At 41.6% G+C, this 237029-nt stretch overlaps 9 protein-coding genes across 13 annotated transcripts; 3 read left to right on the forward strand and 6 right to left on the reverse strand.

Moving 5' to 3' along the window:
• Positions 1 to 657: 657 nt before the first annotated feature.
• On the forward strand, positions 658 to 18526 carry LOC117494930 (alpha-2-macroglobulin-like; the record flags this gene model as incomplete). Its single annotated transcript, XM_034145940.1, is given in 19 exon segments — positions 658 to 750; positions 4346 to 4493; positions 4495 to 4580; positions 4867 to 4985; positions 6443 to 6564; positions 7457 to 7508; positions 8254 to 8337; positions 8823 to 8999; positions 9345 to 9430; positions 10834 to 10989; positions 11897 to 11971; positions 13090 to 13258; positions 14046 to 14242; positions 15929 to 16144; positions 16847 to 16959; positions 17425 to 17515; positions 17673 to 17741; positions 17884 to 17989; positions 18483 to 18526. Coding segments are annotated over 19 exon segments (2203 nt in total), but the record flags the coding sequence as incomplete, so codon positions are not given.
• Positions 18527 to 24693: 6167 nt separating this feature from the next.
• On the reverse strand, positions 24694 to 32927 carry si:dkey-29p10.4 (E3 ubiquitin/ISG15 ligase TRIM25). The gene is made up of 7 exons (XM_034146028.1): positions 32642 to 32927; positions 29841 to 30796; positions 29631 to 29726; positions 28511 to 28759; positions 27238 to 27260; positions 26499 to 26653; positions 24694 to 25612 (listed from the first exon to the last, which is right to left on the reverse strand). Exons 1-7 carry the CDS (start codon positions 32883 to 32885, stop codon positions 25068 to 25070), a joined length of 2268 nt encoding a protein of 755 aa, XP_034001919.1. The 5' UTR covers positions 32886 to 32927; the 3' UTR covers positions 24694 to 25067.
• A 1521-nt stretch (positions 32928 to 34448) lies between these two features.
• On the reverse strand, positions 34449 to 54807 carry LOC117494916 (LHFPL tetraspan subfamily member 3 protein-like). Of its 2 annotated transcripts, XM_034145915.1 has the most exons (4): positions 53783 to 54807; positions 38419 to 38655; positions 36549 to 36578; positions 35576 to 35889 (listed from the first exon to the last, which is right to left on the reverse strand). In XM_034145915.1, the coding sequence occupies exons 1-3, from the start codon at positions 54207 to 54209 to the stop codon at positions 36562 to 36564; spliced, it is 681 nt and encodes a 226-aa protein (XP_034001806.1). In that variant the 5' UTR covers positions 54210 to 54807; the 3' UTR covers positions 35576 to 35889; positions 36549 to 36561. The 2 variants fall into 2 exon arrangements, with proteins under 2 accessions (XP_034001805.1, XP_034001806.1); XM_034145914.1 differs by lacking the exon at positions 36549 to 36578 and having other exon boundaries at positions 34449 to 35855.
• A 35774-nt stretch (positions 54808 to 90581) lies between these two features.
• On the forward strand, positions 90582 to 183335 carry reln (reelin). 2 transcript variants are annotated; one of them, XM_034146062.1, is made up of 65 exons: positions 90582 to 90834; positions 109794 to 109901; positions 124818 to 124956; positions 136488 to 136558; positions 143148 to 143180; positions 143459 to 143537; positions 143699 to 143795; positions 146361 to 146412; positions 147855 to 147963; positions 148448 to 148688; positions 149242 to 149387; positions 151072 to 151223; positions 151359 to 151474; positions 151974 to 152182; positions 153038 to 153166; positions 153263 to 153372; positions 153562 to 153628; positions 153930 to 154163; positions 155180 to 155341; positions 156024 to 156260; positions 156380 to 156572; positions 157347 to 157459; positions 159087 to 159224; positions 159343 to 159529; positions 160479 to 160684; positions 160827 to 160998; positions 161095 to 161301; positions 161431 to 161666; positions 161826 to 161983; positions 162085 to 162292; positions 162404 to 162480; positions 162947 to 163105; positions 163228 to 163422; positions 164442 to 164715; positions 165314 to 165454; positions 165547 to 165724; positions 165837 to 165921; positions 166025 to 166207; positions 166301 to 166469; positions 166609 to 166714; positions 166836 to 167062; positions 167216 to 167439; positions 167611 to 167761; positions 167885 to 168143; positions 168305 to 168554; positions 168788 to 168956; positions 169100 to 169240; positions 169523 to 169700; positions 171549 to 171742; positions 172012 to 172262; positions 172375 to 172529; positions 172637 to 172851; positions 173058 to 173235; positions 173799 to 173974; positions 174058 to 174164; positions 174250 to 174492; positions 174590 to 174765; positions 174856 to 174929; positions 175697 to 175858; positions 175972 to 176129; positions 176360 to 176585; positions 176689 to 176886; positions 177334 to 177432; positions 179385 to 179390; positions 181932 to 183335. In XM_034146062.1, exons 1-65 carry the CDS (start codon positions 90582 to 90584, stop codon positions 182026 to 182028), a joined length of 10443 nt encoding a protein of 3480 aa, XP_034001953.1. In that variant the 3' UTR covers positions 182029 to 183335. The 2 variants fall into 2 exon arrangements, with proteins under 2 accessions (XP_034001953.1, XP_034001954.1); XM_034146063.1 differs by lacking the exon at positions 179385 to 179390 and having other exon boundaries at positions 176360 to 176579.
• Positions 183336 to 183831: 496 nt separating this feature from the next.
• LOC117494918 (protein Bouncer-like) lies at positions 183832 to 185376 on the reverse strand. Of its 3 annotated transcripts, none has more exons than XM_034145917.1 (2): positions 185160 to 185376; positions 183832 to 184512 (listed from the first exon to the last, which is right to left on the reverse strand). In XM_034145917.1, coding segments are annotated over exons 1-2 (393 nt in total). In that variant the 5' UTR covers positions 185162 to 185376; the 3' UTR covers positions 183832 to 184121. The 3 variants fall into 3 exon arrangements, with proteins under 3 accessions (XP_034001808.1, XP_034001810.1, XP_034001809.1); XM_034145919.1 differs by lacking the exon at positions 185160 to 185376 and adding an exon at positions 184927 to 185139; XM_034145918.1 differs by lacking the exon at positions 185160 to 185376 and adding an exon at positions 184888 to 185139.
• LOC117494917 (protein Bouncer-like) lies at positions 185306 to 186322 on the reverse strand. The gene is made up of 2 exons (XM_034145916.1): positions 186142 to 186322; positions 185306 to 186044 (listed from the first exon to the last, which is right to left on the reverse strand). The coding sequence occupies exons 1-2, from the start codon at positions 186186 to 186188 to the stop codon at positions 185570 to 185572; spliced, it is 522 nt and encodes a 173-aa protein (XP_034001807.1). The 5' UTR covers positions 186189 to 186322; the 3' UTR covers positions 185306 to 185569.
• Positions 186323 to 186613: 291 nt separating this feature from the next.
• LOC117494920 (uncharacterized protein C3orf18 homolog) lies at positions 186614 to 187573 on the reverse strand. The gene is made up of 5 exons (XM_034145920.1): positions 187485 to 187573; positions 187081 to 187258; positions 186974 to 186999; positions 186790 to 186889; positions 186614 to 186679 (listed from the first exon to the last, which is right to left on the reverse strand). The coding sequence occupies exons 2-5, from the start codon at positions 187198 to 187200 to the stop codon at positions 186626 to 186628; spliced, it is 300 nt and encodes a 99-aa protein (XP_034001811.1). The 5' UTR covers positions 187201 to 187258; positions 187485 to 187573; the 3' UTR covers positions 186614 to 186625.
• A 352-nt stretch (positions 187574 to 187925) lies between these two features.
• On the forward strand, positions 187926 to 204423 carry pik3c2g (phosphatidylinositol-4-phosphate 3-kinase catalytic subunit type 2 gamma). The gene is made up of 33 exons (XM_034145998.1): positions 187926 to 188027; positions 189030 to 189573; positions 189684 to 189763; positions 190152 to 190309; positions 191303 to 191417; positions 191881 to 191992; positions 192366 to 192436; positions 192601 to 192664; positions 192841 to 192966; positions 193173 to 193203; positions 193473 to 193656; positions 193815 to 193937; positions 194182 to 194310; positions 195565 to 195679; positions 195767 to 195900; positions 196059 to 196247; positions 197104 to 197197; positions 197375 to 197469; positions 198136 to 198316; positions 198453 to 198560; positions 198647 to 198739; positions 199248 to 199377; positions 199465 to 199601; positions 199719 to 199888; positions 199995 to 200151; positions 200249 to 200358; positions 200464 to 200632; positions 201533 to 201651; positions 201756 to 201852; positions 201941 to 202004; positions 202101 to 202183; positions 202323 to 202448; positions 202924 to 204423. Exons 2-33 carry the CDS (start codon positions 189115 to 189117, stop codon positions 203074 to 203076), a joined length of 4176 nt encoding a protein of 1391 aa, XP_034001889.1. The 5' UTR covers positions 187926 to 188027; positions 189030 to 189114; the 3' UTR covers positions 203077 to 204423.
• Positions 204424 to 204533: 110 nt separating this feature from the next.
• Positions 204534 to 219306, reverse strand: LOC117495003 (1-phosphatidylinositol 4,5-bisphosphate phosphodiesterase zeta-1-like). Its single transcript, XM_034146059.1, is given in 11 exon segments — positions 204534 to 204616; positions 204846 to 204995; positions 208550 to 208676; positions 210361 to 210518; positions 212051 to 212167; positions 213410 to 213569; positions 213702 to 213884; positions 215396 to 215548; positions 215845 to 215989; positions 217580 to 217781; positions 219117 to 219306. Coding segments are annotated over 11 exon segments (1668 nt in total).
• Between the last annotated feature and the right edge of the window lie 17723 nt (positions 219307 to 237029).

The raw sequence follows: 237029 nt of genomic DNA on the forward strand, positions 1-237029 counted from the left end.
GATATAAGGAAAAGAACTCATCAACCGAGGTCACAATATCAATCAATCCAGCAGAGCAATAGCCTATAGGCAAAACACAGAAGATCAACAAAAGATATGACTTAAAATAACTTACCAAAGCTGAAGTAGATGGTCAACTTCATTCATTTTCTGTCCGTTTTACTGATTTTAATCGCTATACGCTGCTCTCTCTCTCTCCTCTTTACAACTACTATTTTCGCGGCACACATACTTACAGCCAATCAGCTCTCTGAATTATGAGATGATGTTTGGTAGGTATGTCAGCACAGTGCCCCTATGTTGATTATTCTTTTGCCGCACACATTGAATAGAAAAATACTCTTGAGCATGCGCAGTGTAGTTTTTACAGCACCCATTCATTTTGACAGCAGAGAGAGGGGCTAGATCGGGGCTTGCCCCACATCGCTCAACACGGCTCAATAGGCACACTGTGGACACTAATTGGAAGAACGCAGACTAAAACAGCAATGTACAGACGAATCAGATGACTAAACATGAATCTTAAAATATATTTTAACATATATTGTTTTTTGCATATTTTTTGAATTATTTGCATTACTTTCTGCTGACACTAGGTGGTGCTTAATTCGATTGTTGTTTTTTATTTGTGTGTTCCCAGGGCCACTATTAGAAGCCGCCACAAAGTCCAGGTGGTGAAGAAGAGCAGAAGAAAGAGACTCTCAGGACATTCTTCCCTGAAACCTGGATCTGGGACCTAGTTTCTGTGGGGTAATAATAACAACATATATGAATAGGAAGATTCAGATTTGTGACTTTCAAACGTGCGTGTGAGCAAACACATTACGTTTAACAATATAGGCATTATATCATTAACAAGTTATTTTTCAGTTAGAAAGATTAATTGTTTATTTATGTTGAATGGAAATCAATGTTCATGATTAACCATCACATTTTCTGTCTAAATAGTGGAAAAAAACAGTCCATGACCCCCATATATTAAATAAAAAATGATGTTGAACTGTAAACAAACGGCAAATCGTTACACTTTAGAATCTGCCAAGAATTAATATTACACCTGGTTATAAATCCCAAGTATGTTTCCATACAGAGTTGGGTGTAAACGCGTTACAAAGTAACTGCGCGACTTGCACGTCCACATCTCCGCGTGCAGTGCTCCATAAACATGGCTGAGTCAGCGATAACTTTCGAGGGGTGGAGGTATGCCCATTATTTTGAGTTCGTCCGAAGAATAGACAGGAATGTAACGGTGAGGTGCAAACTGTGTCCAGGCCAGAAGCGTTATCCACTGCTGTAAACACCACGTCAAACCTGAACAAACACCTGCAAAGAACACATGCTAAGGTGAAGCTAATAGCTAAGGACCCCCGAACCCAGAGTGAGGATGTTGTGAGTGCGCCGCCGCCGATTCCGAAGGCAGCACAAATTAGAATTTGGAGGACCGGTAACCAAAGCAGAGATGGACAGGCTTGTAGCATCCTTCATAGTAGAGGTAATGTTGCCCATTTGCACAGTGGAATCACCAATCGCATCGTTCAGAGATATACTGCGCAAAATACAGATAGCAGGAGACAGAGGACAGCCATGGTCAGAGCTATCTGGATCAGTCTTATGCGACAATGGAAACTGAACTAAAGAGAACATTTGAAACTTAGCAGTCTGCGTGATCTGCCTGTAGGGAGTGGCTGGCCGGCCCTGCGAGTAAAGTAACGAGTTACTTTATGTAGAGAGTAACGAAGTAGTGTAATATATTACTTTTTTTTAAAAGTAATATGTAATATATTACTTTTTTTTTAGTAACGACCCCATCTCTGTTTCCATACAATTTAATAAAGAATGGACAAAGTTGTACAATTTGAAAATGCTTCAAAACTGTCCATACTGGCAATGTTACAAATTTGCAACAGTTGCAAAATTGCTTCAATGGAAAGTTGGAATATAAGTGTCACCTAATTTATATGAAATATGGTACAACATGATCCTCTATTTTCTTTTTTAGTTCCTTTTAAACAAAATGCCTGAATTTGAGTTCCCCTAGTTTAAAAGTGTTGCATATATATCTAGGTCTTTTATTGTGAAAGGTAAGAACAGGAAGAATGTATCTTGTATGAGCTGCCTTTGTCAAGGTTGCTTGCAATAATGAAGTTTGATACAATACTGACCTTTTGGAGGGATACAAATAGAAATACATGATTCCAGGGCCTTTTTTATAAATGTAACTATTATTGTTTAAATAATGTATTTGTGTTAGTTGTGATAGCAGTGTGGCTCTCACAAAGGCTATTTTGGTCTGTTCAGCACATCGTACAGTTAATAGTTATCCACAAAAGTTGTCGAGAGATATTCGGGTCAGGAGCAGGTAGTCATGCTACTCAGAGGATGCATCCTAATGACTTTTGTCACATAAGGTTAAGATTAGGGATGACGTTGTCTGTAGGTCAACCATTTCATACATTTTCATGTTAATCCATCCAATAGTTGTGGAAATAATTCAGTAGGGAGCAGACATTCATGATTCCCAGAGGCCACCATAACGTTGGTGGATTATATTTTTTCTTTCTTTTCTTACTGACATTCATGGTGCCCAGTGAAATAACCTATGACACACATTTGGTACATACATTGCCCAGTGGATATAACTTAATTACTTTTTACCGTGCACCACCAAGGAGTGAAAATTCATATTTATCCAATACTTTTGTTTATGACAAAATACCTGGAATACCAAGCCCCAGAAGTACTTTTTACCTGCGTTTTTGCCAACTAGCAAATGTTAATTTTGTACAGACATTCATGGTTCCTAACGGCAAACATGACATTGATGATCCCCTCACTATCTTCAAGCACCACCAGGAGCGTGACTATTCAAGCTTTTAAAGGCAAACACTTTTTATTTCTTACTGACATTCAAGGTGCCCAGTGAAATAAACCTAATGACACAAATGTGTTACAGTCATTCATGGTGCCCAGTGGATGTATCCTTATTACTCTTTTTCTTGTGCCGCTGTCGTCATAATTCAAATGTATCCAATACTTTGGTTTATGACAAAATACCTGCCCCAGAAGTACTTTTCACCTGTGTTATTGCCAGTGGCGAGCCGTGAGCTTTATACCTAGGCCCTCTGACCCCCACCAATTCCCTCGAAAAAAAAAAAAAAAAAAAGAGTTATTACGTCACAGCGTATACTTCAGCGGAATATCAAAACAACGGCCCAGGGTGCAAAACGCATCAATGACAGCGACCCTCTACCACACAACACCTGTGAACCCAATTTGTGTTCTTTGACATTGAAAATGATATTGCATTGTGTTTGTTACTTTCGTTGCAGTTGTATGTCTTAAGTGTAATTTGGCATGCTTTTATTTTGAAGGCGAGTTCACGCTGTTGACAGGAAGTTGTTGTTGCTATGGAAACAAGAAAAGTTTCACAGCGGGCGGAACTTGTCATAAAGTCCGCGATAATAAAACCCACCCATTTAGAGGGAAGATATGATTGGTCAATTGTACTGTCATTTGACATTACTCTCTCGTTCAGTTACTATAGCGGGCCCTCTGTGAATCGCAGAGAGGGCCAGACGAGCTTCTTTCATGTAACCCTCCACATTCAACAGAGACTGAACAGGCAGATTCGAAGGATGTATTTCTTTGGAAATGTGATTTTAAATACAATTTAATCAATTTTTTTTTTTCTGTAAAACTAATGAAAAATATAACACAAATAATATTAAAAAAATATATATTTAAAAAAAATATATATTTTTTAAATATTATTTTTTAGAATATCTTAGGCCCTCACAGAGGGCCTAGAGGGCCCTGACGGCTCGCCACTGGTTATTGCTTATTAGCTCATTTTGTTGAGAAAGTTGTGCCCAGACAAAGCCTGATATTCCAACTTTGTGTTTAACTTCAGACAGAGGCTAACATTTGTAGTTTTTGACTTAATATCTTAGCAACTACTGGATGTTTTGTATTTACTAAACAACTTTAACAAATGATACATTCTGATAGTGAACGTGGTTAACATTATACCTGCTTGATATTAGCAATTTAGCATTGACAGTGTTAGCATGCTGATGTTAGCATTAACTCAAAGCACTTCACAGAGCTGCTAGCATAGCTGTAGACCTTTGTTTTGTTAGAAGTTGTTTTCTTGGGCAGGGATGAAGTTCCATTTCAACCAAATGCACTATTTATTGATCATTTTAGCTGTACTAAAGAATATTTACACTGAAATTTACTGAGCACTTAAATCTCTCATGTGCAGTAGCAATGCATGGAATTTGCTAAGCATATGTATTTTTTCATGCTACTTTTTTATTTGACTCTTGCTTGTTTGTTTGAACAGAGACAGTGGCTCGGTGAACGTGGAGAAGACGGTCCCTGACACCATCACTAAGTGGGCAGCTGAAGCGTTCTGCGTCTCATCTGTGGGCTTCGGCGTGGCGCCCAACGTGGCGCTTGTCGCCTTCCAGCCGTTCTTTGTCAGTCTCACCCCTGCCCTACTCGGTCATCCGAGGGGAGGTGTTTACACTTAAAGCAACAGTCTTCAACTATCTCTCCAAGTGCATTATGGTAAATATTCTAGCTGTTGCAGATGTAATTGATTTGAATGGATACACGTAGGACTGTGGATAGGGTAGTCAAATTGTCTTTTTTAAAACGTTGTTTTTACATGTTTAGTTTATTTGTTTATAGTGTCGTGGAAAGTCCCCATTAATCAACTGTCACAAAAAACAGTAAATGTGGCAGCTTTAGCCAACATTGCTAATTTCCAGCTGTTGTCCCCGGCCAGATGATAATGGACATGTATTTTATATATTTGTATTTCTGATTATGTTTGTCTTTGATTGTGTCTGCAGGTTAAACCACTCTGGCTGATTCCGACCAGTACACCTCCAGAAACTGCGACGGCTGCCAGTACATTATGTGTTTGTGCGGGGAGGAGAGCAGGACTTTCTCGTGGATTGTAACTCCAACCACCCTAGGTACTGATGGCTGACGCATTCAGTTTAGAAACATGAACATGTTATTGCAAATTATACAGTATGAGGCAGTCAGGGTTTTGTTTCACGTAGTTTCCATATATTCTTTGGTGGTCGGTGGAAAGAGCTTAATTCTGTTTACAGGACATTTAAAACGAGAGTTTGGCCTTTTTGACCATTTAAAGCTCCTGAAAAACCATGATTAGAAGTATTGCTTAGTAACATTAGATTTGTATGACTAAAAAGAGCACTACAAGTGAATATATGCTGTAAAAACATCCATATTGATTTTGAATCCACCTATTATCTTTTTAATTAAACTCCTGATAGTTCAAAAACATGTGACATCACAGTTGCTAAGTGAGCTTTTCCCTTTTCAACGAGTCACAGAAATCACAGAAAGAAATACACCCAAAAATCTCTCATCTGAAATATCCATAATTATTTTGTAATTTGTCATACATAGGGTGTTAATTAAGATTCAAATTCTGATTGAAAAAATATCAATTATAAGGTTTCTAGATATTTTTGGGGAAATTGTTTCAAAACTACAAAAACAACATCCATATTGGAGATAGTATAATAATGATAATCATGAAACACTGTGTTGTGGCTTGAAGTTGTGATGTCTAGAACACTAAAACACTAATATGGTCCAAATGTGTAAGCTTCAATGCTCTTTTTTGGGGCACCTTGGCACCAATACGTTCTGGATTTGAATGTAATATCTGTGCAAGATATCAGCTTTCAGCTTCAATCAAAAAATGTCTGACTGTTTGAGGTGTTATTCATTTTAGTCACGGTCAGTTTACCTCGTAATTACAGCAAATAATACTTCCGAGTGGCTTTTGTTGCTAATAATATAATGCAATCTTCTCATCTTTATAATTGAATACTAATTGTTTCTTCCGTTATTGCTAAACTTCCACTCTCAGTGACACAGAACAAGCTAATTAATCTGCTTTAAGGGAATTGACAGCTTTTTGCGTCAGCACTGCTGGAAGCAAAGACAGCGGCTTGTTTTATCGCTGCCTGGTCTGAAAGCTGAGGATTTCTATCAGTCTCCATCAGCAGTGATGGAGATGCGGCTCTGATGAATGTCAAATTGCGCTCCTCTTATGCTGACATCACTTGTACTAACAAGTCAGGGTAGTATCTCTGACGAAACACTCCGAAACCTTTCCCTCGGGTGGGTGGATCTTGTACTTGTCCTCCGTGTGAAGGATTGTGGGCTGTGAAGGGAGGGAGGGGGTGGGAGATGGAGCGCAATAATAAGGCAGCAAATGGGGATTAATGAGGGTGAATAACACGGGGAAACAGGGGGAGGAATGAAACCAGACAGGAGGTGTGGAGGATAATAAGTTGGATTGAAAGCAGACGGGAAACTGTTTCTGCCTCCGTACACAAAAAGTGACAGGGTGACAGGAAGCGCTAATCAATATGACTATGTGTACCCACAGGTCAGGTGAATCTGAAGGTCAGCGCTGAAGCCATGAAGACTAACATACGGTGTGGCAACGAGGTGGCAACTGTCCCCGACATGGGCAGCATCGACACGGTGGTCCGCACCCTGCTGGTGGAGGTGAGTCTCTGTCAAACACAACACACCGGAGAAACAAGGTGGCATGAGCAGAAGAGTTTGACTACTGATATGGACAATATTTTCATTAATATTTGGGAAAATGACCTATTTTAGGGATTTGAGAAGAATGAACCACCTGCAGACCATGTTTGGTAGTGTGGTTGCATCTGAAGAGCCTTCTCTAAAGAGGAATTTATATACATTTAAAATACTTAATAATATAATTTGTTTTATCATTAGACAACACAAATGTATTACCCTGTTATATTTGTTATTTGGCTTTGTTGTGTCCAGTCTTTTTGATGAATGATAGTGGCAGTTATGTATTTTCCGTGTTTATGGCACGTTGGCCATTTCTTTCTACTGAAGACGAAAATCGTAAATGTACTTTATTTAAAGGGTCCCTATTATGTTCATTTTCATATTTGTATGTTGTGTCTCTACACTGTGTTAAATGTTCAAAAAGGTATGTATTTTTCTCATACTGCCTGTGCTGCTGCACCTCTTTTCACCCTCTGTCTGAAACCAACAAAAAGACTCTTTCCAAATCAGCTTGTTGCTGTAGTTTAACATAACTCAGACAGAAAGACATGGTCAATAATGTTGGGACTATTTCCAACGGCGGATTATCCACTAGTTTGGGTCAGCTGGACGATGAATGTTATTTAGTTTTGAGAATTAGTCCAAATTAACTGTTTGTGTTGATGAAGGAACATGGTGCCCAAGGCAACAGCATTTCGAATTGATTAATTTTAATAGTTTTTGCACCCCGAGGAATAACTTGTATTAGAAGCTGGATACACACAAAGATTGCACTTGTTACAATGCCTTCCAGTTTTCCTGAGGTATATCTTCAACCCAATCTCATTTTCTTTGTCTCTGTCTCCACCAGGCTGAAGGAACACCACAGATGGTCAGTCATAACGCTCTCCTCTGTCCTGCAGGTGAGCACGCACAACCTGTGTATCAGCGTCTGTAATCTGAAGCCTCTGGGTTAACGGCCATCTTGATTATCTCTCATTCTGTTATGGAGACCAGAGTCAGGGTCAGGGGTTGAGTGTGAGGGATGATAAAATGTTATCTGCACCTCATTCATTGTTCAGAAGCCTTTTGTGTTTGTCGGATCGCAGATGAGTATGTGTGAAATAGTTGGAACAAAAGCATAACCGCTGTATACGGTTGCTAAACTAAATACACAGAATCAATACAACCCTACGTTGTTACAGTAGTGTTAAAAACATTCATCACTAAGAAGCCATGAGACGATTAGCTTAGCTTAGCTTAGAGACTCTCTAAAACTCACTAATTAACATTTTACATGTTGTTTTTAATCTTTTTTTCTTTGTTAATCCATTAAAAAAGAAATGCTAAACTATTGCTTTATGTGCGGTTAAATGCTAAGCTAATTAGCTGCTGCTTTAATTTACATTACATTACATGTAACTTGTTAGACGCTTTTATCCAAAGCGACTTACATACTCAATACTGTGGGCAATCCTCACAGGAGCAATTTGGGTGTCTTGCCCAGGGACACAATGACATGCTGACTGCAGTGGGGTTTGAACCTGTGCTCCCCTTATCCCAACACCAAGGCTCTAGCCACTGCGCTACATGCCTCTATACAGGCATTTTTGTTCAAGCTGGGAAAGTTGTTTTTTTTAACCTTTTTTTTCTGTTCTTTGTTTCCAGAGGGGCCTGTGGAGAAGAAGATTTCCCTTCTGTTGCCCGAGATGTTTGTGGCTGGATCCGCCAGGGCCTCTGTCTCTGTACTGGGTCAGTCACACAGTCTTTCTCTCTTTTTTTATAGTTATCAATACTTGCGATTGACCAGCAAATAGTTTATCCTGTATTTTGAATAGTGCTGTCAATCAATAACAACATTTTATCGTGTTTATCACAATATTAATCTTAAAAGTTTAAAATAATAGTTTCTACTTGTATTTTGGCGGGAGATAAAACAGAGATGTGGTGGCATGACATACTGGTGAAAGAAATCGGATGTTGTAACTTTAACAAGATATCTGAATTACTGACCTTGTCATGGAGAGCTCTCCTGTCTGTACTTTATATGTAGCTTGTCCAGATTCATGGTAAACATCTGTGCTGAAAATACAGGAGGAAGTTTGGGTCAAACTTGTTTTTTTAAACGCTTAACGATTAATCATGGTGTTAACGTTGACAGCTCCAACTTTTCACCCTCCAACCTGCGAAGAATGAAATGTTGTGCGGGTGTTATATTTGTCCTGTTGCTGCTGCAGGGGACCTGATGGGCCGGGCCATGAAGAACCTGGACAAGCTCCTGGCCATGCCGTCCGGCTGCGGGGAGCAGAACATGCTGCGGTTTGCGCCCAACATATTCATCCTCAACTACCTGAAAAGCACAGAACAGCTGACCAAGGACATTCAGGACAAAGCCACACGCTTCCTAGAGAGCGGTGAGTGCCATCTTTGACAGACAGTGAAAGTGGAAAATAGTTCACAAGGTGTTGCATCAGACAGTAGATCCCTATGTTACATGAATGTCACCTCATTCATCTTGAAAAAAATAAAAAGTTAGTCTCGTCTCCAAGTATTATAAATGCTGTGCAGTATTCTGACATCTGATAGGCCGTCAGACTCTTGATGTATTATTTAAAGCAGCCTGCTGGGATTGTATCATCGTCTCACCAGCATGTGAAACAACTGGGCCTCACCAGTGTAGCCCCCCAGCACTCTTATTCTTTTGTTTTTGTCTGTCTGCAAAGCTGACTTTTTCGTAAATGTGTGTGTGATTGTTGCAGGATATCAGAGGGAGCTTACCTACAAGCACGACGACGGCTCCTACAGCGCCTTCGGAAATAGCGATAAGTCTGGAAACACCTGGTCAGTAACGCTCCTCAACATCTGTAACGACATGATGATTAGGATAAAGCTAATGACTTGTAATAGCCCTAACATTTTCTATATGTATTAACAGCTGATGGCAAAACCAGTGTCATATCTTTTAGATAAGAAGATCTTTGGTGCCTTATTTTGTAATTTATTTTTTGTTGGAATATAGCACAACACAAATGTTTTAATAAGAAGAGGCATTTTTATCATTACTATTTTAAATAAATATTCTGTTCTGTGATGTGTCATTTATACATTTTAAATTATTAAAAAACCAAGACGGCTGTACAAAGAAATAACAACCAAATTGAAAGAAAATACATTTGAAAGGTGCAAAGTAAATTTGATGAAATATTTAAGAATAAGACAAAATAGTAACATTAATGCAAATAATAAATATAATTTATATAATACAAAAATAATAATACAAATGATGTGTTTTTAATTTCACCGATACAGAAAGCACATATACACAAAAGAATACTAGACCTTGCAATTTTCCACATTTCTTTTTTAAACGTGGATTTTCCCATTTTTGTCAGTGAGGTGTGTCTGGGTGTGTGTTTGTGGTGAGCAGGAAGTAGGGCTCTCAAGTGTTTAATTGAATTAGAATTCCAAACAGAGATTGGGTGGAATGGTCTAATAAACTTGAAAAAAAGGGCTTACTATAGTCAAATCAATTTTATTATAGATTTCTTTCCAAGCTACTATTATCAGCATCTTATATGAACATTTGCACATTTGGTTATGTGTCGATTTTTTCATTACTCTTGGAAATACAGCTGCGGGAATGTTTTTTGAGTATATAACAACATGGCAATAATCGCCTTTAACAGACAATTTGGTCAATGTAAAGATTAGCAGGGTTGACCAATACTGTTTAGAAAGACAAAATACTTAGTAATGTAATATATCTATTATTGTGAATATTTCTTGACGCATTACATCTGAAATACAATATTAAAATTAGGGATGTCACATTACCACATTAATGCTCCCGATGTTTTAGAGTGTCGGGAAGTTGTCGAACTTCCCGGCAACAATTCAGAAATCATGTTGTATTAAAGTGAGAAACCCTCTTACCACTTGCATTTCTTTATTATAACCGCACATGTATTTGTTTTATCTCCCCCCAAACCTTCCAAGTAAATACTAATATTTAAATTAATGTGGTTAAACACAGATGATTATTGTGATTAATCACAGATTATTATTGTGATCACCACAATTACATTTTTGAATCTATGTACAGCACTAATCAGAATATAATATGTGGATATTTTACTTCCCATCCTTATTCTGGGCTCCGAGGAATAGCAGGGTTCATTTGGGGGTAACTGAACACAGGCCCACTTGGTTGGATTTGTTTATAAAGACTTTGTGTTTGTGTCCTTCCAGGCTGACCTCTTCGTGATGAAGTCCTTTGGCGGGGCAAAACCGTACATCTTTGTGGAAGACAAGCGCATTCAAGAAGCCCGGAGCTGGCTCTCCAAACTCCAGCGGCCTGACGGCTGCATCCAATCTGTGGGGAAACTCTTCCACAACGGCATGAAGGTGACGACATCAGTCTGAAACTTGGACATTTTAGCTGGGAATATAGGGTTTCACATCATCTGCCTTTAGTCGTTTAGAGCTCTGCGTGGGTGATTTTCTTCCTGTAAGACATAAACCAGAGAATTAATTCAATGTGAGGAGAAAATTGCATGTTGTCTCTGAGAGCTGTGTGCAGGGAGGGATGATAGCCCCAGGCCTGCCTGCAAGCAGCACACTCTAATAGCAGAGTCCCAAACAAATTATTTATAGCCTATCCAACTACAACATGTCATGAAGCCAACTAACACCAAAATAAATGAAAGATGTGTGGCATATGCCGGTACCTATGTTTTTTGGAAAGTAGTTGAATTGGATAAAAAGCTCTTAAAATAGATCATTCTTAATGTCAGCTGATGACTGTGTTGAGCGATGGATTATTCTCAGTCACACACACACACACACACACACACACACACACACACACGGAGATTCCCATCTAGGAAGTTCTTCAGCATTCGCTGCTGAATACATGGCACATTCACCTTGTAACACCTTTAATACATTTTGAACATCTAACTTAATCATACACTTTAAATACTGTAACCCTTTGTCACTTTCATCACAAGAAGGGGGTACACTTTGGATGCAAATGAGATAAGGTTTGTTGTTATAAAGATCTGCAGCCCCGGTTGTAATGTTGTAGATAGAAAAGGGTTTACTACGTTAAATAAAATAGTGTTGAGTGTAAAGAATCCCATACCTGTTTAGTGCAGCTTTTGCAGGAGCCTAGAAAATAAATATTGTATTCAACATAACCGCAATAGCAACTTGTGTGTACATGCATTTTTTAGTTCTAAGTTGCCAGTATTGACAGTGACATGAATAAAAGTGTGTTTTCTGACTGTTCCTCCTGTGATGTTTCTAACAGGGAGGAGTGAGTGACGATGTGTCTCTGACGGCCTACATCACAGCTGCCATGCTGGAGCTCGACACAAACACCTTGGTGAGTCTCGGTCACAACTCGAACTCTGATGAACTTTCACTGTTGCATTCCTGATTTTAAATGTTATCATATGATGTTCGTCTGATAAGTGCTTGTACTGCAACAATGATACATTTACTGTAAATATTCTGCAACCTGGATCCTTTAGATTAATTATTAAGTCAAACACTAAAAATTGTTTTCATGCCTTGGTAAATATTAAAACGTTGGGCTATTTGCTCCCATAACTTCTCCTCTTTCAGACAATTTTGAGAGCAAAACATCCAAAATACACAGGTGTTTATTTGTGTATAACTTTGTATATTTCTTAGTGTGGATTTCTCTTTAATTCAACAAAAATGTGGCAACTTGTCATTAAAAAGGAATATCTTATTGTAAATAATTAACAGGGGGAAAAGTAAATGTTGATCTATTACTTAAAGTGTTACCCTAACACATGTAGTCTCACACAACATTTTTGGAATTTTACAAAAAATGCACTATCATCAATATTGAGTGGATGTCATTGCTTTTTATCTTTCACTATTATCTTTCAGAGATGTGCACTTGTGTTCTTTTTTACTCTTCATCTTGAAATAGGCTGTGTTTGAATATTTCCGTTCAAATGACTTCAAATTCGTATACAAAATGAATATGGTTAATTGTTCAGATCAAATCAGGTTTTATTTATAAAGCACATTTAAAAGCGATTTTTGGTCGAGCCAAAGTGCTGTGCATGTAATAAAAACACATTACTACAATCACAATAAAAGACAATAAATTACAACAGATATATAAAAAACACAGGGAAAAGTCAGGAGTCGTGCTCCGCTCTGACTAGAAGGCCAGGGAGAAGAAGTGTGACTTAAGAGTAGATTTAAAAACCCCTAGGGTCTGGGCCGACCTCACATGGAGGGGCATAGTGTTCCAGAGCCTAGGGCCAGCTGCTGCGAAGGCTCGGTGATTGTTGTGGTTGATACTCGGTGATTGTTGTGGTTGATACTCGGTGATTGTTGTGGTTGATACTCGGTGATTGTTGTGGTTGATACTCGGTGATTGTTGTGGTTGATACAGTTCTCTCCCTCCTTTATATTCTGCTGCTCATTGTTTCCTCTGTGTGGGTGCTGGGTGTGTGACAGGACCCCGTGGTGCAGAGGTGCCTGAGCTGTCTGAAGGCATCAGTGGACTCCGAGCTAGAAGAAAACCTGTACACCACCGCGCTGCTGTCCTACACCTTCACTCTGGCTGGAGACGAGGAGATGAGGATCAAACTCATCACTTACCTGAACCAGAAGTCCAACACGCAGGGTAAGACGGTGGAATCGGCAACATCTGAACCTCCGTTTTTCTCCTTAATCTAAGTTAATGCTAGACCTCTGACAACACTGTCTCATTGATAAATGTTTTACTAAAGCTGAATTTGTAGCATGACATAGTATTAAAAAAAAAACTGCGAAGTTCAAATAGTAGCCAGAATTAAATATTGAAAGAAATCAGCATAACTGTTAAAATGGAAGTGCTGAAAGGAAGTAGATGTTGTAGTGTAAGCCTTGAACACATTCATATTTCTATTTAACTACTTTAATATTCCTTTACGTCAGATTGCAAGTCATTGTTAAACGTAAGTGACATTTTAGTTAAAGTGGAAAGCCTGAACTCTGTGAAAGCAGTTTTTTCAAGCAATGAAGGCAGTTGAAAAGAAATAAACTGTTAAAAATGAAATGTTGGAATAATAGATTTCTTTTTTGTCAGGATATTGTTGTTTTAATACGGATTCTAGCCATAAGAGCCAATAAGACTGAACAGATAAGCGCAGATTAAAATGCATTTGTAGTCACAAGAAAGACATAGAATAGACAATATAGCTTCTGTTTGAAGTGCAACGAGAAATCAGAACTCACCTTGAAGAAAACATGAATGCTTTTAGTTTTTAGAACATGCAGTTCAGCCTCCATTAAGGATTATCCACCTTCATTTACAAACATTGCCAAATGACGATTAAAAGTTATTTTACAAAACCTAGCACACCGAGCTAGTGCACAGGGTCGGTCATTGCTTACCTTCTAAAGGATGAATCCACTGTTCTGATTGACAGGCGGCTCCCGTCACTGGGAGAGAGCCGGGGCTTCTGGGAAAGGCCTGGACTCTCTGGAGGTGGAGATGACCTCCTACGTCCTGCTGGCTCTGCTCTCCGGTCCGGCCCTGCCAGACTTCGGCCTGGGTTACTCCTCCAGCATCGTGCGCTGGCTGGTCCAGCAGCAGAACCCGTACGGGGGCTTCTCTTCCACACAGGTAACACACATCACACACAGGTGGCTTATGGGAAAACTCTTCTTAGTGACACCTGGCGTAGCAACGTAAAAATCAGCTGCTGTCTAGAGAGAGTTAATTGAGGCAACAATTGCATACAAAAATAGTAATTAGTATATTAATCCTGCTAAAATCTGTTAATGCTTGCAATGATGGCACCCTCCTAATGAGTGAGCACCACTCAACTATAAAACACATACGGAACGTAAAACACCCACAGACCAGGTACCCGTTATAAAACCCTAGACATATACTCCGAGGGGTTTCTCAAAATGTTGACCTGATGGCAGGTACTTTTACTTTACCTGAGTTTTCTACTCTACTATTTTTTGGAAGCAGACGTGGTACTTTTTACTCCTCTCTTTATCTGACAGCTTAAGTTACTAGTTACTTTGAATACACACTATAAGCTAATATAGGTTAAGATATTCAGCAGCAGTATACAAAATGATTACTATCAGTTACCATTTAACACCTTGGATACAAAAATATTGGGATCAAAATATACTTAAAGGAAACTATCATGCTATATTTAAATGATATATTGTAAGGCCATACCTATATAAGGTATATTTATACGTTTCTGTTTTCAAAATACCAAACAGATCATGCATTTTAGCCATGCCTCATTTCGCTCTATGTGTTTGCTGTCTACGGGTCTGATTCTGCTGACCACGCCCCCCTGCAGGAGAGGGGAGACGTGCTCTGATCAGCTGCTGGGCTGTCAGAAGAGGGGGAGAAAAAGAGATCTCCGTGTTTTATTATATAGAGTCGTTATTCATTTGTTTTAAAGCTCAATAAATAACAAAGAAGACCTTTGACCGGCACTTTTCTAATTTTGTCCGGAAGATTTAAACTTTAATCGACATCTTGAGAATTACAGTGCTTGCCTCGACGGGGAGGGATTGCATTGCATTAAAGCAGCGGGAGCAAACGCTTGCCTCGGGGAGGGAGAAAAAAAGCCACAGCGGAGAATAAACGGAAGGGTAACCATGGTAACCAAGTCTTCTTCGCTGCTTTTGTGGCAGACGACAGCGCCACTTACAGGCGTGGCATATGTACTACAGCGTCTCCAGCACTTTCGAACGGCAATGGCCGTGGCTGTCTCCTCCTGATTGGTGGAGTTGGCCCAATAGCCGTAGCGCCACTTTCCTGACGTCAGTAAAGTGTTCAAATCTGGATCAGTTTTGATCAGATCCGTTGCAGCCCCTTTTTTAGAGATTTGGGTATGGAGGAAAATAGAGAGGGTTGTGTTTTCTGACACTTGGTGAGTTCCCTGGAACACCGGGGACACATATTCATGTATAAAAGACGTACAAAAGTGCATTTTGCATGATAGGTCCCCTTTAAGTAAGATCTTGAATGCAGGACTTTTACTTGTAACAGAGTATTTTTACAATTCAGTATCACTGCTTTTACTTATAGTATAAACAACAACAACAAGTATCAATTCTGAGTACCTCTTCCATTTCTGCCTGACAACCCCAGGTCAGTTTGTTTCTCTTTCCACAGACTCCAGAAAAACAAACACTTCATCCTATAACTTCTTTTTTTTTAACATGTAATCCTGATGTAGTGTAGATCTCGATAAAAACATATTTTAAGGTTACATTTAAAACACCTTTAAACCAACATTTCTGTTCCTCCTGTAACCCCTCCCTCCCTCAGGACACGGTGGTGGCCCTCCAGGCCCTGGCTAAGTACGGCGCGGCCACCTACAGCCCGGAGGGCAACACGGCGGTGACTGTGACCTCGCTGGGAGGCCTGAACACAGAGTTCAGGGTGGATCAGAGCAACAGGCTGCTGTACCAGGAGCAGAAGCTGAGCGAGGTCCCCGGAGAATACACCATCAGGGCCCAGGGCCAGAGCTGCGTCCTGGCACAGGTATGGGGCATGGGTGTATAAAGAGAACTGGATACTGCGTCGGAGGAGGGGCCTCCTTCATTCCTGTGAGCGTGGCGCATGGAGCCCAAATGGTCTGATGCTCTCGAGAGCAAAATGTCACAAATGACCCGTCATGCCCGCCTGTCGAGAGGAAAGTGCCCGTATGTACGCTCATAGAGCATGCGCACTTGAGTTCTCCTTAAGCCCCGCACCCGATCTCCCTCTCTCTGCTCAGTAGAATGGAGAGAGAAAATCAAACTGAATTCAGGTTTTAGCGCATTTTACACATTTTAAAACCCTAAGGATTCAAATAGGGTGTTCATACTGGTTTGTTTATTTATTTATTTTTAAATGATCCGCTGATTTACAGACATCTCTTTCCCAATGTAAGTCAATGGGGAAAAGTAATATTGGGCCCAATGATGCAGAAGTTGTAGAACCACAGTTTGGCCACTACGAATATTTGCATGAGCGTCCAGCGCACTTGGGTACTGGGGTCTTGGTACGGGGGGCCTCGAAGGACGAGAAAAAGAAGAGCCTCGCAACACAAAGGGCTAAAATTGATGTAAACTAAGAAGTAAAAGCAGTATATGATATTGTAATGCTACAGATGTGTTTTTTTTTTTAAGTTACTGGAATATTTGATCAAAGCGTATTGTTCCTTTGTACTGTGTATTGACTGTGATGACCTGTCTCTCTCAGATTTCCATGCACTACAACATCCCCCCTCCCGCCGACTTCTCTGCCTTCAGCATCACCACCAACACCAAGTGCAACATCAACAGGCCCCAGCTCATCCTCTTTGTGCATGTCAGGTAGAGTGTGTGTGTGTGTTAGCTGTAATAGAGATTGGAAACCTTTTAGTTTCAGTAATACAGTGAAGGAAATAATAATTTGATCCCTTGCCGATTTTGTAAATTCACCCACTTACAAGTAAATGAACAGTCTATCATTTTAATGGTAGGTTTATTTTTACTAATGACAGACAGAATATAAAAAAAAATCCAGAAATGTATCCCCTTGCAACAAACAAGGATTCAGACCGCTTACAGAAGTCCTTTTCCTTTAAAAAAGACTCCTAATATCAACTTGTTACCTGTATAAAAGACACCTGTCCACAGAATCAATCAATCAGATTCAAACCTCTCCACCACTGTATATGTTGGTACAAATATTGTCGCAAATATTCAATCATACCAAAAAAACATCTCAATGCTCCTTGAACTGTAAAAAACAAAAACTGTGAACAGTTAGTTATCGCGTGTTGTGTGTGTGTGCAGGTACCAGGGCAGGAGAGAGGAAACCAACATGGTGATCATCAACATCAAGCTGCTGTCTGGATACATTCTGGATAAGAGCTCCCTGGAGCTGGTCAGTTCTTCCACTGAATGGCACATATTTAGATACTTTAATACACATGTAGTCTGTGCAGTACTATCAGACTGTAAGACTCTAGCAAATTCATACTACATAGTATATTTTTATATTGGTGTATACTGATGGCTGTGTGTTCTGTGCTTATTTTTAGCTGAAGAGCGACCGCTCAGTGAAGCGTGTGGATCTGGACGAAGGATACATCAACATCTACTTAGACGGGGTAGGAAGCACCAACTGTGTGCCTCAGATATGCATGAATTAAGCCTTTATTTTGTATCATTTATTTAAACCATTACGACCTGTGTGCAGAGCTTGTGATAAAGTCAATAGTAAAGTATGAGTTTGTTCTTTTGTGGTTGCAGTTGAAAAAGGATGAGACGCTGATATACAGTGTGACACTGGAGGAGGATGTTCCTGTCGGGAATCTGAAACCAGCTGTGGTCAAAGTCTACGATTACTACCAGACAAGTAAGAGCTTCATGGTTACTTAGTTTGTAATGTATGTGATGCTCAGTTTCTTTAAGTTAACTAAATGTACGGAAGCCCTGAGAGGCAAGATTTATCATTTATAATTTTTTCCCCTTGTGATCCAATTTATCATTTGGATTTATATTGTTTTTTCCAAGCACTCTAAAAACAGGGAGCATATACCTGAAAGGAAACATGTCTGATTCATATGGTTCACTTCCTGCCTCTTGAGCCCAAAATAAGAATAACAACACATCCTAAAATTGTTTTATCCTGGCCAACTTTTAATTTCACCTGGTAAGACTTCTGTCACAGATAAAATAAGAAATAGGAACTTAAAACATTTTCCTAGCAAAGGTTTTCCTAAGTCATAAAAACAGCAAAGGGAAAACAAATTAAACATTTTATTACTAACTTCTCATGGCTTCCATACAACGTATTTCCTCCCTCGTATTACTCACCCTGTTTCTGATGTTTGTGTTGATATTTGCAGGTGATGAGGCGGTCACTGAGTACAGCTCCCCCTGTGCAGAGTAAGTAACATTGTTAAGATCTGTGATGACTTCATTCTTACTGTTGTGCCTAGTGGAATTCAAAACTAGGGTTTCTGTAAGTGTCATATTGAAACGGTAAATGTGTGTAGTCCACAGGTAAATAACACAACGTTTTCTCTTCCAGGTGACGTCATCAACGAGCTGTAACTCACTTGGCAGAATCAATGCGTCGGAGAAAGAAACTTCTAGATGTTCATTTTTTTCTTAGACTGTCATTTGTTTTTACTCCTTTTTATTTTATTTTTTGTTTCTACTTGCCGATCCATTGTCCTGTAACTGTTGTTAATGAAGCAATAATCAGTCTCTCCTGGACACTGGAACCTACACATTAAAACCCGCTGAGGTGAAGAAAAGCAGACGGAGATATTGTGTAACAGTTCTGTTTTTAATAATAATAATACATTTAATTTCCAAGCGCTTTTTCAGGTGCTCAAAGACGCTTTAGTGGTGATAAAACGAGATATAATAGAATAAAAAAATATTAAAACAGCAACACATATTATAATAGAATAACAAAAATATTAAAACAGCAACACAACATAATTCACAAATTAAAAGCCAGTCTGAAGAGGTGTGTTTTGGTCGGTGTTTTGAAGTTGGGGGGGGGGGTCGATGCAGTCTCTGATGTGTTGTGGAAGGGAGTTCCAGAGGGTGGGGGCAGCGATGGAGAAGGCTCTGTACCCCCAGGTTCGGAGCTTGGTTCGTGTGGGGATAGAAAGGAGGTTCGCTTCTGCTGAACGAAGGCTGCGGGAAGGGGTTTGGTGGTGGATCAGGTCGGTGAGGTAGGGGACTTTGTGTGTTAGCAGAAGGATTTTGAAGTGTATTCGTTGACGGACAGGGAGCCAGTGCAGGTTTTGAAGGACGGGAGTGATGTGGTCTCTGGAGCGGGTGTGGGTGAGGAGGCGGGCTGCGCAGTTCTGGATATATTGCAGTTTATTTAGAATGTTGGATGATGAGCCATACAGGATGCTGTTACAGTAGTCCAGTCTTGAAGTGATGAATGCGTGGATGAGGGTTTCAGCAGCCGGGAAGGAGAGTGAGGGGCGGAGGATGGAAGAAGGCAGTCCTGGTGATGTGGTTTATGTGTTTATCGAATTTGAGCTGGCTGTCAAAAATTACTCCAAGGTTGCGAATGTGAGGAGAGGGGGTTAGTGTGGCGTTGTCAAGGGTGAGGTTGAAGTTCTGGGTGGTGTTGGTGCGGGATGTGGGTCCGATTATGATATCTGATTTGTCGCTGTTCAGTTGAAGGTAGTTTGTTTGCATCCAGGATTTAATTTCTGAGAGACAGTTGTTGGTGAGTGTGGTGTGTTATACTGTGTGTTCTGCTGTACCAGTAAATAAAAAAAGATAGATTGATACATCACTACCATACAATTTGCAATGTAACTGACCAACAATAAAACTTCTAAAATGACAAAAATAAGTACAAATTGTCTTTTTCATACAACACTGTTTCATTTCAATAGTAATATTGTTTTTTTCATTCAGGCATCCTCTTTACAGTATATTGAGTTTCCTTTCTTCTCGACATAGATTACAACAGTGATGTGTATACCAGCTACTATCAACAGACATGATTTAACAGCCTTGCCAGAGTTGAATAGTTTGGTTTGCCCGTGTTAATTGTGCAGTGTGTACGGAAGCCTAGAGACAACTTCTTTTCAGATATTTTTTTTAATCATAAAATTGTAAAACAAATTGATCATCACATTTTTTGTCTCACTTATATCTCGGGGCTTCCGTATAAGGGGAAGTAAAGGCAAGGGGACAGAATATATATTATAATATATATGTCTTTTCACTAGTCTTATTTTTCAATAGTAAACGTGTAACACCTCAGGCACCACAACCATAAATGATCGTTACTGTACCGACACATGAAACGCGAGTTCCACATGCTCTGAAAATCACAGTTTGTCGTCTGCTTCTACAAAACAAACGGCATACGGAATCTGTTTACTACAAACCGTCTATAGACTCACAACGTGATGATCGACACTTGACGACAGTCTTTTGAAGCTGAAGATATTTTTTGTATCCGCTCTCATGCATGCAAGCCTCCACTCCATGAGGATTCAAAGCAGGGGTCTTTATCACTTCCAATTCAGCGAAGTTAAATAAAAGTCGAATGAACCTGAGTTTTGTTAGTTCAAACGACTACGATCAAAAAAGGCTAATTATATATTTTAAAATAGTCAAATTAATTGATAACCACATTTCCAGGGGTTTGCATCATATCACAAGTTGACTTACTTTTGGCAAACTTTGTTATTTGTCAAATTAAAACGGTTGCAAACGATGCACAACCCATAGTGCTAACAGCGGCCGCAATCAATTATCTGTGAATCCCCCCCATCAGTTAAAATAATGCCAGCTGCCATGGATGTATAAAGAGAACTGGATAAAGCTTTGGAGGCGGGACCACTTTATCCGGGGTCTTGGACCAATAGAGCGCTTGAGTTTGCATTAAGCCCCGCCTCCAATCTGCCAGTCTTGTCTTAGTCAAATGAATGGATAGGGAAATAAAGCTGAATTCTTCTTTTAGCGCATTCTAAGACTTTTAAACCCTGATGCTTTAAATAGGGGCTATTCAGGTGTTCAAACTGGGTAGTTGATTTACCTTTATTTTTTTCCCAATGCAAGTCAATGTGAAAAAGTATTTTTTTGCCTATTGGCGCCACAGGCAGAAGATGTAGTATCACGATTAGGCCACTTGGAACATCTGCTTTAACGTCCAGCTCTCATCCCGGGGGCTTGGCTGATTCCCAGTCCACTGTGCTCAGTGCCTCTGGTATATCTGCCTGTAAGGATGCTAGAGGCATGCTAACTGGTAACTGTCCACATACGGCCTTTACAGCATTTATGCGATTGTAGATGTCAACGTTCTTGGCCCTCATCTTGACCTCCCGCTCCACCAGCTGCTGCCGGTGGAAGATCTCGTCCTGCAGCCTCTTCTCCGCGTCCTCCCTCCTCCTCCTCCAGCATCTGACGGCGAGCCAGGCTCTCTCGCTCATGCAGGTCAGAGGGCTTCATTTCAGATTTACTTTAGACCCATGGAGGGCTTTGCACAGCATGCAGCTTAGAGCCAGAATTTAGCAGACCTTCATGTACATTTCTCTGTGAGAGCTGCTCTCGGCTATTTGGTAAAGTTAGAATGAAAGCGTAGACAGGAACACACACTTTACATCATATCTACATGCAGAGACCTGAAGGCAACCAGGAGGGGAGAAATACAAACAAAAGTGTGCATCGTTGTATATAATACAGTCCTGAATTTTACTTTAAGAAATATGTTTTTATTTATCTGAAGTGACGTCAGAGACTGATGACGGCAGCAGCAGCGATGGATCTGCTGCTCTCAGCGAGCTCACACACACACACACACACACACACACACACCATGCGCCTTGGTACATACACTATTCCGTTGTATTGGCTTTGATGCAATATTTCTTTGTGCACAGACGGAAAACTATGACAGTGTCATTTATGAGAAGCACCTTAGACAGACCATGGAGAAATGCTGTGACCCTGCTGAAGGGGATATTTGTGTTCTACTCCTGTTTTCACTTTAGAGCCCTTTTAGAACTTATAGGGTTATCATTTCAGCGCCCCACTCTCCATTGCTGTTTATGTTGAAAATAAAACTAAACTTTTCATAACCACAATATTTTAACTGATTTAAATGCGGAAACTGGGGTTATTCATCAGAATTTCGTATGACTTGACTTGGGACTTGCTTGACCAATGACTTGACTTGACTTGCTTGACTCTCACCACAGTGACTTGGGACATGTAGGTTAAGACTTGAGACTTACTCATGACTTGCACATGCATGACTTACTCCCACCTCTGCTATTCAACCACTACTTGTTGAGGGACTATGAAATTAAGTTGAACCATGCTTGGTGTTGTAAACAAATAAGGCTAACGCTGTCATGCTGGTTAGTTATGTATAAGTATTTTGGGTGATGAAGCGTCATCTCTTCCAATAAAATGATTTAAAGTTGTTACTTTGCAACCGTTAGTGAACAGTTCATGTATCCAGATGATCAGAAGAGGTTTTGAAGACTCATTTAGTACAGCTTTAAGTATTGAACTAAGAAAGTTGGGTGATTATTTTCCAGATATGTGACACTCTGTGACTCAAAGGCAATAATAATGAGAGGGAAATAATGGGGCTATTAAGACATCTGATTCCATCTTGGTTGACTATAAATGTAACATTTTATATGCTGAGTGACTCAAATAAGTCTTTGAAAGAGTGTCCAGCAATTAGTGCTGCACCGCTCCCATTACATTACATGTTACTTGTTAGACGCTTTTATCCAAAGCAACTTACAATACTGTGGGCAATCTCCACAGGAGCAATTTGGGGTGAAGTGTCTTGCCCAGGGACACAACGACATGCTGACTGCAGTGGGGTTTGAACCTGTGCTCCCCTGATCCGAACACCAACGCACGAGTCCACTACGCCACAGCCTCCCTATGCTATTACCTCAGCAAGAGACAGAAAAAGAGGCTTTAGTGTTCAGAGGCCTTCATCAAATGGTAGCATTTATCAGTCAGAGTGAATTTGAAAATTCTTTGACCTTCAACGACCGATAGAAAAAGCTAAAACTTGAAAAGGACTGACATTATGTGGCATTAACTGAATGGCTTGCTGTTTGACTGCTGTTGATTTATGCCAGTCCACTTTCCATCCTGACAATGAGTGGTAAACGCATGCAGTCTAAAGGAGAGTGCTGCAAATGACTCCTACTCTGACTCATTTACTGTACTGTTCAGTACCAATTGACAAGAGAAAGGAATTTTCTTTGCATGAACAAATTACTTTTTTGTAAAAAGAAAAAAAGTCTCAATAGTTTGATGAGTCCAGATTCTTTTCATAAAGTATCAGTTTAAAAAGCAAAATAACACATTATTTTACCTAGCTTCCCAATCTGAGTTGTATGTTGTTTTTTTTTCTTGAGAACATCAATGAAAAGAAAAAATATGACTCGACAAATATTTTACCGTCACAGGCAGCTGCAAGGCAAGGCCATGTCCTCCTTATCAATGTAAATCACCTTGTAAATAAAGGGTTTTATTCTTTCATATCCTTCTGAGACACTTACCTATTTCACCTCAGCACCCATTAGTAGGTTTGGATATGATATTATGCAAGGACATTTTGACAATTACACATTATTGCTGTCCCATTGGCTGCCTAGTCATCCAGAGCTCTAAATATAGTATTGGTCATTTAAATACAATAACTATCTGTCACATAGATATATACCCACATGCATGCTATAAGCCCTTAACTCTTTATTTTAGTGGTAGTCTAGAAAAGATGGAAGAGCTTGACTGAGTTTTACAGACCGTTGGATTGACAGGGAGAGGAGAATTTAATGATTCCGAGTCCCTCCCTCTCCTCTCCTCTCTCCCTCTCAGACATGTCTCATATTGTGCCTTCATGCACCAGCTGGCAGGGAAAAAGAGAGAAAACCCACTGAGGATATTTGACTACCTTTGGATCATGTAACTGTGTGAAATTGTTGCCATGGCTGACTGGTGCACCTGCGTGGATTCAACTCTGAACGGTCAACATCTATGCCAAATTAAAGTATGTTAAGAGGAAGCAGACATTTTGGTGAAATTACTTATTAAACTTTGAAAAGATAATTACAGGTGTTTGATTATACCTTGTCCTACCCCCGAGCTCCAGTTCAATCAGTCCTTTTCAGTTATACTACATTTACTTCTGTCGATCGTGAGTTTTTCCAGCTACTCAGCAAGTTTGTATAAACCTTGATTGAGGGCCAGCTGTCCATGCCCGACTGGCATGCTACTGCTCTACCAATCATCCAGAAGTTTATGTAAACACCACTTTGATCCCTCTGTGACGTCAACCGCACAGACCTCCAGTCAGAATAAATGATCCCGGAGATTGGAAGGAAGAGAGCAATTGAACAACTGAAGCAATATGTGAGACTGTAAAGGAGTTTAAGCCAAAGGCAGTGTTTGTTGTGGGTAAAGTGCGGCGGGGGCAGTGAGAGGTCAAAGTTAGAACACCAACTGTCACCTGTTGGGAGGGAAACACACCACCCACCCACTCACACACCTGTGTTTCTATTTAAAAGATATAAAGACGAGACACAATGCAGGTTTGACTTTGCTTTTAAAACTTTTATTACTGTAAAAAGACAAGGAAAACATGGAAACATTATCGGATCAATGTATCCGTTTGTTTTCTCAAATCTAAAAGCAAAAGCATGAAGATAAAAATCAAGTTATAAAAAAATGCTGCCAGTTTTGAATGTTGTATGTGTGTGGTATAGTGAATGGTATTCCTGGTATGTAATACTTCCAGTACTATCATGATATAAATGTATATAAAATCCCATTTGAGGATTTTGCAAAATTTGAGCGTTATGCAGTGTAGCTTTGATCCCCGTTTTAAAACAGTGGTTTTCACACATTTAAAAAAGGCACATTGCTATAATGTATTCTGTACATTTTAAGCACAACTGACATGTGGTTTATGACTGGAACAGATCACAGATAGATAGGTGGGTTTTAGACACAGACAAAGCTGGGAAGAGAGGATCAGTAAACCTGTGCTTGTAGGAATGCATCAGAGTGAGACTGCCCCCTGGTGTCACATTGAAGAATGATAAAATCCCCTCCTCAAAGTCGAGGAACACTCCCACCCTCTGCAGCCCGTCTGCGTCCAGAGGAACAGCCACCTTGTTGTGCAGAGCTTCCACCTTCCTCCTGTCACAGGCCAGGCACCAGGAGTACGTGTTGAAGCCCAGACGAGAGTTGTCCTTTTGGCCCTTCCTCTCTATCTGAGCCTCACTCAGCCCCACCTTCCAGCGGCCCTCATCCACAGGAACATTCACCTCCCAGTACCAGCGACCCCCCCCCAGGACAGAGGAGGCCAGGACCTGTGGGAAGGAGCTGAAGCGAGCCTCGTGCTCCGTGTAGGCCTGCTGGGCTTCGCTGTATGTCACCCTCTTGTTGTTATCAGACAGCTGCAGCTTGGGGTGGGCTGTTTCTGCATTCAAGATAGGGACGGTGCCATCTGTGAACAGGAAAGGACATTTCAGATAAGAAAATTGAATATGCCACCTTTGGGCCTACAGGATGTATCTAGTCATTTTGGTTTATTTAGATGTGATTCATCAGAAAGTAAGGGTGCGTTCACACCAGCCGTTTATAGTCCAGTTGAATCGAACCCTGGTGCGTTTAGCCGCGGTTCATTTGGGTCGGTGTGAACACAATACGAGACCTCTGAAGTGAACTAAACAACCGGACTCTGGTCCGCTAAAATAGGTGGTCTCGGACCGCTTGCTAGTGAACTCTGGAGCGGTTCATCGCTGGTGTGAACGCAGTCCGCACCAAAACATAGGAAGCGTAGTATTTACGTGTCACAAGAACGCGGGTGTCTTCAAAATCTTTAGCGAAAGAGTGAAGCAGAATGAAGTGTTGAACAGTGTCGTGTAAAGTAAAAAACAACTATCAAACTAAAAACTATACATAAAAGTCAGAGCCACCTGCCAAACCCCCTCCATACTGCAGAACGTCTCTCATTATATGTGTTATAATGTTTTGTATCGCACGTTGTCTGATTATATAATCATATGCGCCGTTGCTGTTGATATGCTCTCCAGATTAACAACAGCATGAAAATAACCTGCCGATGCTCCATGGCGGAGGCTCTGGTAGAAATTGCCGGGATTTGCGTTTTTACCCCCTTAATGTCTGACCAATTGTTGAACAGCATTTCCGAGCACATGACTTGTGTTTAAAGTTTATAGTCCTTTTGAATTTTGCCTGTGTGAACGCAAACCGAACCTTCTGAAAAATGAAACAATGTAACAAACTGTGGTCTGGTGCACACCAGAGAAGCGGACTATTAGGTGTGAATGCACCCTAAATATATCAAAAGAAAAAAACACTTGACTTACAGAGCAGTCTGTACAGGTCTCCGTATTCGCCTGGCACAGTGATGATGACTTCTTCCAAGCGTTTCTCGGTCCACCTCTGCAGGCATGCCATTCGGGCCTGATCCACCTCCTCTGGACTCTCCAACTGTCCCACACAGCTCCCCATGTTAGCAGCCCTGTTGAGGAAAAGCAGTGGGGGTTGAGAGCATGAAGATTTAAGACTTTTAAACTTCATTAGGCCTTGATGACCACTCAGAGGCATTGGAACATGATTACATCATTCTAAATTAAAAGATAAATTGAAACAATTAAGTGAACAGCAGCAATTGTAAAGGGCAAATACAAGTCATTTAAAGATGAGTATAAAAAAAAAAGAAGACACATTTGCAAATGAGCTAAAATCATTCTGTAGTGAATATTCAGCAGTAAAAATAGTAATATTGGAATAAATGGCTTGTTCATCAACTTATCTACATGTATTGGCACACTTTCATACAGAAACGTAATTATTAAAAAGGGATTTTCCCTCACCTCTTTTTTTACCCGGCAATGCAGATAGTTTTGTTTTATGTTGCTAAAGATTTAAGAAATACATCTTTATGATCATTACATATTTACTTGTAATTAAATCTACCCTTTACGTTTTTAATAACATTTTCAAACAGTTTATCTACTTAAGCTATATTCTTTTGGTAGCACATTTTGACATTATACATTTTCTGTAAATGAAACCAATGAAAAGTAAGGAGGAAACACTTACAGGTGGGCTATCTTGCTGTATTCCTGTCGTGTGAAAAAGAAAAAAAAGACATTTCAGTGAGTTAATGTTCATAAGGCAGCATTAGATCTTATATTTAACCAACCAACAAACATGTCTTTCTCCTAACATGCAAAAAAGAACAGTATGCATGATGTTCAGTAAACGACCAGTCAAAATCGATGGATCCAATGTGTTTTTAAACGGAGCAGAATTAGAACTAGTCTCCCACTTCAAGAATCTTGGAGTCATAATGGACTTGAACTTGACTTTTAAGAAACATATTAAGAAAGTATCAAATACCATTAAATTCAACTTGCAACATTTGTAACCAAATCAGACCTTTCTTAACTGTCAATGCTGCAAAGTCACACCTCCACTGTATGATTCTATCCCATATTGAATACTGTTTTACAAACTGGTCGTTTGCTTGTGCCACAACCCTTAAACCAATAGAACAGCTGTACTGTGCTTTTTTGTAAAGCACTTTGAATTGCCTTGTGTTGAAAGGTGCTATATAAATAAACTTGCCTTGCCTTGCCTTGCCTTACCTACAAGAGAGCTATCAAGGTGTTTGACAGAAAGCCTTATTCATACCACCACTGTACCATCCTTGAAAAACACAATTTCTTGAGTTTTGACCATTTTAAGTATTTTAAAAGTATGTTTTTTTTTGATAAATGTTTACATGGAATGGCCCCCCCTCCCTTAGGGGAATTCATCCACAAAAAACACACTGGACGCTGCACTAGGTCAGAAACCAGAGGAGACTGTGAAGTCCACCGTAGACGGACCACTTTTGGACAAAATGTACTTTCCATTAAAAGGCAGCTCATTCTGGAATAGCCTCCCAACTGAGATACGGGATTGTCCCACTCTAGCTTCAAAGGTCAACTCAAAGAATGGTTGAGAAACAACCAGACGTGCAATCACCGCTAAATGCACTTTAACACAGGGGTATCTCCTCTTGCACTTTATGCATCTCTTGTATCTTCTCTTGCACTTAATATGTCGTTGCTGCTATAGCGTACTGCCATGTGGTAAATACTTGTATATGCTGCTCTTGCTCTTTTTGCATATCATGTATTTATTTTTTGCTATTTTTACAAATGTCATGTTCTTATATGTTGTATGTGAGGGACTACGGATGGAAATTAGCTCAAAGCTCAAATCCGGCATATTTACACTTGAAGCATTATTTGTCTAAAGTGTTCATTAATCTGCATTGTCCCTGTTCAAATAAACGATTAAATGAAATGAAAAACATCCAACTCACCATGATGAAGACCTGGTCCTGAATGCGCTGGTCTCCCTTGGCGTCCGCCAGCTCCTCCAGGCTGTGGAGGCCTTGCTGGATGGACTGCAGGGAGCTCTGGAGGTGACTGAGTTTCTCCTCTAGTCCTCCCAGAACCCTTTTCTCCTCCTTTGACACACACTGGAGAGCTGACTGCTCCTCTTGCTCCAGCGCCTCTCTGATGGCTCCGTACTGCTGCTGCACCCCCGCTCGAGCCTTGCTTAAAACCACCTGGACACACAACGACAACCAAAGTCAAATAATGAAATTGTTAATTCCTTTATATCTTCTCATTGGAGTTAGATGTCTCGGAATGTCCATTTTTTTGTCTACAATGCAATCAACAGATTTGTTTTCTAAAGTAACTATTTCCTCAAATCAAAACACACTTCAATAATGAGCATGAGATCGCAATATATCAACCTAAAAGTAAATGATATTAAATGTACACATTTTACTTTCTCTACTTGAACTAGGGCTGTGCGCTTATGGCAAAAATCCTAATCACGATTATTTTGGTCAATAATTGATATCACGATTATTAAAAACGATTATCCATTTACTTTGAAAACATCCATTTATTGAAACAAAAATGTGAACAGTATGTTTTTAACAGTTGATTACTCTGAACTTTAAGTATAATTCAACTGAAAAACCAAAAAAAATAAAAAAAATTTATTTTATATAAAAATAATCGTTTTATTTCGATTACGTTGTTTTCGTAATCGTTGCAAGCCAAAATCGTAATCGAGATTAAAATATGATTAATTGCACAGCCCTAACTTGAACATTGACAATATTAGAAGGACAGGTGAAAGGAAATCGTGGGCATGGTACACATGACATGATCGTTTTTTTGTAAGGCAATGCATTGTTTCTCGAGCACAATAATCTTAATAATATCCTGAAGTATGTGATAAACCATTATTTTCAAATCTGAGTGCATGTTTGAGATTGGAGAGAGGATCTGTGAATTTGCAATATTCCCTGGTCATGCAACCCGGTTTTAGGTTTAGGTTAGGATTGTGAGACTCCTGTTGTCTGAGCCCAGCTTTAGAAAGCACACATGATTAAGTGAGACCTTTAGAACTAAATATCTTACTCTGAAGGTCTCTTTCTTCTGTGTGAGATCGGTCGCATTGTTCTTCACTTCTTGTTCAGCCTCCTGCAGGTGTTTTATTTCGTCTTTTAGATTTCCCTGTTGCACAGAGATAAAAAAAACAAAAAACATTTATTGCTATTGCTTTTATGACAACTAACTTAACTTTAACAACATGTACTGTTTATATGGTGTTGTATAGAGACCACTTACCCTGAGCTCTCTCTCTGCCTCCCTGATGCTGATGCAGACGTGGTCACGGTGGGAGCCTATGACTGTACACACCGTGCACACACACACTCCACACTGCCGACAGTATATACGGTTTATCTCCTGATGCTCCTGGCACCTCCAGGGGGAGAAATCCTCCATGGGGGGAACCAGGGTGTGATTCTGGAAGACAGGAGAGTCCAGGTGGGGACGCAGATGCTCTGTACACATGGAAGCTCCGCACACCAGACAGGTCTTTACAGCGGGCTGGTGCCTCATTTTAGGGCAGTAATGGCAGGGCACAGGGCTGGCATGTTTGCCCTCAGACTCCGGGGAGTACCCAGTACGATATGGGGATACTGGAGCAACAGCAGGAGGTTTGGTGGATATCAGGGGAGGCCTGCTGACGTTGTGTACAGGAGACTTACCTGGAGTGGAGACCCCAGGGAAGGAATCAGAGTTGGCAGACATGGCAGGTTTCTTTGGCGATGCATGAATTGTGGCATATGCGCCTATCTTGGGGGTTGCAATAGTGGGTGGATCACATATATCTACTTCGTTGGAGGTGTCAGAGTCATCTATTGAGATGACTTCTTCTGATTTATGCTGGTTCTGCTGGGTTGAGATGTCATCATATGGCACATCACGTGAAAGTACTGAGTTGCTGTCAGAATTGTCACCGGAGGATGCGCCTTTACCACAATCAGACTGTGTGGATTCTGGTTGCACTGCTTTCTTGGATATCTCCCTACTGGTCAACTGTGCAGGTTTATCTGAGAAGGAAGTGCTGGGAGTCTCTGGGTCGCTGGACTGCTCAAGTGGAGACGCCACAGTTGATCGCTTTGTTTCAGGTTGCTCTGATACAGGTGTGCTCGCTTTTCTCTTCCCAAGAAGTCTGCTGGTGAGTGAGGGCCTCCGCAAATTGTCATTTGTATTTTGTTCAGCAGTTCTCGAAGTGCCTTTAAAAAAAAAATAGAATACAAACAAAGAAATATTTGTTAGGAGGGTTGACTAAGTATTACTGAACAAAAACATCTGCATGCTGCCTTCTGCCCAGCATAACTCACACTGCCTACTGAGCAGTTCCACTTTATTCAATCTGAGTAGTTATCATCTAACTCAATTCTCTTTTGTTATTCTTTTGTTTGTTACTATGCCGCCTTGTAAGCTCACTTTGTAAAGCTGTCAGTCGAAGTCTACGGTCTGCGATAACTGACTAACATGAAACTGATACATAAGAAACTGTATTTACTGTGGTTAGGTAATGGCATGGCTGGTACAGTACCTGATACACTTAATAAAGGTCAGTATCAACATTAGGGATGTCCCGATGACCTTTTTTTGCTCCCGATCCGATTCCGATCATTTGATTTTGACAATCTGCCGATACCGATTTTTCCCGATCCGATCTTTAAGCAATGCATTAAGAGAAAAAAAAGGTAACAGATAACGGCTGGTCATCCAACGCGATGAATTCAGCTATCTTGGCCTTTTCACTGTTCTGGGGCAGTTTCTCTTTCCTTTTAAAAGTCTCTGAAAGTGTCGGTTGTTTCAGTGCCGTTACCTGAGTGGCCGCTGTGTACTAGTCGTGTTGTTGTTGGTGTTTGTATTAGATTGGTCGTGTTGAACGTAGCTCTGTTCTTTCCACCACGCGGAACCTCCGCCTTGCAAACATTGCATCTGGCTGTTACACTGCCTTCGCTTTCAATTTTATAATACTTCCAAACTCCTGACATTTTCTCTGTCCCGACTCCCGAGGCACCAGCTGAACGTAGCCTCTTGTTAGCTTACTGCTACTATTAGACACTGCGCCCTGCCCACTCTGTTGCCAGATTTGAGAGAAATAAGCAACCAGGTCTTTGAAAACAAGCCCAAAAGAAGTAACACATACATGATGTTGTGTAATTTTAAACCAAAACTAAGGCCTCAGGATGACTTTAAGACGTGAACATGGTCATTTTTGTTTTGTAACATTAAATAAAATAAAAATATTTTATATAAAAAAAAAAAATTCCCGATCCCCGATTTTTTTCTCCCGATTCCGATCTTTTGAAAATCACGTGATCGGCTCCGATCCCCGATCACGTGATCGGTTCGGGACATCTCTAATCAACATGGATACTTATCATGGATTTCGGATTGGTGTAACCTTTAAACTGGTATAACTTGAAATGACTGTCAGTTAAGCATTAGTCATAAGCCGTAGAATACAAATATTTAATTCGAAAGAGGTGAATAAGAAAGAAAAAACAAGCCATTTTATGCTAAAAACACAGGAAAACTGAATCACTCCACATGAACACCTCAGACATGTTTGTATCAGACCTTTACCCTCACTATCTATTTGCTAATGAGAACTATACACTTTAGAGAGATAAGATTTAGCCTCTGACCCCTGTAACAAACACGACATTGCCACCATGAAATCACACAGGAGTGAATGCATAAAAAATAAGCAATTTTATTTACAAAACGTTGAGGATGTTGTGGGATTGGCATTTCCGGTAAGGAAGTAGGCTAAAGAAAATAATATATTAGCGTGCCAAATTAATGAATAGTTGTTTAGCTTTTGGCAAGCACTTAAACAAAAAAGCTATTCAAAACTAAAAGTAACGTAGCTAGTCTGTTCAACAGGGACATGCCAGTTTGAGTTATCTTACGTTGCCTTACGTTTATGTAACACATGGGAGGGAGACCTCTCACGTTAGCTAAGTTAGCTAGCTTTAACTGCTGCATTCGCTACTTAATTATCCTTTATTCTAACCACCCGTTAACAACCATAGTTGCCATAGTTTCAACGGTACCTGCAGTGTTGCGAGGCTGAGCCCAGCGGTAGTTGCCGGGCAGCAGTTTGCCATCAAACGGCAGAGTCTGGTACACAGTTGTGCACCTCCACTTCGGACAGTGGTACGGTCCGGTCGGGGTTACACTCCACAAGTCTCCGATGCACCGCGGGCAGAACTGGTGGTTACATTTCAAAGTAACGGGTTCCCGGGTCAGCTCGTTGCACAGGGGACACTTCGCTGGGGTGTCCAACGAAGCTCCCATTTTGTTAAGATTGTTTTGTAGTTTCTGTTTCCGCCTATGTCGAGCTGCAGGAGGCGGGACTTCATGTTTGAATCCCGCTCCACCTCCTGGTAGTGCTTGTCTTAAAGGGACAATCCACATTGAATGGGGGAGCAAGTAGCCTACTGTTAAGATATTTTGATTTTGAACTAAAGCACTACTAAAAAATACCCCATCACAGTCCAGCATTCATATACAATGGTACCAACGTGTTGTGACAAAATGTACTTAAAGAGTACAAAAATAAAGGGTAAGCATTAGGTGCAACAAATAATGGCTAAATGTGGTATTGTCTTAGTTCCCTTCTCCCCCCACAGCATTCCTGTATTTGTGGTGGTCTAGACATGTGACTTGGATAAATGCTATTGTTTCGTGTGAGTTAGAGCGAGGTTAATCTTTCATAATCTCAAATACGTTTTATCTTTCAAAGAGACTCTGTTCTTGCTTACAGCATGTTGCCTGGAAATATGAAGTAAGATTTGTGACTATAACAGCTCCATTCAAATGTTGTGCTTTGACTTTTAGGGTCATGGAATTTAAAGGTTAGCATTAAATAAGAAGCACATTTGAAAAATGTTCTTGCTTTCAGACTGTGGCATCATCCAGTGGCCTGTCTTGCATAAAAGAGAAACCAATTAAGCCTTAAAGTATGTGGCTCTCCTTTTCCAGACAAATACATTTTGAGTGACTGTCAGTGTCAAAAGAACATTTATTTCAATCTATCTATCTTATATTATTATATTACAATACATATATTTTAATCAGATAATCAGACTTAGAATGTTTTTGTTCTTGAAACCATTTAATTTTTTAACATAAATACTTTGTTGTCATTATCTCCTACAAGTAACTTATTTTATTTCCTGCTATGTGTTCTACAGCTTCTTAAACAAAGTAATTTTAGTTGGTGATGCATTATTGCATCATTTCTTGCAAAGTCATCATTATTTTTAAATGTCCAACTTATTCTGACTTTTGGTTCATAGTGTCAAACCGGTCGTACTCGAAAAACACAGGATCCTACATTTCCCAAAATGCAAGTTGATCAATCTACAGAGGACTTTACTTAAAGGGGACCTATCATGCAAAATGCACTTTTTGATGTCTTTTATACATAAATATGTGTCCCCGGTGTGTCAGGGAACGCACGCAGCGTCAGAAAATAAAACCCTCTCTCTTTTCCTCCGTACCCAAATCTCTAAAAACGGGGGTACAAAGGAGCTGATCCAGATTTGCGTTTTTTAAAAAAGCTTTATACCCCAAATCAGCACTTTTAAAACAGGAAGTGAAATAGAGGGATATGAGGCATGGCTAGAATGGGTGATCTGTTTGGTATTTTGAGCAAAACATTTCATAGACATGTATTTTATATATGTATATATATCTGATACCTATGCTATTGCCTAAAAATAGCATGATACTGTACATGTAGGTGCACTTTAAGTTTATCACAGGCTGAGTTGTACTTAACTTTAATAATAATATAATAATCATTTGGAAACATCACTTTTGTCAAATAAAGACACACAACAGAGATGTACAGTGAAAACCTTTATTAAGTGTTCATAATTCATATATTCTTAAAGGAATCTCTTTACTGGTTCTAGATTAACCTCCTCCATATTTGCTAATTGTTTGGTATCTATAGAATATTTATTTACACAGAAAAATATCCACAGGTGACGCTGGGACAGCCTTACTTATCCATAACCACCACATTTCACTCCTCAGGCACACCAGTCACTATACATTATACTCCAACTCCATCATGTTACCCTGTATGTCCCAACAAAACAAAGCGAGTAAAAGGGGAGTTAAAGAGAGAAAAACGGAAAGAGGGAGCTGGAGACAACGACAGAGACACACACATTTAGCTACACAACAGAACAATTGTGTGTGTGAGGCTGGCATATTGGTTCTTTAGGCCAACTATAATAGCACATTCACACCAACACTCACATGTGCATGCACTCACTCACACTCACTCACACACAAACAGACCTTCCATACACACATACAGAAGCACACTCACACAGCGGCTATGAGTCCTGCAGCACACAGTCCTTATAGCCCCATCACAGTGTAGATACCAGAGACTATAAAATATCAGATTTCTTCTCAAACTGAAGCGCTGTGCAAATTTAGCTAGCAGGGCATTGAATGGATTTAGTTAAAATTCCTAGAACATCTTTAATATTCACTGTACATACTTTTAAATACAAGTTTTTTTCTCTTTTAGATGATAATATTCTTATACAAAATATCTTAAATATTTTTTTTTCTTCCATTAAATGAAGTAGAACAATGGGGTGTATGAGCAAAAAAGAAACTTCAATCTTTCATTGTCAAACTTTACATATGAAACACAATAGATTTACATCAACTCGATAATATCTGAAAATGAACAGTTTCTTTTTTTTCTCACAAATAAAACATGACACACATTCTGACGGTGGTACACACGGCTAAGTGTTAAAATAGTTTAATACTTGTAATTACAGAGTTTTTCAATGTTTTTCTTCAAATGTACTGTATGTGCGTTGAGCTGTGTTTGTGCATATGAGTGTGGTGGCTTGTGTTTGTTTGTGTGTCTGTGTGTGTCTGTGCTCGTACTGCAGGTGTACAATGTCAACCCTGTGCCTTCTCAGGTAGGTAATGGGAAGTCTGTATACTTCTCGGTAGAATAACAGTCTCTGCCCCTGCCATGGTCTATGCAATGTTGTGCAAGGGTGAGGTCTGTAGACACATTGGGGTAGAAGTGCATCGGGCTCCATCTAAGTGCTGGGGACGATTCGGGGACGGCAAGCAAAATGGATGGACTTTGAGGGTAGGGTACACTGGGTATTTGGCAGGTTGATGTGAAAGGCAGGCTGGCTGGTTCCACAGAATTCCTCTCCTCCACAGAACTGGATGGCCTCTCTCCGCTAAGCTGATGTTGAGGGTTGACGGGTACTTCATGAAAACAGACACATGGAAATTCAGGGACCTGAGGGAAAGAGAAATATTTTATTTTTTGCAAAAATGCATTTATTTCCTTGAGTGCTTTGTTCTTTACTTGAGTTTTTCTGTTTCATACTACTTTAAATGCCTGCTACATTTCATTGAAATGGGAACTATTGTTTTTTTCTAAACTCAAATCTTAAAATCTAATTATATTGGTCAAAAAGGCAATTTGCTTAGTACATTTTTCTGAAAATACTCTTTTAATTGAGCAGAAATATGTATGTAGCAAATGTAAGAATAATTTAATTAGTAGTTTTACTTGAGTAGATGATGTGATTATTCCTCTACCACTGATATAAATGTAGTTGTACTTTTATTTGAGTATTGAGTATATTTCAGAGTAAAATATTGCTATTTTTTTCCATTACATTTACTTGAAACTGGCAATACACTGTGGTATTTCATTAAAGTATCTGAGTACTTGTTTTACTGTCTGTTGAAGGGGGCTACATGAGTAAAAGAGTGATGAAGAGTGTCAATTATCAAATTAATTGACACTGTACTGGGAATGTGGACACACATCTCATGGTAATCAAATATAAAAGAACATTGATGATGATGATGGCCGACATAAGGTCATTGACTGATAGATGGACATATCTAAAGATGATGATGATGTTCATTATGTTAGACGTTACTTACCTTAAGATTTTGGTTAGGCATTGCCTCCCTCTGCAAAAACATAAACACAGAGTAAAAGATAAAAGTGCTAACACGGTTCTCAAGGTCGGGCTATTATTAGACTCCCGTGTTCACATCCTTCCCGATGACTGGTTGGGTGTATTGCACACAAACACCAGTAGATGGCACCAGGGATGAGCTGAAGTGTATTTAACTGTAGTAAAATATTCATAATAATAGATTTCCCAGAGCCCTAAACTAAGGAATGGTTAATCAGTGAAGCAGAGAAGCTTTTTATTGACTAGTTAAGTTATCAATCTTAGCATTCGGAGTTTCACCTTTTAGATCTTCATCTTGTTTTATTCTCTCAAATTTGTCATTTGAATATATCATAGTTTAAATTAAGAAAATATAGACTGCATTTAGCTCCTGTGAGGTTTGGTTGTATTACTATGTAGAGAATAGTACCAGCTGCATGCACAGATGATTTGACAATTGAACTAAAATGATGAAACATATTTGCTTCTCTTATAATAAGAAAGTGACATTTCAAGCACCTTCCGCCCCTTTCAAGTATTGTCATATTTTCATTTTTTCTTCTTCATTCTTCTTCTTTCTCCACACTTTAGTTTGATGGGTTGTTGGTTGCCCATGCCTGCCTGGTTCTATTTCAATCTACATGGCATGGACAAACTAATCCCATTTCCCTCTGGGAGACATACCTGGATCTGGGCCTTTTCACAGTACCTCAGACCTGTGATAGTAATGCAGACATTACATATTCATGGACACACGCCTATAGGCCAGGCCATTACCATGATTAAATCATGAAAATGGGTGGGATATTAAGATATTCCAGCTGTCTTTGGATCTTAGTAGCGAGCACATACAGTATGTGACTTGAAATATAGGTATAACATTTCAAATGAACCTTAAAGGATGTTAAAACCCCTTCACTAGCAGAACACCAGTAAAGCGGTTTGTTACCTTAGTTTGGATGCCGTCCGCTTGAATCCTCTCAGCCTTGACCAAATATACATTGTTTGACAGCAGATTGCCCTGTGAATCTCTGTGTAAATGCATTTAATATTACAATATTTCACTAAGAGATGTTAATTTAGCAAAAGAGCAAACAAATTGGAATGGTAAAAACATGTCAAATTAGGTGGGAGAAAAAAAAGTTTTTCATTTATTGCATATGGTTGCAAAACAGTGCTTCTTTTCAATGCCTCAATATTAATTAACACTTTATTCAAAAGTTAGCTCATGTAGCCACTTTTTCCAAATAAATGTATAGCTTTCTACATTTAGTTTAGTTTTTATAAAGGCTGCATCAAAACTTTACTTCAGTGCAACATTCAGCTTAGCAAGGTTGAAAGTCACATGGTTTGTGTCAGATGAGAATACTATTCTTAAAGGTTTATAATTGACTTTAAGTGTATGCTTTTTGCCAGCCCACTATTGCAGAAATTACAAGAGTGCACTTTTAGGGCAGTTTGTCTTGTGGCCAGCCAAAAACAAACTGAATACACATAAGTGACTCTAAGATGTAAACCATTATGCAAGCTACACAAATAATAATTGGAAATTCACTGTAATCTGTTTCTAGATGCATGTTTTTTGTATGCGATAATTGTGTAGAGATATTTATTATTTCGAAAAATAGATTTGGTGAGGAAGGTAGCTTTATGATGAAAGAAGCTGTCCTACACCATATATGAATCACTTTAGGTTCACATGATGGCAAGTAGCAGACTTGTTGAAGACATTAAATCCCAACATGTTCTGAACCTGGCTTTGAATTCCAGCACAGTGCACAGGCCAAGAGTACATTTCCGAAAAGAGATCAATAAAATATCACATATTGTCGGATTAGATAGTATATTCTCACCCTTGCTCTCAGCCAGCAGCTCTTCTGACATGAGTCCGTCCTGCCGGTTCCCGAGGACGAAGGCCAGGAAGGAGAGGATGAGAGCGTCCAGGATGCCCATGATGGCCAAGATGTAGGCCCAGCGCACTGAGCAGGCTCCCAGGCTGTATTTGTCCGTCTGCTCCCCGCACATCTTCCGCACCTCGTCACTGTCCCAACCATCAGGATAGATGATACAGCCCAGCACCAGACAGACACCTAGTGAGAGGAGGGAGGGCACACATGGGGTAAAGAAGGCACAGAGAGTTAGCATCATTAGGAAAGAGAAGGAGTAGGAACGAAAGGTATCCACAGGAAAAAGATGAGTTTGGGGAGGGGAGTGCAGTGTAATAAATGAGGTCAGAGATAATGAGATTTTGTGGGGGAAATGAGAAAAAATGAAGAAGAAGAATGATCATTTCAACTGCTTTTAAAATCTCTACCCAAATGTTCTCCTCTCTGGAGGTTTCGCCGTGTTTGTATTGCACTTATCACATTGATTTTCATTGACTCCCTTAGGTAGAGATTAGTCACTAGACACAATGTGGAAAAGCAGTAAAAACAACCACACAATAACAGCAAGAGTATTTGAGTGTCGTCACTGTTCCGATTACATCAAATGTCCTGAAAAAGGCCTTGGATTTCATCACATTCACATAGTTTGCTTGTTTGGTTACACAACGTCATGCCTGCCTCTCTCCTTGGATTTTAAGTAGTGGTAGTATTAGATTTAACTGGCTGCTCCTCATTCTTAGTTTGTGCCCAAAGGCTAAAACCTCTTTCATCTTTAGTTTGAAAGAAATTCTTCTCTGAGGTGATGCTGCGGCAGAGCAGTACACGAAAAAGAGAAAAAGAGAGCCCATGCAGTGGTGCCGCCTTTCTCTCTCCCTCTTTAGATTTTTAACTAAGCTCCTCATTCTCACTTTTTGCCCAAGGGGAAAAATCTCTCTCATCTTCAATTTGGATTAGGTTCTCCTTTGAGGTGATGTTGCAGCAGAACAGCAGAGGACCTGGAAAAAGCAGCTGACTGCACAATTATCCGGAGTGTATAGCACATTAATAATAAAACACACACTCCCTACTTCTGATCCACAACTCTTCCCTATAATCTTTCTCCCTGTACACTACTTGTTTGTGTTTCCTTATGTATCTTCTCTCTACAACCAAAATAGAAATCAATATGCTCTTTACTCTCTTCTTATGTGCATACACAGGCTGCTCACACATACACATTAAAACACTCACGCTGCAGTTTGTTACAGTAAGGCCGCAGTCTATAACAGTGCCCAAAGATATCAGTGGGTGTTGAGAGATGTTACAGTGAGAAATAGAGTGGAATAACAGAGCGCTATATGCTGCAGAATCACTGCATACCTAACATAGCAGAGCATATCCACCCCTCTTCTACCTCCCCCCCCCCCCGTGGCTCTGTCATAACAAATTCATATTCACGCCAAGGTTCAGAGAGCAAGGACTCAGGTTTTTATTCAGGCTCAGATGGACGGATGGTGGAGTACTGCAGTGACCTATTTTAAACATTTCTATGCCATTTGGCAGGGGAAACATTAGTTTACATTGCAATGTGAGCAAACATGTGATAAAGCAACATACATTTGATTTGGTGATTTTGGTGTTGTCAGGTTGTGATAAGGCTTCCCTAGAACCTAAGCCCACACGAGCAGTATGCACAGTTTAGCATCACAGCCTGTCAACGTCATCGAGAGTCTATTACATGATTCAGTTCCTGAGTGAGTCACTGAGGCATTGATGTACAGTGTCGCCGGTGACTGGATCCACTTGTGTCCTATCGCTAACAAGTCTCCACTGACCGTTTATAAGAGTGTGTCTACAGAGAGCAGTGGCAAAGCGTTTAAAAAAATTGCGGCAGTGTTGTTGAACAAATCCAACTTGAGTTATGTTCTTCTGAAAGTGGCTCAAGGCAAAAGCAGAATGTCTTCAGTCCCAGCACATAACAGAGACAGTCCTCACCAGTGCCACTTTGTGGTTGGTTCAGCCTTACAAGATTTTTGAAAGTTGACGCAACATATCTGCCTTTCTCTGTCCTTGATTGAACACCAAATGACCTACAACCCAAAAAGTGTTTAAAGTCCACCGTCCATAGCTTGTAGCAATGACAAAAGTAGCTTGCTCGCTCATAATTTTCTTTAGGAGGAGTTTGCACTGAATTGTTGGGTTTATTTTTACAGCAGTGAGGACCCTGACATGTTCAGACTGGGTTGGATGAAAAGTGATGAAATCAGATAAAACAATAGAAACTGTATTATAAATATAACATGATACTGACTTTGACCTTTGCTCTTTTAAAGGGAGCTGTCCATCTTTAGATGGTGCTGAAAGCTGAGTCATCAGTCAGCTGTCACGTTATCAGTCGAGCTGAAGGGAAAGCTGTCTTTCAGTGGGGGTTTGAGAAATGGTCAATCATGGATAGTGGTGCTTGATATAAATCATGTTTTCAACTTGGAACAATGAGATCCACCCAACGGTGCTTCTACTAACTGCATGAATGCTTTGCATATTATGGGTGTTTATGTAACAGCTTAACAGAGGGAGTGCCACGGTATACAGCTTTTGATATTATGTAAGTCAATACATGTTTATTTTCTCCCTCTCTCATGATGCATTTACTACAAAGGTAACAAAAGCTTTTCTAGATCCTTCTGGGTGTCTCCTGTACGCCATCATGAATATTACATCAGGAGGAGATAGAGGAGGCACACACACAGCTATGGAGAAGGTGAGAGAGAAGGGTGCAGGAAAAATACGAATAAAAGATATGTGATAAATGCTGAAAGCATCAAGGTGCAGATACTAAAAGAGAACAAAAAAAAGATGTCATAGTTCTGGATGCCATACAATAAATCTACCCCAATCAACTTGTGGGGATTATCCCAACAGAGGGGGCCACATATGCTGCTCCTGCTTCCAGAAACAGCTTGTGGGTAGGGGAGGAGACCATGTCCCATCAAAACACTGTAACGGTAAGACTGGAGTCTTCTAATCCAAAACCACACACACAATCTTGCATGCCCGCTCCAGCACCCATTCGCGTAACGAGGAGATTAATTATATTACATACACCTTTTTCACACAAGCAAGCATTACAAAAATAAAAATGATGTATTGTAATTTTGTCGGAAAAGCAGCATATGTACTTAAACTCATTTAAACATTTTAAAATACTTCATGCATGCATATACATTTACCGGTAATAGTGTCTTTGATATTCTAATAAATATGATCTGGGGCATTACGTTCAATCAACAGTACTTCTATGATGTTTAGGAAAAGTAGACAACATGGATGCCAAATGCAGATCAATACTAATGTTTATATACTTTGAGGAATGCCAAAATGGGGACTTGAATTTAAGTTTTGGGTAATAGAAACCCCATTATCTCATTATCTGTTGGCATCAGCTGGCGTCACCCCTTACTCTCCACTGGAGCAGAGCTTCATGCTGCAGTGATAAAAGGGTGGCAGCAGAAATAGCAGCACACCTGACAGAATCCAGCTGTCAGTCGGGGTGGAGACGAGATATTAACTGACTACATTATCCTATACTCTTTCCGCTTTGCCCTTCTCTCTGTCAAGCTGGAGAGCAGCAGACAGGCTCGGAGAGAGGAGAGACAGATCATTAGGGAAGGGCGAGGCAGAGAGAGAGGAGAGGGGGTGAGAGACAGCCCCCATGTAGGGTGCCATGCTCCAGCCCTGTGTGGCCGCCAGCAAGTACCCAGCACCTCATAAGCACTGGCTACCATATGCTGGAGCCCCATGGCGGAGCTATTCTCAGCGTCTACTCTGGCGTGTTTTCCTCAAACTATCAGTATGTCTCTTTTTCTGTGAGGGGAGACCTGGACTGTGAAATGCATGTCGGCTCATCTCAGCTTATGTAAGAGACGATAGGTAGGGCAGATCAGGTGTGAACAGCTCGACAGGGGAGTCTGAGGGCAGACCAGCAGATGGTTCAGAGCCGTATGATGGCACTACATTTGTCAGAAGCACATGGGCTCTTTTTCCGTAAAGAGACAACTAAATCCCATCGTTACTAAAATAATCCCATTGCCGCCTATAAAAAAAAGTGTGGCATTTGCAAGAAGACACTAGAGACCCCATCTGACCACCAAAGCAGACCATTTTGTTTGTTATTTGCAGACAAACTAAATGAAAACACAGTTACTGTATACTGCATAGGATTTCATCTGCCTCCATAGCATCTGGTAATTGTTTTCACTATAACTCTGTGAATGCAGTCACATGTCTGGGTGTGTTGTCAGTGTTTCAGTATGTCATTGATTTCACTGGGTGGCAGATCCAACACTTACACATCTGCAGTACATTTAAGCAGCCATGAAAAGGGATTCACATTTTTGAACTCCCACAGTCCTTTGTGGACCCCATTTTCTTCTCCATAACTGTGACATACTAAATTATGCATACACACATCCCAAACTGCAATCTCACACTGCATATGGATCCAGTTGTATCACACACACAAACACAGACAGTCATACTGGTAAACATGCCCCTCTTTGTGTAAGTGATGCACTGCAGCTGAACATCATTTGTCACTTCTCATAGTGACACATCTTGGCGCTGGTGAGTCAAAGAGTATGTGAACTGTCAGCCTCTCTGGCGCATGAGCCAGAGGCAGTGGCATTTAAGGTAAAAACTAAAAGTCAGCTCAAAAAACAAATCAGCACAGACGCTCAGGGAACAGCTTTGAGTGTTTATCCCAGTAGGGTGTCTTTATGAATATGCATAAGTAAGTTTGCTTTAATGTTTCACTCCCACAGGTGAAATGGTGACCTGAATGAGGCGCACTCTTACTAGTTTAGTTCAAAGGGTTCTTTGTGCACTGCAGTCTTTTATGTATCTGTAATGAGATAGTCGCATCCAAAAAGAACAAAATAGCAGCTTGTGATTGTTATTCGTTGGGTAGTGGTGTGATAACCCCTAAAGACATGGTTTATCTGCGTTGCTTTTACCAGCATTGTGACTGCTCAGGCCTGGTGTGACTGTGTTTTTGGATGAGTCCGATTGCTTAGACTAGCACTTAGTGGGATAGAAATGGGATCGTAAAGTAGCCTAAAGATTCGAGGATCAATGGTTGGTCCTGCATGTTTTCAACGGTTTGACGTCAATGGCATATGTTTTACATTCTGCTAAGTTTCCTCCAAGCACTTGAATGCACCAATAATAATGAATGTTAGAAAATATGTTATGCTCATTCCCGCCTTATAGTATTATTCAATGTTTTTGGGAAAGAGTAAATCAAGCTAATCACGCTCTTTTTCTTAGATGATACTAACTTTATGGGAACGTTTTCTAAAACTGTTTATTATGCCTACGAAAGGGGCTGGCAATAGCATCAAGCATACTTGTTTTTGTAGTAAACAACTGAAATATACAAATTACCAAAAGAAAAAAGCCTTGTCACTTAAAAAGACACTATTAATAACAATTTTAGTTTTGTCTGCAATTTGGATAATTTTGTCAGCTGATAAATGACGTGTTGTGTTTTCTGGGATTAAATATGACGAGTGTGTCGGAATAGAAAAGGACATTGGTTCATAATTCAAGCCTGTGAAAGTCTGAATTTATCTCGCTCTGCAATCCTTATGTGTTAACCCTCAACATGCTTCACGCTCTATAGGCTCTGCAGTTATTTCTGGTATTCTTCTGTTTGCACTTGCAGGCTATGTATTATGTAGGCTTCCATAAGAGTGGATTTTTCTGGTCTGTGATTGGTCTTCCTCATATCATTCTCATAGCCAAATAAAGAAAATATGGTTCTTGCCACACTTCAGTGAGCTTTATGCAATCAAATAATGAGGGTGTAGTATGAGACCGATTCATCTAATCTTTCCCATGACTAGTCCCGACTCTAATGAAGTGTGGTCTGCATCAACCCCCTCTTCCTCAAGCTGGACAATCGTGACTGCTCTCTGGCTCTGAAAGATGAGATGGCCCAAGACTTTGACAATAATATGCCGTAATTGCATCAAGATAAATGAGGCAGTTAAGAGTGTATAATCTATATAGTGGGACTAAATGGAGTGAGAAATGTGTCGCCACTTAAGCCTATTTCTTGCCTGAGCTTTATGGGGTCAAAAGAAAGAGGATTATAAATGTGGGCATATCACAGAAACAGTCTGTGTTACCTTGTAGGTGTTATAATACAGTCAGTTTTATGGCTTTAAATGCTAAAATAATAATAGTAAAACGTATATAAAGGAGTGAGAGTTTCACACAAAATACACCAAAGATAAAGATTTGTTTAGACAGCCGGCTGGACACAAGTTCTCCAAAAAAATAATTTCCCAAGTGTCAGAATACAGTGGAAAGTGGAGCTAATTCAACTTTTAAAACAAACTCTTAACTGTCTCCCCAGGAAGATAAGAAACCTGCTGGTTGAGATGAGCTGTCTGCAGTCCAACTCTATTTCTGTCTCAGTTGCTGGCAAAACTTGATGGTTGCCGGAGGGGAGTAAGAAGCTTCTAGGCATCCTCTTTATCCCACTCTGTCAAAAATCTTTCGCAATTTTCTGCACAACAAGCACAAAATGCCAACAACCAACTTATCAATTAAGTTAAAAGGATAAGAAGGAGCAGTAACTGAATCTTAATGAAATCATTTCTGTCCTGTACTAGAATATGTCTTGGAAAATGTTTCCACATGAACATATTGCATAGTGTTCCTGTTTGCTGTAGGAATCGACTTCTCCACAGGGAATACAACTCAAGAAGAACAAGAGCTTCAGATATATATGTAACTAAAATGAACTGATAAAGACAATTCTCTTTGTAACACAAGAGGGTAAAGTATTGTTCAAACTGATGATTTACTCAGGGGTACAAAATAATAAATAAAAGTTAAATGTAATGCCATTGAATAGCAATCATTAGTCTAAACAGGAAGTGATGTTAGCATAAGTAGCATTAGTCTAATATAACCAAAAATAACCGAATCTTGAAAGAAAATATTGCCTTCAAAGTCAGTAGTAATCACGAAGTTAAGAATAAATAGAGAATATCGTCTTTAGCTAACCTAGCTGGTGTTAGCAAGCTAACATTAGCTTTTTAAGTTAGCTTAATTGTCCACATTACCGCTAGTTGAAAGTTAGTATATGTATCTGATAAACACAAAAAATGCACTCTTCTTCTTTCCTCTCTTTTGCATTGTCTCTGTCATCTTTAAAAACCTTTTTGGAATGAAATCCTGTGGCCTAATGGTGTATTTCCAGACAGTGTGTGTGCTCTGACTCTTAAAGGAGAGGTGTCATGCTTTTCCGGTTATTACCCGTCCTCTTGTGTGTTATGAAGGTTTTTATGCATGTAAACGGTGTGCAGAGTCAAAACCCTCAAAGTACACCCTGTAGCGAGTAAAACTCCAACACAGAAAATACCTCCCCAAAACGCCTCGTTGGAGATGCGTCATTGTCCATTTGATTCTTCCGGGTACGGCATGATGTCAAGCCGTACCCGGAACGAAATGGACCAATCCGTGGAGCCGTTACGTTACGTCCGCGGAGCCGTTACGTTAAGCCCCCGCTGATTGGTCCAAATTGACCAATCCACGGACTTCCTCACACACACATCTGTGTGCAGGGAGCAGGCAGCTCTGCTGATTTCTCCTCCCTGGCTGCAGGCTGATAACAGACAGTTGGGATCGCGGCAAAATTCTCTCTGCAGACCCATTCTCACAGCGTTTATCAACCTCTTTCTTACTCAATATCAAGCCACACTTATTGTTTTTACTTCGGATGTGACTTTGTGTGTGCTCAGGATGAGTTTGGCTGTGTTTCGCTATGTATCCTAAACAAGGAAACAACACCTCCACGGAGCTCAGCGCGACTCACAACGTCCCGACCAATCAGAGCACACTGTGCTCACAGGGAGGGTGGGGGCTGGAGCTATTGGAGCTACAACGAGCCGTTAAAGGCAGAGAGTGAAATTCAGTGAATACACGTAGTTTACAGAGATGCTGTATGAGAAACCAATGTGAGTTTGGAAAAATGCACAATATAAATCTATTCTAGTATATCTCAACAATGGAATTATGATCAGTGGAAATGGCCATGACACCTCTCCTTTAATGTCCACACAGAACATCCGGTGAGACGTCGTCTCTTGATAAAACATTGATTAAAGCTGGCCTCAGAAAGGAGAACAGGTGAAGCAGGACATGTATCGGAAGGACACAGTGTGCTTTGAAATTATCCAGTGTCTACACTTAAGTGCTCTTAGGTTGACACAAGAGTGAGACATGTGCCTCTTTAATGAATGTAGCACTTCAGGTTAAAGCAGGGGTGTTGATGCGGAGGAGGAGGAGGAGGAGGAGGAGGAGGAGGAGGAGGAGTATTGAGGGAAGAGTACAGCTTAAACCGCAGTGAGCAGGCCGGGGTGGAGGGCTTATGTAACAGGTCCAGATGCAGCCTGTACCTAGAGGATAAAGATTGGCAAGGGCAATGGGGATCAAAAGAGACCTTTTGAATTCTCTATGAAAATACTGACTTGGCCCACGGTTCAGCGGTGATGCAACAAACAGCCTCTGCTTCAGCAGGGCTCTCTCAGTACACAGTTTACTCACAATTCACTGAGCAACAACCAATGATTATTGAATTACTTTGTACAGCTAATGGCCACAAAAATGAAATGCCATTTAAAAAGCACAATTCCATTAATACTCCCTCCAGCCACTACTTTCCAACATAAGAGTGCTAGCTTTACTTAAGCACAAACTACTAGCCGACATAAAGTCATCTATTGTTGTTTTATATGTCTTGCATATTCCATTGTCTAAAATGATTATTAGTTTAATTAGTAAGGGTTAAGGATTATTAAGCCCCTGTCAATGACATATTATCATATTAATTGATCATTATTATTCATGTATAATAATTATGAATGTTAATGTCGTAGTGGGATAAGATGGTTCAATTGATAACAGCATGTGGTGTTTTATAAAATGATCTTATCTTATGTAAAATCTTAATTTGATGAATTTCTTGTAACAATATCTGTGTTAAATAAATGTAGAGGAATTAAAAATGCATTTCCCTCTGAAATGCATAAAGTAAAATCAATCATCAACTACTTCATTATTCTACAAACGCCATAAACAAATATATGCATTACTGGCATTACAATACGGAAAGTTTTATTTTCATGGGTCACAGTGACCTTGCACCCCCCCCCTCCCTCCCCATGTGGAATACATCAGCCTCCTCCTCACCCTGAGCTCCACTCTGAGATCACAGGGATGAGTTCAAATCTATAGTCCCGCACCTTGCAGGGCTACAGGGACACGAAACACAGGGGGGTCATGCTGATGACTCGGCTGGCCTTTACAGTTTGTATTCCACAGCACTACGCACAGACTTACAAAGTGCAGGCTAATTAATCAGCATGGATTTGTTTAGTTTGAAGTCCAAAAACAGGATCTCAGGGTGCTTAAATAAAAAAAAACGGTTCTGGCTACACAAATAAGCATAACATCAGCAAAAGTGCCAAACAGCAGCATGTAGGCCTCCCTGTGAATCTCTAACTGTGCTTAAGAGACTTAGCCATGGTATGTAATTACTGGAAGGAAACACATGTACAGTACATGCATATAAATGAGTGTGTGTTGAATATGTATGAAGGTGTGTATCCATCATCCATCCTCTCCTCCCGCTGTCCACCAGCAGCAGGGCTGTGAGCTGCATGGATGATGTTTCCCCAAAGCCTCCCACCGGCTATACTTAGATGGTTCTACTAGCTGTGTGTGTTTCTAATTACTAATATTCTTGAAGGCTGTTAATGCAGAGTTAATTTGAAACTAAAGATGTGAGGACATTTGGCAAGAAAGCAAGATGAATAGTTCTTCATTGTCGGTGCCAAGAGAGGTTAAAAGACAGACAAACATGTAGACAGAAAAGAGAGCAAAGGAGTCACAGAGATGAGTTAGTACTCTATAGATCATTCCTGTATCACCCTTTGATGTCGAGCAGCTTTCTGTGAACGTGTGTTGATTAGTGCACCTGGCAGAGTTTCACGTCCAGTTGAATTGATTGAACAAATGTGGTGGGTCAGCACATTCAGTTTCAGCTAAAAAAGGAAAACGTGAGAATACCGATCGGCTCTAAAGTCATACAGAAGAATTTGTCATCACTTCTCTTTACCAGCTGCCACAGTCATGTAAAACTAGGGGATCACCATGAAAACTATTTAATTGATATAACACTTATGTTGTTTTCTTATGTTGACATTCTTATGTTTTTGTTATTTGGCGTCACTGGCCTGCTGGGTATCTGACTTGATGTGCTGCAGAGAGACATACAGTAACCCCTCGCTCTAAGTCTGTGTCTAGCTGCAGCATCACGAGTGACTGGATACATTACACTGTTTCTAACATGATGATGCCCACCGGTAGCCCCCCAAACTGTCAGACTGCTGCAAAATAACAAAAAAGGTCAGAGGTAAGATTAACCTCCTGTCGTTGTATGCAGCTTGGATTTTCCAGTTAAACATTTATGAATGTTTTCGGAGACTGCATTTCCATACAAGTGAACACATTCAGAATACACTGATTGTAGAGAGGGGAGGTGCACTTATGAAGTTACTTTGACAGGCCACAGGTACATTATTAATCAGATGTGGTGTGGTATCTGGAATTGGTAGGCCCTTCAAATGGTAAAATCTCGACATTATTTTAAAAATATAATGAAAGTAATATTGCAGTTTGAGAGTGTCACTGGTTTATTGCTCACATTGTCCGTCCACTTAACATTAGTCCCGTCACACTGCTTTCCAAAGTTATGAATATCATCAATGTTTATCCAGTAGCTTTAAATAATGTTAATGGAGATGGGTTGGCATTTTGTAACAACTTTCCTTGACTGCATTAAAATGATCCATCAAAGTACTTCACAAGGTCAAACCAAATTGAGTGGAACTATAATGAATGCAAATAATTTAGCGGCATTTATGGAGCGGTTCAAGTGAAATCTTTGGGGTAAACACAGTTGAGTTACTGCTTTGATTCATTGCTTTGCTTAAGTAAGTGAGCTCAATGCAGTACGGATGCTGAAGGTCATTTAAGTATGAATGATGAAAGAACGCTGCAGAAGTTAGTGGAAGATGAAAAGGCACTTGCGTGCTGAAATTAATACATATCGTTTTTTAACAAGCATTTCATTGTTTACTTCTTTAGGATATAAGCAATTATGAACAAAGCTCAACAGCATCAAATTAAAGTCAGCTCTGCTGTGCATCTTAATAGAAATGTGTTTAATGTATATGCAAATGTTTTGCTTTAAAATATTGTTGTTTGGCAACTTGAGGAAGTTCTAATTCACCAAAGGTGCATACTGTATGGTCAAAGAAGTTAATCAAGCTCTGGGCCTGATGGTCGTCTTTTAGCATGCAGACACATGACGTGCATCTATTGTGTTTCACAAATGTTATAGTATGAGATATACACATACAAACACAGGAAGCAAAGCAAAAGTAGCAGACCCCGCCTTTACCTCAGTCGAGCCCTCCTCTGCTTTTTAAGGCCTGATGGGTATCCAGACGAGTGCTCGTTTGCAGCATTAGCTGTGAGAGCGGGGCACACAGGGCTGCCGCAGTGGAGAGTGCAGCTCTGTGACGCTGCTCTCCTGCCGCGCTCCAACACTTTCCACCTCTCCATTCAACTAGGCTTTAATGCTCCTTTCAGAACAAGCCTCTCAATAGAGCTAATGGACTATGGGAGTGAGAGCCTGGCGCAGAAAAACACACATAATGCTACATGGAGGGAAGGAATGAGGTGACCCAGTATGTGTTCTCGGGTATCTGATTTGTTTTTCTGTCTTCCAACCTCATACTACTCTCCTTGGCTATCTCTCACTTCTCTTTTCTCTGTATTGTCATCTCTGTGTACACCTTTATCTTCCTGCTGTCTTTCTCACCGCTGTCAGGCAATAGAAGATTGTGTTGTATTGATTCAACTTGTTTGATCTTTATCCATCTTCAGCCAAAGAAGGTTTTAAACTTCAGGCTTTATTTGCTGTGGCAGCTTACTGGTACAAACACTAATATGCATGTAAAATAATATATTTCATAATATACATACAATGGAAAGGATACATTGTGTAATCTTCTTTCTTTAACTTCAAAACGACGGACATCCTTTCTTACATCCTACATTTTAGAAGTTTAAATGTATGTTAAATATTATATTAATTATTTGATTGAAAATAATTGTAATAATAATATTTTTTTAGGTCAGAGTGCCTTTATTGGAAATGCACAGATGAGAGGTGGAGATAGAGGGGATGATTTGCAGCATCTGGGCCACCAGCTCTTACTGTTGAGCTACCCAGTGGCCCTTTTTGGACAATTTGATTATTGTTATGTTTAGCAAAATTGCCCAATATTATCTAGCCATATTTCTGAACCATGCAAATGCACAGGCTAGTGCGCATTCTGAAAAAGCCACTATTAAATACGTAATAAATAAACTACAAAGCAAAGGATGTTTCTGAATGCAATTTTGTTTTGCTTATGAATTCTGAAGCAAACCTTTTATATCAGGAAAAAAATGAGAAATCAGGAATTGCGAATGACGCAAGAGACCAAAATAGAAAAAAAAACACATCCGGCCTATACGTAAATTCGGTCTTTTTAAATCAGTCTATTTCTTTCCAAATAGGCCACCCTCAGTCTGACTCTGCACATTTGTGGACTTTACAAAGCTTCCACCTTGTCCATTCACAAGTATGACTCATCTGTTTTTGAAAGGAAACAGACTCTAGAAAAAGGATAGCAACCGTACAGTACATAGACGGAGGAAAAAACGCTGACTTAATTAGGATTGACCTCATAGTGTTCTTAGTTAATTGGCATACTGAAAAAAACTGCAGTTACAGGACAGAAAATATGAGTGAGGTCACAATGAGCAGGTGTTACAAGTCGAGTTGCACAGGAGGAGTGTAGCGGTAACAGAAAGAGATACAGTGAAGGAGCATGTGCATCTTACTGTGCTCGGCTCTGCAGAAAATAAAACATGCTTACATCTGCATGCCATGGACTTGAGCAGATGCAAAGACAGAAATAGCTTTTATGAGGTAAAAGAAGGATACAAGTCCATCTAGGGCAGGATGGACGAAGGAGCATTTCTGCCCTCATCTTTGGCTGTGGTAGACATTTTGAGAGTTTCAACGCGTCCTGGCTCATCAAATATTCAGTCTTTTTGAACATTCCTGGAGATGGTTAGAGAGTGTGTGCCTGCTCTCACTGCCTGATTCACTAGAGAGGAGCTCTATGCTGCAGCGTACATCTGTTATGTGTTTCTGAGTGTTTATACTCAACATTGTGACCTCAGCCCAAGGGGATTTGTGAAAGCTGCTGGTGAGAGTGTCTTACAATATATCACTTAAATTACGTATGGCCAGCACACACAGTATGACCTTGAATTTGAGTTACTATGTCTGAATAGGCCTTTTACTAAATGAGGCATGGTACCGCTTTATGATGTTTTTCATACGGTATAATTCTGTAAGACAAGGGAAGAACTAACAAATGGAGCTTGAATGAGAAAACAAATTAGGCATTTATTGGTGTGGAAGGACATTTGGCATACCATTGTATGCCCAATAAGGTTGAAGGAAGTGAATAGTGGATAAAGGAAAAGAGAGCAGCGAAGAGTTATTCTCTTTCGCTTGCACACACATTTTGGCCATTAATAATGTCATCATATTGATCATTTGTACTTCCGATTCAAAACATTAGCTGACAGTAGGGGGGCCTTTTACAGATGCCAGTGGGCCACCTGTCTTCACAGGGCTTGTAATTGAAGGCAGGATGATTTAACCTTCAGCTATGCTTAATGAAGTTTGACAGTGCTAAGCAGCTTCCTCATTAGGCATCCCTGTGCCAGCTTGCCGTGGTCAGGGTCTCTTCTCTTGGCTTTCTCTTTCATCTCTTAGCTACAGAAGCACAAAGCCCGACGGTCTCCTCATTAAAGAGGCTTATTGCATTAATTCAGCCCAACATAGCACACGGAGCTGGAGCTGTTCCAAATAATCCCCCCTCATTTGTGTTTGTTGCGAACAGAAAATCGGCAGCTTTGAACTGCTGGGTTCAGCTGAGCAGGCTGATGTTCTGTAACGTTTGGTCTCCTTTCAGATGATGGAGGCCTCCACACTGGATCACATTAGCCCACAGTAACAGTGACAGCATGCTGCCAGCAGCTGAACCAATGACCTCAACCACATCAAAACACTCAACACCCCTAACTTTACCACACACACACACACACACACACGCACACGCACACGCACATGCACATGCACACGCACACGCATACGCACACACCTGATGGCTGAGGATAGACTCTGAGTCTTACAAAGAACTGTTGATTGCAATTAGTTGCATATGTAGCCTTACCTCTTTGTGTAATTGCTAATATACCAGCCTCATCATGCAATTAAGGGCATGTGTTCTGTGGTCATGCATTCTCAGTTAAATTTGCAAATTCATCATCTGTTACAGTCTGTTTTAATCAGTTTTTTAATATAGCAATAGGACTACATTCTCCATTCACACTAAGCAATATCCTTTTTAGCAATAGAAAAATACATTTCACTGATTAGCTATCACAATTTAAATGACAGGATTTAAAACTAATAATGCACCCATCAAGTTTCTTAATTTCATGTCAATCTTTTCATCATAGGACAGGGTATCTGCCAGTACAGTGATGCCAATTCAGATAGGAAGCTATTTGAATAATAACATCGACATAAATACCCTGGTAATTTATATTTTGTTAATCAAATACCTGATTTGATTACATTGGATTGGTACAGCTTCTTAAAATCATGTTTTTAGTTGCTAATGGTGTGTTTATACCAGCATGGATTGTAAAATGTTACTTTAAAAAAATATATATGTTCAATACATTTGAATAAGTTGAGAAACTCTTCATGTGACTACACCTGAATCTAATGTCATAATATCCCAAGAAACCCATTCAGCACCATGGACAGCACTGCCAGTTCAGCAGTATTGACTCCAGGAGAGATCCTTGATATTATTTTATACTGATCTTTACTTTGGCCCTGACAATTCAACTGATCAATACAATTCAAATCTAGTTCAAGGGTAACATAAGAAGGACCCAAAACAGACCTATCTACCTAATATCTTGTAGATTATATAGTGTTTAGTGGAGCACAGAAAATAACAGTAGGATGTTGTCATATCTAAACACAATACCTCCTTACATCTTGTGAACACAATAATCTCCCATTTCAAGTTCCTTTCCTGCACCCCAACCCCCGGTACTGAAAGATCCTTACCTGATAATGCCTGCATCCAACCGCAGATCTTGTAGACGGTGGAGGTTCCGAGGAGGAAGAAGAGGCTGAAGCACGCGATGCAGGCGACTATCAGCATCATGGACATACCGATGAAGAAGGAAGCGGCCTTGAACGCGGTGGAGGGGATAGCAGCGAACTCGGTGAAGCTACCCTCGCAGACCACGTCTCTGGAGATACCGTCTCCGACGCAAAAGTGAAACAGGCCGAAGTAGCCGGCCTGCGGCGTATCCACGCCATCTCCAACCCAGTATGGCTGAGAGAAGATGATCACGTTAACAATGCCGAACAGGATGGTGAAGATGGCCCATAGGAGTCCGATGACACTGGAGTTGCGGACATAGTTGGTCTGGTACAGTTTCGCAGCTTCTGCAGACGGTAGCATTGATGCGGCAGATCCTGGTATCATTTTATGCAATCCCGAAAATTAAATGAATGTTGCGAGCACGACGCGAGGATTTTAACATTAATCGCACGCCCCGTTTTACACAATCATACCCCAAAAAACAGCGAGAGCACGCGAATAATCTATGCCTGTGCAACACAGCAACATCTGTCAGATCAACTCATGACGTCTCATCCTACAGCCAGGCGCTGAACGAGAGGGGAGCTATAGCAGAGAGCCTGGATATCACGGATAAATCTGATCAAATCAAAGACTACAGCAGCACAAACGGGCTCCTTTCCTCTTACTCCGTCTATCCGTGAGAAGTGCACATCCCTGCCGCACCGTGCCGCTCACTGATGCCCTTGGAAAACCTAAAAAAAAACCTCCCGAGTGAAAGAGAAATGTATTATTCACGCCGAGCGCGGATTCACAATGCGAGATGCGCAAATAAAAATAGCACCAACCGTGTTCTATGATGCCTCTGAATGAGGTTTAAGCCGATAACACATTAAATAGTACTTACAATTTAACGCAGCCAACCATTAAAACCATTCACAAAATACCAAGGCCCCCTTCACGATCGTTAAACGAGATTTATTCTCCGGTTTATGACAGCATCACCGGGCTGACAGGGATGCTGGGAGCCGGGGAGGGAGGGGCGCTGACGGAACAGACGCAGAGCCGTGATGTACGTGTCTGTTCCGCGTAACACACCTCCTGGGTACCGCTGCGTCAACAGCCACAGAACTGACGAAATATGTCAAAAATGCAGAAGAATAGGGGATAGAATAATGTCGAATCAAGTGGTGTTTTGTTTTTTACTCGGGTTAATGTGTGGCGAGTCGTCCCTGCAGTGATACCTGCCGTGTGGAGGCGAGGCTTCATGGAGGAGGTTATGTAACACATGAAGCTGCACATGGTGGCCTGAATAAGCACATGCTGAATACAAAGCATATAGGCAATGAGCAGTGGATTTTTAAGCAAATCAAAGCAGAGTGTGCTGTCTTTACCACAGTTTATATAACAAATACTATTAGTTATTTATACTCCCCTTTTCTACCAATTAACACAGAAAGGCAACTAGATACTCATCTTACATCTAATTGTCATGCAGCAGGACAAGAAAAGCAGAGACTGGGCACACAGAAATATTACCCCGGCCCTTACTCTCATTATATGAGGAGCAATACAGGTTAATCTTTTATCTCACTTATAGCACATTATAACCAAAGTCTATGTCCCCTCAAAGCACACCATCAAAGCAATGTGTGAAGCCAGTGGTTGTGTAACTGAACAACAGATTTTTTACATTTTGCTTAAATTGGTCTTAGACATTTTCAACTTCAAATTATGACTTTAATGAGCTATCATTGGTTAAATGCATTAAATCACTATTTTGCATCACCTTGCAGGATAATCATGATTACTTCCAGCCAGGGGCGCCGTAAGGGGGTGAAAAGTTAGGACGATTCTAAGGACCCGTGACTGACAGGGGCCCAAACAATTTTAGAACATTAAGAAAAAAATGTTTAAGTAACCCAAAATCCCTGGCGGCGACCCTGCTTCCAGCCTCTATTCAAATCATTCCATCTTATTTTTGTGTCAAATACTTTATTTACTTTTATGTTGCCCTCTTGATGACTCTGCATAATGCCAGTTGCTCATGGATTAGTGTCTCAAATCATTACTGATAAAGTTTAGCATTGATTTTTAAAAGCACAGATGGATTGAAGTCCATGCATCAGGGTAATAAGAGACATTAGACTCATTATATCAGAGATCTCGCTGCACTGAAATATCATTGTGCATCTTTGCGTTAATTGTCAACACATGAAGTATTTAGAACATCCTTATGATGTGGCCAACATGGTTCAGCTTGCACTGTAGACTTCATGAGAATTTTCAGAGATGACTTTATTTAGATCATTCATAAAGAAAGAAATATGAAGCGAGGGCCAGACAGGAAACTAAAAATTAAGATATTCTCAAAATCCCCTTGAACACGTTTCTCTCTCCGTGGCTCTTCCTTGCGTTGATTGCATTGAAGATTAGCATGAGTACAAATGTGTTGAACACGATGGTGTAGTGTACAGAGGGCGGGACGTGCAGGGCGTGTACAGGGCGTACAGGGGGGCGTTTCTGCCACTGGCAATGTTGAATAAAATCTCACCTGTGAAAGGGAGGGTCAAAGTAATAAAGTATTCATTATTAATTAGTAAGTCAATTGTAATCAGCCTAATTTTCAAAGTGTTCTTATTAGGAGGTTTTAAGTGAGTCTGTTTAAGACCACTAAGCTGTGTTGCATTTACTGGCCGTGATAGATCAGGGTGAAGATTACGGTCAGCTGGTAGATGTCCCACCCACAGCATCTGCACAGTATTCAGAGGAGAGTCCTGGGAATGCAGACACACAGACAGACAGACACACAGACAGACAGACACCTTCTGTCAGTCAGTCTACATGGATGTCCATGAAATTCAATTTAAAACACTCAGTTTGATAAAGTTTAATTAAGAACACAGAGACCCACATCTTTGGACCATGAATGTTTCCTAATTTTGTGTTTGACGAGTACTAGGAAGTAATCGCTTTAGAATGCCATGCATTTAATGTTATCTATCATGTTTAAAAGAAGAAAAAGAGATTCCCAATTAAAATGTTCTTATTTGAAGTATAGCCAGTGTTATTCACTGGTCCACACCATCTTTGAGGAAAAAGAGACCGAACCATGAAATTGTTCCCAGTGGCCCGTCCAGCACCTTATGGTAGTTCAGCAGCCTTCTTTAGCAACTGGGTGAGTGTGTGGGTGAATATTTAAAGTGATTCTATCCACCCATCGTGTAGGCAGCAGAGGTGTCAGGAGGCTGTCACCTGGTTGATACAGGCCCCGGTGAAGACCACGATGACGGCGACCACATTGACTGTGAGCTGGAACTGCAGGTACTTGCAGAAGCTGTCGTAAACATTCCTGCCCCACTTCACTGCCTGCATGATGCTGCTGAAGTTATCGTCTGTAAGGTAATGTCAGACGCCTCCTTCGCCACGTCCGTCCCTGCAATGCCCTGCACAACACAGCATGATGGTTAGTCAACACAAAGCTTACACCAGAACTGACTCTGAGCCTAGGTTTAGACCAGGACTGGTGTGGCATCGCAGGTGGATCATGAATTCATCAATATTTGTTTTCTTACAGGAATAGTCTAAAACGGTTGATAGAAGAAAAACATAAATTATGCAGAATCAATCATTTTATATTTTCCGTTTCACAAATCAATAGTAATTTGTTACAGTAATAATGCTACAAAGTTTGCAATAAGAATCAGTCTGATGACATTGGCGCCAATAGTTACCTTGGCAAAGCCAACATCCGCTTTCTTGAGGGCAGGGCCATCATTTGTTCCATCTCGAGTTACCGCGACAACCTGCCTCTTCTCCAGCACAGTGCTGTCAATGATACCTGAGTAATGATGAACAGACACAGCTTATTTTGCCCTTAAGTGTGTACTTCATCTCCTTCCTCCGTTACTCCTCAGAGACCTAGCAAAAACATAGTCTAAGTAGTTAGTCTCCGGTGCAGATCTAGCCTGACTCTAGAGTCAAGCGCTACACCCCAGCCAGAGCTTTAAGGTCTGCTGACCAGCTGCTGCTGGTAGTGCCCAAGACCAGGCTTAAAACCCGAGGGCACCGAGCCTTCGCAGCAGCTGGCCCTAGGCTCTGGAACACTCTGCCCCTCCATGTGAGGTCGGCCCAGACCCTAGGGGTTTTTAAATCTACACTAAAAACACACTTCTTCTCTCTGGCCTTCTAGTTAGAGCGGAGCACGACTCCTGACTTTTCCTTGTGTTTTATTTTTATTTTTTAAGATATATCTGTTGTAATTTATTGTCTTTTATTGTGATTGTAGTAATGTGTTTTTATTACATGTACAGCACTTTGGCTCGACCAAAAATCGCTTTTAAATGTGCTTTATAAATAAAACTTGATTTGATTTGATTTGATTTGATTTGACTGTAGGGTGTAAATAAGACAGGTAATTTCAGACATGTCATGGGAAAACACACAAGTACCTGTAGGTAGAAATGTAGAAAAATCACTACACAAAGGTGCATGATTTGCTTTAACAGTTAAGCACTATACTCCAAAGTCATGTCCTTGGTATTGTTTCTCAGAAAGTGTGGTTTACACTCTAAAAACAGTTTATTTTATCATTTCGAGTAAATTAACTGCATTGAATAACACAATTCATAACAGGGAACTTCTGTGTGCATCTTAAAATGAAGTTCTCAACTTTAAAATAAACAATTAATAGGTGTGGCTTGAGTTTACTTTTCTTCTTTTTTGTTTACTTTATTTTGCATTTTAACAGGTTCAATCCAATTTTAATCACAACAAATCTTAATCTTAAAACAGCTTTATGACGTCCCTTTTCTCTCTTTTTCTGCTTTTCCCAGCAGTGCTATGGGCCCAGACGTTTGAATAAACACCTGTTGCTAACACTCAGGGTTGCAAAATTCCGGGAATTTTCAAAGATGGAAACTTTCCATGGGAATTAACGGGAATAAACGGGAATTTATGGGAATAAACTGGGAATTTTCTAAATTGAAGGTTGGCTCTTCATAGGGAACTTAAAGGGGACCTATCATGCAAAATGCACTTTTGTACGTCTTTTATACATGAATATGTGTCCCCGGTGTTCCAGGGAACTCACCAAGTGTCAGAAAACACAACCCTCTCTATTTTCCTCCATACCCAAATCTCTAAAAAAGGGGCTGCAACGGATCTGATAAAAACTGATCCAGATTTGAACACTGTCCTGACGTCAGAAAAGGGGTGCTCCGCCTATATGGGCAACTCTCCACCTATCAGGGGAATGGGGGGTTGGGCCACGGCCACGGCCATTGCCGCTCGAAAGCGCTGGAGATGCTGTAGTACATATGCCAGGCCTGTAAGTGGCGCTGTAGTCTGCCACAAAAGCAGCGAAGAAGACTTCTCACAGAATCAGCCCTTGCAAAAACAGGGCTGGAAAAGAGCAAATAGAGCGAAATGAGGCATGGCTAAAATAGATGATCTGTTTGGTATTTTGAAAAAAAAACTTCACAGACATGTTTTATATAGGTATGGCCCAAGCGGCAACCTCTGGGGAAGAGCCGGGATGCTAATACGGAAGTGCCACAAATTGCAGTTCATATATTGGCCGATAGGCGATGACTGCCGAAAGGAGCAATTTCCATAGACCCCCATGTTAAAATGCCCAATTTCACAGCAGAAAAAAACACGTTTATACCCCTGGATACAATAAATATTATTATGTATATAGTTAGATTCCACCTTCATGATTATGAATATGTGAGTGAATTGTTTTCTAACGCCACCCTTTTATTTATAATAGGTCTTAACGTTTTTGCATAAATTAGGGCGTGGTCACTTTGATGGACAGGTACGTGCCTCACTGTCAGCTAACAGCAACTTGTCCACTCTGCTAGGCTACAACGTTAGTTAGTTGTAGTTACTGTACTTGACCCTTTAGCCGTGTTCGTGGTGATTGTGCCTTTTAGGAAATATTGTTACAAATACCAGACAATTAAAATGTCGTGCTGTGCGCTTGAATGTACTAACAGAACTTCCAAGAAGTCTACTCTCAGCTTTTTTCGGTGAGTAAAATGATAATATTATACATGTTAATCCCGTTAGCAGGTGTTTGTATGCTTGTTAGCTTAGCTTGTTATGTAGCTTATTATGTAGCTTATTAGCCAGCTAAGGACGTAACCCTTTATACATGTGTATATATATATATATATATATATATATACAGTTTAGTTTATGATTCAGCCTTTTATAGTATATGGCTATGACGCCCATAAACGGGAGCAAATGTTAAAAGGGGACCCAATTATCCCAGTGGTGGCCGCCAGAGTCCACGCCGGCCGAAGCTAACGGAGCCGCAGGGGGCTAGCTCGCTAGCGCGTCCCGGTGTTGTGTCAAATTATGCAACCCCATCATGAAATGTCCCCCTTGTCACGGGAACGCGCATTTCTAAATGACACGTTTACACCTTAAAACGATGTTTAAAACGATGTTTAAAACGAAAAGTAAACGTTCAGGGTTTTTATTAATGGTAATTTTCAGACTGTGAGTTGTTTAGTGGTAGCTCATATAAGGTGCGTTCACACCGGAGTACTTTGGTGTACTTTTCCCACAATAGTTCATCAGAACTACGATATATTTGCGTTCACACCAAAAAGCCCCAGGAACTAAAGTAGCTCAAATTAGTTCGTCCGACCCGCTTTTCAGTCCCTGCTAGAGAGCAGGGACTGTTGTGGGAGAAAATAGTTCGTACGTCTGATTGGCTGTGCGGAATGCAAACCACGCCCGTTTGACTCTGAATTTTCTTTTGGAAGCGGCCATTGTATTTGCTCGCTTCGGGCAGCGTACCCGAAGAGATTACTTTTGTGAAAGCAGTTATTATAGCAACACTAAATAAATCATCGGAGCGGTGGAATTGATGAGGATGTCTCGGCGCTTCTGGCGATTTACTCGGAGGACGCGAAGCGCCGCATTCAGAAGCTTCTACTGAATGCAGTTTCCGTGGTTCTGCAAAGTTAGCAGACCTGGCAAAGTCATGTCGGGACGACCAAGGTAAAATAAAATGCATGCACTGCACTGTTTTAATCTGCACAATACTGGTCTTAGATGTACTTTTATTTGCTCAGTAGATCGAGCTAGCCATGCTAGAACTTGCTAACGTTAGGTCCAAGCTGGCTAACAACATCTAGCTAGCTATTCTCAGCCATGCCCGCTATGAACACGTTTTGACTTGTGAATAAGTGTGCAATGTTCTGTAATTTGCTTCACTAACTCATGGCACTAATCGTGTGTTTCAGGCGAGGTGTTTCTCTCAGGATTAGAAACTAGTTTTCCCCTCCGGGATAAAACGATAATATAACGTTAGCAATTAGCATGCTAGCTGGACATAATGCTACCTCTGTATTCTTACCTCTAACAATACATTAGTTGCTATAATTTCAAGTAATTTGCAACATTCATTCTACATGTTAATGGTAAAAGCTTAAACAGTTGATTACCTGCATGCCACAAAGACTGATGTTCTAATATTTTTGCACATTTAAGTAGAAATGTAATTGAAATTCTATTTATTTTTCCTTTTTTTATTGATTGTTATAATTGTACTCAGCCATGTTATGTTAGATGTCAATCCACTTACACTGTAACTACTCTGGCCTTGAAAGAAGAAGAAGGTGATATAACTATTAATAAGTCAAAGTAAATCGAAATATGTATTGCATCACCGCTGCTTAGAGTTCATGCACAAGTCATTTGCTTGATAATGAATTGATGCATTGTAGCAATAATTGTAGTCAATATCAAAGAGAGATGTCATTTCGATATTTCAGTCCAAGCTTGATTGGCCCAGCTACCTCAGTATATGTGATGTATAAATAAAAGGATTACATGAAAACAGTTTGATCTTCTATCTCAGAGTAAACTGGACTATTAATCAACATTTTGCCTCGTTGTTGCGATTAAACTGATCTTATATCTTGCATATTTCACCTTAGGAAAGTGGGCACGCGATGACAGCTTCCTTGACACCATCATGGCGATGGACCGCCGTGCCATGGTCAGCAAGGAGAATGAGGACCTGCGTGCCAAGGAGATGCACGACGAACGGCTGCTGCATTCACACAAGGCCCAGGAATCGAGGTGGAGCAACAAAATACCTTTCAGGATGGGCTTCTGGCAGTGCTAAGCGAGCTGATTAAATCCAACAGGCCTTCAATACAAAAATTAAGAAAAACTTGTCGTTGATAAACTGTACAATGACTTGTTGGGAGGCGTGTGGTGCAGTGGTCTGGTGCGTTGGTGTTCGGATCAGGGGAGCACAGGTTCAAACCCCACTGCAGTCAGGATGTCGTTGTGTCCCTGGGCAAGACACTTCACCCCAAATTGCCTACACCTGGGACAGTTAATTTTGTATTATTGTGATTATATATATATGCCACTGTTATTAATACTGACACCTAACTTTGCACTAAGGTGTGTCTGCTGCTGAGCCTACCTATTGTTATTATATATATATATATATATATATATATATATATATATATTGCCACTGTTATTATATTGTTTTGATACTACTGACACTTATTGATCTGCTGCTGATAAATTAAAGAGAACCTACATGCACAGCACTAGCATCATGACTGTCTTTGTTTAAACCAGCAGCAGTGCAGCGGTACACAGACTAACCTGTGTGTTACTTCAGGTGTGTATGCTTAACATGTATGTTAACATGTATGTATACAAAAGTTTTTAAAGAGCTTTCAACCTCATCCCATTGTCTTTAACACACATTTAACATAATAATATACTCATTAATATACAAATATACAGTGTGAGTACTGTTTTGATACTGACATTTAATCTTTGCACTAAGGTGTGTCTGCACTATTGTAATTGTGTCTGTTGACTGGTAAATAAAAGAGAGAACCAAATGCACTGTACAAAAGATCAGCTTTATTGTCAATTTACAATTTCCATGCTGTTCAGATGCCTCTCCCCAACGTTGCTTCCAGGCGAATACAGAGGAGTTGAAAAGAGCCCTTGGACATTCAGAAATCTTTGATCCACTGCACATGTTGGCACTACCTCCCACCAGGCCGACGTTCTATTGTTCACCCAGAGTTCCGTAGTATTCGCATATGTGGAACACATACAAAGACACAAATTAGCCCTACATACAGTAACTCCATAAATCCTACATTAGATAGTATTAATGTGATTTAATGAACGTACCATTGCTGTTCTTTGGGCGTGATAACGGCCATCATCCTCAGCTGTCCTACGGCGAAACATGTCCATAGCGTGTGCTTTCGTCGTCCAATCCTTTTGTTAAGGCTTCTTAACCGCCTTCGCCTCCGACTCAGCATTTCTATTGCATTTGAATGGTCGATCTGTATTTGTATTTGTGGCTGAGTTATTGGCTTAAATAACTCAGTTACGAAGCTGTATAACACGACCACCAAAACGTCAACTCCATACCGTGTCTGAGGTCGGAAGGTAAACAGAAGCATACAGCGGAAGCGGAAGTTTTTTTTCTTCTTCTTCTCTCGGTTTTTTGGCGAATTGCAACTTTAAGGTGCATACCGCCACCTACTGTACTCGCCGTGAAGTTGTTTGCGGCCTGCCAGTAAACCCAAAGCAGAAGAAGAAGAAGTGACGTCAGCGCCTCATTTGCCTAATCCACCCCCAGGAACTCATTTTGGTGTGAACGCGATCTGCTTTAGTTCATCAGAACTAAAGGAGCTCTCATAAACTAAAGTTCTCATGAACTAGTATGGGAAAAGTACTTGGTGTGAACGCCCCTAAAGTCTTGATTCTTGTGGTTAAACTTTTCGCTCCGTATTTGATGGTAGTGGTGTCGAAATTCATTCGTCACTTCCTTTTCAGTTTTTGTTTTTTTAATCTTTTAAAAAAAATTATTGTTACGTCCTGTCTGTATACACGTGCTTTAAAATGTATTGTTTAATTTTACATATTTGTCATATAATAATCAAAATATATGTTTACAAATGTTACATAGTGTTTGTCAGCATATGTTTGCCACGTTATGCACCCCTTGCTATCTTACATAATAAAAGTGTCACATTCATGAAACTTGCTCCATTCATTGGTACTAGTCCTACAACTATACCCTGAAAAATGCTTGAGGGTGGGAATAATAGAAACATCTTTTGGGGGGGGGGGTGCATTTTATGACAGGCCTGGTTATCACAATATGCCCCCCCTTAATATCTTACAAAATAAAAGTGTCACATTCATGAAACTTGCTCCATTCATTGGTACTAGTCCTACAACTATACCCTGAAAAATGCTTGAGGGTGGGAATAATAGAAACATCTTTTGGGGGGGGGTGCATTTTATGACAGGCCTGGTTATCACAATATGCCCCCCCTTGCTATCTTACAAAATAAAAGTGTCACATTCATGAAACGTGCTCCATTCATTGGTACTAGTCCTACAACTATACCCTGAAAAATGCTTGAGGGTGGGATTAATACAAACATCTTTTTGGGTGGGGTGCATTTTATGACAGGCCTGGTTATCACAATATGCCCCCCCTTAATATCTTATAAAATGAAAGTGTCACATTCATGAAACTTGCTCCATTCATTGGTACTAGTCCTACAACTATACCCTGAAAAATGCTTGAGGGTGGGAATAATAGAAACATCTTTTGGGGGGGGGGTGCATTTTATGACAGGCCTGGTTATCACAATATGCCCCCCCTTGCTATCTTACAAAATAAAAGTGTCACATTCATGAAACTTGCTCCATTCATTGGTACTAGTCCTGCAACTATACCCTGAAAAATGCTTGAGGGTGGGATTAATACAAACATCTTTTTGGGTGGGGTGCATTTTATGACAGGCCTGGTTATCACAATATGCCCCCCCTTGCTATCTTACAAAATAAAAGTGTCACATTCATGAAACGTGCTCCATTCATTGGTACTAGTCCTACAACTATACCCTGAAAAATGCTTGAGGGTGGGATTAATAGAAACATCTTTTGGGGGGGGTGCATTTTATGACAGGCCTGCTTATCATCCGAGTCAGAAATAACAAATATGGAGTGAGGGCTAGTCCTGCAATTGTCCAACACATTTACATACACACAGTAATTAATAATACATGTTGAATGAAATATATAGAAATAAAGTGACATATTATCCATACTAAAATTGTGTACATTATCACACATAAAATAAACATTCATTTTGAAGATTAGAGTCCAGTGACATGGTAAGCAATCAAAGTCAGTGTGAACAACATGTCATATTCATCTTTAACCCTTGTGTTGTGTTCGAAAGCTGTTACCGTTCATGGTGTTCGCGGGTCAATTGTGACCCATGATTTATCTCCATCTCCAAAACACTCCCAAAATAATGACTATCATCCAATATTGTTTTAACTCCATCATAACCTTTAAATTACAACAGGATTGGTTGGTCATTATTTTGACTTTATTTATTTATTTCATTCAACATGTATTATTAATTACTGTGTGTATGTAAATGTGTTGGACAATTGCAGGACTAGCCCTCACTCCATATTTGTTTTATTTCTGACTCGGATGATAAACCAGGCCTGTCATAAAATGCACCCCCCCCCAAAAGATGTTTGTATTATTCCCACCCTCAAGCATTTTTCAGGGTATAGTTGTAGGACTAGTACCAATGAATGGAGCAAGTTTCATGAATGTGACACTTTTATTTTGTAAGATAGCAAGGGGGGGCATATTGTGATAACCAGGCCTGTCATAAAATGCACCCCACCCAAAAAGATGTTTGTATTAATCCCACCCTCAAGCATTTTTCAGGGTATAGTTGTAGGACTAGTACCATTGAATGGAGCAAGTTTCATGAATGTTACACTTTTATTATATAAGATAGCAAGGGGTGCATAACGTGGCAAAAATATGCTGACAAAAGACTCTGTAACATTTGTAAACATATATTTTGATTATTATATGACAAATATGTAAAATTAAACAATACATTTTAAAGCACGTGTATACAGACAGTAACAATAATAATAAAAAAATTAAAAAAGTAAAAAAAAAAAAAACTGAAAAGACGAATGAATTTCGACACCACCACCATCAAATACGGAGCGAAAAGTTTAACCACAAGAATCAAGACTATATAAGCTACCACTAAACAACTCACAGTCTGAAAATTACCATTAATAAAAACCCTGAACGTTTACTTTTCGTTTTAAACATCGTTTTAAGGTGTAAACGTGTCATTTAGAAATGCGCGTTCCTGTGACAAGGGGGGCATTTCATGATGGGGGTGCATAATTTGACACAACACCGGTAGCGGAGGTAAGGCACACACACCAAATGTTCAGGAAATGGTTAATACAGCGAAAATCAAAGCTGACGATCTCTTGGTTTGATATGTTTTCTCCCCCAGACAACATGGACATAAGAAAAAAAAATTCAAAGAAGAGGAAAGTAAGTCATCAGCTGGTAGCAGTTAATCAGTTAACAGTGATGGCGGCGGCGGCAAAGTGCGTCTCACTTCTGGAGTGGAGTTTCGTCTTTATGTCATGATAGAGAGATACAAATACTGAATAGTTTAGATGAGATAAGTTATCGAAAGGCCAGGTTACTAGTATTTATCATGTAAACAGGGAACTTGAATAACCCGATCTACAGTATCTGTGCTCATGAAAACACCATATCCCCAATATGATCATAACCCGGGATAATACTCATAAACGGCTTACTGATGTCCATGTAGAGACGCAGTCAGTGTGTTTTACTGGAGCCTCAGTTCGATAAGAGATTCTTTTCTGAGTTCTTTAACTTAGGTACTCTCTCTCAAAATGGTAATGTGCATTATGTTTTAATTATACTTCTTATCATTCAGAAGCTTTTTGTGTGTGTTTATGTTTTACTGAGTGCTTATAGGCTATTTCCATCCCAGTATTCAGTTAACTATTTATTTTCTGTGCACATTACATAGACTAGCTAATATTCTACCTACTGCTTGGGACTTTGAGTCTTCAAAATGTCCAATGTCACAGACTGGGACTTACTTTAGAGTCAGTTGTATTTACATTCAGTATGACTTGTTATGATTCAATTTGAAAGAATATACTGCTCAATAAATAATTATCACTTCACCACATCTAGGCACTTGAGAGTGAGTCAGAGGCAGAATACAGGGACAGTGGAGAGAGGTCCATTGCTGAGGTGAGTGATGAAAGGGAAATTACAGTTGAGAGTAAATTGTGATGTGGAATTTTAAGGAAATCAGTGGGGATATTGATCAGTCTCAATATTAATAAATGCTCACAGAAGGATTCACAAATGTATTTATATATAAATGACTCTCCACAACAATATCTCTCAATGCACTCACAAATATTTATTGTTGTATATAAATGTACAAAAAATGGGCATTTAAACTGCTTTTTATTAATTCAAAGACGGCTCTGAATTAATAATCAAATATGTTTCCTTTCTTTACTACTGGATGAAATTACAAAATGTACCCATCATTTTCCTCATGCTAGTATAGCCACATAAAAGTATCAAACCACCTGTTAAAATGCACCAGAATACAGGAAATCTATTTTTTTTTCCGCCCCCACACCCCCCGTTAAAAATGTCCCCCCCACATTCAGGATGCTTCCTACGCCCATGTGTTAGCTACAATAATATTCTAACCTTACAATACATAACCACAAGAACAAGTGTGATTATTATTTTTTACAATAAATGCATCCCCTCACTGTATATTGCTAATCAGCTTCAACATCACATACTGCAAAAATAAATTGAGAAAAAAACATTTTTTTCTCCTTTGGAGTCCTTTTCAAAAATATTATATTTCTTGTAAACAAAAAAAAAACTACTACTGTAATTGTATTTGACACAATCATTATCTATTATGTTATTTATATTTAATTGTTTCCTGCATGAAGTTGCTGATGTTTGTAAGATATATATACTATATATAATAAATGCTAATAGGGATTAACAAATAATGTATTTCGTATTTTTGTAGAAATAATAATTCCCTAATTTACCTAGAGATGGTGCTATCTCATTGTCTTATAAGAAAACACATTTCAGAAGGTATCCAGTGGTGCGAAATTGGCACAAAATTACTTTCCGACCTAAGGATTTATTTTACAAATGTTTCAATTTTGAGCAAACTTTTTCAACCAGCTTTTCTTGTAAACACAACCAAAGCTCAGGGTTTACTCCTTGCTTGATTAACAATGATTGTAATACTTCATCTGACCACCAAGGATCAGTATAGCCTAACATTAGACTGCAGTCAAGGATTTAAGGTTGACTCGTCATTTCCTCCCTCCGTCTAATGTAGTGCTGCACCAAAGGCGTCCAATCCTCATTGCCGCTGTAAATATAGTTTAACACAAATGCACAAATGTGTCATATTATTTTGTGTTTTTAGCTGTTGCTTGCTGATACCAAAAGAGGTCAACATCCTCTGAAGATGATGTCACTAATCTCTTGTAATCTATTGTCTGATCCCTGTGAGAGTGGAGGCCCAGTTATAAAGGCCATGCCTCTTGTGCTCTGTGCCCTCTGGACTACAACTCTCACTAAGCCTGGTGCTGTGTGCAATGATATCGGAACAGAAAAAAGAGAGTATTTGGGAATCAGCTTTCCTGTTGTATTGTGTGATGATCACAAGTGACCCCAAGCGGATAAAGATGGTGTAACTAATTGAAGTTGTTACTAAGTCACTATATTACATAATTGTACAATATTGACCACATCTAAGTTGTTACCCTGCAAACCTGTGCTGCAAGATGCATACTTAGCTACTCTTACCAGGGTATGGCTAATGAGAACTCTATTGCCACAAGGATGAGGCTTCTTCAGTTGAGCTAGGTTATTTCGGGGCCAAAAAAAAAGCCACTTGTCTGAAATGAGGCCAGAGAAAATAAAGGATAGGGAGTGTGCTGTGACAGTAAATTGTTCAATGTTTTCAGAGAAATGGGGAGATTTTATAGGCAATGCTTGGACAGAGGAGGGGATGGTGCCTTCGAGAGTTGAAAATAAAGAATGGTTGGTAGAGGATGAGAGAGATTTGCCTCCATGAATTTTGGGATGAAAGATAGGCTTGTGTGTGTAGTGTGTGCATTGTGTGCAGTGTGTGTGTGTGTGTCAGTGTATGTCTGTTAGAGAGAGAGTAAGTGAATGCCAAAGAGAGAAAGCCTGGGTGTGTTGAGATAAGCGTGGGTCGTTGGAAGGTTGTTGTTTTCAGGGCACACTATGTTTGTGTGTGTGCTTGTTGTCTTTATGTGTGCACAGAACGGTTGTTACTAGTTGTTGAGTAGTGATTTGGGAGTGCACACAGTTTTTGTCAGCCCTAAATGGCACCACTCTCTATAAGCATCTCCCATCCTCTGCTGCTCTTTCTTTTTCCCAGAATGTATTTTATCCGAAATGAATGTTTAAGTGAGAAGTTTCTCCACTCTTGTTTCTTATTTCAGTATGTGGGCAAAAGTGTATCTTATCTTCTTCATGTTGAGAATAAACTTGTTATGTTGTTGTCTTCCTGCCATGTAATCACATTTTGGTCCACCACAGAAAAGCCATCAAATAAAATGCTTAATTTGTTTTTCTGTGATGGTGCAAGAACTATGTGGGTTTGACCATCTTTTGATTAGTGGAAGTGAAGTCAGGAATCTCTTTCTATCTGGACAGTAAATGAAATCCTTTGAATTGGCAAGTACATTTATCACACAATGTTCAACAAATTGCAAGTATACTATAATTTAACTCAGAAAATGCCCTAACAACCTGTAGTTTAACCAGAAGTACCTCCAACAGATGAGTAAAAAGAAGAAATATTTAGTTTTTTTTGTACTACACATATTGTTGCATTAATACAAATGCTTCCATTCCAATAATACTACCAGTGCAATCTCATCCACAGCATGGTGAAAAAGGCCTGTCATAAGGTCCGAGACCCCAAAGTGATTTCTTGATTTAGTTTATTCATAAAAAATCAAGAAGTTAATTATTAACTTATAGAAACAAACATTTTGGTCCAATACGTCAGCCCGGATTTACAATGAAATATGATTAATGTATGACTTCTAAAGCAAAGAAATGACGGAATCTTGCAAACTTGTCTTTTATTTATTTGAATAGTAATCAAATCAGCTGTGAGTCTGTTCTGGCTCGGCTCTATTCTCTACGCTTTCTGCTCGAGTAAATCTGTTCATTGATATTCTTTGGCATATCCTTGTCGTCTGTGCTTTGTTTAGTTTTTTTCTCCCTCAAAAGGAAAATTGTCTTGTGGTTTTGTTGATACTAAATCAGCCCCAGCCTGCTGTGTGCAGACTCACAGCCCCAACTTCTGAAAGGGCTGGTTGGATTGTCAGGAAGTTTTCCGGACTTTTATTTCGCAGTTGAAACTCTGTTATAGAGGTGACCCCCACCGAGTCACACAAACACTCCCTCGCAGACTGTTTACCATCACAATGCTGACACTGGCACTTTCCCTCGCTGTCAGGAGGACTCATATTTATGTATTTTCATTGTAATTACATGGCAGTGTTTTTTTATTTGCAAAATGCCCTTGTTTTCCCCCACTGGCGCTTTTCATCCACGACCACAGATCAAATGGAGCTTCTGCCAACGCTTTGCTTCCCAGAGCCAGTGAGAATAAAACCCACCAGTAAACAAAAGATAAAACACCCAAATGAAAGCTGGAGAGGGAGCAAAATCAACACAATGAGAGGGCTTGTGTGTGTTTTGTCTCCTGTTGGCTGGCGGTGGAATTTGTTGATTAGTGGGAATGTGTATGGGTGTTTATGTCTGCAAGTGTCTCTCAACATCTTTCTGTTTTCTCGGTTTAGTAGGATTATCTAACAATGTTTCAAAGCTGGATGACTTCTATAGTTAGCATGTCTTTCAGAAAATAATTTCCGCAACAGTTTTGGCATTTGTTGGGAAACTGATATTCTCATATTGCTCAACAAGATATTACATAATGAATCTACTGATATTGTTATATTTTTCATATTTGCTAGAATTCCCATGAAAAGATCAAAACCAACAAGCATTGGTTTTATACTGAGGAGTTTTTTTTTCTGTGCATCAGAGCTCCCTTTTGGGCAAAAACACAGCATCACCTCACAGGACTGACATGGCCTCTCATTACGATGGACACAGGCACTGTAGTTTATTTTAGCCTTAGTAAATACCCACCAACACCCCGAATACGCAGCAGGAAATAGTCCCTAACAAAATACACAATTAACTCACACTTTAGTAAATTACACGGCTAACAGCTGTTTTAGCTATTTCAGCTATACTTAACTTTTTAGCCTTTAAAAAAAACTGGTATGCTTTTGACACATTTTTAAAGACGTTACCTTAGAACAAATGGGCGTAGGGTTATGCCACAGACAGGGTAGGGTGGTCAAAAGGTCATGAGAAACAGACCTATTTTTGATTTAGGAGTTTACATGGGATTTGTTCAAATCTAGAATATTGCCAGCCTTGTCCTTGAATAGACTTACTATGTTCATATCATGACATTTAGCAGTGTACAATATGTTGATGGGTCTGCAATCTTCTACAGTCTTCTGGGATTCTTTTGGCAGGATGAGAAGTCTGTTCTGTCTCTGCTCTCCCAGCTCTGACGCTCTACTGTCTCCATCTGATCTAAATGTTTATACTGCTCTCATTAGACTGATAACGCCCTGCACCATACTAATGAGCTTTGTAACATCATGAGTGTGTGTGCACGCCTGAGAGTGTGCACTTTGTACAAGTGTGAGTGGGATTTTATTTTTGCAGATTTGTCTCAAAAGATAATGGTAGACAAGGACATGTCTTTGTTTAGGGCAAACATAAGAATATGACCACACTGACCTGGTTTTTAATGAACCTTCCCTGAGGACTTTGATATAATGTATTACAGGCTGAGAGCTTAATAGTGGCAAAGAAAATCAGCATCATGAAGCTGATGTGACAGATGTTGTCCTCTATGAGTGAATATTGGAGCCAGAATTGACAATTTCTTCAGTTTCCACCTACTGTATCTATAAAATATTCTTTAAATGAAGCTTGTTTCAGATTATGGAACTTGCAATTCCCAAAATGAATTTCTAAGTAACCAAGTGCAGGGTGTATGTCTTATGTTGTACCACTAGATGGCATCATGAGAGAGGCCTTGTCACCCCAGCGGCTCTGATTTGTTGGTGGAGTACAAGAGACACATTATAAAATAATGCCTATCTCCATAGATGTACATTTAATATGTGCCTAAAACTGTCCTAATATTTAGAGTTCATAAAGCCTCATAATGAGCTCTATTTGGTGACAGTTTAATGCATGAGTCTTATCTCTGTGTTATTTTCCCTTTTGTGCGTCATTTTTATTTTCTCTGTCAATGCTTGGGAGATATTCTAATATTGCTGGTGATGACACCGTGATCATCTCTAGGGAAATATTTTGCACACAGGCAGATAAAATGCTGTCCCTTGATGCGGACGTGCAGAAATAGTGAATGGAATTGAAGATAGCTAAAAAAAATGTGTTGAAACCAATAATATTTGATTACATGTGGAATAGAATCGCCTGTTATCATTTTTCCTTCTACACACATAACATGCTGTCAAATAACTTAACTGGGTTGTTAGTCCTCTACATCATTTGGTTAAGTGTCCCCATCCTCAACTTGTTACCTCTGTCCTTTGAGGCTCTTACAATATCTGTGTTGTGCCTTCAGGAATGTTAAACATGGAGATTTCAGCTAGTTTGACATTTTTCACTGACAAACAGCCTCTTGAGCAATGAATGTTCTTTCATAGTAACACATATATGCCCTTTGGCACTGGATTGATTTGTGCTTTGTGTGTTTCTGTGTGTGTTTGTTTGGACATATGTGTGTATTCAATGTTTAGCATTGTGAGACAGAACAAGCTGCGTTTGCTGTGCGTGACTGACTGAGAGCACCAGGAGCAGCCAGCTGTGTACACCTGTGGACAAAGGCTGCACATGGAGGACAGATGTTTCACCACACCAGGTCAGATCACTGCACCCCTTCTTCCCCTCCCTGTCTGTTAAAACCACAGGTCAGCTACTCCTCTTTTTCTCAATCTGTGTCCATCCGTACATACCCTCCATCCCCCTTCTCACTCCCTCGCTCTCCCCCTCAGCTCAATCGCACCACACCGGCTCTCTTTTCTTAGCAAACCTTTCTCTCATCCATTATTGAGACTTGTTTTTTTTCCTTGAGTCTCAGAATGAATAAGGGGAACGGATCTTTTGAATTTTTAATAACCCACATGAAAAATGTAGTATCAGTCATTTCTCAACAATACGAATTGGTAAACTTTTAGCAGGACACAACACCCCAAGTCACAAGATGATGCAAGACAAGGAGAGAAAAGGGGAGAAAAGTCCCGTGGCATCTGACGTGGAAAGGTGCATGGCTGGGGAACAAAAGGAGATGGAGAAATATGTGACAGGAAAGTGACAAGGTGAGGTTAACTTTGAACACATCTTTTCATACATTTGATAAAACCAGAAAAATTGAAAAAGGAGCTCAAAAACAGAATGCGCGAGTCGTGCTGATCCAGATGTTTACTCAGAAGGTTTCATCTCAAGCACAAGGAGATAATCATATTCAGTCATTCCTGGAATGATGGAATGATTTGAATCCCAAAGGTGGAAGGTACTTTATAGTCTCTTGCCTCGTGGGAGTTTGTTATGCATCAGGAAAACCTGTTAGAACCCTCTCCAGTTATCCAACCCCAAACCCACCCCCACCTGAGCCACAGAGCGTGCTCCACAGCTCTTCAAACAGCAGCCAGGTCAAGGTCAGTGTTGTGAAATGGTAACAACCTTTCTCAAGGAAGACTCGCTGCCACTGATGAAGTCTGTCCATATATCCTGGCATATGATTGGATTTATCACAGCTCAAACATCCATTAAGACATGTACTGCGACAGCCAATGGGCAAAAGCTGGTGGAGAGTCAAAGCGTGTATGCCACATGTTAGAAAAAAAGGGAAATGTATTTATGTATAGTAAGTGTATGCTCACATTCATCTTTGGACCCATTTTTATTTTAAATGTGTACCATGAGCTACAGAAGGAATTTATGCCCTAGCAAGATACTGAAAATGATAGAACATATTATCGTCATGACTGCATGAGCTGACGTTGTATGTCAGACAAAAGTCCAGCTACATGAAGCAAGGAAAGTAGAATTGAGGGAATGGATTTAACAGCTAAAGTGGCTTTCTGAGAAATCCGTAACTCTGTGGATGCGACAGGCTGATCGGCCCTCATCTTGTTATCCAGATCATAAATCTGACTCTCTTAAAAAAAAAAGGTTCACTGCCTTCCCCCTCCATCTCTGTTCCATACATATAAGCATCTCAGGGCTCAAGGTGGGGGAAGAAGCAGAAACGGACCTATAGCCTGAGGGGGTCGTATATTCCTGCCATAAGCCTGCAGCGTGTCATATATATTTATGCACTAATTTAGTTGTTTGTGTCTGCAGATTGGCCACAGCTTGTAGTAGCTCATAAATAATCTGGTAAATTGATGTAATGTATAGTAGCCCGATGCCCCTCCTTTACGACCTTGCATAATCTCATGGGAGTTTGATGCCATATACGCATACGAATGAATGAATTGATGGATCGATATAGGGATGAATTAATGTGTGATCAGTCTCCATTTCCATAGTGATATTTAATGCAGTGGGAGGCCTTTAAGTCAATTATCTTGATGAATGTGTAAACCCATCTACATCATAAACGTACTACTACTTTTCAAAATGTTTTTGTATCCGTGTACATCATGTTGTCCATAGTGAAAGTCAAGGGTATTGTAACTTTGGTTGCTTTAACTGCGTGTTTGCTGTCTCTAGTAGCCTTGGTCAGATTGTGGCGGACTGACAGCCATTCGTCTGCGGGAGAAAGGTAGTCTGGAGGACAGGGACAGGGAGGGGCCCACTGCTCCGGTCTCTGGAGTAACATTGACAGCAGGATGTTTTTGCCACAGGCCTTCGTTGGTTATGACAGTCAGGAGGAACCATTAAGGGACCTGCCTTCATCTATAACAATGTCTCCGTGAACCCCATTTAGCCAGAGGTACGTCTCTCACAAACAGCAGCCGCATTGAAGGACATCAGGAATGTGATTTATTTTACAAGGCATCTTGGTGGACCAACAATGATCAATCCAGACACAACAATCACTGTTGAGCTACACCGGCAGGTTACTTTACTCCTCTCAAAAATTCACATGATTTTAGAAGCTGGTTAGTTCTCCTTTGCCAAGAAAACTACATGTTAAATTGCTGTAGAGAAAAAAAAACTCATGCTGAATGTAATATTTTACAGTGTGCGTTAAAAGCAGGTGTTTCATATGTAGGATTCATCTGTACATGCACAGTATGCGCAATGTATAGCTTGCGGCAATGGACAGAAATAGATCCAACAGCCTGGTAATGAACTGTCAAGAGACAAGGAGCAAAACGGTTCAAATGAGGAGGAGGAACAGTCCAGGCCCAGCTAATGAAAGTGGGACTGAACCACTGAAATTCCTCTATAACAACAGGAGGGAAACCAGAGCGCATCTATAATCCTATATGACGAAGGTGAAAGTCTTCTGTCTTCATTTTAACGCTGTTCCATTCCCTCGCTGATGGCGATGAAGCTCTAATAAGGAATTGATTTTTTTGGTGAGAGGGTAGGCAGTTAAAATGGTGACCTTCTGACCCCATTGCTCGTTGTAGGTGTGTCAGGAGATGGTCCTCATCCCTGAGAATCGATGCACCGGGCCTGATAACCACCCTCTGCCGATTTCAGAGGCCCAAATGTGTCATCAATGTGTCATTGAGCATAAGTCTTAGCCAGAGGCGACAGGACATTCCCCACCCGCCCCCCTTTCGGATGAGAGGGCGGAGAGTGGCATTTCCCCCAATTCTGTGAAATGGTGCAGAAAACCAGAGAAAGAGGGACACGCCCCACAGTGTCTATCAATCCTCAGTCTGCAGCACTGACCTCCTGTGAAACTTCATCTAGATGCTCTCATCTATCTGTCAGTGAATGGGAAAGGAGGTAAAGGAGGAGGGGGTGGTATTGGAGCCAGCAGCCAATCTCCCCTCCCTTCTCAGATGCATAATTCAGTGTTTCTCTCACAACAGCCTGCGCTTCGAAGGGCTCAGCTCCCCCAGCCATGCGGCCGGCAGTCTGCTAATATGAAAGAAGCTCAGAATCCACTCTGTTGTTCCTTCAGGCTTTCTGGCTCTGCACTCTCAGTCATACTTGTATGATTTATTCAGCTTGTTCATCCATGGCGTGAGACTCGGACCCCAATGGACAAGTTGGGAAACATTTTTGTCCTTGTCAGAATCCAGCCGCAGAACTTGGCAGAGGAAGTGTGTCGGCATCACTGTGGGTTGTCAGAGTGACACTGGAGTAGCCTAACCTCCCACTGGTGGTTAGTTTTACTGCCTCTTCAGAGAGGCTCGCCGCTGAGCCAGTGTACAGCAACCCTGCCTTGGCCTCAATAAGCAACCAAGGAAGGAAGCATAGAGGACAAGAGCACAGGGTGACTCTTCCTGTTCCTCCAAATACCATTTCTGCTTCAGTCATTGAAAGTTCAACTCTACCTATGCTGGTTTATATATTTCCTTCTGTGTCGAACAACTTACTTAGTATTTTCGTTTCTGGTACAGATGAAATAAGTTAGAACTGTGGTTTTCATTCATATTCCCACAAAACATTTCCCCTCTGAGACCATGGTGGTTTGTCTATTGAGGCAAGGAGGCCAGCTGTTTATAGAGTTAGACCCTGAGTAGGGGTATTGCGTTGGCTGAGACCCAAAACTCCACATGGAAAGCCTCCTCACCGAGCCACTGGACTACTTGTATCTCCCTGGAGGGGGTATATTATTGAAACCTGGCACCACCACATCCATGAAACTGTGTGGATAAGTTTGTCTTGCTACCACAATGCACTGCCTAGGAGAAAGAGATGCCAAACACATAATGATTTTCTAGGACAGGGGTCATCAGTCAGTGTGTTTTTTAGTGCTGTTCATCGGGGGGGTGCAACACTAGTATAGTCGAGAAACAGGCCTGTATGTCATGAATCATTACATATCTACTAATGCTTTTACAATTTGTTTGGAAATGATAGAGCTGGGTTCATAAAACCGTTTGTTTAATGTTCTTCGTGCATAACTCCACTGCAAGTTTCCATCTGTGCACAGCCTATTTTAGACTTAAAGCCAGTTTATTGAGACTTTAACTGTGAGTTTTATAGTTATAGTTATTAGTTGTTTTGTAATATCTACAGTAGAACGTTTTAATCTCAACAGGGGAAAACAAAAGATAAGGAAATATAAGATAAATCACCGTGGCAGTGGGCCAGATTGCAGTAAAGCCACAATTTGCCGTCCTCTGTTCTACGGTTCTGTTTGACCTTTAGCTTCTCATTATGTGGTTGTTTCCCTCGTGTATGTGGGGTTTTATTTCTGGTTGTGAAGGGCCTTGCTGATTAATATGTGACCACATTATTTCACTTTCTTATCTCCCCTAAAACAAAATACTCTCTCCATTTGAGTGCTTCTATAATCTGTTTATGTTTTGCTTCAGCGGCAGAAGTTGATGGTGATTCTTTAATTGCCGCTGGGCTCTCGCTGACCTGACTGCCCATGTGCTGCTCCGGGTCAAACGACCTACTGTGACGTCAGATGTAGCGAAATGGAATAATGGCTTGTTAAGTAGCTTGGCATAAATGATGGTGAGCAGAGGGCTGGTGGGGGTGAGTGCGCCTAGCCTGGCATTGTGACAGCAGCGTTCAGGCTCATAAACATAATCCATCAGCCCCTGCTCATGATGAGATTCCCTCTCCCAATTCATGATTGGAATTGCTATTTAATTGCACAGAAAGTTTCCACCCTGGTCCAAGCAAATGGGTTTGATCTCACTCACTGTTGTGTGAACATTTCACATCCCGCCCTTATCTCTCCGTCTCTGGTGCTCTCTTGATCTTCTCTCTAATAGAGAAGAGTGTAGCTTGGGGGGCAGGTTAATTATGAAAGAGCTCATTGCTCATGTTTAATTATTGCAACTAGATTTTTAGCAGATCAAAATGTGTCCTCTTTTTCATTGTGTAGAGGGAAATTACTCCATTGTGTGTTTTAACACTTCAATGATTGATTTTCTTTTAGCGGAGTATTATTTTCTTCGACAAAATCTCTCTTCATTAATCCCAAAGGATCAGTTGAGCACCACAAAGCATGTCGAGTAAATATTTTCGATAAGTCCCGGAGCAGATAGACATTTTTATTTCATTTTTAACAACACAAAACATCCGTAGATGGGCTGAACAGAGTAGGTTATATAGAAGCTTTGCTTTGTGTAAGCTGCCTGTCTAGGACTCGGTCATTAGCTGACAGTCATTAGCAACTTGTTTAATTGAACTCATTTACAGGCTGTACTAATCTGCTGAGGTGACCTTGATTCTGCGTCTGGGTAATGTTTATGCAGCGCAGCAGAGTGTGTCTCTCTTTATGCCATTATGAGCACCAAATGCAGTTAGGCCCATGTTTGGCCGTAAAAGTCTGCACTTCATTAGTCATAATTACCTTTGCTGTTGCCCAGAGAGGTGATGAGTTTCTGCGCTCTCACTAGACTGATGCCAGCAGAGGAAAACTCATCAGCAGAGGTGTGGAGGGCATGCAGTGGTAAAATCTCAGTTCTCATCTCGTCCTCTTTTTCTGTCCTCTCTTTCACTACTCACTGTATATCAACCTAACCTCTATCGGTGAGCAGAGAGGTAGTAAATCTGGCGTATTCGTGCAGGGACAAGTAGCAAATGCATAGTGGGGGAGAGATGTGAGGGTGTGGGGGTACTTGTTGGAGTGATAGATTTATGAGGCATGGCCTTGTCTGTGTGAGGTGTGTGGTTATCTGTATGGGGGAATTTATAGGTACACCATGTATCTTTCCTTTGTCAGCCATGGCTTTCCTCCTCCCCGTTTCTGCTGTATCTTTACTTTTGATTTTGATTTTGCAATGAGTATGTTGACTTTTATATCATTTTATGGTTATGTTTTAACATTTGTGTATATTCAAATATATAGCTGAGCAGATTTGATGTCAACTATAATGCTATAAAAGAACACCAGTGAAGGACCAACAAATACTCCAGTAAAGAGGTGTAATGTTGCTGTTTCGTGTATCACAAAGCCAAACACATGTTGACACAGTGACATAGTAACACAGTGACTGCCACACGCAGGATCAACCTTCCTGGCTAGTTACCAGAAACAGACTCACACAGAGCGAGAGAAATAGATTTTTCTCTCCTCCAGGTCCAGCGAGTTGAAAGGGAGAGCTTCCCTCAGGGCAAAATCTAGAGACTTGTGAAGGGTAGAGGGTATAAGGAAAGAATAAAGGAGAGAGTAGGAGAGAGACTGAGTGAGTAACTGTGCATGAGCGTAGGAGAGAGGGCAATGATTGAGAAAAGGGCAAGCACAGAGAAAATATATTAGACGAGAAACTGCAGCAACACTCGGAACAGTATGGAATACCAGAAGAGGAGGGCAAATGAATGGAAAGAGGATTTACATTTTGTTCACAACACAACACAATACTTGGCTTTTTCTCTTAGATATAGGATTGGCCAGAGCAGGGAAGTGAATATACAAAGAACATAAGCAAGTGATTGGCAGACACATTTGTGATGGAGACGGACAAAGAAGGAAAGCTCTGTGAGCACAGTCAATAGCCATTTAGAGGAGACGAAGTGAGAGATGACAGCTGAGCAGAAGGGTGTGAAGAGAGGAGGATAAATGAATGAGGGAAATGCTGGGAGGATGGGGAGAAGTGGGGGAGGTCCTATTATATATTGTGGTACGATGGGACTGTCTTGTGACCTCTGACCTGTAATTGAATCAATGAGTGTGTGGAGCGCTGTGCTGAAGGACCTACAGTGAAGGTTCCAGGAGAGCCTTTTATTTTTGTATAAAGGTGTGGCTGCTTGTGTCTATATGTTCCTGGTAATGTGCATCTGAACCTCGCTGTTAATTACAGTCAGTAGCCATCATGGTGATGGTGAGCAGGTGTGCTCTGCTCTCTTTGTCATTGGTACACTGTACTCGAACAGCGATTATCCTTGGTCTTTATGATTGAAAATGCATGTGCGTACATTTTTTACTGAGATTACTCTCGTCATCTTTTTCTCTTGTCGGATAAAATGCTCAAAAAGCCATCACTGAATACAATTCTGTGTGTGCTTTATTTGCATTTTGGTGGGTTTCACTTTATTGAGCAGGCCCTCATCTTTAATTGACTCCCTTGAAAAAAACTAGATGTCCGTGCATTTGTTTGACTTGTTGATCCCTGCCATGTGGGACCACCGGCTCCTGGTCCACTGACCCATATAATTAAGGGCATAGACCTCCCCTCCTTCTATTCGTAGCCACAAAGATGAAGGGCACATTATCATCCGTATCATCTGTCTTACTTGGTCCCCACTAAGACCCCCGTCTCTCCTTGTCCGTACCGTATCTTGCTCTGTTGGTGGTTTTAGAGAGTACGGTTGTGTGCTCTGTTTAAGAGATGTCGTGTCTGACCAAATCTGTTTGGTTTACCCAGCCCAGGGCAGGATGTTCATCCATCTGTGGGGGGTTTACATGCCAAAACAGCCGTGATCCGTTGTGTCTCTCCAGCATCCACACCCACAGAACCCACATGCCCAGAGCAACTACTTATCTCTGCTTGTTTACACAATGTAGCACAATATGGATTCGGCTACAGCTCAGCTTAAATGAGTTGGTGGGTTGCAGCGTTTAGCCTGTAGAGCTTCACCAGGGTGAACCTAGATGGTAAATAAGAGGGTTGTGTGCCGACTGTGTTATTTGGTGTGGAATTGATAAGCTCCCATGACATCCATGTCTTCCTCTAATTGGCATCATACTACCAGCCTCAAAGTGCAACCTAAAAACCTACGGAATAACAAATATAGCCAATTGAATTTGTTACAGTCCAATCACACAAACATGGACAATGTAGACCCTCAGCAGGTTTATTGTCACGTGTCAGATCCTGCTGAGGTCTCTGAGGCCAGAATTCATTTAGGAAAAACTACTGCACAAAACAGAGTCAGTGCAGCGCTCCTGGTCCACGTCTCTGGAGGCCCCTCGATAGGTGGGATGGATGGAGCTGGAAGAGATGAATGCTGGGTTGCCCGTCTTTGTGCTTCTCCAGAATGAAACCTTGATCAGGGATATAGGGAGGAGGAGAAGGAGGAGAGCAGGGAGGAGGAGTGGGCTCCAAGAGGGGGTGTGAAGCTAGTGGTTTAAAATGAGATTTTCACTTATTTATTTATTTATTTAGCTGAGCTCATAGCTCAAGGCTGTCTGCTTGTTGTGTGTTCCATGGCCTCAGAGCCCCCTCCCCCCTCCTCCCTGTGTTTTTTAATGTGAGTGTATCTGCAAGTGCAAATATGTGTGTGTGTGTGTGTCTGCATGCACACTTACACCACTACTACTAGTAGGTATTTGTGTCTATGTGTGTAGCACGGTGTGTGTGAGTGAGAGTTGTTGAGCATTTTAGCGCTGCTATCATTGCATGTGTTATTGCACCCGCTCTCTCCTATGAAGTGAGAGCCTGAGCTGGTGTCTAGGGATGAATGGTATCTTTTGGGAAAGATCTGTTTTATTATGTGTGTGCCAGACATGCTGGGCATCGTTAGCACACACAAGGAAAGCAACGTCTCCCAGGCTGTTGCTGAGCACAATGCCTGAAAACAGCTCAGATTATGCAGGACACGGTGGAGTGAGAACAAGAGATGTTTTGGCTTTTTTTTTCACAAGTTCATTGACATTTGCACCAACCACACTAAAATCAATATTGTTTCTATTAGATCTTAAGAATTGTTGGTGGTCGCGGAAGTTTTTATTTTTTTTATTTCAGATGCTAGGACATTTCTCTCATATTTCTCTCATTGATTTGTAGCTGTTCTCAAAGCCTGTTTTCTCTTGAATGCCAGCAGGTTAAGAGATGGGAACTGGACCTACAATGCAGAACATATCCTAGGTGTCATTGATTACTTATTTAAAGGAAACTAGTCCCATGTCAGTTGAGAAGATTATACCTCAGGACCGCAAAATTCACAGATGCGCCTAAAAAAAAAAGAAAATCGATCCTGTGTTCTGGACTCTACTCTGACCCAAAAATCTTCTGCCTCCTGTCCTTTCTACATTGTTGCTGGCTGGATGTTAGGATGGGGAAATGGCTGTCTTTGGTGTCAAGCCACTCAGCATTCACTCCGTCTGTCTTTGTCACAATGTGGCCATGTGTCTGTCATATCTCATGTCTCATATTCCTCGGCTTGTTCTTTCACAGCTCCGTTACCATGACTGCAGGATGGGAGGGGTGTTGCTGTGATGACAGTGAACTGGGGGGGGATGAACTAAAAACCTGGAGTTTGGAGAACAGATTTTAATGTCTAGGAAATGCAAAAGAGGTACAAGGCCAACCGTCTGTGGACACAGGCAGCCCTGAGCGACACAGTCTGCCATGCTCAAAACTCAGAAAGAACTATGACTCACAGCTATTGAAAAATGCATCACACTTCATTTGTGCCAGGCCATGTGCCTCCACTATTTAAACTCGCAGACATATACAGGCTGAATCCATTGTAGCCACTAGAACTCCATCAGGACAACAAAGTGCACCTGTACTAGTTGAACCTCTTATTTCTGTGTTCAGTGCTTTTTCATGTTTTATTTCGGATGAAGACAACAAGGGAAAGATAGTTGTGCATTAAAGATTCTGAAGTGTGTACTTTTCATAGTTATTATAATGTAGCTGTGTCCCAATTCTTTCCCATATTTTATTTAATGGTACTGTGTATTTATCTTGACAATTAACTTCTATCTTCTGAAAGAAAACACTGTCTCTATGATTTTGTTGAAGGGGCTTTACTTGGTTTACATTTAGATAAGTTCTGCAGTGTTTCCAATGTGGAGAGCAGTGGCCTAAAACTAGAATGTTAAAACAACTGACTCACTCGTTCTCTTGAAGATTAAGTCTGTCCTGCTAAATTCTCAGACACACAGTCACAGGTACTATACGGTTCAATCATTATCTTACTGTGTCTGGCAAGTTTTCAAGAAGCAATGGTTTCACTACGACAGGTTGCTACCCATCACCGAAGCGCTCAGACAGTTTACAATGTTCTGTATAAACAACAGATTTGGGTCTGGTGGTCAGTCTTTCAAGTCAGAGAGGAGGAACACCGTATGTGGGGAATGTTGATCCTGCTGTTTTTCAAAGGATGATACCTCACTTGGTCAAGTGGACAGCTTCATTTGTCAAGGTGTCAGTGGAGCCACTTCCAGAGGCTCTCAGCCTAATCCTAAAGGAATGGGAGACAGGCAGGGGACTTTTATTTTATCACCCACTCACATTGAGCAGCACTGCTTTTAAAGGAGGACTTGAAAAATGGGTGCGTAAAAACATAACATATCAGAACCTAACATTTTAGAAACCACCTGCTTACTAACAAAGCATAAAAAACATGTACAACAATGTTCTGTGTGAATATTTTAAGGGAACTTTTCAGTATAATTGGATCACTCGTTCCAACAGCAATCATGAGTCAGTCACTCAAATACTGAACAATTAAAATACATCCCATGATTAACAATTATGATAATTTCAGCATTTGGCCCAAAGCTGAACAAATCTGAATACAATTATACAAATTAACGGAAACGTTTTTTAAAGCATTAGTTTGTTTGTGCTGGACTAAATCACAGAACTTACTATTCATACAAAGGAGAACAAAAATAATCCAGACTAACGTAGAAGCGACTGAAGCAGAGCTTAAATTAAGAAAAATAAAATGACCCTGCCTGTTCACACCTTTGGGGTTTTCAGTTTTTGTGCAATACAGAGATTGTGTATGTGTGAATGCATTTACATGAGGAAACATGCCTGTCTGTGGGAGCAGCTATGGTGAATTGAGGCTTGTTTTCATGTACAGTCAGAGCAGAAGTGGATTAATACTTCAATCATTGTGGGATAATTGTGTTGTTTATCTTGTGACTTTGAAACATTGTTGGAAAAACTTCTGGTTACAAACAGATAAATGGTTTCATTCAACCCTTAGTTTCCACTGTGTTTCTGTAATTCAAGAGTCGAACACAGTGTTTGTCTTCTGGAATAGCTGCCATTAATATGTTCTGTGAGGCAGCAGTGCACATGGAAAAAGAGCTCTTCTAAGTGTTGTGACCTAAACTGGGTCTAGGTTTCAAGGAAAAACACGGGCACGGTAGGTGGCAAAGTTACTCATAATACTTATATGTTATTTTTTTGGGTGGTCTTGTGTTTTGTTAAATCTTATATTTGGAAGGTCTGGAAAATCGGTTTAAAATGTCTGTCCTTTCCTCCTATTTTGAAGGAATACACTCAGTGTTAGTAACTTAACCATCACAGTCGAAAAAATGCCTGTGTCGCCGTTTTCATTCGTGTCATTTCCTGCCACCTGCTGAGATCCGACTAATATCTGTGTTTTTCCTAGTGTGCCCAGGTAGAGCCTGGATGTTTGTGACCCCACTCTGTGACAGGACTTTGAGTTTTTGGGGTATTCCTGTCTGGTTTTATTTACACATTAAGTAACGCACCCCTCCTTTGACTCCTTTCAGGGGGGGACAAGCTTTTCATTGGACTAATTGGAGTGTGCAAGCCATCACAGCTGAAGTGCTCCCGCAGGGCCTCTCTTTCTCCTTTTCTCTTCTCTTGCCTTCTCCCCTCCTCCAACACCCAGGCTTTTATTATCATTTGCCATATCGAGTAAACAACCTGTTAGTGTAAATTAGGGTCCAGTGAGTGATGAAGCGACACATGACCCACCCCTCCTGCCTCCTTTGCCTCTGCTTTCCCCTCTCTTCATAGCCAGTGCACTCTTCCCATCCCTTTGAGCTCTGTTTCTCTTTTGTGCCTCCACCCTCTGTCCTGCCTTGTTTGGCACGCAGCCTTTTCAAAGACAGTGGTAGTGATGGTGGTTGTGTGTGTGTGTATGTGTGGATGCAGGGGGTCTGAAATGAAGATTGAAGCAGACAAAAAGCCCTAGCGCAACCTTGAGGTGGAAATTAATAATGATAAAAATAATTACTGCCCCACTCCCCTCACCCACGCCTCCCCGACCTAGTTTTCATAATAGAGAACGATAGCCCCCAGTCCCACACTATGAGTGTGTGTTTAAATGTGTATTAGTGTCTCTGTGTGTGTGCACATAAGGGGAAGGGGCTGCGGTGCGGCCATGGTGTTGTAGGGATAGATGTAGGACAGGACCTACATGAAGAAAGCACAGAGGGCATCAGGTACAGGGGAGTGTGTTGCTGGTTATACAGACTGCTACAGGTACAACAGACTGCTACAGGTACAACAGACTGCTACAGGTACAACAGACTGCTACAGGTACAACAGACTGCTACAGGTCAAACAGACACAACAGATACACTGACTTTCTCCCTGTCTGCCTCTTGTGCCTGAGAAACACTTGTGCTGGCTGCTGTCATTCTGTCTTTCAGCTCTAGGGATCTTGCTCAGAGTGTCAAGGGTTGTCATTTTGCGCAAATGTATTTGTGTGTGTGTGTTTGAACACTGTGAGCATAATGTATTCAGCAGGGGTGTGTGAACAGACGGGGAACACTGTACTGTGACCAATCGCTGCTAGCAGCTCCGGTCAGAGAAAGCTGCAGAAGGTCACACACATGTATGGACATATCCACACACACACTCTTTATAATGATGAACAATGGTGACCAATAGATTTTGTCGTTATTAGGCAATGTCTGTGTGTGTTTGAGAATTCTCCCATATCTGAGTCCACCTTATGACCCTCCACAGATGTCTGTCGGTAGTTTAGGTTTGGTAGCTTTAAATGCTTTTAGTAGTCCAACTGTTGGCCTGTAGAAATCTAATCTGTAGAACTGGCATTAACAGACTAAGTCCCTGCATAGAAATAAAACACACTGGGCTACAAATTATCCTACCTTTATGCATCATTTCTAAACATGTGTGTGCACTGTGGCAAAACTGAGACCGGATCAGCCTTTAGCCAGACAACCCTGAGTTTTTTTGCTTTAGTTTGCAAACCATGTGTCATTTACTGTAAGTGGTCTCATTGAAGTGAATGAAGAGGCTTTGACACAGTGCTTTTGTCTAAACAAGGGGCTAATTAAAAATAATGAGCTGCGTGGGCTGTCAGTCTACCAGCCATGTAAACTATCCTGTAGAAAATAGTGGCTATCAACTTGTTTATCTGTGTTAGTGTGTTGTTCATCCAGAATATAAACATGTTTTATATAAACTAAATGGAGAAGTTAGACTTGATGAACTTTATAGTTTGCTTGTTTGTGTGCACTTGTTTACTTTGTTCCTTTTGATAGGCCTGCAGTCCCCTTTTTTACAGAATGAAAACCACAATCCTTTTCTGCAAATCAAGCAGCATGACGCCCAAACTAGTCCAACAACACTTGAACATTGTTCATTTTTCAACACTTTAGGGCTGGTTAAAAGGATTGCATTTATGACGCCTCATGTACAAATCAGCATTCACACATTCACACACATGTATACAGAGGCAGAGGCTGCCATACAGTACATCTCACACACACTCACACACAGTTGGCAGGAGCAAATTGGGGTTGGGTTTTTTGCCCAAGGACACTTTGACTTGTTGGCTGCAGGGCTGGGGATCAAACCACTGACCTTCCAGTTGGTGGATGACTGCTCGACCTCCTGAGCCAAAACCACCTTCTGGTTTCCACTTGTAAAGGTCTTAATGAACCTTTTTGGTGTTTGCCAGAGAGGGTACGTCAGTCAGGAGTTTGTTAGTGTTTCTCCTTTTGTCTGACAATATCTCAACATAAGGTCTGCCACTGATAACACTTCCCCCTCTGCTCCCTGTTGAGCACCCCTCAGTTGGAATTCAGCCCTGAGAATAAGACGCCCATCCTGGGGGGATTTTTTTCTTCATGGAAGTTGGGAACGTGGAATCTGAAAAGACCATGTTCAAAGCTTCGATTACTACAAAGACTACTCATAGCGGTGGCCAGAAGGTCTTCAGTGCCTGTCACGGTGGCAACTGAAGAACCTGCTGGGGAGCATCAGCAGTGGATGATGAAAAAGGCTTTTCAGGCTTCGATAGCCCGGAGACCTTGTTAATCAGCAGAAAGTTATCATCAGGCCAGAAGGACTGAATCTTCTGAAGTTGCTAAAGCAAAAACCTTTTAGACTCCAAGAAAAAGTATTTTTGGTTGGTCTCCGAGAGGTTTTAGTAAAGCATTGGCAGGACAGAAGGGGGTGCTACCTTATTGTGGCATCAAACTGCAAAGTTTCAACCGCTTAATCATATCGTATAGTGACATGTTTCTTTCGTAGAAACCCAGCAACATTAATAAATGTTATTTCACCATTTGAAGATTGACTGGCATTTGTAGCGCCCTCTTGTTCTGCAGTTGTTTAACAGCATCTGACTACAGATAAGCACCTGCTTATCTAGATGAATTACCCCCTAATATTCTCATTACAATATGAATGTAATGAGAATATGCATACATTGGCATTTTCTTTGCAAGATTTCATTTGTATGATCACCTGTCTGCTGGCTTTAGTGCATTTTGTTTTACAACTCTGTATTCACCCTCTTGAAGAGCAGCTTTTTAAACGATTGATCTGACAGCAACCACTAAATATGGTTGACCGTAAACATTTTTGTTGTTGTCAGGGCGCTGGGGAGCCCCTCATCCACAATCATGGCTGTGGATATGTTGTGCTTTGCATTGGAAGCTAGGGAAGAGGCTATTTGGTGCCTTACTTTGGCTCGGTATTAAACACATTTTGATTTTCAAAAACGTGTCACTAACCTCATTGGCTTGCTTTCTTGTTGTTTGTTTTATAAAAAAACAACATACATTCAATGTCAAACCTTAAACAATTAAAAGGTATACATTTTGAATGCCTGCTCAGGGCTGTAACTACAGTTTGGCAACATTTACAGAGTAGAGACTGTTAAGATTTAAGCTCTTTAAGAAGTCTCACCAGTGAGTTATTGCATTTAGATTAATTAAAAGTGCTTGATTAAGGCATTGAGGAGCTGGAGGGAGGCTGTGAATTGGTTGAGTGTACAACAGAAGAAGACAGAGATAAACTCTGACCCCACTCTCGAGTCTCCGCAGAACGGTCCACCCTGATGACCTCTGAAGGCAACTGGGGAGGACGCACAGTGTTTCTGAAAAGTTACTGCCTTCAGTCCTCCTCACTGTACTTTCTTTTCAGTTGCTGTTTTCACAGAGCTATAGAGCAGTCATTTAACATCGTTTTGAATTGGTATAATATTATAAACAATACAACACACCTGGTCCATGTGGAGCCGATGTAACTCTTTTCATTTCACTTTATTTGGCCCTCTGATGCTATGTTGTGCCATGGGCGAAAGAAGCATCAGCAGACTGGTCACAGTATAACCACAGACACTGTTGGAAGAAAAACATTGTGTTGTTCTCCAAGGTTTTTGAAAAAGAGTTGTTGCTGTGTGTAATTTCCATGGATTATAAAATCAACAAAAAACAAAAAACACATGATCTCATCAGTGAAGAACTGTGAAAAACAAAATATAATGAACAGTGCACTGAGCAGGCAGGTTTGTAGAAAGGAGGTGCATTTTTCTGCTTCAGAACTAAATAAAGACAGAATGAACCTGAATAGAAAAGGGTTAAACCAAAACTTACATCACAATCAGAGTGTACTTGAAGTAACTGTATTTGTAGAATTTCTAGGTTGTGTAGTTTGGCCTCACTTTTTCTGAAAGTTCTGACAGTAATTTGTAAGTGAATATAAATCAGCATGGCCACAATAATAAAAATCAACATCCTCTGTGAGTCTGTGAAACTCTTTAAAGTTGCGTAATAATTGCCTCTTTTTTTTTTACAGCATTCTTGGAGTCTGGACTGCTATGTGGATAAACACGCTGACTGGAGTTCGTCTGGGGGCAGCAGCTGGCCTGACAGGTGAATGACTTCACTCGAGAAAAGTATAAATCTTTCCAAACACCAAAACAGAACGAAACATGAAACCATTACAGTATTTGGAACACGTGAATTTTGCTCCTGTGTCGTGTTATCCCATGAATGTGCATATGGACATGGGTTTGTGTGTGTGTGTGTATGTGAGTCAGGGTTTGGACTGTGAAAGCATCTGGCCTCTCCGGCCTGGCTGTGTCTCCTGCTGTGGGTCAGTCAGGCTGTTTGGACATGAAGTGGCTCTGAGTGTGTGTGCAGCTTGCTAGCTTGGGAGTGTTTATGTCTGTAATAGGCACTTAACCACACAAACCCAGCAGGCAGATAAAGAGAAATGCCAGACGAGACGCTCAGTGGTGTTAACAGCAAGTTCTTTAAGTTACTGTGATAATTTATTTAATGTGGTTTTCTCTGCAGAACCACATTATGTAGCAGCCCTTGTCTGCTGAGAGATTATTCGAGCAGGGGGGGCTAGTGTATCACTTACACACAGAGCAAGATATGGATGAGCGAGAGACATGGAGGGGGTGTGTGGCTGTAAAGTATGTGGGGTGTCGGTTCATGTTATTTGTATTTATTCCCGGATTAAAAAAGGAGAGATGGGGATGGGGGTGTGGTTTTTACAGGGTGTTAAATACTTATCCATCATTTGGTGAGCTGGAGCAGAGGCTGGTGGGGGAGAGAAAGCAGCATTATGGCTGGTGTCGGCACAGTAGTAGTGGGTTAATCCAGAGAAGACAAGCATGCTCTGACAGGGAGAAAAAGTTGGAGAATCCTGTGGAAAAGGAGATTCTGATGGGGGGGGGGAAAGCAACAGTAGAGAAGAAGAAAAACAAATCTCAGTGCTGCTGAGGACGAGAGGAGAAACAGAGAGGTACAGGGTTGGAAAAAGAGGGAGATCGAAAGAGGGGAGGGGGGGGACCAAGTGGGAGAGAAGCAGAGAGTAACAGGGAAGAAGAGGGAGGTGAAGAGAATGGAAGAGGGAGGGAGAAAGGAGGTGTGATAGTGGGTGGGAGAGGAGGAGACAGTCTGGTGGACGGGCAAAAAGACAAAGGAAAGGGAAAAGGGTGATAGGGATATGTCAGTAGACTGGTTAGGGATGGAGGAACTAACAAATGCATAGAGATAAGACAAGGTCTCAGGAGAGGGATACAAGAGTGCAATGTGGAGTAACACAGTGTTTTAGTGAGAGGTAAGAGAAGGAGTTAGAGGGGGGGAGGAAGAGATTAGGGGGAAAAGGCAGAGTGATAGACTGGCAGAGAAGAGGGAGGGGAGAAGAGCTGGATGAGAGAGAGGAGGGAGGCCGTCTCATAGAGCGCATACAGCACGCGTGGAGCTGGTGTTAGAGCGAAAGAGAGACAGAGAGAGGGAGGGAGGGAGGGAGGGAGGGAGGGTGGGAGGAGAGAGGGAAACAGAGGGAGGGGATGAGGTATTTAAGCGCCGGAGCAGGACAGCACAGGCGAAGCTCTGAACTCCCTGAGAGTGAAGGTAGGACAGGGAGAGGAGGCAGAAGAACAGAGCTCTACAGTTTTCCTGACGGCCAAGCCCACACACTCACACACACAAATATAGCGCATACAAACACACTCTCACGCACGCACTTTTGGACTTTCGACTCAATTGTGGACTCCAAAAGCTGTCCTTCTCTGGAGCTCTACCTGTGCCTTCCTCGCTCCCACTCATCACTCTCCTCAACTCCTCACCCACTGTCCCTGCCTCAGCCCCCCGCTTGGTGAGGGCAGATGGCCGTGGCGCGGGCCTCTCTCGGGGGTGCCTTAGGCTGTGCCCTGCTGGCCCTAGTCTTGGGGAGCAGCAGCATGGATTTCGGGGCACCCCCCGCAAGCTTCTACCCACGTTTCAACCCCTTCTTCTTCCTGTGCACCCACCACGGGGAGCTGGAGGGAACCGGGATGACAGAAGGTGGGGGAGAGGTGCTACTCACCCTTCAAATTACGGGGAACCCCATCGCCTACACCCCTGGACAGGAGTACCAAGGTGAGCACACCCCCTACGGTGTCCACTTTGCTTTTCTTGCTATGTTGACGAGCATGGGATTTATCTTTTAGCAAATTGTGTTGAATAACAAAAAAAATGAAATGTGTTGAATTGATCTGATTGTACATTTCCCTGGTTGTGAAAAATAAAATGCATTTTGTATTATTTAACGATAGATTTCGCCCTGTGATAAATTCACTTAATTTTTTCTCGATGAGTAGACACTGCTAAAATGTGCTTGAATTGTTGCATGTAATACATTTTACATGAAAGAAAAATAAAACAACTTTATGATCAAGAACTCTACACACACGTGCGCAGTGAACACATTTCACTTGCAGCTGTGCTTTGCACATGAGGTACCGCTTTGGTGTGTGCACACAGTATGGGAGTGTGCAGTTTGTGTGGGGAGCTGTTGTTGGAAACCAGCATTTATGTAACTGTAATAAGTAGTGATGCTGAGTGGGACTCCTGTTTAGTGCCGTGAGCAGCTCTGGTGTTTTACTGCGCTGTGATCCTGATGCTCCATGTGTAGGTGGCTTCTCCACAGGACTAACAGTGAGATCCCTCTATCTGAATGAGAGCGAGTGCGAATGGACAACCCGGAGCACATTACAAAGCTCTGACTGCTGGAAGTAAAGACTTAGAGATGAGTAAATGATGTCTAGCATGTAAGAGGAGAAAGAGATTAATGTCCTCTTTCCCACGCTGACGTGCTGGCACCTGATCTGGAAAAATGATCCCCCTCTGACCTCCCAAACGGTCTCATCATTCCTCACTCACTCACTTAACACTAGGGACAGTGACCTGCACAGGCCACCACAGACACACTGGGGTCACATTCCCATGCAGCTATCTTCTTCTCTAAATGTATACACATATTATGTATATAACTGATCAAATCTAACATCCGAAATATACACACATTTTGTGTACTTTGCCCACATCTTCTCCTTACCCTGTCTTTGCTGTATTCCATCTAATTTGATATGGCAAACACTGGCTTTATTACCCTGTCCTTGCGCTGCGAACAACTGAAATCCATTATCATGGCAAATAAACCTCTTCATTTCAAAAAGGATATGTGAAGCAGAGTTTGTGTAATTGTATATTGAAAGAAGAGGATATGAGAAGGCCAAGAAAACAGAGCTGGAAACGAGAGGATTCTGGAAGAAGCCATATTATCCTCTGTCTGAAAATAACAGCCCGGATCAACCCTTCAGTCAAGCACCTTTTAACAGGGCCGGGCTTTTAGGGAGAGATTTGAATAACTAGCTGGTGGATGGGAGGGATAGCGCACGGAGAGGTTTAAATAATTAGCATTATAAATGTGGTGGACTGGGAGGAGGGAGAGATTTAAATAGGGCCACGGCTGGGATCGGATGGAGTAGGGGGGAGATTTAAATGACGATGAGAGGATTGAGCAGATAAGATACCAGCAGCGGGGCTTGCACGGAAAAATGACATTGTTCCAAGCTGCTCACTTTTTTTCTCCGTCCCATGATTTGGCACATGGTGTTCCCTCATTGTTACATTTCTGGGGTTTTGACTGAGTTTGCATGGAAGAATAAACGGCAAGTGTAACGTGGCTGTCTGTGTGTTTAGTTTTGAAATCAGGACCAATACCAATCTCTCTTTCATTTCTCTCTTTCATCTCATCGAAAAATAGCTGGTTACATCCATTCTTTCATGTTCTCACCACAGTCACTGTCATTGTTATTGTTGCAAGAATGGTGTGGTCTGAGAGCTATACATACGGTTAGATTGAGGGTTGATGTATCTGTCTGTTCTCCTGAAAGCAGAATGAGAGACAAGCAGTAAATCACATCTTCTGCTGGTGTGAGGGAAAGGGCAAGGAAAGTGCTTGTGCCATTTTTGTCTTCTGCGAAAGAGCTTTTGTATTTTAGCGTGTTTCTTTATTTGGTTTGATCTCAATCGTTTTTTTTTCAGATAGCTTTTTATGTGCACTCTGGGCTTTAGTTTTGGATTACATTTGGTTTAATCTTCTAAAAGCAACGTGTGATCTAACCACTGAAAGAGCTGCATGTGGAAATGGTGGGCGGAAGGCATTGGAGATGCTGGCCGTGTGGTTGTTGAAGGGCTGTCGAGAAGAAAACTGAAGAAAGGAGAGAGTTTGTCAGTGTAGGGAGGGAAAGTAAGATGAAGAAAATAGCTTTGAAGACCTGCTACAAAAGAGACAGGAGGTGAGTGTCTCCAAGACCCACCTCAGTATTCAGTGCTGAGCCACGGGAAGATTCTGTGTGGCCGATTTGTCCTACAGTAATTGGGTTTCTGACCTGACCTCACTGCTTCCCGCTTCTCTGTTGCTTTTGAATGATAAGACCATGTGTGGGCAGCATACTCTGTGTGTGTGTGTGTGTTGTAGACAAGATTACTGTGTTTAGCTATCAGAATGAAATGACCAGGGAGAGAGGTTGCGTTGCTCTACGTGAAATGTTTGAGAGGGTGGGTGTATTGGCAGGATCATCATGGACAAAATGGAAACAGAAATACTGTAGAGACACTTTGAACTGCTGGGAAATGGAAAAGAGGGGAAATGAAAAGATTTCTGTGCTTGCATTCAGACTCTAGGGTCAATACTTTTTATGTACTAGACAAATGGAGACCAAGTGTCACTCACACACACTCACATACTGCCCACATACAGCCTCATCTTACAGAAGAGAGAGAGCAGCGAGAAGATGAAAGGTCAGACTGGGATTTGAGTCTGTGCTCTAAATAATCAAACATGCCTTTTGAACCACTTTTGCTACACTCAGGAAGTTCTTTATTACAAAAATGTCAAAGCATTTTTTTCTCTCTGACATCTATTAACTGCTATGTGAACAGGAGATGTTCTCCATACAGCAGCATGTTTATAGAGAGCAACATCAGAACATAAGACCCAGAGCACCATTTCTAAACACAGTCAATCAAAGGTTGCTGTTATTCCTTCTTGTGTTTTTCTTGTCCCTTTTCTTTGGAAATATTACGTGTGCATTTTCCAAGATAAAAAACAGTGTTCAAAAAGGGATGATGACACAGCAGTGGGAGAACAGGAAGAGACCAAATTCTTCAAAACAGGCTGTTTTAGTATCAGAAAACATGGCCTTTCCAGTAAAGCACGTTGGATTCAAATCATGAGCAAAGGGGAGATCAATCTACTGTGTTCTGCATTATTATATGGATAGAAAGCACAATGGAAAAGATCGGGGAGGGTATGATATTGCTGCGCTGTGTCCTCTGCAAGTCAGTAGAGAATTGCCGGAAAAATGGAGGTGCATGAGCAGAAAATGGGCCAGGGAGATTGATTGAGTGCCTTTGGGTGTCGAGGAATACGTAGCATGTTTTCTGTCTATTTCATGTGCACATATTCATTACTTGTGGATGTAATGTACAGTTGAGTTCATCACGACAACAGATTCAAAATTCATGTTTGTTTTGACATCGTACAGTGTTTATGATTGGTGTCAGTTAGTCTGCCCATTTTATGTTTATGGTAGTAAAAACCCTAAATGAGTGCTTGTATTCACAATGCACGTATTTGCATATGGAGTTTTTGTTGTGTTTTTATATGCAGGGTTGTTGATGTCGGTGTAAAGCAATGAATTAGCCACTCACACTTGCCCCTGCTGAGACATGCAGGTTCAGGTAGGCAGCGTTGCTCTCCACCGCACGATATTCATTGTTCCTGCATACCGTTGAAAGCCAAACAATATTCAATGGGCTTCAGCAGTGTGTCTCTACCACAGTGCCACAATTGAAAAACAGAGCGTAAAACAAGCGAGCTGCTTAGAGAACTAGTTGACGGTACAGGCTGAAATGGCCATTGCTAATCTGTCAATGGTCTCTACAGCAGTCCCTTTTCCATGGACCTTTTCATGTGCAAATGATTGAAGAGGCCCAAGAAACAATCGACATTTCAAGGAGATTTGGACGTTGGCACCAAATGACATTCTTATTGGGAACTTGAAGATAAATTCCTCCCCACAAAATGCCATCAGCTCTTCCCATGATAACTTATCAGATTAGACATTGTGAATTACTTTAGCATCTCTCCTGCCAACCACTAGAAACAACTCAATGTGTCTTGCAATAGGAAAAGGGCCATTATCTATTTGCAAAGTTGATAACTTGTCGTGATTGGGGGATTTTGTTTTGCGACTAGGTTGTTGACCGATGTTTGAAGAAGAAAAGAGTCAGTCATTTGGAAGCAAAGGTCACAGACAGAGGATCCTGGTAAGGCTTTAGGAAAGCAGATGTTATTTTACCATACGCCAGGGCATATCAGTAAAGTCACAGTGAGACATCATGGAAACACCGGGCCCATCTTTAAGTCTTTGCAAACTCACATTTGTCCTTGTCTTTAGATTAAATACCAAAATGCCATCAATCTGCTGTGACTTGAGCAGCCCGTCGGATGTCATCATCGCCTTCTGCACCACTTAACCTCTGAGGGTACCCTGATAGGTCTGCCGTCTGACCTCTGACCACTTCTTGTCAGTGCTGCCTTGCTTGGAGCTCTTTTCCTGTGGAGTGATTAGATTTGGCTGGTGTTTCCTACTCTTCCTGTCCACCAGTCTAGTGTCTCTGTTGATCTTAACTGTGGCATTTTCATGTTTTTGTATCTATTTAAAGACCAAGAAAACTCTTCAGTATTTCCTACGGTGCAGCAAGCATTGGTCAGTGAACCATCAAAAGAGTGGCCTAGTTTTCATGCAGACATCCAGTTTCGGGGAACAGGGACACTGAAAAACGAGGTAAAAGTGAGGAACGAGTACAGGGGATAGGGGCTAATGGTTTAAGTCTCTCTTGTGAGCAAAAGAAAAGCAACACGCAGATAGCACTAGCACTTTCATTGGTCCAAACCTGTGCATTCATTAGCTTCCCAGCTCTTCAGCCTCTCTGCCTCCTGCTGCTCTGCCTGAATAGGTCACTTCACTGAGTAGAGAGAAGTGTGTCAAGTGTATTACTGTTTGTATGGGCTTGCTGGGTGTGTTTGGGTGTTCTGTCTTTGTGGACATTGAAAGATGAACCATTTAAAGAGCATTGTATTCCCCGAGATATGCCAGTTTCCTTTATATGAAGGAGCAGATGGGCGAGAAATGAGAATGGATATTCATTGGGAATCTTTCCTTTGTCACACATGCACGCTTGGCCATGCACACAGCACTCAGTTCTTAGTGGGTGATCCATCATGACATAGAGACAGGTCAGATGTTACGCTTGCTAAACACAAATGTCCTGATCAGCGGGCTATTACAACTCATTGTGCCAATGTTACAACGGGACATGAACAGGAGGTTACTATTTTCCTCCTGTCAGGTGCTAAATGGCTGTGTCAAGTTGTTTTCACGGGAACATGATCTAGCTATTATAACATACTGTACAAACCTATGAAATCGTAATGAGGCTACAGAAAACGTACAGTGACGCAGACTTTTGATCTGCCTTTGTATTTCCTCATAAAGAGGCAGTGAGCTGCAGCGGCTCTACTTGAGATGGCTCAGATGCCACCTATACGCTACTTTTGTGGCAAATTGATTTACTGAATCAGAGCACGGACAATCGCCTCAGATAATAGTGATATTGTTAGCTCTTGCCAGACTGGTGCCAGGTGTGGTAGAAAACGCTAAAAATGAAGGCAGGGAGTGGATCCCTGCCAGGCAGAGGTGTTTGCCTGTGCCTGTCTGATCTGGGCAAGCTGCAAGAAACTCTTACATGTTTTATTTTGTATTTCCTCAGTGCATTTATTTTCCAGCCAAAACAAGAAAGCTCTTAACAAGCAAATGTGAGTTGTGTTTTCAGTGACTGTCATGAGTGGGCAGACGAGTGGGTGTAAGTATTTTCAGGATGTTGGAGTGTGTGCTTGCCTTTTGGGGGTTTGTCTGATTCGGAGTGTCTCTCTGTTGATTATAAAAGCTGGGGCGTGCCGATGTTGGGCTAATGCTGTCCCGGTATGCACTTGCTTGCGGTGATTCCCATGTGTTTCTTTCTGGTGTCTGGAGATTATTTAGACAGCAGAAGCACCAACACAAATCCCACCACTGGCACTCCTGGTACAACAGCAGCAAAAAAACACACACACATTTGTTGACATAAAAAGTTTTTCCACGCCTAAAGCACAAAGCATTTGGTAGCAATTTGTTGGCTACCTACTCACATTCCTATTGTTGTTAAAGGTTAAGTTTGATGAGGAACTCTGTATTTCAGCCTTTGTATATGTATCACTCCCAAAGGAAAGCCATAGTAAGTAAGAGAACACCAGCCCACAGAGCCCACACAACATACTCTAACCCTGAGGGATTGAGGATGAATCCTAACCACACTTTGTTTACAGCCTACATTTTTTCAATTGAAAACACAAGGGAAGCACCCTTCTAAGGTCTACTTTAACAATTTTTTATTGGCATATTACAGTTCCCCTCCTTTCCTCTGCCTCTTTGATGTTTACTTTAATTTACAAACAGGTTGTAAACATAATTACAATGTTGTTTTTTTCTTCGTAAAAAGCCCCAACTCCAAGTCTACATATAACATGAAGATCTTTATGTGTCTATGCAAACTCATGCTAATGTCCCCACCCCAATCTACCCCTCAACAATGGGCCAGTGTTCATTCCCCTTAAGGAGTACCAAGTGGCTCTAAGCCGGATTTTGAAAAGTGATGGATCCTTTGGAAACCTTTCTTCCCCCCTCCCCATCCTTCGTGCTGGACGTGTTATTCTCTGGGGTGGTTTCCCAGCCGTTGTTGATTAGCGTGTCAGCTTTGCCGATGGCCTCTTCCTTTTAGAGAAAGGAGCTCCTGTTGGAGGATTGTGTTCCTTCTCCTCCTCTTGCTCTGGATCCTCCTCCTGGCGGCTTCATTGAGAAAGCTGTAATCCCTGCTTGGGGGGCAGTGTGTCGTCTGTGCTGATAGCATTCAGAGGGCCTTGTAGCAGTCCAATGGACCCACTACAGAGGAGGCGGCATGGTGCAACTGGCTGGGTGCTGGGCACACGGCGCGTGGCACAGGCGGATTAGCCCCGGCTCTACCCCCCATTCAGCTCCAGCCTCCTTCAAACAGCCAGGCCCCTCTGCCCACAGAGACACGGCAGGCTGTTACAGGCAGATTACACATCCGTGCACATGCACCAGCTCACACGTACTGCCGCTGAAAGTGACAGCATGGGTGAGGGGGTTAGTGTTTACAGAGCCCCTGAAAATATTTCATTCCCCTAATGCTCTCTGTTGAAATCCCACCTATCAAACCTCATACCTCCAGCCCCCACAGGTCTGCGTGTCATCTCTGACTCAGGATTAGAACATCAACAGTGATACTCCCAATAGACCAAATAAAGATAAGAACTTTAATCTTGCATTTAGGATTTACCAGAAAGACTTCTCAACTGCAAGCTTACCTTTGCCTTTCACATGTCATCAATACATATAAAAATGTCCTTTTCTACCATGGAATACCCAGAGGAGCAGCATGTCTTACACCTCAGTGGATCGGGTGTTTGATTGTCTTCTTGTCAGGGAGTGATTGCGATTGAAGAAGTGAGACTTCTCCTTCCTGCCTCACTGTATTCAAGGAAAGCTGCCTGTTCCCTTCCAAAGTAAAGGACAGTGTTCCTCTGTCCATGGTTGATTTCTGTCCTCCTTACTTTCTGGGAATGTGTGTTTGTGGCCTGCAGCTCAATGCTTAATTATACAGGGACTAAGAACATGAAATAAGACAATCGCCGAATCACACCTCAGCATTTACCACAAAGTAGAATACTTCTAACAAGGTAGTGGAACATTTGTTGCCAGTTGAAGTTGACTGTGATGTAGGCTTTGCCAAGGTTTAAGCAAGAAATGTCTTTGTCAGTGACTCAACACACTTGTTTTGGTGCGCACGTGACTTTGTCTAGAAAGCAGAGGATACAGAATGACAGAGTTGTTGAGTTATCCTTTCTATGGAGTGTAAGCAGAGGTCTGAGGTAGAGGTTAAGACAGTAAAGAGGTGGGGATGAGAGAGGGGTGATGGAGGGAGCGTGACAGTGTTAATTACAGCAATGAGTGCATTCTTACCAAGCTGAGCCGGTGTGATTAAGACTGGATGTCAAGGGAAACGCTCCCCATTGATCCACTGCCAGTAGAGACCATCTAGTCTTTCATTACTGCAACCAGCTTGTTAATTAGAAATCAATCTTTCCCCTCTGCTCTATGACGCCCCCCCCTCCACACCACTGTGTCACTCCCCTTCCAGCCAAACATTTCTACTCAAAAGCAATGGAGGCACTTCAGACTTTGACTAATGTCAGTAGTTTTTCACTTAGTTGGCCATAATCTGTCATTTTCACGCCAAGAAAGAGCAGGGAGCGGAGAGCAAAAAAGTGAGGCACAATATCCTGCCTTCCTTTCCAGCTCCCAGGACGTCTTTCAGCTCTTTAAGGAATTTGCCAAACTCTATTATTGCTTCAAGACTGAGCACTGAATTCAAATGTACTTGCTGAACAACATTTATCATGTTGCCTTTCAATAACATCTTTGTTCAATTGCATATTTTTAGGATCAGTGAGAGACCAGTATAGTTTTTCTGTAGAAAACTAAATCAGACCGACAACAAGGCTTATGGCTCATTTATATTCAATGGATTAGGGTTTTTACTATAACTATTACTTTTTGCATAAGTTGACCTACTGACAATACTTGTTATATGATAATGTGAATGAAGGAAAAACAAGATCTGTCAAATAAATTCCAAACAAAAAAACAGTTATGTCCTAAATTATACCTGCTTTATTGATGGGTCATATAGTATAAAGTCTATCTATAGTCTTCTGTTTAATAAGTGATGTTTTAATGAAAATGTTTTTCAAGCAGGAAAGAGGGTTTGAAGAGTTGTTGAAAGGACAGACAGAGTGTGGATGTAAATGTTACCCCTGTGTAAAGTGACAGCTCAGTTATTCATATTAGAGCCATCATATCTGGTATTCTGGGAATTGGTAAGGACTGCTACTTCACACATCTTGAGTCTGCATTTTTGCTCTGCCTAAGTGCACATTCAGTATATAAGCGTCTGCATACAGTAGTAGACGCAAGGGAGAGCAGCTGTTTGATTTTACAGAAATATAGATGAGTCCAGATGTTTCTGGGCAGCAGGCATGTAAAGCTAGGAGCAGATGCCTTTATGCTACAGGCACATGTAGATGGACTCATTTGCAGACAAAATGTGTGTCATATAAGTAAAAAACAAAGATATATTTTTATTTGAATTGCTCATTTTCATTATTTTGGTGGTAGCAATATCCAAGTGAAACCATAGCACTTTCAAGGACTCGTAAAAATGTAAAAAATATTATTTCAAAGTCCATCCATGCTGTGTGTAAGGACTCTTACTTGTTTTTTGAACACTATTAACAATTACAGTCTAACGTAAAGTGAGCACCATGTCTTTTACTTTTCACGAGGCTGAAACAGTTCAAAAGTCCAGGTTTGGTTCTCTGATAAAAACTGCAGTTTGAAGTGTCAGCGCGTGTGGATGGCTAAGAGGAGGGCAGGTGCACCTGGCGCTAACTCACTCGCCTATTCTCTTTCATCTCGTAAACCTGAGTGAGCCTGGAATATGCAATGTTGGAAATACAGGGATGGGATTTCAGCAAAGAAAAAAAACTGTTTTTTATATATTGCATTTCTTAGTACAGTACACTATGACATTAAAGTATTAACTTTTGGGGCTATTTCATCTCAGTTGGAAATGATTCAAAAGAAGCGCTGTGAGTCATTTTAATAAAACATGACTGAGTAGCTCCAAGATATTGACATTTATTAAGTTTGGTCTATTCGTCTCCTTGTATGTGGGGAAAGGTTCATGTTGTATACCATCAAAAACAGCCTATTTCAACTAAAACTATGATAGACTAGATTCCCTCTATATTTTGACTCCTGTACTGTAAACATTTTCTCTCTGAAGGGGCGGCACATTTATCCATGGTTTTGACCAGTTGAAACGCTATTAAACAGCATATTTGGTTTACAACAAAACATGTGTATATTAAAACGGCACCATTGCTGGATGGTTAGTTAAATGTAATGGAATTCTTTTTGCATGATAATGGTAGTAAAGGAATGAAGACAGACATCTTCTGTGTGTTTAGAACCAAATTATGCTGCTTTTCGATTTCTCATGTACTTCCTTAAAAGTTGTATCTTACTTCCTTCATTTTATCTATCACTTTGCGTCTTTTATTGACTTAATAACATGCACACAGTAAGAACAGAGATCTAATGACAGGGATTTGGTGCTCAGTTTCATATAAGATATTGGATACAATGGATATTGGATTGATCTTGGCCATTGTGCTGAAGAACTCCAGTTATCAGGTTCGTTTTAGGATTGTCTCTAAGATTGTTGAAATAATTGTTCTGCAGTTTTGGTATTATGATAAGGTATACCAATCCCCCCTCTGCTTGCTCTGTTAAAGAGCTTTTTTACTGAAGGTTTGTAGGTATCGAGTGGTTGTTCAAAGGATGTGACTTCTATGGCCAGGTTGGTCAAACTGGACTGACAGGGGGTCACTCTGGTTGACATAGACCTTTGTCCCTCATCCTTTTCCTGGTCTCAAGTCTCAAGGCCTGGCTGTGACAGATGCCTTCCGGCCATGGCTCTACAGCTGTGGAGAAGGTCGGGGTGGGCTGTTCATGGCGGTCGGGACAGACCAGCTGTGGGGAGGGGGTGAAGGTCGTGTAGGCTAAGTAGCCTGCCGTCCCTGAGTGGGACACAGCAGCCAGGCGGGTTATATAGCTTGTGGTTGACAGCTTTGCACTCATTACCTGCTTCCTGTTTCCTATCAGGGCAGCTCCCGATGGAGAAGGTGAGATTGAAAGGGAGTTATGCAACAGTGCTGGTCCATATCCAATGTCTGCATTTGGTCTGTGCGTACTTTCACAGCTGGCCTGCTGGTTGGCTCTGTGTTTTATTGTCTTTCTGTGCAAGTGCGTGTGATAAGACGTGTCTCTTAACACATGTTGATGGATGTGTGGAGTGTCTGTCTCAAGCTAGCAGCATAGATTTCAATTGATATTAAGTGTGTGTGTGTATGTGTGTGTGTGTGTGTGTGTGTGTGTGTGTGTGTGTGTGTGTGTGTGTGTGTGTGTGTGTGTGTGTGTGTGTGTGTCTGTCCTGTGAGGAGTTGTGGTTTGGGCCTTTCCCCAGTTGTTGAGGCTGACTGGGCTTTTAATGTTTTCCTACATTCCTTTGATTTTCCCTGCAAGGGGAAGCCGTATTCAGTGTCTCATCTCAGTAACCTGCGTAGCTTCACATTAAAGTGGTTTATGTTCTCATGTTAAACACTTTGTCTTGTAATTGTGATTAAGCATGTTCCGTATGGCTCTGTTAGGTTGAGGTACATGCTTAGCTTGTCATGGCTGTATGGCTGAAGCCTTTTCTCTGTCTGCAGAACACATGGTGTTGATCATAAGGACAGCTCACTCTCCAGTCCTGGCAGCCATTAGGCAACAGAGGGAAAGAATGACAGTGTTCCTGAACCTTATTACAATGTAACCCTTTACAGCAACCACCAATTATGCTGATTGATATTCCCTTTATGCTGAATGTTTGGTAAATCTAATAAATAATATCTAGTTCATCTCTGAGTAATAATTCAGGATGCGGTTGCTTGTTGCTTCAAGTCATGGTTATTTTCTTACCAAATTGGCTTTAGTCTCATGTGCACAGTACATATTACTACCCTTTTTTCCCTTCTATCAACATTGATGAAGATGAGATCCATATAACAGACCCTGAACTTGTCGAAACCTATTTAAATTCTCATAGCAGGGATCTGAACTTTGATAGGATGTGGGGGCTGTTTGAGGTCTCTGTACAATGAACCAATGAATAATGTTGAAAGCCCAGAGAGATGACTTTCTATCAAAGCCACTTACAGGTAAAGAGAAAAGCCTTTGAGTTGTCACAGTTTTTCTAGCACATCCCTGATTTGGAGTTGTTCATCAGTGAAAGAGCCTTTCCAGTGGTGTTGCTTGTAAATCAAATGTCCACTTCTTGGTACATTTCTGAGAAAAATAGCATAATAGTACATTGTGTGCAGCATAGTATAACTGACAGAACATTTGCAAATGGTTCTAACCCAGATATTAAGTTATGTTTATCCTCTAATATTCTCTGGAGACACCTCTGCCTGCTTATTTTCAAGTATGTGACACGCAGGCTAATATGAATGCAAACAGACACACACATACATTGAATGGTATGAGAGCAGCACAATGAAGTGTGATTCTGAAGCAGATTATGTGTGAGGAACAGGATGTTTGTGACAGAACTGCCTCTTCACTCCACGGCTGTTGCAGGGGTGAAGCCAAGTTAGGGAGGCTTGAAGGCTTCAACTCCCTCCTCGGTAAACGGAGAATAACTTTAACAAAACTGGACTCAGTACAAGAACAGGCTACACATTATGATCTTTGGCAGTGGTCATGAAAGGATCTGTAAACTGTTCCCAAGAGATTCATTGCTTTCATGCAAAAAAATGTTTAGTGATGTTGCTGTTGCGAAGACCTGTAGATGCTCAATGTCTGATAGGTTATCTTATCTGTGATGGAGTGCTTCACAGCAGCAGATGGCAGTGCCAGCAGGCCAGGATGGTGCCAGGAGGTTACGCAATGGAATGATGCCTCTAAGACCTGACTGAAACACCACATGACACATATATGTGTAGAAACACACTTCCCACACAATCTTCTGAAACTGTAGAGAGACATTCATACCTTTTGAGATTCAGTTTGTCTTCATCCTCTTTAACTTGTGTTACGTTTAAAGGATCAGTCTTTCCCCTCCTTATCAGAGGACATAGAGGTATATCCTTCACGGTGTCATGCTCAGGTGACTGACAGTTTGAACCATTTCAGGAAGCTCAGAGTGAAGTGGCACCCCGACACTGGCATGGCCACAGAAACAGATGGACATATAGCTTCCCCATGGTCTGGCCTCCATTTCCTGGGCCTCTCTGGGGCACGTGAGTCTGCCAGTGGGATATGGGTCAGATGGTCGGCTATCTTTGACCAGACCTTTGCCAGGAAAACCTCCACCCTTTTGGAAACCAAAAGAGCACCCTCCTGGTTCACTGGAGGAAAAAAAAGGGGATTTCATTGATAATATTTTCTGTTAGAATACAGCATTTTGAAGGATTTGCCTAGCTATGTGGCTAGCTACTACTTCATGCTTTGACAGGTGACAACATTTTCTTTACTCTCTATAAGTGAGGTCTGGCAAATGTTGTCTTTTCAACCTCCTTGTGTAACCATGATTTTTTAGTCTTGGGGCATTTTAAATAAGGGGTATTAAATGCAAGTGGACAAGACTGAGATGTAAATCCTGTCTTCTCTCAGAGCTTCCTGTCCAGCTCCAGTTTTGTTCCTCACCATGCTGTTTTCTAAGAATGAACACATGCCTTCAAGTGTTGCCTACCACACGCAGACCCTGCTTTGGTTTACCTGAAGGAGACATTATCAATGCTTTTAGGATGCCACTCAGCCTTATTTGTATGTGCCTAATATGATTGCTGACCCAGCATACACTCTAGTCTTTTCTCACGGTTTAATAAACCTGCTTTTTTTTTTCAAGAAAATGGTCTGAAACCGTCTTTTAATCATGGCTGCTCTGTGCATGTAAATAAATAAAGATACAACCAGAAAAAAAACAGATTTCTTGTCTACCTCAGGTGTTCTCATTTCTAAATGCAACAGCACATCTGTTTTTGGATTAGTTTAAAACCCCTACCAAAACAAAACGAACCTTGTTTGTACCATGTTAAGGATGCTTTTGCAGTGTTTAGAATGAGGGAATGCAAACCTGTAGAAAATATGGCGGAAAAATGTAGCTAATCAAGCCAAGATTTGTTGGTACAAAAAAGTAGCATGCTGTTGTGCACATAAATAAACATAAATGGAAATATAGGCATTGCAATCAACTGGCAATTATTTGTGATCTTATTTGTGCTCAATAGATTGTCACAGAAGATTAATTTTCCATTACTGATTAGTCGTTGCTGTCTGTATTCTGTGTGTGTGTGTGTGCTTGAGCGCTGAAAGACTTGTAAGCAAAGCGTGTGTGTTTTGTTGCGTTGTGTAGAGCGCTGTTACTCTGTGCCTTAACATTACTCCTGGTGGATCCACAGAAGTGAAGAAAGCCCCAGGCCCATCAATAGTTGAGTAGGAGCACGGTTGTGTGTGTCTGTAATGAGGCATACCACATCGCATCATCAATATTACATGCCGGCTTCGGGCCAGGGGATGTGCTCTATAGTGTGTTCAAGTATAAAGTATGAGTGTGTGCGTGTGTGAGTGCTATGCATATAGTGTAATGAGCGCTTTTGGAAGAACTGAGTCAGGTGCACTACAGACAGCAGACTTGTCCAGGAGCATGGAGAGGTCCTGATGGGGAGTTGTGAAGTGGGAGGGAGGGAGAAAAAAGGTGCCTGTAGGTGCACCTGACTCCTCTAGAGCTCTGGGTCTTCAACACATCAGGAACAGCTGCAACCTCCACATGTTACTCTGCCCCCGCCCAACCCATCCCCCAATACTAACCCTTGCAATCACACAAACAGAGTTAACATGGCATAATATATTATAAGTATATATATTTGTTTGGAATTGTGCATTTTCCTCTTAAACCTCAGGATCTGCATTATCAATATTTCAGAGACTCATACAATTATAGTTTATAAAAGTCCCCTATTATTTGCAATGGATTGTCATGCATGTTTTTACCACACTCCATGATTCATAGTTAAAGTATTAGTGTCTTGCCTGAAATTCACTCCAGATGTTTGGAAACATTATCTAGTGTAACACCCGGTGTGTTTATATATGAACTAACCATGCGGAAGCTCACACACACAGAACCTGCTAATGTGTAGAACGAGCGTTGGTAATAAAGTTCACCCACATTCTCTCCTCATGGCTTTCATCCCCCTTGGCCAAGTGAACAGTACTCAGAAAGAAATGAAGTATGGACAAGAATTTTAAAGGCTACCATCAAAGGCCGCCAGCCTCTTCCTTTAGATCTTGTGTGTGTGTGTGTGTGTGTGTGTGTGTGTGTGTGTGTGTGTGTGTGTGTGTGTGTGTGTGTGTGTGTGGTGTGTGTGTGTGTGTGGTGTGTGTGTGTGTGTGTGTGTGTGTGTGTGTGTGTGTGTGTGTGTGTGTGTGTGTGTGTGTGTGTGCGTACATCCTCATGTGTGTGAAAAGTAGCCCCACAGGTGATTGGATCTAATCTCATCTGATTGGCTCATCCGTCTGTTGCGTTCCACAGGCAATGAAGGGAGGGGCGTTGGAGGCCAGTCTAAATAATTTAGATCTTGGATTTGTATTGATCAGGTAGCGCTGCTCTCTGCGGGCCACTCCACTACTACCTATCTCTTCATCCCTCTTCACCCCTGCTCGTGTTTTTCGATTGTAACCTTCTGCCCCACGCTTTGCCTCCCCTTTCACTCTTTCTCCCCATCAAGTTCCACATCAAACGGAGTGCAAGCACACCACTGTGAGGGAGCAGAGAATGCATGAGAAGGGTGTAGATGGGGGAAAGTGCAGGAGAGAGCATTTTTTTACCACTACTGGGAGAAAGGTGTAAGCGGTGGGTAGAAAAAAATAGATTATGAAGGCAGGAAAAAGTGTGTGTGTGTAGCCCATATGCAAGTGTCTGTGCAGAGTAATGGAGTGTGTGTAACCTTGGTGATGCATGTCAGTGGAAATGCAGAAATTAGCGTATTGTATGTACTGAGGCTGGTGAAGCCCGGTTCTACTTAATCCAGTCCATTACTCCATTAAATACAGCATCATGCCATGGCCTTGGATCAATACAACATCATGTAAACACTGATAACCTGTCCTACCACACTCTGGGATGGATGTGTTGAATAGATAATGTATTCTGGGAAGCAAAAATAGCATAAAAGAGGAGATGTATGCTCAGCATGAACATGGTAATTGCTTGTTTGAATGGAAAGGCCTGCATTCTGTTGGTATTGTAGTGTGAGAGGTGCACTGAGCAACATGGATTGAATATGATAATGTTACTGTTGCCAAGCAAAATATTCGTCTTTTGCACAATAGAGCTTTTTGAACACGCTGTACATGCTGATAGAATTTGGCAGTGCTGACAAGAAAACAGGAATACAGAGAAATGACTTGTTGCTCACACAGAGATATTTATACAAAAGTCTTTGTAAAATCATTATTTTTAGATAGTACAATATTCTGTTAACAGGTTTAATTCATTTTCAAGTTTCCAGTAGGTGATTGAAACAAAGGCATAGACTATATAGTCTTATGAAATCAAGTGTGAACCATATTCTTAGATCGTAATGTGGTCTTAAAAAAATATTCAAACAGAGCAGCCTAACAAGTGTGTCATTTACTGTAGTATGTGTTGTTGCAAATACCATGTAAAAACAGAATTAGTGCCAAAGCTTGGTTTCTTTGTAAAAAAAAAAACACGACAGGAGAAGAGAAAAGGACATGTCTGGATATGATAAGGAGACCGGAGGGATGAATTATTGAGGTTTTGATATGGAGGAGAGGCGGGAGTGGAGCAGAGAGCTGAACCATGCTCTTAAGACGGGGTGTAGCACTTCCAATATACACAGAAACATGCAGAACACACACATTCAGACACACAAAAATGCTGGGCGCCAATGCGAGAGCGTGTTAATGGAGTCACCCAGACAGACAGGCAGTGGGCCACACACTCTGCTCTTCCCACATTGAAACACACAAAGCCCAAAAGAATGAACGCCCGAAGAACCAGACCGACATTTTGCTATTCCTACAAAAACACACACCAACGCCGCGGGTGTCTCCTCCTTTTCACCCAAAAGCAGGGGGATTCCAGGGTCAGGAAATAACAATGCCTTCATGTTTCCCCCATGCAAAAGGATTGTTTTCCCCCAAAGTGTAAAAGTGTATTTTTATGGGAGTGTGTTTTCCTTTGAGCCACAGACAGTTCCCCTATGCTCTGATCTGTCTGGCTGGAAGCAGTCCAGTGGCTGAGCTCTGTGGTCCCGTCACTCAGGGCCTTTGTTTACAGGGTGGATCGATAGTTAACTTGCTGGGTACACTAAGCTGTGGATGTGTACAGCTGTGTAATAGACCTCTGGCAGTTTCCTGCTCTGCTGCTGTTTACAATGACCTGTGATGAATAGAGGCTTAGCAAGAGTATCAGGGTTACAGCCAATTAGCTCATCATTCTCTCCTTATATGGTTGTCAATAGGGACAGGCTTCAATTAAAGCACTGTGATTTGTTCAGGATGAGTTAGATTACTTTCATGAGCCGTGTGACAAACAGTGATTTAATTATAATGGTTTGTTTGACTTTAAAATTGAATCAAGCCTTCATTTAGCAGGCTCCTATGTGTGTATGTGTGTGAGTGTGACATTGTTGCTCGTGCTTTAACACCTGCTTGCCCATCTGAACGCTTTCCTCTCCTCCTGTGGGGCGTTTGGTCTCATTGGCCTCCCAGTTAATGGTCACTTTATATTTACATGTGGTAACACCTGAGCTCTTTGCTCATTAACAGCAGGACGTCAGGGAGATGTGAATACACTTCCACACTTCCTGTCCACATGCATGTTCGTCACACCCACTAATTATTTGTGTTGCTTGCAAACAAAGTGTGAACATTAGTGCTGCGCAATTTAGAAAAAATAACGGTAATACTTTATATTAAGGTACACAAATGAACCATCAATTAGTTGTTAATTAACATGCATATTAGCAGTATTTTGGCTCTTTATTAGTCATTATAAAACACTTATTAATGCCTTGTTCTACATGACCATATTCTACAAGTAATAAGCCATTAGTTGAGAGTTTTTCCTCAATAACCCTCTAATTAGTGCTTATTTATTGCAAGTAAGGAAGTTGTTGTTGAGTTTTGGTCTTAATATGCGCTGCTCAATATGGGCCTAATAAGGCAGTATTAGCACAAGAATAGTAATTCTCCCATAATAACACTTAACAAATATGATCTGTTCTTATGTAACAAGACATGAAACTATAAGTGTTAATTGTGTCTAAATAACTCAAAATTAGGTATTTATATCTAAGAATATGTTTTGGGCTATTGACAGTTCAGCTACCAATAGCAAGGTGATATTGACCTGTATGTTTCATATTTGCACATTTATATTTTTGTAAAATTTGTACTGAAGGTTAGACAGGAAACCGGGTACAGGAAGTAGGAGAAAGTGAACTGAATAGCATGGCAGTAGACATCCATGAGTAGACTGCTACTAATTTTCCCTATGCAACCTGAAGAGTAAAAGGGTCAAGTCCGTCAGAAAGTAATGACTGTAAGTGTAAGTGTGAGCCTTACACTTACACTGTAAGGATTAGTAACATGTATTGTGTTTATGTGATGACGTGTGGAGATGTTTAAACACAATGAGAAAATGCGTTAGCATTCGCGCTAGCATTTGCATTAGCATGTTGCATGTTAATTAACAACTAGTTGATGGTTAATTTGTGTACCTTAATATAAAGTGTTACCAAAATAACTAATTGTGATTATTTCTGAATTGCTATATGATTTGAAGGAATGATACATTTAGAAAAATGATTCACATAATTATTGAAAAATATATGAAATGACTAAGTCTGTAGAACACTAGACTTTTCTGCAGCACCACAATACTGAATTCAGAATTATATTTTCACATATTTTGCCAAATATTGCGCTTAATTTTTATTTGTGATTTTGATAACACGTTGATTAATAATGCAGTCTTTGTGAAACTAACTTTGACATCTTTGTCACCTTTTAATGGCAACATTAACGTTTATTTATATTCTTGCGAGTTATGAAAACTTGTGAAAATATGTTATATTATGTATTAGATCTCATAATTTACATTTGTGACATAACAAACTGTTTCAAAGCTTGACAACAATGTTAAATATCTTGTTTTTTCTGTTTCAACAGTAACCATCTCCACCAGTGTGTCCTTCGACGGCCTGCTGGTGACCGGCCTCTACACCTCCACACCGGTCCAGTCCGCTCCCATCCCGGCTCCAGCGGCTTTCGGCTTTGGTGAGTCTTCATCAGATACCATTGTCGACTTTTTCAATGGTTTCCTCATGCATCCTACTCGTGCCAATACAAGCCTTTAATTAAATCCTCAACTCAGCTTGCATTTTAGCACAAACAAACTCTCAGATAATCTAAATAGTATCTTAGTGCTGGGACTAAGGAGTATTACAGTGAGCACGACCCAGCTCAGTTATCCACATCCGTTCCCAGAACGAGCATGAGACCACTTCCCCACTCCTGTTGTGACAGGCTGTGATGGATGAGGAGTGGGGATGATGTGACTATGGGTTTGGACAAATTCGTTTTCATTGATGCTTGAGAGAAGAAAAACAGAATACTGAATATAAGATGAGGAAAGGACATTGGAGAACAAAGCAGCACACGTATGTGAGGCCTCTGGGAGACAAAACCCAACTTCAAATAACAAGGCAGAGAATATTTATGATCAACAGGTCAGCTGGTCAGATGTTGAGCTGCAGATACAGTTGCATTGCATTCGGTTGTATACTGTGTCATTGCAATAGTAAGAAGTTATCCACAGATATTGGTTTTCACAAACTATTAAGGATTTGTATTTCTCTTTAGATTATTGTTGTTTTGCTACAACAAAGGTAAACTCCTCATGATATGCTAGTATTTGTGTTGTCATATTACAGTTTGCTTACCCTTATCAGCCTTTTTTCTTTTAAATCCTCTGTGAGTGTAGCAGTTTGTTATATGTCAAGTTAAATCTAGTTTTAAAACAGTGTTGACAAGTACAGTATGATGAGGGTTTGTGTCTCAGATTAAGTGTTTTTGGATGTTGCCCCTGTGTGCAGGGGTTGGGCCTCTCTTGGGAGATGGACCGGCCATAAAGAGGTCCTTAAAGAGCGGGGCTGCTGGCCCAGAACTGCTGCCCAGCGGGCTCACTTATTTCTGACTAACTCCACTGTTCTTTAGACGCTGACTTCAGCCCGGCCAGGGCAGGGCAGCTCTCCACTCTTGGCAGCCCTGTGCACTGGGGAGGAATCCAAGCAAGGATTGCGTCACCTTTGCTTCACTCTCATTCATGTGAAAAGTTTTATGAGAAAGGCTGCACAGACTGATAGGCAGCAGCTTGTTGAACTGTGAGTTTCTGCATGGTGTGTGTTTAAATAAGTCTGCAAAGCCTTCGGATACAGTATGTGTAATCTGCTAAACAGCGATTCTGTCCAGGTTTCACAGCAACAGTCACTCGGCATGTCCTCAGCTGAAGAGCTCTCTGCTCTGTGTCTCTCTGCGTCCATGGAGTTACATACTCAAAGTTGTCATGAAGGAGAAACAGAGAGGTGATTCTTTACTGCTGCTCAAGTACTCTTCTAAGTGCCCATGGTGGGACTGTTGTCTAAATGACACGTTAAGTTTTGCTTTATTTCATTTCTTCACGCAAGATCATGAGGACTTTCACAAGAGACCTACATGTACGCAGCCTGGCTTTTCTGCTGATCACTGTCCATGGCAGGGGGTCACATCTGGGAAGGCTCTTCAGCTTTGGGAGGGCTGGAGAGGGATGCTCCAAGAGAGAGAATAAGAGGGAGTTTCATCAATGAGCTCATGGAAACCCGGTGACAGCTCTGTGCATAAGAGACCCAGTGTTTGAGGAAAATGCTTTGAAGATAATGCACTGGAACAATAGTGGAACGAGACACTGCTTGATGTCCATTGTTGTTGTGAAAAATATTAAAAGATCTGTGAGGACAAGAGGGTCACACAAGTCCCAGCGGGAGTTTTACAAGGCTAGGTTTTAGTATGTAGGGTCTAAGAAGCGGTGTGCCTCTAATCCCCCTCGATGGAGGCATGTAGGGGACACAGATACACGTGGAAACCAACATACATATACACAAAATAGAAGGGAAAAAACGAAATACTCATCAACCCTCACTCACATACACACACTCTGGCAGAGCGGCGGCTGGCTGAGTTAACATGTGGCTGACAGATCTATCAGTGCGGGATCAACATGAACTCCAGCGCGGGGATAATGAAACCTCACTGCACTGCCACAGCAGGACCGCACACACAGGGAGATATCTGTGGTAAATTAAGATAGCTGAAGGCTTTTGCTGTTTAAATCACAAGACACGGACCCTAGTAGATCATTCATTTATGCTTGGATGATTTAAATTGAGAGAAAGACAAAGATGGACATAGTGAGCATGAATGGAGACAGAGAGTTTGGTGTTTGTGCACAATGTGTGGGGATGTCTAGTGGTTAGTGTGGTCAGAGCTGTTGCAGCAGGCAGACTGGAAGACTGCACTCCGGCCTCCATATAGAGAATTCCCCTCGGCCTTTTGTGTCACCCTTCACTGCTTTTTATAGAAAACGAATAAAACCAGTGCATGACCACACTGCATGCCAATACACACACACTATCAGTCTTTCTTTGTCTCTTTTGTTTTATTTTTACGTTTTATTATTCATTAATGTAGAAACATTTACACACAGACACCAGAGTGAGGAGATTGTATTTGTATTGGCTTCCACGCCCTCTGCATAACAATGCATTTCACATAACATTAGTAATAAAATATGTGAAGCTTTGAAGGACTGACTTTTTACTGCGTCGTCAAAACACCCACTCATTGTCGAATTAGCTAAAGTGTAATGGAGCAATTGGGGTGGCAATCATGGTAGTCTGAGGAATGTCATTACTACGGCTTCTGGGCTGAGCTCCGGTGGCCGGAAGGCAGGGGATCCACCACCAGTCGCCGGGGGGACTCACCACAAACCTTTATGATGCTCTGATTGTTTTGCTGTGGCTAGTGCAGAATCAGACACATTGGAGCTAAAAACAATGTTATTTCTGAGAGCCAGGACAACTTGAGAGAGACAGAACACAGGAGTGAACATTGGTTGTGGTTTTAAAAAATGTGTCCATAAGGTGCAGTCTGGCTGAGGCACAGCTGCAACAATTATTCTGTTTCAAAGTGTGAAGGGATACGATAGACTCACAATGTTATTACTAAGTAGAGTGTATAGGGTGATTCAATTGTATTATATTGTGTAGTATAGTTTGACAAACGTATTGTTCAGACCTTTGCATCATGATGTACAGTAAAACATGAGTGTGTGTGTGTGTGTGTGTGTGTGTGTGTGTGTGTGTGTGTGTGTGTGTGTGTGTGTGTGTGTGTGTGTGTGTGTGTGTGTGTGTGTGTGTGTGTGTGTGTGTGTGTGTGTGTGTGTGTCAGAAAAGGAACATGCATCAGGACTTATCCAGCTGAATTCAAACTCATGATTTGTGTGTTTCCTCCCTTTGACTGTATTCCATTAGGAGCTCTTTCTTTCCATTCCAGCCCCTTGGCTTTCTAGAAGGAACACAAACAGCCTTATACTGGCGTTTACAAAGATTTGATGATTTATGTTGCACATTGACATAACTTTGATTTATGTGGTTAGGGTTTACATATGAACTGCTTGCTGGTGTATGTCGCAAAGGATGAGGTGATTTATTGAACCCCACAGGCCAGGTCCTTTATGGAAATAAATGTCAAATTTCTTCTGATTTGTTTTGCTCTGCTCATGGCTAAATGTTTCCCATCACATTATCCAGTAGTTATTCATTATAAATTCTTCCAGATATTTTACGAGTTCAATTATGGAGTTTAGGAAGTCAAAGGAAGGAGAGCGTTAAATAGACAGGAGAGGGAAATGGTGGTGCAAAAAAAAAATGCCAACATGGTGCTGACAAAGTGTTTGAGATTAAGGGAATGAATGTGAGTTGAGAGTGAAGGGAGAAAATTGTAGAAAGTTTGCATGAAAAATGGCAAAGAGGGACCGATGAAAAGGAGACAGTATGTGAAGGATATAAGGAGGGGGACGGAGGGAAAGAAGTTGAGAGGAAGGCGTTCCATCACTCCCTCTGACGGAGGGGCTGATTGGTGTTGCTGTGCCAATGCTGAGCTGCTGAGAAACTGGTCATTGATGGATGGCTCGTTTGCAGGCTGATGTTTATTTTGTCGTTCATTTGCATATTTGTATGTATTTTTTCGGGGTGGTTCTCTTCTGCTAGCAAAGGTTCAGTCCCCATCTCGATACTGTATGATGGATCTGGCGGTGTGACAAAAAGGACAGCTTAGTGACAGGGACATCCAGCCGACACTCTGTCCCCATGACGGATGGGCTCATGCTAACACAGCCCGATTAGAGATGAGATCCCGCTGCACCTTGACCTGTGGAGGAGGGTGTGCAGCCACGAGTGTAATCATACTATGTACATTTAACAGGATTCATGCAGAAACAGAAACATGGTAATACACAATCATGAATGTTCTTCCTTTTCTTTTCATTATGCACAATTATGCATTCAAATCCTGACATCCCTATACTCATCCATCTTGAGGCTGAAGGTCGGCTGTCTGTGCCCTCCTGCCACCAAGCCAGATTGAATGTCAGCCAGAATGTCAGACTATGAGAGATGGCAGCTCATCATGTCAGTATTTACAGAGACACACTCTCACAGGTGTGATACGGTCTGAACAAAGCCTTGTTTTGGGAGCTACCAACTGTCCCAGGAGAGCCCCAGTGTGCTTCCGCATACTCCTTCCTTCAATGTGATGAGGAGAAATAAATAGTGTAGGGAGAGATGGAAGATAAAGAGGAATGATATAGAGAAAGGGTGGTGCAGGGAGAAGAGAAGGGGCGAGGGAAGGGGTTCCCATGGGGAGAGAAGCTGTCAGTCCCTGGGAGACTTCAAACGCACCGCAGCCCTGTGATCAACCTGCTCCCTGGCTCTTTGCTGACAGCTCCCTGACTGCGCCGCTTAGACTCCTTCATGCACACACACACACATACACACACACATATACACTTGCTTGCTATAAAAGCTCTCACACACGCCGATTTATCCACTCATACCACAACACATTCAAATTCCATTCTCACAATCATGCCGATTCCCACATATCTGTGACACATTTGCTCTGACATCCAACCTTGTGATAACCTTGGACACTGCCAAAGTTCTCCGTTAAGGTCGTCGCACAGTCCCAAACTGTTGCTCCTGCACCGTGGTGCCGAACAGAGGAAAGGTGGTGGTGGTGCTGGTGATGATGATGTTGATAATGATGATGACTTATCTAAGCCATTACTCCTTCTCTGCTCAGGGCTGAGGCACCCAAAGGCAGATCCCTCCTGATGATGAATTCATTAGTGCAGAAGATGAAATGAGTTGTCATGCGCAGGGTTATGTATGGGAGGTGATTTGTGTTCTCTGCGGCACAGTGTTAGATCAGACTGGAGATCGGCCCGGGTCGACTCGCTGTAAATCTCCCTGCTCTGCTGGCACAGGACTTTCCCAAAACCTCGTGCCCAGACTCACCCTCTGTTCTCTCCCTCACAATGCCCGGCACGTCCTCCTGCTTCAATCTTCCAATTCCTTGATACTGCTAACAGGTGGCTAAACATTTGGGTGCTCTCAGAATCCAAAGGAATGATTGGGTGATTGTGCATCAAGTCATGTAGCCTCTTTCATGCCTGGAAGCAAAAAGCAACTGCACCTTCAAAGAATTCAAACAGAATTATTAATTCAAAGCCAAACCCACAGCAGACTCTGGACTAGGGCACTAGTGTTGGCCATACATCCCAACAGTGTAGGTTGTGCGTCTCAGGTGTGATGGTACAGTCGAGCTACTGGAGCACTGCTGCTGGGAATTTACTGGTTCACTTAGTGTACACTAGCTCTCTGGGAAAACATAGTCCCTCCTTTGAACTCCCACAGCTTCCCTAGGTGTGCTTACATTTGTATCTGGTGTTCAGTAGTGTGTGCCTTTTTCTCATGCATGTGTGTGTCTGTAAGTGTGTACAACCATGTATTTGTAGCACATGCTGAGCATTGGAGTGCTTTTTTCTTTCTTTGAATCCAAATGTATGGTAAATAAAGGTTCAGGGTGACCGGGAGAGCAGGCAGGAGCTGGACTGACTGTGATAGAGATTTCAAAGTGGTGTGTGAGATGTTGGCCAGTTTTTTTATTTTTTTTATCCTGCAGGAGAGAGCAGCAGGCGTAGGCTGTTTCTCCCATGTGTGGTCTCTCTTGAGCAGAGCAATGTTATTTTCTACCATGCAGAGAGGTTGGTTACATGCCAGAGAGATTGAGAGAGGAGAGAGAAATAAAGATAGAATAAAAACAGAGAGAGCTTTGACTCAAAGACTGCTCAGTTTGACACATTTCTGTGAACACTAGTGGGTTTGCATCATTTCAACAAAGAGGCAGGCTGACTTTGAAATGCATCTCTGTTGTGTTGTGATATAGAACTCCTTTTACCTCCACATTGTGTGGGCATCTGGGTTTGGTGTGCAAACTGCGAGAAAGTGATTTCACAAAGTGCACGCCATCCAGGCTGCACTCTGAGGTCTATTCATTTTTAAAGTTCCCTTGCAGAGAGTATTAGAAAAAGTGGAAGTGCTCTCTCTGACTCTGTGAAATGAGGAAGCTTAGAAGTTCTGCGGGTTTCTCCCTGTAGGGCCCTTCCTGGATCTGGCCCCACACACTCTGAAAGCCTCAGAGAACAACAGGAATGCTCCACTGCCTGGCCCATCTTTTCTACATTCATACAAGTTATCTATGAACAACTTACCCAGATCCAACCTGACCCATATTTTGGCAGCGGAAATAGTTGATGACCTTCTCTGTGATGGCCCTCCTTACGAGAGCCAGGCTGTTGCCGTGATTAGTTCACTGCCTCCCAGCGCTTCTCTGTCAGACCAGGCTCAGCTCCAGCCTCCTCCATAAACACATTTAGGTACACACACTGTAAATACACACATACACGCAGCACAGACACCATGCCTTGCTTTCCCTAGGCTTCCACTTGGTCCTCACCTGTCGCCCCTGGTCTCTATCCCTCATACTCAACATGTGTGTCAGGACAGAGCCTGCGAGGCCACAGACCTCAACAGTTTGTTTGTTTGCTGCATTGAAGGGTGGGGAGCAGGCACGTGGGTGCTAGAAATGAGCACAAGTCAAATCAGATTAATTAATCCCCAGCTCAAACTATTAGCTGAGGAGTCGTGTTGAATTAAAAATCAAATTAGCCCTGGCGCCTGCCGTTAAAGCTGTGGAGTGTGCCTGCCAAGCTACAATGACACACACCAACAGTAGCCAGCCGCTCATGGGCTTCACTGATGGATGGACCTATGGATGGATGGATGGATTGAGGGGTGGAAGAAGAAATGGGTGCTTAAGGACTGGATGAGTGGGGGGAAGGGGAGTTTGGTGACTTTGCCACCCACTGTGGTAAGCTTCTCCTGGGGCAAAAAGCTGGCTGTCCTCCGCTGGGTGCGGCTCCACAGGCCCCACACCATTAGCACTCAGCAGACTCTATGTCACTCCAATTAGGCTTTCAGCAACATGTCACCCTGATGGTTTACGTAACTCAAAAAAGCACATCTTTGGCTTTACCAAGGTTAAAACAGGCCCCTTTCACTCAGCCCGACTGGTCAGTGTTTTTTCTCCAAAAAACGTGGTTCTTATTTTTTGTAGATGACAATGAGCTTTCCAAATTAATCATTGAGTTCTGAAACAGTTGATCACTTTTTTAAAAAAGTCCCTTAAATACCCTTTGAAAGCCTGATGATCAAACGTAATTTTAAACAAACCCTTAGGTTAGTCAATCAATGCCATGTTGCGGTTTTGGCACCAAATACTAAAGTGGGTAAAATGATGCGGAAATAAATTAGGGCCAAAATATAGAAAAAATTACGCACCTGTTAAAAAACAGAACATTTCGATTTAGCTGTGACAGTGAATTGTTATCTCCATATGCCTGTAGACATGCATTTGGTTATAATATATGCATGTTTGCAAGTATTCTAGATGCATGGCAGGGCTGTGTAGAGAAGTAGAGGTCTCATCTATTATACAGGGTGGGGCTCCAAAACACACAACACTTGTTTGATTCAGAACAACATTCATTTCAATTATGTTACATATTAGTTCAGGGGGGGATATTATGCTCCAGTAATGTTCCTGTATTCCATTCATCATTCACGCTTGTATGGCTTGTACCTCTTGATCATTGAAGGGAAGCAGTGCCCAGCCTCAAGCAATGAACTCAGCAATGTTTATTTGCTTCATACTTTTAGTTATTATTCAGATAATGGTATTTACAGATTCAACATGTTTTGGACATATTACAGATGAATAATCACGTGTTAAATTAGTACAAAATAATTGTTCACATATGTTGTTGTGTACAGTACTTTTCTTCTGGTGAGAGCCATACTGGCAGCTCTTACAACAAGGCTTTGTGTGTGGGTGTGTGTGTGTGTGTGGCCTTGCCTTCAGGAGTTTATGGATGATGGATGATGGATGCTGTGAGATACAATGGAGGCCTAAATAAAAGAGCAATTGTTTTGTAAATGTATGCATATGGCCAAAGATTGGTCTGGTGCTCAGGGCCGGCCATGAATATGTTCATGTTTCCTATACTGGCTTCTTTCACAGAACATTCAGCTGAACGGACTGTCGCACATGGAAAAACATAACAATGTAAACATAAACATATGCACAGTAAACCTTGTATATACTGTTGCGCAGATCAGCAGACCTCCAGGTGTTTCTTTACTGCCCGGTAAACTCTTTCATTCATAACTCTCCCCCCTCACAATTTCCCACACAGTCTCTTACCCCATTTCCCCCTGGCCACTGGCATCTTTCAGCACCCGTATTAACACACAGCTTCCTCCTGGCATCGCTGTGCCGGACCCCTGCCATCACGACAACGCTGCCAACCTGTCTCCATGGCAGTGTGATTGGCAGATGCTTAGATGGATGCTCGTTTCAGCCAATAGCAGATCATAGTCAGGTTGTCATGTGCCGTGAGACCCTGCAGTGGCCCGGCTGACCAGCTGAGTATGAACGTTGAGAAGAGGCCATGAATGCAACACACAAGAGCACACAAACGCACAGACACGTAGCATGGGATCATTGAGCAGCACAAAGCGTATGGGGTCCCTGCCCAGGCTGTCAGTGCTGTTGTGATGTATCATTTATGTCGCCATTGTGTGGCATTCTCTTGAAACATGTTGACAGAGGCATTATTCTGGCTTATGACAGATTCCCATACATTCACAGGCTTTTAATAACACACGTTAATTCTCAGATTTTAAGAATTAGAGTCTTTAATGGGCCTGCTCACCAAATTATCTGGGGTGGTACACATTGAATTTCTAAGTCTAAATAAGTGGGAGAATGATCACTTCTTATAAGGCTATTATCCGTGTGTCTGAGGGTGCATGTACACACACACTCATACAACAGGCCTGGAGGAGGAGACATTTGCATCACGAACATTAATCTGTGAGTCTTTAAATGAGACCCACTTTTCTGTGTTTAATCGGAAAGTATATAGTTAGTGGGGAAAAATAAGACAAAATCAAATATCCTAATCTCCTTACAGCACATAACGCTACTTCACAGGGATTTATTTCATTTCATTAACACTCCGAGCAAAGGGTATGCATACACATGCATTTTAATATTCTCTTTGTAGTTGCTCATGTACGTATGTGCAGGCGTACAGGGTCATAAAAGTGCATGTGTGCTTATGGTTGAGCAGTATGTGCTTTAGCATTAAAGCTGAATGTATTACAGATGAATTCATGAATAACAATTGCTCCAGTGTAGAGAAGGTTGGACCAGGTTATTATTTAGAAAGGAAGCAACAAGATTCCTTTCCCGTTCAGGACTGAAGTGCCTTTTCAACCTGCCTACCTTTTAATCTGAAATGTCTTTATAGCAACTTAAAAAACACTTATCAGCAATGGATCCAGTCTAATCACGGACACACACAGACCAGTCAGTCAAACTAATAGCTTTCTGTTGCTTCCCAAGCCAGACATTGCCGAAGGACAACTGTGGAATGAGTGCAAAATCCAGTAGCTATTTGGTACTGACCAGATGTCAAATGGTGTGAATACACTCCGAGTGATTGTCGTAAATGTATACGAGCAATCACATTAATTTGAATGGTGCCTCTCCAGTCCTCGCCACTCTGCCACAGAACCCAACTATCAGCTCTCATGCCAGTGAGACCGGCTCCTGCTGGTCCTGCAGTGTGAAGTCGCTGCCAGGCTGAGCCACCGATTGCCCATCTGCTCCATCGGGGAGAATTCTCACTCCATCTATTTGACTTGTTTTGAGCTTGGCTGTGGAAAAGCTCATTAGCTTTGCAAAGTGACATATAAAGACAGGGGAAAAAAACTCTGTGTCCAAACAGAGATGTTAAAGAGGACACGGACAGATGTGAATTGAAGTGTTTACATATTTTAAAGAAGAAAAACCAGACGGAGGGCAAAGTCTTTGTTGCTGGAGACAAGGGCGGACTGAATATGAAAACATAAGAGGCGACAACTTCCCACTTCCTTTTTATGGGGCGCCTAAAAAAAATCACTACAATTACCAGCAGAGATTGATGTTGGGGTGACAACGCTACAACCAACATATGACCCTTAAAATCCTGACACACCCATTTCCTGTGTGTCTGTATATCTGAGTGAGTATGTGCGTGGGCATGCCAAAGGTGGCGTGCACAGGCATTTGTGCGTTTCTATATATGTGTGTGTGTGGGCTTATATTTATGAAACATGCCCTGCACAGTCACACCGTGGGAGTTAGCAGGTCATCGTCCCGTACCATTAATCACTGCCGACAGCTCATAAGGGCCCAATCTGCATGTGAAAGAACTGCATGTGTTTGCGTGTGTGAATGCGAGCGTGCATGCACGCACGTATTTGCATGTGTGCATTTGACTGTGGGCGGTGTGGTTGCAACAGTCCTCCAACATCGCCCTGTGGCTGCTTATTGAATTAGAAGTGGCCTCTGCTGATACTTATCTGACATGCTGCATGGTGAAGGCTTCACCAGTGGCATTTCTTCTGCAGCTTCTGTCAATGTCAGCTCATCATGGGATGAGCTGCATGTGGCAGATTGGTCGCTAACAAGTCCTAATGTGGAGAGCAAATAATTACAACTGATAAACCGTGAAATGTGCCAAAAAAATTCACATTTTAAAATTAGAACTTTGTGGAAAAAAGGTTAAATGGCAAAATTAATGAGTGTTCTTCCTATCAATCACCCAATAACTGGGTTTTGACACAAAGGCATCAAGTATTGTAATCAAAATAAAATAATTTGGGGATCAATAGTGAGAAAAGAAGGATGAGGAACGGACAAAATATTGACAGAACAAGAGAAAACAAGCACTTAAAACATCGATAAGTCCAGTCACAACTGTTGGGTGTCAGAGAAATTGATACAAAACAACTCAAATGTCGACTGAGTGAAGAATACATTTGAAAGCTGGTGTAACCCTAGCGTATAAGGACACAGTGGTTGTTAAATATTTTCATTTCACATTGATGAAAGAGCCTGTTTTTTATTTCCCTGCTCATCTCCCTGGACAGAGGCAGGAATGTTAAAGCTCTCTTTTTTAACCAGGTTGACCACGGCTTGTTGCTTTACTGGAACATTTGGGATTCAGGTTTTGTGGAATAATAGTGTTTTTTTCCCCCCTCTCTCTCTCTCTACCCCCCGACATGAAAGGGACTAGTTTCGTTATTTGCATTTTTATGCCTGAGTGTATTTTTCAAGTGGGAATAGAAATGTTGTGAGCAGTGTCAAGTCCCAGCGCTGCTGTGTCCTGGAGTGCATCAGTCTGCTTTTCATCTTCGGCCTAGCCTAACTGCTCTCTGCTCCTCCTGAGCCATATCCTCAGATTCTCCCTCTCCACCTCCCTCTGTCTGCTGCTTTTCATTATTTTCCTAAGTTTTATCACATGTTATGCTAATGATTTTGTTTTGAATATTGAATTCCGTTTGTTTTCACTTCCTACAGTTTAAGTATATTTTTCCGTTTCAGTTACAGTAGCTTGTGGTAAATTAATTAGGGTTGTATTAAATGGGGTTTTTTCTATTTACAATTAAAACACTTTTCATTTCAATCAATGATGAGTGAAGGTGCTGTATTCCTTTAAATGAGTGATTCATTGTTTCTTTCCCAATGTCCACACCATCCACAGCTCGTTTACTTTCCCCTTTTTCTATCTCCCCTGCTCAGTCTGCTGCTCAACGCCATCAGCACACTTTCTTTCTGTTTGTCTTTGCAGCTTTCCAGATAGTGTTTCCATTGCCACGAGAGCTAAGCTTGTATTATGCACATCTGCGGGGATTCTCAAATTGCAACCTGGCAATGTGGTGAGAAAGAACCATAGCACGCTTTTCTTTCTCTTCTTCTGCCACAAAATTGGACATTTAGAGCCAAAAAACGTTTGTCTTGACGGCCTTGTTTGCAGCAGTAAATAGGGGGCACATCAGCAAGGAAATTGTTCTGGAAATGGCACTCTTTTGTGTCAGAGGGGGTTAAAAAGAGAGAAAGATGTATGGGTATGTCAAAGCATGCTTGCCTGAATGCCATGTTAGAAGAGCTCTGAAGCAATTTCTGCTTTTCTGTATGTCGGAGTTAAAGATAGGGTGCTGAGGAGATCTTGCCCAGGCAAACAACATTGCAATAACCCGAGACAGTTATGTGTGTTTCTGTGTGTGAGTGTGTTTGTGTTTGCGGAGAGTGAATCGCTGTCATTACACAGAGAGGTTGAGGCCGAGAGGTGATTGGAGAACAGCGGTACTATTAGTGGGTGATTACATCCCAGTATGTTATTACACACCAGCAGCTCCTTAGCAATGTAAAAGGCTGCGTTGCTTGACACCTCGTAAATCTGACACACTGGGCCACACGCTATTCATGTGAAACCTCTTAAATCACGTAGCTTTAATGATTATTCAGTTGAACTCTAAAGAGTTTGATGTTTCTGTACATAAAGAGAACATTAACAAGAAAACCTTTGCTAACCCCACAGGGTAAACAAATAAATACACGGTGGTTGTTTTTCTAAGTTTTTCATCTGACAACAATGATAACTAGGTTTGTTTGTACCTAACACACAGACGCACATCAACATATATTTGAATACAAACAAGCACACACACACAAATGCACACAAACAGCTGGTGAGTTCAACAGAAACATTAATGGCGCTGTCAACAATGTGTGTATTTATGGATGCAATCTGTGAGGTCAAATGTATTACTGTCAGAAATGGGCGGGATTATTTCTCTTTGAATAATTCGTTTTGAACCACACACACACTGACACACATGCACATAAAGTCTTTGCATATTGATTTGCACATTGATTCAGGAGATATTAAAGCTCCGATGTTATTAATCATTGCTGATTATGCTTTATAGTGAGCTGAGTTATGATTGAGGAGAGGAGAGGATTGTGTTAGCAGGTTAAACAGAGGCCAGCCAATAAAGCACTGCTGCTCAGAGCACATCTTTATACACAGATGGGACATCAAATACATTTTTAAACTGGCTGAAAATGTTGTTTTGGTGAGCACTGGACCACAATGCGATGACTTAGACTTGCAGAAGCATGACAAGTACTCAGATTGTTCTGCATTATCTGTGAAAATCCATCCAGTTGAAGTCATTCTTAATAGTTTCAGCAGAGTTTGCACCCCTCTCCGCCAACACTAAAAAGCCGCTTAGTTACGGTAAATAATTAAACTGTTCTGTACGTCTGAGCAGTGATTGATGAGCACGGCGGCGTCCTGGCCTTGCCCTCTGTGATATGAAGGAAAGATTATGTGACATGATGTCATTTCATCGGTGCAATCATAGCCGGACACAGACCCTCATTAATAAGAGCACCGCTATGTAGTGTCAGCTCACAGGGCAGGAGGAAAAGAAGAAGAGGGTTTAGAAAAATGTAAATGATGAAAGGAGAGGAGAAGAGAAGAGAGGAAAACAGAGCCCAAGAGAAACGGTAGATGAGAAGTGAGTGTGAGGCAGGAGGAAATAGGAAAGAGAAAAACTGAATGATGCCAGTGGATGGAAAACATATCAGTAAAGTGGCATGCGTTCAGATGAAAGAGCAAAGGAATGAAAAGCAAATGGGAGGATAGGATAAGGTGGAAATGTAAAAACTTGAGACTTTAGGGCAACACTCTTTTATCACGCAGGTCTTTGTGCCTCTGGTTTAATTCATTGGTCAGTCACCAGTCACATTGGTTTCAGACTTCTCCAGATTATTTTCTATAAGAACTGTTATTTTATGATGTTCATTTTGTACTGTCTTAGCAAATAATATTGCCCTATTTTAATTGTATATGAACTGATAAGATTGACCTTGCTGCAAATTGTCTTGCGTAGAAACCATTTTAATTTGATTGTGACTTTCATTTCACTTCTGTATATCACATACCTGAACAGACGGAGATACTGTTGGTAATCCATCACAGTGAACATCATCAGTATTCTCGCTTGTTCTGTTTTATAATGACAAACTGCTACTCTGAGTGTGCAGCAAGGTAGTGTGGAGACATTTTTAAAGTCCGCCGTTAGGAAACTCAGGGATTTGGCATCCAAAAAGCAGTATTTTAAATTCAAGAGACCATAAATTAAACATTGGCACCAGAGTCATGTTTTATTTATTGTTTGTCTTTGGGTGGGGTTTTCTGACAATGCATTTTATGAAGACAAATGACACCACTCACACACTATAAAAACACTCTCCTATAAATGGGCCTACCTCATAATGTTAATGTAACTTTTACTAAGATAAAAGCAGACATGACACAAACTACTTTATTACACATTACTGAGATATATGACTCAGACATGAAATATAAAGGTGTATGTCTTTGCGATTTAATTGTTATAGTGAAGTTAAATAAATGGTACCAGCTTGGAAGTCAAGGAAAACATACCAATCTAACAGACTAAGATAGGACAATCTTTGGTATTAAATAAGTAGTTTGATGACAGCCACAATTTCCAATAAAGTCACGCCACCTAACTTTCTGTCTCTCCTTTTTGGTCGTATTCTCCTCTCCAGGTGTGATGCACGAGCGACAGTTTGGTGGAACTCAGTTTGTCTGCAGTGTTGTCGCGTCCCACGTCAGCCACCAGCCCTCCACCAGCTTCAGCTTCGTCTGGATCGCCCCCCCGCCCGGCACCGGCTGCGTCAACTTCCTGTAAGTCATGTGAGAGTGTGTGTGTGTGTGTGCAAAAAAAATGACCAAGAGAGAATAAGTTGGATCAGGATCTCTACAGCCGCCACGTGTCTGACCCAGACATGGAAGTTGTAAACTGTAACAATAATATCCGTTTCAAATGTTGTGGGGCTGCATATCGACCCAGTAAGCCAGAGTGAGGCTTATCAGCTGACATTATGTTGGGTGAGTTCTCTGTTAGAGAGGATGTGGGAAGGCCATCCTCAGAAAAAAAGAAGCATGCACGACTGGAAAGAGGTTAAAATGGGGACAGAGATAATGTGTGCGTGAGCATGTGTGTGTTGTAATTTCCTCAATACCTTGCTTGACGTGGCCTTTGCAGTGTGTGTGTGTGTGTGTGTGTGTGTGTGTGTGTGTGTGTGTGTGTGTGTGTGTGTGTGTGTGTGTGTGTGTGTGTGTGTGTGTGTGTGTGTGTGTGTGTGTGTGTGTGTGTGTGTGTGTGTGTGTGTGTGTGTGTGTGTGTGTGTGTGTTTTCAATGCTGAGACTTAACGGAAATATCCCCATCCTCTCATTTAATGGACTCGGTCCCCCTTCTCATTGGAACATTTTTGAGCGATTGAACAGATCCACCCTTCCCTGGAGGATGGGTGTGATACTCACACACACACACACACACATTTTATGGAAGAATCTGGTTCACATTATGCTCTGTGACATTACATATAGCCATCAGTAAGGCACAATGGCTTCTTTGAGGGTCTTAATCAGGATTTGTTTCCCATGGCAACAGACTCAGCAGGTGACTGAACCTATCTGTTGGTGAACATGTTAAGGCCCCTACACACCAGGCCGATATCGGCCGTCTTGCGTTGTCTGGCGAAAACGGGTTCCTTGTCGCCCAAAGTCAATTTGGTGTGTCCCGAACCCTCGGCCGTGACACGCCTTATTTGGCCTTTCACGGTCGACACAAGCTATCGGGCCAAGAAACCACTCTGATCAGCTGTTCAGCTAGCAAATGAGAAGCGAAACGGAAGTGAGGGACGTAAACAAACGATTTAAGGCACAGGACAGCAGCTAAACACCAGCAGGTGATACTTAAAGACATCAAACATAGCCCTTAAATGTCCTCTCTTACCTCCCACACATAGCAGGGACATCTCTGATATCGGCGGGAGCGTCCCCGGCTGTCCTCTGCTGAGAGCTCCGTGATTTGTTTGGTCAAGTCCGGTTTTTCATCTCATCGTAAATTTAGCAAGAAGTGGCCATTATTACATTGCTGACTCAATAAACTACACACCCGCCAGAACACTGCGATCATCAGATGCAGGTCTATTAACTGTGATTTTATAGTATGTCTGCACTTTATGTGCTCATTTCATCATGCATGTATTTTTATATTCTAAAACATGTTTTCGATGGACGAGAGTGAAAATGGAACGCACACGCTATTTGTTTGTTTATATCAGTCTGTTCTTCTTCTCTGTCTTCCGGTTGTTGCCTATTTTGAATGACGAATACACACTACCGCCGCCTGCTGGTAAGGAGAGTTATTGCCACTCACGCATGCGCAGTTCGTACGTGCTCGGCTGAAGTCTTTGCGGTGATTTCCAGTGCGACACACGGCCAAGACGCAGGAGAACTCGTCGATGGAACTGTTGGTGTCGGGTGTCGGCGAGTTCTCTGGTGACTGCCTGGTGTGTCAGGGCCTTTACTCGCTGTGATTCCTTGAAGCTCACATGTTATTTAAATGGCCCAAGTAGGACAATATATAGCTTAATTAATTTCAGAATAGCGTTGGAATTTCCCTTTTCTCAATTTCATTCGCCCTTTTTCCTCATCATCATTTTCTCCGCCTCTATTTGTTGGAAACATCCTTTAACTCTCTTCCCCTCTAATTCTCTAGGCTGTTGATTTACAGCCTCATCCTGATTATCACTCAAAATGCAATTAGCAGCTGTTGCTGTAAAAGCGTAGAGGAAAAGGGAGGACTCCACTAAGTCACAGCAGCATAACACAAACGTCTTTGAGAAACTCACCCACAGATAGTGTAATAAATTTAAATGTGACTCGAGTTATTCTCACAAATAGCCAAGTATGGTTTTAAAAAATTCAACCTAAGAATGAAAACATCTTTATCATCATGTATTGCTTGGATAGCTAAATCAAACTGCAAGCTAATCCCTTATTTTTTCATTTTTATTACATCGTCTCACAAAACTTGAAAGACATTGCAAATTGCAAATCAATGCTCATAGAAACCACAACTAAATTAAACATCTTGGCAGAGCTCACTAAAATCCCTCAATGAATTCCTGGAGGGACACGATAGACTGAGACTTGTATGGACAGACTGACAGAAAAGGATTCAGCTGGGGAATTTGCTGAAGTGGAGCTGCCATTTAGACAATATCCACGGAGCCAAACAGATTTACTGGCTTTTTTGTCTGCCAGCAAACACATTTACTGTTGAGCTTGTGTCAGCTTACGAGGATTGTGTGTTCCCTTCGTGTGTGTGTGTGTGTGTGTGTGTGTGTGTGTGTGTGTGTGTGTGTGTGTGTGTGTGTGTGTGTGTGTGTGTGTGTGTGTGTGTGTGTGTGTGTGTGTGTGTGTAAACCACGGAGCAGCAGTGTGCCAGTGCTGATGACAGTGGCGATGGCAGGGGGCCACGACTGTATGACAATAGGGGCCCCTGCGGCTGACCTTATCAAAGTCAGCCAGTCACACTCCAGCTGGCTCAAGACTGCTCCTTACACACACACACACACACATGCAAACACACACATTTCGACTGCACCCTGTTCCAGTTCACAGCTCCTATCTCCGCCGGTATATCCTCGTATCGAGAGCTGCCGTCTCTTGGTTCTGTGACGTGAAGCTAGGAGGAATTCAACAGGCGAGGCCCTTATGAGCGGGGCCTGTCAGTATTATTCTCTTGAGGTTGAGATGTCATCAGACGAGTGTCAAGTGTGTCACATTTCCTTCTTGTTTGGCTTTTTACAAGTGAAACTCTCCCAAGAAGTGCAGCTTTATATAAATGGTTTCAATTACTGTAATAGTCCAAAAAAGGTTATAATTATGGGTGCTACACGGATGAGATTTATCTTACAAAATCTAAATGATGGAATGTCCTGCCCTTGCCCATAGTACTTTAACCCTGATTGATACAAGGACCATTTTCCCCAGGCAGTGTCCATGAGTGTTAAATTAAAGCCACAGACATCTTATGTCCTTCGCAGGGCTGGAGCTGGTCCGCCACTGCATTAATATGAGGCCTGTGAGCAGTTTTATGGGCGATATTGTGGGAGTGTGCCTGGTAACAGATCACTAGCGGGAGTGTGATAGAGTGCAGTGACATGGACATCCAGAAGAACTCATTTTATGGGCGGCTGTAAATTTCCACCTAAAGAGAAGGGGAGGCCTTGGAGGAGAGGAAAGGAGAGAAGGGCAGGTGTGGGAACAGGGAGGATACACAAACAAATGCATCCTTAAGTGAAACTAATCACAGTCTTCCAACTAGATGTAGTCAATCAACAGAAAAGAAAAACCTTTTTACATATCATTTAAATCATTTAGCGAGCATAAAAGCCAGCATGAACAGAGTTTGTTCTCGCTTTCTTAAATTAAATAATGTTTTTTCTCTTTCTTATCACACACACAACTAATTATAATATTACAATGTAACACATTAGTTTGGTTTGGGGTTGCTGTGAACAAAACAATATGATTAAATTGCCTTTGGACAAGGGATTGTAAAGGGGCTATTTAAGTTATATTCTTTGACCTTATTTTGAGATGGATAATTAAATAATAAGCAACAAAAACAATCAATTAATCAGCAATTAAAGTGATCATTAGTTGCGGCAGTAATATGATACGAGGTGCGGCTATCATAGTGAAGCTATACTGTTTGCCGGGAGCAAACCTTTTCTTCCACACAAAATGCAAACAAACCCAGTTGTGCCCCACTTTTTATGCTTCTCGCTCAGACATGACAGTCCACACCACTACATAATGCACTGAATGCTGCACTTAGCAGAGGTGAGAGTGGTTAATAGCTTCCTCTGGCAAATCCAAAGATGCGCTGGGGTGTCTCGTCCTTTCTTTGCCTTTATTCTGCTTCACTTACAGCCTCGAGGCAGTGCGTGCTTGTGTGTGTGTGCGTGCGTGCTTGTGTGCGTGTGAGTTTTATATGTTACAACAGTTACCTTTAGAGGAATATATTCAAACATGTTTAGCAGTGTGCTAAATCTTGTTTGTGTATGTGACCTACAGTATATGGGTGTACCTTAAAGTGTTGGCGTGTGTGTGACTGTGTGTGTGTGTGTGTGTGTGTGTGTGTGTACGTGTGAGTGAGATGTGTTTTTGAGCTGTAGTGTTATGCATTGTCTCCCTGTGGGACGCCAACTGTTTCCTGGTTGGTTATTGCTTTAATTACTCCCTGTGATCCCTGAGGAGTCGGATGTCTGCATATCTAATGGCACACTTTTCCTTTATGTCATAACATGCTGTGTTAGTGTGTGTGAACATGCATGTGTGTATATTTGCATTCATTTGTAAACACTAATTGACTACTACAATGACTATTTGTTCCTCTTTCGAGACCAATAGACTGATTGAAGCAACTTGTAGGAGCTATTACAAGGAGGAGAATAAATGAGGAAGCGCTCCAACACTCTCCTCTCTTGTTAGATGTAATTGAAAATAATTGTTATTTTTCTGTTATTATGCTAGCTTTGTGTAACATGCACTACGGTAATGTGGTCAGAGCTCTAAACCAACCATGCAATTTAACTATAAAACACAATAATTTTTTTAGGACTTGCGATAATAAGTAGGCAAATGAACTCAAACACGTCATGTTACAATTCTTTTGCTGCTTGCTACAAAAGGAAAACTCGCGCGGCTCTCATGTCAGGGGTACTTGAGTGAGTGACATGCAGGCTCTGCATGCACAGCAAACCTCAATCAAATCTCCAAAGCAAACAAACGGACCCGGTGATTAACGGTAAAAACACTGAATAAAGTAGTTTCATGTGTTTCTCCAGGGCAGTTCGGCGCTGCTAACCGAGCTAGCTCAGCTTGTTGCTCTGATAACTTGAGATCCAGACGTCCGTGACTAAAATCCTTCATCCGGTTAAATATAGTTAAAAATACCAATTGTATAGCATTAAAGTTCAAGAAAGGATGGTTTGCAGAAAAAAGAAAACGGTATTTTCTTCAATTCCTGTATTTTTTCATATCGCAGGGGGGAAAAAATCGCAATGTCAGTTTTTTCCAATATCGTGCAGCCCTAATGCACGTCATCTGTATCAGAACATAAAGGCTTTTTAAGTATTGTTTGGCATTTTTTACATATAAATAAATAAATGCGGCATGTTTTAGCTATACCGTAACCAACATTTGTTCTGCTAAAAAGTCAGAACCCACCAACAACAGATCCTTCAGGGCCCTGAAGTAAAGATGTATACTCGCAAAATATTCAGGTGCATGTGTCCTTTTTTGAAACATGACAATTCAATCATGAATAAAGTAATCAATTAAAATCTGTGGTGACCTTTGAATTATAGGAGAATAATGTGTTCTTAATCTCAGCAGTCTGGTGTTTCTGAAAGGCAGGATGATAGACTGCTTATATTAATCAGAGATCAAAGGTCAGAGTTCAGACTGACAGATGACCTATCTCACCCAGCACCTTATCTCTCCCGTTATTAGTCTTCACCATTGATTTCCTTTTTTTCAAGTCAATCTTTTGGTCTGTTTTTACCATAAAATCACTGGTTAATGAGCCCGGCTCACCATTAAATCTCAATATTAGCCTGTGGCTGTGTGACAGATTCACTGGAGGGGTCGGGCCAGGGAACATGAATGATTGGTTCAAGGTACTTGCATTCTGGCATTGTAGATCAAAATATGGGGTAGAAATGTGAAGCATGACAGACCACATAAATCCCATCCACTTTTTTCTCCTCAAACCGACTAGAGCTGCAAATCTGGCAAAGTCTGCCCATATAATTCCAATTTTCATATATCAAACATTCACATATAAGACAGCAACTCTTATATCTCCCATTTTCGTGTTTTTAACCCGTCTTACAGTTTTAAAATGGGTGATTTTTTCAGATTTTAACAGTAAATCAAACTCTTAGAAGCAGTTCCTACACTCCTCAAGAGATAACAACCCGCTCTCCTGTTGCCGTTTACCCCAGAGTATTCTGCATCTATGATATTCTCTTATTTCCCAAAGGACGGTCTTTGACCCCTATAATTACAAACACACACCTGTGTACACAGAGGCCACATGCACACACATACACACACACAGATATACATGCTTATTACACTGCAGTGCTCTGATCAATACACCCCAAATTGCCCATCTGTGCTGCACCAACATCACACACACTCATCAGGAGGTCACCCTCTCACTGCTGCGACAGTGACCTTCTTATCAATTTTAGATGAAATAGGGAACAGATATTGAAAAAGAGAAAGTGATTGATTATAAATGCAGCAAAATGATCCATGCTCAGGGGAGGGAGGGTCTGGCCCAGATGTATCTTGTGAGAAATGATTGGGTGGTCTGTTTCTGCAAATGTGCTCCATTGTGACTGACAAGATGAAATACAGACAGGCTTGTTGTGGGGATTCATCTCTCCAGTGTTGACTCTGTGTCAATATGGCAGGTTCTTGTCTCCGCCCCCCCCTCCCCCCCTCTTGTCCTAATTTGACCCTCGCTGAGAAACTGAGGAAGGAAGACAAAGGATTTTTACACACTGATTTTCTCATATATCTATTTTTTGAAGCTGGGTTTAATACTACATCAAATGCTTTTTAAGAACCAGCTCTCTTTTTATTATTTACATATTTATGCCTAACTGCCCTTGTGTTCCTAATCCCCCTAATTATTACCCACTGACTGCACTCAAGGTCAGTTGCTCTTCCTGGCTGTATGCTGAGCAGTTACTGTGCTTCTTCTGGCTGTATTTGGAGCCGTAGCTCTGTGACCCTGTGCTAACAAGCAGGTCATTTGCCAAACAACTCCCAAATCCCTCCTCTGTGGAGCTTCATTAAATGTGCATGTTCTCCAAGAGGCTTTTTTCAATTAATTAATTTAGGAGCAGAGGGAGGGGTGGTGCGGGGACGAGGTAATGTGATTCCACAAAGCCACTGACTCCTTCCCAGGCCCCGTTTGGCATGGAAATATCAAGAAATTCTACACATTTGATTAAAAGCTCTTAAATGATCAGTGGATTTCTGGAGATAAATACAAAATATAATTCTCCTGCCCCGGCTAGACAATAAAGTATATTATTTTCTATCACTGAAGCAGTGGACTCTTGTTTTCTCTCTGAGTCTTTCCTCTCTCATTGTCCTTTCTTCACTTCTCCATCTCCTGCCTCTCCATTCTGTTTCTTGTTGTGTCTGATTGCTGTTCCACAGCTGGTCCTCAAAGCGGAAGATAAATCAACCAATTAGAGTGTATTATTTAAAGGGCTAGGTCCCAATGCAACAAATCAGTGCTGGCGACTGAAACTGCACCCCACATAAACTCCTCATATTAATCATGATTACAAACAAGCAGAGTGAGCTGGGAGAGAAGATTTGCTTTTAATTGGGATTTAAAGATCGGGATGTGAGAGATGTCTAATGAATGAATAAGAGTAAAGCAGCGTGTGTGTTCTCCTCCTTCAGATATAATAGTTTTTATGGATGGAGACTATTTTATTACCAGCATTGTGTAAACATTTTTTATAAAAGTTGGTATTTTGGTCTAGTCAAAATACAGTGTATATCTTTAAGATTGCATTTAACCGCATTCACTGTATATAGCTTTAGGGTAAATTAGCCGTCAGTGTTCCCCGCTGTGTGGTGTGTGTGAGAGTGTGTGTGTGAGAGTGTGTGTGTGAGTGTGTGTGTGTGTGTGTGTGTGTGTGTGTGTGTGTGTGTGTGTGTGTGTGTGTGTGTGTGTGTGTGTGTGTGTGTGTGTGTGTGTGTGTGTGTGTGTGTGTGTGTGTGTGTGTGTGTGTGTGTGGTTAGCAGGGAGCTGTCAAACTGGCTCCTGAGGGATGCTTATGGCCGACAGCAACATGTAATCTAACATGGAAGACATGCTTGGTAATTACCCACTCCAGGCCCTTTTGGGAGCTCTTTGAGTGACAGCCTGTCCATCTGCATACATGTTAAAGCTCATGTGTGTGTGTGTGTGTGTGTGTGTGTGTGTGTGTGTGTGTGTGTGTGTGTGTGTGTGTGTGTGTGTGTGTGTGTGTGTGTGTGTGTGTGTGTGTGTGTGTGTGTGTGTGTGGGCTTTTTCTGACAGCAGATTGTGGACTTTGAAAGACAACGCCATCTAACCCCCATCTCTATTTCCACTGACCAAATCCCCACCCCCGCCCTCTCCCTTCCCCCTCCATGTATCCATATTTCTCACTCAAATCTTCCCCTTTTTCCCTCATCTTCTTCAATCCCTCTCTCTCTTTCCCATCCCTCATATGTGCTCCTCTACACTAATGAGAGGGGAGCGGATGACACTTATTTTCACAAGATAAATGATCCCTCGTTTGAATCAGAGTAGGGAGAGAGGAAGAGAAAAAAAAAAAAACACCAACACGTTTAGGGCCTTAATTGCTTTCCCCCCCCCCCCAAAGAAAGTCAAATTAATATTTAGATGTTCAATACATGTTTTGTGTGTATCAGTGCTGTTCTTTGTGTGCGTGTGTGTGTGTGTGTGGCTCCCAGAGCAGAGATGGTAATGAGAGACACACGCTGAGGAGCCGCTGGAGTGTGACGGCAGGACAGACGCTGCGTCGCGCTGCGCTGATCACACACTCTCCGGCTCAGACTAAATGCCCTCTCCTGGCTACTGCTTTAAGTACATACACGTTATTAAGTCACACATAGTCGGACTACTCAAACATACGCACACTTCAAAGGAAAAGTACAATTTACGACTGAATTTACTCTTCTGTCATTGTTTTGTAAATGCCTTTGTATTTATTAGAAGGAGGGACAACAAGATCTTCTGGAGGACACTTCTGCATAAGTGTACTGTAATTTGTTTTTATGTCAAAATGTAGTTATTTTAATATTATGAGTTATGTTTTTACTCCACTACATTTACATGCTGTTTAGGATTCAGATTTTATAAACTGAAAATGTGATGCATTGTAAAAGATGAAACAGCCCAACAGTCTGAAATACTTTAACCTGGCTCCACCTCAATTAACAACAGAATGTAAATGTTTGGTACGATTTTATGCATTATTAAATTGAATAAAAATATATTATAATTCTTCAATAACATAAGTTCAACAGGGGCCATACTGCTGAATATTAAGTCCTATTATGTTTGTTGCTAAGAGTACATTTGTTTGATACTTTTAAACTGAAATGCACAACCTTTACTGTGGAGTATTTGCATCATTTGGTATGGCGTGTGTGCGTGCGTTCGTGCGTGTGCGTGTGTGTGCGCGCTCTTTGACAGAGCCACCTGTCCCCGCGGGCACTTAACATAATCTGTTTAGTGAACTTGAGCTAAGACTGTGTTTAGTAAATATTTAAGGACCTTGTTCCTACATCACCACCCGCTGTTCGTTGCGCACCATCTTTTATTCATAAATACCAAACTCAAATTAGTTTTCACCCAATTCTGAAATATGAGTGTAATTAAGTATGTTTTCTCCCCAGCTCTGCAGAGCCACAAGAGCTCTTTACTAATTGATGAGGGCCTGTTCATTATTCATGAGCTGAGATGAACGTGTAAATGCCTTGGCACCCATGAAAGGCCTGAGTCTGCAATGGTAGGTGGGGTGGAGCTGGGACGTGCAAGGCTAAATCCACATGGGACTGTAGAGAAAGAAACAGAAATGAAGCGGGAGAAGAAGAAAGTCTGCAAAATGGATGTGGGGCTCACTGACTCAGGCAGCCATTATATTGTGTACGCCCCATAAGCTTATTTATAATCCTCTCTTTCTCTTCTCAGTCTGTGTTGTAATGTTCAATATATTGACTGGGTGTGGCACCTCACACAACTCGCTGAATCGCTCCCATTAAGTTTGACGTATAGAGAATTTGAAATCTCATTAAGGTTACTCAGAGCTCTACTTTATTGGTTTTGACTTCGATTGAAAGGAAATGTTGCGTAATGCTTCTGGATCCTGGGAATACCCTGAACACTGAGACAACATGTCCTTACATGGCAGCGGCCGAGAAAAGAGGCCTTTTATTTCCATACGTGCTCCTTGAAGGGACTTTCTCACTGTATGAGGGTGGCACGCATAGTGTGTGGATGTTAAAGCCAAATTACAACATGAGAATTTCTTGAGTGCCAGACAATACTTCAAGCGGTCAATGAGAAGACATGTCAGATATGTGTCCTCTAAATTGTATGTTTTAGACTTCACTCCCACTCCACTTGTTTCCCTCTGTGTATAATGGGGGGAAATACAGGTTATACTGTGGGCGAGGTGTAATACGGCTTTTACTAGCCATCTAACAATGTGGTGTTGTCTCACCTCGTACAGAACTTTCCTTCATGAGGCCGCTACAAATCCAATTTTTGCTGCCGCCACTGACTATAGGGAGCTACAAAGGGCTTTGAGGCTGTAAAACTGTACAATTTTCCCTCAACAACCCATTTCAAGGACTTTCTGAAAATTGCAGCTAATATCAAACTCACATCCACCCAATCTCCCCCTTGGTTAGAGTTATGGGATACTTTCTTTTCTGGCGTTCACACTTTATTATTTTACTGCTATTCACTAATACATACATAGACATTATAACAACTGCGCTGTTATTGCTATTATGATTATACGTTTAGTATTTTGGTTGTTGTTATTATTAACAGGTCTGAATGTTTTGCAGGTTTATTGGTGTGCATCTTTACCAATATAATTCTATTTGAAACAAGAATCTCCTCCTACATATGATATGATGATCGAGTACAGTAGAACACTATTTGCGTCTGTGTAAAAGATGCCACTGCACAACGAGCCATTATAGTCTCTGTATATTTAAAGATCTCTCAAGTTTCAATGAATTATGCATTTCAAAGCCATTGGGAGTAAATGTATATTACATTCTGTACATTCAGCACGCAACATACAGTTACATTTACACTGACATGCAAGAGAACAGCATGGCAGATAGGTATGAGAAGAAAATATGTTGGTTTTGAGTAAACTCCCTGTCAACACATGGATATTCAAATGAAAATTACTTTCTTTATAGTCAAATAAACAAGACCACTAACTTTGTTCACCGGTTAAATGCTCGCTGTTGCTATTTTTTAAATGTCTGTCATTCACATCAAAATATGATCCTATCCTACATGTGCAAATGTAGCCTTTAGAAGCTCGTTTGTTGTTGTTGTTGTTTTTAAATCAAAGTCACCTCATGTCAAAAATGTCCTTATTATGGAGATTGCTTTAACACATTTTGGTTTAGTTGAAAACGATGCCATCTGTGCCGATTGATCAGACACACCATTACATTGTGTCCTTAGCGCTGTTAGTCTTAATGATCGTTTTCTCTTTCTCGTTCTTTCTCCCAGAGCCACAGCAACACATAGAGGACAGATCCTGTTTAAGGATGCTCTGGCCCAGCAGCTCTGTGAGCAGGGAGGTGAGTAGCATCAGCACAGACGACACACACATGCACGCCTCTTCCCCCTTAATGACAGAGAAATGTGCATATACTGCACCATCAGGCAGATATTCATACGAGAATAGACATATATGTTGAAGGACACATGTGCACCGACATGTATACATACCATACCCCCTTCTCACTTCCCATTACTGTCCATCATATGCACAGATGTCAGCATATGGATGACAGAAAATGGTTGATATGCTGCTTCTTAATGACGGTGGCATTGCAGCGCTTCCTGGCTCTCTTTCTGCCTAATGATGCAGCCACAGCCAGAGATATTTGGATGTCCTATATTGCCAGCTTAATTTCAGCTTATGCTAAACTCCGCTTTTTCCCCCTCACTCTCTCTGCCGGAGATTTACGCTTTATGGCCGACACTTCTTACATCCACTTTCAGTGACAGCCCTAAGTAGCTATTGACAGACAGTGCAGCACCACTCTGCATGCTGAGTGTGTATAATTGCTTGTTTACAGAAAAGAAGCCTCCCCTTTACTCAAGAACTACTCCTTGTAGATCAAATGTGACTCAAAGGCTGAAAGTAGAGAAGTACACTGACTGCTGTTGGGGTCTTTTCACTAACGGTTTCAGGGGGAAAACCACAACATGTTTGCTTTTCGACATGGTCTTTATTTATTTTTTTAAAACAACAACCTCTGTGGCAAGTCTCTAAAGACTCTTCATAACAAGTGTGTCCCTCAGCAGTTCATTTGAGACACTGTCGATTATCGTAGCACATGCCAGGAAGAGAGTGCACAACTTAATGGCTCAGTGCCACTTGGAGAAGATGGGGCAGAGAGCCCTCAGTCAGGCCTGGAAGAGTGACAGAGAGAGAGAGAGAGAGCGACCAGGCGACTCTCCTCCGTCTCCTTGCCGAGAGCTCATCCTCTCACCGCCGCTGACACACTGCCCCAGTCTTCTCCCTCTGCAACCGAACTATCTTCAGCCAACAACAGTCTCTTGGTTGTCTCATGCCAAGGCCCTGCAGGATAACTCGTACACACAGCTACTCACAGCAGACAAGCTTGGAAGCAGAGATTTCGACCTTACATGGCCGGGGAGGGGACAAGTTGTGAATAGGAGCAGACAGAAATAATGTAACAACAAATATCATCTGCAGAGAAGGTATCAGAAGCTGGACAGGTGGGGTGGTGAAAGTGATAAGCCTATGTAGAGCTATAAATTACTTCTTTTAGTAATCACAGTTTCTGTCTAAATGCTGAAGGACAGATGGGGGATAGAAGGACAAATATGGTGGGATGAAAAGATACTAGTAATGAGCATCTTGAAGGTCATAAATTGCAGGTGATTTGAAGGGGTTAAAAAGAGGTGGTGGAGTGATTAAACATCATTAACAAAAGAGTAGATGGGAGCGGGGGGCCGACCTTGTTGTAGGCTATTTTCTTTGAAGGCCAAAAATGCAATGCTCTTTCTGTTGCTGAACTATACGCCAGGAAATTTGAATAACAAATGACACACGAACATGCCGTGGGCAACACGAGGCGAAAGGAGACCGAGAGAAAGAAGGAAGCAGAAATGGGTCTGATGATTTCTTCTTTCTTGTGGATTGTTTGAAATAGGTTTCATTTTTCTCCTCCACCGTGATCTAACTCACCGTAGTCAGTTCCTTTTTCTCTTTCCAAGCCAAAATATAACTTCAAAAGAGCTGTGCAGATTACAAAAAAACATGAAAATGGAATATGCAGGGAACACATGAAAACATGAAACAAACTTGGCTGTGGTGCATTAAAACGGTGTAACTGCAAAGAGAAGTGTGATGCAAACACACACACTAAGAAACAACCTGTTGAAACCTGGTGAAAACGAAATATAGACCATGTTTATTGTGTTAGTTTCCTCAGCAAAGTCAGACTTACTAGTGGGTGAGGTAGATGACTGTAGACTGTTTCCTTTCTGCAGGATCAAATAGGCTACTGTCTCAACTTCAGCTGCAGCGAGGGTGCAAGCTGCTTTGAGCAAAGTTACTTCAAATCTAGGCATTAGCATTCAAAGTGGAATCAAAGATACGGGGGCCAGCTCAAGCCACTTCAGAAGTTCATGTGCTTTAAGACTCAAGCTTTGAAAGGTTGGGGAAATGAAAGCTATCTAAAGCAGGGTTATGATCCATAGAGGATACAAAGGGAAGGAGGGAAACAGAAAGGAAAGGAATAGAGGGAGAGAAACAGAGGGCAGGCTGCTCAAATAAGTAGGCAATCAGGGCTGATCAGCCAGGCTGAAGAGTTGTGACAGATTAGCCTGGAGGAGGGTAACATTAGAGGGTGAATGAACTTAGCATGATACATCAAGAGATGGTCATGATCATGTTAATAAGAGAGTTAAGAAGAAAGAAAGAAGAGGAAAGGTATAATCCTTTAACTCACTGTGGTACATCTGACATGCAGCACTTTGCTCTAAGTAACAGAAAGCCTTCCTGAAAGTTTACTGAGACAAGTGTTTGTTTTATCGTTTCCACTCTGCTTCCCTTAAGCAATTTTGGGCATGCCTGGTCCCAGACAAACTGCTCCCCCTCTGCTTCGTTAAATGTTAGATGCATCCTCCCAGTCTGCTTTGACAACACCCCATTACTCTATTCAGAACCAGCAAAGAAAAACTGCCCATATTTGTTCCTACTTGTGGATTCAGAAGACACCACTAATGGGTGTCTGACAAATACTGCTGCAACCGAATGAAATGCACAACGCAACAGAGTAGTGCGTGGCACCAATCAGCGCATTGCAAAATTGTTTGGACAGGCTCCTCGAAATGTGTTAAAGCATGATGCGACAAAATGTAAATTACCACCACAGTTTTAAACGACTGCAAGAATGCAAACAGACAGGCAGGAGGATGAAACAGAAGTACGTTTCCGCTCCTACTGAGCGACCATGAAAATACTTATTATGCTCAGGCGGACAACGAGGAGAGGTAGGGGTGGGCTAGGGGACGGAGCTCTGTGCTGGAGGGTGGAGTGGTTGTGGGTGTTCGATGGCGCTGCAGGCCGTCCATCAGCTCTATCTCCTGACAGCAGGGCCAGCAGCCCCTGCTTTCTGCTCGCTATCGCCAGGTCCCCTCATTTCCAGCGAGGGAATAAATCAGGTGTTTATGGGCCTGGCCGACTGCACTGCACCCCAGATGGATTATTAAAGGGACATATAACTCAAACAGGCCACTGCTCCCTGAGGGACGCTGGATCACAGCGCAGCAGAGCAGGGACGGGTGGCCTCCCCTCTCCCACCTCCTCGCCACCCACCCAGTCTGCCAGCCAGCCTGCTCGCCTGGCTGAGCGCCGGCTGCACTGCCATCCCTCATGGCTCCCCAGCAAGAAACCTTGAGACCTCGCTATCTAGTCTATATCTCTTCCCCTATTAAACTGTCTTCCCTTCCATTCGCTTCTCAATTATTTCCTTTCTCTCTTACTTTTCTCTTTACACAGAGAAGTAGACATATTCCTATTTTGCTTTTTTGTTTATTGTTGAAATAACAAATAAAAGGAAGAATATACGCTGTGCTTCCCACAATCTGGAATAGATTGAGAGCCTGTAGATGTTTTCCAAAGAGATAAAGACAAAGCACAATGCGTGCTAAATAAGCATTTCCTCATGTTCAACACACTCTGTATTGTGAAGACAAACATACCCTTTTCCTTCCATCCAACCTTTCAAAACACTGTCGTAAAAAGTAACACGGATATTGGAAAATAGTAGTGAGTCTTTCTTCTTTGCCGCTCTCCTCTCACCTATGATTATTGTAATGATGCCAAGCCCACACAAAGACTCTGGTTTGCGCTGAGTGGATTGAAGTGGCAGCAATCTGACCTTGGAGAAACCATTTCTTTCTAGTCATTGTAAAAATGAAAAACAACAGCATCCTGCGTCCTGGTGAGTCAGTAATTGCAACCGCCAGTTAGTCGGGAGCAAGTTCAACTTCAAACGCAGTTCAGGCCGTCAAGGATGTGAGTCAGACGAGGGGGAAAAACTAGCAAACGAGACGAGAACAAGGGAGATTGGAAGAGTGGGTGCAGTTTGAGGAGCGAGAGGAGATTAGAGCTGGAAGATGGAGAGGAGAGGGGGAGAAGATTTAACATGACTTGTGCCCTGCGCTCTTTGTGCCGAGATGTCTGAGTCTGCCAAAGCTTAGGCTCATTTCGTCCCCCCCTTGTATCCCCCCCCAACCCTGTTCATCAGCACCCTCCAATTTCGGTGCAGTTTTTTTGAGAAACCCCTCGTTTTTGTTGCCCCTGTTTATATGTGTGCGGCCGTGGGTCAGTTGTGGAAGGAAAAGCAGAGTGTGTGTGTGTGTGCGCGTATGTTCGCGTCCCTCTGCATGCCTATGAGTATAAGCCCTGGCCAGGGAGATACAGGCATTAGCAGAGATGAGCCGCAAATAGAGGAGGCGGTAATTGAAGTCTTTAAGAAAGTGAGAGGGGATTAATCCAAGTGAAATGAGCGCCACTGTCTGCTCCCGATGTGCGGAGGGTTAGGCAGAGAGAGACAGAATGGGTGCGGATGGAGGGTTGGGCAGGAGGGAGAGATTGGGATAGAAAGGAAGTGAGAAAGACAGCAGGAGAGCGTGATGAAGCATGGAGAAAGAAAACTGTAAATGAGGCCTTTTTGGAAGCTTGAAGGGATTATCCACCCAAAAAGAAATCTTGTGGGCCTTTCTCCAGCCAAATGGCCTCACTAGGAAGACTGAGAACGATTTAGACAGGCTTGTTTAAGAGAGAGACTTTAGAGAGCAGAATACCAACCAAGCATTTATTACTGTGTGTCAGTTTAAGAGGGTGGATTACCAGCAATGGGGTTTTAGTGCATGCTCTTTTCAGGTTGAATATTCAACATGAACACATGTCAAATGAGCACACATCTGAATTACATTTGTGTTATGCCCTAATAGGAATGATAATAAGGTGCAAGAAACATTAGAGAGTTCCCCATGCTGGGATTGATAGCTCCTCTAAACATGTTTTAAATCAGCAGACATTTGGGGATTAGGGGGTGAGGAAGGGAGAGCAAGAGAGGGAGGAAGGAGGCCCCTTTGATCTGCTTTTAATGGGCTTCATCGTGGAGCCCGAGCTCCAGCCATGGAGCTGAGCATCAGGGCCCACCTCGCAGCTACTGAACCGCCCAGCTCTGTCACAGGCAGCTAAGACGCCAACTTCTGCCGTCAGCATGAAACTTTACCAGCGCTCTGTGAATAGTAAATCCATTTCCAAAGTGCCCGGCATTCGGATCAAATAGGAAGAAAATAGGGCAGCTAACGAAAGTAAGGCTTGAGCTCCAAGTAAAGACATTTGCAGAGCCATTACGATAATGAGAAACCTTTTTTGGGGATAATCCGTTCCTCATTTGATTCAGATTCCGTTGTTTATAAGTGGGTTTTAGGTGGACTTTCCTAACTGTAAGCCCCTCTCTCAGAGAAATGTTAGAACTGCTGTAAGGTTTAAAGGAAAGTCTTAAGTAACTTGAAACGAAACTTTGATTGAGTCCTCCCTGTGTTATCTTAGTGTGTGTTATCAGGTGGGCAGACTCATCCCTGATGGAGAATAGTGGGACAGATTATCCCTCTATTCTGTCTGGAGTACGGCTGATTTAAGAAAAAAATCAGAGCAGAGCAAAGAAGCTCAAAGGGATTGAAGGGTGACACGTTCACTAAGGTTAACGTTGCCGCTCTACAGTGGATGATCATGAAACAAGGTTAAACTCAAATTCTCTAATACGGCCATTCAAAAGAATCTTCCGAAATGTGCTTGACAAGATAAATCAAAGTTGTGCAACTTGCATTTTATTTTGTGTTTTCAGTAGCTGAATCTTAAAAACACAGCAGTTCTCAATTTCTGAAGCAATCATTTTTTTGTTACAATGTCCTCAGTTTGACGTTTTAAGTTTTAAACCTCACAATGTAAGAACTCCTCCATCTTCTCCAGCTCAAACGTCACACCAAATGCTCAGCAAATGTATTGCATTTTTCTAAAATGTGAATGCAGACTGTATTTTATTAAGTGTTCTCAGCGATTGAATCAGAGCCAGTGATTATTTATTTTTTGAAACCCATGTTAGATTCATTAAGTCTTAACACTCTCTATCCCCGCTGCATTCACCTCCCTCCTCTCAGAGCTGTGCATCCCCTGGGAGAGATTGATGGTTGAGTGTGTTAGCTCGTCGGTGGCCACAGATTACGGCACACTGGCGCCTCTGGGGTGGATGGCGGTTAATTGGCATTGAACCGTTAATCATGGCCGCCCCAGCCTTTCATTATTGAAAGGAATTAAGGAGACTGCAGCCAGGACACAGAGAAAGTTTGTTTCACTCAGACAGGAGTTGAGAATAGGCCCATTTCCGTACACTTTTTTCAATGTAAATAACAATGCAAAACGGCACAGATATGAAAAGTCTTTGTACCTGTAGTCACCACATTTACTTTTGTTGATATACTATCATAAAAGCCCATACATCTTCTAAAGCTCTTGATCTGGCATCAGAGACATCTGATCATACCTGTAAAGTACTTTCAAGATGATGCCACTTTATAACTTGTTACTCTCTTCTTCTCCGTCTGTTTCAGCTCCAACCGAGTCCCCATTGAGACCCAGTCTTGGTGAGTCTACTTTTCATGACATGCTGTTGATATTATAATCACAAAGGTAATTAAAACATGAAAGGACAAAGTGTCATACAGACGGTGTCTAACTGTGAGCATATGGTGTGTGTGTGTGTGTGTGTGTGTGTGTGTGTGGTGTGTGTGTGTGTGTGTGTGTGTGTGTGTGTGTGTGTGTGTGTGTGTGTGTGTGTGTGTGTGTGTGTGTGTGTGTGTGTGTGTGTGTGTGTGTGTGTGTGTGTGTGTGTGTGTGTGTGTGTGTGTGTGTGTGTGTATAGTGGAGCTCCATGGCAAACATGCTGTGCTGCGTGACGACTTTGACTCCAACCTCCAAGGAGAGCTGGACCCGAGCATCTGGTAGGTGAAGAGGTTATGACTCCTCTTGTAATCTTACAGCGCAATCTTTTTCACTTTGAATCTTCGGTGGTCTCCCTTTGTTGCTTTTGTTATAACTCAGTTTCCTCTCCTGTCCTCTCCTGTCCTCTCCTCTCCTCTCCTCTCCTCTCCTCTCCTCACAGGTCTGATTGCAGTAACTGTGAGGTCGGAGAGCAGTGTGGTGTACTGATGCACGGCAGAGCGGTCACTTTCTGTGAGCCCTTAGGAGAACGAGAGCTGGTAACTGCCATGTTTGACCACACTGTCACCACTCTACATTTTACAGCCCATTGACCTTACATCCGACAAACCACGCAGTAGCCACAACCACAGCTAGAGTGAATCACAGCACACTAGCTGTGACCACAGTAGAATCTCTATGAACTCTTCTGAGACTTCTACAAATGTTGCGCCTTTCTAACACAGATGAGCATCAACACATTTCTCTAAGCTATTAAAATGAATCAACAAACAATGAACACATTATTTAATTTACTATTATCTTTTCCTTTGATCTCAAGTGCTAAAATATCCAAAATGGGTATGTGCATTGGTGAGCAAAAGCAAGCTTAGATAAAACAATATCACACTTGCAGTTGCGTACATGTATGTTATGTTAGATGTGACTATATGTCACTATATTTTTCTGTTTTTCAGTATTATTGTGTTGCACTGTTGGAGAAGCCTGTGACCTAAGATTTTCATCGACATAACTACTCTGTAGCTATGTTCGTATGACAAATAAAGAACCTTGAACTAAATGTGCCCAAATGTATCCGAGTAGTTCTACCTTAAAGTGGACCTATCATGCTATATTTGAATAATATAGTGTAGGACCATACCTATATAAGGCATATTTATACTTTTTTTTTTTCAAAATACCAAACAGATCATGCATTTTAGCCATGCCTCATTTTGCTCAATTTGAAAAATGTTAGCTCTGTTTTTGCAAGGGCTGATTCTGTGAGAACAGCACCATCTACTGGCCTGGCATATGTACTACAGCGTCTCCAGCGCTTTCGAACGGCAATGGCCGTGGCTGTCTCCTCCTGATTGGTGGAGTTGGCTCAATAGCCGTAGCGCCACCGTCCTGACGTCAGGACAGTGTTCAAATCTGGATCAGTTTTGATCAGATCCGTTGCAGCCCCTTTTTTAGAGATTTGGGTATGGAGGAAAATAGAGAGGGTTGTGTTTTCTGACACTTGGTGAGTTCCCTGGAACACCGGGGACACATATTCATGTACTGTATAAAAGATGTACAAAAGTGCATTTTGCATGATAGGTCCCCTTTAAACCAAAAACGACTAAAGGCAACCATATAAAAGCATATCCAGATTAAATTAGTGAATAACTTATATTGCTTTTTGCATGTATACACAAGTAACTTCATGTATCTCATGATTTGTTTATCTTCATAATATCGTCGGCAGGTTATACATTTGTATCTATTGCTGCTTTATTTTGGTCATCTCACAACTTTAACTCAAACTATTTCTGCACTTTAATAATAGCCTTTTAATAAACCAGAAGAGGCACAAAGAACGTAGTATTATACCATGTTCATTTTACAGTAGTTTCAGCCTACTGCCTGACAGTTTAGCACATGCACACATAATGCCAACACATCAGCTCATAATTGCTACCTTTTCATGCCCTTTTTCTATCACAACAAAATTGATTTAGAAGCATTGTTCTGTTGTAAGAGATTAAAGCCAGTGAGCGGCAGAGAATAGTTAGTGCCTCATTATTGTATTTACTTCTCTGATAAACAGTTGCTTTGTCTGTCACTGCTCCAAATGCTTGATGCCTGGCAGCTCTACTGTCAAGCGCACACTGGGGAAAACAGAAACATTTACGCATAGATAGTCTTAAACCAACAATGATCAACAATGAGGACATCAATTCTCGTACACACAGCCTATCGTTTACTTCAATTGCTGTCTCTCTCAGACGCACACATAGTACTCATGAACACACTTTATAAAGATTCCTCATGGCCCATTTTTGTTTTTATGTTCTACTCACCTCCAGGGGCGCCGCCAGGGATTTTGGGCCCCATGAAAAGATAATCACATTGGTTACTTAAACATTTTTTCCTTAAAGGTGGGGTAGGTAATTTCGGAGAAATCAGCTCGAGTGCGTAGAATTTGAAAATACACAACCGGAGAAAATCTGCCACTTCCTTACAGAGCCCCTCCTCCAACACACACGAACGTGCACATGACCGATGAGGGCACGAGATAAGTTTGTGCACAGATGGAAGGCTGACAGGCAGGTAGGCCATCCAGTTATTTTAGCCGGGCCGGCTAAAATGATTGGTCGTGCTTTTTACAGTACTACGGCTTCCACAGATGACATTTTTTTATGGATTTTTTGTCAAAGCACTTAAGATATTCATTGCTATCGGGATGTTAAGAGCATTCCATGGAATATAACAAAAAGTGTACCTCGAGCCGGTTTCTCAAACTTACCTACCCCACCTTTAATGTTCTAAAATTGTTTGGGCCCCTGTCAGTCACGGGCCCTTAGAATCGTCCTAACTTTTCACCCCCTTACGGCGCCACTGCTCATCTCAAATGGTTAAGTTGTCACCCTTTCTTCAGTCTTGTTCATGTGGAAATATATATATATTTTAAAACACATGACCTCATTGTTACATTCGGTAGACTTAACCAAGTATACAAATAGAACATCAGGGAAACAAAGCTTTAAAGCTTGGTGTTGCAGCAGCTCATATTTATTTATAATTTTGATTTTTGATTTTTAATGGTGGATATACTAAACTTCCTTGTGATTCTTCCCCAGACTACGGTACCTCTCAACACCAGCACAGCCTCAGTCCTGCAGTTTGCCCTTGGTAAGTATCAAATCTCCTGAAGCAAGGCAATACAGATGCAGACAGATGTTGTATGACAGGCTTATGTGGGAGACCTTTTTAACTCTGTTCAAATACTTTAGCCTTGAGTGAGAAAGTGTTTCACAGCCAGGACAATAGATAACTTTGTCAACCTCGAGAAATAGGCAGGTTTTGCCCTGTAACATGTCAGGAAGCCAACTGGTACATAATATAGTTCTGTGTTTCTTGCTCTTCTCTCACAATGATGAATGATTGATAGTATTCTGGAAAGACACCAGAAGGCCATGGCAGAGTTTTTAGACGTGTTGTATTTTTCATGTCCATTACATGCATCCACCAATTCTCATGGGAACAAGACTGAGAGGAAATAAGTGTACATTTCGAACAATAATGTCCTGAGACATACCCTTTCTGTATGTCTCTTTATATGTTCTGTCTGGTTGTGCTCCGGTTGGCAGGACATTAATATGAGTTTGTGATGCAGTCATTCTTATGTATGGGGCAGTTCAGTAGAGCAGTGTAAAGGCACGGCTGTATTCTGTCGGGATGGAGCAGCACGGCAGGACATTGATGCTGCACACGATGGGGGGTATGGAGAGGGGGAGGGAAGAGGGAAAGGTTGGGCGATGGGGGTTAGCCGGCTTCATGCATTAGCAACCTTTGACCCAGCTAACTCCCAAAGCTCCCACACAAACCTGCATTTTAAAGGCGCAAAAATAGATGACCCCATAAAAATGTTGTCAAGCGGAAATATACAAAAATATAAGCTTACAAACATGCACTAACAGTATCAGGCTGTAGGCGGCTTATAGAATCTTTGGTCCTTCATCAGATCAGAATAGAATCAGATCAGAATTATTTTATTAGTCCAACAGCGGGGAAATGTAAAGAGTTAAAGCAAAAGTGGCATAGCAGGTAAAAAAGGCAATCAATGATAAAAAAAAAGAAAATACAAAATAAGTACAAAACTATGGCTTTCATTTTTTTAGCAGCAGTTTAAAATAACTAAGTGACATAAATAACATACTGAAGTATTCAGTAAAACTAAAACTGTTGGGAGAGTTTTTTTATTAAATGTATGGTTTTACAGAACAGTGATTTTCGCTCACTACAATTGGTTTATTGATGGTTTGCAAATCCAATCATCTCTGCAATACTCCTGCATACCGACTCCGAACTTCTCTCAGCCCTGTTAGGCTGCTGATCACTTAGCTCCACCAGGACACCATTTACACATAATTTTCCACTCGGCTAAGGGGGGAATGTGGGATCATCAGTCAGAAGAAGCCATCAGGCCCGGCTGCCCCTCAGGGCGTACTAAGGATCATTGCCCCGCTGATAAAATTCAAATGTGGAAAAAAGGAAACTAGTGTATTTGTTCCCTCAACAGGAGTGTTAACCATCATATATGTCTGTCCTCTGTGTGTGTTCGTATTCCCCAGGCTCAGGATCCTGCCGGTTCAGTTACTCAGACCCCAGCATCACTGTGTCATACAGCCTAAGTGGTAACGGCAACACCTCCGATGACTGGATCACACTGGAGAAGATCAGGTCTCTATCTCTCTCCTCTCCTTCCTTCCTCATCATCCATCCCACAGTCCTTCCATCTGTCATGAACACCCGTCCTCTCTTTTTTTTTTTTCTCGGTCACACCTCCCCCTCTCAATTTGTCATCCTGTTCGTTTCTCTATGATCCCCTGTTTTTTAACCCTATATCCCTCCCTCTGTCTGGTTAGCTCTCAAACAGAGACAACATGTAATGGTACAGTCTTCTAACTACCATATGTAGCTGCAGTAAGTTCATGGTATCGTTTTTGTGGACACAGAAACAACACGTAAATCAAATTCTGATTATTTAACTTTTTGAATCCTGCTTCTCTCTTTCATTTTCACTCCACCATAAGGACATGCAGTGCCTCTCCATATGTGGCTATTTCAGCCTTATTTTAATGATTAATGATGAGGATTAAATGCATAAACATGTAACATTTAATTACATAAACACAGACACCTAATGTTATTTCATTTCCTGTAGAGCCCCTACCAACAGCAGCACAGTCGTCCACCTGCTGCCCCTTCCCCATCACTCCAAGTCTGATGGTGTTCGTCTGCGCTGGTCTCAGGAGGCTCCCCAAGGCCCCGAAGGCTATGAGTCCTGCTGGGGGCTCGACAACGTGCTGCTGGTCAACGCTGCCCACAGAGCCCCCCTTATGGAGGACACCTTGGACCCTCCTGACACAGGCAACTGGCTCTTCTTCCCTGGAGCTACAGTTAAGGTACAGCGATAAAGTTGTGGACATTCATCACGCCTATACACGTGGATTTCACTCACAAAATGGTCAGAAAAACTATAGAAAGCCTGATAACAAGTGCAATGAACAAAACAACTTCTGCTGCTGATTGAAAGACACATGTTCAACTTGTGCTCTGCTATGTTAAAGCAGAGTAAATAACATAATCATGAGGTGCTTTTAATCTTAGAGCAAGGGGGAGAAATAGTAGGCTTTCTTGTTCTTCATTTTCATATTAATTTCTTTAACTTATTCATGTTTTTTATGTTGAATTTTAAGAAATAATGAGCAAATCTATTGCATACACAATATTTAATGTGGTCTTTTTGCCAATATGTGGAACCTACTATTGGTACTACTTTGACTAAATACACTAGTTTATTGTTGACATAGTGATACGAGTATTAGATGGATAAAGATATTTATTTAGTCATGGACAGCCTTAAACGTTTCCACAGGGGTGTTTCGATCTACAAGTGATTTTTTCAAAGGCATTGCACCTGTTGCATTTGTTAACACCTGTGTTCTTATTGGCCAGCGCGCCTGTCAGTCCGAGGGCAATGCCCTGTACTTCCATGGTGGTGAGGGAGTGGGCCACAGCTTTGCCTCCACCAAAGACATTGACCTGCATCGTGAGGAGGGAAGGAGCTACTGGGAGGAAGACTTTGAAAGTCCGCCCTCAAAGTAAGTTTAATAATACATTTACAAATAACAAAATAACACTGAAGTTCTACAATAAAATGCTCTATACAGATTTATGTTGAAGGTTTTTTTTAAATGTGTCTCTGGCTCAGCTGACCTGATGCTGAGGAGGAGTTTGTTCCGCAGCCATAATGCTAATAAACTAAAACCGTATTTGGTAGCCAAATCTGAGGCAATGGGTGTGTTTGTGTGTGTGTGTGTATACATGCACGTGCTTTGACACACCTGTCACCTCTCATATGTCAACCCATGCGACATGCAGCGTGTTGCACAAGTTTAAGTCAAGCATGGGGGCTGACACAGGTGAAAGCCATGCCTCTGACTGCTACGGAGACAGCAGTCCATCTGTTTAGACTGAGACACACACACACACACACACACACACACACACACACACACACACACACACACACACACACACACACACACACACACCACACACACACCCTGGACAGCAGACAGCAAGGAAACACTGTCAGAATGGATGGATAGTGTTCCTGCCAGAGAGTAATTAACAGGCCTCATGCAGCAGGTCTGTCAGTATGTTTTTCCATTAATGAGAAGGACCTAAACAGGAGGGTCTCTCTATGGTCGCCCCACACCATCACACCTCCTGCAGCATGCTAACATGCTACACTGGATGCTAGCTCTCACCCATCAGGTGTCATCGACCGACACATGTGTTACGTAGGCCGGCAGAGTTTTTTCTTGTGTCAATGCTACTTTCCACTAAGTGTCATTAAACCCAATACTGGCTGTGACAGAGACACACCAGCTTATATGCTGCATGGCAGAAAAAAGAGAGGGACAGGGGGGAAGGAAAGTGAGAGGGAAGGTAGAGGAACACAGGAGAGGGCTGACACACTGAGTCAACTTCTGTCAGCGCTAATGAGGATCCTCTCTCCACTGCGCAGGAATATGTGTCCACACGTGTGAGTGTGTGTTGGTGTGTGTATTTGTAAGTCATCTTCCAGGTGATTTATGCTGAATTCCTGGCATTGTGTGTTTGTTTAAAGGTGAGGTCTAAAGTATATCTACTGTTACTGATTTAGTATTACTCTAGGGAGATTCTGTGCAAAAGATGCAATCTATAAAGTGTTTGCATCCTATGTTTGCTGTGTCTCTGTGTTGTAATGTCAATGAAGTCATCTTTGGGGGGTTGATATTTGGCTACCGTTAAAGCATATTGCAGTCCTGCGACAGCCAAATATTTATTTCCAGAGCATTGAGTTTTGGATGCTATCCAGCTTTAAAGACATTTAAATATGTATAACAAATAAATCAAATTGCCTACCCTAGATGTATGTGCTTGTTGCCTCTTTTTATGTATTGAATAATGAATTATATATATTAACATTGTATTGTTTTTTTCAAGTGTTTCTAACCATCTTTAACTAAAAATAACCTAAAAAATTAACAATTGTTTCTTTCAAACTTTATTCAGCTCATTAACTTTCTGACTGTGAAAAATATGAGGAAATAAAAGTGTTTATGAGCAATACACTTTGTGGAATGATTGCTTGAGTTGCTTTTATTTAAATGATTAATGCTGTTTTGCCTCATAAATTTGGTATCACTTGTTTTAAGTACATACATTTATAGCATTTTGCCGTAAACATTTTGTGTTACTTACTAACCAGCCCTCCTGCCTGTGTTTTTTTCTCAGCTGGGACATAGAAGGAGCTGTTTATGGTACCAAGTGTGGAGAGATCGAGTCTGGGTCAGCACTCGTGTTTGAGAAGGAGGGACGGAGGAGAGTGTGCACCCCCTACCTCGACACCACGTCTTATGGAAACCTTCGCTTCTACTTTACCATGGGTATGAAAATCCTCAATTCATGTTACATGTATTTGGGTTAAACAACAGCTTTACTTAATACAATATTGTGAGCATGACCCTGCTCTGCGTTGTGCTTTCACCAATATTTTTGCATACATGTGTGTGTGTGTTTAGGTGGTGGCGACTGTGATCCAGGAGAGTCTCATGAGAACGACGTGATTCTGTTTGGAAGGTCTGAAGGCCGGAGGGAGCGCATGGTGCTTGACACCCTGACTTACTCTTCATACAGGGTGAGACGTGCACAACATGTTACACAAAAAACATTTATATGGTAGCGGTAGATTTTTAGGTTTTTTTTGTGGTATTCTTAGGAAATTCTGGAATAGATTTTGATAGCTTGTAAAATAGGTTTGATCAGTCGTTCTGTCATTTGGTTATAAACAGAAACATGCTCAACTGCTGAACAAGCACATCACCATGTTCGATTGATATATTTACAACTAGATCTGAATAACTGTAGAGGATTAACAGAATTGTAATCAGCGATCATTTGATAGTTGATTCATCATATATGTAACTTTGAAGCAAAAATGCTGATTATTTTAATGATTCTTTGTAAATGCGTTAACTAAATATCTTTGTTTTTTTGACAAACAAATTGAGCAATTTAAAGGTATCATAATTTTAGGTTATTTTATTGTAATAAATTAGCTTTTTTCACACATTTTTAATTAGTATCTTTCCTATTGTCTGATCTTTATATTCTGTCGTCCATTTCCTGCATCTTAGACTCCTGCGGTAGTTTCGGTGGCGCTACCCACTGAGCTACAAACACCGGTCACCCAGTTCTGCCTGGAGCAGCGGTCACATGGTGGTGCCAACCGTCATGTGTGGGCCGTGGACTTCATGCAGCTGCTTCCTGTGCTGCCTGGCACCCTCACACATGTTGCCCAGTTCTCCATCAACCTCGGTTGTGGCTCCTACCAGCCTGCCAACAGGTGTGACACATTTCTAAACTGGGTTAGCCAGTGCTTTTGTGTGAATATAATTGACAATTTCTAAGTAAAACTCACAAAATTGGGCAGCAACAAAGGAGACCAACACGCCAAGTGTACCAGCCTAGGTAGGTTCACTGGGTTATTTTGGTGTCCAAAATGGCAAATGGTGCAACTTAAAGGTACAATGTCTTAAAGGTAGGGTAGGTAAGTTTGAGAAACCGGCTCGAAATACACTTTTTGTTATATTCCATGGAATGCTCTTAACAACCCGATAGCAATGAATATCTTAAGTGCTTTGACAAAAAATCCATCTGTGGAAGCCGTAGTACTGTAAAAAGCACGACCAATCATTTTAGCCGGCCCGGCTAAAATAACTGGATGGCCTACCTGCCTGTCAGCCTTCCATCTGTGCACAAACTTATCTCGTGCCCTCATTGGTCATGTGCGCGTTCGTGTGTGTTGGAGGAGGGGCTCTGTAAGGAAGTGGCAGATTTTCTCCGGTTGTGTATTTTCAAATTCTAGCGATCTCGAGCCGGTTTCTCAAACTTACCTACCCCACCTTTAATGCTTCTAATCTAGAGAAATCTGAACTCAATTGGTCCCTTAGAATAAGAAATGTGAGTTCAAAGAGTTTGTTAAGATTTCTTCTGGGTATTTAAATCCTCAAGGTTCAAACTCTTGCACTCATTTGAAGCTTAAAATGTGGAGTGCTTATTAATAAAAGAGGAGAGACTTTACAGTGAAGTCTCAGAAGACATCATTTACTTTCTTTTTATCTCATCTACATTCAGCGCACTTCAGTCATTGAAGAAATTAAAATGTTGAGATAAGATGTTCTCTGTTATTTTTCATTAGCGTGAGTATGGAGTTCTCCACCAACCAGGGTCGCTCCTGGTCTCTGCTCCACACCGAGTGTCTGCCTGAGCTCTGTGCCGGACCCCATCTACCTCACAGCACCGTCTACTCCTCTGAAAACTACAGCGGGTATGACTGACTCAGCACATCTGCATGTTTTTGTCTGTGCTTGTATGAATCATTATCGGGCAGTCACTGTGGGTATATCATATTTTGTATTTCCAGGTGGACCAGAATCTCCATCCCTCTGCCCAACGCTGCCCTGACGGACACGACACGGTTCCGCTGGAAACAGTCTGGTTCTGGATCAGGCAACATGTGGGCCATAGATAATGGTTAGTACTGTACAAACAGGTTACATCATAGTACCGACAAATAAGCCCCAGATATCACCCCTTTTAGGTCTCAAACTACTAAATACAGGATGTGTCCGGTTTCACAAAAGTTGTATTAAAGCTCAGCTAAGTATGCATGAAAAAATACCCTTTTTGAAAATGTAATAACCATGCCTGTTTTTGTTCCAGTGTATCTTGGTCCAGCCTGCCTTCGTTTCTGCTCTGGGAGAGGACATTGTTCTCGCACAGGCTGCAAGTAAGTACCTGCCTTTTATTAAACCAGGTCTCCCTTGAAAAAGAGATCTATGATCTCAATGGGACCAATCTGGTTAAATAAAGGTTTGAAATGAAACCAAATAAATCTGATGTCTCTCCTTTTGAAATGAGTCGGCACATTATCCAACTAATGCCTTACAGCGCCAATCACCATTCAAAATCAATCAAATTGTATTATAATGGATTTTCATTATCTCTGTCTTCTTTTTCTTGTTAATAACCTTCACTCTTTTTTAATGTCTCGTCCTACCTTTTTCTCCTCTCCTCTCCTTACCTCCCAGATGTGACCCAGGCTTCAGTGGTCCAGCCTGTGAGCTCGCCTCCCAGACCTTCCCTGCCTTCCTGTCGGAGGGTTTCTCCAGCCCTCGCCTCTCCTCCTACCACAGCTTCTCCTCACTTCGCGGGGCTGAGGTCAGCTTTGGCTGTGGGGTGCTGGCCAGTGGAAAGGCCCTTGTCTTCAACAGAGACAGCAGGAGACACTTGGTTACGGCTCCACTAGACAGTTCCCAGGCCAGGTAATAAAAGAGCTGATAGAGAACAGGATCATGAATGTAAAAACTTGAACAAACTTTGTTTCATTCACATAAAGATACATGCACACAAGCAGATTTTGATTCTACGGAATCTTTCCACCAGTAGATTACTTTGTGAAACCGTGGCTTGTCTTCATCAGGTGTCTTTACTTCTGATTGATACTCCAAATGTTCCAGCCAGTCAGCTATCCACTCTCCTCCTCCAGCAATCCCTCTTTCCCTCACACTCCTGTTCCTGTGCGGGGAGATGGATTGTGATCATGGGGGGGACTGCAGATGAGAGGAGGAATGAAAGGGATGGATAAAAATGTGAGGGAGACAGATAGATAGGGAACGGTGAAGTTAGATATGGCATCTGTGTTAGATTGATTATGCCTGTTGCGGCGCTCAGTGTGCCACCTGATGGCCATATTTAATGCCAGTTTCCTGGCTGATTGAGTGAACAGCTGCCTGAAAGAGGAAACTGCATCGCTACTGAAAGCACAGCTCAGCCAAGGACAGAGAGAGCTGGGGGGTGAGCAGCAGCCAGAGATCGATGACGGGTGTTATAATACATATTACATTAGATGATAATGTGTCCGAGGAACACATTAAAGGACAACAATTTGTGCTACATGTACAGTAAACATGGAAACATGGATGTGATCTGTGACTCTTATTCTCCCCGTTTTACTCTTTCATTTCCTCCACCTCTTCTCATCTAATTTTGTCCTCATTCATTTAATCATCTCATCCATCAACCTGCCACCTCCCTCCCACCTCCTCTCTGCTCGACTGTCTGTTTGTCTACCCTTTCTCCCTCACCTCTCCTTCCTGAACAATCCTGGTCACCTTACTTTTTCTTCTTGTCATTAATCAACCTGCCCTTTTCTCTTTCTGTTTCTCATTTCCTTTTTTTATGTTACACATGTTTTTTTAATCCAAACTGCTACTGCAACGCCTCTTCTCCCTCCTACTGGGTCCTTTTGCTTTAATTTTCTTTCTTTTATTCTCTGCAGATACCTACAGTTTACACTTCGCCTGGGCAGCCGGAGCACCCTGAGCTCATGTCCGGCCCCAGACCAGCCAGGAGAGGGAGTCCTGCTGCACTTCTCCTCAGACAACGGCATCACCTGGACGCTGCTGCAGCACTACCCTTACCAAGGCTTCCATGAACCAAGGTAACACCAGTGCCTAGAGTGTGTGTGTGTTTGTGTGAACACACTCGCATCCTTGTGATTCTACAGAGACACTAGGACTCCATTAACACACATTTGTGCTGCTAATGGTGTGCTGGAGGTGTAAGCCACTGGGACCCATTGAGCCAGTTAGAGCCATCTATGTGTAATGAAGACAAAGTGGGCTGAGTTCCAGCTGCGCAGGCCGGGTCTCAGAGCTCTTCATCACCACAAGAAAGGTCAAAGGGGGCCAGTGAGTCAGGGTCAAGTTTTACACAACTATCTGACCTGCAGATGCAAGAGCAGGGTCTTCCTCTATCACATGTATGTGAAATTTGTCTTGGCAAATATGAAAACAGTTATTTGAGGAAACAAAGTTGGCAATAACAAACTAAAGACTAATTACGTATTCACTAATGCTAGTTATATTGACCATCTGCATTGTGTCCAAATCTATTTAAGATTTTCCAACAGGACGCTATAATCCAATATTTAGATCCAAGTCAGTGTCTGAGTCACAGTTCAGTAAACTTGCGTGATTCATTTCAGCTTAAACGTTTTTGGATAGCACCCCCACTATTCTCACATCTGTGGGTTGTGTTTATGGCGCATGCATTACTTACGTCAAGCAAACTTTCCATCCAGTGTTAAATCAGTGTAATCATCACTTTCCCCCCCCGACCAGGATCGTGTCAGTTGAACTCCCGGCCGGTGCTCGTAAGTTTGGCATTCAGTTCCGCTGGTGGCAGCCGTACCATTCAGGCCGCAGTCACGATGTGTGGGCTCTGGATGAAATCAGCATGACCTCTGTGCTGTTCAACACCATCAGTCTTGACTTCAGCAATGTGCTGGACGTCACACAGAGTCTTGGATTCTACCTTGGCCACGTCCAGCCCTACTGTCAGCATGACTGGACTCTCAGGTAGGAGACTTAATGCTCTGAGGCAAATGTATATACTATATTATTATTTGGAAATAGCATTTAAAGGTTTTTGCTTTTATTGTATGACTTTATTTCTCTTTCTTCATGTTATTCTCTAGTTTTTCTGGGGAGCCCAGCCCTGGCTCCAGTATTCGTTACGTAGAAACTCAGTCGATGCAGATTGGAGCATCCTACAGTCTTCAGTTCTCACTGGTTATGGGCTGCGGCCGCGAGCCCTCCCCTCACATTGACACTCAGGTCCGCCTGGAGTTCTCCACCAATCACGGCCTCACCTGGCACCTAGTCAAAGAGGTGAGGGGGCATGATACATTTTCACATTTGTTTCCATGTTGATTGTTAATACTGATCCCTTTTGTTTTAACAGCCCGTCTTGCACCTTTATTTAGGATTTAAACTTGTGGAAGTCCTCCTGGAAAGACAAGGAAACATATCATTAATTCATGATCATGAATATTGATTTACCCATTACAGGCTCTGTAATAATATATAAATATATTTAAATGTGGCACTTTGTTTCAGATGAGAAATTATCGCAATTACTTTTTATCATCCTACTATTAGCAAGTACATGGCAATACTTGAATCAGCAAGCAGATTATCTTTCCATAATTCAACATAGATTTTCTGTGATCACAACTGGCTCATAAATATTCATAAGGCACCAAAGTATCTGCCAAGATTTCTATTGCTTTTGGAATTGAATAGGGCGTAATGAGTCCTCCATCAGTGAATTTCCTCTCATTTTCCCATGTGCATGAAACTGCTGTCACCTGGCAAGTGCAGAATGTAACTCTCTGAATGTCCTGTACTTTTAATCTGGGCTTGTGTTTCAGTGTTCAAGGTCAGAGACACTATAATCCTGCTTTAGCCTTTTATGAGCATACACTGTGGGGCTGAAGTAGCCTCAGGGTGGTTCATCAGAATATCAGGCTGTTTTTGAAGAATTGTATAACTAAACTAAATCTGCGATAATAAATTCTATGTAACAACATTAGCTAATGCCTTTTAGCCCAAAATGGTTATATACAAAAGTATATTGCAATAAAATGTTGTTTTTTCACCTAGGCCTGTCTGCCTGGCATGCCCAGCTGCTCTGAGTTTACAGCTCCCAGTGTCTACCACCCATCAGAGTTCAAAGACTGGAGACGCATCACTCTGTCTCTGCCTCAGAAGACGTGGTAAGAAGCTATCATCTGTACATTAGATAGAAAAAAAGATTCACAAAGTGCCCTCTGGGATCTGATCTTTTATGTTGTCTTTTGTAGTTAACAAGCACAATGCACCTGAGATACTGTACAGTGTTTACTGGACTGTGTAAAGTTAAAACAGAGGACACTATAGTGCGTCTACACCTATTATTGTAAATGTCTACATGTCCACACACATAGACACACATCTCCATACACATGTTTGTTCATATGCACCAAGAATTTCAAGTGATGCTTTAAAAAGGTTTGGCGTGCTTTGTTCACAGTCATTTTCAACATTTAATATATGCACTTTTCAGAAAGAAATCACACAATTATACTTTTCCTATCAATCCCCTGACAAAGACATACATTTTTGGGGTCTTGGATATATTTTTTGGGCAAATGGTCCTTTCAATTATTTAGATACTTAACCACAAAAATATTAACATCTGGTCAAACTTGATGTAATCTTAAATCACAAAAAAAACAGTCTGTCAGCATTGCTGTAACACAGCAAGTTCTTCATGTGCCAATACTGTAATCACATTGCATAACGATAATAGCACTGTAATAATTCAGTTTAAAAGGCGAACAGAAATGAAAAAAGTCCCATACTGAAACAGTCATCCTGTACTGAACAGTTCCTGAGAAATACATGTACTGTTACAGCCTCGCCTCACACATAGATCAACTCTAACAATCACATAAACCTTCCACACGGATCACTGTGACCTCCACCTTCATGTCATACTGCCACCCGGGCTCCTAAATAAAGTCGGTCTAATCTCCTGCAGGGTGTGATGGGAGGTCACGGGGTCATAGCGGTAAATGATAATAAAACAGACGCAGCCAGTTTTCTATGATTAGGCGGTGGTCTGATATAGGTCACCGAAGCAGCAGGCCAAGAAACCTTCCCGCTATAAAACCCCCATTAAACCTGACTATCTACACTTCTACATTCATCTGTCATCACTGTACTTGCACCGAACTGCGAGCATGTACAAGCATGCACCCCCACTGCAGACACATCCCCAGCCTACCTTAAACTGAGATGATGTGATGACGATATTGCCCTCTTGCTGACCTTCATTTCACACAGCAGCAGAACCCACGCACACACACACACAAACACACACACACACACACACACACACACACACACACACACACACACACACACACACACACAGGAAATAGAAATCAACACATTTGATAAGAATAATCTTTAACTGCCAGGAGACTAAATCCACAAATCTCCAGTAGAGCAGTAGTTAAGTGAGTATAACATGATGATGTGGTTGCCATGTCAGCAAATACTGTTTCCCTATTTCATCATGTAATGCATTTTATCATTATATTACTTTTTGTATCAGTTTCATTTAGCTCTAAGTTACAGTACAGCAGTGTCTCTTCCATCTACTGTATGTACACTTTGTCCAGTTTCATTATTATTCATGTTATTAAACAGTTTGTGTGTGTGTGTGTGTGTGTGTGTGTGTGTGTGTGTGTGTGTGTGTGTGTGTGTGTGTGTGTGTGTGTGTGTGTGTGTGTGTGTGTGTGTGTGTGTGTGTGTGTGTGTGTGTGTGTGTGTGTGTGTGTGTGTGTGTGTTTTCAGGTCCAGTGCCACACGCTTCCGCTGGATTCAGAACTACTACGGAGAGCAGGACGAGTGGGCCCTGGACGACATCTACATCGGACAGCAGTGTCCACACATGTGTCACGGACATGGCTGGTGTGACCATGGACACTGCAGGTCAGCTTTCACACAAACACAAGCATACACACACACACACACACACACTCTTATCTTTTGATACATGTTTGTGGGATAGATAAAGGATAGGAGGTTCAGCCACTGTCTTCTCTTGTAGGTGTGATGATGGTTTCTCTGGAACAGACTGCCAGCCCTCCTCCCTCCTCTCCTCCAGTGTACTCTCTGACTTTGAGTCCCAGGATGCAATGCTGGCCACATGGCAGGAGGTGATTGGTGGGGAGGTGGTCACCCCTGACATGGGCTGTGGGGTGGTCTCATCTGGATCGTCCCTGTACTTCAGCAAGGTAAAACAACTATAAATCTGTTGAATGTCATGTTTTTTTGTCCTTTGTCTTTCTGTTAGTTGTTATGGTTGAAGTCAACAGATTGAAGTAAAGTTTGTCAGTATGCAGATTAACAAGTGAAAATGTTTTGGTTCAACATCCAGATCCACATGCATATCAAAGACTTTAAAAAGCAATTTCTTAACATTGCAAAACTTCATCATATCTTTACAAAAACTATAGCACTTACTTAAAAAAGATCAGGGCCATAAATCCTATAATTATCCAAATGTGTTTTGGTGCAAACCCAGATCCAGATTACAAAGGTTAAAACATGTTGTGTTATTAAGATAAATACTTTGTTATTGTGCAAACTTGGCAGAGCAACAGAATGCAATCTGTAACTACTGTCTTGTTTTTTTCCTGTCAAATACTGCTGACCTTTGACCTCTGTATAAACTCCAACCAGAAAACATATAACATACTTTATTTGATCATATCATGGTTCTATGGAAATTGAATTCTCAATGGATGGAGGGTGCAATATTCGGTTAGTTTTATATTGAAGTAACCCTTACCCCTTTTGTAAATTTGTACGCATAGCTTCAGCTTTATTTTTTCCAGGATTGACAAAGATATTGGCAAAACAAAGTTTCCATTTAATGAATGATTTGCCCAACAATACTACTAAACTATTTATGTAGTGATCACTTTGAAGAAGCCATGATACAGTAGACATCTACTCTGACCACTTTTTTCCCTTATGTTATTGTAGTGTGCTTTTATTACATGTACAGCACTTTGGCTCGACCAAAAATCGTTTTTAAATGTGCTTTATAAATTAAACTTGATTTGATTTGACTAATGGATATAAACGATAACGCACCTAAAAGTATGTTGTCAAGCTTATACATGTTGTTGACTGTCCCTCCCTCAATATGCATGTACGTAACATTCCTGTTGTTGTCAGGCCGGGCTGAGGCAGCTGCTGAGCTGGGACCTGGACACTGAATGGGCGGAGTTCGTGCAGTTCTACCTGCGGGTGGGTGGAGACTGGTCGGAGTGTAACCAGGCCGACAGCCGGGAGGAAGGAGTGCTGCTGCAGTACAGCAACGATGGAGGCATCAGCTGGGGCCTCATCGCTGAGATGTACTTCACTGACTTCACTAAGCCTCGGTGAGAGATCCCGCGTTGATGAAGAAGACATTTATATTTCTCATCTTTACCAATCAAGAGATCTGCTTTTACTGTTTTTGTATTCAGTATGGGAAAAGAGTATTGAATGATATACATAACCTGCCTCTTCTTTCGTTCCCAGCTTTGTCCACTATGAGCTTCCCTTGGCCTCTAAGACCCCCTCCACAAGGTTTCGCTGGTGGCAGCCTCTTCACTCTGGGGACGGTTATGACCAGTGGGCTATTGATGATGTGATCATTTTATCAGAGAGGGAGAAACACATCATCCCCATGGCCAATCCAACTCTACCACAGGTCAGGAATCACTAACGTATATCCACTTATCATATGAAGAATAGTGCTTTTACCTGTTGAAACAAAACACTAAAATAAATGTCTCTGTCTCTATAGAACTTTTACGAAAAGCCAGCATTCGACTACCCTCTGAACCAGATGAGTGTGTGGCTGATGCTGGGTAATGAAGGCATGGTTAGGGAGAGCAACGACAGCTTCTGTGCCTCGACGCCCTCTGCCATGGTGTTTGGACGCTCCGATGGGGACAGGGTGGCCGTCACCAGAGACCTTGCCCTGCGCCATGGATATACCCTTCAGTTTAAGGTAGACTTATGGAACGAGTTCAAACTAGAAAGTCAGCAAGTATTTTAAAGATGTCACTTTAAATACAAGCAGGCAAACTTAATCAGAATAAGCTCACCTTTATTTTCTGTCCGCTCTTTCCCCTACAAGTTGAACATAGGCTGTGAGTCAGACTTTAGCCCGTCTGCTCCAGTCATGCTGCAGTACTCTCATGATGCCGGCCGTACCTGGGCGCTGGTGATAGAGGGATGTTACCCAGGAACCCCTGGGGCAGGCATCTGTGAGGGGAGCGGCCGTGAGCTGAGAGAGCCCACAGTCTACAACACTGGAGACTACGAACAGTGGAGCAGGGTTACTGTGGTCGTACCACGCAATGTTGCTGCCAGGTAGCTATGGTAACAGGCATGCAATTCAATGTGCAAAGATGTAACTGTGATTTTATTCATTTTCTTTAGACGTGGAATATGCAGTTATAGCAGAGACTGGTATAATTGAAATGCCTGCTGTTTCTCATTCCCTAATTCGCTTCCACTCATTTTTCCCAGTAAAACCAGGTTTCGTTGGTTCCAGGAGAGCAGCATGTACAGAGATGCCCCTCCTTTCGCCCTGGATGGGGTCTACATCTCTGAGCCATGTCCAAACCACTGTGGGGGGCATGGTGATTGCATCTCTGGAGTCTGCTTCTGTGATATGGGATACACAGGTACAACACTGAGGAAGAAAAGGAAAAAGAATAAAGCACTAAACAATAACAAATATGTTCCTGATGTTTTATACCTTGTGATTCCCTGTTTCCCCCCACAGTGGAGCAGGATAGTTGTGTCCCAGCTGTAGCCAGTCCCACAGAGCTGACTGAGGGCTTTGAGGGGAAGCTGAGCCCACTCTGGCAGAGTCTAAGTGGGGGACAGATCGGAGGCGGCTGTGGCACCATTGGAGAGGGCAAAGCTCTTTACTTCAGTAGCCCTGGGAGGAGGGAAGCGCGTACAGTGCCTCTAGACACAACTAACACACGGTGAGTCAAACACACACCTGTAAGCTTTTTATCTGTAAGCACAGGAAACCAGTTGATTTGGTGGTTTGTTTAGTGTGGAATTTAAATGTTGTTGTTGCTGTTTACACACAGGTTGGTGCAATTCTACATCCGAATTGGCAGCAAGAGTTTGGGTCCCACTTGCACCCGGCCTCGCTCCCGAAACGAAGGTAGTTATCACACCCTGTGTTGAGGCCCTCTGCTGCATTCATGTGGCTGTTCTTAACAGTGCAGTCTGAAGCGAGCAGCTACAAATCTGATCTGTTCACCTCTGGCTTGTCTCCATCTGTTTCTTCACTACTCTGTCTTTGATCCATCCTGTGATCCAGCCAAGACTGTGTGGTGCTTTTTCTAATGGAGAATCAAAGTCTACTGTTGTCGGTTCTATTTTGTTCACCAGTCAGCAGATTGTGGATCTCTAGCCCGCAGCAGTGCTGAAGGCTCAGTCTGATCGTTCCTGCAATGTCAGATAAAACACTGCCAGCCTCCTAAACAGCTTATCTGTAATAATCAGGGCTTCTGGTTATTTGATTTGTATTGCACTATATTGTATTGTTTCAGGTACTTAATTGACTTAGTTCTGCATTTATGACAATGATTTTAAATATATATCCATTCTGTGTTCTGTGATTCAAGGTGTCATTATCCAGTTCTCTACCAACAATGGTGTCCAGTGGCAGTTTGTCAGGGAGCTTGACTTCAGTTCCTTCCTGGAGCCGCAAGTGGTGACCATCGAGCTGCCATCTGCAGCCAAAACTTCCTACACAGTATTTCGGTGGTGGCAGCCACAGCAAGGTAAGTCCATTATTAATGTGCACAACACTACAGAAAAGCACTAAAGAAATGCAATATATTTTTTGATATTAAAGCACAATTTTGTTTTTTCCATTTGTATTTATCTCTCTCCATCCTTGTAGGAAAACACTCGGCCCAGTGGGCTTTAGACGATGTCTTTATTGGTATGAACGACAGCTCAAGAACAGGTTTCCATGACAAGTTTGACGGCACGACGCCTCTGAGGCACAACTGGTACCGCATTCAGGGAGGGGAGGTGACTGTGGACTGTTTGTCTCTGGACACGGCACTTACTTTCAACTCCGAGGCCATTGATAGTGAGTGACACAAACACATTACCATACAATACCAACAACATTTTAAGTATTTGACTACAGGGATATCAGTTGAATTTCTTAGACTTGCTTAGTAAGTGTCTGCATGCAAAGTGAAGAAGTCACTTCCTCAATGAACACTGTTAAGTGGCCACTGAGTAAAACACCAAGCTGCTTCAGTAAAGCTTCATTTTGTAATGAGTGAATTGCCGTGTGAATGTATTGTAGGGAATGTGAAGCAGGATGTTGCTGCAAATCAGCTGGACAGTTGCACGATGAGTTATAAATAAAACATACAAAACATCCATGCATAAGCACATCTAGTTAACCAACACATATATGCACATACTCAACAAACCACATAGATGGCTGTACATTGACATCACAGTGTTACCCACACAAAAAGCAGAAATTGAATCACCCGTTCACTGTGGCACTGTGGGTCCTGCATTATTAATGAGAGCAAACCTGAATGAAAATCCTGCCAGACATTTATGCTTGCATCAGGCTTTGAGCAGATTTACTTTGCACAAGAGTTGCATTACAACAGGGGCCATTAATTAAGACTGCAAAGCTAAATCAATTCGGCAACACATCTATAAATATAAAGCTCCGGTGTCCCTGTGTAAACACATAAAGCACTTATTGACTTCAAGGAGAGTCTCATATGCGCTGTAAAACAAGGCTGTGCTTGTTTTACAGATTTTCAAGGCTTTATTTGCAACTGGACTTTGTGTTTTGGTTGTAAAGTTGTATTTAATATGGCATAGAAAATTGGTAACATGCATTTTTTATGACCGACTTATCTCAAATACCTCAGATCCTATTTCAGCACAGTTAGGGATGAACAACGTACAGTATTTGGCTGAACCAAACTTTCTAATCCAAGCAGACCTATACAGTACAACCGAATTGTTTCAAGGCGCTGTCAAAAGTTAAAACATTGTAATATAGTGTGATTACTAGAATCAGGTTAAGGTTAAAACCAAAAATGTGACGTTGATTTGACATTGTGTCTGCAGAGAAACCAAGATATGCAGAGAGCTGGGACTTTGAGGTTTCAGGATCGTCCTTCCTGCAGTTTGAGCTGAGTATGGGCTGCAGTAAGTCCACCTCCTTCTCTCATGGTGTGCGACTGGAGTACTCCACAGACTGCGGCCATCACTGGGCCCTCATCACCCCGGAGTGTGTGCCTCCTGCCATTGGCTGCGCTGGCTATACTCAGAGCTCCATCTATACCTCCACCCAGTACAAACACTGGAGAAGGATCACCGTCTATCTGCCCAGTGCCGCTAAGTATGTGTTTTTTTACTTAAAGGGGACCTATCATGCAAAATGCACTTTTGTACATCTTTTATACATGAATATGTGTCCCCGGTGTTCCAGGGAACTCACCAAGTGTCAGAAAACACAACCCTCTCTATTTTCCTCCATACCCAAATCTCTAAAAAAGGGGCTGCAACGGATCTGATAAAAACTGATCCAGATTTGAACACTGTCCTGACGTCAGGACAGTGGCGCTACGGCTATTGGGCCAACTCCACCAATCAGGAGGAGACAGCCACGGCCATTGCCGTTCGAAAGCGCTGGAGACGCTGTAGTACATATGCCAGGCCTGTAGATGGTGCTGTTCTCACAGAATCAGCCCTTGCAAAAACAGAGCTAAAAAATGTCAAATTGAGCGAAATGAGGCATGGCTAAAATGCATGATCTGTTTGGTATTTTGAAAAAAAAAAAGTATAAATATGCCTGATATAGGTATGGTCCTACACTATATTATTAAAATATAGCATGATAGGTCCACTTTAATTAACCATAAATAGTCAAACAAAAATGGGTTTATCGTCTGAAGGGGCACACGCTTTTCTTTACGAAATTCTTCTGAATGCTTTAGTTCCCCCAGAACTCGTTTCCGTTGGATCCAAACCCATTTCACCCCAGGAGCAGAAGGATGGGCTTTAGACAACTTGTTACTCGCCCCTGGCTGCCCCTGGATGTGCTCTGGACATGGTCTCTGTGACAATGGACGCTGCATGTAAGTAAAACATGTTTTTATGCATAGCTTTAGTCATTTTAACAGTTATATTCTGCCTAGATGTTACTTAACCTTGCCCCATGTTCACACAGTTGTGACAAGGGTTATGGAGGTGCCCACTGTGTGCCTTTGGCCCCCCTGCCATCTGTACTGAGAGAGGACTTTAATGAGAACCTGCAGCAGGAGACGTGGCCCGAGGTGTACGGAGCAGAGAGGGGAACCCTGAGCGGAGAGCCTCTCAAATCTGGCACTGCCCTTATCTTCAAAGGGGTATGGGTCCTAAACAGCATGTAGAAAAAAGATACAGAGAAATAATAATGTTGTTAAATGACGTTGACATTTTATCTGACAAAACAATGCAATCCTTTCTGTCTGTTTGCAGGATGGTCTGCGAATGATAGTGTCACGAGATCTAGACTGCGCCAACACTCTCTACATCCAGTTCTCCTTTAAATTCATCACTAAAGGTAACATATACTACTTGTTTCTTCTTTGTTAAACTGTATTTTTGATATTTATGATATTGTTTCTTCTCAGGATGTTGTCATAACAGTTGTGGGCTTTTTCTAGGTGTCCCAGAGCGCTCCCATTCAATACTCCTGCAGTACTCTGTGAACGGAGGAATCAGCTGGCTGATGCTCGACGAGTTTTACTTCCCAGCTTCAACTGACACTCTGTTCCTCCACCTGCCGCTGCCAGCCAGCGCTCAGACCAACGCCACGCGCTTCAGACTCTGGCAGCCTTACAACAGCGGTGAGTGGACGCAAACTGCATTAACGTTTTGCATACATTTTTCATCATCCCAGAAACAGTGTGCAGCAATCTCCCCAACTGTATCCCCTTCAGGTAAGAAGGAGGAGGTTTGGGTCATAGATGATCTCATCATTGACGGCAGCTCGTTACACAACCCTCCGGTGGTGATCGACAGCTTTGAGGACGGCCCCAATGAATCCAACTGGCTGTTCTTCCCCGGGGGAAACACTGGCCTCTACTGCCCCTACCAGAAGACTGGAATGTAAGAAAAACAGTTCTGAATGATGACAATGACGGTGTCTTGAAAATGTCTCTATCGTTGTATCATCTATTAAGTCAAAGGGGATAAAACTTGCAAAAAGATGTTGATACTTTTGATGAATCTTTGTGTTTGTGTGAAGGGAGGAGGATGAGTCAGCCATGGTGTTTGTCTCCAGCGAGCTTGGAGAGCACTCCATCACCACCAGGGACATTGACGTGAACGAGAACACTATCATCCAGTTTGAGGTAAACAAGCCCAGCCTTGATGACTTCTTCTCCAAAGCATCAATAATAACACTCACTCATTCAAAACATAAATCATGGCTTGCCATCTTCACTGATGTGGTGTATGTTTATGTCTCCCCAGATTAATGTGGGCTGCACAGCTGACAGCTCCTCCTCTAACCCGGTGCGTCTGGAGTTCTCACGGGACTTTGGTGCCACCTGGCACCTTTTGGTGCCCCTATGTGCCGGAGGGTCCCAGCCCTCCTCACTGTGCTCCACAGAGCTCCACCCTGCCAGCGTCTATTTCCCTGGAACAACACAGGGCTGGAGGAGGGAGGTAATTCACTTTGGCAAGCTTCGCCTCTGCGGGTAAGGACACATGAATACATCCTGTACAGATGCATAAATGTACACAAGGGAAAACCTTCTCCAATTGTATAATATGCTTTCAAGACAATATCTGTTCATATAATCAGTTTATGCTTTTCTCTTTCTAATCCCTGCATGTTGTCCTCTCTTCAGGTCTGTGAGGTTCCGTTGGTATCAGGGTTTCTTTTCAACTGGTTCTTCTCCTCCAACATGGGCGTTAGACAACATCTACATTGGCCCTCAGTGTCAGGACATGTGTAATGGTCACGGGGCTTGTGTGGGTGGCAGCCACTGTGTGTGTGACCCCGGCTTCTCTGGACCCGACTGCTCTGTGCCTGACACCCCCCACCCTGACTTCCTTAAGGAAGACTTTGAAGGTACGCCAACTTACAGACACAAAATAAATCATTTAATAATTCATCAAATTGGTCCTATTTGGACTACAGTTATCCTGATGTGTTAATACAGCATATGGAGGATTTACTATTTTGTGCTTAATGTTTTGTTGCTTTCTATGTGTGTGTTTGTGTGTGTCCTTGTGTCTTTAGGTGGCGCTATAGATGCTGAGCGTTTCAGACTACTGAGCGGTGGTAAGCCATCCAGGAAGTGCGGTATCATGTCGAGCGGAAACCATCTCTTCTTCAGTGAAGACGGCCTGCGCATGTTGGTCACCAATGACATGGATCTGTCCAATGCCAGGTATAGCTACAGTCACACAAACAAACAACAGACCTCACTAATACACCATACAACAATGTTTTGTTGTAGTTTAAACTCCAGTCTATAGTGATAATATCATGTGTTAATGGCTGTACCCTGCAGGTTTGTTCAGTTCTTCCTGCGTCTTGGCTGTGGTAAGGCGGCTCCTGACCCTCGCTCTCAGCCAGTCCTGCTGCAGTTCTCTGTGGACGGGGGTCTTACCTGGGGCCTCCTGCAGGAATTCCTCTTCAGCAACAACAGCAATCAGGCTCGCCTGGTTGCCCTGGAGATCCCGCTGCGCGCCCGCACATCCTCCACTCGCCTCCGCTGGTGGCAGCCTTCTGAGAATGGACACTTTTTCAGCCCATGGGTCATTGACCAGGTACAGTAAGTGAGGATCCATCCAGTCATCCATCCTTCCATCAATCAATAAGTCATTTCCAGTGAAGCATCTAATCATCTTTGATGTTATCCATGAAAAACCTTCATTTTTTTCGTCCCCCTTACAAATTGACCATACAACTTGTATCTTTTGTCCCAAAGGTGGTAGTAGGGGGCAGTGCCAGTGGCTGGGGACCTTTGGAGGATGATTTCTCCTCGATCGACGGGCGCTCATGGCTGCTCCACCCTGGAGGAACCCGGATGCCTGTCTGTGGCTCTGATGGGCCTGCTTTCGCATTCATAGAGAAGTCCAACACTCGCTATGCTGTAACCACTGACATCAGTTTGGGTCAAGACGCCTTCATCCAGTTTGACTTTTCCGCTTCCTGCTCTGTCACCAACTCCTGCTACTGTAAGCAATAAGAAACATAACAATAATTGTTCATTAAGTCAATTCTGAATTCATTCATTATTGATTAATCTGCAAAGCATCTTCTCAACGTATTAAATGTGTAATGAACATTTTAAAAAGGCCTGATATCCTATTTTTCATTTTTAGGCTGTGTTTATGATTGCATTTTTTTTTAATGCAGTTTCATGAATATACATAACATTGACGATTGTGTTTCTCTTCTTACTCCGCAGCCGTAGAGTTGGAGTACTCTCTGGATCTGGGTCTGACCTGGCAGCCTCTGGTCAGAGACTGTCTGCCTACGAGCCCCGACTGCACCTCCTACACCCTGCAGAGGCTGCTGGTCTCTGACACTTACAACAAGTGGGGCCGTATTACCCTGCCTATCCCATCGTATGCCAGGTCAGCACTGCCCCGAACATGACTTGTATGCTTATGTCAGAAGCATAAAGTGCCATGTCAGCAATTTAAATATTTGATACTGAACATTATTTATTTAAACTTAACCTGTGAGATGTATCTAACACTTGTATCTATGCCTTTAGGTCTCCAGCCACGAGGTTCCGGTGGTTCCAGCAGGCTCCCTTTGACAAGCAGCAGACCTGGGCGATGGATAATCTCTATATTGGAGATGGCTGCCCTGATATGTGCTCTGGGCACGGACGCTGCCAACAGAGCTCCTGTGTGTAAGTAAAGGCAACCTCACGCATGTATATATCTACTTCTCATACTACAAGGGGTTCGAGCGAAATACACCTTTGTACACCTCAAGTACATTATTTTCTTAATCTTTGCATTACTTTGTGGACATGTTGCTTATTTGAAGGTGGGATATTGTTTGACCTAATGATTTGGTCACATAAAGTTACTGAATCAAGGATCTGTATGTAAATAAATCTCATTATAACTTGATTGTTAGTTTTCCTTTCTATTATAATATTTGTATCTGACTCCCCTCTCCTCCCCAGGTGTGACACAGAGTGGGGGGGAGAGTACTGCGATGAGCCCGTGGGTGCTCTGCCCTCACAGCTGAAGGACAGCTTCAGTCGAGCTCCCTCTCTCACCCACTGGCACGTTCTCACCGGAGGGAAACTCAGCACTGTGTGTGGAGCCGTGGCCTCTGGAGCTGCTCTGCACTTCAGTGGGGTAAATACACCTTTTTATTTTATCACAACATTTTCCATTATGAACTATTCCACAACCAGGGATTCGGTGGAAGAGAAATATGCAATGAATATGGAATAAAGTATTCAATAGCATTTACATAAATACCATACATAATATATACGCAACAACCCACCTTTGAATCCATGGTATTTAGAGATTGAAAGAACCAACACTTCAAAATCACAGACATCTGAGGATTGAATGGGACAAACAAATGATTCAGCGAGAGTTCAAAAGGACAGATATCTGAATGACCGTACTTTGAGTATATAAAGACCACAAAGTAAGTAGCTTTCTGCCCTTATGTCAGCTTAAAGTGGACCTATCATGCTATATTTAAATTATATATTGTAGGGCCATACCTATATAAGGTATATTTATACGTTTCTGTTTTCAAAATACCAAACAGATCATGCATTTTAGCCATGCCTCATTTCGCTCTCTGTGCTGTTTGCTGTCTACGGGTCTGATTCTGCTGACCACGCCCCCCTGCAGGAGAGGGGAGACGTGCTCTGATCAGCTGCTGGGCTGTCAGAAGAGGGGGAGAAAAAGAGATCTCCGTGTTTTATTATATAGAGTCGTTATTCATTTGTTTTAAAGCTCAATAAATAACAAAGAAGACCTTTGACCGGCACTTTTCTAATTTTGTCCGGAAGATTTAAACTTTAACGGACATCTTGACCAGCGAAAGAAAACCTAACTGAAACTCTGCCGCACGGTCCCCTCGTTCCTTGGAAGAGGCGGAGACGTTGGTGTTTGTCATCTGCTGGTGAACTAACCGGAGAGAATTACAGTGCTTGCCTCGACGGGGAGGGATTGCATTGAATTAAAGCAGCGGGAGCAAGCGCTTGCCTCGGGGAGGGAGAAAGAAAGCCACAGCGGAGAATAAACAGAAGGGTAACCATGGTAACTATGGGCGGGAAGTCTTCTTCGCTGCTTTTGTGGCAGACTACAGCGCCACTTACAGGCCTGGCATATGTACTACAGCGTCTCCAGCGCTTTCGAGCGGCAATGGCCGGCCGTGGCCCAACCCCACATTCCCCTGATAGGTGGAGAGTTGGCCCAATAGCCGTAGCGAGGAAAATAGAGAGGGTTGTGTTTTCTGACACTTGGTGAGTTCCCTGGAACACCGGGGACACATATTCATGTATAAAAGACGTACAAAAGTGCATTTTGCATGATAGGTCCCCTTTAAGTTTTCCCAAGGCACTTAGAGTTGTAAATGGATAACTATTGACAGGCTGGTTTTCATGTGGATGGACACACTGCCAGAGAAACCTCTCAGGAGCAGCCTTGTAAAAGTCTTGCATGAAGCTTTATCAAGATAAATGACTGCTCTGTTTAACTCTTAAAGTTCAAATGTACCTCTGTCACTTTTATTATTCTGGTTAACACTAAGTAATGGATAATGCGAGCTAGTTTAGTGCAGTCAACTCGAGCAGCAATGATACATATACGTGTGGCCTTACCCTCTTATTTAACCAACCAAATACAATCTCGTTAATGCTGCTGCTGCCACTCTTCTGCCCCGCTGCTGATCTTCTGCCCAACCACCGCCCCAGCATCCACCTGTAGGCTTCAAGGGACAGTTATTTATTCATCACTCCTCTATGTACTATGTAACACATATTTACAGGGAGCGATGAGGCCGAAGCCTAGACGGCAAACTCAAACTACAGTATATGCTGCTGTTAAACGTTTTCTGACTGAACTGTTCTTTGTGATAAAAAGAATGTACATGCTTCAATCTTTTGTGTTTGTTTTTAGAAGGATGGTCCAGATTGACCTGGACTCATACACTACATTTCTCTTTGTGTCTGTGCACAGAGTTGCAGCCGTCAGCTGGTGACAGTGGACCTGAACCTGACCAACGCTGAGTTTGTCCAGTTCTACTTCATGTACGGCTGCATGATCGCACCAAGCAACCGTAACCAGGGAGTGCTTCTGGAGTACAGTCTGAATGGAGGAATCAACTGGCACCTGCTGACAGAGATCTTCTATGATCTGTACACCAAGCCCGGGTAAGATTGTTATTACCAATGACTCATGGATATTTCCTCCTGCATGCAACAGAGTTATCATTATTAGTCCTAATACGAAAAGGACAATGCATAAAAAAACATTAGTCTCAAAGAGAAAAGTGTGATTTGTGATGTGAAAGATCATTTTCATCTGCATATCCTCTGCAGGTAAACACACATAAATCAACAGCTACTAAATAACGGGAAATGGAGCATTGTTTATGATTTTGGACTTATGTGACTTTCTTCATGTTTTTGTTGTTGTTCAGGTTTGTGAATGTGCTGCTGCCCCCTGCTGCCCGTCAGGAAGGGGTGCGTGTGCGCTGGTGGCAGCCTCAGCATGAGGGAGCGGACCACAGTGACTGGGCTCTGGATAACGTCCTGATCGCCGGCTCTGACCCGCGAGCGCAGATCTCTGACACATTTGGAGGCGTGGCACTGCCCAACCATGAGAGAGCTGCTGCTGACGAGACCTCAGGGAGGACGGGGCAGCCGGGGGAGCAGGAGGAGACTCCTATAGGTATTACTGAATCCATGCCTCAATGAAATAATGTACAGTTATGTCTTATTGTTTTTATTATTTAAAAGAGCCTCTTTGTGTTGTAACTTTTGAATTGTTTCTTTGTTCTCAGTCAGCGATCACTGGTTGTTCTCAGAGGATTGCTCAGTGCAGCGTTTCTGCAGCTCTCCAGATGGAGTGATGGTGTGTGGCAATACTGATGGGAGAGAGGTGTATGCTGTCACGCATGATATTATTCCTGACAAGGGCTGGGTCATGCAGTTCAAGGTAACTTTATTTCACTTATGTGAGTTGCATGATTAGTGTATCAAATGTATCTTAAAGTGACATATTGCTATGATGTTTTTTTTGTTAATATCTGGGTTTTTATTTAGATTGCAGTTGGCTGTAGTGTGCAAGAGCGTCATGCAGACCGGCAGATTCATGTCCAGTACTCAGTGGACTTTGGAGTGACCTGGAAGTACTTGGTGCCCCAATGCCTTCCTGCGGACCCCCGCTGTGGAGGTCAGGTGTCCCAGCCGTCAGTCTTCTTCCCTGCTGAAGGCTGGAAGAGGGCGGTCTATCTGCTGCCTGACAGCCTGGCTGACACGTGAGTCATGCCACCTCATACCTTCACATGCTTCTGACAAAACATACAGTACTGCTTCATATTTAATTGTACCATCAACGGATACTTTACCTTAATTATTGATGGATTTCATTATTGTCATTTTAATTATTAAAATCATTGTCTCGTAAATGATGAAACAAGTATGTGTGTTGTTTGACTAACCTTAATCTTGTCTTTTTTTCCAGAGCGGTGCGGTTCCGGTTTTTCCAGCAGCACTCAGACATTCAGTGGGGTGTGGAGAACTTTTACATCGGGCCAGCTTGTGGCGTCAACTGTGGAGGACATGGAGATTGTCTGGATCAGCGCTGCCTCTGTGACCCAGGATTCACCGGACCAAACTGCTACGCCAGCACTGCTCTGAAGGTAGCAGCGTTCCCATGGAGATTGTTAAAAGGCATTCAATTTATGAGTGTAACAATGAAGCCTTCACTTGTGGTACATCTTAGCCTCGAATCCATTTTTCAAAAGCTAAAAAGGGCTAAGACATGGGAAGAAGAATTGTAGATTTTTTTCTGAATAAAGTAATTGGTAACATCATTGTTTTTCAATTAACTTACCAAATTTCACATAGTTTTAGATAGTGAAGACATTTTATATATGTTTTTAAAAGTCTAAATGTCGTAAGGTAAGGTACGTTTATTTATATAGCACATTTTCCGACACAGAGGCAATTCAAAGTGCTTTACATCAACATTAACACATAATAAGAAGAAAGGAACGTATTAGATAAACATAGTGGAATAACAGATTCATAAAAAACATGCATAAAAGAGATACAGAATAGTTTAAAACCAACAAATTAAGACCTTCTCTTACAGTTAAAAGAAAAAAAATGAATACTCTAATTATAAAACTAAAAGAGTAGTAGACTTTAGCTGTCTGAGATGTTCACTGATTCAGATACCTGTGTCATTGTTCTTTTTTAGGCATCCCTGAAGGAGCGTTTTGACTGGGAGGGGTCTGCGGGCCCTCAGTGGCAGGTGCTGGAGGGCGGCAGACCCTGCACAGACTGCGGGGTGTTGGTGGAGGGGACAGCGCTGTACTTTGGAGGAGCTGATGCCAGACAGGCTGTCACTGCAGACCTGGACCTCCGCGGAGCAAAGTTAGTACTCAACCACAGCAAGACATTCTCTGATACATTGAGTGCTTCTCTAAGTGCATTTGGAACTGTGTTTTTGTGGATAGGTTTGTGGAGTACTGGGCCAGGATTGGAAGTGAAGATAACATGACCATGTGCCACCGTCCAACATGTCGTAAAGAGGGCGTGCTGCTGGACTACTCCACTGATGGAGGTGCACTAATAACTTCCATTCATTTTTTCTTTTTAATCGTAATCTGTTTTCATCCATTTTGAAACTGTACATATCTGGTCCTCAGGTGTGTCCTGGACACTGCTGCATGAGATGGACTATCTGAAGTACGTGTCGGTGAGGAGAGATTACATCGTCCTCCCAGAGCAATCTCTGACCAATGCTACTCGCCTTCGCTGGTGGCAACCATTTACCATTTCCTCTGGCCTTGCCACCCCCAGCCTGGAGAGAGCACAGTGGGCCATCGACAACATCTTAGTGGGGGGGTCAGACATCAACCCTCCCACCCTGCTTGACACCTTTGATGATGGTGAGTCTGTTTGTGTTGATACAATCAGTGATGCAAAGATCACCAGTCATAACAAGTTCATTTAATCTTCTCTGCCTTCGTCTTTGCCTTCCACCAGAGGGTGTTTCACATGAGGAGAGCTGGAGCTTTTACCCTAACGCTGTGCGCACAGCTGGCTTCTGTGGAAACCCCTCCTTCCACCTGTACTGGCCAAACAAGAACCAAGACAAGACACACAACATCCTGGCCACTAGAGAGCTAATAGTGCAGCCTGGATATGTTCTACAGTTTAAGGTACAGTGCTACAAGAGAGCCACACACCTGCTATATTAAAAGCTGCCTCCTACTTTGACCCTTTATTGTACATCTGTCTTGTTGTTACAGATTGTTGTCGGATGTGAGGCAGACACCTGTGAGGACCATCATTCTGTCCTGCTGCAGTACAGGAAGGATGCAAGGTAAGCAAGGCAGGACGTGAATGTTATACAGGAAAACACTTTCAAACTGTGAAAGTGTCATGTCAGGTTTTTTTTTATTTGATGGTGTATTTTTCCTTTGCGAATAGTTGACACCAAAACTTTAAAATGTTTTTCCATTTATTGTGAAAATAGATGGAGAAGAAGGAAAAGGTGGTGTCATGACAAAATCAATGTTAAATCTCAAGTCAATAGCACGGGTCATTAGCCTGAATCTGCACCAGCTACTGACCATTTAAACTGACCGTTTTCAGTGCTCCCGCTCTCATTTCTGTGATGGTGTTTAATTTGTTTAAAGGTGGGGTAGGTCATTTTGGAGAAACCAGCTCGAGTGTGCTAGAATTTGAAAATACACAGCCGGAAAAAATCTCCCACTTCCTTACAGAGCCCCTCCTCCAACACACACGAACGCGCACATGACCAATGAGGGCACGAGATAAGTTTGTGCACAGATGGAAGGCTGACAGGCAGGTAGGCCATCCAGTTATTTTAGCCGGGCCGGCTAAAATGATTGGTCGTGCTTTTTACAGTACTACGGCTTCCACAGATGACATTTTTTTAGGGATTTTTTGTCAAAGCACTTAAGATATTCATTGCTATCGGGATGTTAAGAGCATTCCATGGAATATAACAAAAAGTGTATCTCGAGCCGGTTTCTCAAGCTTACCTACCCCACCTTTAATTCATAGAAATAGATATAAAATGTATTTTAACATGGACGGTTCTCATCTCTCACTTTCTCTCTCCAGGTCTGACTCGTGGCAGCTGGTTCAGTCAGAGTGCCTCCCGTCCTCAGTCAACAACGTGGGCTGCTCTCCCTTCCAGTTCCACGAGTCCACCATCTACAGTCCAGTCAACAGCTCCACGTGGACCAGGGTCACGGTCCAGCTGCCAGACCACGTCTCCTCAGGGTGGGAGCACACAAATATTGTATTTCCGTTCTTAGCAATGGAACAAAACAGTTGAATAACCATGCAGCAATCTTTATTGTGGTTAGTGTTCCTGACTTGTTGTGTATTTTTAGGGCTACCCAGTTCCGCTGGATTCAGGAGGAGGGGACAGGAGAGCGGCAGAGCTGGGGCGTGGACCATGTTTACATCGGGGAGGCCTGCCCGGGGCTCTGCAGTGGCCACGGCTACTGTACAAGTGGAGCAGTCTGCATCTGTGATGAGGGATACCATGGTGGGCTGCAAACAGAAACATTACATCTACGCAGCTAGATACACAACATCATTTCCTATAAGTACTGTTTAGATAGATTATTGGTACAAAGTAAAGGTGTTTTCTTGCGATTGAGACAGCTTTTTTGAAGGCCATCTCTTGAACAGTGTTCCAACATGGCATTGGTAAACTGGCCTGTCATATTTCATCAAATGTCATCACCTCGTCTCTGCTTCCTTTTACCTCAACAGGCGACGACTGCTCCCTCTCCAGCAACGAACTGCCCAGCTCCATCAAGGATAACTTTGAGTCCGGCAGTGTTTCTACGGAGAACTGGCAGTTGATCCAGGGCGGGGGGGTGGGCAGCGGCTGTGGGCAGCTCTCACCTCATGCCCACGGAGACTCGCTCTACTTCAATGGCTGTAAGATGAGGCAGGCAGTGACCAAACCACTGGACCTCACTAGAGCCAGGTACAGGTACTACCAACAGATACTGTACAGAACCCCACACCAGGATCTGTATTATCAACCTTTAATGTTTCCTTTTCTCCAACCCTCTCTCTTCTCTGTTTCCCCGCAGTAAGATCATGTTTGTGCTGCAGATCGGCAGCGTGGCACAGACAGACAGCTGTAACATCGCTCTGGATCAGGCGGACACAGTGGACCGGGCTGTGCTGCTGCAGTACAGCGTCAACAATGGAGTCAGCTGGCACGTCATCGCTCAGCACCAGCCCAAAGACTTCATAAAGGCCCAGAGAGTCTCCTACAATATTCCACTGTGAGTGACACGCAGAGACACTCAGTTTAAACATCACGAATGAAGGTTGTTACTAATGGCTTCATAATTATCTTTTCTAATCCTTCATGCATGCTATAAAAGTTATTCATTTATGTTGTTAGGGTTATCATCATCAAATAACATTTATTTATTTACAAATGTACAATTCGAAGCCCAGATATCTTACAGCTGTTTTCCAGAATGTTAACACTTTGGCAAAGTGTTCTCGATTAAAAAAAAAAACGAACATTTGTCACATATATATTTTATAATGGTTTCTAACTGAGGTATAAAGCATTTTGCAAATGATTTATTAATTATTGATAAAGTCAAAGGTAACTGTTTAAATAATGATGGTTTACTTCATGAGGCTGGTTTGAAACAAGTATAATATCTGATACTTGTTGACCCCCACTGACTTCACAATGTTTCCCATGGTGTCTGCAGAGAGGCCAGAGTTAAGGGGGTGATGCTGCGATGGTGGCAGCCACGTCAGGACGGCGCAGGACATGACCAGTGGGCGCTGGACCATGTGGAAGTAGTTCTGTGAGTACCCAATTTCCAGGCGGTCCCCGGCAGCCCAGACTGGCCCCCCACCAGAAACACAGGGTTACACGACATGCATACACATAGATATACTGAAAGCACATCGACATTCATGCTGCTCACCAATTACAGCCAACCTCTGAGCAGTTTAAAACACTCGACACAGCTTCTGGTGTCAGGCAAGCAGAGTAGGAAACGACTGCAGTGTGCTTTGCTGAGAGTTGTGTTTGTGGATGGCTGTTCTATGTACAACAGATCAACTCCTGCTGACTGATCATCCTATTTTCAGTGTCTTGTAGAACCCATGCATCTCCAAAATAGGTTCAAGAATATAGGATTTCATAACCCGAAATGTCTAAAAGGTTTTAAAACTAGGATATGTCGTGTATATATAGTTATATGAAACATTTGAATTATTTAAAACATTCTTTAAAATGTACAGTATTGGATGAGAAGCACCCATTCACACATCCAATCACAGTATTCACTGTATTCACACATGTACCTGCCTGCCCCCTAGAGGCCATGATATGTCCAAACAATAAATTCTGAACCAAATCATTTTACAGTACAAACATGTACATTTCATCTATAACCGTGTCACTTTGTCTCACTTTGAATTCAGCATTGTCAGACAGGCTCATTGTCTGACTGGTCTGTTGTTGTTTTCTTTTCCACAATAAATTTGTGTACAAGAGAGATTCTGCATTTCATTCTACAGGGAATACAAACATAATCTAAGATTTGATTTGATGAACCTTTAAGACACTCTGCCTGCACTGATTGATTGTTTTTCTCTTTCTTTCTTTCCATTTTTACATCTTTGTCGCATTTTAGTCTGTAACCAGAATCACCAGTAAACATTCTCACTTTTCTGATAACAGTTGAACTTTCAAAACAAAGTGGCAAAACTGGGGTTTCTGCAGGGCACTGAATGTATCATGAACATGGTCTCTAGTCAGCTAACATATCCCTAACAGTACAAAGTCATAAAGCATTTCAAATGCATTGTCTGCATGTTGCTGTGGGTATCAGAGCAATGTTCCCTCTGATTGTTCATTCACATGTGTACCCAGTGCATTTCAAATGCTGCATACAACAACAACAACAACAACAACAACAACCACCTACAGTAAGACACTCTTAATGTTTCATGTACAGCTGAGACAAAGTTACACACACACATTTATGCTTCTCATGAGCTGCCCCTGGTCTCCATGGTCACGACCTGTCCCACCTCCTTCCTCGCACTCGCACGGTTTCAACAGTGTCTGCTGAAAAGAGTGACTGTGATCCTCACACTTTGCTCTGTTGTTTATTTCTCTCTGTTTACCACTCCTCCACTCCTTCACATATTTTCCTCTCACTCCTACTCCTGCTCAATCCTTTCCTTTGCTCCACACGCTTCTCCTCCCTGCTGCTTAATGTACTGACGTGTTTGATGGTCCTGCTCCCTCCTCTGCTTGTGCTGCACCGTACCCTACCTTACTTCATTCTCCTCCTCCTACGATTTCTCCTTTCCTTTCTCAAAACTCGCTCTTTCCCTTTTCCTCTTTTCCTCTGGAATACAACGGATGGATTACTGCTGTATATCTTGCTCTCTATCTTCTCTTCTACCTGTGATTATGTCTCGCTTTCACTTTATGTTTGGTATATTCTGCTGTCTCCTCACTCCATCTACCCTTCTGCTTTGCATTCTTTTATATTCTATTTTCTCCATTCTCTCTGTCTTTCCCACCCACTCCCTCTTCTTCTCTCTTGAACCTCTGACTCTCTTTATGCCTCTTCTCTCTCCTCCCTTCTCCCTGCTTTCGGGCCCCTGCCTCCCCAGGCTGGGGCTCCTACCCCCCCAGACCTTTCTGCGAGACAGCAGTCCCCTCCTCCTGCTTCTCCCCTCTCGCACTCTAACCTCTGCTCTCTTCTATATTCTGCTCCCTCTGGCATGGCTGTAGTGTGAGGTAAGTTATCCGCCACTTCCTGATTGCAGCCCCCTCCCTCACCCCCCCTCCCAACCCGATTCTTCTCCCCAGTACACTGTGCACACTCGCACACTTTCACTGACACACCCAGCCCTCCTCCTCATCATCACCAGCCATCTTCATGCCCTCACTTGAACTCAAAGACAAGGAAGGTCAACTAGCAGGCCGGCCAGGTGGATGCTCACCATCAAAATGAACAAACACACAGATTAAAAGAGATACAATAATCACAAAAAGTGATGGTGTTTATTTTTATTTTACAATTTTAAAATGACATTCCATCCTTTAAAAGGATTCAACACATCTCCAGATGAAAAATAAACCCTTATAATGGCGTGGATTTTGAATGTTACAAAATCCCTCAAGGCATTTGTTATGTAGTATTGTACACATGTCAACAGTACTGTGTTTGTGTGTATATGTGTGATGTAATCCATCACTATACCTATATCTGTTTGTGTTGTTGCAAACTGTTTTAGTGTTTTTGACCCAGCTGCTAATGTATGAGCCAAAACACACGACTCAATGACTTTCTCCAAAAGAGTGCTGTTGTTGTAGGTCCAACATTCATCACACTCCAGCCCAAGCAGTCCTTTTGTTGCCATGCAGGGCATCATTCTTCATTCATATCAAGTCAAAGCCCATATAGCGGGAGAGTTTCATCTTACTAACCTCCATCCAGGATCGACATATATCCTTTTTCTTCACTCATGGCTGTCTGTCTGTCTGTCTGTGGACAACAACAACATGACTGAGCCAGGAGCTCCCTCTGCTAGCTGACCAGAGGCCTGTACTACGAAGCCGGATTTTCCTAACCTGGATATGTTGGAGTTAGCCGGTTGGCCCAATCCAAAACATACGCGCTCTCGCTAAGCTGTACTACGACGCTGGTTATCAAGTGGATCGCTCAAGCCAGCCGTGTCCTATCTAGTTAGGTGCGCGTTCACATGAAAGGGGTGGTATTTGGAGCATTCGACCAATCACAAACATGGACAAGCGTACTGACAGCGCAGCGTCATACTTCCTGAATGAAAAGTAAACTTTAATATTAGTCAAATATGAAGAAGTTCAACTTTAAACATCCATGACTTAAACACTTTATCCAGGATAAAAGCCACATAGCTGCACCTGCAAGGTGAATACAGCTGGTAAAAGAAAAAGCGTTTGAATGCGTACAAAATGTGTTGCTTAAAATAATACTTCTGCATACAGTATGTGACACTGTGAGTGTTGCACGGCCAGATACGGCTCAAGAAGCTGACTCAAATAAGGAAATATATGATACATTATGATGTGATGTGATATGAATGATAATGGGACACATCGACGTCTGCACTCACAGTGCCGCGGACTGTACTTAATGTTACTCTGATCCGGTTACTTATGTTGTGGCAGATATTTAAGTAAGCTTTCTTAACGCTAATGTTATAATAGTCCGATTGCTCTGAAGATGGGAGGGGATATTCTATTCATTTTCACGTTCACACAGTCAGTTGATTTTTGCCGGCCGTCTTTCCTGCAACGGCAGTTTTTCTATATTTCCGCACACGGAGCTCTGATTGGTCAGCAGGCGGTGCTTTCACTGAGTTGATCTCTTAGCCTGCAACCTAACCTCCTCCCGAGGAGGTTAGCCGCTCAGCATAAGTTACCATGGAGATCTAGCCCGCTAAAAAGAGAACCAGCGTTGTAGGACCGGAAAGCCCGAGTTTTCCCTGAAGTCAGCCGGCTAAGCGAAAATCCGGCTTCGTAGTACAGGACTCAAAAATCAATGCACACACACATTCTCTCAAAACACAAGCATCCTTCCAATTCACCTCCACAGCATCAACCATCTTACACACACACACCACCCAGTATCCTCCCCGACCCCCCCTGACCCCCCCGCTTCACAGAGGCCCCTGCCTGCCCTGGCTGCTCTGCTGGCTCACTGGCACCGCCCTGCTGGATGGAAGAGGCAATGAACAGGCTAAGCAAGAGCGATCTCCCGCAGCTTCTCGCTGTGTCTCTTAGTTTCCAAACCACCCCTCCTCTGCTCACAACCCTGCACTTTTATGGCCTTGCTTTACTTAATTGTTCTTTTCTCCCAGTGACGGCTGTTAACTCTGACCTCAAACACTCAGTGTCAGAGTTCCTCCTTAGCCTCTGTGGTAGTATGTTTTGTGTCCCATGTCTTGTCCTGTGATATTTGGTATTAGATACATGTAGTTCTACCACCATGTTCGCCATCTAGCCGCATCTCATATGTGCTAAACATAAACAAATCCAGTTGTGTAGAGTAGTGCCACCCATTCTCCGAGAACCATACAGGTGTTGAGTGTTTGAGGTTATGGCTAAAATTATTAAAAAATGCCAGCATGGACGCGAGTGAGTACGATAGCTGCATCAACCATTCGTGTGTTGCGTGCATGGATGAGAGTGTGTGCATGGGAATGTTTGGATTTAAATTGCCCTTTACGCGGTCACTAATGTTCACACCCCTCCTCTTCCCCCCCCTCTTTCACTGTTTTTGTATCCCTGCAGCACCCGTAAACAAAACTACATGATGAACTTTGCCAGACAGACCGGCGCGCGTCACTACTACAGCCGCAAGAGGCGGGCACTGCACCAGCGTGCCTGAACCCACCGAGACGGGACTCGCCCTCTGACCTGCCAATCACACATTGACCGCCCACGCCCATCCTTTTGCTCCTGACGACATCTCGTCCTGCCGAGTCCCACCTACCGGTGGATTCCAGTCAGCCTTTGACTTCCCTCACCCATCTCTCCCTACCTTCTGCCACAAACACAGGCCATTCAATCAGCTTACGCCAGCCAATCAAGGCCTTCCCAACCACACAGGTCGGCGGGAATGAAACTCGGAAGAAAGGAGTGAAGCGGCCATTTTGTTTACTTGTTTTCTTGGACAGTCGGGGTTTCTAGTTGTTTTTTAATTGTTGCTGTGGTTCCTTTGATTCCTGTTCCCACCTCGATTACCCTCCCTCTGGCTTACCTCCCCGTCACTCCCCCATCCCTCTCCTCCTCCCCGCTTTCCTACCACACTGTGAAATTGAGAGATAATATATCACTGCTGAACTGACCATCCGATTGGAGAGTTGCCTCCCAGTTCCACTGAGCTGTCCAACCAGTACGCCAGGAGAAAGACCACAACGATGATACTGACCATTAAAAAGGAATGATGCTGATGAAGAAGCTCAAAAAAAAAAAAAAAAAGTGTACTGTGTTCTTGCTGTTCTGTGTGTCTGTGGGTTCTTTTTGTGATGAGTTGACTGTGGTGTTCTGTTCATTTGTTTGTTCGTTTTCTACTAATTAATATGCTTTTAAGGGCGGGCGGGAGGGTGGTGCTGGGTTCAGTTTCCTTTTCCTCATTTATCTGAAACGGACGTGGACAGGGTGGGGAAAAAGCCCGGCCTCCACTGGAAGAAGGAACGAAAAAGAACGATTTGCACGACGGGAAAAAGGAGAAAATAAGAAAAAGAAAAGACTGAACATTGATTTTTGTTTGTTTTTTTTAAATCATTTTTTATATATGTTGATTCCGGAAAATACAGATATTTATGGTAAATGGTTCTTCACGTAACCTATTTAAGATGCACTGTGCGTGAAATCTGTATGTTATTTTCTAGTGTTAAGTTATTAGGCAGTCGATTCACGCTCTCAGACTGCATCATCTCCCCTCTTCTTTCTCTCCCCTCTTCTCATGTGCTGTTTCCCCCCTTCCCTCTCTCTTTCTCTCTCTATCTCTCTGCTGATTTCTGGTACCTGGAGGTGAGGCTCTATTAGTGTTGTTTTTTGAAGTCTGTGTAATATGGACCCTCTGCCCTCAGTGTAACTCCAGTATAGCAATCTTCTGTATATATATGTATATCCACTATGGGGAGACCCAGCAGCCTTATAAAAGGGAAATAAAGAACTGTCCAAACCTCAGCTGTACACGTTGTTTGAGCTGTTGTCTTTGTCTACTAAAAGATACACCTGCCATTTCTTCATACTTTTCTTATTGTCAACTAATCTCAATGAGTGAGTCAGTCACATAATACCTTCCAACTCCCTCTACTGTGGCCTATTCCCATCCTACCATAGATCTACATCATTTCACTGCATTAGTTGGCGACTATTTTCTGCCGCAAATTTAGTAAGTATTTTACAGCAGCGGGATGGTGTATGTGGGATCATCTCGAAATGAGCAACAGTTCCCATGTTCATAATAATGAAAGAACATCAGTAGAAAAGAGTGTCTTATAGTATTGCTTATAATAGTTTTGGAAAACAATGAAATGCTATAGAGCAGAGAGATATATATATTTGGTTTTTTTCCAGTGTGCATCAGAATATGGAAACACTTTGTTGACAATAGGACAATCAAAATATATCGCCATCCCATGTCTGGTGTGTGTGTGTTGTGTGAAAGAATGGAGTTTGAAAAGTTTACAAAAAAATATATCTATAATTTAATATTCAAATATTTATTTAAAGGACATTAAAACATTATGAAAACAGGTTTTGGTCACCATGATATTCAAAATAAAATGTTAAAATCTCTGGCATCACTATGGTGCACACCTCAGTGTCTTCTGGGCGTTCACCATACACAGCCTCTGCATTACTCCATGCTGAGGCTGCAGAAATGCCTCTGGGCACTGAACCACAAAAACATTCTCTCTCCTCCCCTCCCCCTTAAAATTACCCCATCACATAGCACATGAGGTGTCTTCACAAGATGCCGGCCATCACAGCTACAGTCAATAGTGTAAGTGTGATGACGAGGGGTTTGGCGAAGACCCCTGGGCAGGAGTTGCAGTACGGTGAATCGCAGCAGCCGTAGCTCATGGTGTAGAAGGTTCCTCTGATGCGGATCTTGTGCACCCGGCTGCAGCCTTTCTTTGCCATGCAGCCCCTGGCAGACAGGGCGCTGTAGTTTCCATATCGACCGTCTGCCTTAAAGCATATCTCATCAGGACGGCACTCTGACACGATGAGATCAAATTTATCCCCCTTCTCCAGGATGGGGCTGTAGTAGCAGCGCATGTTTGCACAGAGCAGCGAGGGCAGGAGCAGGTAGATCCACAGAGCAGCAGCCTGCAGGAGCTGGGACATGTTCCACCTGCAACGGTAAAGAGAGGCATTGAGTACTTTACTGACCTCATGACCTTGTATTCTATAGATTAAATAAATCATAAAACAATACATCTCTGCAGTTTGCACTTCCATAAAGTTACACATTTGTGAGAGCGGTTTATAATGCAGTATGCATCAAGTTCCAAATGCACTGAATCCTACATTTCACAAAATGCAATGTATTAAGTATTTTTTTCTTGTAAATTACTTTTTCATAGGCCACTTGCCTAGTTGGCACACTTTCTGTTAAATGTGTGGTTTCAGAGCCAAGACCAATCTGTAGAAATGATTATCTCACACTTGACAACATTTCTTCAGAGGCCCAACAGACACGAGACAATTGTTTTTGTACTACACTTGCCTCTGTAAAACTCCACTAGACTAATACGTAGACTTGTACCTAGTAATAGTAGTTTTAATCACTTGTTATCCTTCCATTTCTTGTCTCAAGCCAAGTTCAGAATAAACCAGTTGAAAAGTTAATTCAAGCCTTCCTTCTTATACACAGGTGTCGGTAATCTCTACTCAGCAGAATCTACTGATTGCCTGTTTTAAAGTGCTAAAGGCAGAAAGTGATGTCAAACGTTTTTTCAGTGTGCAAATTCAAATATAAAAAGCATTATGAAGACTTACATTTGTTAAGATTTTAAATTCCAGTCGAAAACCTCTCAGAGCTCCTCCTGGTGAACTCTTGTCTCACCACTGAGATCTGCATGCAGAGGCCACACCTCCCTGCACACCTGCTGGTAAAATCAACTCGAAGGAACTAAACCAAGTGGGAAGTTTAATCATGGTGCTTTTATTTTTGCTGAACTCATAAGTTACCACATCAATAGTGTTTATAAAGTACCAGGAGGATAGCTGTCCACCCTTTTCTCTCTGGAGTAAAAATGTACATGAAACACTGACAATGAAGCATTTTAACAGTAATTTAGCTAAAATACTGATAATCACAAACATCTGTTGAAATGCTAATGACTATTTGAAGGCTCAGGTAAGTGCCTATGGCTAACAGGCCTCTCCCCAGCCTTATACAAACACTTCTATAATGCATTGGTAGGTAACGTATTTGAAGATGTGTAATTTGCACATGAATCCCAACGCTCCTCTTTAAGAACACTAGTGATGTTAGGGTAATGTCGTTTGTCTGCTAGCATCCCCAGTAGCTTCTTCAGGTTGGTGTTAGAGTTTGGATGGCCGTTACATTTGTCTCTGCAGCAGCAGGTGTGGCTGACGTTGTACTTGACCCCTCGAAAAGAGGCCATCTCATGGGAGCCACAGAGTTCAGCGTCCACGCAGCCCTGAGCAGAGAGGACGTGGAGGGAGCCAAAGTGTCCTCTGGAGCTGGAGCAGCGCTGATCAGGCAGACACTGGCTGCTGATGTCAGGGCAGGACGTGCCTTTGTGCTGCAGAGGACAGAAGTTACACAGCAGGCTGTCCAGACTCAGAGAGGGGAGGAACAGAGCTGCAGCCATCAGGATGGAGGACAGGATCCAGCGTGGCCCCAACAGATCAGGGCTAATGTAACAAGGATACAGACAGGAAACATTCTTTCATTTAATAATTACATATTTCAGTTAGGAGTTTGGATTTTATGATGTACTTAAATGATTACCTGCTCTTTGTTTGTGATCCCATCTTCCTGTATGTAAAACCCTCCATAACATGTGAAGATGTCAAGAGTCAACCTGAGTCAACCTGAAGAACCTCCAAACAGCAGCACACACTCTGATTGCCAAGCAGAGACAGGTGTGTGTCTTTTAAGCATAACCCATCAACATTTATTTGAATTACACAAACAAAACAAAGCTTTTTTTGATTTGGTCTAAGCGTTTAGTTTATTGCTCAACAATAGCATCTTGCTTAATCCTTAAACACTTACATTCTCTAAAAGAAAACACACACAAAAAAAGGATCACAGTGGCAACCGCTGTCTGCAGCTCTGCAATGAACATGATCTTGAAAATAAATTATTCGATATGGTGCTAGTGGCTGATGAATGACATTCAGATGTTTTCAAAGTTCATGAAGCCGCCAGTCTGTATATGTAAATCATCTGACCAAATGGCCACATTTTTTTTTCTTTCTTGATTTCCAGTTCATAATCCATATTCAGGTGAAAAGGACAGCTTCCCCTTCTTGTATAAAGGTTCCTGAAAATAAGCAAACAAATACTGAATTAGTTTGAATTCTCAGTACCAGCCATGCATGGATATGATGTAAAATGTTGTAAATGGTTTGTAAAGTTTAAAGGTTTGCTCACAGTCAGCTCCTCGTCCTCCTCCCTGTCAGGGTCGTCCCACTGCTCCTCTGCGGGGTCGTAGGTGTACAGAGGAATCAGCCTATGACGTAGATCATCTAATCTGTATAAAAGTATACAAAATAAATGTTAGCACAACATAAAAGATACCAAATTGGTGATGCTTAAAACACAGAAACCCACTTACCTTGACTTTCTTCTGAAATAATAAACCTAAAGAGAAGCATAACAAAAAAAGGTTACAAATACTTATCATTCAGCCATGTGTGCTTTGATATGAAAATGTGTTCTTACCATTGCCACCGCACATCCAAACAGTATGAGCAGTATGGGGATGAGGGCATAGTAACCAGGAAATCCAGGTTTGGTGTTTTTGGTGGGTAAAATGTGGGGAGTTGTGTGGTTGAACTGCATCTCTTGCTTCTCTTCTCCATACAGTACACTCCTCTGTGCCGGTCACCTCAGCTGACACCTTAGTGACACATTCAGAGTGCCGTTCCTGTCATTCCCACTAAAATGCCATGTTGGGCTTTCTAAATCCTCATACATATTGCTATAGTCAAACTAAGAGATTTATAATCCAAAAATCGACTTTAACTGTTTCAAATGACCTGACTAGGAAGTTGATAGTACAAAGGATGCCTTCTATAACGTCCAAAACAATACTCAACTAAAAAAGGGGAGTCATTTAAACTTACCTTAAGTGTCAGAGTGCTCGAACGTACATGTCCTTCTGGCTTCTTTCATTTCCTTTCAAATAAGAAACACAGTGCTAACATACCTCAACCTGCTCAATGACATTCCTGAGAGAGGAGTGGATGTCATACAGTATGTTGGTTTCGTTGATCTGGATAGATGTGTTGATTACATAAAATATCTCCCTTTTATTAATATCACTATCACATTTAAGTTATGAATATGTAATTACTGCACACAGCAATATTTTTGGTTATTGCATAAAAAGGGTGAACATTCTAAAAAAGAAGAAATCTGGAAATGTATCTGGATTTTTTGTTTTGATTATCTCACTCTCAGTGTACTGTTCTCTTTCCTCCAGCAGAGGGACATTTGTTTTGGGCTGCAGGAGGGGTGAGGAGGGGAGGGACACTGGGAGGGGTGAGGAAAGCCAGATGAGAAACCATAATGTTGGAAAGGTCTAACTAGCTGAGCGTTGCTCCATACACACTTTCACTCCGGTCGATACACGATGAAAACAGGACACAGTTATCAGAGCTTTGATGGTAAGTTGGAAACATTGAATTAAATACTCTGCATTAAGATTGAGTTATATTTATTTGTAACTAATCTAGATGGTAAACGTGCTGTTAATATATGAGGGCTAGTCAATGTAAACAGTATATTGCTTTAATGAATACCATGACAGAATAGACAGTCAGGTAACTCATCTTATGATAATGGTGGTATTGAAGACTTTGTAAGCTATCATTTTACACAACTTTATCATAGTGGCGCGCGCCGGTGGATTTCCTTTTAAGATTTGAAAGCTTGTTAATTATTAGTCCATGGTGAACCATGCAGCTTAGACTCTAATCATAAAACGGGTTGTCATGACATGCCTACATTTATTCTCATACACTGCTGGTATTAATTCTGGTTTTAGTGCTCAGCTTGTGTACTTACAGTAAGTAAAAGCACAAACCAGATAGTTGGAATACTCTGTTACAATTAAATGTCCTGCATCCAAAAACTTGCTTAAGTAAAAGTACTAACATCAAGATATACTTACCAAAAGTAAAAGTACTCATTAATCAGATTGACCCATTTCAGGATAATATATATCTTGTGTTTTGCTCATAGTTATTGATGCATTAGAGCAGGGGTGTCAAACTCAATTTCATCACGGGCCACATTCGCATAATGGTTGCACTCAAAGGGCCGGTTGTAACTTTAAGACTATATAAAAATACATATTTAATATATATAAAATAATGTATTATATTACATCATTGCCTCTGCATTGGATTATTATCGGATAGGGTAATAACTTCATAATGTGTTATCAAAGCTGGTAAAGGTAGAGCTAATTGTAATGACTTTGTATGCTGCAGGGTAGTTTGTGAATTTTACTCCAGGTGTAACTAAAGTCTTATTGAAGTGTTGATTACATTTCATCCCACTACAGAATTGTAGTTGGGTAGAAGTACAACTCCCTCAAAATTATGCTTAAGTACAGTACTTTAGTAAATTCACTGAGTGACTTAACATCACTGTTAATCCCACAGAGTTCTGCAGTCTGCTGTGATATGAAGTGACGACGTGCTGAGAGTGTGAAACAGGAAGACTTGGACAATTTCCTTTAAAAATGTGATGGATCCTACTCAAAGGCGAAATGGACCAATCCAGAGACAGGATGCTTATGTCAGTGACCTGCCCATGCCTCTGATTGCTGATGACGATATTTACGAGTATGTTGAAGAAAATCTGTATGAGAGCACCTTGAATGGGCTCATCATACCCCCAACTGAATCCCAGCCCAAACCTCCATGCCCTCCCAGGGGGCAGGGGGCAGGAGGGCCGGGGGATACGGACCGCCCAAACACAAATGGACCCCCAGTCACTCGCCCTCTCCGTCCCCCTCCCCCTCCCCCTCCCCCCAGACCCAGGCTTCCTAGTGCATGTTTGCCTGTCAGACAAGTCCATGCACCACCCCCTCCTGTCCCCCAAAGGATAAACTTACCCCTCGGCAAAATCAAAAAGCAGAGCAGTGTTGAATACACTGCCCCCCCTCAAAAGCTGAATCGTTCCAGGACGGAAATAGACAATCATGTGAGTATGTCTCAAATACAAAATGTGTGATTGAATGAAATGACCCACATTTAAATTGAAAGGATCAAAGATGAGGCCTAAGTGTGCAATTTGTCTTTTTTTCACATCAGGATCCATGGGCCATCAAAGTAACGGACACCCCAGAGGGCAGCACCAAGACCCTGGCCTCTTTTAGTGCAGCAACTTCCAAGTGAGAGAGTGCATGACAAGTAGTTCCTACATTTTTACAGTAGTTTACTTTTTGGTATGTAAATGGAAAAAATATATAATACACGGTAATTGAATTTGAAAAGTTTTGTTTAAAATGACACACAGACACAAATAAATATACTTATGCTTGTATTTGTGTAATCTGAAATTGTAGTTGCTTAAAAAGATTGTCATGCTTTTAAAAATGTTTTCTATGCGACATATTCAAAGAAATATATAAATGTGATTCCTGCTTTTGTTCCTTGAACTCAACGTCATATCTGTACATTCAGTCCAGCTAATATGAGTCATATTCTTAAAGTACAGAACATATTTGTCTTCACACTTCAATTCATTCCTGTTTTTCTTTTTATAACCCTCTTTGGCAGACTGATGTCACGGTACAGGCACACAGACAGCGTTCATAACTCAGGGTTGGTCTGGAGTCGCGTGCTGCAGATCCACCCGGCGCTGCTGCAGCAGGTGGAGGTGACGGTCAGCGTGGCCACTGATTGGGGAACCCACCAGCTGCCCGTGCCCACCAAAGGTATTTTAAACAAACTTAGGAGAACGGTTACTAACAATACATCCAATAATAGTATTGACATCAGGACAGCAGAAAGCACACATCTTCCGGTGCAGACTGAGAACTCATCTCTTTCGGCTCCACTTCGAGCAATAAAATGACTAACAAAGCACTTATATACTAATAAAAGACAGGCTTATCTAAAGACAGTTGAGTAGCACTTGAAATGTTTTGGCTCTATGAAACCTGATGTACTTATATGATTCTGTTTTCTTCAAGTTTGTATCTTCTTGGTCGAATGCGCTTATTGTAAGTCGCTTTGGATAAAAGCGTCAGCTAAATGCAATGTAATGTAATGTAATGTAGTAGTTTGTACTCATAGAAAATTAAGAGATTTCCATTTTGTTTCCATTTAGAAGGCTTTCTTTCATTTGATGATAACACATGTAAATAATAGGGTCAATCATACAGTAGTACTGTACAATTAGGTTGTTTAAAGTTTTTCATCTTTGTTTGTATTGGTGGATTATTTAACTTAAATTAGTAGCAAAACTACAATGTAAAAGTACTCATAACCTACGAAATGTTCTTAAAGTATCAAAAGTAAAAGTATCCATGATGGAAAATGAGCTATTTCGGAATGGGTCCTGAAACACTTATTTTTAAGATCAGGAAATTGGAATAAAGGGGGCTGCCCTGTTCCTATTATTACAGGTGGACAACATATTTTCAGAACATTGCACAAATCGAACCTGAGCAGGTCTAATCAGCCACACAGTTAAAATCCACTGGTTGCAGGTCCTTTAATAAATAATAAAGAATCATATTTAAAAAATGTATCATATGGTTTGTATGTACAAATCTAAGTAATTAAAGGTGTCATATATATATAGTTGGGTCAAATTATAAAGAAGCAGAATACGGAAATACTCCAGGCTTTCTATTCACTACAGTATCCGTCAGTGCAGATGTTGGCAGGAGTGTGTGGACTCTGAACTCTGATCTTTTATCCAGTGAACAGGACAGTGAAGAGTCTGATTGATGAAATCTTCCAGCTGCTGGACCTCACTCCCAGCACCAATGGGCAGCATTATTTAAAACTGTGTGACTCCGATGAGTATCTCCACAAGTAAGTCCCCAATACAGAAATAAACATGTATGAGCTGTGAGCTTATAGTACAGGACTTTATCAAGTCTGGGAATGTGGGCCTACTCTTGTTTTGCCAAGTTCTTGAATGCCTGAGCCTATAGACACTTAACAAAAGACACAATATAACTGAGGCATAACTGCAGACTACACGAGATGTATAATGGTAAAGTCTGTCCTGGGAAATGTATTAGTTTCTGACTCAAAAAACACAATACATTTCCCCGAAACTACTGAATATGTGTACTGTATCTTTAACAAAATTACATACATTAATTCTATCTTGTTTCACTAACTAATGTACTATATTTTAGCTTTGGTTCACTGAGCCCACCTGGTGTAGCCCGCCTCCCACTTATAAAGCCTCTGCTATAGTCTATGATGTTTAATTAAAACCTTGTCTGTTTTCACATCCATTGTTTTAATTTGGTGATCTTGTCCTTAGTGAGGAACTGCTGGGTATGCACGAGTCTATTCAGATCTACTCCAAGCTTCAACTAGAAGTGCCCCTCCGACTGCTCCACGTGAACAACCTGAGGAACCGCCTGTGCAGGGATGTGAGTCAGTTCAAACCTACATTATAGATCATTTACCAGAAAAGGCTGGCCTGTCTTCATTCTTGAAATGCTGCCTTCATAAACACCTGTGCCTGGCAGCCGGCCAGCTCTTTATCATCAGGGCTATTGGAGCTCATAAAAACCTCCACCCTGAATTCTTGACTTTGTTCTGTTTACACATCACGTCATGGCTGCTGGCACTGAGCAACAAGAGAGAAATGGAGGAAAGGGGAACCTGATTTTCCTAAGATTCATAGTCATAACAATAACCTTTTCAGTGCCACATGCTTTATGTGAATAATGTGATATTATAGTAGTTCAAAAAACACAATCACTCCAAGCAGTCAGTATTTCCACCTGTTTTTTCTCACAGGAGGAGGACGACGCAGCCCCATGCCAGCTGTACGAGCTGCTACGCTCCGGCTGTGCCTTCAACACCTCCAAGTATGTTACATCCCACATCAACTTTGCAAAATGGATTCAATAACAATGACAACTATTCAGTGGGTCATGTGTCAACCAGTGTCTGTTTGCAGGAAACATAAGGAAAGGTAGCTTTGCTTCATGGTTTCCTACCTCTGTGTGTTTAACCCTTCCTTCTCTCTCAGGTTGAGCCTACAGAATGTGCTCATTAACTACAACAGAGAGGTGACAGAGCTATTGAGGCTAAAGGTAACCAGTGGGATATTTGTAGTACTTGATCATGATTATTTGTTTTTTTAACTGCATACTGTCACTACATGAGTAACCACCTCAAGATCATTCAGTTATATCAGTAGGACTGTGGAATCCTGATCTGACTTTCTGATATTACCTCTAACTTGGGTCTGATCTCATGGTTTCTGCAGTCTGGGATGAACGTTAATGTGCTTGTGGACCGCGTTCGCACCATTAGCAATCTGCTAGGCGGGCTCACGTGTCCGGAGCTGGAGGACGCCATTGGCGGGCTCAACAGAATCAATCCCATACCTCTGGTAGGATATCACACACATTTGTAAAACTGTTGTTGCTTTAAGCATTTATTTCCTTTTTATAGAATACTGTTTTGTTTGTATTGTACTGTGTTATAACAATTTACAATATCATGCCTCTGAAGTATTGTGATTGTGATTGGATAGAAAATACCTCCTAATGTCTCTGATCAACAACACAAAGCTGTGTTTCTTTATATGTTTTACAGAGTCATGATGAGATGTCTGAATGTGAAACTGGTGAGTAGCTGTTCATCAGCTATAATACTTTTTGTGGGTGTGTGTCTTTGTGTGTGAATGCTTACATGCTCACCTTGTGAGTCAGTGTGTGTGCACATATTTCAGTGACATTCATTGCAAATATGCAAGATGCAATAACTAATCTTGAAATATGTGTAGTGTAGATTAATATAAAATGGGAGTATAGTACGGAGACTTAATTAAAGTGTTACCTGTTTGGTATATTCACATGTGATTGTCCAAACTAATGTGTGCTTTCTGTGTTCCAGCTATGATCATGCTGCACCGGGCGCTGCTTAAAGTGCTGCAGATCTTTTTTGACAACTTCCATTCAGACTTCAGAGGTCAGGAGGTCACCAGAAACGTTCAAATGCTTGACGTTGAGAAGAACCAAGAAATCATCCAGTTTAATATCTCCGCTCTCTACAAACTGCAACCCGCCTGGTTGACCAAGTATGTTTACTTATAGCCACACACTTGCACACACACATTTTAACACCTGCAGGTAAACAAATACTGAAAAATATATGCTCACAGACACAAATGTTGACCACACCACTGACAACAAACAATGGGTTCATTACTTTTTCTTTCTTTTTTGTTATTTTTAGTTATGAGAGCTTCTCTGTTTCCTGTGAGTTGACGTACGGTGGAACAAAGATCTGTGACACAGGCATTTCAGACAATATCAGCACCGCTTTGTCTTACGGTCACAAGATCCACTGTGACCGCATGTAAGGACAAAATCTCCTGGAGTCTCTTACCAATAATGTCATGTCATCACATTCAACTTCCTCCTTCCTTGTTCACACAATACTAACATTGTCAGTCATGAATATGTGAAGTCGTGAAGCAGAATCTCACTGTCCCTTCTTTAAGGGACTATCTTTAATACATGTGACTTATAATAATACATTGTTTTAAAAAGAGCATGAAAAGAAATCACATCATTTTTTGACTGCATGTTTTTGATTCTAGGATGGTGTTTCCTGTTCCAGTAAATGAGCTGCCGTATGAGAGCATGATGACTTTTCGCCTTAAGGGCTCCAAGCGAGGCAAGACCCCCGAGCTGTTGGGCTGGGCTGTACTGCCTCTGTTCAGCAACAGGTAGGACGTCTACATCATTAACCCCATATCAAAATCAACAAAGTCATTGTATTCAGTTTGGAAATTGGTTAATAATTCATCAATCAAATTTGACTAAATGCTAAACCTGTTCAATGTATGATCAGCTTGCATGCTGAATGTATGCCAAATGTCTATATGTGATACCTATTGTGAGAAACAAGCTCAACTTGTAACTGTTAAGCCCCAAAGACCCCGTCGGCGGGTCTTTCTTTTTTTCAAAAAAAAAAAAAAAAAAAATAATTATTTTTAATTTTTTAATTTTTTATAAAACATTTTTAATTTTAATTTTTTTTCTTTGGATGGAATGAATACCTATGGTGATAATGCAATGTAATACACCATTTTTATAGTCTGGTACCTGAAAAAGGTCAAATGGCACTGATGGAACCAGATGTACCCAAATGTGCCGAAAGCTTATTCCGCCTGGAACTTTTTTTTGCTAAACCTCTCTAAAAATCTCAATCTTGATACAGGGTACTTATTATATGTTATAGTTTGGAATTCTAAAGCTTTTAGTCTACCATCCCATCATTCAAGGGTGGTTTTCACTATAAGTAATGTTTTTTCTTTAGGCGGAGGTAAGAATTTACCTTTTTTTGCTATGTTCCATCTGAATTTACTCTGACTGAGAACAATCTATATTGATTCTGACACTTCTACATCCAACTCACAGATGTAACCTTGCTTTGATAAAAGAAATTATTCATATAACCCTTTTATAAGTTAAGTTGTAGTCATTTGTTTTGGGCATGTCATTTTCGAGCCTGAAACCTGAAAAACAGGCTCGGGGCTTAACAGGTTAAGAAAGAGACAAACACCAACATTTCAGTCAAATAGTCAATAAATACAATTCCTTGTTTTTTCTTCTCTATTTATTTGTTCCCATATATTATAAACATACTTCTTTATAAAGAAGAGCATGGCACACGCCACCTTGGATATTTTGGATACTAAAAACTAAAGATAATATTGTGTTTCCTGCCTTAAGAATTGGCAGTCAATAAAAGCTTGTAGTGTTGTTGTTGTTGTTTCTCTGTTTGAGGGCTGATTTGTTCTTGCATATCAATACATTATACCCTTAATCTAAATGAACAGATAAGTAAAGGTTATTGCTTCCTCTTATATTTCATTTTGCTTCATGTGCATTTAATAAACTGTATTCCTGAGATGTAGGCACAACGCTATCATATAATTGACTATGTGTGACATGCAGTGTGTGTGCTCTGTGTCCAGGACCCTTGTAATGGGGACCGTTCTGCTCAGTATGTCCACACTGAGCGAGCTGCTCACACCCCCCTCCCCCGCCCTGTTTGACAGCCACAGACAAGCCAACGAGGTTATTCTGCAGGTTAGTAACACGGGACAACTCTGCCCCCTGTTGACCAACACATGACACATTACCCGTTTGATCATCCATCCTTCCATCTTTCCCCAGCTCGAGTTTCACGATCAGTTTGAGTGGACGTATCAGAGGCCCATCGCCCTCCCCGGGTCGATCCTTTTCACTCAGCCTTGTGAGGACTTGCAAAAGAAAATGCTGGAAGTCTCTAAGAAGCACTGCCTCTGCTTGTGAGTATAAGGAAACAACACACATTATATTATGAACTACTGTATGTATGTGCAGTTTCATATGTTTGTACATAAGTTAAGGGAGATTTCCATCCCCTTGTTTTCTCTTTCTGTCTGTATCCTTTAACATCTTTCTGAAATTGTCTCTCCTTACCCAGTCTAACAAAAAATGAGAAGGCTTTCCTCTGGAGTAAGCGTCACTGCAGTGACAAGGCAAGTACTTTCCTCCACCTGCTGCTGGGGGGGGCCCCCCGGTGGCACCCTGAAGACCTGACAGAGATCTATACTATTGTAGAGAACTGGCCCCTGCATCTACCTGAGGAGGCCCTCTACCTGCTCAGTGGCAGGTGGGTTTACAGGCAGAAACATTAACACAGTCAATATGAAAAGCTGTTAACTAAGACGTATGTTTATATCAAAATGTTTGTTATTCAATATTTATTTAATTCTAATATGGTGCAACTGTCACGAAACTTAAGTCTTTTGTTTGATTTTAATTGATTGATTAAAGACTTGAATTGGAATTCAGATATCTGCATCTTGTAAGGAAAGATCCAAAATACTAGAATTACAAATTGAACAATTTCCAATTTCATATATCAACCCTTACACCTCATAAATATGGGAAGAAAGAAAGAAAGAAGACTTTTAATTACGGATCTAAAGACAATCATAGGTTATACTCTTACAAAATCTGTTTTTTATTATTATTTTGTAATAATTATATTAAGAAATGTCCTTCAAAGAATTAAGATGGCTAAGAGCAAAGGGTAAAAATAGATGATCTGTTTTGCAAGCAGGTAGAGCATATCTACAGGAAAAAACTCTGCACTGCAACACATTGTGATGCACATTGTGATTTCCTCAAAGATAACTCAGATCCCACCTGAGTTCCCCCCAGGCTGTTTCTGTCCTTCACTGACAGGCTGTGGAACAGAAAAAGTTAATACAAAAAAAGTTTGAAAGACTCTCGATACTGGCTTGCTACAAAAAAAAGAAATCTGAAGGACAAAACTGACGAACCAGGAGTTTATTTTTGGTGAAGTTGCACTCTTTTCTGGTCACACTCGGCTGTCATCTTTACGTTTATATACCACAATAGCATCAAACACAGTAGTTATTTTAAGAACTTACAGCACTCATATCCTGTTCTGTTCTCTACGATCTTTAATTACTGTTGTTTGTCTCAATATATCTTTTCAGTTTTTATGATCAGACTGTGCGGAGGGCAGCAGTTCATTACTTTGAACAGATACCAGATGGAGAGCTAGAGGAGTTTCTGCCACAGTTGGTCCAGGTAACACCAGCACACACCCATAACTACTACTGTACACACAGAGTGACACAGTACAATTTAGCATGCTTTACATTCATCTCCTTACTTACCAGCCGTTTTTAAATATGAGAAAAAGTGGCACACGGCATAGCTGCCTCAGTGTTTGAAGTTAGTCTGATCAGTCCTCCTGTCCTGCAGGCTCTGAAGAGTGAGTGGGAGTTAGATGGACCCCTGGTCATGCTGCTGTTGGAGAGATCACTGAAGAACATGCGGATTGCCCAGCAACTCTACTGGTGAGTCAGACATCAAACCGAGAGACTGTAGACTTGGATTATTACTTAAACTGCCCTTTCATAATGGAAATTAAAAATCTGGTTTTGCAAATAAAGTTTGGTATTTTTGAGGATCACCAGTAATGCTGTAAAAGGGGGTGAACATGAGGTAAAACTGCTTTATGCAAAATGCATGAATATCTTTGATTTTGCTGAATGTTTTGATGCACAATTCAAGATTCAAAGCCTTTATTGTCACACTAGCTACAGTGTAGATATGGCACTGAAAAACTTAAGTCCCAAGCTCCTCCAACAAGGCAACAAAATAAGTATATAGGACATAAAACAAGAGAAGAAACAAAGTAGAATAGATTAGAATAAAATAGTGCAGAATATGTTGAAAGACCAATGTGTAAGTAATGCAGATTAACTAAACTATATACATGTCAGAACAATAAATAATACAATAAGCTACATAATGCAGAAAATGTTGAGTGACACTGAAGTCAACATGCCGTTGTGTACTTGGGCAAGACACTTCACCTTAAATAGCTACTGTGGGGATTTGCCACAGTATTATATGTGATATGTAATGTGAGCTAAAGTATTATTGTTATTATGAATATCTTCCACTGCTGTATGTTCAGTCCAGTGCTGTAAAGTTATTAACATTTTACGTGCTGGCAGGCTGCTGGAGGATGCCCACACTGACCCGTTCTTCCAGAGCTGGTTCAGTAAGGTGCAGGCGGCGCTGCGGCAGGGCTGCGGCCGCGCTGTGAGGCAGGAGCTGGAGCAGGAGACCCGCCTGGTGTCTGTTCTGGTGCAGGTCGCTGAGAGGGTCCGCACGGCCGATAAGGCTCGACGGAAGGTGTGTTAACAGATTTATCATCTACACATTTATCAATAACTCACTCGGTGCCTTGTAAGCCTCCACTGTTATTACTAACTCCAAGAGTCCTGCTTATTATTTATTAAGCTGTTACATGTGATGCTTTTCTTTGCAGTATGTTTTAAACCACGAGAAGGCAAAGATGAATGACTTCTTCAAAGATGGAATCAGCTGTTGTCTGCCACTGGATCCTGCAGTCCGTTTAAAGGGCTTGAACGTGGATGTAAGGATGTTACACAGATATTATCTAATATGCACCCAGCTGTGAACCATACCGCAATGTTTACTTCTCCCATATGTTATTTATAGGCCTGTACGTTCTTCAACTCCAATGCTGCTCCTCTGGGGATCTCCTTCATCTGCTCTGACCCTCTGGCTAAGAACATCAGTGTCATCTGCAAGGTTGGTAATATTAAGCTGCTCTATAGATCCTCACTAATGCAAGAATACTTTAATATTCATATCCGGAATTTCTCCTATTTTCTTCTTTGAAGTTTGCTTGTACACATTTCCCCTAGTCAGATTACAGAACTGGACAAACTAAAAGTGTGTTCAGCTTCATCATAAGCTTAATAAACTCCCAGAAAGTTGCCATATAAAGCTATTCTCCGTTTGTACAGTAGGAAGGGTTCATTACCAATTAGAGACCTTTCAGTTTCAGTAGTCACGTTAGAGGAGCACTTTGTTATGTAGCATTTTTTTTTTTAAGCAATACAAAATATGAAATGTCCGGCTGCCACCATCATGTTATAAGAGCAGAGGGATACAGTGACAGAAAGAGGGAATGGTTTGAGAGGAAGTTAGAGGACAACATATAAAGCACCTTGTATAAACAGGACTCTTGTGACATGACACCTAGGCTGTGTTGCTGAGTAAACAGTTTCCTTCTTTCTGTTAATGTGTTGTTCAGACAGGAGATAACCTGCGTCAGGACATGCTGGTGCTCCAGATCGTCCGTGTGATGGACAGAGTTTGGCTGGAGGAGGGTCTGGACCTGAGAATGATCACATACAGGTGTCTTTCTACTGGCAGAGCTCAGGGTCAGTTTTTCAATGCATGTCCATGATATTTCCCTTGTCTTCAATCTCTTAGTCTGTCAATTCATGTTCACTAATACTCGTTGTCAGGCCTGGTGGAACTGGTTCCAAACACAGTGACCCTCGGGAAGATTCAGCAGGAGTTTGGTCTGGGGGGCACCCTTCGAGAAGACACTCTGGAGAAATGGTTCCACGTGTGGAACAAAACTAAAGAAGGCTATGAAAAGGTCAAGACTACTCCAAAATGATTTTGTCATTATGATTAGGCGCACATTTGAATATTTATGTTTCCTTTAATACATGTTTTGTAACTTGTGTAACACCCTCCCGCTGTGCATGTGCAGGCTGTGTTAAACTTCATCCACTCGTGTGCAGGGTGGTGTGTGGCCACCTTCATCCTGGGGATCTGTGACCGCCACAATGACAACATCATGTTGAGACACAGTGGACACATGTTTCACATCGACTTTGGAAAGATAATGGGCAACGCACAGAAGTTTGCGAACGTTAAAAGGCAAGTCAATAAAGAAGCAGCATTCTGAAAGAGAAAAGACTGTTTGAGCAGCAATGGGAGACAGAAAAGTATGGAATCATAGAAAATATCTCTTTTGCAATGATAGGGACCGATCACCATTCATCTTCACATCTGAGATGCAGCACTTCATCACAGGCGGGGGGCTGAAGCCTCAGCGCTTGCATCGCTTTGTGGAGCTCTGCTGTGAAGCCTACAACATAATCAGAAAACGCTCGGCACTCATACTCAGCTTGTTGGAGCTGGTAAGACCTTTCATCATCACAGTAACAACCTCCAAGCCATATCTGAGAACAAATAACACAACATAAAACACCTTCTCAATCATGGTGTGTTTTTAAGATGCTAACTGCAGGAATGCCAGAACTGAAGGACTGGAACGACCTGCAGTATGTCCAGAACAACCTCAGACCTCATGACACGGACCTGGAGGCCACATCCTACTTCACAAAGTAATTTAATGCAGCACAAGCAAACATCCGGCCTCTCTCTTACTTACATCTGCCACTGTATTCATCTGATTCTTTTAGTAATGGTTTGTATCTATCCTGATGTAGGAAGATCAAGGAAAGCATGGGCTGTGTTGCAGTCAAGTTCAACTTTTTCACACACACCATGGCTCAAGGGAAGAAACAAGTGCTAAGGACCCGGCACAGCGTCCCCGCTCCCAGCACCAACATCCAAGAAGCTGTCATCGAGGGTTACAGAGTCAAGGGAAGAGATGTGGTGAGGCTGCATGTTTCTCTTTGTGCTGTGGTTATTCAGACCAAAATGCTGGGCATTTTCATAACGAAATGCCCAGGAGAAGTTGAGCCTATTGCACCACAAACCAGGGGAGCTGATGAAACACCTGGAACACACTGCAGGTTCACATATATTTGTTTAAAGAGGACAACCCCTGGCACTCATCTGACTGTGTGTGTTTGTGTTGGGACAACAGTGCTGTGTTTGAAAAGTATTTATCTTACTTCCCAGAGTCAGGTAATGAGTGTTACTGATGTGTGTTGGCATTTTATTGCACTTTGATCATATTGCGCTTGCTGATGTCAGGTTGAACTGTTTGGTGGCAGAGATGGAGCAACTTGTCAGTTAATCAGAGTCACAGGTATCATGCACTCAGGTTTCTACTTGCTGGTATAACTAATGGTTTCCCAGTTGATCATGCCTAATTTGAACTGCTTGGAAGTGTTACTGCTTGTTTTTTTACCAGAGTATACGCATACACATAAATTATTTCCCACAATATGTTTAAGTTCGACTCCAGCAAGTACATTTTAGAAATCCAACATAAAACATAGTTACTTCTTTCAAGAGGACATATTCTGCCCGGTCTGCTCTGATTGGTTAGCTGGCCGTCTCTGTTGTGACCCTTTTAATAGTAGCACCCCTTGAGACTTGAGGGTAGTTTTCAAAATTGGTATATTTTTTCAAGTCCAAAAACACATTTTTAAATATATCTGGGTCATCAGGCTGTTCACTTGTATGTATCTCATATTCTTAGCTATAGAACAACTGATAATAAAATCAAGTGTAATAATGGAGTGCTTCTTACGGGTCGTTGATGGGAACATTTCCCTCAAGCTACCTTTTCAAAGAGATTTTGAGCTTGTTTTGTTTAATTTGCAGGTCTATGAGCTGAGAGTAAACATTCATGATGGTTATCTGAACAGTAACATGACATTTGGCCAGTTTGAGGTCATCCATAAGCAGCTACAGAAACACTTCATTGAATCCATGCTGCCTCAGTGAGTAAAGAAAGAAAATACACATTGAGGTCTCATGGCTATTCATTTTAAAGCACTGTTTTTTTTCTTCCTCAGTTTTTTGATGCATGTGTTCGTCCTTACAGGTTTCCTAGATGGTTTAATACGTCATTCACCCCGGCAAGGAGGATGTCGCAGCTGAATAAATACCTGAAGCAGCTTTTTGAGGGACCCTGCAGGGGGGTAAGTTCCTCTCCTCACTGGTTGATAATGTGATCTCTTGTTATAACTGGCTCTAACTTGCAAACCTGCCTCGCTCTGTTACTTGCAGAATGAATTTGTGTGCAGCTTGTTCCTGGATGGCCCCAACCCAAACCAACAAAGTGCAGTTACAGGTATGAGGATCGATTGTTATGCTATATGTTGAGGATATACAGTAAATGACATGGTATGCTGTAACTCACTGGCACTGATGGACTGATCTATTGCAGGAGCCCATCCTCAGATCCAGCTGAAGATCTCTTACTCTAAGAACTGTAAGCTCTCGGTCTTGGTTAAACACCTGAAGAACGTTGTGAGTTTCCTTTACTTTTGGTAGTGCATTGTTTGTATCATTTGACAAGAGGGGAAAATATATGGTAAATGTTTTTTCTCTTGTAAATACATTACGGTGTGTGCTCAAGTGAAGGCCCTCCCTTTTCTGTTTTCAACAGAAGCTGGCAAACGGCTCCAACCCTGACGCCTACGTGGTTACATGTCTGAGACCGGACCCTCAGCAGAGCAGCACGAAGAAGACAAAGGTGGTCCGCAATAACGACAATCCCACCTTCAATGAACTGGTACACAACAGCTTCCATCCTCTCTCTCTATCCATGATATCCCAACTATCCTTTGATTTAAAAGATGTAATCCTTTTATTATTATTGTTTTTAAATCAGCCTGTATTGTCTAATACTTAACCCTATATCATTCTCAGACATAAACTGATACTTGTGTTTTGCTTTTAGCAAGTTTTCAAACTGTGCACAACACCCTCTATCCTTAGACCTTTCATAGGGCTTAAATACAAACTTGCTAAAGAACATCCTGTCCCTATTGAGAGGAAGTGCTTTTACTCAGTGTTTTAAAATGGACAATTCAACAAAGTTAGAGTGAATGTGTTAATGTGTTAATGTGTTGTGTGTTAAACTCTGTGGACTCTGACCAGGAGCTTTTCACACACTTTCAAAAATATTAAAATAAATGTTATCCTCAAATTAGTGCTTTTTGTGAATAGAGTTGTCTATTAACTAAATATCTACCTCTTATTCACAGATAGAGTACCATGATGTCCCACTGCTGGATGGGATGGTGCTGGAAGTGACAGTGAAGAGCAAGAAGACTTTTGTGGGTGCATCCAACATCAAACTGGAGGAGAAGTTGCTTGACCAGGAGACTTGGTTTCCCCTGGGGAACTGTGCAATCTGACCTCAGAGCTGCACTCACTGTGTGTCCGCGTCCAGCAGGGGGCGCCACCACACTGGATCCACCCACAGATTTCTCAGACTATATGAATGAGCAGAGGAATTAAGCACTCATGTGTACAGATGTATCAGATGCAACTTAACCTCACTGGTGAAGTGGATGGGGTGTTTTAATGACGTTACAAAACTGAGTGACTCAGGGAAGGAGACCGTTTACTACTACTCCATTTTTCGGATGTGGCCTCGGTGACAGATGAAGGGAAGGAACTATTTTTATTATTCTACTTGCATGCACTTTTACTTCAAACTGTAAAACCGTCCTTGTACGTGTGTTTGGTCGTGACTGTCACGACCAATCTTCCCTGCCAGATGAAAGATGAGGTGCTGTTAGCGGCTGCCTGTGTGATACCTGCTCAGACTGAGTGTGTGTCCCTTTGGGCTGTGTCAACTGGATGTCCTTGACCAGGGGAATCGGAGGCAGGAGGGTGAGGGGGCAGGGAGATGGGTGAGGAAAGTGTGAGCAGGATGACAACAACTCTGCGTATCCGGCCTGAGGGGCTGAGTTAACACTCCCCACATCACTCAATTATTTGTCTTTCCATGAGTGGCATTCAAACATAATTATGCAAATGAATAACCTTGCATGCCCACTCAAATACTCTTGGAGAAGCACCTCCGCACACACACACACACACACACACACACACACACACACACACACACACACACACACACACACTCACACTCTCTTTCCAGGCTTTAGCAGGTCTTCATGTTATCGTAATGCCATCCTCCTTTTGACAGACGTACTGACCCGCACTCCTTTGCCTCATTCATACGGTTTAGCGATGAACAAGGATAGAAAAAAGGCCTCCGCACTGGATTTGGTTCAATAATGTATACCTCTGTGAATGCTATTTATATTATTTCCTGCTTGGACTCTCACGGGGGAGTAAGCTTGAAAGAAAACTCTGCCTGCTACTCTTTCATGGTAGTGCTCATAAACTATTGATGTATCCTGGCATCACTTATCAATTTCAGACCTAATGGAGGAATAACATCTATTGTTTTGGAATAGATGATTAATCCCCCAAACAACTCTGTGCTTCGTGGTTTCTTCTTATGTGTGATCAATCTACCACAATAATTGCACTTGCATCCATTATTAATTATATGATGATAAGAATCTAATATCCCACTCCAGGGATTTCTTCAATACTTGAGTGGTGCCAGCAGAGATATATCCTTCGTTAGAGTGTCTTGTATGCACTGCTGAAACCTTCTGCTTCCTTTCTCTGCAGCACAGAAGGCACGTCTATTTTCTGATAATAAAACTGGTATTTATATCTGAGAAAATGTTGCTTTCGATTTATTTATATATTTGTTGTTGTTGTTGCTGCATCAGCCACGCTTCTTCTCTATCTGTTGGAGGGTGTGTGTGTTTGATATGGAGAGCTTCTTTTAGGAATACCAAACAAAGAGGAAGAGGGAGGCTGGATCCATGCTGCATCCGTCTCGGGACCGCAGAGGCACCCATCGGTAGCCTGGAGGTGGAGGAGGAAGGTGGGGGGGCGAGAAAACAAGCGTATGTATAGCACCTGAATACACCAGCATGATACAAAAACACCGAAACATTTCCATTTAAACCCAACCGACCTTCAGGAATGCTGACAGTGAGTGAGAGGAAATACAATGATGGTCACACAATGTCACCTGATGTAATTTAGCCCTTTGTCTGACTCCCAACCGCCCACCCCTGTCTCTGTGGCTCACCTTTCTTCAGGCTGGTGAAGGGCAGCGTGTATTGTCCTACAAACTCACTGCTGAGGAGGCCGGTCTGCTCTCGGACACAGAAGCGGAGGAGGCAGAGCTCCGGGACGCTGATGCTGAAGTTCATGTCAGAATTCCAGTAAGGACTCAGCGCTGTGAGGGTAATGAGAAGGAACCAGTTTGTTAGAATCAATAAGCATAATTGGGTTTAGTTAAAACCACTCAAATCAATAATGGGTTAAATGACCATCTGTATTGTCAAAGGTCTCACTCGTAGTCATGAACCAACAGAGAATTATTACACAACCCTTATGCATTTTTTAACTGATTGTTTTGGATTTACGGCCCCAAGTTTTACTGCCATGGTTCACTGGGCCAGGAAGTTCTTTTTAGTGAAACTATTTTAAAAATCAAGTGTACATTAAAAGGCCATAATTAGACATCCTAGAGACAAGTAAGCAATTCATGTAGCTGATGAACATAGTAAGTAGCAGCTGAACGACAAGATATCTTTCTCAGGAGCTGGTGGTCAAATTTAGAGCAAATATTCATCTCATATTCAAATGAACGCTAACCCACAGGCACGTGCACACATAGACATCAAAGTGGGCTTGAACCCCTGCCCTTTTTCTTCCTCCGGAGAAAGTGCCCTTTTTATGGGGTGCTTTTCTTTTCTTTCTTTTTTTTTATAATAAATTAATATATATCTACTGCTGTTTGCGCAGTTTCCCTTTCCAAAAATATATTGATTGAATACAAAATAAAAATATCAGGTCGGGAGATTAGACTGTGAAGTTCCGATGCTCTCTACCCTCCCTCCACGTCTCCTGCACAGCGGCGCGGACAGTCATCGGCAGTCACTTCAGACAGACAGGTAGCAGCACCTCCCACCTTAAGTCCCAGGTTATGCCGGCTTTTCTTGGCTTATTTGAAGGTGAGTGGAGATGAACAAATGACTAAGCATGCCAGTGCCTCGAGTTTACAGCTAATTAGCCAAAAGACAAAAACAAATATAGTTAACTAGGGTACTAATGGCTAAGTTAGCTCAAGGTTTAGCTAAGGCAATTTATCATGGGCATACAGGCTAATGTACTGTACTTAAGGGGAGACACTACATGTGAATACAGTAAAATGTGTATCTAATAACGTCATCACAATCGCCACATTGATATGCAAATTAGGCGTTAACTAGGCCTAATTAAAATGCGCTAATTTGCATGCAGTTACCAAGGCATTGCAGGTGAAAAGGATACATCAAAAAACAAACAAAAAAACATATCACCTCACAACTTCCCCAGATAGTTACTTACGTCAAGTCAGTATTTTCCCTGGAAATGTTATGTTTAAATGTAGATTAGCTTTAAATCTATAGATGAATTCAGACATAACGATCTTTTTGCCTGTAATGTCCTTAAACAGTAACTTCATAATTTTGATTGTTGGCTGCTCATTTAATAACTATTCATTTTACTAGTTTGTTGTCTGCTCTTGTGCTTAGTGAATACTAAAGAAAACCATTGTCTCTGTGTTAACTGATTATTTTGTAGAATTCTGTTGAGTGTGAGGGTATTAAAATAAATTGGTCAGTAAGTCAGAGATATGCAACTATATTTAACTTTTTGTTTTAAAACGTTTTTTTATAAATTATTATGGGAAGTGCCCTTTTTCTCACTTGAGCTCCTGCCCCCAAAAATGTCTGTGCACGTCCCTGCTAACCCATGTTTTACCACCTTATAGGGTGATTATGGTAGTAGCATGTCAGTGTTGTGTTTGTAGCTTTTAACTGTAGGTAAGAAAAGACACTATTATAAAGAAGTTGCATCAAAAAAAATTGTTTTGAGAAGGTGATATTTAAAATAATACATTCTTTAGTTTCAAGTACAGAAAGTGTTATATTCCACAAAGTAAGAGTAAGAATCCGAGTCAGAGGGGTTTGGTGTGAAATATTGTCTTAGCTTATTGTTAAACTATACCAACAGTTATGCTAGCAATTATGTTAGTCTGCACTTGGTGCTTATTGACCTTATACTTATATGTTTACCAGGTATTATATTTAACATATTCACCATATTAGTCTAGCATTTAAGCATGCTAACTTTTGCTAATTAGTACCAAACACAAAGTACATACTGATGGTTATGATATTAGTTGTATCTGGTATTTAAATTCATAGTCAGACATGCTTGGTAAGGGAGAAAAAGTAAATCTATGAAGTTATTAAAAATTCATCCTGCAGGGGACTGAACGTCTGCAAATCATTCCGGACTAGTGTGGAGCTGACCGACAAATGACTTTGGTATCTGGAGAGTAAATAAATGATTATCAGACCCACAACAGAAAACCTATTATAATAATATTATATTTTGTTGCAATTTTACAATGACAGATGAGTAGAGCACACGTAGACAACTGATGAGTCATCTCTGCTGCAGTTCTCAATCTTTTTCTTATTCAAAACTATTTTCCCGAGTTCCTCTGTTACATTCAAATTTGTATCCAAACCCACATTCATTTATTTCCAACAGTGACCTTATCTGTTACATAGTTTTAAATGATTTTATGATTTTTGCCCATGAATAAATGCTCTGCGCCCTCTAGGACTTTTACTATCTCACCCTCTCCCTCTCTCCACCTCCCTCCCTCCCTCAACAATACACTGTTGTATCTCATCAATTTCCTCTTGATTCATTTTTATGGTGCCAGTTTCAAAAACACAAGCTCAGAGCAAAATGCAACATACTGTATTTTCTATAGTGAGTATCATTTGAAATGTTAGTCATCTGTCAAAAACTAGGACACCTGTAGGATAAACCTCCAAAATGGATAAGTCTGGTGACAGTTTTGTGGACTAAATTGTGGAGCCAAACAGTCAATTTCACATTTGTCACCATTAAAAAAGAGTGAATAGTCATTTTGAAGTTGGTGTTATGGTTATAAAATCACTTCCTCCTGTGTGCAGTGACTGTCCGCTCCATGTTTCCAGTCATAGCCATAGTGCATGACAGACTTCTCTTCAAAGGAAATCCACTTCTACATTTTTGAAAAACTCATCAGCACACTTCTCCTCAGAAGCCTCTGCAGCTTACTGGAAAATAGATTTAAAAGGAAATAAAAATGCTGTCATAGAAAACTAACAAAAATCCAGATATGGTGATTTCCATGTGTTTCCTTGAAGGATTAGACACATTGCCCTACAGTATGCTGATACCCATCATGTTCTCACAAAACACTTTGTTTTATGACCAAATACCTCCAAAACGAATGTCATTTCAAATAGCCTCTGCTGCAGTATGTATTTATTGCTAATTAGCATTAGTTATAATTTGCTAAGCCAACATGGTAAACATATCTGCTCAACATCAGCATGTTGTCCTTGTTAGCTTGTAATCATGCCAATTTTTCAATTAGCCTAAAGCACTGCTGTGCCTATTGCAGCCTCCCATTTCTGCTAGTATGACTTTAGACTGTCTTTTGTTTTGTCTGGTGTTTCTATTCCCAATCTTCCATTATTAATGCAATTTCAAAATTCAGAATAACTCGAATTACGGCCCACAAACCCAAAAAACTAATTCTAGCTTCTGAAAACATAATTAATGATAAAAAAATGAAGGGAAAAATATAAAAAAGTTACAAAATTAAGGTGGACCAATCAAGATATATCTTGATCTCCCAACAAGGTCACATACAGTTGGTGTTTCAGTACTTACAGTTGTTTTTGACAGTGTGTGTGTGTTTTCTGTTCGAGTCAGATGAGATCCCATAAACCTCCACTGTGACGAAGGAGTCCAGAGCTTTTCCACTCCTGGAGATGGGTAAGTTGGACCCGCTGAACACCTGTGGATAAACACATACATGCAGTGCTGGTGGTCACACAGGGCATGTTTGAGAATGTCATTGTTATCAGGAATAAAAACAGTACATGATACAAAAAATAAGAAAACAGGAGTGCCAGTTAGAGTGGAAAAAAGAAGAGAGGGGAGAGGGCTGTAATTACACAAGTCTGGAGAGAGGCTGGCTTATCTGCAGTCCTCTCACACTGAGCCTTCCCTTCCCCAGCTCTGATCAAAGACAACCTGCATGTACTTATCACGACATGCCCGGCTTGCCACTGATGGAGCTTTACAGTGTCCGGACCAAAATTACAGTCCCATTCCTCTCTACAAAGAGCATGCATTTTGCTCATCAACAGTTACAACGGTAAAGAACAGTTTGCAGTTATAATTCATAAATGACTTGCAATTTGTATTGAAAAGCTGTCCATTGTTTGTAGTTGACAGTGTTATGCTAAACAGGCTCATGAGAGCTCAAGGGAAAAATATTGTTTTCCTGAGCAGATGAATAATTTACCGTTTCAAGATTGAAAACTCAACACTCTATGTTATACCACTGACTGCTCCTCGTGACTCTGATTTCGGCTGAGTTCAGAGCTGAGTCAAGATTGCAGGATTTTCCCTGAAGTGATCAAATAATGCAGAATGATGAGGTGAATAAATATAGGTAGGGTTTATCCCAGGGTACCAAAAAAAAGGGAGCGCATCACATTTATATTTCATGCACTTTGCTCTGAAGGTGAATAGTGTGCGTGTGTGCATACTCCTTTAGAAAAAGTGTGATGTACTGAGTGTATGCACCCTCATGAACTGTTGTCTGATATATCCTTCATCAGAAAACAGCAACACCAAGTTGAAATACTGTCTGATAGGCTTTAGCATCATATTTAATATCTGTAAAAGGTTAACAACTGCAATACTGACTGAGCTAAATCAATTGAGGAAATAGCTGCAGATCCAATTGAAAAACAAACACATTTGCAGTCATTTTAAAGGTCAGTTATTGTAATTCTGAAGGAGGGATTTTCTTTATGATTCATAGCTGTTCATACCACTGATTCGGGCAGAGTAACTATGATTCCCTCGTCGACCTCCTTTGCTGTACGTCTGTATGAGTCCCATGTGATCCCAGGCAATTCCACATATTGTCTTTGCAGTACAAAGCCTCGGATGTCTCTAAGTCCCACAATAATGTTTTACATAAGAGGGAACTGTTGTATCTCCATAATTGGGCTTAGAAGAGTTAGTGTGTGACAGTCTTCCTGATGGCACACTAAAGAGATGCGACTGTGTTCTTTACAGCTTCATTCATCCATTGTTACAGTATGTGGCTAAGATTCAGTAAAAGTGCTGCTATTACTGTCCCCTAATATGCTCAAAATAATGATTTAATAATTGTGGCCCAGGTCTAATTGCATTATATCACCCTTATTTCTTTATTGCCTTAACTTTCTGAGGGAGATAATCTAATTAAACGCAGACACTCTCAGGGAGATTTACATTATTGCTGGTTCACAGCATCCGGCAGGAAAGCATTTATCTTCAGGCTGAGAGTAGGACAAGCTGTGTATATTGTGAGGCATAGACAAACACATACATGCACACACACACAGTCCGTTAACATTACACCTTAATCCATACATCCGCCCTGAGTGGTTTACTGAGTGTTCAGGGCTTCATGGCTGTACCTTGAGCAGCAGGTGCGTGGGTTTGAGGCTGGGATCAAAGCTCTCCTGACTGGACATGAGCACCGGCGGCTTCAGGACGTATCCACAGCCCCCGTTGTCCTGGAAACGACCGTCATTAAGGTCCATAGGCATGCCCAGAGACTGGAAATTGAGAGCCACTGAAAAACACCATGGGACATCTTTTTGTAGAAACAGTTAAGAATACCTTAAAGCTTGTTAAAATGCAACGAACAGCGTGAGATGATCTCCTGCGTACCTTCTCTCTTTTAAGGCTCTTGTTCTGCAGGAGGGAGCTAAATTATACAATAACTTGAAATGTTTCCTCAACAATAGCGTACATTGCATCAGGGACGCATTCTAAATCACCAACTGTGCAATAATTGTGCCTGTAGTGAGTCTTCTGGAGTGCAAAGCTCTGTTTTGGCATGTGTGCGTATCATGTCTTCACTGACTAGATTGTCGGATAACAAAGCAGCACATGTAGCCTAATCCTGCTGACAGATAAAGATACTGTATATCTCTGCTGGATTGGATTTTGCACTTGTGAGTCGACATGGATAAATGATGGAAAACACTTTTAGTTTTGTCCTAACAAAACCCTGCAATGCTACCTTCTAATGGTCGTATGAGTTGGAGAACTTGCTGTTGTGTTCATGTATTCTGATGCTCCGATGCTTTGTACCGCAGTCTCCTGCAACTGTGAAAAGGTCTCACCATCTGCACAGCTGCCACCGGAGCACGTAGACGGTGTGCTCAGCGATCAGCAGCGCTGCGTGTCAGAATCAGTGTCTGGCTGACTGAGCGATGGAGACGGATGAGGCGCATGTAAAGACAGACGAGGTGACAGGCACACCAGCCAGGGAAGTGCCAGACAGAGAGGGGTGGTGACTTTAAGTTCAGGGGGAATCATGCATTGCCAGAAGGCTTGAGGATGTCAAGTTCATGAATGAATTGAGTTACTCTCAGGAGCACAGTCATGTTGAGTCAAGCCCAATTATCAGGCTTGACTCTAAAGAAATGAAAACGAAAAAAAAAGAATGCCGTGACCCAGACAAGGATGGAGTTTAAAGTGAGTGAGAAAAAAATACACAGGGAGTGCAAATCAATTTAGAAAATGTGTGATAAGGGCCAGAAGAGGACTTGCTTCGAGGCAAACACAGATGAGGTGCTCAGGTTGTGAACTGGAATGAAATGTTCTTTTCACTGCTTATCGAAAGGACACTTGGACAGGTTGTCCTTTTTCAAATTGGGCAATTCTGAGTTTCTGTCTGCACTTCTGTTCATTTCTAAAGCTTATAATTAATTGTGCTGGTTGCTCAGTGTGTGTGGAGAACTTTTGTGATTCTTATTGAAACTGCAACAACAACAAAAAAGGAATCAAAATAGTTAAATGAATATATGAAGTTACTTACATGTACAATTAGTTTAACTGATTAATTTGAAGAAAATAAAAATTAAGGAAAAATGTAATCCTTGACAAAAATATATAAATAATGCATATCGCTCAGCATTAATCTTCTAAGTTTGGAAATGTGTTGCAATTTTACAAAAAGGTGGAATCAGTCATTGTTTGCTAAGTCATACTTATAATAAATGTATGCGTGTATATGCATGTGAGCATATTATGAACCTTTACGTCATGCCTTCTGTTTGCACACAGGCAGGCATAAACTCGCCCTCTCCGACTCACCGAGCTGTGAGCCGACACTCCAAAACTCCTGAGGGTTGTAGTTGGAGGACGACGTCCTGGAGCCTGCGGGGTAGATCCTGCTGAGGAACCTCTGGTTGTGCTGAGCAAAGGCTGCAGCTGAGAGAGGACGCACAACAATCACAGGTCAAATGTCTCCTCTGACACACACAATAATGACACAGTGCACAGCTTAAGCCTATACAGATATAATTCCCATGATACCATCCACACCAGACACCCTCTGTCTAAAACCAGAGCCCAGTCTGCTCTGACTGGTAAACTGGCCGGCTCTGCTGTGATTGGTCAACCGCTTAGAGATGTCCCACCCCTTAGCCTATCACATACAATGTGTTGGATTTCTAGCCAATAGATCGCAAGTGTTACGGAAGTAAACAAAGGACTACAATGGAAGCGTTTCAGGTAGGTGTGTGTGGGAGTGAAACTCCCTCTGGAGGGATCTTGGGATTTTAGCCTTTGCAAACCATTTACATGCACAGAAAACCTATATAACACACTACAGGAAAGGAAAAACCCAAAAAGCACCCAAAAAGCCCTTTAATAATTCCAATAATACACATTTCAGTTTTCAAAAAATGTTGACATTACGTATATGATTCTTGACTCTTTTTTGTTCACTTTACTGATTAGTGAAAAAGGATCGCATGAGTATTATTCATCGTTTTACTTAAGGCTAATGTCAAATGGAAATGTTAAGAAAATACCTGAAAAAGAGCAAGTCGTTTGTCCTGATCAGGTTTCTAAAGCCTGTATAATTGTATCCATTTGGATAGACTAGAGAAAAAGATGCACACAGACTACACGATTTTTAGATTGCCGAGGCTGTTCATGCTCCCTTCCTACAAGCTCGTAATACAGTTGTATGTCTGTAAAATGTCACTCCTCCTCTGCAGCAGCAGATTTCATTTCTCCACATCGCAGTTTCTCTAACATACTGCCGCACCGCAGCATGATGACAGTTGAACTGCTTATCAGTTGATTCGAGCCTCTGTGAGCTCTTACACTTCCCCAACACTGAGCGCATCATGCACATTTCTGGGCTTGTGCTGTTTTGCTTTATTCCCTGTAAAGTATTCCCCTATCTCGCATATGTCATGTTCAATATGCCTTCGCAATTAAAGAAGTTTATGGCACGAGATGTAATTGCATTTGTCGTCCAAAGAGGATCTACAGAGACTTCTCCTTTTGAGCTGAATGTCATTATAAATCATGTGAATCTGCTGTGCTCACAGAATGAGATTTTGTAATACTTAATCCATTATTCACTGTCTTTATTACTGTACAGCCGGGCTTCCTCTTTTTCCTTCCCATCATTTAAACTCCATATAAAAAAGATTCTACCTGAGGCTTTGGCTAGCTTGCGCGCTTTCTTCTCTGCCATCGATGTGTTCTCACAGTAGTTCTGATTGTCCTTTGAATGACTGAAGCTGATGAACTTCACAGACTTGGTGTACACGACCAGGTCAGATAAAGCCTCTGCTACTGCCACCTTCTCCTTCTACTCATCACATTTAGGGTAGAGAGGAAGACAGAGGGTGTGTTCACCAACTTGCAGCAAAGAGTTCAACTGTACCTTTTATCATCTTATGATTGCAGCATACGAGAGAGCTTTTCCTGAATCTAACTGACTTACTTTTGTCTTTAACTTTTTGGAAGACCAGAACTTTGCTTTGGTTTGAAGATCCTCGTCCTCCTCATCCTCATCTTCCTCCTCGCCCTCATCTACACTCTCCTCTGTCTCCGTGCATGATGGGTCCTCCGTGTTAATGTGAGGCTTAAGCTTTTTGTTCTTGATGAGGATCTTATACTTCAGGTCCTGTTATTTCCGCACAAATACACACAGAGCATGAGTTCAAACGCGAATATAAAGCAATGGCACCTTAATCATAGGCACCTTCATTCATCACACTGTTTCATCAGTCAAACAAACTTCAAACTGTCCCTGTTCCCGCATCCGCAAACTTAGGAAACAAACATAAAAAAAAAGCCTACTCTCTGATATGTATTCTTTAAAGAGTCACTTTGTAGCCAAATCCACATTAGGACATATGCGCAGCAGGTGGATCACACATATGCTGCTGTATTTCACCACCAGTCTTCAAATCTGCTTTTACCATATAGGGCTCCTTATGCAGATGAGCTGCAATATGCTAGAAGTAAAACAACAACAACATTATGGTCTGGACCTGGAAGCAGCTCCATGGTGAGCCACACGGCAGGAAGTAACGCTGTCAACTTCTCTGTATGCACAGGCAAAATATGCAAAATAATTACAGTTCTACCAACATTAACAACCCTTAGGAGTCCATATACTGTAGCATGGACATTATACGATTCAGAGCTTCCTTTAGCACTGCACTCTTTCATTTTTCATTGCAGTTACTCTAAATGATAGGAGGGCTGGAACAGAGGCTTTGCTTGTGTTGATGTAATTTAGGAGATGATTTTGCCCATGTTTACTGTAAAAATAGAATAAAGTAGAGTAATAACTGATTTCCAAACCTTTGATCTAAGTGGTCAGATTGGAGTATGAGGTAATGAAGAGTTCTCAGAGTTTTATACCAGTAGCACTTTCATAATTGGATGGTAACTTGGGTGTGAAGCTGCATGGATGCTGCACATGAACTCTGATTCGGTTTAAGTTGCTGGGGGGTTAACAGTGAAGATGAGACCATTAGTGCTGGGGCTCCTATCTGAGCCCCAACTTCCTGAGTCACAACGATAAAGAACGATATGGGGAAGAAAATCTTATATGCACACTCAGGATAAAACACAACTCATTAGTTGCAGCAAAATCCCAAGCAGTAGAAGGCAGAAGCAGCAGAGAAACTCCGTAGAGACGGCACACATTCATCCCCTAGCAGAGAAAAAACCCTTCATACTCCTCTTCATATTCAATAGACTGGAGTGACTTCCCTGCATGTTTCAGACCAGTCGCTCAGTGAAGTGTCGGGGCAGACGCTTTCAGAGTCAGAACCCAAAAAGGGTAATCAGTAAATGAACAATCAGCTTAAGGACCTCTTCATGTTCAAAATAATGGACACTCTCCATGATCAACTACCTCACATTCGATGTTTTTGAATCCCTGAGATTAAAGAGCCCTGCAAAATCCAGGCGTCCATTTACCCCTGCATCCCAGAGGAGGAGAGGCACAGGAAGGCTCAGTCAGAGACTAATGAGGCCCTTAGTGACCACCGAAAGGTCTTATTTTCTCCTTGTTTTGCTTTGCCATGACAGGCGATGATGATGTATACATACAAACACTATCTATATAGCTCTGAAATAAAACACAGATTTTGCCTCAGATTTACCACTCTCAGCTCTTACGTTTGGGCTTGGGAGGTCTCCAGTGGTCAGGTGATCCAAGGGAGCTCTCAGCAGCTTCTCCCCCAGGATAGAGACAAGGTACTTGGCCATGACTTCTTGCTGCTCCTTAGAGCAATGGTTTTCTAACGACAGGATCACTGGGTAGGCAGACACCTGTCAAGAAATAATCACATAAAAAAAGGAACCACAATTTCCAAGAATTAGCATCAACCTGGATTGTCTGCTTTCTCTGCAGGCTCTTAATTCTCCCGACACATCACAGATAAATGAACTGAATCAAAGACTACAGTACTTGCAGGCAAAGCATTTTGATCAGAGAGGCTATTAATTAGAGCAAATGCTTTTATGTACGCTCCCAGAGGCTACAGAAGCAGGAGCTTCCACTGAATGAGACGCCCGAGGCACCACTGCAGGACATATATATCATGTAACATACTACAACATATTACCTCGAAGGCATGTTGCTCCACAGTGGTGATGACGTCCTTAAAGAGTATCTTAGTGGTCAGGGTGTAGCCATGGTAGACTACAGGCTCCATATCCGGCCCATCCCAGCAGTCAATCTCCAGGCAGCGGCAGCCTTTCCTCAGAGCACTGCGCCACACACACACACACACATAAACGCCTGATGCATAAAGACACTTGCACACACACTGAGCTGTTGAAACTAAGATAAGCACTTATACAGCGTGAGGAATTTGAAATGAGCTGATTCCTTTCAACACGCAGATTCAAGCCGTCATAACCACTCTTATGCATATGACAAATTGCTGCAAAGTATAATGTACATAATACATGGTAATAAATAATGTATCGCAAACATTGCACTGTCATTATTTATCAAAACAGCTTTTTCTGCTTCTGCTCCTTAAATGGTGCTGTTACATTTCCATTTCTGTGCTTTCTGTGCATACAAAAATATGGTCGAGTTTATGCAGTACAGAATTTGTCTTGGTGCTGATATTGATTATTCATGTAGCTTTCTCTTGGAATTGGATAGAAGTGATACCACTTTCACAGCAGGCGTGCGGGCAATGATACATTTTCTTGCAACCCTGATGCAAAGTTATATCACCCTGGATTTTTTACTCTGGAATATTTCTGCTTGTTGGTAAATCCAATCTTTTCCCAAGCTTTTGCCATTTTATGATGACACACTTGTATGTGCATCTGCTGTGAGTTTCTTCAACAGTTGAGAGTCCAGGCTGTTCTTTCTCTTTGGTCACAGAAATGTCATTATGATCGTATTGCTCTTAGTTCATACATGGCAGAGTTGCATTTGAAAAAAACATTGCAATTGTGAGCAAAGTAGCATCATATTGTCACAATATGATTGCTGTCTGCATTTGGGTAAATCAACTGGTAGGTTCATTTTGATCTAGTTCATTTAATCTCATTACATTTTGGCTGTTTTGTAATTTTTCTTCTCTATTCATTTTTTTTTGAATTGTACAGCTTAATGTGGAAAGCATGTTGAGAAAAAAAAACAGCTATCTTCATCCTCCAAGTTAGACAATAATGTCAGACTGTTTCTTATTCAATCCTATTTTGATAATCTACAAGAAAAAATTACCGTGATTTTATTATTAACATAAACAAATGTGCATGCTTAAGTTTCAGCATATAGGCTCTTGTGAATTCTTTATTTCTTTATCCAACAAATAGCTGTGGTAATTGTGTTCCCCCTCCCACCTGTGAGATAGATGGGATGGACACTTTTTTACTCCTGCCACTTCGTTCTCCTCTCTATGATCATTTCATTATCCAAGTAAACCCTGGCTGCCAGGCCGCTGTATTGGAGGGTTTCACTCCACCAGCCGGCCTCAGCGCTCAGCACTTTCACAGGGACCATAAATACGGTACTTCTGCTTCCATCAGCCCCTTTTGTAATCACCTCCATTGTCCCATAAAGGGACCACAGCAATTTTACTGTGCCTCAGCATGAGTGGGTCAATGAAATGAGAGAATCCTGATAACACACATGTAGGTCTGAGGAGACCTTCGAAAGAAAGGAATAGTCATGGAGAGCTGTTTTAGATCAATATCAGAGCTAAATGGTGTTTAAATTGGCCTTATCAGTACTGTTGACTTAAATTTAAATAGCAGATAAATTAAATACTTTATAAAGATTCCATTAGATTAGTAAATGTTGGCTTCATATACAGATTAATCCTGTATTCCTACCTCACATAGGCATCCAGATGGCTCTTTCCTACTATCTGATCTCCAGTCAGATAGGTGTTGTGTGATGAGGAGATGAAGTAATGGGTGAGAGGCTGGTCCATGGATTTATACACAGAAGTGTGGGCCTGGTCGAACACACAGCAGTCTTTAGACTCCATGTATCTCAGGAATCCTTCAAATGTCATGGATCTGCTTTCTCTGGCTGGAAGAGAAGGATTGAGCAGAGTACCACTTCTAGCGACAATTTAAAATGAGCATTGGTTAAAAACTACACCAGCCATCTAAAACAAAAGCTCTGTCCTTGTCTTAAAATATTAAAACAAATCAAATAAATACCTACAGTAGGCTAAGAGTCTAGACATGCCAGTAACTTTGTGAGGCAGATGACACAATGCTATGCTAACGTTCTGTGTTTGGCAGCCATGGCAATGTTTAGCAGGAATAACGCCTACCATGTTCACTATTTGTGTCTAGCATGTTAGAATGCTGATTAAAGTCTGATTATTTTAACTAAACACATTGCACAGCTGAGGCTGACGGGAACGGCATTAGTTTCCCTGGTATTTAGTCATAAACCACCAAAGTGGGATGCATGCTCTGGCACCATTAATGTCTGTGCAAAATGTCAGAGCAATCCATCCAACGGTTCAGTTTACATATTATTATAGCCACTAGTGTAGCATATATAGCTTCTTCAAAATGGAGCAACAACTTCAGTAAACCATGAGACTTGGCAAGATTAACATTACAATTAAAATTAATCATCTATCAAATCAACTCCCACGGATCGGTAGTGTAAGAAATATGAAATTACTGTTCTGAAAATCAACATTTTTACATAGCAGATAGCTGAATTAGTTTTAACATTAAAATCTCAGGTGTAATTGATAACATTAAAACCGACTGTAAACGAGTTGTTGGTGCCTGGTATTGTGCAGCTGGCTCACTGTTGTGGAATATTGGGATGCTTGATACTGGACTAAGACCTCGTTAAGATAATTTGTTTTAACTGTAACTTTTCTGCTATGACAAGTCAAAATGTCTGCTGTTAAAAATGTAGGTTGCTTAAAGTTGGCTGAACTAAGAGATAATATGTGAACTGGCGTACATTCTGAAGTTTAGATGTCAGTTTACATTCAGATGAATTACATTTTAGATGAATTCCCCATGAAGTGTTTTAAAAGCTCAAAACTGCTTCTCGAAACTCTGTACCTCAACAATGGTCTTGTTGTTTTTCTTCCTTCTGTTGTTTGTGATGCTGTGAATTAGTCAGCAGTACACTGAGCCCTAGAAACATCTGGTCTACTAGTCCACTGACGTGCCCGAATCTTCCATTTTCCTTCTGTCATTCCCACCCCCTGCCTCACGACTTACAGCAAATCACTTTGTCTGCCTGGCATCATTGAAGCTTAAGCCTTGACTTCTGTTTTTAACTAATTTAGCACCATTACATGACAAAGCCTTTAAGAGTGGATGTTTTTTTACTAACTTTAAGAAGAAGCAGCCTGACATGGTACACATCTCTCCCTATGCTTACCTGTCTCTTCGATCTCATATCTATCAATCAAACTGTCTGCCTTCTCTTCATTGGCTGTGAGCTCGTTCTGCTCTTTGTGGAGGAAACGGAGGAGGGCACAGGCAGGTAAGATAGTCTGTCCTGAGGCGTAGGTTTGATACAGATGCTGAATTTCAGCTCTCCTTGAAGGGGGGGCCTTGCCTCTCTGCATGTCTCCCTGCACACAATTACCATAACCTCTTAATCCCATTGTGGTCGATTCCTGGTTGGTATTCTAAAGTATATCCTTGAAACGTCAAACTAGTTTTAAATCAACAAATTCAGAAAAGAGAAGAAGGCTACTAGTAATTTATTAAAACGTATGTCTGCAGGCAGGCTGAATATTTGCCATGATAGTCTTTGAAGGAAGAAAGCATTGCATTTAGGTCCTTTTTTACAGCACTATACTTTAGATTATTCTTAACGTTGTCATCTTGTAAGTATTTCAAAGAAATAGCACAACACCTGCTCTCTAAAAATATACAGGAAATTGTGAAAAAAAGGCCAACTCAGAGATGTATCCCTGCTTTTACCCAAGCTCAATGTTGAAAAAAGATTTTTCAAACTCAGCATGAGAGAGAATAAAAGAGAAGCCAGGGTCTTTACTCAGCACAAAGTTCTCCCATCCTTCACTGCACCCTCCCTATCCTCTCTGTATCTACCCATCAAATGCTAAGGCAACATCTGTGTGACTTTCTGAGTCCCTCTCCTTGTCATTCCTCTCAGTCAGTGAGACCAAAGTGTCTGTGACTTTCCCTGGCTTTGTGTGTATCTCTCCCTCCCTCAATACCTTTCATCTCTCTTTTCTGCAGCCCTTGACAGTTCAGACATATGCCTAAGCCGGTGTTGTCACCAGGTACCCCATGAAGCACCTGTCACCAGTGTGAGCAGCACAAAACAACTGCTATCATCTCCATTAACCTTGTATACAGTTGCTTCAACCAAAACATCCCTTTAAGTGGTGTATTATGTCTAATATTAACTAAATATTAACCCAACAAAAGCCACTGATCACACACTAAGTTGTGGTTAAACCATTCTCACACTTGCTACACTAGCTAGTATTTGCCAGTAAACTGCTGTCACTGAGGAGGGAATTATCAGAGTGACTGAGTGTCTCCTGAAAACTCAATAAGATATTGTGTAAACAGCCTACCTTAGATGCTGGTGATCTCTAGGTCCCTGTAGAATAGTTATTTGGTAACAGGATATCAACTAGGTATAAAAACATTTGAAACCATTTCTGGGGGAAGTACATAAAGGTGTTGCCATAGTGACAAAACATTCCGATGCTATGGACATGAGTTAAAACAACAGTTAAGATCCAACAGGGCAGAGGAAGACTTAAACTCACTCCGTCTGTCTCCTTTAGTTATTTCTGATCAGAGCAGTGGACTTGGAGGTGAAACACAGACAGAATATGAAGAAAGGATAATGTGGAGAAAGAACCTTTGCCTTCATGTGCCTGCCTGCTGAGATCTCTGTCTGCAGTGAGGGAAGAGCATTTTTCTTCTACAGTGACTCACTCTAAAGACTTTATATCTCAGTGTGATTAGAAGTGTAAAACTACAGAATAACTCAGTGATCAAATATACACAGAAGTCAGGTTTATGCTAAGTAAACACTAGTTTTATTTTTAGTTCTGTTAGATTTTTCTCAAAAGGACTTTTATTATTGTGTTAATCTTTGAAAACTTTACATTGTGGCTCATTAGTCCTGAACTGCAAAATGTAAAAGTAAGAGTAGTTCTAGACACTTGGTGCTGTCATATTTTTAAGGGCCAGAATAATTTTATTAAGGCTATTTGCACCCGGGTGACGGTAGCAAACAATGCTATTTACACCCGGGTGTCCATAGCTAACAATGCTATTTACACCCGGGTGTCTGTAGCTAACAATGCTATTTACACCCGGGTGTCTGTAGCTAACAATGCTATTTACACCCGGGTGTCCATAGCTAACAATGCTATTTACACCCGGGTGTCCATAGCTAACAATGCTATTTACACCCGGGTGTCCATAGCTAACAATGCTATTTACACCCGGGTGTCTGTAGCTAACAATCTTATTTGCACCTGGGCTACACATTAGATACTGTTTTGGATGTATAGGTATTTATGGAAATGTTTCTTTGATAACTTCATTCCCTTGTGCTGCTGCGTCAAATTGTAATTCCCCTATGGTGGATGTATAAAGGCACTTCTTATCTTAAGCACTGTAGCTATTTACACCCGGTTGTTGTACTGTATGCATCTCTTCTTGATCTTTCTACGATGGCTTGGTAAGGTTACCTGAACATCAGGGACAAAAAACACCTGTGCTATATTGTGAACATGGCTGTAAGGTATATGGCCCACAGACAACCGGGTGTAAATAGCATTGTTCGCTACGGACACCCAGGTGCAAATAGCATTGTTACTGTAGCTACGGCCACCCGGGTGCAAATAGCATCTGCTTTAATTTAATTGCTTGTCAGCCATGCTAAGTGATGCAGGACATGTGTTTGATCAACCACGTTGGTAAAAGGGGGAATGTCTTTACACCACTGGATTGATGAAACATCAGGATGGACCTCAGTTGAACCTTGATTTTAGTGTGAAATATAACAATCAATTGGTGGATCCTTTTAGATGTCGGATCATCGCCAAATGATCTGGTCAAAATGACTACCTTGCCTGTGATTTCTGACCACAGCATGGTAAATCGAAGCTTTGACATCTCCAATGTCAACACTGAGCAGAATACCTCAGTCTGAATATATCATGTATATAAATGCTCATAGTTTACGGAGCACCAGAGATTGATTTCAACGGTAATAATTTCATGGAATAAATTCCACATTCTCAAAAATGTCACAGCCACAGTGGATGAAGTGTGAACACATCATGAAAACTCATCTGTTCAACAGTCAGGGAAGCTTAGAGAACATTTCCAGCAATTCTCTGCTGGTTGTTTTAGCATGTTTGACAGGAACTTCCTCCCTGGTTATCTGTGTAAATCTGAATGTTATTGGTGGTGTGTGGATCACTGGTGCACAACAATAGCCATTGCCTAGTCATAGTCGAGCAGAGTCATTCCTGTCCACACCAGGCTTTAATGGCTCGCCCTTGGTCCTGTCAGAACCATTGGGCATACAAGTTTGATGTGATAATTCCCAGTCAGCGAACATGAAGCCCTGTATCTGGCCCCCGTCTCTGCATCACTGCACCTCCCTCTCCACGGTCCGTTAGTCGGACTCATCTGGGAGCAGAAGCAGAGCGTGCTTGTGTGTGTAGCATTCAGTCTTTGCTCCTGTGCTTGTCTGCATCTGTGCATATTGGAAGGTCGATAGTGGATAAAAGAGCAGCAGTCCATAAGTATTTGTGTGTGTTTGTGTAAGAATGCAAAACTAGACAAGTGGAGCTCAGATGCATCACCATACTGCGTCACCGTCCGTGCTGCTCATTGCGGGAACATCTGATCACTTTGCTTCATTTCACATTGCAATATGCAGAGATCAAGGTTTTATCTTTGACCCGGGGCTCAGGTTTAAATCTGTGCCAGGGCAGAGTCTCAGCCGCACCTGTTCAGATGCTTAAGATGAGAGAAGCTGAGATCTGTGCACCTTTTTGAAATGTGACTTGTAGTTGAATAAAGGCAGGGGGAGGTGTGGGGGCAGACCATGTTTCCTTTTCACAATTTATTCCCAGCTGGATTTCCACCGGCTCATTTGGTATTCATTGGCCCGTTGGAGCTTCAAGTCAGACAGCAGAATGTCGGTGCTCGATTTCAGGCGATAAGTAGAGATGTGAGGAGCTGTGAGCTCTGACATACAGTACCTGCATGTATGATTTATACCCCTATACATCATCTAGCCACGTTTGTTTGTTGAATGCTTAAACACTTACAGTGATTCTTGATGTGTGTTCACATTAATGTTGCCAAACTCTATTGCAATCTGTTATGCCCTGCACACAGAAAAATCAAAAGCAACAAACAAATGTTTTCCATTTTTATTGCCAGTGCGTAGTTGGTGCTTTGTGTGGTTTTTAAAGGGATGGTTTGCGTGTCCTGCATTGAAACACAAACACAGTTTCTACAATACTTCTCTGCTTTTGCAAGCAATTTATTATGTTGTGTGGGTGGTGTGTAGAGTCTTAAAACAAGAAGCACCTGAAGTTTCTATATCCAAATGTTATTTACTAATAACCAGGCTTTGAATATTTGTTCTGGTCCAGACAGTTGATATCCTGTTTCAGATGTGTTATTGAACCCACTTAAACACTTTCTTTAGGTAAGGGAAAGGTTTAATAGTCAACATGCACCATCTCCAAATCAGTGTTATGCAGATTAAGTTCAGGATTTTGTATCATATGAACTTGAATGTTTGAAGACAGGGTTGCGACCAGTGTGTTTACCTGTATTATTGACACATTTAAAGTAATGTAACAGCTTTGAAGTATAATGGATTGTCATAGAATCCATACACACACACCTACTCAATCATCACCACAGATAAACCCACATACAGACACACACAAGCAACACGCTGGCAGAGTCTATTGCCAGCTGGGTGTAGAAGATAATAGTGACAGGCTCATTATTATGAAAAATTGATTTATTTGAGCCTCTCCACTTCCCACTTTCTTAGGGTTCTAGCACAACTTTGTCATCAGGAAACTCAAAACTCGATTTAGTTTAAAGAAACTGCTAAAAGCACAGCCAGCAAAAAAGGAGAAATATTTCTAACTGTGAAATAATAAATAATAAATATAAGAAATCTGGGCAATAAATTGGAATAGTGTGGAATCTGCTGTCTGCAGAACATGAATCAAAATTCATGGCTGCTTAGTATTCTTGCTATTTCATTTCATTGGTATTCCTATAGCCCTGAGCAAATGGCCATCTGTTGGTGAAAGTCACCATCCAGCAGCATGCATGTTGTTGAGGCATCAGAGTCATCATTCTCTGACTGTGCGGCTGTGTTAGGAGAGGCAGGCACTTGGTTATAGGAGACATCCCAGCCAGGGGAAATCAGCAAGTCAAAGCAGCAGGCAGAGATTGTTATTCAGCTCAGGATGGAGACAATGATACAGATCTTTATACATCCATAAGCAATGTGTAACATTGATGATACATGCATTATGTATTCAAGATGTCCTCCACATCACACTCACTTTCCACTTACAGAGGTTGACATAAAAAAACGTTGTGTGGATACGATAGAAACGGATTGCAGGGCATTTTCACTGCAGATCTCTATACTTCTCTTTCATTGGTTTATCCTTTTAAACAATGTTTGAAAGCTAACAAAGCATAGTTAACTTCATGATGAGCAGTCATGTTTTTCTTACTCTACATTATGTTACGCAATTTGTCAAAAGACTCTTAAGCCACTTAATTTAAGCTGAATATAATAAATTGGCCACCTCTTTGTACGGCTTTAGCTATAATAAGAAAGCACCACTATGGAGAGAGCTAATTAAATTAATGCTTTTACAAATTATACTATAATTGTCAAACTTTTGCTGACAGCTGTTTTAATTATCGCTGGTTCCAGCCAATGCGCAGTGATCCACAGCAAATTACATATCCTCTTTCTGCTCAGTGTGCTTTGCCCATCCATTTCCTGTGCCATCCTGCCCTGTAAAAGCCAGGGGAGATTAATTGGTGCCTTTTAGCCTCGCTGACTGCCAAGGATGATGTGAGGGAAGTGCGTCCACCTGACAGGGAAAATTGGACCATTTCGTTTTCTATCATGGTTCACATAGCTCCTCCATTCCCCCAAATAACTCGTGCTCTCAAATTAACCTAAATAGAGTTAGGCATCAAAACGTGCCTCCCAACTAGGAATCAGTACAAGACAGAAGAAGTCATGTTTGGGGTAGGTCAATTAAGTGTGTGTGTGTGTGTGTGTGTGTGTGTGTGTGTGTGTGTGTGTGTGTGTGTGTGTGTGTGTGTGTGTGTGTGTGTGTGTGTGTGTGTGTGTGTGTGTGTGTGTGTGTGTGTGTGTGTGTGTGGTGTGTGTGTGTGTGTGTGTGTGTGTGTGTGTGTGTGTGTGTGTGTGTGTGTGTGTGTGTGGTGTGTGATGTGTGGTGTGTGTGTGTGTGTGTGTGTGTGGTGTGTGTGTGTGTGTGTGTGTGTGTGTGTGTGTGTGTGTGTGTGTGTGTGTGTGTGTGTGTAAAAAGTAAGCCTGATTCAGCTCGTAAGCCCCATTAGTTAGAGTATGACCCTATAAAGATGCAGCTTTAGCATGGATGAGTTCTGCACAGCCTTAAGAGGCCATTAATAGGGTTTTAAGGCTCATGGGTCCTTTTTTAGACCAGGCATGACTTTATGAAGTAATAGTTTCATGAGTGATTACTGTCCTTCATGTGTTATTCACAGGAGGAGCTGCATGGCGGGCCTGTAGCACAGTGTGCTCATTACCAAAATGTGTACCATCCACAACCCACCTGTTTTGAGCATGTCTACACAGTGCAGCATTGCTTGTGTTTTGTGCTATTTTTGCTGTTTAAGCTTGCATGGCCCATAAAAATAGTAGCCTTTAAGAACATATCATTCAATTTGAAAGGTTGCCGAGTTAGTGCTGTTGCTGAAAGTCTGTGAAATACTAAAAGGTCTCTAACGCAAGCTGATTTAGCATCCAGAAACAGAACATATTTTAAACCTATCAAGGTTTTGCCCCCATCAATCTACAAACAAATGTCATACTGTGACAATTTTGGCAGAAATTATCTCAGTAATATAATCCAATCATATTTTAACTAAACTCTAACTAAATCCACCTCCACCTCACATGTATATTTATAAGGGCAATTTCATACCATTTGTATTATTTATTATGATATATATCAAAATGAGTTGTTTCTTGTCTCTGTTCACAGAAAATGTGCCCTTGGGATTGTTAAGCTTGGTTTGCCAACTCAGACTTCTCTGAAAAAAAAAGTGTTGACACCAGAGTGAAAAGGTGTCACACGCAGACACTTTGTATTTATGCTTTCTGACAGCCTGTCAGAAAGTCCACAACGGGAGCAAACAAGATTTGCCTCTGTGCCAGCGTACTGTTAGATATCAGTCGGGCAAAATTCATACTGATTTAGGAAGTATTCATATTAGAGTACCCCTGAGGAATGCTTGAATGGAACAGGGCAAGACACCATCAGCACAAAGGGAAGATCATCTGTATGTATTACACAGCACAGTGACAGGAAAGGTAAAGGTGACCTTGTGCATTAATATCCTCTGTCTAAGGTGTACATCTGCTACATATCTGAATACACTGAGAAGAACTATGTGAATAGTGTTTGGAATCCTGTCAAGTACACTACTGTCTTTTACACAGCTTTCTTCTTTCAAGTTATTTACTACTCACACTGAACCTGATAACTTGAAGGTAACTACTGTCCATTTCAGCCCTCAAATCCTCATTAGTGGTTTAAACATTTCCCAAGACTGTGTCCCTGTTGAATATTTCTGACCACCTGTGCTGTCCCACCCATAGATAGAGTAATTCATCACCGAAAAAGCATACAACTGCATCTTCTGCCTCAATGTTTAAACATGCGGTAGCAGGTTGTTGTTAATTCTGGGGAAAGTAGGACATTTAGGAAGTTGGAATGTAAGTCTTTACAGATGAAACAAACGAATAGATTTTAAACCTGTTATCTGGATAACCCCACACCCTTGGTAGCTTTTGCGGTTAACATTTGTATTCAACCATTACTAATGTCTCTTTAAGGTGCAGTGAAAGTCCCATAGTGTATACAGTTTCCCTATAAAAACACTACACGTGTGGGCCAGTGGACTCCTCGGACCATGGGACTGATTTGAACTCTCCATGCTGGCGCCACTGTTGCTCACTCAGGAGGCTGTACTAATTAATCAGTTGCTTGGCAACATGTGGCAGGGGCATGATTTATGGCACACAGTCTAAACACCTGTTATGCTGAGACAGGAATGGGTGGAGGAGGTTGAGTTATTGTGCAGCCCATCAAGCTCTTTCACACTGGACATTTACATATTTAGGCCTGCCTTGCTCCGGATTTGAACAGCTGATTGGGTATGCATTGTGACTAAACACAATAGCCTTATATTTCAACTCCAGTCTTATTTTTTTACATTTTAACCAGCATCACTTCATCGGATCCAACACTGCACACCCGTGTTTGTTAAATGAAAAGAATGCAAAACATTTATGCTAGTACAGCTGAGATAAATAAGAGGCTTTGTGGCGTTTCCCTCACATCCTCATTAATCCTGCAGTGAATATTCAAAACAAAGCAGAGATTTCCAGAGGGTACCTCCAATTATTGCCAAGTCGTGTCCTGTTTTCCACCCAAAATCATCTTGTAGCTTGTTTGTACCTGCAGGGACATGGCAGTCTTCCAGGGAAATGCGTTGTCTGACATTTTGCAGAATGCTCCCTCTGGCATCTGTGTGATAACAAAGAGAAAGATAGTCTGTGCCCTCTGCATGGCACTCATTCTAAACAACAGGCTGTTCACCTGCTGCTTTGATTTCACCTTTTAGAGACCTCAAAGCGACAGGCGACTGAATCTGTCAAGGTGATCCCAGCTTTGTTTCCTGTTATTATCTTAAGCTTGGTAATACTTCACAGTGAATTCATTTGAATTGCGTGTACATTTACATTTCTTTAATGTGCCTTTCTTTTTCTGTCTCCTATTTCCTTACAGACATAATTTCTTCACTTTCTAAAGGAGGGTCTTATGCTTTGCTGGGATGAAGTGCCGCACACTGCAGTCTGCCTCGGTGCGCTCAGAGGAGCTCATTCATCACAGCTCACTAAATAAATCAGGAATTCATTAATTGCATTTCACAGCAGTCATGATCTGCAAATTAGGAATCAAGGAGCTCCTTTTGCGCCTGGTACTTTAATTGCGTTGTAGTCACACATGCAATTATTTCATTCCTTCCTGCTTTGATTCTTTGCCAGTTTTTTCTCTTTTCTGTCATGTTTCAAATGTTCCATCATGTATGAAAATGTTTTATTCAATAAGGCAACGTTTCAAGCTCACAAGGACACCTGAGAAAGTGGAGAATAACAGTGTGTTATTTTAAATGAATATTTTATTGGAGCAGTACTCATTAAGCAGCTGTTGAAAACAGTTCCGTTTCTATTCCTCCTCACCACCCGTGGCTGCCTGCTGTAGATGTTATACTCTGGATTTCAAGACACATTTTTAAGTCATAGTGTGAAGCCGGTCTACTGTGAGTGTTGCCAATGAGTCAAAAACGGTTTCAATAGTTGTGCGAACATTATATCCACAGTAGAGGTTGTTTCTCCTGATCAACAGGGCACTGGAAATCAGGGAGTGGGTGAAAAGTCATGTTTGTGAGAGGGTGATGCAACTGCACTGGCATGTACAGAGATGTTGAGGATTCATACACATTTCAAAGGTGTGTGTTTCTAAGCTTGAGAAATGCTATTCATTGTTCATGAATCGTCATTCTACAGTTGAGTCATTAAACTTCATCAGGATTATGCAGGCTGACCATTGTAGTGAGTCGATTGTTTACTCTGAGAAAGTCCTATAGGTGCAAGGCTTAGTCTGAAAAAATGCCTTCTTCATGGTTTGATAAAAATTCAAGAAGCTTACGTTTTCTACAATACTACTGTATACTGTATAGTGGACTATGGTTGTCTTCTCTAGCCAAGTCTTTCCTCTTAAATCTACAGCGTCATGCCTTTGTGTGCAGACACTATCTAATCCTCCGTATAGTAAGGATTAGACCGAGAATCAAAAGATGTTCTCAGTCCAAGGAATTGCGATTTGATGCATATGTAAATGCAAAATAGGAAATACTGGTAAATATTTCAAATGTACAGCACAAAAGCACATTCAGAAACCTTCCTTTGCCCTGTAGAGTTGCTGTAAGTGAGCTCTTTGATCTGTTGGTTACAAAGTGCACACATTTGAATGCTTCTGCTGCTCATGCACCTACTGTAGTGTACTTAATTGTCCCTTGTCAAAGAGATTATAACGCCTCCATTGTTGTTACTAATCACCTGTGTGACATTAACCCTTTCCTTCAGCCTATCAGCTTTATTCCACTTTCGGCATGCAGAAGTCCATCCATCAATCCACCCTTCCACATGACACTCAGTTTAGACGGTTTGCTTGCTCTTTATTTATTTTGCCTTTGTGCTGAGCACAGCAACTGCAGTGAATGTGAGCCATCCAGCCGACAAAGCACTGATTAATTGTCTGCCAGCAACAAGAGGAGAGAGCAGCAGAGGGAGGGGGTTAGAGGATGGACAGTAAAGAGGATAGAGGGGGATAACTGTCCATGCAGGCTTTGACAAGTCCAACGTGAAAAAGGATGAATTTGACTTGTCGTGCGTGTATACATTAGAGTGGATGAATCCAAATTTGTGCATACCTGCCTTTCTGTCAGTCACTGTGTGCTTAGTGTCTGCCTCCTCCAAACCACTGGTATGTAAGCTGTGTGCTTGTGTAATGCTGTGTCTTTGTTAAACCGCAGCCTCCTCCGCTCTCCTCTCCCTGCAGGAGGTCACATGTGTGGCATCTCATCAGCCAGCCTGTATTTGAGATAAGTGAGGAATCAATACTTATTGATTTGGAGAGCTGCCACAAGAAACTCTTGTGGCATTCCCCGCCTGCTTTGTCTCAGCGGCCAGAGAAGAAAGCAGATGGTCCTGCGTACCGAATGGTGCTCAGCACACGGGACGTGTTTAGTGGCCCACACACAACCTCACCACAGGACTCAGCTGTGTCCCACTGCCTCTCTAACGGGCTGACGATTTAGATGATTATGCAGACACACGCATACTGCTGCTATCTATCGCTTACAGGGAATCATGTGATTTTTTTGAATATTGTGAAACGTGACTTTGTGACTCTTTTGAAAAACACTTTGTTATCACAGGGAGTGGCTGTCTTTACATATCTGTGAGATATTCAGTAAATGGCTGAATGTTGATGGACTGCAGTTACGCTTACTGGACCTTGACAAGGGAGGAAACGAGCTCGGATTTCCCACAACCCATCACTCCCCCTCGTCGATTCAGATCTAATTTACTGCCCCGGCCCTTTGACTGTTGCTGGCACTGGTCATCTTGCCAAGTTGCTCAACTATTGGCATTCATGTTTCTTTTTCAGTTTGTGGTTTATTTGGTAACGAACTAACTACACCTCACCAGGTGCAGAGTGGGAGGTAAATGCTCAAATCTGAGTAACTGACTGAGCACAATGTGCAATCTGCAATGTGTCACATTAGCACAAGAAACAACCCACTAGTCATTTTATGTCAAAGGAAATTGTATTTAAATGATTGTGTGTTAATATAGCTGATAGTGATGTCTCACATTTCACTGAGAAAGAGGAACATTCGAGTGACTCAAGCAGAAAAACCCTGCAAAAAGATATTCTTGTCTTTTATTAAACCAATATCACAAACATTGAACTCTTTGAGTAGTACGGGTGACAGGAAAACATTCTCTCATGATTGACATATCAAATTATTATTTCCCAATTTGAACTTGTTTTCTGTGATATTTTTGTATTTCAGTGGGTAAACACAGTGTGTGGGAGTTCCCCTTCTTACTTCTGGTGCAGAATGACTGAAAGTCCCCGTTTTGCTTTGGCTAATTTATGAACATGCTGTACTGCCTGCCTTATGAGGTCTCTGAGGACAGATCACTTGTGGTAGAACATTCAGTGCTTGTGCAACATGTCAACGTAACATGGTGGGTTGTATAAAGCTGTGTGGTGTCTAAACATACTTCATCAATCACAGGCAGATCTGTCCTTTTAGGAAGTTACTACAAAGTGTAATTATACAAACAAGCAAATACGGCAGAGTATCTTCTCTCTCTGTTTTAGTAGAAAGCTCATTTACTCAGTGCCGAAGGATGTGGGTCTTTGATTTGAAAACAGAAACTTTTGTGACAGATATGTTTTTGCGTGACTGTCATATTCTTTTGGAATTGACTGTACACACTCTACTGAAGACCATGATGAGGCACACAAACACAGCAATAAACACTCAAGAATCACTTATGCAAACCCACAGAGTGACTTGTTTTCTGTGGAAATCCAGGATTTCACAACATCCCCCAGTGTCTGAGCTGAAGCACTTAAAAACAATGCCAATGAAGAAATCCCCTGAAAGGCAAAGGGGCAAAACTAAAGAGCTCTTCATGTGATAACAATAAGGAAATAACTAAAGCAGTAATGTTCCTCTGATCATGCACTTTTCCATGACCTTGAATATAAAAAGAAAAACTTCAGGCCTAAAATAGCCCCAAGCAGAGCAGATGTTCATACATAAATATGTGTACTGTGATGTCAGAGACTAGGTCATTTGTTTCCTTCCTTTTCTAGAATAGCTAATTTATTTTCAACATAATTAATTACTTTGTAGGTTACTCTATCTCAACTGGATAGTGGGATATACAGTATACTGCATTTTGGCCACCAGTTCAGAAGGGTTCTGTTAAGCATTAATCTTTTTGTTCAAGTGAACAATGCTTATTGTCTTTTGAGTTGGATCTGTATCGCAGTGTGCGCAACACATTAAAATGAAATATTTTCCTTTCATTCATTAGGAAATATGATTAATGTATGAGACATCCCTATTTGAATTTCATAAAGATTGCTGAGCAGATTGTGTTGGATAATGAGTTAACCAAAAAGTTTAGTTTACTGTCCGAAACTCCAGGATCCTTTGGGAACATCATGTGTCCTTGAGGATTTCTTACCCTCTGCCTCTAATATTTATTTATGGACTGGAGCCTTTTCTTATGTGGCTCACATGACCCTCGCTGCCCCGGGAAGATGCTCATGACCTGTTTGTCACACTGCTCTTCTTTCCCATCAGACACAGGAAGTGTGTGTAAACAGGGGAGGGCTGCGTGCTGCTAAATATTGCAACGCCAAACAGATGTTGTGGTTGCATTGTTATACAGTACATCTCATCAGCTTCTGTAAAAAAAAAAGAAAAAGGAAAGTTTAAGTTTCTTGGTTGGTTTCACATCCATTAATATTGTTCATCATCTCAGACATTAAAGAAATCCGCAGTGGAATGTGGCCTTGCCTATACTCCCACAGATAATCGTGGCTTTAAAACAGCACTTCTACATTAAACCAGCACTAAGTCTGAAGTCCTTCTCTACGAACTGATCTATTACTGCTACTTAAGCATAAATACACTGCAGGGTGAAGGCACAGGCTCGCACTCATGAAGATGAAACCAGGAGGTGCTGTGTGTCAGCAGTTGTGGTGTCAGCACATGTGATGGGCTTAAATGAGCACCATATAATCACACCCATGGTAGGTTATTTATGCATTATACCAAAGTGGGGCTTGCGACCCTGATCAATGTTAAGTAGCCCTTTATTTTAATTAAAAATATACTTCATTACTTAAATGACACAGCAGTAATGACGCCAGCCGCAATCAATAGGGAAGCCACTTCTGATATGTGCGGATGATTTAAAGTCCAGTGCATTTGCAGTATAGCCTTGTGCCTACTAAGTACTGATAGCAATTAATAAAGCAGTTTATGATGCAGAGAGAGATAAGAGGGAGCAGGTTCATTTCATTATGTTTACAAAGAGTTTATTTTATTTTTTTAAATCAATAATCCATAATGACATCATGTAGGTAAGATTATGATAATTGTGTTAGTTGTGATATTTAATAGACAGCTTAACTGTGCATGATTGAGCTCTGGCCGTTTAATACAGATGTATGAGACTTCATTCCTGCCTGGTTGTGCTGTTGGTCATATTGCCATAGTGCCAAGAGTCAGTTAAGCAGAAGGCAACATAATTGACCTTTTCATTACTTTAGCTTGAATAAACTCACATTGAACACAGTTTACGCTCTGTTATCACTTTGCATAGAAATATCTAACTAAATATGCCTGTGTAAATACATTTTGCACGTATTTCTTTGCACAATCACTTCAGTTTAACTGACCACTAACAGCATCCTCTAATTACAAAATAGGGTACCCCTTCATTCGGTTTTATGACACATATCACCAGTGGAAATCTCATAAAACATGGAAAGAAAAACATTTGGACTGATTCCAAAATGGCTATAGATCCAATGAGGTCATCACTGTGGTGAACATAGAGCCATTTGTGGCCTGGGTTTTTGTCAGACTGTGACTAACTGTGATTCAGGAAAGGGTGCGTAATGATTCAGAGGTGAGTTGTGAAACCGTCAACATTCAGGGTTTTTTTCCCACAAACTTTCAAAGCATAGTGACATATTCCTACCATGCACACTGCTACAGTGCTACTGCCTACATCAGCATCTACGTATTAAGTGTTTTACCATTTGTCCAATGTTGTCTATTACCCCTTCCTGCTGATTTGTCGGCCCTAGTAGTTACACTGGTTTGTGGGTTACGCATGCCAGTCAAATGAAACTGTAGGTTGAAATCAGAGAAGCACAGATTACATCATGTTCACATCATTGAGCAATGAGTAAGGGACGGGATAAACAGTACAGTACAAAATGAATTTTACATTTTACTAGTGGGCTGGATTACCTCCTGAGGCTATGTTAGGCATAGTTATTTTTACTCAATAAAAGAATAACTAACTTCCCCTCAGTAGTAGTAAAGTGGTGATGTAATACATTTCCCCTCATTTAAAATCCGCTTATTTCAAAGGCTGAATGATATCTCTATCTGTACAGGCTTTTGATGCCGAGTGGCTTCCCTCTTACCTAGCACAGACAGGCACGAGGCTACTGCTTAACTGGCACCAGAACAAAGCCCTCTAACAGCTGCTTGATAATGTGCAACCATTAATTACATTCTGATGCCTCAAGTCTGCCCTGTGTCGCTGAGCAGAGAACCTTCGCTTTGCCGAGCATGGAGCAATTATGTAAGAATGCGTTGCACAATGTTAACCAGACACAACACTGAACGTACTAAATAATGATAGGCCTACTCTTTCGCACTTTTCCATAATCCGGCCCTGGCTCTCCTTAAGGACATGAATTGATATTTTGTGAGTTGAATTGAGTCTTTGATAAGCCATTGTATTGTGTAATTGTGCTTATCTGGTTTCTATTATTTATGATATCGAAAACAAGGATGTAAAGTAGCCTTCTATTTGCAATCAACAGAGGAGATGTTCTGATCTTTTAAAGTCTCTGCTGAGTCAATTTAGTATTTGTGTCACGTTAGGAGCAGAGCCTCAGACAGCCTAAGTATAGTGTGACATTTAGTGGATCCCATGAGACAAATGTATAAACAAATATTCAGAGGTCAAGATGTTTGGCGTGTTTCCATTCTCTATTACTCAACGACATGCTGTTGAGAAAGGTCTACACATGTGTGTAGTGCTATCTTTTGCAGAAAGACAAACATACTTCGTCACTCTCATTTAGGCTCCCACTTTAACTGCATGGCATTGGGTTGCTTGAGTGCTGATGATAAGCTGCAGTACAGTGAAGCATTTATCATTCACCCTGGCAACTGTGGGCTGCAATTGAGAAATGTCTGCTTCTGCCAAAAGAAGATTAACATGTACTGACCCACAGTGCTGGACTTTCTGTTATGTCAATACTGGCCGACCTGGAAATAGAAGTCAATGCAAACTTGCACATTGACTCGGTCAGCTGTTGAGTTCTCAATGATCACTGTGACCCGGTTCCTGTAAAATGTCAAATAAAATGCAACTGAGTTATTTTCCGTATAAATACTTTTATGGATAATCTTTTGACTTATATGACTTTAAATCCAAAGATTGTGGCTGTGTGTTATGACTTTAAAAGTCAGAAATAAATGGTTCTTGTATGTTTCACTTTTCTTCCCTGAACGCTATAAATGGCAAGAAATACAGAGGGAAGATCTTGAGCTGCCCAACTGTGAAGCAGGAACCTTGGATTTTTGGTTCCACGGGTATCCCAGCACATACAGGTATCAGTCTGAGCTCGAATCCAATTATTTCCACCCTAATGGACCTTTTTCATTAATATTCTGCTGGGGCTAAGGCAGGTAAGGTATTGTATCTTTTTCTCAACAAAAAAATACTCCAACTGTTCACAATTTGATTTAGCTGTGGGTTATGCTTTACAGCCTCTGCTACCTCAAATTGATGCAGGTTCAACTAAAGATCACATGAAGCTGAGCTTTGTAGAATATTATGTTCCTTTCATCTCACGAACCGCTGTCTTTGCATTACCTGGGGGAAAAACAAGCAGTTCTTCTGTACTTCATAAAACTAGAAAGCTGCATTGCTCTGCCCCAGGTAAGTAGAAAACAAAGGGCTCAGTGTTGTTGATATTTGACTAGGAGGGACATCAGTGGCTTACTGTTTCCCCTCCCTTTAGAGTTATTCTTCAAGGTGGATGACTTGACAGTTGGCGGATACGTCCCCTTTCCACCGTTAACACCAAATGCCTCAAAATCTGTAGCTAACCATGTGTCCAGAACACAATGCGACACAACAGGCCAGATGCAGTGGTGTTGTATGACTTGTCTTTGTATGGTGTGAAAGGCTGATCCTGCAGTTTCATAGCACAATGAGGAACAGAAAGCAGCTACCAAGAATCTAAAGGCAGAGTTATAAGTGGGTGTGGTTCTGTGTGTGTTTGTCAGTCTGTACCACCATGCAATGCTGGATTACCAACCAGGCGAAACCGGCAACTGTCACAAGCAGCAGAACACCAGGCGCCACATAAACTGCAGGCTAACTGTTAGTCAGCTGGTTTTGCATATGATCATTTGGTTTGGATTATGCATCGTTAAAGCGGTACCATCTGACATGATGTCTCAAGGTGGCTCCTGCTATTACCAGACCTACAGTAGAGGCACCATCTTTAGGAGGGCCAATATGCCAGAAGGTTTCAGACTTTCACTTTTTTTGTTTTGTGCTTCATTAAACTTTATTAAACAGTAGGCAGTAAGGAGAGTATGTACGCAATGTATATTTGATATGGAAGTATCAACCGGGCTGTTATTAAGCAATGTTGTATGGTTAACATGTTTATCAATTTAGCCATTGCTAACTAGCTAACTAACCGGATGTGATCAAATGGGTGGGGCAGCATAAAATAAATAAGGGCCCAGGGTCCAGCAGATCAATTTTGCCCTGGGGCGCAAAGGCAGGTTTATCTGGCCCTGCCCCCATGTTTGTTCACACTGCTGAGGGGTGTCTTTGTTTTAGATCAATGTGAATCCACAGCTGAGCAGAAGGCAACAATAACACAGCCAGTGAATAACAATGTGCATCAACATCCACACAAAAGAAACAAATTAGTCAACATTCAAACAACAGAAAAAAACAACATTTAAAGCATATCATCCAAAAATAATGTTGATGTCCATCAATGCACGTATTCAAAAATAGAAGTAGGAGAAATACTCAGATCTTGTACTTAAGTAAAAGTAGAAGTACCAGAGTGTGTGAATACTCAGTTAGTAAAAGTCCTGCATTCACAATGTTACTCAAGTAAAAGCACAAAAGTATTGCCATCAAAATATACTTAAAGTACCAAAAGTAAAAGTACTCATTATGCAAATTGGACCATTTCAGAATAATATATTATATGTTTTGATTATAAATACTGATGCTTATTTAATGAATCAAAATCTGCAAAACAACTAAAGATATTAAATAAATGTAGTGGAGTAAAATAACAATATTAAACTCTGAATTGTAGTGGGGTAGAAGAACAAAGTAGCAAACAAATTGAAATACTCAAGTTAAGTACAAATCCCTCAAAATTATACTACAGTAGGCTACTTTAGTAAATGTAGCCTAGTTATAATTATTGATGCATTAATGTGTCTATAAAAGCTGGTAAAGGTACATTATTTTAATCTCTTTGTATTCTGCAGGGTAGCTGGTGGATTTACTCCAGGTGTAACTAAAGTATTTTAGTGTTGCCTAGCCTATATTTCACAT

The sequence above is a fragment of the Trematomus bernacchii genome, unplaced genomic scaffold (assembly GCF_902827165.1).
Source record: "Trematomus bernacchii unplaced genomic scaffold, fTreBer1.1, whole genome shotgun sequence".
Taxonomy (NCBI): domain Eukaryota; kingdom Metazoa; phylum Chordata; class Actinopteri; order Perciformes; family Nototheniidae; genus Trematomus; species Trematomus bernacchii.

Excerpts from the sequence above, each read along its gene's own strand:
- si:dkey-29p10.4 (XM_034146028.1), bottom strand. The coding sequence starts at position 32,885 with ATGGGAGCTTCGTTGGACACCCCAGCGAAGTGTCCCCTGTGCAACGAG. Across the intron at positions 30,797-32,641 it reads TCAGCCTCGCAACACTGCAG|GCACTTCGAGAACTGCTGAA; the intron begins GTACCGTTGAAA and ends TTTTTTTTAAAG. Across the intron at positions 28,760-29,630 it reads AGAAGAAAGAGACCTTCAGA|GTGGTTTTAAGCAAGGCTCG; the intron begins GTAAGATATTTA and ends TTGTGTGTCCAG.
- LOC117494916 (XM_034145914.1), bottom strand. The coding sequence starts at position 54,209 with ATGATACCAGGATCTGCCGCATCAATGCTACCGTCTGCAGAAGCTGCG. Across the intron at positions 38,656-53,782 it reads TTGGATGCAGGCATTATCAG|GTGTCTGTCTGGTGCTGGGC; the intron begins GTAAGGATCTTT and ends TCCTCTCACTAG. Across the intron at positions 35,856-38,418 it reads GCTGCTGGCTGAGAGCAAGG|TACCCGTCAACCCTCAACAT; the intron begins GTGAGAATATAC and ends GTTTTCATGAAG.
- reln (XM_034146062.1), top strand. The coding sequence starts at position 90,582 with ATGGCCGTGGCGCGGGCCTCTCTCGGGGGTGCCTTAGGCTGTGCCCTG. Across the intron at positions 156,261-156,379 it reads CAGCATGACTGGACTCTCAG|TTTTTCTGGGGAGCCCAGCC; the intron begins GTAGGAGACTTA and ends GTTATTCTCTAG. Across the intron at positions 159,225-159,342 it reads TGTGACCATGGACACTGCAG|GTGTGATGATGGTTTCTCTG; the intron begins GTCAGCTTTCAC and ends CTTCTCTTGTAG.
- LOC117494917 (XM_034145916.1), bottom strand. The coding sequence starts at position 186,188 with ATGGAGGGTTTTACATACAGGAAGATGGGATCACAAACAAAGAGCAG. Across the intron at positions 186,045-186,141 it reads GGATCACAAACAAAGAGCAG|CCCTGATCTGTTGGGGCCAC; the intron begins GTAATCATTTAA and ends TTGTTACATTAG.
- LOC117494920 (XM_034145920.1), bottom strand. The coding sequence starts at position 187,200 with ATGCAGTTCAACCACACAACTCCCCACATTTTACCCACCAAAAACACC. Across the intron at positions 187,000-187,080 it reads TTGGATGTGCGGTGGCAATG|GTTTATTATTTCAGAAGAAA; the intron begins GTAAGAACACAT and ends GCTTCTCTTTAG. Across the intron at positions 186,680-186,789 it reads AGGAGGACGAGGAGCTGACT|GAACCTTTATACAAGAAGGG; the intron begins GTGAGCAAACCT and ends GCTTATTTTCAG.
- pik3c2g (XM_034145998.1), top strand. The coding sequence starts at position 189,115 with ATGGATCCTACTCAAAGGCGAAATGGACCAATCCAGAGACAGGATGCT. Across the intron at positions 198,561-198,646 it reads TAAAGGGCTTGAACGTGGAT|GCCTGTACGTTCTTCAACTC; the intron begins GTAAGGATGTTA and ends TGTTATTTATAG. Across the intron at positions 202,184-202,322 it reads TTAAACACCTGAAGAACGTT|AAGCTGGCAAACGGCTCCAA; the intron begins GTGAGTTTCCTT and ends TGTTTTCAACAG.